General features: G+C 42.1%; 6 protein-coding genes across 20 annotated transcripts; 2 read left to right on the top strand and 4 right to left on the bottom strand.

The window, feature by feature from the left end:
- Positions 1–67,109: 67,109 nt before the first annotated feature.
- Positions 67,110–69,168, bottom strand: LOC140910564 (storkhead-box protein 1-like). The gene is made up of 3 exons (XM_073341794.1): positions 68,937–69,168; positions 68,221–68,623; positions 67,110–67,522 (listed from the first exon to the last, which is right to left on the bottom strand). Exons 2-3 carry the CDS (start codon positions 68,591–68,593, stop codon positions 67,497–67,499), a joined length of 399 nt encoding a protein of 132 aa, XP_073197895.1. The 5' UTR covers positions 68,594–68,623; positions 68,937–69,168; the 3' UTR covers positions 67,110–67,496.
- A 33,446-nt stretch (positions 69,169–102,614) lies between these two features.
- TRAPPC11 (trafficking protein particle complex subunit 11) lies at positions 102,615–147,182 on the bottom strand. Of its 4 annotated transcripts, none has more exons than XM_073341745.1 (30): positions 147,077–147,180; positions 145,430–145,653; positions 144,345–144,514; positions 143,838–143,908; positions 142,615–142,729; positions 140,761–140,860; positions 139,670–139,743; positions 138,131–138,227; positions 136,967–137,100; positions 135,939–136,086; positions 131,728–131,821; positions 130,088–130,167; positions 129,920–129,998; positions 129,773–129,827; positions 126,591–126,736; positions 125,297–125,358; positions 125,076–125,208; positions 124,200–124,330; positions 123,116–123,271; positions 122,377–122,564; positions 121,485–121,633; positions 119,942–120,063; positions 117,086–117,205; positions 115,670–115,735; positions 115,411–115,567; positions 111,006–111,117; positions 110,304–110,395; positions 109,160–109,293; positions 108,039–108,203; positions 102,615–106,347 (listed from the first exon to the last, which is right to left on the bottom strand). In XM_073341745.1, the coding sequence occupies exons 2-30, from the start codon at positions 145,631–145,633 to the stop codon at positions 106,303–106,305; spliced, it is 3,399 nt and encodes a 1,132-aa protein (XP_073197846.1). In that variant the 5' UTR covers positions 145,634–145,653; positions 147,077–147,180; the 3' UTR covers positions 102,615–106,302. The 4 variants fall into 4 exon arrangements, with proteins under 4 accessions (XP_073197846.1, XP_073197845.1, XP_073197847.1 ...); XM_073341744.1 differs by having other exon boundaries at positions 147,080–147,180; XM_073341746.1 differs by lacking the exons at positions 102,615–106,347; positions 108,039–108,203; positions 109,160–109,293; positions 110,304–110,395 and having other exon boundaries at positions 111,011–111,106; positions 147,080–147,182.
- A 217-nt stretch (positions 147,183–147,399) lies between these two features.
- Positions 147,400–178,836, top strand: RWDD4 (RWD domain containing 4). Of its 5 annotated transcripts, XR_012158643.1 has the most exons (14): positions 147,400–147,582; positions 148,831–148,911; positions 150,954–151,063; positions 151,167–151,311; positions 154,233–154,350; positions 154,794–154,843; positions 163,968–164,122; positions 165,835–166,044; positions 166,481–166,543; positions 167,535–167,641; positions 172,806–173,195; positions 173,542–173,819; positions 175,129–175,258; positions 177,695–178,836. XR_012158643.1 is itself a non-coding variant. In XM_073341758.1 (7 exons), exons 1-7 carry the CDS (start codon positions 147,559–147,561, stop codon positions 156,299–156,301), a joined length of 561 nt encoding a protein of 186 aa, XP_073197859.1. In that variant the 5' UTR covers positions 147,400–147,558; the 3' UTR covers positions 156,302–157,852. The 5 variants fall into 5 exon arrangements, 1 of the variants encoding a protein (XP_073197859.1); XR_012158642.1 differs by lacking the exon at positions 177,695–178,836 and having other exon boundaries at positions 175,129–175,559; XR_012158644.1 differs by lacking the exons at positions 165,835–166,044; positions 166,481–166,543; positions 167,535–167,641; ... (2 more) ...; positions 175,129–175,258; positions 177,695–178,836 and adding an exon at positions 156,269–156,430 and having other exon boundaries at positions 163,968–164,054.
- On the top strand, positions 175,714–240,577 carry LOC140910979 (uncharacterized). Its single transcript, XM_073343189.1, has 17 exons — positions 175,714–175,879; positions 177,735–177,880; positions 180,792–180,949; positions 182,429–182,569; positions 183,600–183,702; positions 207,445–207,777; positions 209,080–209,148; positions 211,296–211,429; positions 213,903–214,031; positions 214,567–214,807; positions 218,649–218,779; positions 220,538–220,713; positions 224,295–224,449; positions 225,966–226,067; positions 226,584–226,678; positions 234,704–234,828; positions 236,289–240,577. The coding sequence occupies exons 1-15, from the start codon at positions 175,714–175,716 to the stop codon at positions 226,593–226,595; spliced, it is 2,196 nt and encodes a 731-aa protein (XP_073199290.1). The 3' UTR covers positions 226,596–226,678; positions 234,704–234,828; positions 236,289–240,577.
- Positions 240,578–241,971: 1,394 nt separating this feature from the next.
- Positions 241,972–253,706, bottom strand: ING2 (inhibitor of growth family member 2). Of its 3 annotated transcripts, none has more exons than XM_073341755.1 (2): positions 253,508–253,706; positions 241,972–245,414 (listed from the first exon to the last, which is right to left on the bottom strand). In XM_073341755.1, the coding sequence occupies exons 1-2, from the start codon at positions 253,704–253,706 to the stop codon at positions 244,747–244,749; spliced, it is 867 nt and encodes a 288-aa protein (XP_073197856.1). In that variant the 3' UTR covers positions 241,972–244,746. The 3 variants fall into 3 exon arrangements, with proteins under 3 accessions (XP_073197856.1, XP_073197857.1, XP_073197858.1); XM_073341756.1 differs by lacking the exon at positions 253,508–253,706 and adding an exon at positions 252,714–252,987; XM_073341757.1 differs by lacking the exon at positions 253,508–253,706 and adding an exon at positions 252,287–252,309.
- Positions 245,360–285,702, bottom strand: CDKN2AIP (CDKN2A interacting protein). Of its 6 annotated transcripts, none has more exons than XM_073341753.1 (4): positions 285,127–285,683; positions 284,903–285,002; positions 279,828–279,875; positions 245,360–245,414 (listed from the first exon to the last, which is right to left on the bottom strand). In XM_073341753.1, the coding sequence occupies exons 1-3, from the start codon at positions 285,345–285,347 to the stop codon at positions 279,849–279,851; spliced, it is 348 nt and encodes a 115-aa protein (XP_073197854.1). In that variant the 5' UTR covers positions 285,348–285,683; the 3' UTR covers positions 245,360–245,414; positions 279,828–279,848. The 6 variants fall into 6 exon arrangements, with proteins under 6 accessions (XP_073197854.1, XP_073197853.1, XP_073197852.1 ...); XM_073341752.1 differs by lacking the exon at positions 245,360–245,414 and adding an exon at positions 262,259–263,452; XM_073341751.1 differs by lacking the exon at positions 245,360–245,414 and adding an exon at positions 262,259–263,452 and having other exon boundaries at positions 284,872–285,002; positions 285,127–285,682.
- Between the last annotated feature and the right edge of the window lie 2,656 nt (positions 285,703–288,358).

Here is a 288,358-nt window from a genome sequence, read left to right as displayed (position 1 = left end):
TGAGGAGGCAGAAGTAGCTGTGGCCTAAGGAGGAACAGAACTTCTCATCGAGTGTTGTTGATTGTGACAATAAGGACTGAATACATTAAAATGCAGTTATTAATAAAAGGCTGTATTTCCTTGACCTCTGTGCAACCCTCCCACTGACGTCAGAGAGAGCTCCAGTGCGCACTGAAAGGAATACGAAGTTCTGAGTGGATATCCCAGTCAAAAGATCATAACTCAACATGGAATCTACTCATCTCCACCTAATGAGTTTAATCCCCCTGTTCTAGGAGTTCCACCTCAGCCACATTTATCTAGTTTGCCTATAAGAATATCATGTTGAACGTCATCAGCCGTCTTGTGAACATCAAGACACTATGTGCACTGTATCTTCTTTTCCACTAAAGTGTGTTTCTGATCAAGGAAATAAATTCAAGTGTTTATGAAAAATGTCTGAAAATGCCATTGTTTTGTCTGAACTACTCCATATTAACCTGCCAACCCTGCAAAATTCAGCTTGAGGTCTGAAAGTCAAGTTGGGTCCTTTCTGCATTGCTACCAGTAGTAAAGATTACTCAGTGCACATTTTACCTTGTGTCACCATTGCAGTCCCACTGTTGGCAAGCTCTGCCCTCGCATTCCTCTCAAGCCCTTTCAGAGCAGATGCATCTGAACTACTTCATGTTTTGTTTTGTGTTTTAAAATTTATTTTGCACTTTTCAGAGAGTTCACTTCAACGTCACATATCCAAGTCTCAAACACCTCAAGAAGTGAATAAACTCATTTATCTTTTTGAATATGCACATGTACTTGTATTCAATGCTAACACTTTAGAGGAAATTCCTTCTCACAAATCTGAGCGGGTTTTATCAAAATAGGGGGTGCTGCTCATATTCCAGTACTAAAATCCCATCTTCCTACATACAGAATGGACAGTAGCATTTAATTGTTGCTGTGTCTTATTTGCTCGTATCATCACCGCAGAGTATTAGATAGCTTTTAAATTCATTATAGCTCAAAGTCAATCTGCAAATACGCAAAATATTCAGCAATTTACTATTGCTCTCTTACTGTACACTGGTAAAGCAGATAAATACCAGTGAAGTATTATGTTCACAAAGGACTAGAAACTAAAGATTGTTTTTAAAACAATTGCTGTAGCCACACTTGCTTTTCCTTTGGTTATACTGACCTCTAGTGGTCTAAGAAGTGCAGTGTGTTTATTTAAGCCAACACTACAACGCAATTGTAAAGATAAGCTGAATCTTTAGGAGTCCCAGTACCACTTGAGGATAGAGAGAATACCTTTGCCTCCAAACTAATATGCAGTTTTCATGTCTTTACATATCAATGCACTTCCAGTTGTACAACTCTCCTTCTATGCTCCTCTTTTGTATTTGTCCAAGTACAAGGTGAAGCCAATAAGAGCAGCGGCAATTAAAACACTGAGAGCCAAGTCAAAACACCTGGGATACCGCAGCAAAGAACAAAGACTTTCTAAAAGTGTGGGCATGTGAATAACTGAAATTACTTCTATGGCAGGAATAGGCTAATACAGTTAGAAACAAGACAATAATATCTGGGATCTCTATTAATATCTATGGCTCTTATTTTGGGAATAGAAAAAGAAATGTGAGGGCTGACGTGTGCCTAGCCATCTTCCTTACAAAGATGGCCTTGAAAATGTTAACCAATGCAAAGGATTTAAAGTATCACTGATTTCCTTTAAAAACACATACAGGGAGCTTATTCACAGTCCTTTCCTCTCATCCTACACACTTAGCTTTCCGGACCTGGCCTTTGGAGTCTGTAAAGAACATGACCACAAAACCAGTAGATTTTGGGGAGGTCTGTGGATCCATTCATGGATGCCACCCAGGTGGCCACTGCTGCATCTAGGGCCAACACACACAAGCTTACTCGTACAGGCTGCCTGCATCTGAACCATCTCTCTTCTGCTAAAGCAGACAGCACAACCTCTGGCCACAGAGAGGAGTGATTCCCTAGCAAGAGAGAGAGTACAGTCTGGTGGAATATGCACCACACTGAGACAGGGACTTCTGTGTTCAAATCCCTGCTCTGACATGGACTCCCTCTCTTGGGTCCTAGTCAAATCACAATCTTCCTTCCTTAGTTTACCCATCTGTAATATGGGGATCAAATTATCTGCCTCACATAAGCCCTCTGATGAAGTAGTTGTAAAGTGAGAAAATTCACCAGAATGCACATGCCCCCAACAGCTATGGCCCTCAAGACTTGCTATCCTGAAAAATGTTTGAACTAGTGGCAACTCTGCACAGACCCAGGTGACCAGGGTGCAGACTGTTATTCGTCTCTGTGACGAGATGCTGTTAGAGGTTACAAACAGAGCTCTTTGGAGGTCTGCACCCTGGTCACTTATATCACCTAGAGCACTGGGTGTAGTTAGAGTAGGAGGGAGTTAGGTAGTCTGATTGGGTTTGGAAGGTTACATGGGATCATTTACACCTGTATGGAGCCTGATGAGCTAATAAACTCACCAGCGGGAGAACCAGGGAAGAACAGCAAGCCATATAAAAGGCTGAGTCAGGGTGTAGGAAGGGGCTTCCATTCACCTGTTGCTATACTGTGTTGTATCTGGAGCATAAGGAAGAAACAATAATAATAATAATTAAAAAAAAACACTTGGTGAACATACCCCAGTATACTGCATGTGCTATGTAATTTGCCAGGAGGGCTTACTATCCAGGATTTCCAAGAGCTGAAGAAGACGGGACCTGTTCACAGTCTCCATTTCAATCTAAAACTGGAACACTGAAAGCAGGGATGTAACCTTAAATTGTATCACCTTCCATTTAACTCTGAGGATAAACCACCACTAATTACAAAACTTTACAGAAAACTTACTAAAGCAGGTTACTGAATGGATTACAATATTTGCTGGTATCCTATAGGAACTGCCATTAAACACTGAGACTTTGCTAACTAAAGTAAAATAAACCATTTTTCTGGAACAACATACAGCTATCTACTGCAACAAAAGAGTTAAATATGGCTTTGTATTTAGATGGGACGCAGATACTGGAGAAAAAAATGTCTCTGGATGAATGGGCACTCTTCAGTGCTGTATACAGTGTTGTTGTAGCTGTGTTGGTTCCAGGATATTAGAAAGAGAACGTTGGTGAGGTAATACCTTTTATTGGACCAGCTTCTGTTGGTGAAAGAGAGAGAGAACCTCTCAAGCTCACACAGAGCATGTCTCTCTCTCACCAACAGAAGCTGGTCCAATAAAAGGTATTACCTCACCCATGCTGTCTCTCTAGACACTCTTCAAGGCAGCAGAGAGAACCTAGTTATTGCTTTCACAAGTCAAGACTCAACACAAATGGACTTAACTCCTTTAAAACTGAATGCCTTCAGCATGGATCATTCCAAACAATGGTGGCATGCTTCTTATCAAAATAGTCCACTGATACACATATTGAGGTGTCCAAAATTAACTAAATATTAGCAAACTCTTTACAGAATGAATGATTGGCCTCATATTAGACACTCATATATATATATATATGTTGACATGTCTGAGACGGTGTTAGGTGCCTGCATAATCTATAGCAGATGAGAAAAAGCAATAGGATGATTGGATACCTGCCAATATATCAGAAGGAACCAATCACTTAAAAATTGGAGAAAACCTCTCTTCCCCCATGGTGCTGGACTGGGTGCAGCCACTGTGAACAGCAGAGGTCCTTAGCAAGTTGGTTTTCGCATCAGAGCACTAATATGCCACTTTTAGAAAGTTTGGAACTTTAGTAGTATGGATGAGGCCCTTTCAACCTCAGCACAGTGGGCGACATTCACCACCACATTCACCACAAGGCCAGAAGAGACCACAAGATCATCTAGTCTGAACAGGCCGCCAACACCCCCCGCTCACTAAACCCAACAACCGAAACTAGACTAAAGTATTACAGCCCACAGGGAACTAGATTATTATGTGCCTGTCATGGAAACACTGGTCCGGTGGTCCCTCACGGCTCTGGAACAGTTTCTGGAAGGACCCCTGCAGAATGTTAACCCCTTCGGGTCACACTTTCTCATTGGGGTAAGCCCCAATCAAACCCTGGAGCCTTCAGCACCCCTGTTGACTCCATGAGCTCCCCTCAGTGAGTCCACTTGAATTGGACACCTTGGGGAGGCTTGCATCTCTTTAGACTGGAGTGACTCTCAGGCAGTGTTGCAAAAGCAGAAGGGCTTATTAGAAGTCTGGAACACAGCGTAGAAAGTTCTTAGTAACAAGAATGGAAAGTTATAGCATACTCCACCTGGGTCCGTTCTGAGCCCAGAGCTCTCTCTATCTGTAACCGCCCCTTGAGTCTCAGTCTAGAAGAGTGTCCTGCTTCCAGCGGCTTACATGCTAATGATGACCTGGCCTCTCATCCATCCTTCATTCTGTTTCCCAGGCAAATCGGGTCACTTAGCTATCCAACTCAGTTCTTTGTCCTCCAGCTGGTCACAGCTGGCTGACTTCTTGTAGAGGGTGGGCCCCAGGGTCATCAGTTGCCAGGTTACAAAATGTCAGGGCAATTGTCCCCTCTGCAAAGAATAAATCACCTTTTCCCACCACCTAGTTAAACATATAGCACATAAGGGAAACTAAGGCACACCGTATCATACAAAATATTAAGAACATTTTCCACTTTGTCACATCACCACAGGCAGATAATTGGAAGGACCAAGGTGCACCAGTATCGAAGCCCCCCCCAGAGCCAGGACAAGGCCTACACCCCACTTAAGCGCACAAGTAACAGGGAGAGGCTACTGCTGAACACAGTCCACTATGATCAGGATGTGACAGAAGAATAGTGAAGAGATGGATGTTCTTGTTCTGCTCATTGGAATCAGCACATCCAAGTGGCACTGTACAGTATCAGTCCTGCTCTGCTAAGAGTAGCTGGTGGTAACAAAGGGTCTAATACCAGCCTCGACCAGGTCAATTGAAAGACTCATATTGATCAGGCACTATATTACTGGGTCCAAAGGAATGTGGCAAAGCCAATCTTTAATACCTTCGCTAAATACATACTTGCTTTTTCTGATCATGAAGAAACCTATTTTTAGTCCTTTTTCCCTTCTGTTTCTAGGAAGCATGACTTAGAGTTCTTTCTTTACTGAAAGACCAAATCTCAAATTAATTTGAGGGAATAAACAAACTTCTTTCTTGGCCAGGATTAACAGAAGATAATATCATACTTGATCAAGAATAGATAGGCACCAAGATCTTCAATTATGCGATTTGATTGGGTAAGAGGTACAAAGTTAGACTCACACAAAGCTTTAGATTTCAAAAAGAAATAAAAATATAATAAAAATGTCTCCAACTACAATTTAGCAGTATTTTCTCAGTGTCACCAAAATGTTACAAATGAGAGACACCAATGACAGTCAGCATGCCATAACATATTCAAACTTCTCCAATGTGCTATACTGGAATTAGTATGAAAAGAGTTGATTTTTGGCAGTGATTCCTACAACCTAAAAGTAACTGTAACTTGCTGTGCACTAATAAGGTTAACATCAAAAGCAGATTTAGTTCCGCACAAAAGAGACGATGTCAGGGATGAGGTGAAAGCTAAATGGTTAGCAACAATTTATCTGTATACAGCACTGACACAATGTAAAGCATCAGCGAGACACTGTGAGTTAATCCGAACCAAAAACTTAATGTTTTAAAGTTGTCATGAAAGTCTCACCAGATTGGCTTCTATGTGATTTCTAACATTACATATCAGCCAGCAGAATCCACTTAAATGCACAAAATGGGTGTATGCTCATTAGTGGCTACACACTCCAGAGAACTGTAGTAGATATGTCAGCACATACACAACTCTCTCTGCCTGGGAACTCTAGCGGAGAAGCCAGTTAAAAACATAAAACAGGGCTAATAAATGGCAATCAAGTTATATGAATTTAATTCTAACAGCCATTCTTTTGGATGATGTTGCTAAGATTGGTGCATAAAAGCATCAGAGGAGTGGCTTTCATATTTATACAATTCATAATGCATCAGCACTTCCACTGCTCTATATTTTTCTGGGGTTATATCAAGCCTTAGAAATTAAAAAAAAATACAGTTGCAATAAGCTGAAATTTGCCATTTCAAAAAAATAATATGAAGTCTTAAAACATATACACACTTTATAAAATGAACACCCAGCCCCAATAAAAATCTGCTTGGAAGTTCTTAAAAAGATTCCATTTTTTGAAAAGAAATGGAAGCTAACTCTTTCAAAGGCAGATTTCTGTAACCATGGATCGGGATGGGGATAAAGTTAATTTTCTGTGTTAAAAAACTTTAAGCTTCAGATACTACAGTTAGTCATCCAAAACACTTTCAAAATGCTGCAAAAAATGTTTTAAATGATTAAGTTCAATTTGACTTAAGATTGCATTCCAATTCACACGAATGTGCCCTTTCTTGTAAAAATTAATATAATTACTGATTATTAGCCAGACTGAGTTTTCCAGGCTTTGTTCCTTTCTATCACAGTCCTTACTACTTTAGTTACATAATATGTGTTCGTAGGTCATCAGACTATTTCTTCATGTCAACTACAAATATGTTCCTTTGTCTGCTATTCACTGCATTTTCAATATATCATGTGACTAGATAGACTTGACTCTTCCAGCTTTAGGACAATTCAAATATATTCTATTATTACAATGCACTACGTCCTTTAAATTACCACAATTTCAATGGATGCTGGTGCCTAAAAGATAAATAGAAGTTTCAGCTGAGAAGGACAGAGAGTCAGAGATGGAATGCAGTAAATATTTAAAATTAGTTTTTAATAGTCAACTCTATTTCCATAGCTGGATATTTAAAGAAAAGCATGTACATACACTCTGTCTCGGCTAATAAGGACAGTTTTCATCCAAACATTCTTTGGGAGGGATTGTTTTTCATTTGTTAAACAACATTCATTGTGGCTTTGGCTTGGCTATCCAAATCTATGCTACTGTGACAGCTAGCAGATCTTCATTCTCTGACCTGGCTGAGAGCTTGTTTACACTTGAAACACTACAGCGGCACTGCTGCAGCTGCACCACTGTAGCGCTTCAGTGTAGACACTACCTCTGCCAACGAGGATTTCCCCGTCAGCATAGGTAATCCACGTCCTCAAGAGGTAGTAGCTAGGTTTACAGAAGAATTCTTACATCAACCTAACACTGTCTACACAGGGATTTATGTCAGCTTAACTATGTCACCCCACTGAGTGCCATAACTGGGATGATCTAGTTTTCACTGTAGACCAAACCTTGGTCACTCCATGGGCTACAACTGAAGGTAATGATGCAAGGAGTAGATGAGGGAGGAGAGGGCCTTTACCTGTTATCCAGTGACCCCTGCCTTCAGGCTTTACTTTAAGCATGCAGCATTTTTAGATGCAACTTGCAATAAGTACTTAGGCCAATCTAGACTGAATATGAGTAGCAAGAAATGTTTCCTAAAGAAGAGATCTCCAAGGCTCAGATCCAGCAGAGCACTTCAGCACATACTTAATTTTGAAAACATGAGTAGACTTATAGTCTTCAAAGGGACTACTCATATGTTTAAGGTTAAGAATGTATGTAAGCATTTTGCAGGATCAGGACCTAAGTCTATGACATCACCTCCCAAGGGAAACTGTTAAAGCCTCACTGCTAGATATTTTTAAAACCCACTGGACAGCTACACCATAAAAATTCTGTGCACATTCAGACTACATACAAAGGTAACAGGATTTATATCATAGTAGGGTCCAAAATGCACTAGTTGCTATCAAAAACAGATAAATCATCAGCAATGCTTGTGAAGGCCTTACATTCAATTTGATGGCGTGTGTGTGTGTGTGTGTGTAACATAACTTTTGAACACCACAGCTGATCAATTCCAAAATTCCAGGGAACATTCTAGGTATCAGTGGCCAGAATCCTATTGATCTGGGGGGAGAAATGGGGGACAAATGGAACCCCTGCCATCTGACTAGCAGACAGCTTCCACCACCTCTGCAATTGTCTACCGATCAAACAACTGATTGAAGGCATCCATTAATACCTTCCCGCATCATAATAGCCCTGCTCATCCTCCCAAGAGAGTTTAACATGTTGACACCCTGAATGATTTATAAACCAGACTAAGAGAAGAATAACAGTGGGAAGGAAATGGAGGGACATGGGAACACAAACACAGCCCCTAGTGTGAGGAGAATGACAGGCCTAGGGATGGAGAGTCAACAGAGCCACTGGTAGCGGTAGGGGGGAGACAGAGTCCCTGGCGTGGAGGGCATGGGGGTGCACAGACACATGCTGCTATGGGGGCAGAGAGAATGAGGGGAGTTGCAGGAAGTCCCTACAAAAGAGGGACAAACAAGAAGCGTGGGGGGAGGGGAGGGAGATGGAGGAATGCCCTGCTGTATGTAATAAGCTTGGTCTGCACAAGCTATGAGGTGTGTAACCCCTCTCCCCCAGGAAATACTATTGCTAATGTACATACTGTGTGTGAATGCCCAGCATGTTATACAAGCACACACAAAAATGTAATACCACTTTTGTATATCTATACTTATGCACACACACAGAGGAAGGAAGGAAGAATCCTGCCCTGGCATAGGAATTATCAACATGACCTAATAGGAATTTTCCGTTCCTAACTTCCATGATCTTTGGTAGCTTCTCTTCTACCATTTTTTATTACTTAAACATTTTTCTCCCCAAATAGAATGTGAATATATTTGTTCTCTCTCACACACAGAGCAATTTCCTCATTTGACCCTAGCTTATTTTACACATTAGTCAAGGGGAAAAAAAAAAATATCAGATTGCTCCATTATGTACTACGTACTTTGGATTTAATTTCCATCCTGTTTCCACACATTCATAACAGGAACATGTAAGAAAAAGTTTCCAACATTCTTTCATTCAAAGTTAAATGTTTGCAATTATGTGTGCACACGCAAGTGTGTGTATTAAAAATGCAGTAAAGCATGACTTTTTTTTTAAACACACGAACATGTACACACACAAGTGCACACACACTGGTTTATATCCCAGGCTAAAAAACTTCTCAGACACTCAGTTTCAACTTCAAGCAAATTTTATCAGCTAAATTTGTAACTCCTCTAAACAGGCTCTCAAAAATGGAAATGCATCCATGTTGCACATAATTTGTTTTAGTGATGAATTTGCAATGTATCTTTTTCTTTTAGAAACAAACTATCGTACATTAAAAGTTTATAAAATGTTTAGGTTCCCAGAAAAACAAAAAACAGAGAGGGAGGGAGGTAGGGAGGGAAACTCCTCCCATGCTAACTTCACTCACCTCCGAGTTAAATTACTAGCATTTAATGTTTTACAACCACCACCAATGTAGGCATGCATGTCACTTTTCAAAGAGAATCCAATTTCACCTAATGCATGTGTGTAGGGGCCAGCGGAAAAAGAAAAGGGCACATTCTGGAACTCCTGCACCCTTCAGTGCTTTCATCCAGTAAACTGTGCAAATGCAGAGCGGTGGCTTGTTGTGCTTTCTGAACCAAGCAATAGAGCTAGGCTAGGTTGCGGCCATCATTCTACCCAGTTCCCTCGTACATAGGCTTGGAGAATGTGGAAAGTTGGTAGTGGAAAGAGTGGATGCAACATTGTTTCCAGAAATATAACAAAGGCAGCCAAGTGAATACCCTTCCCGTTCCAGTTGCTCAGGGTCATTATGGCCTGCTCCTATCTTCCACAGGTATTGTGTGTCCAGGTCCCTTCCTGCAAAATCCTACCATAGATCTTGTTCAAAGAGCCATAACTAAACCCAGAACTTTGCAAGGAGTAGTTTAATGATTTACTCTGTCCACAGAAATGAAATCAATACGGCAACGTTACCGGTTCAACAAATATTTGTTTCAACAACATTCAAGAGATATCCAGTGCCTACCTCTACAGTTATTTTGCCTTTAGGTTCATGTGTTAGGGCAGCTGTCTTTGAACTATAATCTCTAGCTGACATACAACATATGATGTAAAAAACAACAAGGAGTCTGGTGGCACCTTAAAAAGACTAACAGATTTATTTGGGCATAAGCTTTTGTGGGTAAAACACCAATTCTTCAGATGCATGGAGTGAAAATTACAGATGGAAGCATTATAATGACACCTGAAGGGAAGGGAGTTACCTCACAAGTGGAGAACCAGTGTTGACAGGGCCAATTCGATCAGGGTGGATGTAGTCCACTCCCAATAATAAATGAGGAGGTGTCAATTCCAGGAGAGGCAAAGCTGCTTTTGTAATGAGCCAGCCACTCCCAGTCCCTATTCAAGCCCAAATTAATGGTGCTAAATTTGCAAATTAATTTTATTTCTGCTGTTGCTCTTTGAAGTCTGTTTCTGAAGTTTTTTTGTTCAAGTATAGCTACTTTTAAATCTATTATAGAATGTCCAGGAAGATTGAAGTATTCTCCTACTGGATTTTGAATGTTATAATTCTTGATGTCTGATATGTGTCCATTTATTCTTTTACATAGGGACTGTCTGGTTTGGCCAATGTACATGGCAGAGGGGCATTGCTGGTACACGATGGCATATATAATATTAGTAGATGTGCAGATGAATGAGCCTCTAATGATGTGGCTGATGGGGTTGGGTCCTCTGATGGTGTCGCTAGAGTAGATATGGGGACAGAGTAGGTAACGAGGTTTGCTACAGGGTTCCTGGGTTAGTGCTTCTGTGGTGTGTAGTTGCTGGTGAGTATTTGCTTCAGGTTGGGGGGCTGTCTGTAAGCGAGGACTGGCCTGCCTCCCAAGGTCTGTGAGAGTGAGGGATCATTTTCCAGGATAGGTTGTAGATCATTGATAATGTGCTGGAGAAGTTTTAGCTGGGGGCTGTACGTGGTGTTCTGTTATTTTCCTTGTTGGGCCTGTAGTGTAGTAGATGATTTCTGGGTACCCGTCTCGCTCGGTTTCCTCACTTCCCCAGGTCGGTATTTTAGTTTTAAGAATGCTTGATAAAGATCTTGTAGTTGTTTGTCTCTGTCTGAGGGATTGGAGCAAATTCGGTTGTATCTTAGGGCTTGGCTGTAGACAATGGATCGTCTGATGTGTCCTGGATGAAAGCTGGAGGCATGTAGGTAAGCATAGCTGTCAGTAGGTTTCCGGTATAGGGTGGTGTTTATGTGACCATCACTTATTTGCACTGTAGTGTCCACGAAGTGGATCTCTTGTGTGGACTGGTCCAGGCTGAGGTTGATGGTGGGATGGAAATTGTTGAAATCCTGGTGGAATTCTTCAAGGGCCTCCTTCCCGTGGATCCAGATGAAGATGTTATCAATGTAGCGCAAATAGAGGAGGGGCAACAGGGGCAAGAGCTGAGGAAGTGTTGTTCTAAGTCAGCCATAAAAATGTTGGCATACTGTGGGGCCATGCGGGTACCCATAGCAGTGCCCCTGACTTGAAGGTGTAAGTCGTCCCCAAATCTGAAATGGTTGTGGCTGAGGACAAAGTCACAAAGCTCAGCCACCAGGTGTGTCGTGGCCTCATCAGGGATATTGTTCTTGACAGCTTGTAGTCCATCCTCATATGGAATATTGATGTAAAGAGTTTCTACATCCATGATGGCCAGGATGGTGTTTTCAGGAAGATCACCAAGGCATTGTAGTTTCCTCAGGAAGTCAGTGGTGTCTTGAAGACAGCTAGGAGTGCTGGTAGCATAGGGTCTGAGGAGAGAGTCCAAATAGCCAGATAATCCTGCTGTAAGAGTGCCAATGCCTGAGATGATGGGGTGCTCAGGGTTTCCAGGTTTATGGATCTTGGGTAGCAGATAGAATACCCTTGGTCGGGGCTCTGGTGGTGTGTCCTTGTAGATTTGTTCCCATGCTGTAGCAGGGAGTTTCCTGAGCAGATGGTGGTGTAGTTTCTTTCGTACTCCTCAGTGGGATCAGAGGATAGTGGCCTGTAGAATGCGTCAACACTGTAGAACCTGTCAACACTGGTTTTCCACTTGTGAGGTAACTCCATTCCTTTCATGCGTCATTATATAAATGCCTGCATCTGTAATTTTCACTCCATTCATCTGAAGGAGTGGTGTTTTACCCACAAAAGCTTATGCCCAAATAAATCTTTAAGGTGCCACCAGGCTTCTTGTTGTTTTTGTGGATACAGACTAACACGGCTACCCCGATACTTAACATATGATGTATTACTTTATCAAGTAGCACCAACCCTGAAGATAAACTGCCGTCAAGTACCGGGGCACATCTCTGGGGCCATATCATGGTCAAACTACTGAAGAATCATTTGGAAGTTAATTTTTTTAAAAATCAGCTAATTAAATTTACAAATTGATTCCATTCAACAAGAACCCCAGATATATTTTCCCAGTCCTCTACTCTCTTGCTCCCTAGTCAAACCAAGCTCAGGGCAGATACTGCTCTTCATTATACCCAGAGCAATTCCATTGGATTTACACCAATATAAATTTGGACAGAATATGGTACTAAATCACTATTCTGGAGTGCTAGGAAACGTTTTCCTTGACCTAATTTTTTTTGGTTTCCACAGAGGGGATATCATTGTCAGAAACAACAACATGCATTTCCTGTTGACTGTCAAGAATGTGGTAAAAGTTTTGTGGGTTTTTTTTTGTTTTTGTTTTTTAGAGCTTCCATTTTGAGGCACCTCAAACTGCAATAATTGAACAAAAATCAGGTTGAAAGAATGACTATATTCATTGTCTGCCTCAGGCAAAGCAGCTGAGGTTAGCTAACACATTGTCACTAACTGTAACCTTCTTCCTAGCATGGTCATAAATTAACACCTTCATCCTTGGTTTATCTGGCCACAGTCAACACTAGACTTCTCCCTACAATGTGCTGGCTAACCTTGAGCACTTCTCTCTGTCTGTCTACATGGGGGTTGGGGGGGTACAAGGGACTGATCCTGGAGCCCACTGGCTGCACCCAAGGTGCTGCACGTACACTCTCTCCACTGCACCTGGGAGCTTGGGAAGCTCTAGAACAGGGGCTCTGAAACTTTATTGCACCATGACCCCCCTTCTGATAACAAAAATTACTACATGACACCAGGAGGGGGGACTGAAGCCTGAGCCCCGCCGCCCCAAGCGGGGGGGCCAAAGCTGAAGCCCCCCGCCGTCCTGGGCGGGGACCATAGCCAAAGCCCAAGGACTTCATCCTCGGGCAGGGGAACTGTATCCTGATCCCTGCCACCCAAGGCTGTAGCCCTTGGGCTTCGGCCCCAGGCAGTGGGGCTCCAGCTTCGGCCTCGGGCCCCAGCAAGTCTAATGCCAGTCTTGGCAACCCCATTAACAGGGTCGCGACCCTCTTTGAGGTCCTGACCCACAGTTTGAGAACCACTGCTCTAGGAGGAATTGTGCTTGCTTAGGCATAATCCCTCCTAGAGTGGCACAGCTCTGTGCCACACCCAACATAGCACAGAATTTGGTCCTTTGGTAGCTGACTTCATTGCATGCCCACTTGTACTGACAGAAATAAATCTCAGCTTCCCTTAAGTTTACAGATTTTTTTCTTATCCTTTATAAAAAGCCCTTCAGAGTACTGAGAAAGTCAACACTTGAATGCCTTTTTGTGTAACTATCTACTAATGAAACCAATAGGACCAAATTCTGCTCTTAGCTTCCACAGTACAAAATTGGGAGTAACTTCATCCAAGACAGACTTATTTATTTTTACACTGATATAACAGACAGCAGAGTCTGGCCCATTGTCACTCATTAATACATCCATGCCTGTGACACTTCAGAACTGTATGTGGAATTGTATTTCAGACTTCTTCACTAAGAAACCGCTGAGATTAGATAGTCATTATTCACAATTTTTTTAAATGCTGTCAGAACTAGTTCTAAAAAAGTAGAACCTAGCCATAATTTAGTCGTTTAAACACTAATTGAGACTTAAAATGCTGTTGGAGGTTCTCAAGTAGGGTTCTGTTGGTGAACATGCTGCAACTTTCAGCAATCTAAGAATCTGATACTGTGTTTTGATTTGTCTTTAATTCCTCCCAAAGAAGAAAATGAGAATTCTAGAACTTTTAAAAAAAGTGTTCTAAACTAAATGAAGAGCCTCAGAAAGTGTTCTGACCACCTAGCCAGATTACTATGTTTCTTTTTCATTCCAAATAGAAGGTTGATCTCATCCCTGATGCTAGGTTAGACAAGGGATCTGTAGGCTCACTAAAACTGTTTAGGTACTTTTAAGGACTATCAGTTTTGCTTTGAGTATTATTACAGATTGTCAGTATACTGAAATTACACATTATTGCTAAAATTATCTATACTGAAATATTTAACTGCCCAGACAAGATTTGTGAGATTGTATATAAAAAGGTTTCAGAGTAACAGCCGTGTTAGTCTGTATGCGCAAAAAGAAAAGGAGTACTTGTGGCACCTTAGAGACTAACCAATTTATTTGAGCATAAAGCTTATGCTCAAATAAATTGGTTAGTCTCTAAGGTGCCACAAGTACTCCTTTTCTTTATATAAAAAGGGGATCAGATGATCTAATTTCCTGTCATTTCACACTAAGCAATGCACGCTGAGTGAAAACATTTTTGTATCCATTTGTTCACCTCTCTACCAAAATCCAGAACATATTTTGCATGATCTGTTTCACTTTTTCTGGACATTTTTGCCACCTGTTTCCTGGTAGGGGATTAAATTTATCACAGAAAACAGGAGTGTTCAATGTTCACGGCAACATTAGTGACAAAATGAGTTGGTGCAAAATAGCAGAGCTAGTTCTATTAGTTCTATTCCAGAGTTTTATTTACTTTGTTACAAATGTATTTGTTTCTGAGGGTGGGAGAGGAAGAAGAGTTCTTTGGTTTGAGATCTCTCATTCCTCCTTCACGCCCTTTTTCAGGGCTGTCACGGTTCCTCCCCCACTCTGAACTCTAGGGTACAGATGTGGGGACCTGCATGAAAAACCTCCTAAGCTTATCTTTACCAGCTTAGGTCAAAACTTCCCCAAGGTACAAAATATTACACCTTGGACTGGCCGCTACCACCACCAAACTAATACTGGTTACTGGGGAAGAGCTGTTTGGACGCGTCCTTCCCCCCAAAATACTTCCCAAAACCTTGCACCCCACTTCCTGGACAAGGTTTGGTAAAAAGCCTCACCAATTTGCTTAGGTGACTACAGATCCAGACCCTTGGATCTTAAGAACACTGAACAATCCTCCCAACACTTGCACCCCCCTTTTCCTGGGAAATGTTGGATAAAAAGCCTCACCAATTTGCATAGGTGACCACAGACCCAAACCCTTGGATCTGAGAACAATGAAAAAGCATTCAGTGTTTTACAAGAAGACTTTTAATAAAAAATAGAAGTAAATAGAAATAAAGAAATCCCCCCTGTAAAATCAGGATGGTGGATATCTTACAGGGTAATTAGATTCAAAAACATAGAGAACCCCTCTAGGCAAAACCTTAAGTTACAAAAAAGATACATAGACAGAAATAGTTATTCTATTCAGCACAATTCTTTTCTCAGCCATTTAAAGAAATCATAATCTAACACATACCTAGCTAGATTACTTACTAAAAGTTCTAAGACTCCATTCCTGTTCTGTCCCTGGCCAAGACGACTAGACAGACAGACACAGACCCTTTGTTTCTCTCCCTCCTCCCAGCTTTTGAAAGTATCTTGTCTCCTCATTGGTCATTTTGGTCAGGTGCCAGCGAGGTTACCTTTAGCTTCTTAACCCTTTACAGGTGAGAGGAGCTTTCCCCTGGCCAGGAGGGATTGCAAAGGGGTTTACCCTTCCCTTTATATTTATGACAAGGGCCTGAGACCATGGCCCCACTCTCTCTCGGCTAAGAAAGGCTGGACGCAATTGCCTCTGAAACAAGCGGTTTTGGGCACTGTTAAGCAAGCTAAGTTTACAGAAGGTTCCCAACAAAAATGCACACTCCTGAGAAACAAAAAATAAACTAAAACAGGGGCTGGCTTCAATGGCCCCTAGAAGAATACTCCCCGCACAGCGGCAGGTTAAGGATGATGTACATGGCCCTACGCTTCCCCTCTTGCCTAGCACAGGGGCCTCTCAGGTATAGGATGGGGAGTTGTGCTCTGACAATTCTAGGCTGCAGAACAGTTCATAGGCAGCCTGGGTAAGGCTACCATAAAGAGAGTAAACCCTCAGCAGCCCAGAATATAGGAAACCCAAAAGATAGTTTTATACTATCTTTACCCTCTATCCCCTTTTTGAGGCGCCATCTTCTCTGCTGCCCTCTCCGAAGCAGCACAGCATAGATGCAGGCCCAGAAGTCCAACTAAGAACTGTGAAAAGAACTCTTCAAAAAGACACTTTATTTTCTTTCTTCAAATTAAAGCACATCTTGCATGTGGTTACTGTCACAGTAGTTTGGTCAAAGGTGAAAAGGTATTATGTCCATCTGACTTCAGGGAAGCAGTATTTCGTTTCTGCACATAATATATGAAGGCATATTTGCAACAGTACTGAAAACACGTGATATGCAAACATCTGCATTCCCAGAACCTGATAAATATATTGCACAAAAGTGGCAGATTTACTCATTAAGGAGTTTTTATTTTCTGATGACAGTGCACTCATAATTAAGGTCAGCAAAAGCAAGGTACATGTTCTCATGGTGGACAATACAAATGATATCATGACACACTAAAGTCAAACTTGAAAGCATGTGAGGGAGATCCGGCAACTAGAACATAACAGCCCACGACAGAGCAAGGTGGCAGCCAATATGTCATGCGGCAATTAACCACTTTGAAGCAAGGTGCATTAACGACCTTTATGTGAAAAACCTGAACAGTGCAAAGCAGGGACACAGCAGCCTGCAAGGGTCATGGACATTCTTGTCTGTCACACTTGTAACAGTGTTTGTAGTTTTTGCATTGGTCTAACCTCACATGTACCTATAGTGCTTGCTGAATCCTTGTACATCCACATGAGAATCCACCAAATTTTTCTATGTGACTATGAATTTAAGACATGTTTGAACAACTCTGAAATGTGAACAGATACTAAAAAGGCAAACTTATTTCCACCTACTTCACTCCCTTTTCCATACAACAAAGGAGACCCTAACTCAATAAGGTTTATTCAGAATATTGCCAGTCTGTCACAATATACATAGAAATATTCAAGATGGCAGTGTAGTATTAAAATGATGGGCCACAGTCAAAGAGAACATAAGGGGGAGGGGGCAGGTCAAGTAGTTCCAGTAGAACCTCAGAGTTATGAACACCAGCATTCCCAACTGAGCAGTCAACCACACGCCACATTTGGAACTGGAAGCGTGCAGTCAGGCAGCAACAGAGACAAAAAAACAACAAAAATAGCAAACTACAGTTGACCACTGTCAGAAGACAGGATCCTGGGCTAGATGGACCTGTATGGCCGTTCTTCTGTACAGTACTGTGTTAAACTTAAACTAATAAAGGGTGGGGGGGGGAGATTTGACAAGGTAAGGAAACTGTTTTTGTGCCTGCGTCATTTAAATTAAGATTCTTAAAAGCATTTTTCTTCTGCATAGTAAAGTTTCAAAACTGTATTAAGCCAACGTTCAGCTGTAAACTTTTGAAACAGCCGTAACATTTTGTTCAGAGTTATGAATATTTCCATTCCTGAGGTGTTCATAACTCTGAGGTTCTACTCTATATGCCTAGAAGGTGTACAGTTGCAGCAAGAAAAGCCAGCAAAAGGGTGCAAGTTGATGCAAGGCAAAAGAAGTTAGATGTTGGGGGGGGAGGGGGGATTTTTTTTATGGGGGGGCTAGGAGAGCGGACTGCCTTTGTGTGCTTCCCCCCCCAACCCAATCCCCTCACTATGTACCAAGTAAGGCCCTGATCCTGCAAAGATGTAACCTGAGGCACTCTGAACGGCCTCACTGATTTCAGGAAGCTGGAACTATTCACCAGGTAGGATCAGGGCTTAAATCCAACAACTAAGCAAACTGGCAAAAAGCTGCCTAACTGGGCACAAATATTAATTGAAAGCAATTGCCTGTTTTCAGTTTTTAAGGCAAAAGAAAACAAAATTTAATGTTCCTTTAAGAAGAGTCTCCAATATATTTTAAGATCCCAATCCTGCAAACTCTTATATACATCAATAACTTTATACACATGGGCATAAAGTTACTTGCATCCATGTTTGAAGGATCCAGGGCTAAGTCAGTTAGCCACTTAATGTAACAGGGCAATTATTAGTTATCTTAACAATCAAATACTGTATGTAGCTACAGAATTTTTAGTTTTTCCTCCTGATTTCTCATATCTAACTTTTATTACAGGCATTGGAGCTCAAAGTTATTTTATTCAAAATGTTGTTTCAGACACTGAGTTTAGAAAAACGCTGTAGATGTTGGAGCTTTGCCAGAAGTCTGAGGTAACTCTAGTCATCACCTCACTCCAAAGATCTACCGACATTTAACACAGCAGAAGCTCAAGCAACATTCACTTCTAATTTCTTCACTATGAGGGCAGATTTGAACCTCCTCCCACACCCCTGCCCCTGCCCAAGTTCTACTTATGTGAAGATCTGTCATATGGTTCACCACGAAAATGAAAAAGGCTTTAGGAGCCATTTTATGGATGCAGTGCAGCCAAAAAAAAAAAAAAAAAAGAAATCATGCTCAAAACAAAAAAGCACTGTAAAGCCAGTGTGGATGAACATGAAATTGTGTAAAGGAAGGCATAAGAATGCTGAGGGGAGAAAACAGAGGAGACAGAGACTGACAGACAAAATAGAGAGGGAAGTTGTAGAGAATGAGAGGGAGGAAAAAATGGAAAGAGGTAGAGGGAAAAGCTGAGTATTCAAGATTTCCAAGATTAGAAAAAACAAAAAACAAAAACACCAATACAAAAAAAAAAAAAAAAGGACAGACAGACACTGTGACGTTGCACTCTATGATTTTATAAAAATAGGCTAATGAGCGTGAATATAATGTAACTGGAATATGCTTCACGCAAAAGGTCTCTTGTAAGGTATCGTTACAAAGGTTATAATCTACTGAGTGTGGTCATCCTATTTGTATAAATGTATCACTCTTGTATCTGAAACTAGAAATATGAAATATAACTCTGAGGTCCTATTGTAGTTATGCAAAGTGTGGGCCATTAATGGTGGTTTGGAATCTTGATGGCTCCCATTAACCAAGACAACTGACTGTAGATGGCTCTGTTTCACTTGTGAGACTTCATTACCCACTTGCCAGCCCACAGGTATACAGGAAGTCTTACAGTGACATGTGATCATGTCACCTGAACTGGAATCCATCTTTAACCTGTTGCTTTTCCATTGAGAAGAGGGGTGGGAACCCAGAGGGACAAAGGATTCCCACCTTATGCAAAAGATATATAAGTGGGTAGAACAGGAAAAAGGAGGCGGACATCATGAGAAATCCCCTAGCTACTACCTGAGCTGGAACAAAGGCTGTACCAGGGAAAAGGATTGTTCCCAGACTATGAAGGCATCAGGTCTGTGAAAGAAACTTACTGAAACATCTCTGAGGGTGAGATTTTATCTGTTTTCAATTTTATTACTGTACTAGACTTAGACTTGTGTGTTCTATTTTATTTTGCTTGGTAATTCACTTTGTTCTGTCTGCTATTACTTGGAACCACTTAAATCCTACTTTCTGTATTTAATAAAATCACTTTTTTTACTTATTAATTAACCCAGAGTACGTATTAATACCTGGGGGGGGGGGGGGAAACAGCTGTGCATACCTCTCTATCAGTGTTATAGAGGGCAAACAATTTATGAGTTTACCCTCTATAAGCTTTATACAGGGTAAAACGGATTTATTTGGGGTTTGGGCATCTGAGTGTCAAAGACAGGAACACCACTTAGGTTGCTTTCAGTTAGTCTGCAGCTTTGGGGTACATGGTTCAGACCCTGGGTCTGTGTTGCAGCAGATGGGTGTGTCTGGCTCAACAAGCCAGGGTGCTGGAGTCCCAAGCTGGCAGGGAAAAGAAGAGCAGAAGTAGTCTTGGCACATCAGTTGGCAGCCCCAAGAGGGTTTCTGTGATCCTACCCGCCACACACACAAAAGATCAAACAGTCAGCGCTTTATATATCAGTTATATTCACAATATTTTTTATTGTGATGTTGAACTATTATTCAAAATGCCTACAGTCTCATGAAGAAAAACATAATGGTCTAAATAAACACAAGAAGGGAAGTAATTTAAAAACAGAAGAGAAAGAACAGCAATAAGAAAAACCCAAGGAAAAGATAGATGCACAATACCCACATTCTACCCAACATTTAAACTACAGTCATGTGTTGTGTTTACAAATGATTCCTAGGAAGTCGCCTCAAATTTTATTAAGTTCCCATTAATGTGGTGCGTTAACTTATGGAAACAAGCTATTTCATCCACTCGCTCAGGTCTTGATGCTGCACTATTAAATACACCAGGAGTATTGCCACTGATTGCAATGAGCACAGGATCAAACCCTGAAACCAGTATTTGGAAGTAGATTTCACCATCTAGACACCAATAATAGTTTTACACAGAAAATAGCTAATTCTACCAGTTTCTGCAATTTTGAAATATTAATACAGCTGTCAATTATCTAGCAAACTAAATACTTTTTACATTACACCCCTACAATCATAAAGAGACTGCATTTTATGGAGGTTTCACTTGAGGTTTCTTGACTCAATAGGCCTCTGAAGTTTTCACCAACCTCTTATTCTTAGTTTTAGATCCATTTTGAAGTGACTAGTTATTAATGTAAATTTTAACAGTGTTTTAATCGTGGGCGAGCCCAGTGACTTGGCAGCATTTCTATGGCCTATAACATAAGCAGCACAGATTTTGCAACCTCCAGGGGTGTTCCCATCTCACAGACAGGCAGATTTTAAATAAGTAAAAAGGCCCAGTTGAGGAAGTGATAAAGCCCAACAATTAAACAACAACACTTAGCTCTTACATGGTGCTTTTCATCTGTAGATTTCAAAGTGCTTTATAGGAGAGGAAAAGTATCATTATCTCCTTTTTAAGATGGAGAAACTGAGGCACAGAGATTAAATGACTTCCCAAAGTTCACATAGCAGGTCGGGGCAAAGCTAAGAAAGGAACCTGCTAGCACAAGTATGTACTTAAACAGTAAAGCAAATGAAGTTATTATCTGCATTCCATCAACTGCTGTACCATATGGTTACACATGCGCACAAGTCCAAACCAAGCATCAAAACCAATTCTCTGACTGCTAATAAAACAAAAACAAAACAAAATTCACAGCTTCACATTAACTAGTATTATCCTTTAAGCCTTTCCCCTATGGGTGCTGAAGTTACACTACCAAAAACTAGATTTAAACATATGGACAAGCTCTATCAGGTGAAACCTTTAATCCCGCATCCCCCTTCCCTAGTATATAGTGGAATTTTGTAAAATTATTTATTACATGGTTCAGCCGTGTCCTGTCTGTCTAGAGAAACCACAGACCTTTCTAACAAGAACTATATTTAAACATGGCTTTTGCTAATACAGATTCATCTCTGATTACACATGTACTGAAATCAAGCAAATAGGTAGAATCATTAAAATAAAATTAACTTTCAACAATAACAACAGAAAATCATAGAGCTGAAAAGAGAGCTGTTTAGATGCCAAGATGTTTAATTGTTCCTTGGAATCCAAACTGAAAGAAATACCAAGCTTCAACTAAAATCCTGCAGGCACCAGCAATTTGATTTGTTAAGAAGTGAAAGTTGAATAAAAGATATTGATGTTTACGTAACACAGACACTGATTTCCTAAAGCCTTTCACAGGAAAAATATTTATTGTGTGTTTGAATATCACATATCTTAACAAAAAATGCAAATATCCCTCTTTTCTTCATGCATACCCTGCTTTGCTGTCTCATTCTTTGAAGCCCTATGCACTTTTCATCTATGTTTTGGACATGTCCATAGCTTCATCTCTTCCATTCATGCCATTGGTCCTCTGAATGACTGCAGTGCTTGCTGAAAAGAAATAGCATGCTCATATCGCAGCCATCCTCCTATGCACCTGGTCTACTGTCCTGGAGATCCAATATTTGCTATTTCCTCCATGATGGTTACAAAATTGCATCATCTTTCAATTTAATTTTTTTTTAATGACTCAGACATTTGACAGAAGAGACTGTTTGCAGTCAAAACTTGAAGCCTTCATCTGGATGCTCTACGCTGACAACACCATGATGCAGAAACGTCTTATACAGGCTAAAATCTTCCTTCTTGAGCTCCCACCTCAAATCCAGAACTGATATGATCTGGATAGCAAGCTCTCTCCCTACCAACATGCTTTAAAAGAAAAACATCACTACCACTGGTCCAATTACACTGAGATCAAATACACTTCTAGCTTGAACACGCTTGTGTGTAAGAATGTTACTTTATGCCTCACATCCACTGAGGCTTTTCCCCTCTTGGCTAGTATAGGTTCGATCTTACTGACTTGGGAAGCACAAGTGGACAAACCAGTTCAGAGAGAACCAGCCCAAACCTTCACCATGCCCGAACAGAACCCAAGTCAAATTTAACATTGTGGAAGCTTCCAAAGCACAGGGATTTCCTTCAACACTCAAAGGAAAGTGAGCCCAGTCACTCTGTGTTTTTCCCCTATGCATTCCCTTTCCTGAAGGCTTTGCCAAACTAGGTCTGAAATACATTGCATCAGATAAAAATGAAAAACAATGGCCATGATTCTAATTTAAACCAGGACCTCTTTCCACCATTCTGTAACTGTAAAGGGGCTAAGTTTAAATAAGACTCCAGCCCTATATTTCCAAATTCTGTTTTGCAGTGACCACTGAAACTATTTTTTGGCCTGCACCATTCTCACCTCAAGTGTTCCATAAACCCTGAAATCCTCACTCCCTTTGGCTGCTCCCCTTCTCTGTAGTACAGGCATACTTCAGAAGGTGGCTTGCTCTACCTCTCCCATCCTTTCTGGTGGAAGGTGGTTTTCTTCATTCAAATACTCCAGGGAATGACAGCAGCAACTGGGTGGTGGGAGTCTTCTCCTGGTATCTCCAATTCCAACAAAGTTAAATCTATTGATATTTTTGGTTTGGCACCTGATTTTTAGATTCCCTTGGGAAGTACACATATTGCAGGACAAAGGTTTCAAGAGACTCAAAATCACTGCAGAGACCATAATTTCAGGTATTCACAGAGCAGAACAATGCAGTAGATAAAATATGCATGTGACTTTGTCACCCTCCTGTGGCTGGCCCATGGATGGTAGCATACAGGGTGTTACCCTGGTAACTATTCATGCAACACTGAAGACCAGCATTGGGTAGCAGCCCAAATCCTATTACGGGGCTTGAATTAAATATTATTATTTATAGGATGGTCTGAAGTCAACTGAGCCACAGTGACACTGTCAATATTTGATGTAAGTTTATGCATGGTAAGTGGATATAAGGATTATGTTTTTCTAGCAATGTCTAGTTTGCTGCTATGACCTTGATACATAAACACAGGTGTTCCTGTGATTTTGTTTCCAAATTGCAATTTTTTTTTCCTATGTATGGTGCTGTAAGAATTTAAAATGCACTGGCAGGGAATGTAACTGAGTCATAGGAGGTAATAATAAATATTTTACAAGGTCCAGCAGGGTGCTAGGCACCTTACAACACAACACTGCCCTTAATCTCAACAGCTTTCTTTCCAAGTTTAGACAATGACAGAACTAAGAGAGCAATGAAACAGGGTTGGCATGTGGAAGGACAGACAGAGGTTCCTACTATAAAGATTACATTGGTATTCAGAGAAAGCATGTAGATGAAAGTATTTGAATGTGTAGATGGTAATGACCTTGTGTGCCAGGTCAAGAAGACTGTTCCATGCATGGAGGGGGGGACGGGGGGGGACCGAGAAGATTGTGGGAGAGGTAGACAGAAGGAGCAATGAGACTAGTATCTTTACCTGAGCAGAGGGGGTGACAACACTGAGACAAAGCTGGATAAGCTGTTGGGAGTGGAGATATGCAGGACCCTGAACGGGAGGACAGGCAGTTTATATTTGAGGAGGTGGAGAGGGAGAGCCAAGAGCGACAGGCCATGTCTACACTCGCACTTATGTCGGCAAAACTTTTGTTGCTCAGGGGTGTGAAAAACAGAGGTGATGGCCAGGGGAGCCAAAAGCCTGAGGGTGGGTGCCCTTGAAGGACTATAGAGTGGGGATATACAAATGCAGTTGCCCTGAACTGTGACAGACAGATCCCCAGACAAGGAAGATGATCATACAAACCACAGCTACTAAGAACTAGTAGAGGACTCTGTATGCCTCAGATAAACCAGTGGGGAGGAAGAAGTTGCAGTAGTGTATAAAGGGGTGATTAGAGCCTGTACAAAAGTTTGAGCTGTAAAGATGGAGCAGGTTGGATACTTAGAAGCTTTGTGGAGGATGCAGCAGCAGGTTTCAATGGATATATGGAGTGAAGGAGAGATAGAAAGTGAAGAGGAACCCCAGACACGCCTGAGTGACAGAAAGGATAGTTTTGTCAACAATGAGAGTGACATGGGCAAGAGAAGAATGAGGGGGAATTTGATAGCTGCTTTCAACCACCTGAAAGGGGGTTCCAAAGAGGATGGCTCTGGACTGTTCTCAGTGGTAGCAGATGACAGAACAAGGAGTAATGGTCTCAAGTTGCAGTGGGGGAGATTTAGATTGGATATTAGGAAAAACTTTTTCACTAGGAGGGTGGTGAAACACTGGAATGCGTTACCTAGGGAGGTGGTGGAATCTCCTTCCTTAGAAGTTTTTAAGGTCAGGCTTGACAAAGCCCTGGCTGGGATGATTTAGTTGGGGATCGGTCCTCCTTTGAGCAGGGGGTTGGACTAGATGACCTCCTGAGGTCCCTTCCAACCCTGATATTCTATGATTCAAGTCAAGAGGGTTTTAAAGGGAAACAGAGGATTTCACTTTTGGTTATGTGCGGTTTAAGTTGTCAGTGAGCCATCTAAGAAGAAGTGTCACAAGACAGGCTGCAATGCAGGACAACATGGAGGGAAACAAGTCAGGAGTGAAGAGGTAGACTTGTGAGCAGTCAGTATCGAAACAGCTGATGTTAGCAGCAATATGGTGTAGCATGTTAGCAGCAATGTGGTGTAGAGAAAGAAGAGGGACCGGTGATGAAAGCGCCAAATGGAACCTTCATGGATGGCAAGAAAGGAGAATAGCAAGAACTTGCCAAAGCAGCTGCTGAAGGAACAACTAGAGAGGCAGAAGGAGAACCAGGAGGAGGGGGGAGGGAGAAGTGTTTAGTGTTAAAAGGAGGGGAGGACAAGGAGAAGGATAAAGAAGTACAGGTCCTGAGATATGCCCATAAAAAGATCATTAAAAAAAATAAACTGGTGAGAGTGGGTTGAGTGAAGTGGAAAGGTCAGCAGCTAGACTGGAGATCAAGAAGAAGAGTTTTGCTCACATTTAGAGGGATGAGTGTAAAAAGAAAGTAGTGTTGTTGAAAACAGAACCCTGAAGTCAGGTAGCAGGTAGGTGAAGGAAGAAGCAAGTTTTAGTATAGCTACTTTGCTTTAAGATACAAATATATTTGCCTTCATGTTGGATTAACATCATGAAAGCCGAAAACATTTCAACAAAACAAAACCTCACACTTCTGCAGTTCATCATTAAAACTTCATTCACCTTCTCTTCCCTCTCAAGAGAAAAGGCTTCTGGCCACATCCCTTTTATATGCCATATTATGATTTTCTCCCTCAATGTCACATAATACTGAGGCATGAAACAATCTAGTGACCAGTTTCAAAAAGTTTCTGTGTTTACTTCCACATACTTTGTAGTAGGTGGTTGAACATAAACAATAATGTTCATTATTTCCTGGAATTATTACCAGATTTCACACCCTTTCCTCTCAGTTATGAGAAACTGAGCCCTTTCCCTTCCTCAACAACAAACTTTTCTGCACTCATAGCTGGTTTCCTTCCCTGCTGGAGATCTGTACAGAGCAGATACTCTTTGGGTTTCTGGTTTTGTCTTGAAAATTCCAATTCCTCCTTACAGTGCTCAAGGTAAGATTTTTACCGTTATTTGTGATATAACTTAGTCCAAATCCTTTAATTTGTTTAAGGAAAATAATTCACAGGAAGATTATGGAGTTTTTATACAGACACTATAAATGCACCTCTATAGCATGCCACTGTGTTCAATAGCTGGATCACCACTGAACAATAGCAAGACCCAGAAAAGCTAGCCAGCGAAATTTTGCAAACAACTGATTAAAGCAACTACCAAAATATCAGAGACAGAGGCCCAATACACTTCCTGCCTCACATGACTATTTCCCTTTACTCATTACGCTAGACACAATACCCTCTCCAGAGCTTGCTTGGCAGCTAATAGACACTTGGTATTTGTTAAAATTAGTAAAACTCTCCTCTTCTAAAATGTGATCCTAATTTACATCTTTACAGACATGTGACCTCATTCAGAGTCAAAGGTTTGTTCTTTTCATTAAGTCTTTACTAAATTTTGGCAGAATGCCACAATTTCCCCATCACAAGTAATAGCGTTGTACCTTTGTGGATACTGAAGGCCAAACTCTCACACTCTCTCAGTAAAGGAGGTTTTATTTTAATCACTGACTTCTTGATAACTTCAGGATGCTAAAATATTTATCATCCTTTTGAGGATACAACAAGTAATTTTTGGAGGATGAGAATTTTATCTATGGGAATATGGTTTCCATTATTTTACATCCACTAACCAGAACAGACAGGCTTTTCCACCCTTTTCTTAATACTACTTTACATTTCTATGATGTCCTCAATCCATAGATCTTCCAGTAATTTAAAAACAAGGAACCACAGAGTGCCGTTGATTTTTAATTAGAGCTCGCTATTAAATCCCATGTGGAGCTCTGTTTTTTAAGAACACCAAAGGTAGGATACAGGCCAAGGAATTAAGTATTATCTCCATTTTACAGATGGGGGCAGACTGTGGAACAGAGAGTAAGTGTGTGACCATGAGCACATCAAAAGGTCAGTGGCAGAGCCAGAAGGAATATCCCAGTCTCCTGAATTCCAGTCCTTGGTTACAACAAGACCATTTTTCCTCCTTAATAAATCCACCAAGACACTAAAGGTACATCTACATGACCAAAGAAAAAAGAAAAAAAATCACAGCAGAGAGTCTCAGAGCCCAGGTCAATAGGGTTGCCAGGTATCCGGTTTTTGACCCAAACGTACAGTTAAAAAGGGACCTTGGCGGCTCCAGCCAGCACTGCTGACCAGGCTGCTAAAAGTCTGGTCAGCACCGCAGTGAGACTAAGGCAGGCTCCCTGCCTGCCCTGGCTCCCCGCAGCTTCTGGAAGCAGCTGGCATGTCCTTTTGGCTTGGGGGCAGCCATGGGGGCTCTGCATGCTGCCCCACCCAGAGCACCATCTCTGGCTCTGCAGCTCCCATTGGCCAGGAACTGTGTCCAATTGGAGCTGCAGCGGCGGCGCCTACAGATAGGGGTGGCAGGTTGGTATGATTTTTGGTGGTGCCCAGCATGAGTCCAAGTCCCATGGATCCACCTCACCCCACCCCCATCCAAGGCTCTGGGAGGGAGTTTGGTGTGCAGGCTCTGGGAGGGAGTTTGGGTGCTGGGTGCGGGCTCTGGGGTGGGATGGGGGGTTGGTGTGCAGGAAGGGGTTTCGGGCTCTGGGAGGGAGTTTGGGTGCAGGCTCTGGGGTGCAGGAGATGATGAGGGGTGCAGCACTTACTTCAGGCGGCTCCCAAAAGTGACTCACACATCCCTCTGGCAGCGGCTCCTAGGCGGGGGGGCCGAGGAGTCTCCGCACACCACTGCATACAGGCACCGCCCCCATAGCTCCCATTGGCCACAGTTCCCAGCCAATGGGAGCTGCAGAGTCAGTGCTCGGGGCAGGGGCAGTGCACAGAGACCCAGAGCCGCAGAGACATGCCGCCCACCTCGGGGAGTGGAGTGGAGCGGAGCAAGGACAGGCAGGAAGCTGCCTTAGCCCCATTGTGCTGCCAGTGGTGGCAGTGGCAGCCAGGGCCCCTAAGCCCTTTTAAATCACCCGGGGGTGGCAGGTGGTGCTGGGAGATGCTCTGCGGGAAGCACGCAGAGGTGACAGGCAAGGCTGGGGGAGAGACTGAACCCCAAACGTTGGTGGAGCCGGGCTTCCAGGCCCTGAATATTCCTGGAGCATGGGCACCATGGGCCCATATAACTTGCCGCCCCTGCCTGCAGGCACAGGCAGCATGCAGAGCCTCCCGGCCCCTTCGCCTAGGAGCCGGACATGCTGGCAGCTTCCGGGAGTAGCCTGAGGTAAGCACCACCCAGCCAGAGCCCAGAGCCCACACCCCAACTCCCTACCCCAGCCCAGAGCCCCCTCCTACACCCCATACCTCTCATTTCTTGTCCTACTCTAGACCCTGCATCCCCAGCCAAAGCCCTCATCCCCTCTGCACCTCAACCCCCTGCCCCAGCCTGGTGAAAGTGAGGGAGGGTGGGGGAGAGAAAGCAATGGAGGGAAAGGGGTGGAGGAGAAGAAGCGTGCAGGGGCAGGGCATGGGTGTTTGGTTTTGTGCAATCAGAAAGTCGGCTGACTCTGGCTCACACAGTTCATGCTACGCAGCTAAAAATAGCAGTGTAGACATTCCCATTCAGGCTGGAGCCTAGGCTCTGAAACCCAGAGAGGGTGGTGGTCTCAGAGCCCAGGCTCAAGCCCAAGTGGGAACATCTACACTACTACTTTTAGCCTCTTGGCATGAACCCAAGTCAGCTGAGCCAGGCTCTGAGACTCACTGCTGTGGGATGTTTATTGCAGCTTAGACATACCTTCAGACAACTAAGAACCTAAAATTTAGTACCAGAATTGGAACCAACATTTATGATAATCCCAAGGGAGGACAAGGGTTTGAGAATATTTTATAACTCCCACTGATGAGAACTGCCTTTGGTGGTCTCTTTAGGGGATGGCATCTTAGTATATTTCAGAGAACAAAGGGGTTGTCCTTCTGTAACATTTTGGATTTGCATCAGCTTTTCTTAAACTTAGAAATTTATTATACGGGGGTATTGTCTCTCTGTTATTGATTTATATGGCTGGGCCAGTTGGATCATGCAGAGGAATAAGAGCTGACATTAGGATTTTTTCTGTAATTTCTAATTTTCTTAAGGATGAAAGCCTAAAATAGAAACAATCCCCTGGCATGCAGTTATTGTGTACATCCTTTTTTATTTTACTTTAATAGAATATAACCTTGCTCTTGTAGGCATCTGTAAAATAAATGCAGATATTTTTAAAATACAGGCATATCCAAAGTCTCTCTATTGCATACTTTCCTGCCTACACTAACAATGAGCATGTTAAAAATCTTGAAGCAGGGACCTGCATTTAGAAGTATTCAGAGTAGTCTGAATAAGCCACAGAGATGGATATCAAGAATGAGAACAAGGAGAGTGGCTGCAAGAACGAAACTAAGTGATGTCACCAAAACTGCAGCTAGCAAAGGGTATGGCCCAAGAGATTCAGAGGGTTGGTTAAGAAGCCATCCATTAGATACTCATCCAAAACCTTTCCTCTACTCCTCAAACCTGCACACACCTACCCAGGGGCAGAGGCCTCTAACCTCATTCACCCACCACACTTTTAACACTATCTCTCTGGCACACCCACACACCCAGCAGATCTAAAATTTCCACTGGACCACTGGACCTCAGATCAGCTTCTCCTTTCCTAATCCAAGATTTCTTTGTCAGAGGACGTTGTGAAGGCCAAGACTATAACAGAGTTCAGAAAAGAATTAAGATAAGTTCATGGAGGGTAGGTCCATCAATGGCTATTAGCCAGGACGGGTAGGGATGGTGTCCCTAGTCTCTGTTTGCCAGAAGCTGGGACTGGGCGGCAGGGGATGGATCACCTGATGATTACCTGTTCTGTTCATTCTCTCTGGGGCACCTGGCATTGGCCACTGTCAGAAGACAGGATCTTGGGCTAAATGGACCTTTGGTCTGACCCAGTGTGACGATGTGACTCAGCAGGGAGGGGGGAGTGTTGACCTGGGAATGTGCCCTGGGGATGGGAGGCCTGAGAGCCTGTCCCCTGAGCCAGGAGGGGGAGGGGGAGGTAACACCTCTGCCCAGGAATGTGAACAGAGGCTGCAGCAGGGAACCGGCTGGGTGGGTTTAGTTTCAGTTTGGGGCTGGGTGGAGGAACACAGGGAACCCCAGGGCTGGGGTCTAAGCTCCCTGCTCCCCCAGAGGGACGTGATTGAGGGGTCCTGGTTGTACCCACAAGCTCTGTTTTGGACTGTGTTCCTGTTGTCCAATAAACCTTCTGTTTTACTGGCTGGCTGAGAGTCTCAGTGGATCCCAGGAAGAGGGGTGCAGGGCCTGGACTCCCCCACACTCCGTGACACCCAGTATGGCTGTTCTTGTGTTCAGAGATGTTCCAGTCAGGAAGTCCTCAGGGTGTGGTGAAAGGAGATGAGATAGTCCAAGGGACAACAGGGGGATAAGATGAACTGATATTTTACTCAAAGGTAAGCGCAGGCCACAAACCTTATGAGAGAGAGTTAGAGGGTCTGTCTGTTGCACAGCCCAGAACTAGGGTATGAGGAAGTGTGGAAAGCTTATGGTAATGCTGTAAGTTTCAGGTTCAGATCAGAGGTTCCGCCAAGATTTGTTTTTTTCAGAAGCAAGCAGCTCAGTCATCTGTAGAGAGTACCTTGGATAAATTTCAGTTTCTGGTTAATTTTAGAGTATTAATCAATCAATTTAAATAAAAACCATTCTGACTTAGAGAAATAACTCGATAAAAAGTTCCCCATATTACAATAAACTAGTTAAGTCAAAAGCTCAAGCTTCCTAATACGAAATTATTTGCAAAGAAAATCTTGCCAGAAACAAGCATCATCAAACCACTGCATTATATACTGGAATAAAAAGCCCTCTCACCAAATATTCCCCTTTGTGATGTTCTCTGAATTAGCTAGGCAAGATTGGGATGTTATTAATTACTACACTGAGCCAAATACACTGTTCTAAGATTGGCAAATAATTGCAAGATTGTTTGACCTGAGTGACCATTTTGATTGGTTGATTTTAATATTTACTTTAAATAACTGATGTTACTGCAGATCACCCAACTCCAGCAAAAAACTGTCACTACTTGATGCCAAGTTATTTTCCAGCACAATTTCCTATTCCACACTGAATTTTGAAATCGCAACAGAAACACAAGATGAAAGACGTTAATAAGAATCAACTACACTCTTGACTAGACTTTGCATTCTACAACAATTCAGTGGGCAGCTTCTCTCTTGCAAACCGGACTAATTGCAGGGTTTATTGGTAGTCTTTAATTTTGTTCCTTTGTTCCATTTGTATTACACAAACTGATGAAAAGAAGTTTCATCTCAATTTTTAATAGTAAAGTACAGTGATAGAGACTCAAATGCTGCTCTGGGTGCTTACACTTTAAGCCCTTGATTCAGCTAACATTTACATAAGCATGTAACTTTACTCATGAATAGTCATATTAAAGTCAATGGAACTACTTATTTGAACAAAGTTGTAGCTGCATAGGTGTTTGCAAAGTCTGGGGCCCATGGGTTCAAGCCTGTTAGATGTTGAACCAAGGGTGCTCTAAGTAAGGAGCTTGCAATCTAAAGCCAGTTTTTAAAATGATCATCATTGGCGGTCCTTTGATTCGAGGATAATCTCTATCACAGACTTGCATATGGGTCCTGAGATGAATCAGGAGTCCAATCCTGGAACCACAGATCCGCCCACTGTAGGTACAGACATTTCCTGATGGGCCAGCGGCCCGCTGGGAAAAAGTTCTCTCTCTTTTCAGCTTTGAGGGCAAGGCGCTTTTCCTCGAAGCAGGCCACTGCCTGATAGAGGATGTGGTGCCATCAGTAGTGCAAGCAGGCCAGTACACTCCAGTACACCGTACCGGTAAGCTATTTATAGCCGGTATGGCGTACCAGAAAGACACAGCAGCAGCCCCGCTGGAGGAAGGCTAGGGGGAGGGGCTGGGGGTTCTGCCCCCTGTCCTTCCACGGAGACCGTCCTGCCCCCTGTCCTTCCACGGAGACCGTCCATGTACTGCAGCAGCAGCCCCAGCAGAGGAGAGGGCTGGGGGGTGGGGCTGGGAGTTCTGCTCCTTTCCCTGCTAGGAGGGGCAGCAACGGGGAAAGGAGCAGAACACTGGCAGTTCCTCCAGCGGCTGTACCGCCCCCAGCCTTGCCCCTCCAGTTCTGTCCTCTGGCGGGGCTGCTGCTCTGGTACACAGATGGGAGGATGGAGACACAGCTCTATGGAAGGGCTGGGGGCAGAGCTGGGGATTCTGCTCCTTTCCCCGCTGCAGTTCCCAGGAGAGCCCTGACCCGAAGTCTCCTGCACAGCAGGAGGAAGACAGAGCTTCCTCCCCCCACCCCCACCATGGGATAGATGCAGGGAGGGGATGGGGAGAGCATGGAGGCCCCAGGCTGGGGCGGTGAGGACTCACATGGAGGGTCACATGGATGGGAGGGTCATGTGCCCTCCTTAGCTGGTGGCCTCCGCCCTGCCCCCAGTATCAGTAAGAAATGGATTTTACTTGCACCACTGGGGTGGGTTGGTGGCTTGCTACTCCAAGCTTGTGATGTCCACATCAGTTTTCTTGAGATACATTTTCAGTGGGTCTTTGCAGCATTTCCTCTGACCACCATGGGCTCTCTGACCATGAGTGAGCTGAGAGTAGAAGGCTGTTTTGAGAGGCAATTGTAATAAATAACTCATTTTGTAATGTGCCTCCAGTTACCACAAATCATTGGCTTCCTAGAAGATCTTGCAATTTTATAGCTATGGAGAGGTCTCATTGTTTTTCTTTCAGTGATGGATACAACTTCACAGACTCATTTTTCTGGTCCTCATGAAATAAATGGTGAGTCTGTAAAAGGAGAGCAAAGGCAGTACAATAGCTGGCATACCAGTGCTGTGACCCCACGAAACTTGACAATGGTGAATTCAAACTGCAGCCCCTCAGAGGCAAGGAGGGGGGAAAGCCAATACATCAAGCCAGCTGGATTTCAGTTAGAGAGACTGGCTGTACTACCAACTATTTCTGCCCTCTCTACTTAAGGAAGTCAAACTGCTGATTGGCACACTTTAATCACTTGTGACCTGGAAAAACTCGTGACATGACCCACCACAGGGAAGACATAATTGCATCAAATCTAAGGTTTCCGTGAGTCTCTTAGCTATGTGGTGCAAGTAAGAATATATCTCAGAGTCTTCCTGTAAATTCTTGAGGAATTCTCTAGATGTAAAAACTGTTTTCAAATTAGTCATCAGAAGGAGAGCAGTGTAACATGTGGTGAATACAGAAGGAAATTATTTGTACGACAGATCTACACACAAACCCCTCCCATGCGCACACACACCCCCATTATTAGATATCTTGGAAATTAACAACAGAAAAACAATTTTAAATATTACAGGTGAAGCACAAGCTGGAAAACACTAGAAAGCTGAAAATTAAGGAGGAGGCAACTGCTTAGATGTTAATTTGTGCCAGTTTCTGTTCTAGCCCCTCCTCTTCCACATGCTCATGTTTTAGAACATTTACTACCTTTTAGGCTGAAATTTGTGGGTACTTGGCCTAAGCCTAGAGAAATAGGAGCAAAAATCCATTTAGCCACTCGGTAGTGATGAGAGTAAAAATACATTAACTCCCCATAGACAGACAACTGTTGATCCTACATTTAAGAAGTTTTAGACTTAACTGTCTGGGCTTGCAAATGCTAATGTTATGTATCTATATGGATATTTTAGGAGGCATCTGTTGCATAAATTATACCATCAAGAAAAATGCAAAGATTTTGTAAATCTTTGTAAACATTCTGTACGCCAGTTCCTCGCTTGCCATACATTAAGCTTTACCATGTAGAACACATTGAATTTTTGCATGATGTTCTTATAAAACTTTTCTACCTGATTATACTTAAGATTCTAAGGCCTCAGTAGAAGGTTGTTTTGTTTTTATTCTACCACTTCTTTTAAAACACAGCTGACACAAAGAGCAGGAGTCAAGGCTAGCAGTAGCCCAAAAGGCGAGACAGGGCAGTCATGCAGCAAAAAAACTGATGATGTACATGGAGAAGAACAGAGTCTGGAAAAGGTGGACTTGGGAATATGCTCTGCTTTGCCAGCATGCTGCAGTTCTACAAAGGAACAGGAGAAACTCCACAAGATGGAAGAGCCACCCTGTGACAGAGTGCAGGGTGCAAACAGGTGAGCTTGCACTGTGACCACTCAGATATTAATTAGTTCTCCTGGAGAAAGCTGATGGGGGTAATCGGTCAATCAGACTGCCTGGCTGAGCCAATTACCCCATCAGCCCAGGGCTGATAGAGGCACAGGAAGGACAAGAAAGGGAAAGAGGGAGGAACAGGGCTACCTGAGCCTAGCCACACAAAGGCTCAGAGTAGGGAGACCTCTGCTCCCCTCAGGCCCTTGTGAGAGGGCCAAAAGCTAGGTTAACATTGTAAATGGACTGTTGCACAGGGCTTTTTGTGAAAAGGGTGGAGGAGACAAAATAAAAGGACACGGTGAAGGGACAACCATGGAAGTTGCAGTTTCTGCAGGGAGAAAGCAGGAGTAGAGCAATGCCCTGTGAGACACCTCAAGTCTGATGGTGGTCAAGGTTCTGTGGGGGAGGGGGAGGGGGAACAAATGTTATCCTAAAGACTCCATGCACCTGACATGCCAAAATGTTATGTCATTCCTAGAAAATGTGCAATTTTCATAATTATGACCCTTCCTCTTTCAGACAGTTTTTCAGTAGCAACATAAGTAGCAATGTTGACATTTAAGTTGTCATCAATGGGCTTCAGAGTTAACACTCCCTGAAATAGGGTGTGCTAAGTAGGTCACACTTATTTTCTTCCACTATTATTGTCTACAAACTCAAGCCCACATCTTTGTACCAGTTTTCACACAGACCAGATTTTAAAAATTTTCACAACCATAATGCCCAGGTATTTAATTTTTCTGGATGTCAAGAGGAATGTCACCTAGGAAAAATATCTAATGGTTTGGCTGTCACAAGCTGGCCCTCTCCACACACACTGGTGGGATGGGGGTGTAATCTCACACTTTTTTGTAAGCCTGTCCTGCACTCTAATGCTCTTATGTTCAAATAAATTGGTTAGTCTCTACAGTGCCACAAGTACTCCTTTTCTTTTTGCGAATACAGACTAACACGGCTGCTACTCTGAAACCTGTCAGAAGAAAGATGTCACAGAAGACAACACCAGAGTAAAAGGAAATCAAAGACCCTGACAGGGCCTGTCTACATTACAAGTACAACAAAACAAGGCTGAGCCAGGACCACATGCTTGCTTTGTAGAAAAACTACATGTCAACAAGCTTGAGAGTCCACACCTAGTGCAATGCCTAGCCATTTTTGTATCTGTGCATTTTGGAAAACCATCCCACGTTGCCTCAGAATGGGACAGTGTCCAGAAAACATGCACTTAGAACACTGTGTCGGGTGGTGCACACTGTTGTCCTACTGCACAGAGAAATACAAGGAAAGAGGACCAGTCAGTCTGTACATGGGCAGTCAGGCACAGTTAAGAAGTCCTGTTTACACAGCAAAACAAGAATTGAATGAGGAAGACAATTGCAAGTATGAAGCTGTTGACTGCCCCAGCTACTAAACAAGTATTATCATAGTTAGAGCTTGCTGTACAATTAACAGGTTACAAATTGGGTAAAAGCTGTAATGCAGGAAGGGCATGGGAGAAAAGAACAAAGATCAATTCTGAAAGAGATAGAAAAGAGGAGAAACTGAATAAAATACAAAAGAGGGCATGAAAAAATAACCTTCTTTCCTGCCACCTGCTTATCTGGCAAAGAGAAGCAACAGACTGCTTTCCACTAATATCTTACTAGGATATAAAAATACCATTTGAAAATGGACAGTCTCCTCTCTTGCACTCGAAGAAGTGACACAAAGAAGTGGGGGAGAGAAAATGGAAGTCAGGGACAACTAGCAAAAACTGTGGGCAGACATTTTAGTAATATTCCTTGAGAACAATGAAAGGTGGGAACCATATAGGTAGGAAGACTAATGACAACAACAGACAGGCAGCAGGGCTGCAGGTTGAAAGAAGATACCCACAGTCTATGTAGGACGAGCACCTTCTCTCACATTTCATCAGACTGCAGTTTGGCCCTGCCACAGAGCCACCACTGGAGTGAAGATGAGCTGTTATATGTATGCACAGGCTTTTAAAGATAAAATTGAAGAAAGGTTAATTATGGATCAAGGCAAAACCTATACTTATTAAATTCACAGCAAAAAGGTATTTAAGAGGCAGGAGGTTAAAAGCCCCATGAAGAGTCCCTGCAGTATCAGGGCTTGGAAAGACAACTTATTTTCTGAAAGTACCACATCTCAGGTGATCCAAGAAAAAGTTAACAGCCTATTGATGACAGAAATCTGAATCACCTGGAAGATAGCACCTTAGGTTTCAGAAAAAACAAACTCTCCCTTTTGCTCTCAGTTTTCCAGGACAGGAGTAGATCTAATTCCTGCATGCGTTAGTAAGGCTTAGCGGTGCATATAGAACAGAAATAGATCATTAGGAATGCATAGGATACCATAAGTGAAAGGTCAATTTGAGGTCCGGTTCTCATTCTCTTCCTTCAGCTGCCCAATTAGGAAAAGACTGAAATGCATGAGAAATTACGTACACAGTACTAGACTCAGGCCTTGTCTACACTGGCACGTTTCTGCACAGTAAAGCAGCTTTCTGTGTTGTAACTCCCAAGGTATACACACTCCCAAGCCACTTAGCGCACAGAAACTGCACAGTTGCAGCACCTTCAAAAAACCACCCAACGAGAGGCGTAAAGTTTCTGCCTCTGGGGGTACAGCGCCACAGTGCCAATGTAGACACCCAGGTCGTTTACAGTGCTGCCATTGGCCTCTGGGAGGCATCCCACAATGTCTGTTCTCGCATATCTGGTTATCAGTTTGAACTCTACTGCCCTGCCCTGAGATGACCAACCATCATCCCCCACCCCTTAAATTCCTTGGGAATTGTGAAAGTCCTCTTCCTGTTTGCTCAGTGACACGTGCAGTAGTCTCAGTGCATCTTTTCAGGTAACAATGCCAGCTCTACGCACCAGGCGATCCCCCACTTGGAGTAATGCCAAGCTGCTGGACCTCATCAGCATTTGGGGAGAGCAGGCTGTCCAGTCCCAGCTGTGCTCCAGCCATAGGAATTATGATACCTACGGACAGATTTCACGATGTATAACAGAAAGGGGCCATGATCAGGACACACTGCAGTGCAGGGTCAAAGTGAAGGAGCTGCAGAACATCTACCACAGGCGTGGGAGGCAAACTGCTGCTCTGGTGCTGCGCCCATGAGGTGCCGGTTCTACAAAGAGCTGGACGTGATACTCGGTGGCGACCCCACCTCCACACTGTGAAGGCCACTGTGGATACTTCGGTGGCTCATGTGCCCATCGAGAGTGGACCGAGCCAGGAGGAGAAAAATCTTGGACGAGGATGTGGAGGGGGAGGGGAAGGGGGACCCAAAGGCAAAGGACAACTGAGATCAGAGATGCGTGCAACCAGGAGCTCTTCTCTACCCCAGAGGCTAGCCAGTGACAGCTGTCAGATCTTGGCAAAGCGCACAGGAGACAATGCCCCTGATAAGTGGCTCTGATTTTGGGAATCACTGAAGCGAGTTGTTGTGGGTAGGAGGGTTGCAGAAAGCATGCTTGTGTCTGTATGATGCATGTAACACCACATGCCTAGTCTGATCGGTGGAACAGGGTGCTGACTGACTCCCTCACTTCCTGGGAATCTGCCTCAGATCTCCAGGAAACTCTCAGGGAGATACTGGGCAATCCGCTGCTGCAGGTTCTCTGGCAGAGCTGCTTCGTTTCTTGCCACGGTTATCTTTAAGGGTAACTTTCCCATGACACTCTGCTGTTAATGGGGGGGGGGCGGGGACAGGACCATAGCTGCACATAGGCAAGCTGCATAAGGGCCAGGGCGGAAGCCACAGTCTTGGAGAAGACCCTCCCTTGATTCCGTGCTCACCTTCAGCAGCAAGATATCTTCCATAATGAACACAGCCTGTGGAAAATGTGGGGACAGGAATGATTATAAGCCCACTCCCCAGTGCTGGCTCTCCCCAAGAGCCATGAGCCCAGTGTACAGTACAGTCCTGGAAAACTGATTTCCCTTGCAGTTACTCACCATTTTGGGGGGGGTCTTGTGGCTCATGTGTGCTTGCCTGGGGTCAGCCAGTTAGTGACAGGTACAGTAACTCCTCACTTAAAGTCATCCTGGTTAACATCGTAGGGAACATGCTGGTTTAAAGTTGTGCAATGCTCCCTTATAACTCGTTTGGCAGCCACCAGCTTTGTCCATCACTTGCAGGAAGAGCAGCCCGTTGGAGCTAGCTGGTGGGGGCTTGGAACCAGGGTGGACCGGCAGCCCCCCTATCAGCTCCCCACTCCCCTAAATTCCCTGTGCAGCAGCTGCCCAGCAGGCTACCAACTGCCAGCGGTTCAGCTGTCCCTCCCCCCACTGCCCTCTGCCTTGGAGCTGCTCCTGGGAGCCTCCTGCTTGCTGTGCAGGGGGAGAGTGGGGGAAGAAGGGGGGCTAATGTCCGGGTGTCCCCCTCCCCCCTGCTCCTGCACCCCACTTACCCACCTTCCATAGAGCAGGGGGGACACTCGACAGGGCTCAGGACGGAGCTTCCTGACAGCAGCAGCTTGCTAATTAAATTAAAAAGGCAGTGTACTTAAGGGTGGGGTCAGCGTACTTAAAGAAGCAATGCGCATCTCTCTCTCTCACACACAGGATGTGTCTCTGTCTGCCATGCTGTCTCCCCTCCCTCCATTTGAGCTGCCTTGTAGAGTGTGAGGCGACATTAACAACGAGTTAACCCTTGAGGGCTCAGCCAAATGCTAGTTCATCATTTAGCAGTAAGGCATTCCCTGGGAAATATCCCACCCTCTGACTTCACCACCTCAACCAAGCTTCACAATCATCATCGCTGGTGCCAGTATTAAATTCTTTGTTTAAAACTTATACTCTCTCTCTCTCTCTCTGTGTAATCTTTTGTCTGATGAAAAAAATTTCCCTAGAATCTAACCCCCCCCATTTCCATTAATTCTTATGGGGAAACTGGATTCGTTTAACATTATTTCGCTTACAGTTATATTTTTCAGGAGCATAACTACAATGTTAAGCGAGGAGTTACTGTATGTGAATAGTGCAGAGGTGGGCAAATTTTTGGCCAGAGGGCCACATCTGGGTGGGGAAATTGCATGCAGGGCCATGAATGTAGGGCTGGGGCAGGCGTGCGGGAGGGAGAGCGGGGTCTGGGAGGAGGTGCGATGTGCAGGAAGGGGCTCAGGGCACCGGGCTGGGGTGCAGGTAGGGTTTGGGGTGTGGGCTCTGGCCCGGTGCCACTTACCTTGAGCGGCTCCAGGGTGTGCAACGGGGCTAAGGCAGGCTCCCTGCCTGTCCTGGCCCCATGCTACTCCCAGAAGTGGCCAGCACCACATCCCTGCGACCCCTGGGGGAGAGGGGGCAGAGAGCACTCTGCACGCCGCCCTCGCCTGCAGGTACGTCCGCCGAACCTCCCATTGGCCGCGGTTCACCGTTCCCGGCCAATGGGAGCTGCAGGGGGTGGTGCCTGCAGGCGAGGGCAGCACACGAAGCCCTCTGTCCTCTGCACCCCGCCAGGGGCCTCAGGGACGTGGTGCTGGCTGCTTACAGGAGCAGCACGGGGCCCACAGCACCACGGGGTGGCAATCCCACAGGCTGGATCCAAAGCCCTGATGGGCCAGATCCAGCCCACAGTCCGTAGTTTGCCCACCCCTGGAATAGTGGTGGCGTTTTGAATCAATCAGCGGTCTCTGTTTCAAACAATAGTGCTTCTGTAAAATGTTGCATTTTGGCTTCACAGATAGGACCTTGGGAGCCCAACCTCCGCCTTTGTTATCGCCGGCTGAACGGCTGCGCAGAATGAGAAAGCATCCACGAAGAACTAAAGAGGATTTTCTGCGTGAGGTCAGGATATACTCTGCAGCCGAAAAACAAGAACTGAAGGAGTGGCGAGACAGCAAGAAGAGGGACCGAAAGAAGAACGCGGCGTGCCAGAACGAAGCCATGGAGAAGCTTTTAAACATTATGGAGCGCCAAGCAGATATGATCCAGGTGCTACTAGCACTGCAAACTGAGCAGCTCTGCACCCGCCCTCCCCTGCAGCCACTGTCGCAAAACTCTTTCCCATGCGTCCCCCAGACACCGCCAACACACTCTTATCAACCTCCTGGCTCCAGTCTGTACCCGCTGCATGCCAAGCCTGCCCCGTCTAGCCCTGCGGACTCCCAGTACCCTCAACACCCATTCCTCTGCAGTTTAGCCCTGCTGAAGTACAGTACCCGCTGCACTGTACTCCAAAGGAGAAGGTTGGATATGATAACTGGACCTACACAAGTCTTTAACCATCCTGGGACCCCACCTCCTCCTAGCAGCCTCCCTTCCCTCAACCCCCTCAGTGCTGATGGGTTTTTTTTTTTCCATTTCTCCCCTCCTCTGGTGGTTGTTTTTTAATAAAAGAATTGTGTTGGTTTGAAAGCAATCTTTATTCCATTAATTGAAAGCAAACGGAGCCCTGCAAAGCAACAGGCAATTTTCTTACTCCGTCACAGTGCATCATCTGCACCAACCACAGTCACCTCCTAACATTACAAGCACTGCACTCCCGAGAATAGCAACAAATATTCGTGGCTTTCAACTTCAAATTGCAGCCTCAAGGCATCCCTGATTCGTACGGCCCCACACTATGCTCCTCTAATGGTCTCTGGCTGTTCAAATTCAGCCTCCAGGTACTGAGCCTGAACAGTCCAGCCCCAAGTGAGGCTTTCACCCTTCCCTTCACAAATATTATGGAGCATATAGCACATGGCGATAAGCATATGAATATTGTCATTGGCCAGTTCCAGCCTCCCATATAGGCAGTGCCAGCGGGCCTTTAAATGGCCAAAAGCACACTCAACAGTCACTCTGCACTTGCTCAGCCTGTTGTTGAACTGCTCCTTGCTGATGTCAAGGTGTCCCGTGTGTGGCTTCATAAGCCACATCATTAAGGGGTAGGCAGGGTCTCCCAGGATCACAATGGGCATTTCGACTTCCCCTATGGTGATCTTCTGGTCCAAGAAGAAAGTCCCTGCTTGCAGCTTCCTGAACAGGCCAGTGTTCCAAAAGATGTGTGCGTCATGCACCTTTCTGGACCAGCCTGCGTAAATGTCCGTGGAACGCCCACAGTGATCCACAAGAGCCTGGAGAAACATTGAGAAATACCCCTCCCGATTAATGTACTCGGTGGCTAGGTGGTCTGGTGCCTGAATTGGAATATGCATGCCATCTATCGCCCCTCTGCAGTTAGGGAAGCCCATTTGTGCAAAGCCATCCACACTGTCACGCACATTGCCCAGAGCCACTGTCTTTTGGAGCAGGATGCGATTAATGGCCCTGCACACTTCTGTCAACATGAGTCCAACGATCGACTTTCCCACTCTGAACTGGTTAGCAACCAATCGGTAGCAGTCTGAAGTAGCCAGTTTCCACAGTTCCATCGCCACGCACTTCTCCAACAAGGCAGCTCTCATTCTCGTGTCCTTGCGCCACAGGGCTGGGGCGAGCTCATCACACAGTCCCATGAATGGTTTCAGAGTAGCAGCCATGTTAGTCTGTATTCGCAAAAAGAAAAGGAGGACTTGTGGCACCTTAGCAACTAACCAATTTATTTGAGCACAAGTGTTTGGGAGCTACAGCTCACTTTCTTCATCCAAAAGTTCTGCAGCCACTGCTCGTCATCCCTGATGTGCATGGTGACGTGATCCCACCACTCACTGCTTGTTTCCTGAGCCCAAAAGAGGCGTTCTACTGTGGTCAACACCTCCGTGAATGCCACTAGCAATCTCATGTCGTAGCTACTAGACATGGCAAGATCCATGTCGCACTCCTCTTGCCTTTGTAGTTTAAAGGAATAACTCCACTGCCACTCGTGACGTGTTAGTCCAAGCGAGCAGCATATTGGTCAACAGTGGAGGATGCATTCCTGCGGACAGAAAAGGCAGAGCACGCAGTACACAAACCATTGAAAGATAGCACCAAATGCGGATGAAACACAAAGATTGCTGGGATGTGAAGCAATGCATCACAGGGCATTGGGACAGGACCCAGGATGACCCGCAACCCCTTCTGCCTGCCAACAACTCTTAGCGACAGAAGTGGAAGAGATGCTCTGTGGGATAGCTGCCCATAGTGCACCACTCCGAATGCTGCCAAGTGCCGCAACTGTGAACACGCTATTGTGCGGGCAGCTGACAGTGTGAACACACAACAGCGGTTTTCCTTCAGCCCTCTCTGAGCGGTGCTGTAAACTGCCAGTGCTGTAACTCTGCCAGTGAGACATACAATTAGTACATGATATGACTGAGGGTATCGTGCAGTTTAGCAAGAGGAACACATAATACATTACCAGTCTGCAAAGCACTACTGCAATTATTGCCAGTGTTTATGTGACATAGGGCCAGCTAAATAATTCAAATTGAAGCAGTACAACCCAACTCTCAAGCCTCCTGACATAAATCGATCCTGTGGCACTTTTTAAAGATATACTACCCATTTTACTAATGCATAACCACAGCAAAGAGAAAAATAAAGACAGCAACTTGCAAGGTATTGGGTGAATAGTCAAACTGATGCATACTGGAAAATGCACATTTGCAAGCTAAAAGTATTTCTAGAGTCAAATAGAATTATGCATTTAATGCATATTCAACAGGAAAGCTAATCCCTGAGTGCAACACTAAATGACTACCTTAGCCTGAGTTGTGAGAAAACAGAAAACTCAAACCTACTGGGGATCTGGGCAAAGGTTTAATAAAATAGTCTTGTGGGGGGGTATGTTTTTTGTTTGTTTTCATTTTTTGAACAGCTGTCCTTCTGAAGTAATTTTTTAAAAACTTTTATATAAACTTCATTAAAATTATTTGTATTGGGGTAGCACAATATGACCTCAACTGTGGATCAAGACCTCATTGTGCTAGGAGCTGTACAAACACATAACAAGAGATGGTAATCTCAAAGAGCTTTCAATACAAATAACAGACCAGAGACAACAGGTGTATATTAGAGAGACAAGGTGGGTGAGGTAATATGTTTATTGGACCAATAGAAAAATCTCTGTAAGCTTAAAACCTTGTCTCTTTCACCAACAGAAGTTGGTCCAATAAAACATATTACCTCACCAAACTTGTCTCTCTAATATCTGGAATCAACACTGTTGTAACAACACTGCGAAGAACAAGCGGATATGACAGAGTGGGTGAGCATGACTAACTAACAATGGGGCAGGCAATACAGGTCAGCCTGATAGACAGTGGTCACAGCAAACCAGCTGCTTAACATATAATCCTAGAAACATTAGTGTAACTTCATTTAGTGAAAAACTAACTATTCTAAAAAGCTTTACAAATTCTTATTATGGCTATTAGAAAACAATAAGGTTAAAGAATTGCCTAGAAACCAAGAGAGGAAGGGAGATGTTATCACTGGTAATCAGAGAGAGGAATGTGGCTAGTGGGTGAAATCAACTATCATAAAAAGTTGACTAGACTGGTGTGAATTGTTAGGAGACTTGTTTTGCTACAATCTAGAAACTTCTGGAAGGTAAGAACAGCCTGCAATACCAGTTCTACACAGAATTGGCTAGCTCACCTTATACTTCAGTCTTTGAGGTATTGAATTCATTGTGTGGTTGTTTCTCATGCTAACGGGAGCAAATGTGAAATATGCTGATCAATACTGGAAACGGGTGTATACGCTGGTTGTCAGAACCACCAGATAAAGAAGGTGAACACCACTCAGCATCAGGATTTCAATTCCTTTCATTGGATCTCTCTCTTATTGATTCATAAACGAAGGCAAGCCCCTCAGAACAGTGGGTCTCAATCGCCAGAGATCTGTCCATGGGAAAGGACACTTCCCCCTCAGTAGCCACTGCCAGAGCCATTTCCCCTTCACTTTATCTGTCCACCTAATTACTCAGGGATCTGAGTTAACCCCACAGGCACTGGAGCTTGCAAAGCTCCCTTCTACCTTGTCACAAGGTGATTAATACATAGTGATTAGCCAGCATTAGTGTATGAGTTTCTCCCTCTGACCTGACATGCCTCACGTTAAAGGAAGAGGTAGGAAACAAGGTACTGAATGGACTAAAATAATTAAAAACAGTGAATAAGTATTCTAACGTAAAGATAAACATTACCAAAAGCAGCAAGATGGAAAGGGTTCATGCTCCTCTCAGAGAGTGCAAGTAGAAACTGATTTGCAGTTCTTTAAGGTCAAATATTCCCTTGAATGAAACTATCTATTAGGTGTGACGTTCCCCTCTGGTGTTATCTGGACCTGTGATCTGCTAGGCCACTCCAATCCTTGGCTCTCCCCTTTGATCAGTGTTTCAGTCGAGTGGTGATGGTGGTGGTGGTAGGGTCTGTAGATGTAAGTGGGACAGAGAGAGCATGGCAAAATGTCTCTCCCTTTTATCATGTCCTTTCTTTCCTCTTGGCTTTGCCCCTCCCCCGAGTCAGGTGAGCATTACCTCATCGCAGTTCCAAAGTGACCAAAGGAAGGGGGGGGTGACTCCCTCAAGAGTCTAGCAGATTCTTTTGTTGCTGCGTAAGCCAGTGTCCATTGCTCCTGTGAGGCTGGGCAGGGTTTGTCCCATCCATGCCCTGACGAGAGGTGAACTGCCTGCCTCTCTGTTCTTGGAGAGTTTTTGCATGGGCTTGCTTTAAGCCATGAGGATACATTTTCAGCCTCAAAACTATAAACATGAAATTATAAACCTATAACATTACTGTAACAATTATTATAACATCACTATAACAACAACTGTGCTCAGTGCATCATGAGCCTTCCGAAGACACCCAACATGACAAACTTTGCATTGGATACCACACAATCATTTTATAAAGATGAACATGGGAGTATAGGGTGTACCCCCAAGGTCCAGAGCATCACAGCAGGACACTGATGAAACCGCTGATTCTGAAAGCAAAGTATTTTCTTCTTCCATGCTATCCTTGAAATGTAATCACAGAGCACATCTTTGCAGGCTTTCTAGCAGTTTTTCAACCTTAGCTTCATTCAGGAGCAGTATCTGTTCATCGTTCACACCCAAAAAATTACAAAGATCAATTGGTAATTATACCATAGAAACGGAAAGTCCAAGACTGGACTTGACAAGAAAGTTCCACCTTTTTTGGCTAAAAACCTTCACCCTTTCAATATAGTACAAAATGAGTGATCAAAAGAAATAACGGAGGCACCTTGCTATGGATATGTACCTCCCTATAGTTTTCAAATTTGCAGATCCACTCCCAGTGAAGGAACATATGAAAAGTTAAAAGAGCAGCTAAAAAACCTACAATGTTACTACTGTAAGATGGCTGGCTGAAGATGAAAAATGACCCAGTCAAGGCGTCAAATATCCACACAGGGAAAGGGTCTGGGATAACTGCAACTGAAGTGGTTAACTTTTTTTCCATTGTACTTTTCCACATATTCTTAATGTCCTCTTCAGCACCCTGGACACAATATTCTGCTGTTTATTTTTCAGAAGTGAAATGAACACTGGCCCTGATCTAGCAGTGGTCCTACCAGGACACAGTTACAGGGCTAACTGCACCTCTTAACCTTCTCCAGTCTCTCCAAGTGTACACTCTCAGGTGCCAGGCCTTGGGCCTTCACCTCTTGGAGCAGAACTCTATGATTCTCCCACACTCCAGGCCATGGGCTACAGTAACCTATGAACCTATGCTGCTTGCCTAGCAGGTCCAATTGAGTGTGGTATCTGCAGTTCTTCCTTTCGGGAGCTTGTGCCCAATGGTGAATACAGTGGTCAGACAGCCTTCTGAAATCAAAATACTGTTTAATTTTAACAGTAGGAACAAATAATAATGTAAGAGATAAAGGTTTTTTTAAAACCAGTCTATATACAGAGTATCTTACCTGGAGACTTGCCATCCCTTGGCAGATGCCTTAGGTAGGCCTCCCTTTACTGTCTCTCCCAAACAGCTGCTCTCTCCCTAGAAAGGGAATCACTTATCCTCCCCACCCCTCCCAGGATCCTTTGTCTCAGGTTCCCAGGCTCGTTTGGTTCTTCTGTGTTTACAAACCAGGACACCAATACCACTTGAAAAGCATGTCCAATGAGTTTGGTGGGGGGATGGAGGTAAGACATCAAGTGAATGGCTCCTGCATTGTCTCTTAAGTGTTGGCAGGTGGATGGCTATATGAAGCCATTGTACCCTTTCCTGTCTAAGTGCAGGCATCCTCTTCTTGAATTAATCCCCTCCTTTCATACAGTAAACAGACAAACAGAACATATGGTATTCATAAATTTAAGCAGGGGAATACTCCCACAGTCAAGGCACGTTGAAGTTATGCATGGGCTTAAAACTATGTGATGATTCAGGGATGTTGTGCCCAAGATGCTGAAAATGCCACCCAAGTTCAGGGAATGCATTAGGAGGTCTCCACGATTTGCTCAAATAATGAAAATTAAGTGAAAGAGACAAGAACTCCAATTGCAAGTCACCTTAATCTTCTGACTTACAGATATTTAGCACACTAAACTCCATCAAGAAAACTAACACCCCATAGTCCTACACCATGTTTTCTTTCTTTCTAACCACCTTCGACCACATACCTGGTTGACTGAAAGAGGAAAATTGATGTCCCAGCTTCCCAGTGACATTCTGAGGAATTCTCAGAAAGATGAATGCAAATGTAGCAACACAACTACCATCAATACTGTAATCAACCAGAAACAAGATGGGCAATTTTGTGTTTTAAATAGGTTTGGCAGCTTTCAGACTTGCTGCTGCATTACATCAAAACACATGCGAAGCACTTGTTCACCTCACAACTAACCTGGCCAGTCTCCTATTCTTTCTCCCGCCCCAACATTCTCCTCAAAATATTCAAACTCATAGTGAAGAAATTTTAGACATTAAAGATGAGATTCCATGATTTTAAAATTGTCACTGTCACTTTTTAAAAGTAATTTCTGTCTGAAAGTGTTTTGCCCAATATTGTTACAAGAACTGAAATATTTTTTTCCCTATTTTTTCCAATTTGTTTACTTTGTTTTTTTGACAGCACTTTTTGCCGGGTCATTTCCACTGTGTCTCCTGCAGTAGAGAGTCAGTTTCCCTTGCCATTTGTGAGAGTCTTTTCACACGGACACTGGGAAGATTATATAATAAAAAGGAAATTTGTCAAACCATGAAGTTGGCAGGGTGCTCAGGAGCAGTGAAGCTAATTTTAAACTCAATTTTGGAAACTAAATCATTTAAGACTCTTTTCTGAGATTTTATCAGCATACTAGCAGCCTTAAAAAAGCAATTAACAACTAAAGTGTCAGTGATACTCAATATATTTTGGACGCTGCCTTCCATTTGCTACATTTATTTAATATAGACCTTAAAATTCTCATCTGCAGCTGGCTAACTCAGCCTTGTAACCATGTAGCTAATTATGCATTGCCACAGAGTTCAGACAAGTAGGACACCTAATCACAATCTTAACACAGCCATAAGATCAATGTGCCAAACAAACGAGGAGTCACAAATAGGCCATTTTATAGTAAGGACATGCCTTCCCTCCTATACCATCTTTCTGCTTTTCATTTTGGCTTAATGTCTTCCAAGCATTGTAAAAACCTAACAGGCGATATCATAAAAGGGTGACCAAACACAAACTGGTCTTTTTAAAGGAAACACAGATTTTGAAGACTATTTATATGGAAATTTTGTGTATATTAGGATAAAATGAGTATAAAAAAAATGTATCATTCTAACTGTAGACGTTAAAGAGTGGACAGGAAGGCAGACAATAAGAGCCAAAATAAATTTTTCATATTGAAAGTGTTCCAAGGAGTTGTACTTTGAATAGGAATTCAGAAAACACTCTTTTAAAGATGAAATGCCCATTTTATAGTCCCAATAAGGTACTTCAAACTGTGCTGTTTAAACACACACCTTGAATGTATTGGAAGCACTAAGCATCTAATGCTTCACTACATATTTAAAGTTTGCAATAGTGTTAAATCACAGTCATAAGAATCTTATTGCTTACTCATTTCATTCCCTAATTTATGTTTTATTATATTGTTTGGTTTAACATTACAGTACATATAAAACTTTAAGTAAACAGTATACTACACTCGCACCTTGCAATCTACCCTAAGTGAAGGGATACTGCACAGTTGCATTGCCCCAGAAGCAGAATAGGGACCAAATTGTTACTCAGCCACAATTTGCTCCCTGGTTCCCTCTTGCTCCAGGAAGGAGAAGTAATCTGCACCAGCACTTATCTTGGAGCAGTTTATTCCCTGCTCTTCACCAGCCTAGTTGGGCTGGCATGCACAATTGGGGGGTGAGGGGGTGGAAAAGGAAAGGGAATGGCAAGGAGTTGAGCTAAAATCTTCTGGCTACCTGCTCTCCTCTCTTTTGTTGCGACAATGATATGGTAGCCTGCATAGGGTCCTTACTCCCCTGAACAAGTGCATAGGCCAGTTCGTGATTGAGCCCCACGGTGTTAAGTGCTGTAAGAAATGCATTTAAAAAGTCTGCATTAATGAAATCACAGAAACTAAGGTTATATACAGAAATAAGAATAAAGTATGGATATTTCAGTGTCTTGAAGTATATCTCAATTATATAAACTTTTTAAGGAAAAGCAGAAGTGATTTGGATACAGTAAGCGTTCTCTTTGTTAATCAGTTGCTAGCAGAACACAAGGTTAAGCTAAAAGGATACAGTGTTTGACTTGTGTGTTTGGAATTCTGCTGTGTTTTGTGATAAGAAGCAAATGAAAGTAATTTCTCTGTAGGTTGTGCTTTGGTAACAAATAATTGCATTGTACTGCTTAAAGGGGGTACAGTATCTTTGTAACAGCTTTTATACTAAAACCTTGACATACCACTTATCCTTCTTGAAATACATCCAAAGACAACTCTAAAGTTCAATTAACAAAGATTTAGTGTACTGTGTACACTCGTGCATAGTATGTTCATAATCCAAATTCATACATGGGCTCATGAGAAGCCTGGAGGCAGAACTAGAATCCTGATTCTTAAAAAAGGGGGAGAAGGAGAGAGGCAGATTGTCCAGAATCTTTCCATTTTTTTTATCCTTTTAAGAATGCAGCATTTGGGTCAGAATCATTTATTGTTGTAGTACACATAAATATAATGAACGATCTGGCCAAGCATCATCAGGACATTATTTATTTTCTTTTCCTTTCTATATGTATAAGATGTGCCAACCAACCACTTGCAGGTGCATTAACAAAACAAATATATATGCCACCAGCCTAGATCTCACATTAAACTCCATGTCATAGGCTAATGGATAGAGTGCACCGCGTAGAGGACAATGTGCTTACATAAGGGGTGAAGAAAAAAAAGTGTAACATATTCAAATAGGTTTCAGAGTAACAGCCGTGTTAGTCTGTATTCGCAAAAAGAAAAGGAGTACTTGTGGCACCTTAGAGACTAACCAATTTATTTGAGCATGAGCTTTCGTGAGCTACAGCTCACTTCATCGGATGCATGCCGTGGAAACTGCAGCAGACTTTATTTATACACAGAGAATATGAAAAAATACCTCCTCCCACCCCACTGTCCTGCTGGTAATAGCTTATCTAAAGTGATCATCAGGTGGGCCATTTCCAGCACAAATCCAGGTTTTCTCACCCTCCACCCCCCCACACAAATTCACTCTCCTGCTGGTGATAGCCCATCCAAAGTGACAACTCTTTACACAACGTGCATGATAATAAAGTTGGGCCATTTCCTGCACAAATCCAGGTTCTCTCACCCCCTCACCCCCCTCCCAAAAACCACACACACAGACTCACTATCCTGCTGGTAATAGCTCATCCAAAGTGACCATTCTCCCTACAATGTGCATAATTAAGGTGGGCCATTTCCAGCACAAATCCAGGTTCTCTCACATCCCCCCCACCCCCATACACACACAAACTCACTCTCCTGCTGGTAATAGCTCATCCAAACTGACCACTCTCCAAGTTTAAATCCAAGTTAAACCAGAACATCTGGGGGGGGGGGGGGGGTAGGAAAAAACATAAAACTGGCCCATCCAGGGAGCAGGTTCCACATGGAAACTGGATAATGTGGCAATACTGTAGCAACCAATATCCATGCTGGGGAAAAGGGGAAATGGTTTTAAAAAAATAAATAAAGATTAGATAGAGCTTTGCATTTTATTTTATCTTACTACTTGCAAAGCAGCATTTAGGCATAATTGTTGTTTAAGTTGTCACTCAGTCCACATGTGTTTAGAGCCATAGTTCCCCATACATTCACCACCACCTATTGCTAGCATTTTCCTTTCAGTAAGCAGTGGTTTTTAGCTGACTCCAAATAAGAGCCCCATCCTTCATCACTCAAAGCTCTAATTGAGGTCAGTGGAAAATGTGGGTGTGTAAGGAATTCAGGGCTGAGCTCAAAGTGTCTTCACTGGGAAGAAAGCTGCAATTTCTGAGTTGCATCTTCTGTGTTTCTGTTTCTAAATTGCTATCTTCAGTGCACAAAAGAATGTGGTTAAAGCTTCGGAGTTCCCTTCATCTAAAGCAGACTAATTCTTCTGGCCAGTATAAAAGATAGGAGAGGTTTATAGTCTGTGTGAATAACTTGAGATGATAACATTGTAGCTCCTCGGAAAGGATCACTATTAAAATAAACAAAGGTGCTTATACTTCTTCTATATGATTTGCGTTACCAAGAAAAAGTCTTACTCAAGAGCCCCCAGCGCAATTCCTAGTGGAACAGTGCTTTCATGAACTCCTGTTCCTACAGAGAGCCCCTCTAGTAGAATACAAATCAACAAAAGAAAATGAATGGAAGTTCAATAGATCTATAAAGAAACAGTATAAGCTTTTCTTCTTTCCATAACTTAATTGCGTTGAATGGATTGAGTACTGACAGTAAATAATTACAAGCTTTAGCTATAGACCAAAAGCAGGAAATATAGCATACCTTAGAAGAATATATATACACACACACACAAGATAATAAACACCCCAGTATTTCTGTTCTGCACAGAGAGATACCATACTTACATATGATTACACTGAGTGAAAACTCACTCTGCTGCCTAGAAATATGTTTATGTTTAGGCTTGGCAGAATTTGATTTTTATTTTTAATTTCAACAATATCAATTTTTTATTTTTAATAATTGTCTTCATTTTTTAACTATTTTTTAGTTTTACAGTTGCTGGAAATTAAAGTGTGGGGGGGGGAGTGGGGTTATAGTTAGGGTAGCTGACAGTAGGGCTACAGGGGCTCCTAGGACTGACTGCAGGGCTGTGTGGTGCTCCTAGCATGGCCAAGAGATCTGAGTCACGAGGGGCAAGGTTCAGGGGAGGCTGCAGTCCTGGCCTGGGGAACCAGAGATTCCCAGCCAGTACTGCAAGGAGGAGGATGAGCCCCCAGCCACAGGGTGCTGCTGAACAGCTCCTGCCCTGCGACGGTTCCCATGCTCCCGACTGGTGAGTGAGCGAGCAGGACTGTGACAGAGGAGCTGCTTGGGGCTCCCTGCAAGGTCCTGCAGCCAGTGACACTCGCTCCAGGCCCAAAGCATGGGGAAGGTTGTGGTCCTGGTGGGACAGATCAGAGATCCCTGGCCAAAGCCACGAAGACAACTGCAGGGGGAAGCCATCCCACTGCTGAATGGCTCCTTCCCCCACAGCCAATGGCTCATCATTCTCCTCACATTCCTGGCTGGAGTTCTATGCTCTGTCCCACGAGGACCACAGCCTCTCCTCACACCTTGTGCAGGGATTGGGCGCCACCAGCCCTGCAGCAGCCCATAGAATCATAGAATATCAGGGATGGAAGGGACCTCAGGAGGTCATCTAGTCCAACCTCCTGCATGAAGCAGGACCAAGCCACAATTTTTGCCCCAGATCCCTAAATGGCCCCCTCAAGGATTGAACTCACAACCCTGGGTTTAGCAGGCCAATGCTCAAACCACTGAGCTATCCCTCCCCCCAGTGAGCCCTCCGCAGCCCTGCATTCACAGGAGTGGGGGAGCAGGTCTATGACAACAGGGCTGCAGAGGGCTTCTCTCCCGCTGACTGTTACTGATCTATTTTTCCCCATCAATTTCAGTATGTCAGTTGAAGTCAACATTTACACATCTCTCAAGTTAAACAACCCTCCCAAGCCTGTTTGTAACTCTGCATAGAACATAAACAACTGTAGTTTCATAAAAGCAACATACTTAATTATAGAGGGAAGTACTATCTTGAAAACAAGTTTTAAGAAAACCAAACTGTTCAGTGCAATCACTCTGCAATGCCTACAGTAGTCCAAGCCCTGGTCTACACTAGGACTTTAGGTCAAATTTAGCAGCATTAAATCAATGTAAACCTGCACCCATCCACACGATGAAGCCCTTTATTTCAACTTAAAGGGCTCTTAAAATCGATTTCTTTACTCCACCCCTGACAAGAGGATTAGCGCTTAAATCGGCCTTGCCGGCTCGAATTTGGGGTACTGTGGACACAGTTCAACGGTATTGGCCTCCGGGAAGCTATCCCAGAGTGCTCCATTGTGACCGCTCTGGACAGCACTCTCAACTCAGATGCACTGGCCAGGTAGACAGGAAAAGAACCGCGAACTTTTGAATCTCATTTCCTGTTTGGCCAGCGTGGCAAGCTGCAGGTGACCATGTAGAGCTCATCAGCAGAGGTGACCATGATGGAGTCCCAGAATCGCAAAAGAGCTCCAGCATGGACCAAACGGGAGGTACGGGATCTGATCGCTGTATGGGGAGAGGAATCCGTGCTATCAGAACTCCGTTCCAGTTTTCAAAATGCCAAAACCTTTGTCAAAATCTCCCAGGGTATGAAGGACAGAGGCCATAACAGGGACCCGAAGCAGTGCCGCGTGAAACTGAAGGAGCTGAGGCAAGCCTACCAGAAAACCAGAGAGGCGAACGGCCGCTCCGGGTCAAAGCCCCAAACATGCCGCTTCTATGATGAGCTGCATGCCATTTTAGGGGGTTCAGCCACCACTACCCCAGCCGTGTTGTTTGACTCCTTCAATGGAGATGGAGGCAATATGGAAGCAGGTTTTGGGAACGAAGAAGATGAGGAGGAGGTTGTAGATAGCTCACAGCAAGCAAGTGGAGAAACCGGTTTTCCCGACAGCCAAGAACTGTTTCTCACCCTGGACCTGGAGCCAGTACCCACCGAACCCACCCAAGGCTGCCTCCTGGACCTAGCAAGCGGAGAAGGGACCTCCGGTGAGTGTACCTTTTAAAATACTATACACGGTTTAAAAGCAAGCATGTGAAAGGATTACTTTGCCCTGGCATTCGCGGCTCTCCTGGATGTACTCCCAAAGCCTTTGCAAAAGGTTTCTGGGGAGGGCAGCCTTATTGCGTCCTTCATGGTAGGACACTTTACCACTCCAGGCCAATAACACGTATTCGGGAATCATTGTACGACAAAGCATTGCAGTGTATGTTTGCTGGCGTTCAAACAACATCCGTTCTTTATCTCTCTGTTTTGTCCTCAGGAGAGAGAGATATAATTCATGGTCACCTGGTTGAAATAGAGTGCTTTTCTTCAGGGGACACTCAGAGGAGCCCATTCCTGCTGGGCTGTTTGCCTGTGGCTAAACAGAAATGTTCCCCGCTGTTAGCCACAGGGAGGGGGGAGGGGGAGGGGGTAGCCACGCGGTGGGGGGAGGCAAAATGCAACCTTGTAATGAAAGCACATGTGCTTTGTACGTAATGTTAACAGCAAGGTTTACCCTTAAAGAGCGTAGCCACTGTTTTATAAAATGTGTCTTTTTAAATACCGCTGTCCCTTTTTTTTCTCCACCAGCTGCATGTGTTTCAATGATCACAGGATCTTCTCCTTCCCAGAGGCTAGTGAAGCTTAGAAAGAAAAAAAAATGCACTCGAGATGAAATGTTCTCCGAGCTCATGCTGTCCTCCCGCACTGACAGAGCACAGACGAATGCGTGGAGGCAAATAATGTCAGAGTGCAGGAACGCACAACATGACCGGGAGGAGAGGTGGCGGGCTAAAGAGGTAAGTGGCGGGCTGAAGACAGGGCTGAAGCTCAAATGTGGCGGCAGCGTGATGAGAGGAGGCAGGATTCAATGCTGAGGCTGCTGGAGGACCAAACCAGTATGCTCCAGGGTATGGCTGAGCTGCAGCAAAGGCAGCTGGAGCACAGACTGCCACTACAGCCCCTGTGTAACCAACCGCCCTCCTCCCCAAGTTCTATAGCCTCCACACCCAGATGCCCAAGAACGTAGTGGGGGGCCACCGGCCAACCAGCCACTCCGCCACAGAGGATTGCCCAGAAAAAAGAAGGCTGGCATTCAATAAATTTTAAAGTTGTAAACTTTTAAAGTGCTGTGTGGCATTTTCCTTCCCTCCTCCACCACCCCTCCTGGGCTACCTTGGTAGTCATCCCCCTATTTGTGTGATGAATGAATAAAGAATGCATGAATGTGAAGCAACAATGACTTTATTGCCTCTGCAAGCGGTGATCGGAGGGGAGGGTCGTTAGCTTACAGGGAAGTAGAGTGAACCAAGGGGCGGGGAGTTTCATCAAGGAGAAACAAACAGAACTTTCACACCGTAGCCTGGCCAGTCATGAAACTGGTTTTCAAAGCTTCTCTGATGCGCACCGTGCCCTCCTGTGCTCTTCTAACTGCCCTGGTGTCTGGCTGCACGTAACCAGCAGCCAGGCGATTTACCTCAACCTCTCACGCCGCCATAAACGTCTCCCCCTTACTCTCACAGATATTGTGGAGCACACAGCAAGCAGTAATAACAGTGGGAATATTGGTTTCGCTGAGGTCTAAGCGAGTCAGTAAACTGCGCCAGCGCGCCTTTAAACGTCCAAATGCACATTCTACCACCATTCTGCACTTGCTCAGCCTGTAGTTGAACAGCTCCTGACTACTGTCCAGACTGCCTGTGTACGGCTTCATGAGCCATGGCATTAAGGGGTAGGCTGGGTCCCCCAAGGATACATATAGGCATTTCAACATCCCCAACGGTTATTTTCTGGTCTGGGAATAAAGTCCCTTCCTGCAGCTTTTGAAACAGACCAGAGTTCCTGAAGATGCGAGCGTCATGTACCTTTCCCGGCCATCCCACGTTGATGTTGGTGAAACGTCCCTTGTGATCCACCAGAGCTTGCAGCACTATCGAAAAGTACCCCTTGCGGTTTATGTACTCGGCGGCTTGGTGCTCCGGTGCCAAGATAGGGATATGGGTTCCGTCTATGGCCCCACCACAGTTAGGGAATCCCATTGCAGCTAAGCCATCCACTATGACCTGCACATTTCCCAGGGTCACTACCATTGATATCAGCAGATCTTTGATTGCGTGGGCTACTTGCATCACAGCAGCCCCAACAGTAGATTTGCCCACTCCAAATTGATTCCCAACTGACCGGTAGCTGTCTGGCGTTGCAAGCTTCCACAGGGCTATCGCCACTCGCTTCTCAACTGTGAGGGCTGCTCTCATCTTGGTATTCATGCGCCTCAGGGCAGGGGACAGCAAGTCACAAAGTTCCATGAAAGTGCCCTTACGCATGCGAAAGTTTCGCAGCCACTGGGAATCGTCCCAGACCTGCAACACTATGCGGTCCCACCAGTCTGTTCTTGTTTCCCGAGCCCAGAATCGGCGTTCCACAGCATGAACCTGCCCCATTAGCACAATGATGCATGCATTGGCAGGGCCCACGCTTTCAGAGAAATCTGTGTCCATGTCCTGATCACTCACGTGACCGCGCTGACGTCGCCTCCTCGCCCGGTATCACTTTGCCAGGTTCTGGTGCTGCATATATTGCTGGATAATGCGTGCGGTGTTTAATGTGCTCCTAATTGCCAAAGTGAGCTGAGCAGCCTCCATGCTTGCCTTGGTATGGCGTCCGCACAGAAAAAAGGCGCGGAACGACTGTCTGCCGTTGCTCTGACGGAGGGAGGGGCGACTGATGACACGGCTTACAGGGTTGGCTTCAGGGAGCTAAAAATCAACAAAGGGGGTGGCTTTACATCAAGGAGTATTTCAGGCAGGACTTCACGGAGGGTTCCAATAAGAAATGGTGCACCTAAGTTATTGTTCTTATTGGAACAAGGAGGTTAGCCTGGCCTCTTATTGATTCATGGCTAGATTTACCTCGCTGCACCTTCTCTGTGAGTGACTGCAGTGTGACCTAGAGGAATGAGTCCCCTAGACAGGGGAGGAGGCAAATGAGTACAAAACAAATCTGGTCTATTTCTTGTTTTGATCCACTCCATCTATCTTTTTCATCTTTGGCTGGCAGCAGACGGTGCAGAAGGACTGCATGCCATCCACATCTCATGGCTGCTCGGCAGAAGATGGTACAGTATGACTGCTAGCAATCCGTATCGCCTGCCTGCTCACCATAAGACGGTTCAATCGGACTGACTGCAGGACTAAAGAGAATGACCTGGTCAAGTCACTCCAAATTTAGTCCCTGTGCCCATGTCTGCCCAGGCGCTCCTGGCCGACGTGGCCAGGAACACCTCAGACATGACGATGACGGCTACCAATCATATTGCACCGTCTGCTGCCAGAAGGCAATGGGTTGCTGCTACTGTGTAGCAATGCAGTACCGCGTCTGCCAGCACCCAGGAGGCATAGGGTGACAGTTACCTGAGCGGGCTCCATGCTTGCCGTGGTATGCCGACTGCACAGGTAACTTAGGAAAAAAGGCGCGAAATGATTGTCTGCCCTTGCTTTCACGGAGGGAGGGAGGGAAAGGGGGCCTGACGATATGTACCCAGAACCACCCGCGACAATGTTTTAGCCCCATCAGGCATTGGGATCTCAACCAAGAATTCCAATGGGCAGCGGAGACTGCGGGAACTGTGGGATAGCTACCCACAGTGCAACACTCCGGAAGTCGACTCTAGCCTCTGTGGAAGCACTCTGCCGAGTTAATGCACTTAATGCACTTAGAGCATTTTCTGTGGGGGGGGACACACTCGAATATATAAAACTGATTTCTAAAAAACCGACTTCTATAAATTCGACCTTATTCCGTAGTGTAGACATACCCCAAGAGAACAAGAGTTAATTTATATGTTAATTATTTTGAAGTAACAATGAGTTAGAGTTCTTAGTACTTCCCTCACTCCAAAAGTGCCCATCTACTGTGTGCACAGATACACAGAAAAGACCACAGGTCCCATCCCCATCTTCGTCCCCCCAGTTCTTTTGACCTCTTATGTCAACAGGAAGTGTCAGGAGCTGGTAGGCATCCAGAAAAGAGCAGCGATCACAGGAGACACACACATACCCTTCCACAATGGTCATATAAGAATCCCTTAGAGAGAGAGAGAGAGAGAGAGAGAGAGAGAGAGAGAGATACAGTGCTAGCTGCCCATTAACCTTATAAATCCTTTATTCATGTTGCACAACGAATACAATGCACCAGTGTATTTGGCTTTGCTTCTGGATCAGGAGGTGCTTTGAGTGAGAGAAGAAAAATGATGTATTTTTTATCTTCCCAGTGAAGTATTGAAAACTATTTTTAACTAAACACACCGTATACAGTTGCTTAATGTAAGGAAAATGCACAAACCCAATTTGTGTTACTCAGCTCAAAGAGGATTCCGCTGCCAGGTGATCAAAATATTAGCTTATGAAACTATTTCTGACAAGCAATACATGGCAAATGTCTATCAATCTCCCTCCCCCACTCTTACCTAGGAATCTTTCTTCCTCCCCCAGTCTCAGAAACTACAAGATATATTAAATACATGATCCTGCACTTCTTAGTAGAAGTACTGCCTGAGTGAGGAGAATCTTACTTCCCACAAACTCGTAAGCATCTCCATCATACTGTCAGTTTAAAAGTTCATAGAATCATAGAATATCAGGGTTGGAAGGGACCCCTAGTCCAACCCCCTGCTCAAAGCAGGACCAATTCCCAGTTAAATCATCCCAGCCAGGCCTTTGTCAAGCCTGACCTTAAAAACCTCTAAGGAAGGAGATTCTACCACCTCCCTAGGTAACGCATTCCAGTGTTTCACCACCCTCTTAGTGAAAAAGTTTTTCCTAATATCCAATCTAAACCTCCCCCACTGCAACTTGAGTTCACCCTATCTTAATAAATGCTTCATGGAAATCACTACTCAGCTCAGGGGGAGGGGGGGAAATATTGCCAAAGTCTCCTTAGTTCCCATAGCAATACCAACATGAGGCATACAAAAGGTGCATAGGAGTGTGTGGTAACCACCTCCTCAGAGGTTTTATTACTATGAAACCCAACACACCCGCACTGAAAAGAAGTTTTCACGGTTTAAAGGAGATAATTAAGAAAAAGAAAAATACATGTTTTATGACTGGCTATAAATCAATAACATTTAATGTCCAGTAGCCTACACATCCTACAGTCAACCACTAATGACTAGAAAATCACTGTGAAAGAATTTCTAAAGCTAAATTAGTGGGGTGTTAATTTTTCGTTGGGAAGGAGGAAAGCAGAGAATGGAAGCACTTAGCTTCAACTCAAAAAGCTGTAATAACCTCTCCATTGTTATGCATGGTAGCATACAAACAATGGACAATGCTCCACAGAGCCGACTGTGCTAACTGGTGCTATTTAGTTTAATTATTGCACAGCCATTCTTGAAAATTCAGTTTCAAATATCAGCTTTTAAGTAGGGAGACTACTTTTGGGAAGGACCAAAAGAGTGAGTGTAAAGGTTGGTAACGTCTTTTTAACCCACTGTTAATATAGTGCTTATAAAAAGGCGTGGCCTTTCCATAAAATGTATGAAAGCCTTTCAAACATGTCGAACATCTAGGACCCAAAGATCAAGCATGAGCAATAAAGGAGGAAGTTACAAATGGGCAACGCAAGAGGAGATGAAGACATGAAAAGATGTCTGCTGACGTGGAAACACCCACAAACCGCGTTGGTGAGGTAGCAACAGGCTGATTTGTGTTGGCACAGGGGACACAAAAGGAGGAGAGGTCACCGTTAAGGATGACAAAGATTAAATAGTGGAGGCAAAGGAAAGGGTGTCAAATAGGGAGTGTTTTTCTATCATTAATTGTATAACGCTCATTAAAGACGTAAAGTTACAGAACATTGCAAAGTTACAAGAAAGCTTACCATCAGAAAGCTTACAACCACACACGATTAATTCCATGCCTGGCAGCTATTAGTTCACATAAGGTAACCATTTTCCCCATCAGTACCCTTAGTATGCCAGGCTCAGCTTGCTCCAAGTCTTCAAATGTTTTCCAAAGCTCTCTCTCCATCCAAGGCAGAAATTTAGACACACCCTATAATTTCCTAACTCCTGAATATCAGCTTCAAAATGGAAGCATTACAAGCTGTTACAATACAACCAGTTAGTATATGAAAGCTACAACAGAAGCACTGAACACTCCTAAGAGAGACAACATTGCAAGTACAGTATTAAGTATATTGTCACCCTATTTGTACTACACTAGAATAGGGCAAGAGCCTACATTACTGCACAGACTAGAATACTTGGACATTACAATCTCACATGTACCTTAAACCCATTTACTTTCTGGTTCACATGTACCAGCACAGCACTGACAGTATCACTGTCACCCCCAGCTCTTGAACTGGAAACTGTGTTCTCAGAAATACGTGAAAACTACTTGTTTTTAAATCTGGGTGAGTTAAAGGAATTATTTGGACATTATGCAGATATCTCCTCTTGTTCTGTGCAATTTCTGTTAATTTCTCACACACAACTGAAGTTTCTCACTCCCTTTTCATATGATCATAGACTTTAAGGTCAGAAGGGACCATTATGATCGTCTAGTAGTCCGATCTCCTGCACAATGCAGGCCACAGAATCTCACCCACCCACTCCTTTAACAAACCCCTAACCTATGTCTGAGCTATTGAAGTCCTTAAATTGTGGTTTAATGTCCAAACAACAGTTTGATGAACCACTGTCTCCAATCTCACCCCCAATATCTTATTCCACAATCCAGTCCTGGACCTCAGACCACCACCACAGATCTAAGCAACTTCACCTAAACCCTAAAAACGAGGGTGCATCTATAATCACTCCGCAATGTTAGCACTTACATTATACAAGAGAAGGGAAGACGGATGACCTGTCTGGACCTCTCCAGCCTCACACACACCTGTGCAGGCCATTCACGTGAGCTTAGAGGAGAAAGAAAGGAGACACCTCCTGCACATGGCAGTGGAGGAAATGAAGGAGGGAACAGGGAGACACCGATTGTTCCAGGACAGAAAGCATATACCTCCAAAACTTCCCCGCCCCCAGCCCTCTCTCACACATGCACACCAATCTTGGTGCAGGGCAGAAACTTATAATCCTCCTCAAGGTGTCCAGACAAGCAAAAATAAGTAAAAAAATACCACGACCATTAGCAGGAATTGAATCCACTGTGTTTCACAGGATTACATGGCTATCCTGCCATGGCAGAGACAGAAGTAACTGACAGCACCAAGGTCAACCACAGCAACAGTGTTCAATGCTATTACTGCATTGTCGTAGCCACACCAGTAGCTGAGCAGCCTACTGTTCTTTGGTCTCTGTACAATCATCACTTCCAAAATAATAAAATAGCTCCAGCATCAGACCCAAAAGCCACTGAAGTTCTAGCTAGAGTTTTCCATTCAGCTCCCAAATATCCACTCACCAATTATAGACTATATGATAAAATAAATTTTAAAATTATAAAATACAGCTCTCATCCGATGAAGTGAGCTGTAGCTCACGAAAGCTCATGCTCTAATAAATGTGTTCGCGTCTAAGGTGCCACAAGTCCTCCTTTTCTTTTTGAGGATACAGACGAACACGGCTGCTACTCTGACACCTATGATTGGTTATGCTTATTCTGTCATTGTTTTAGAGTATGTAAAAATACACACATACAAAAAATTAAATATTTTCAGTTTCAAATCTACCCCTCAGCACTTTGACTTGTAGAAAGGGAGAACAACGCATCAGAGTTCTTTTAAATAAATTGCAATCATTCACACTTTAGGCACCTAATTATGCTGAAAATGCAATTACACATTTAAAAGATGATCATGCCCCAGAACTAGTCCAGTTGATTTGCTTCTTCTTTAGCAGTATAACGTCTTTGCTCTCAAACTTCTACCTGCATTTCAGTACATGCAAGTGTGGCTATGTACAAATGGTCTGAAATTGGCACACACGTGCACTTGGTGGCAGTTTAGTCTTTTCCATCTTATTAACTGCAACTAAAGATATATTTTATATACAGGCACTCTCATACATTCCAATTGTAGCTTCATAGTTTATATCAAATGCTGAGTTATGTTCTGTCGGAGGGAGGGGGCTTAAATCATATGCAAACTCTAGGTTCTGGTATTTTGTAAATGCAAAAGAACATCAGCTAAAACCACAAAATGAATGTTATTTACACTTCAGCAAGGCTACTTATTAAACTTTTGAACTAGAGTTATAACTCCATATTATGGGAAGGATACAATTACCCGTTTACATTCCATTTCTCATCCTATGTAACCATAGCACCAGATTAGTAATGTTAGAGTCATAGGACACCATCCAACACCCCTTGGTGCTATAGAAGCTGAAGTTCCACAGTCGCCCCAAAATAAAACAGAAGCTGCCACCATTACCCCTCCCCTACACAAGCCCCATTAATCCCTAGACTTGATCTGCCCAAACCTCCCACCAAAGTACCCCACTTCTCTGACCCTACTGGAACCACAAAACTACCTTAGCAGCTGGTCTAACCCCAGCAGACAACTCCAAAGGGTGGGTGAAGACAAGGAACAGGTTTCAGGCCCATTTTATTTTTAAATTAAAAACAGCCATTTTGAGTTGGGGGTGGGAGATTTCATATACACACCCATTTGCCGGCTACTGGCATTTAGGGCAACTCTTGTCCCAATTCCCCGCCCATCATTTCCCTTCTCCCCTACCCCCCTTTGAAGAGGGTGAAGGAGGGCTCCATTTCCACCAGCAAGAGAGGACTTCCTATACTACCCCTCACATCCCTATTGGTTATGTCTAAACAGCAGCTGGGAGGAGGCTTCCCAGCATGGGTGGACAGACATGCTAGCTCTGCCCAAACTAGCACCTAAAAATAGCAGCATGGCTGCAATGGCACAGGAAGCAACTCAGGCTAGCCACCTAAGGACAGTCCCACTGGGGTACTATTTCCCAGTGCTAGCTTGAGCAGAACTCACAGGTATGTACCCACGCTGTTAAGCGCCCTCCCAGCTATTGGGTAGACATACCCTTTGTTGGCTTGGGTCAGAGGGAATTTCTGCCAAATATGGAGAAAAAGGCCTGTCAAATGACTTAAGATATAAGGCTTGCCATGGGTTTAGTCCTTCTAGGTCCTCCCTTCCAGGCTACGGCTGTATCTTGACCAATGCTGCTTGCATAACATCTTTAAGAGATTACCTTTCCTATCTATCCCCACAGCTAAAATTCTCATCCAGGCTCTCATCTTGATCAGTGAATTTTCAGGCCTTAACAAATGCAGTCTTGCCCTACTCATATCCACTCAGAATGCTGCTGCCAAGATCATTTCCTAGCCCATTGCTTTGACTATGTCACCTCTCTCATTCATACCTCTAATGGCTCCCTCTTCTCTATCACACCAAATATAAGACGTTTGTCTTCACTTTAAAGGCCCTTCACAGTCAAACCCCATCTTGCCTATCATCTCTCATTTGCTACTGAGTTGTCAACAGTTGCCTACAATCAGTCCATGATGCCAGCCTCCACTGCCCACTTGTTAAGTTTTCAAACAAGCATCTTCATGCTATCTCCCATGCTGTCCTTCATGATTGGGAGGAGCACCCCATAAAATCTGCAAAACTAACACACCCTCCTGCGTGATGATGCCTACAAAAAGCTTGACAACGAACAGCTAGTTGGTGCACTGAGACAACTGCCTATCATGTGACCAGTATTGTTTCCTTACCAGTATTCCTCCCCATCTGACCAAATTAATCTGTTCCCTCTAGTCTTATACCTAGGCCTGGTCTACACTACGGGGTTAGGTCGAATTTAGCCGCGTTAGGTCGATTTAAAAATGACTGCATCCACACAGCCAACCCCGTTCCATTGACCTAAAGGGCTCTTAAAATCGACTTCTGTACTCCTCCCCAATGAGGGGCATAGCACTAAAAATCGACCTTGCTGGGTCGAATTTGGGTTAGTGCGGACGCAAATCGATGGTATTAGCCTCCAGGAGCTATCCCAGAGTGCTCCATTGTGACCGCTCTGGACAGCGCTTTGAACTCCAATGCACTAGCCAGGTACACAGGAAAAGCCCTGGGAACTTTTGAATTTCATTTCCTGTTTGGTCAGCGTGGCAAACTCAGCAGCACAGGCGACCATGCAGTCCTCCCAGAATCGTAGAGCATAGAATCTACGCTCCCCCATCATCTCCATCCCTGAGGTTATTGCAGATTAGAAGGCCAAAAAAAAAAAAAAAAAAAACCCGCACTCGCGATGACATGTTTTCTGAGCTCATGCAGTCCTCCCACACTGATAGGGCACAGCTGAACGCATGGAGGCGTTCAGTGGCAGAGTCCAGGAAAGCATTAAGTGAGCACGAAGAGCTGAGGCAGGACGCGATGCTGAGGCTAATGGGGGAGCAAACGGACATGATGAAGAGTCTGCTGGAACGGCAGGAAAGCCAACAAGAGCACAGACCCCTGCTGCATCCACTGTATAACCGCCTACTCTCCTCCCCATGTTCCATAGCCTTCTCACCCAGACGCCCAAGAACTTGGAGGGGCAGGCTCCGGGCACCCAGCCACTCCACTCCAGAGGATGGCCCAAGCAACAGAAGGCTGTCATTCAAACAGTTTGATTCTCAGTGTGGCTACAATAAAGCAAATGACCTTGTCCTTCCCTCCTCCCCCACCACACCCAGGCTACCTTGTCCGTTCTCTCTCTTTTTTTTATTTTAAATTAATAAAGAAAGAATGCATGGTTTCAAAACAATAGTTACTTTATTTCGAAGGGGGGAGGGTGGGTGGCTTACAGGGAACTAAAATCAAGGAAGAGGGTGGGTTTGCATCAAGGAGAAACACACACATCTGTCACACCGAAGCCTGACCAGTCATGAAACTGGTTTTCAAAACTTCTCTGATGTGCAGTGCACCTTGCTGTGCTCTTCTAATCTCCCTGGTGTCTGGCTGCTCAAAATCAGACGCCAGGCAATTTGCCTCAACCTCCCACCCCGCCATAAACATCTCCCCCTTACTCTCACAGATATTATGGAGCACACAGCAAGCAGCAATAACAACGGGAATGTTGGTTGCGCGGAGGCCTAACCTAGTCAGCAAACAGTGCCAGTGAGCTTTTAAACGTCCAACGGCACATTCTACCACCATTCTGCACTTGCTCAGACTATAGATGAACTGCTCCTTACTACTGTCCAGGCTTCATAAGCCATGGGAGCAAGGGGTAGGCTGGGGTAGGTGCGACCGTGCGGTGCTGCCGGCTGGGAGAGCAGCCTGAGGCAGAAGCCTCCAGCTGACATGATATTCCAGACAGGACTGAATCTCCATGAGACGAAACTTAAAGAAGAGAATGACCTGGAGTCTCTGGCTCCCATTTGATGCTCTAAGAGGAGGAGAATAGCCATGTCTGTCCAGGCGCCCCGATCGACCTCACCGAGGTCTGCCAGGAGCATCCAGGAGACGTACGACAGCTATCAGTCCTACTGCACCATCTGCCACGAAGGCAAGGAGCTGCTGCTGTGTAGCAATGCAGTACCCCATCTGCCAGCAGCGCCAGGAGATGTACGGTGATGGTGAGCTGAGCTGGCTCCATGCTTGCCGTGGTATGGCGTCTGCATGGGTAACCCAGGAAAAAAGGTGCAAAACAATTGTCTGCGATTGCTTTCACGGAGGGAGGGATGCGGGGAAGGAGGGGGGCCTGACGACATGTACCCAAAACCACCCGCACTGGGAGTTTAACCCAGAATTCCAATGGGCAGCGGAGATTGCATGAACTGTGGGATAGCTACCCACAATGCACCGCTCTGTAAATCGACGCTAGCCTCGGTAGGAGGACGCACTCCGCCGACTTAATGCGCTTAGTGTGGACATACGCAATCGACTATATAAAATCGACTTCTATAAAATTGACCTAATTTCATAGTGTAGACATACCCTGAGATTGTAGGCTCTTTGGGACAGGACCCATCTTTCATTCTCTGTTGTAGAGTGACTAGCACAAAGGGGTCCAAGTCTATGACTAGGGCTACTGAGTGTTACAGTAATACAAAATAATACACAATTATTACACATCAATTATACACTCTAAAAAAGGGGGGCTGGGGACAAGACACATTAAATACCAAAACATTATATTAAATCAGAATTGAGGTTGAGATTTTAAGCAACAAAAAATAAGACATTTAAACTTTGTTCCCCCTAGTAACTTTACTCAAGCAATTCGCGCCAGAAAGGAAATGTCTTATTTAAAAAGATACACAATTTTTAACCTGAGAGCATCCTCATAACCCTGTAAGCTGTTTGGGGAGACCATTTATATAAAGTACAAGAGGTAAAGAATTGATAAAGAAAAAGTAGTTTGTTTCACAGTCAACCATATTAACATGGAAAGTCATAACATTTGCACCTGTAAATAGAACCCTGAAACTAGGTCTTCCCTTTGTAAGTGAAATTGTGAGAGCTACAGTTTGTAAATTACCCTAGGTGGTAGTTACCCATCAGAATTTCAGATCCTGAGTCGTCCTTCACTGCCCCAACACACAGTGGAGAGCTACAGCTTAACTCCTTGTACTTTAGCAAGCTAGAACAAATACTGAAAACAAAATGCTCTCTTTTTAAACTCAGAAGGATACACTAATTCCTAGACTACAGGCAGAAATACTGCATGAATACGTATCTCTCTCTTGGGGAAAGGCACCATTATTTAGAACTTCACTCATCAAAATATGATACACATCAATTATAGTTTCAAAGGCCATTTATTGAATTGCAAAAGAAATTCACTCCTAGTCCAATCCTTTGTTTCTTTACCATAAAAACGCTTATCGTGGCACATACAAACTCAAGCCACCCAGAACACCCAAATTACAATGTGTTGGGGTGTTTTTTTTTGCGCTACAGATAATTGAACAACAGAAATATTCCATAGTTTTATAAACTGACTACTACTCTAACAGGTTAGTTAAAGGTCAAACCTTAATTCAAGTGCCATTACTCACATTTAAAAATGTTTTATAGGAGCATCTGGAAATTTGTCAGTTTTCAGAAGTTCCCCATCAACATGTTCATCTTTTTGTTGTGAAGCTACAATATAAGTCAGAGCCTGGAAGTCAATTATTTTGTGTCAAGGTCCAAATTTCTTGGTCAAAATATAGTCAAGGTCCAAACTCCAGAGAAAATAAAAATGATTTCAGGTTCCATTCAAAAGCATCTGGCAGTCCAGATTTGGCCTGTGGTTTATCTATTGACTATCCGTGATATAAGTGAATCGGAAGGATGAGTGGAAAAAACAGAATCAGACTAAGTGTAACTGATGTTTCAAATAGCAATAGGCATTTTTTAAAATATGTCTAATTTACAGTTTTAATTTCACTCTCTAAAGAGAAAGATATTCAAGAAATGTGATCCTACTACAGTTACTGGATTAACTAGTAGCCCGTCTGGCCTACTTTTGAATGCAAATTATTTAAAATAAGTGGTATGCATCTTTATAAAGTAACAATTTTTTTTAAAAATCATTCGTAAGTCCAGAATTGCACAGCTTACATGTTTGTTTATTTTTCTGTAGAGGCAAATGTTTCGAGAATTTGAACAGACTACTGAACACACGGTTTCCAAATAGTTAGTCCTTTAAAAATTTAACAAGTACTGAGATTATATAGATAAAATAGAATATCACAATGAAATGTCCATAGTTTCTACTGCTTACCAAACTCAAACTTACTAAAATCCAAATCAAACACAAATCTGGCACTTAACCACAATGTTTTTGTTCATAGTAAATATTGCTGGATATATATGTTGAAAGCAAAAGTATAAAAATTGTCTTTTTCGGTGCACAGCACCACTGAATAAAGAATAGGCACAGAAATTTTAAGTTGTTCACTAGTGTGACTTTGTACTGATGCACTTATCTGGTAGAAAGGCAATACCTTGAAATAGATCTCAGCATGCAAGATAAATTCAGTCGGGTACTGCAAATTTTACAATCTATTTATCATTGCTCAGGACAGGTTTGGCATTGTACAGAGATTTGTCCAATTTAAGGAATGGCAAAAGCATTAAAGTTTATCCATTATATCAGAAGAGCCTAGCACAGGGAATCCTTCATTGAACCTGGATGGAGATAAGAGAACAATGATGTTGAGAGGGGCGGCTGAGGCTAAATTATATCAAGGAACTTGTGTACTACTTGAACTTTTGACCCCAAGTGCTAAAATAAAGATCATGAACTGCTGATTAAAACAAGGGAATATAACTGATTTGCATAGTTATTAAAAACACAGTTGAAAAATGTATAAACTTGAGGGGAAACTAAGTAGAAAAAGAACGGGTCAACAACAAAGAGAACCGTGGGCTAGCTTAATATCAACCTCACTCACAATTCAGGATCAGCCCCATTCCAGCTGCCTTTCCTCGCACGTACTGAGTCTCACATTTCCCACACACAAATTTTGGCCTTATCTACACTGGGATTGTTGACCCAGAATTTCCTACCCTTGCTACCCGTAGTGAGCGTCACTGGCAGGAGAAACAACGAGTGTACCTGGAGGAAAGAAAGAGCCACCAAAGACTGCCAGCTTTTCAAGAACCACGTCATGCAGACCTGCTCCGTGTAGGGCTTGACGACGCCGTGTTCAAAACACCAGTGGTGCCTGCTTGGAGACTCGGCTATTTTAGTGCCCCGAGCGTATGGAGAGGGGAGCTTGCAGAGTCTGGCAAGCGGGAGCCAAGGCACCAGGCACCTGCCCCGAGCGCGGGTGGGGGGCCGGTTAGGGGGCTGCCCCGACGCCGGCGAGCCCCGCAGCACTTACCCAGGCACTTGATGCGGAAGCCGGCGGGCGGCTTGAGGGAGCGGCGCGTCCAGCCCTCCCGCAGCACCTCCAGGTGCTCCTCCTTGCCCTGGATCAGCAGCACCTGCTCGTCCAGCCAGCCCAGGAAGAAGGTCTCGGCCACGGCCGCCGTCACGCGCGGGTTCCAGAAGTGCTGCATGTTCTCCTGCTTGAAGTCCGCGAAGATCTCGTAGCCGATGCGGTGGCGCCCGAGCTGGGGCGGCTCCTCGCCCGGCGGCGGCGGCCGCTCTCCGTCCTGCCGCCCCTCCTCCGCCTCCAGCGCGGCCCCGGGGCTCAGGACGATGGCCAGGGAGTGCGGGGCGATCTGCAGAAACTTCTCCGCCTTCCGAGGCATCGCTGCGGCGGCTACGGGGCGCCGCAGCCTCTGCACGAAAGAGACACCCCCGAGCCCCCATCAAGGCAGGGCGGAGCTGGGCGCAGCTTCCCCCCACACGCACACCCACCGGGCGGGCGGGCTGCCCCTCTCCCCAGCACAGGCCTAGGCTGCCTCCTGTCCCCCCCCCCCCAGCTGCACGCGTGCGCCCAGCCCGCCTGCCGCCCCGGGAGGTGCAAAGCGGTGCTGGGCGCCGGCTCCTCCTGCACAACCTGCCGCCCCCTCCCCACCTAGCCTCGTGCTCTGCAGCCAGCCAGCTCCCGGGGGGCGGGTTGGGCTGCGGAGCTCTGCAGACGCACGTTACCTCCTGTTCCCGGCTCCTCTCCCGGCTCGGGGCATGCTCTACCCTGTCTCCAGACAGGGCATCTCGGGGCGCCGAGCTCCCTGCTCCGGTATCCCGGTGAGGGGCAGGTAGCGGGGTCCCGGCTGGGGGAGGAGCTGCAAAGCGGCTGGAGCTAACCCGGGGAAATTAACCCTCCCTAGGAGGAGACACCAAGGGGCGGGGGATCGTGCCTGAACTAAACGGCGACCGCTTGGGCAGGGCTGCCCTGAGGTTTGCTAAGGGAGGAGGGATAAAAGTGCAGCCACCAGAGCCTGCCTCCCTGGGCGTCTCTGTTCCTGATCTCTGCTCCTCCTCCCTCCCCTTAGCTCTGCTTCTCCTCCTGTGCCCAAGGGCCCATGAAACTCTGCTCTCTCTTTCTTGGTATGACAAGCTGTACAAGTGTTCCCAAAGCTACAAAGGCGGTGTTAAAAACTAAACTCCTTACCTCAGGGGTGGGCAAACTTGGGGGGAGGGGCGCACATCCCGCCCTTGAGCTCCCGCCGGGGAGCAGGGTCCCCGGCTTGCCCCACTCCACGCGACTCCCGGAAGCAGCGGCATGTCCCTCTCTGGCTCCTACACTTCGGGGCAGCCAGGGAGCTCCGCACACTGCCCGCGCCGCCCCCGCAGCTCCCATTAGCTGGGAACCTCATTTCTGGCCTCACCCCCTCCCGCACCAATTTCATGAGCATTAATGGCCAGCCAAACAATTTCCATACCCAGATATGGTCCTTGGGCCAAAAAGTTTGCCCACCCCTGCCTTACCTCCCTTGGAAGTGGCACCTCAGATTATTACAAAGGAAAAACTTGTGTTTGTTTTCATACCCAGCCAGCCGCAACCCCATGGCACTTTATGGACAGGTGAAAGACATTGCTCCTGGTCCAAAAAGTTTGCATAAAACTCTCATTGACTTTTTACCATTTATTCTATTTTTGTACTTTTGCATTTCTTTCAGCTTGGACAATAAAAACCCAATGAGTTAGTTTCACTTAGGTTCTCATGCACTATTATATTTCGCATTTCTCTATCACCTTCCATTTGGGGATCTCAAATCACTTTACAAACATTAATGAATCAATCCTCACCATCCTCACAAGTGTTGTATTCCCCTTTTCAACGATGGAGAAACTGAGGCACAGAAAAATTAAAGGCCTGATATTCAGAGTGCTCAGCACCCTCAATCCCTACTAAATTCAATGCACAGCACCTCTGAAGATCAGGCCCTAACTGATTTGCCACAGGTTGCCCATTGGAGAGCTCAAATTTCCTAACTTTGGGTATGTCTGCAGTGGCATAGGTATGGCACTGCAGCTGTGCCACTGTAGTGTCATAGTGTAGACATTTGCTACAGTGACAGAAAAGGGTTTCTTGTCAATGTAGTTCATCCACCTCTCCGAGAGGTGGTAGTGTTGGTTGGTGGAAAAATTCTTCTATTGACAGAGCCACCTCTACACCAGGGGTTTGGTCAACCTAGCTGTGGCGCTCAGTGCATGAAGTTTTTCACAGCCCTGAGTGATGTAGCTAGGTGGATTTAATTTTTGAGCGTAGACCAGGCCTTCTAATTGAGAGCTTTTATCACAAAGCCATCTTTCCTACAAGTTCTTCATTACCCTAACACTGTAGTTGAAAACGCTACAAGGGGAAGTTTGTTTTGTTAAAAAAATTCCATTTAAAAAAAGAATTATGAAAACATTAGTTTCCTATCGCTCTTCAGATCTGTAACAGCATATTGTCACCTTCCCAGATGAAAGAGGGAGAAGGTTGTGCCCAAATCCAAGGCCCACCAAATTCATCCTAATGCGTCTAAAATTAATTGTAAGCATCCTTTTTCAAATAGTTATATCAGGTCTACACTGGCCAAGTGTATTTAAACTACATTAGTATGAACTGGGTTGAAGCCTGTCCAGCTATCATGTCTTCTGAATCCTGAATTAATTTGTGTCCATGGGTTTTGGAGATGGCTCCATAAGAATTTGTTGTCATCTATTTAATTTCCATCAATTAAAGTGCAAACTTCTTTTCTATTTGCAGTAGCTCTTTCCCAATGGCTTAATATTTTATCTGATATCAGTGTTTCCAAGTTGAAGGGGCTCCCTCAGGGGTGCCAAACTATTTCAGGGGGGATAGGCAACAGAAGAGACCATCAATATGCTTACATAAACGGAAGGACCCAGATCTATCCCTGCATATGCTGCTAGGCAGATGCGCTAGATAGCTCCTTAAAAGTCACCCACTTCCCTTGTTCACCTAATAAGACTGCAAGCAAAATTTTCAAATGTGCAAAGTGACTTAGTAGCCTTTGTGAAAATACCTTTGAGGTTCTGGGCCTTAGGAGCTTAAATCCTATTGACTTTCAATGAGACAAATAGTCTCCAAAGTGCCTAACTCACTTTTGAAAACAGCACTTTAACTCCTAGGTCAGTTAGGTGCTTTTGAAATTTTTATCCTACATCTTGCCCCCATTGTGGCCCCAGTGTTGATGTCTGAGAGAGCAACTAACATAATACAAGGTGGGGGCCAGGTATCAATTTACCAGCCCACCCAAGATTCACATCTCTGCTCCCATGGCACTCAGGTTATCCTTGGGTGCAACAAATGGATGGCCCCTACCCCAGCAGCCCATAGCCTTTTGGAGAACAGGGGAATGAAGTGTGTGGGTGGGGGGGGACACTGGAGCTATTATCAAGTGATCTATCCCTTGTCACCCATTCTGAGCTTCTGGCAAACAGAGGCTAGGGACCCTTCAAAGCATGGTTTTGCATTCCTGCCCATCCTTGCTAATAACCATTGAGGGACCTATCCTCCATGAACTTATCTAGATCTTTTTTGAACCCGCTTATAGTCTTGGTATTCACAACATCCTCTGGCAAAGAGATCCACAGGTTGACTGTGCAGTGTGTGAAGAAATACTTCCTTTTGTTTGTTTTAAACCTGTTGCCTATTAATTTCATTTGGGGACCTCTAGTTCTTGTTTTATAAGGAGTAAATAACACTACCTCATTTACTTTCTCCACACCAGTCATGATTTTATACCTCTGACATATAGTCACTTAGTCATCTCTTTTCCAAGCTGAAAAGTCCCAGTCTTATTAATCTTTCCTCATATGGAAGCTGTTCCATACCCCTAATCATTTAACTTTTTCCAATTCCAGTACATCTTTTTTGAGATGGGGCAACCAAATCTGCATGCAGCATTCAAGGTGTGGGCCTACCATGGATTTATATAGAGGCAATATAATATTTTCTGTCTTGTCTCTCTTTTCTAATGATTCCCAACATTTTGTTAGCTTTGACTGCTGCTGCACATTGGGTGAATGTTTTCAGAGAAACATCCACAATGACTCCAAGGTCTTTCTTGAGTGGTAACAGCTAATTTACACCCCATCATTTTATATGTATAGTTGGGATTATGTTTTCCAATGTGCATTAATCAACATTGAATTTCATCTGCCATTTTGTTGCCCTGTCACCCAGTTTTGTGAGATCCCTTTGTAACAGTTTGCTGTCTGCTTTGGACTGAACTATCTTGAGTAGTTTTGTATCATCTGCAAATTTTGCCACCTCACTGTTTACCCCTTCTTCCAGATCATTTATGAATATGTTTAACAGTACTGATCCCAGTACAGAATGCTGGGGGATACCTCTATTTACCTCTCTCCATTCTGAAAACTGACCATTTATTCCTAACCTTTGTTTCCTATCTTTTAACCAGTTACTAATCCACGAGAGGCCCTTTCCTGTTATCCCATGAAAGCTTACTGTCCTTCTAACTCTTCTCAGGAAGGGTTGGTGTCCTGCTTGAACAGAAGGTCCTGTTCATTTGCTAGATCAAAAAGGCAGCCCTGAATCAGTTTAAACTCAGGCTATTGTCAATTGGTCTCTGGAGAATCCAATCTGAACTAGTTTATGCAAGTCCCTCCAGGTGGTGGCACTTCTCTGGAGGTGTTACAACCTGAGGAAGTTGGCTTTTATCACCACTCACTTTTCTCAATTAGCTGTGGTCACCCTCCCTGTGAAATTACAAACAGTCCCTGGACCACAATGATACAAATTTAATACAGTAAGATTTCCCACTGATATTGCAGAAAATTGCCAGACCTGTCACAGCAGGCAATAACACTGGGATGTTACACTCCATATTCTTTATGAAAATATGCTTATGATATGGATATGACATAACTGAGATATGTTTTATGCAAGATGGGTCATATGAAATATCATTGAAAAGGTTATGATTTACTGAATGTGATTATCCAATTTGTATGCATGTATCATTTCTGTATCTAAAGTTAAGAATATGGACTATGTAACAATTACAACTGGGTGTATATTTGGAAGACACCCACCAGACAACAGGCCATCAGATTTGCTGGGCCATTAGGAAGAAACAACAAGACTGTGAAGATACTAATTTGTCTACTTCCTGGGAGGCATCCTGAGAGGGAACTGTGACACTGCTAGATCAGGTGGTCTTGTCACCTGATACTAAACATTATCTTGGACTTCTTGTAACTTTCCACTAAAAGGAGGGGGCGGGGTCAAGTTTGGGAAACAAAAGATTCCCACCTTATGTAAATCTTATTTAAGAGTGGGGAGGAAGGCAAACAGGACACTCCTTCATTGCCTACCCAAGAAAAGGACTGCTGAAAGAACCTGAAGGGACAAAGGAACTCACCTGAAGGGAAAGGCAGGGGTGAGTCAAGACTGAGACAAGGGTCCAGTCTGTAAGAAGAAATAACTGGAACTCTGAGCTACGTAAACTCTGCATCCTGCCTAATTCAGTATTTAGGGTGAGATATTACATTTTGTAACCTGTTTCTTTAGTGAATCAAGCTTAGTTTGCATGTTTTGTTTTATTTGCTTAGTAATCTGCTTTGTTCTGTTTGCTATCTTTTTAACCCACTTAAAATCTGCCTTTTATAGTTAATACAATTTTTTTGTTTTCTATTAAACCCAGTTTATGTAATTTCTAACAGGGGGGAGAGTAAGAAGTCGTGCATCTCTCTCTTCACATTGAGGAAGAGGGCGAAATTTTATGAGTTTGCACTGTGCAGATTTTTCTATACAGTGCAAAACAATATGCCTTTGGGTCTGCACTCCCAGGCAGGTGGGCACCTGAGTGCTGGGGCAAGTCCCTTAAGCTGAGTCTTCCCAGAGCTGATCTCAATATCTGTGTCTTTCTGCAGCTGGGTGTGGCCCTGCCTCTGTGTGTGCTAGAGGAGACTTAAGAACCTGGCTCAGCAAGACAGGGTAAAAGGAAGCCCAGGCTGGCAGAACAGGCAGGCTCAGCAGTATCCCCGTATATCAGGTGGCATCTTAAAGGGGCAACCTGTCACAAACACCTGTTATTCCGTGTTGTACAGCACGATGAGTACTATGTTTATGGTAATAAATAGTATTCAGAATGGTGACACAAAAGTTAGATACTTTGCACAATCAGACCTTGTTTTTTATCCATACAACATATTTGAAAAAAAAACAAACCCCACTTTCTGTATTTACAGTCCCCTCTGTATCTGTTTATTGCTCACTAATGGGATAGAAAAGATATGATAGGTACTGATGATTACTAAGACCTGTTTAAACTGGTTTAATGCATTTATACACATACGTAAGAGAAAAATGTAACAAGGCAAATGAAAAGATAATTGTTTGTAATTGGTGTAAAGGGATAATCTGGTTGAGTGTAGTAACTCTGGCATGGGTTGAAGTATATCATCCTTTCAGGATCAGATCCAATTCACATTAAAGTCATCTCAAAGACTCACATTTACCTCACTGTGAATTGAATTAGACTCTTTGGTCCTGATTCAGAGCATATTAAAGTCACTTGAAAAATTCCAGTTGACTTCAAGAACTTTTGATCAGGACCTTGGAATTTTAAATTAAATACATTGTTTATCATTTGGTCCCTTCTTTTTTTCCTCCTCTTATCACGGATTGATTCCCCCCTCCCTTGCTCATTTTGTTTTATTTTCACTTTATTGTTCTCTTCTGCTAGTAAAAACAGTATCTCCTTTCCTCACCTTCACCATTTAACTCACTTCAGTGGACTGCTATCAAATGCACAAGATCTGTAGAAATTTAAGTGAAATTTCTAAATATCTCTGAAGTATTTAGGAGGAGTGAAGGTTTTCCTTGCTACTGGGGTGAAACCGCTCAAGATTTAGACACGTCTCTTTGAAATGAGCCTGCAGCATATTGTATTTATTTCTTGTAGCTAAGAGCAGAAACCCAAACAAACCCAATAGAGCTTTATTCATATGCTGTTCCTGTTTGATCCAGAGCTTAGGTGTGTCAGGTCTGTCTGGGGACAAACAACTTAATTAGTTTTAAGAGTGAATTCATCTGATGGGGTTGCTTGTGATGGTAAGGGGCAGGATTCAGCAGCCCTGGGGTTCACTTCCAGTTTATATTTTATGTTCTTAAAAGCTCATGCTTCAGGGTTTCAGCCAGCCACCTGCAGGGGAGGGAGGAGGTAGGGGACTGGTCTCCTTATTCTGAAGCTTCAGAGATGCCCAGATGGGACACGGGACAGGGCTCTGAGGTCACACTGAGCATCCTCTCACTGAGATGCATGGCTGGCTGGTTCTTGCTCATATATTCAGGGTCTAACTGATCACCATATATGGTGTCAGGAAGGAATTTTCCAACAGGCCAGATTTGGTAGTTACCTTGTAGGTTTTTGCCTTCCTCTGCAGCATGGAGTGCAGTCACTTGCCAGGGTTATCTCATTTAATCAACTCCTGCCAACTGCATGGGCTCTGGGCACTGGTGTACCTTGGTTCCTCCCATCTTTCACTGTTGCACACAATAGTCTAGTCTCCTGTGGGCTGTAATACTTTGGTCTCATTTTTATTGTTGGGTTAAGTGTGCAAGTACTGGGTGGTGTTGCTGGGCTCTGATATCCAGGAGGTCAGACTAGATGATCCAGTGGGCTTTTTTTCCTGGGCTTTAATTCTGTGATATAAATGTATTTTTCCTTTTAATGGACTGGCTGGAACGGATTATCCCACTAAAATCAAGCACTGCCTCATGATGGCAAATAAGGACTGAAGAGAATTTTTTTTTAAAAAACACATGCATCCTTTATTGGGCAAATATTCAAGTATATTTGTACATGGTGAGGCAGGTCAGCTGCATTAGCAACCAAAAAAGCCAGTCAATAAGTAACTTAAGAGTTTATTCCTGAAGCTTTTTAAAAGTCTATTTCTTAGAAGATTTTTAAAAAAACTTAAAACAGTTGTATGCAAGCAGAAACAAAGCCAGAGTCCCCCATCCAGACAGGGTTACCATTACACTTGTGTACCAATCAACAAAGGAGTTTGGCTTCCTCTTGTCTAGCAGGTAGCTGGTTTTATAGAGTTAAATGGAGTCTCTGGGTTTCTGAGGGCAGTGACAGCGATAAGGTAGCCAGAGATGGAACTGGTCAAGAGAAGGATTCTGGAGACATCTTTTTCTAGCTATTTTCAACATTAATCCAGTTTCAGTTGAGAGACAGCTTTGAACAGGAGACATTCTGATGGGGTTCACTCACCACAGCAGTGCCTCCTGCTCGCTGTCATAGGGATTAGCTCCATCCATCAGCGCACCCTCTCCAGGTGATGCCTCTCCCATCACTGTTTCCATCTACAGACCAGCCTCAGTCCAAAACTGCAGTATTCTCTTTGCGACTCAGCCCTCCAGAAACTGCTCTGTCCAAAGTGCTACCCTTCCTACAGCCCACTAGGAACACAATGCACACTCCTGGGGCTCCCTGCCCTAACTGAATGGCTCTGGCCCTACAGCTCCTTTTATGTGAACCCACCAGGTCCTGATTGGCTGCTCTGTGTAGCCTCTCTCTGATTGGCTCCCCCTGCACAGCCTCTGGAGGCTGCTTTTAACCCCTTCCTTGCTGGTGTGAGGTGAACACCCCATCACAGAAGTGTATAGCTGAGGGTTCTCCGTAATTTGTGCTACTCAAACAGCCATTTCAGAGTTAAACCCAGCAGCCAATACAACAACAACAACCAGAATTGCTGAAGCTTGGAGAACTTTGGGACCTTAATCAGGTCCCACCACCCTTAGACAGATACCCTTGGCAAATCATTCTCATTTCAATTTAATAGAAGAAATAAAAATAAATATTGGGCAAAGTTTTCCCGTCCAACACCCCAACGACATATAGGGGTCCATTACAGGCTGGGACAGAATTCCCCTGATGCAGGAATACTGTAGGGTCACTGTAAATGGATTTATGCTGTATCTTACCTTGCAGACCCCAATGCAGTGGACATGTTGAGAGAAGGTCCAGGAGGGGCATACTGGTAGCACTCAGTGCTACAGAGATTCTGAGCTGTATGGTAGCACATAAGCAGCTGACACAAGGCTGCCATCAGTTAGAGGTTCCACTGGGACTGCTCTAATTTATGATGGAGGCCATTCCAGCCCCGGCAGCTGACCAAAATCCAAGTGGTGCAAAGATTGTGTAAGACTACCCTTCCCCGCACCTCTAACTCAGGGGTGATGCCTTCTAAGCTGCATTTCTCAGGAGAGATGACAGAGAATCTAACCCATTGTCTTCTTCATTTGATCTCAACGGGCAGGGGCAGACTTCTGGCCTGGGCAGGGGCCTTTCACATCCAGTGAGAACATTTTAATGCACAGACATACAAATTTAATGTTGGAAACATCAAGTGGCAGCACTGGCATGAACATGCTATAAGAAGTAGATCCATATTATGTAGTATACAGCCAATTAGTTGCTGTGCATTGCCTCACTCTTGGAGGCTTCTATTTGGGTGCTGAATTTCTGTGTAGAATGTGTGTAAACACTTAAGATGTGGTTCTCTTCTCACTTACAATGGTATAAATCAGAAACAACATCACCAAAGTCCATGGAGTTCCATTGATGTAAAAATAGTGTAAATGACCAACAGAAACAGACCCATATACTCTTTATCTAAGAGAACTAAGGTCAGGAAGGAGAAATTCCAGTGCCTATTCTCTAAATCCATTTCTCAGATTTGTAGTGGGTTGCATGGCTAGATGTCACTGCATGTTTCCATAGTTTGGCTTTTCTCTTTTTTGCATATAGTGCAAACAGAGCATTGGTTTAAAGGATACATCAACATTTACCAAATGCATAAAACAGTTCTTCAGATGCAGCTAGTTTTCTTTCCTCTCTTTGTTTTGGGGACATGTTTGCCATTTGACAACCAGTAGATTATATTAGGAGTCAGGTATTGCTGGATTCAGTCCTAGACTCATAGAATATCCGGGTTGGAGGGGACCTCGGGAGGTCATCTAGTCCAACCCCCTGCTCAAAGCAGGACCGATCCCCAATTAAATCATCCCAGCCAGGGCTTTGTCAAGCCTGACCTTAAAAACTTCTAAGGAAGGAGCTTCCACCACCTCCCTAGGTAACGCATTCCAGTGTTTCACCACCCTCCTTGTGAAAGTTTTTCCTAATATCCAACCTAAATCTCCCTCACTGCAACTTGAGACCATTACTCCTTGTCCTGTCATCTGCTACCACGGAGAACAGTCTAGAGCCATCCTCTTTGGAACCCCCTTTCAGGTAGTTGAAAGCAGCTATCAAATCCCCCCTCATTCTTCTCTTCCGTAGACTAAACATCCCCAGTTCCCTCAGCCTCTCCTCATAAGTCATGTGTTCCAGCCCCCTAATCATTTCTGTTGCCCTCCGCTGGACTCTTTCCAATTTTTCCACATCCTTCTTGAAGTGTGGGGCCCCAAACTGGACACAGTACTCCAGATGAGGCCCCACCCAATGTCGAATAGAGGGGAACGACCACGTCCCTTGATCTGCTGGCAATGCCCCTACTTATACAGTGCAAAATGCCATTGGCGTTCTTGGCAACAAGGGCACACTGTTGACTCATATCTAGCTTCTCGTCCACTGTAACCCCAGGTCCTTTTCTGCAGAACTGCTGCTGAGCCATTTGGTCCCTAGTCTGTAGCGGTGCATGGGATTCTTCCGTCCTAAGTGCAGGACTCTGCATTTGTCCTTGTTGAACCTCATCAGATTTCTTTCGGCCCAGTCCTCCAATTTATCTAGGTCCCTCTGTATCCTATCCCTACCCTCCAGCGTATCTATCTCTCCTCCCAGTTTAGTGTCATCTGCAAACTTGCTGAGGGTGCAATCCACACCATCCTCCAGATCATTGATGAAGATATTGAACAAAACCGGCCCCAGGACCGACCCTTGGGGCACTCCACTTGATGCCGCTGCCAACTAGACATGGAGCCATTGATCACTACCCTTTCAGCCCAACAATCTAGCCAGCCTTCTATCCACCTTACAGTCCATTCATCCAGCCCATACTTCTTTAACTTGCTGGCAAGAATACTGTGGGAGACAATGTCAAAAGCTTTGCTAAAGTCAAGGAACAACACATCCACTTCTTTCCCTTCATTCACAGAACCAGTACCTGCCTGGGCTTCTTCAATCAAAGAGACCTGATCAGAACTCTTAACTCAGGTACAGCCCCCAATTAAATCAGTGGGAGTTTTCCCTGAGTAAGAAGCAATGAAGTGGTTCCAAATTAAATAACAAAGTAATAAAGAGCCCAAGCACAGGGAATAGCTGACTCTGCACTTTCACCTGACTCATACTTCCTGGCATCAGGAAGAATCCTGGCGGCAAGGAATAAAGCAGGACACACCAAAGAGGAGGGAGGTTACTTGTTACAGTGGGTGTGCCTGTGTTCCTTTGGAGACAAAACATTGGCACCACAATACTGAGTTTTTGCAATGAGATTAATTCTGTTTAGATGGCTTGGAGTTTGGAGTCATACAGCTGTCTTAATGCCTGAGGCACTTTAGAATTAGTTGGAAACTGGTACACCACTGACTAAGGAAATGTGACATCCACAATAAACTCAGCAACAGCCCACGTGCAAGATTGGCCATAAGAACCTGTTTCATTGGGCGAGGGCGTGTTGTCTCGAACATCAGAGTTATCCGTTACTGACAGTCCTGGAGAGTGATGTTTTCTGTTCGCTGAACAGGTATATGAGACGTGAGACCATTATATTCAAACTTGGGTGCCTGCATTTACACACATAAATCAATGGCACTCACATCCCTGACTTGGAGGGCCCTTTATTTACGTATGAAATTCCAAGAAGGACATGGAAGAAAGGGTAGAGACATGAAAAGGTCTTGAAGCTGTAGGGTGATGTAAACTGAGCATAATATTTTTAAATTATAATGCAAACAGCTGAGGCTACAAATGGATTCACTGGCTGGGTAGTTACTGACTGTTTAGAGTCAGCAAAAAAGATGGTTTAGAATTTCCCTATCTTTCCACCATAGAAATAATTTGTGAGGACAAAAAAATGTCCATGTCCATTCAAACCATGTCCTATCTTCTAAAGATGCTGTCATAAATATAAAGGGAAGGGTAAACCCCTTTGAAATCCCTCCTGGCCAGGGGAAAGCTCCTCTCACCTGTAAAGGGTTAAGAAGCTAAAGGTAACCTCGCTGGCACCTGACCAAAATGACCAATGAGGAGACAAGATACTTTCAAAAGCTGGGAGGAGGGAGAGAAACAAAGGGTTTGTGTGTCTGTCTGTAGTCGTCTTGGCCAGGGACAGAACAGGAATGGAGTCTTAGAACTTTTAGTAAGTAATCTAGCTAGGTATGTGTTAGATTATGATTTCTTTAAATGGCTGAGAAAAGAATTGTGCTGAATAGAATAACTATTTCTGTCTGTGTATCTTTTTTGTAACTTAAGGTTTTGCCTAGAGGGGTTCTCTATGTTTTTGAATCTAATTACCCTGTAAGATATCTACCATCCTGATTTTACAGGGGGGATTTCTTTATTTCTATTTACTTCTATTTTTTTATTAAAAGTCTTCTTGTAAAACACTGAATGCTTTTTCATTGTTCTCAGATCCAAGGGTTTGGGTTTGTGGTCACCTATGTAAATTGGTGAGGCTTTTTATCCAACATTTCCCAGGAAAGGGGGGGTGCAAGTGTTGGGAGGATTGTTCATTGTTCTTAAGATCCAAGGGTCTGGGTCTGTGGTCACCTATGCAAATTGGTGAGGCTTTTTACCAAACCTTGTCCAGGAAGTGGGGTGCAAGGTTTTGTGAAGTATTTTGGGGGGAAGGACGCGTCCAAACAGCTCTTCCCCAGTAACCAGTATTAGTTTGGTGGTGGTAGCGGCCATTCCAAGGATAACGGGGGTAATATTTGTTACCTTGGGGAAGTTTTGACCTAAGCTGGTAAAGATAAGCTTAGGAGGTTTTTCATGCAGGTCCCCACATCTGTACCCTAGAGTTCAGAGTGGGGGAGGAACCTTGACATGGTGTCAGCGGTGGGATTAACCTGAAATCATTTTGAGATCCAGTTGAGATTTTTTGAACTAGAAATACAGATTTTAAAAAGGAATTTTTAGGAAGTCCAGAAGGCAGCTTTGAAACTGAAAGCAGCTTGGTTTCTCTCTGCTTTGTGGCCAAGCAGAGACAAAAGGGGATTATCTTGTGAATTGCAGGTTTTCTTTGCCTGGAGGCAGGGTACTTAACTCCTGCAGGGAAATTCACAGTCTTCCAACCCAGAGGTTTTTTTTTTTTTCTTTTCTTCCTAAAAGTAAATAGGGGGTGTGTGCTCTACCCATTTGCCTGGAGACAAAAGTGGCAGGGTTTTTTTTTAGGATTTTGATTTTTTTTTTTGTTTTACAAGGAGCACAGGTTTGAAAAGAAATTTTTTTTCTTCTTTGGGCTGGGTAAGCAGGTTTCCAAGTAGTTGGAGGTTTTTTGCTTTAATTTGGGCCCAGAGCAGAGACAAGGGAATTGTCTTTTTCTGTAGGCTGACAATCACTATCAGAGAATAGGTATTCTATTCCAGCACAGCAAAATTTTACAGCCAAGTTTTGTTTGTTTATTTCTAAACCTCGGGTGTAAAGTTAGTTAAAAACAGAGAGGTTAGAATGGCCAAATCCTCAGCTCGACTACAGCTGGAATTAGCCAAATTTCAGGCTGAGGAAAAACAAAGGGAACATGAAAGACAGATAGAACTCATGCGGCTGAAGAAGGAGGAGAAGGAAAAAGAGAGGAAGCATGTGGAGGAGATGGAGAGGATAAAGGCCCAGCAGAATATACCAACAAACCCTAGCAATCCTTCTCCAGGTACCACTTCCCATCCCAGAAAGTTCCCCACCTACAAGGCAGGTGATGATACTGAGGCCTTCTTAGAAAACTTCGAAAGGGCCTGCCTTGGGTACAACATCTCTACTGACCAATACATGGTAGAGCTGAGGCCACAGCTCAGTGGACCCTTAGCTGAGGTGGCAGCTGAAATGCCTAAAGAACACATGAACAAGTATGAACTGTTTAAATCCAAGGCGAGAGTCAGAATGGGGATAACACCCGAGCAGTCTCGTCGGAGGTTCAGAGCCCTAAGGTGGAAACCAGACATGTCATTTACCCGACATGCCTACCACATTGTAAAACATTGGGATGCCTGGATATCAGGAGCAAGTGTTGAATCTCCAGTAAATTTGCCCTTCCTAATGCAAATGACACAATTCTTAGAGGGTGTTCCTGAGGAAATAGAAAGATACATCCTAGATGGGAAACCCAAAACTGTAATTGAGGCAGGAGAGATTGGAGCCAGATGGGTGGAGGTGGCAGAGAAGAAGAAAACTGGTCGCAGTTGGAGCGGAGACCAGAAGGGACCACCCCAGACCACACCCTATTACCGGGGGCCGCCCAAAGCCCCACCTACCTCCCAAAGAACCCTCCAGACCCCTTATCGTCCCACCACCCCGTTCTCCAGCAACCCCCCTCGCCCCAGTGACCCGTCAGCTGGACGATGTTTTAAGTGTAACGAGCTGGGGCATGTAAAGGCCAACTGCCCCAAGAACCCCAACAGATTACAGTTCATTGCACCGGAATCACACCAGAGGTCCACAGGCCCAGATACCTCCCAGATACCCTTGGAGCGGAGGGAAACTGTGAGTGTGGGTGGGAAGAAGGTCACCGCGTGGAGGGACACCGGAGCACAAGTGTCAGCTATCCATGCTTCCTTAGTGGACCCCAATTTAATCAACCCAGAGATCCAAGTGACGATTCAACCCTTCAAGTCCAACTCTTTCAATTTGCCTACAGCCAAGTTGCCTGTCCAGTACAAGGGCTGGTCAGGAATGTGGACTTTTGCAGTCTATGATGATTATCCCATCCCCACGCTGTTGGGGGAAGACTTGGCCAATCATGTGAAGCAGGCCAAGAGGGTGGGAATGGTCACCCGCAACCAGGCTAAACAAGCCGTGAGGCCTAGCTCTGTTCCGGAAACTTCTATCAGGACCCAGTCAGAGGTGATGGACCTGGACCCCAGGCCAATGTCTGCAACAGCAGTAGTGGATCCAGTCCCAGAGACCCAGACGGAACCAGTCCCAGAACCGGAACCAGCCAAACAACCAACACCAGACCCCGTGTCAGCACTGAATCCAGTACTTGCAACCTCAACACCAGAGGGCCCCACCGAACCTGAACTGGCAGCAGCCGATAACCCTACACAAGAGGCTCAGCCGGAGCCTGAATCCCAACATAGTGCACCAGCGGAGAGCGGTTCACAGTCAACAGAAACAGCTCCATCCCCTATATCGCTTCCAGAGGGACCAAGCCTAGGTCCACAATCCCATGAGGAACTGATGTCTCCAGCATCGAGGGAACAGTTCCAGACCGAACAGGAAGCAGATGAAAGCCTCCAGAGAGCTTGGACGGCGGCACGGAGCAACCCACCGCCTCTCAGCTCTTCTAATCGATCCAGGTTTGTTGTAGAAAGAGGACTTTTATACAAGGAAACTCTTTCTGGGGGACACCAGGAAGACTGGCATCCTCAGAGACAGTTGGTAGTTCCAACTAAATACCGGGCCAAGCTCTTGAGCTTAGCCCATGATCACCCTAGTGGCCATGCTGGGGTGAACAGGACCAAAGACCGTTTGGGGGGGTCATTCCACTGGGAGGGAATGGGCAAGGATGTTTCTACCTATGTCCAGTCTTGTGAGGTGTGCCAAAGAGTGGGAAAACCCCAAGACCAGGTCAATGCTCCTCTCCAGCCACTCCCCATCATTGAAGTTCCATTTCAGCGAGTAGCTGTGGATATTCTGGGTCCTTTTCCGAAAAAGACACCCAGAGGAAAGCAGTACATACTGACTTTCATGGATTTTGCCACCCGATGGCCGGAAGCAGTAGCTCTAAGCAACACCAGGGCTAAAAGTGTGTGCCAGGCACTAGCAGACATTTTTGCCAGGGTAGGTTGGCCCTCCGACATCCTCACAGATGCAGGGACTAATTTCCTGGCAGGAACTATGAAAAACCTTTGGGAAGCTCATGGGGTAAATCACTTGGTTGCCACTCCTTACCATCATCAAACAAATGGCATGGTGGAGAAGTTTAATGGAACTTTGGGGGCCATGATACGTAAATTCGTAAATGAGCACTCCAATGATTGGGACCTAGTATTGCAGCAGTTGCTCTTTGCCTACAGAGCTGTACCACATCCCAGTTTAGGGTTTTCCCCATTTGAACTTGTATATGGCCGTGAGGTTAAGGGGCCATTGCAGTTGGTGAAGCAGCAATGGGAGGGATTTACACCTTCTCCAGGAACTAACATTCTGGACTTTGTAACCAACCTACAAAACACCCTCCGAACCTCTTTAGCCCTTGCTAGAGAAAACTTACAGGATGCTCAAAAAGAGCAAAAAGCCTGGTATGATAAACATGCCAGAGAGCGTTCCTTCAAAGTAGGAGACCAGGTCATGGTCTTAAAGGCGCTCCAGGCCCATAAAATGGAAGCATCGTGGGAAGGGCCATTCGTGGTCCAGGAGCGCCTGGGAGCTGTTAATTATCTCATAGCATTCCCCACCTCCAACCGAAAGCCTAAGGTGTATCATATTAATTCTCTAAAGCCCTTTTATTCCAGAGAATTAAAGGTTTGTCAGTTTACAGCCCAGGGAGGAGACGACGCTGAGTGGCCTGAAGGTGTCTACTATGAAGGGAAATGTGGTGGTGGTGTGGAAGAGGTGAACCTCTCCATGACCCTTGGGCGTATGCAGCGACAGCAGATCCAGGAGCTGTGCACTAGCTACGCGCCAACGTTCTCAGCCACCCCAGGACTGACTGAACGGGCATACCACTCCATTGACACAGGTAATGCTCACCCAATTAGGGTCCAACCTTACCAGGTGTCTCCTCAAGCTAAAACTGCTATAGAACGGGAGATCCAGGATATGTTACAGATGGGTGTAATCCGCCCCTCTGAAAGTGCATGGGCATCTCCAGTGGTTCTAGTTCCCAAACCAGATGGGGAAATACGTTTTTGCGTGGACTACCGTAAGCTAAATGCTGTAACTCGCCCAGACAACTATCCCATGCCACGCACAGATGAACTATTAGAGAAACTGGGACGGGCCCAGTTCATCTCTACCTTGGACTTAACCAAGGGGTACTGGCAGGTACCGCTAGATGAATCTGCCAAGGAAAGGTCAGCCTTCATCACACATCTCGGGCTGTATGAATTTAATGTACTCCCTTTCGGGCTGCGAAATGCACCCGCCACTTTCCAAAGACTTGTAGATGGTCTCCTAGCGGGATTAGGAGAATATGCAGTTGCCTACCTTGACGATGTGGCCATATTTTCGGATTCCTGGGCAGACCACCTGGAACATCTACAAAAAGTCCTTGAGCGCATAAGGGAGGCAGGACTAACTGTTAAGGCTAAGAAGTGTCAAATAGGCCTAAACAGAGTGACTTACCTTGGACACCAGGTGGGTCAAGGAACTATCAGCCCCCTACAGGCCAAAGTGGATGCTATCCAAAAGTGGCCTGTCCCAAAGTCAAAGAAACAGGTTCAATCCTTCTTAGGCTTGGCCGGTTATTACAGACGATTTGTACCGCACTACAGCCAAATCGCTGCCCCACTGACAGACCTAACCAAAAAGAAACAGCCAAATGCTGTTCAGTGGACCGGAAAGTGTCAGAAGGCCTTTAACAAGCTTAAAGCGACACTCATGTCTGACCCTGTACTAAGGGCCCCAGACTTTGACAAACCGTTCCTAGTAACCACAGATGCATCCGAGCGTGGTGTGGGAGCAGTTTTAATGCAGAAAGGACCTGATCAAGAATTCCACCCTGTAGTGTTTCTCAGCAAAAAACTGTCTGAGAGGGAAAGCAACTGGTCAGTCACTGAAAAAGAATGTTATGCCATTGTCTACGCTCTGGAAAAGCTACGCCCATATGTTTGGGGACGGCGTTTCCACCTGCAAACCGACCATGCTGCACTAAAGTGGCTTCACACCGTCAAAGAAACTAACAGAAAACTTCTTCGGTGGAGTTTAGCTCTCCAAGATTTTGATTTCGACATCCAACACATCTCAGGAGCTTCTAACAAAGTGGCTGATGCACTCTCCCGTGAAAGTTTCCCAGAATCAACTAGTTAAAATCGTCCTTGAGATGTGGAAAATATTGTTAGTCTTTATGTACTTGGTAGTATATTTAGAGATGCATGTGTCTTATTAACTCTGTTTTCCTAGAGCTCCAGGAAGAAATCCCAGCCAGTGTTTCACCCTAGCTGAGATTTGGGGGGCGTGTCATAAATATAAAGGGAAGGGTAAACCCCTTTGAAATCCCTCCTGGCCAGGGGAAAGCTCCTCTCACCTGTAAAGGGTTAAGAAGCTAAAGGTAACCTCGCTGGCACCTGACCAAAATGACCAATGAGGAGACAAGATACTTTCAAAAGCTGGGAGGAGGGAGAGAAACAAAGGGTTTGTGTGTCTGTCTGTAGTCGTCTTGGCCAGGGACAGAACAGGAATGGAGTCTTAGAACTTTTAGTAAGTAATCTAGCTAGGTATGTGTTAGATTATGATTTCTTTAAATGGCTGAGAAAAGAATTGTGCTGAATAGAATAACTATTTCTGTCTGTGTATCTTTTTTGTAACTTAAGGTTTTGCCTAGAGGGGTTCTCTATGTTTTTGAATCTAATTACCCTGTAAGATATCTACCATCCTGATTTTACAGGGGGGATTTCTTTATTTCTATTTACTTCTATTTTTTTATTAAAAGTCTTCTTGTAAAACACTGAATGCTTTTTCATTGTTCTCAGATCCAAGGGTTTGGGTTTGTGGTCACCTATGTAAATTGGTGAGGCTTTTTATCCAACATTTCCCAGGAAAGGGGGGGTGCAAGTGTTGGGAGGATTGTTCATTGTTCTTAAGATCCAAGGGTCTGGGTCTGTGGTCACCTATGCAAATTGGTGAGGCTTTTTACCAAACCTTGTCCAGGAAGTGGGGTGCAAGGTTTTGTGAAGTATTTTGGGGGGAAGGACGCGTCCAAACAGCTCTTCCCCAGTAACCAGTATTAGTTTGGTGGTGGTAGCGGCCATTCCAAGGATAACGGGGGTAATATTTGTTACCTTGGGGAAGTTTTGACCTAAGCTGGTAAAGATAAGCTTAGGAGGTTTTTCATGCAGGTCCCCACATCTGTACCCTAGAGTTCAGAGTGGGGGAGGAACCTTGACAGATGCCAACTAGCATGCCACTGTGTGCCTAGTGTAATGGTTGTTTTTGAACTGTCCGCTAGGAACTGGGCTGAGACCAGCAATTCCTTTCACATAGGCTATGTCTACACCTGGAGCTGGGGTGTGATTCCCAGCTCAAGCAGACATACTTGTGCTAGCTCTCATTGAGTTAGTGCACCAAAAATAGTAGTGTAGACATGGTAACACAGGCAGTGGCATCACCGGGTAGCTGTCCTGAGTACAAACCTGCCCAGATCTCCATGGCCCCAGTTCCAAGTGTAGATGTAGCCATAGATAGGATTTTGTTTTAAACTATGCAGCTCTATTCCATTAAAAAGGACTCTATACTTGAGTACTGTATTATTTTAAAATAAACATACTGAATTATGTAAGTGACACACCAATTCGCCTAAAGTATGTGCTTGTTACAATTCGCTTGCAAGAGCCTTTGAACACACCTTGAAGCAGATCATGTGCTGATCATGTGCCGAAATCAACTGTATTTTTTATGAAAGCACCACTAGCAATGACAAGACATTGTAAACGAAATGGGGGTATTCTGGCCATTAATTTTTACGATCACAAGCAAAGAAAGAGCAATAAAATCTTCTCTTCTTTATCTCCTTATATCCTTTTGTGGCTTGTGGGCCAGAGGCATTAGCATGTGGGCTTCTCTCATCTATCGGCTCAGCCAAGCAAGGGCATGTGCCCTATACCTGAGGGCACTCACATGGTTGAGCTGAAGACTCAGAAGTACACGTAGGTGAGATCAGAGGTTCTTTCAGGAACTTTGTCATTTAAGCTGGATTTTTTTTTCTTTTCCTTTAGATTCTCTTTCCGTCTGCTGCCCCACCTCAACCATTGCAGCAGCTGCTGCACCACAGCCGAGGGGCTCTGCCTCCTACTGAACTGCAGAGACATTCTGTCTCTGCTAGGGCTTTGAAGGGGAAGTCCTGAAAATAAATGCTGTGTGCAATGGTAGCATTATCGTCAACTCATTGCCCCAACCAGGAAAATTAAATCACAGTAAAATCCAAGTATCTTCTTTAGATTCACTTTCCCACTGCTGCCCATTCACATGATTATTTATGATCTGGATTACAGCAGTACCTCACGCGCTGCCATATTCCAAACCATAAATACTAATATTAGTGGTACACAGAATGGCCAGCAATGGAGTTACGCCAGTGTAAACTGGGAACAACATAGTGATGAATCAGGCCTACAATGTGGTAAGTGCTTTCTAAATATAAGAGAGTCCCAGGCCCAACCAGTTCACAATTTAAGAAATCAAGCACAACTATCAATTTCCCCCACTAGCGCTAAATCTAACCAATAATTGTTGGGAATTTCTTGTAGACATCAAAGTAGAAATGAGTCTTGAGGAGGGATTTGAAGGAGGAGAGGGTCATGGCCTTACAGATTAGTTCAGGGAGGATGTTCCATACATAAGGGAAGACATGGAAGAAAGGGCAGAGCTGTACCTGAGCAGCAATTCTATCTTTCAGCTGAAGGATCCAAGCAGTGGCTGCCATTGCACTACCTTGGACTTAAGAACATATTCCTGCAAAGTAACTGCAGAAGGATTCAAGAACGGACATCCACCTTTTACAGAATGATGTAGTAGCTTCAGCAGAGATCGGCTCTATATTTGAAAACAATGCTGTTAATTCATGAGTGCAGGAGCACTGCACAACTAAGAAAAGCTATGGTGCTTCTCTGAAAAGGTTAACCAAGAGCTACAATGACTTTGTGTAGAGCTGGACAAATGCTGCAAAAGTACCTGTTTGTTTGACTCAAAACCATAAATTCACTGCTGTGGTATTTGTGACCTACTCCACTCCCTTTCCACTAACATTTACATGAGCCCGTTTGTTTGCAAGAATGTTCGCAGTAAATGAATGTGTCACACAAGTGTTTGTGCAGCTGTTTTGCAAGTTACTTGTGCAATTGGGCATCATCCAATCACAGGATGTAAAAAAAAATACCATGTGACTTAGCTGATTTTTCATGAATAGCAAATACTCAGAAGTGGGTTTAGTGCACGGATGCTGGGTGGTGTTTGTAGCCTGTGATATATAGGAGGTCACAGTAGACGCTCTACTGGCTTCTTCTGGCCTTAATCTCTATGACTGTAGCAGCAACAGAGTATATTTTGCAAGAAATCCATAGGTTAGCGTATAAAGAAAAGGAGTACTTGTGGCACCTTAGAGACTAACCAATTTATTTGAGCACAAGCTTTCATGAGCTACAGCTCACTTCATCGGATGCATACTGTGGAAAGTATAGAAGATCTTTTTATACACACAAAGCATGAAAAAAATGGGTGTTTACCACTACAAAAGGTTTTCTCTCCCCCCACCCCACTCTCCTGCTGGTAATAGCTTATCTAAAGTGACCACTCTCCTTACAATGTGTATGATAATCAAGGTGGGCCATTTCCAGCACAAATCCAGGTTTTCTCCCCCCCAACCCCCGCCACCACTATTACCAGCAGGAGAGTGGGGTGGGGGGAGAGAAAACCTTTTGTAGTGGTAAACACCCATTTTTTCGTGCTTTGTGTGTATAGAAAGATCTTCTATACTTTCCACAGTATGCATCCGATGAAGTGAGCTGTAGCTCATGAAAGCTTGTGCTCAAATAAATGGGTTAGTTTTTAAGGTGCCACAAGTACTCCTTTTCTTTTTGCAAATACAGACTAACACGGCTGTTACTCTGAAACCTGCCATAGGTTAGAGTATGTTTGCATTTGCCATTCATTTGAACAACATATTTATGAGTTTCTAAGCATGTTTGTCAGTAAAGTACAGACAGGATGGGGGCTAAATTCAATGAGGGTGAAATGCACCCTTGTGCAGCAGGCCAGCACTAGGCCTAGCCACCACTTAAGGCCCACTCATCTTCTATCCTGAGGACTTAAATTGTTTGCTGTGGATAATTCACTGCACTCTAGCTATTGTATATGCATCTGCCTTTGGAACCTGAAGGCCCAGTTTCCAAAGGAAGATGCACATATGGACCAACAGCTTCCTGAGGAAGGCGGGCAGGGGGACCTGCTAAGTCTTCTCCACACCAGCTGAGGCTAAACAGGACTCAGTTGGAGTTGAGGGTGCTCACCATCTCCCAGGCGGTACTGACACTTGGAAGATCAGACCCTAAAAGTGTCAAAGATCTCACTTTCTGTCGAGAAACCAAGGTAATACGTGCCTTAGAAATACCTACGAGAGAGCCAGATGTTGAAAATCCCTTAAAAGATAATTACACTGTTTTTAAAAAATCCCAATACTGGTTGCAACATGATACTACCCATCTCCCATTGTCACACTTTTAAAATGGTGATTGACGCTGGAATATCTAAGTGAATACTCATTTGCTCAATTTCAGAAATAATTTGCTGGCTTCACAAAGCAATGTTGATTGAAGTTATTCCAGTATTGTTTTTTTACATGTTGGGTGACTTCCAAGTATTCACTAACATTAGGATTACCTTGTTTGCCAGAAATTCTTTAATTTTCACACTCCTATGTTATCTGGTCACTCAAAACAAAGCAACAAGTGTAAAAAAAAAAAAAGGGGGGGGGTGTCTGATTCTTCTTTACAAGTTCCCTTTGCACCATTGTGGTAGTATAGAAGGGTGTTAAAATGGGTATACATATAATTTAGTCCCACTTTAATACCCTTTTTGTACTGCCAGAGCCAATAAAGGGAGCTTAGTGTAAATGAGAATCGGGTCCCTTGTCTTCTCTACACTGTCTTGCTGCACTAGGATTTATAATATTAATCATTTTAGATTTAATTACACTTTTATTTTATGGAGTGAGGCTATAATTAGATGGCATGAATGGTTCTCATGAATGGCAGCAAAGGATTTAATTCACTTTATTTAAAAGGCTACTTTTAAAGACTGAATATGATGTGGGACTCATTGCAAGGATCCACACATTATTTAGCTGGCTTCTTTTTTAGCAGTAACTGAGCTCCATCTTGGTTATCTTCACCAGTGATCCTGCTTCTTTCTTATCTTCTTCCTTTGCCTCAGCTTGCCAGGATTATATAGTTATGCTGATGACCCTGGTTGTCATCACTCCCAATATTGAATCAGCTGAGATAATACAGACAATTCCACACTATGTGGTGACAGCCCATTTAAGAAGTGTTTATGAAACCTGGAGACTGACAAGCCTATTCTCCACCTAATATTCCCTGGCAGGTATGGACACACCCAATGATAACTTTCTTGTCATCATGACAAGAAGGTCAGGCGTCTACATTTGACAGAGAACTGTCTTTAGCACTTTGACATTAAAATGAAAATGGAGTATCGAAAATTAAAATCTCTGCAAACCAGCTCTGCCAGATCTATGTTTTCCCAGATTTAATTATCATTGCACTTAAAGAAGAATCAGGAAGGCAAATGTTGCTTTTGGAAGACTCAAAAACATCTGGCAACTCAAAAACATCTCTCTCAAGACAAAACTGAACATGTACAAAGCAATTGTTTTCTCCATCACAACATATAGCAGTGAGACATGGCAACTTACTAAGAAAGATATGCAAAAGCTGGATGCATTTCATCACAAATGTCTGAGAAGAATATTGGGAATAACATATAAAGATAGGAAGATGAATGAAGAAGTCAGAAAAATAACTAGACAAGGCACCCTCTCACAAATAATCAACAAAAGAAGACATCAGTGGCTGGGTCATGCACTTTGAATGGAAAAAGAACACTTACCAAATACCACCCTTGAATGGAAGCCAGAAAACGCAAAAAGAAAGAGGAAGATGCGAATAACATGGAAACGAACAGTTCTGAACGACATCAAGCACCTCAACATGAAATGGGAAGATTTGGAGAGAAGAGCAGTTGACAGGCAAGGATGGCAAATGTGGGTAGCCCAATGTGCAGCAAAGCACGGGATGGACTAAGGTCTAAGGTTTGTAGCTTCTCTAAAGATTAGCCATAGACCAAACACTGTGCTACACCAGAAAGTTCAGCTTTTGTTCTTTGAACAAACATTAACATATTGTTGTTTTACAAATTTCAGATATGGGAAGTCGTTGCTATTAATGATGTGTCAAATGCCATAACGAAGATAGTGCTTTACAGAGTTTCCCCTTCAGAGAGCTTACTGCTTGAGGGGTAATGAGGACAGTCATCCTTTGGTGGTATTTCCCTAGAGGATGAGCCCTTGCTCAAAGCAGTTTATGTATCTTCTTGAAACACTGTATGTTTAGTACAACCTCTCAAACATGCTTCCAGTGTTTCCTATTGGTCACCATGACAAATCTATAGGATCACATGAATATAGTATATACATCACAAAGAAATGATAACATTAAATACATGCCCTGCTTTTACATGAAGACCATTAATATTATTGACTGGGGTATTTTCCAAATGTTTTTCATGGTTGGTCTTCTAGCATTTATCTCTTACGTGCACTCAGTTGTATACCTAAGCTAAAGAAGAATAACATTTTGACTCGAGTGTCCTAATAGAGACATTGTGCTACTTATACATATAAACATTTATTCATCTAAAACAAAAAGTGTAACCAATTTGTTGAATAAGATCTGGCGAATAAAAATCTTTACAGGACTAGTTCTGTAACAAGGCAAATTATTGTAACAGAATGTAGCATTTCTCAGTTTATTCCTTTAAGGGTTATTTGCTTTGGCATAGTTTATTCCATTTTGGCATAGTTTCATCATAATGAAACATAGTCTTCCGGTTTCCTACAGAGGTAATTTAATCTTTCAACAGATTTAGTTCTTTATCAAGTATCAAAGAATATTCTGTTTTTGCTTTACAGTAATCAAATTCTTTCCTCCAGATGAAAAGAGGTATGACTATTTTATCTGATCTCCAGTTCAAAGCTACTCTATAAATTACTCAGATTTAAGACCAAGATCCTCTGATATCCTTATCACAGAGCACAACAATTTCCTCACATAATTCCCATGAAAATATGCCTATTTGGCATAAATCAGTTCTATTTCTTTATCACAGGAACTTTTCACCTCTTTTAAAGCCCTAGACTTTCTTGCTGTCATAACTGGGCTCAACAAACAATTACCAAGCATAGAGCTTTATAACTGGTGTAGTTAATATTTCTTACCCAACCATGACCCTGCATTATAAAATAGTATTTCCTAAAGAATCATTCCTTGGAGAAGGATCATGGAATTGAACAGAAAAACAAGACACTAATTAATTTGTCTGGAATACTGGTTTAAATGGCAGAAGCAACTAGCCAAGTTTGACTGGAATGGACAGTTTAACAAAAGCTGTTTTAGGAGATAAAACAAATGGATGTAAAATGAGATGTCAATGATTGTGAAACTGAGCTGTAAAATGCCCTTCAAGAATCCCATCTGATTGGTTAGAGTCTTCATTTTGCAGCCCACACAGAAATAATCCCCTTGGCAGTCTACTGACTTCAATGGGACACCTCACACGAGTAAGAGAGCTGCAGGCCTGGGCCTAGCATTTCACCTTTCAGCCCTTGATGAAATCCTGGCATAACCCTATAGCTAGAAAACTATTGTACAGTAGTTGTTATGGCAGTGAGCAAATGCCTAGTAGTTTATCAAATTACTGGCCTGGGCACAGTCTCATTTAGTTCACATGCTAAATTTCCTAATTTTTTTTTACTCAGATTGAGGCTTGAAAGCCACAAGTGGCTCTTTAATGTCTCCCCTGTGGCTCTTTGCAGCACATAGTATTAAAACGAGGACTGTCGATTCATCGCAGTTAGCTCACGCAATTAACTCAAAAAAAATTAATCACAATTAATTGCACTGTTAAACAATAACAATTGAAATTTATTAAATTGTGGATGTTTTTCTACATTTTCAAATATATCGATTTTAATTATAACACAGAATACAAAATGTACAGTGCTCACTTTATACTATTTTTGATTACAAATAAACAAGATATTTGCACAAATAAACAAAAGAAATAGTATTTTTCAATTCACCTCATACAAGTAAGTGCAATCTCTTTATCATGAAAGTGCAACTTACATATGTTGTTTTTTTTTTACAAAACTGCACTCCAAAACAGAACAACGTAAAACTTTAGAGCTTACAAGTCCACTCAGTCCTACTTCTTGTTCAGCCAATCATGTTTGTTTATATTTATGGGAGATAATGCTGCCCACTTCTTAATTACAATGTCACCTGAAAGTAAGTGTGTTCGCATGGCACTGTTGTACCTGGCGGCACAAGATATTTATGTGCCAGATGCGCTAAAGATTCATATGCATCTTCATGCTTTGGCCATTATTCCAGAGGACGTGCTTCCATGCTGATGACACTTGTTAAAAAATATAATGCATTAATTAAATTTGAGACTGAACTCCTTGGGGGAGAATTGTATATCTCCTGTTCTGTTTTACTCACATTTTGCCATATATTTCATGTTATAGCAGTCTCGGATGATGACTCAGCACATGCTGTTCATTTTAAGAACACTTTCACTGCAAATCTGACAACATGCAAAGAAAATACCAATGTGAAATTTCTAAAGACAGCTACAGCGCTCGACACAAGATTTAAGAATCTGAAGTGCCTTCCAAAATCTGACAGGGATGAGGTGTGGAACATGCTTTCAGAAATCTTAAAAGAGCAACACTGATGTGGAAACTACAGAACACGAACCACCAAAAAAACCAAACAAAAACACAACCTTCTGCTGGTGGTATCTGACTCAGATGATGAAAATGAACATGTGTCGGTACACACTGCTTTGGATCGATATCGAGCAAAACCTGTCATCAGCATGGATGCATGTCCTTTGGAATGGTGGTTCAAGCATCAAGGGATATATGGAGTCTTTAGCGCATCTGGCATGTAAATATCTTGCAACGCCGGCTACAATAGTGTCATGAAAATGCCTGTTCTCACTTTCAGGTGACATTGTAAACAAGAAGCAGGCAGCATTATCTTCTGCAAATGTAAGCAAACTTGTTTGTCTGAGCAATTGGCTGAACAAGAAGTAGGACTGAGTGGACTTGTAGGCACTAAAGTTTTACATTGTTTTGTTTTTGAATGCAGGTTTTTTGGTACACAATTCTGCATTTGTAAGTTCAACTTTCATGATAAAGAAATTGCACTACAGTATTTGTATTAGGTGAATTGAAAAATACTATTTCTTTTGTTTTTTACAGTGCAAATATTCGTAATAAAAAATATAGCGAGCACTGTACACTTTGTATTCTGTGTTGTAATTGAAATCAATATATTTGAAAATATAGAACACATCCCCAAATATTTAAATAAATGGTATTCTATAGTTGTTTAAAAGCGTGATTAATTGTGCTAATTTTTTTAGATCACTTGACAGCCCTAATTAAAACACTGATTTAATTATTAACCAGTCAGGATGCTTTTGCTATGTTATTAACCAATTGTAGCTGATAAAATGATAATACTTGATCAGTCATTTTGCTGTGAGAATATATATATATTAAAAGAAACAATGAAGTCACACTACTGTGGCTCTTTTGGGTAATGTTGATCACTAATTTGTCTCCTGAACCACTGATGTCCTGAATATCACTGCTCTAGAACATAAGAATAGCCATGCTTGGTCAGATCAATGGTCCATCTAGCCCAGGATCCTGTTGACAGTGGCCTGTGCCAGATGCTTCAAAGGAAATGAACTGAACAAGGCAATAATTGAGTGATCCAGCCTGTCGTCCAATCCCAGCTGCTGGCAGTCAGAGGTTTACGGACACTTGGAGCATGGACCTATCTGCTGATATATTATTTAATTCTTTTTTTGAACCCAGTAATACTTTTGACCTTCACAACATCCCCTGACAGTAAGTTCCACAACTTGACTGTGCATTGTGTGACACACTTCTTATGTTAGTTTATAATGTGCTGCTATTATTTTCATTGGGTGACACCTGGTTCTTGTCCTGGGGGGGAGGGGGAGGGTAAATAACACTTACCAATTTACTTTCTCCATAATATGCATGATTTTAAAGTCCTCTATCATATCTCTGTTTAGTCATCTCTTTTCTAAACCAAACGGTCCTAGTAATTTACATCTGTCCTCAAAGAACAGGCTGTTCATTTTTGTTGCTCTTCTCTGTACCTTTTCCAATTCTAATATATCTTATTTGAGATGGGATGACCAGAAATACTTTATTCAAGGTGTAACATGGATTTATATTTATATAGTGGCATTATTATATTTTGTCTTATCTATCCCTTTACTAATGGTTCCTGACATTGTTCGCTTTTTTGACTGTCACTGCACATTGAACAGATATTTTCAGAGTACTATCCACAATGACTCCAAGATCTCTTTTGAGTGGTAACAGCTAATTCAGACCCCATCATTTTGTATGTATAGCTGGGATTATGTTTTCCAATGTGCATTTTTTTGGATATACCAATATTGAATTTTATCTGCCATTTTGTTGCCAAGTTACCCGGTTTTGTGAGATCCCTATGTTACTCTTCACAGTCAGCTTTGGACTTCACTATTTTGAGTAATTTTGTATTGTCTGCAAACTTTGCTCCTTATCATTCACCCTTTTTTCTAGATCATTTGTGAATACATTGAACAGCACTAGTCCCAGTACTGATCCTTGCAGGATCCTACTACTTCTATTATGAAAACCAACCATTTATTCCTACCCTTTGTTTCCTACCTTTTAACCAGTTACTGATCCGTAAGAGGACCTTCCCTCTTATCCCATAACTGCTTAGTTTGCTTAAGAACCTTTGGTGAGGGAGCTTGTCAAAGGCTTTCCGAAAGTCCAAGTAAAGTATATCAACTGGATCACACTTGTCCACATGCTTGTTGACCCCCTCAAAACACTCTAATAGACTAGTGAGGCATGATTTCCCTTTACAAAAGCTGCGGTGACTTTTCCCCAACAAATTGCGTTAATCTAGGTGTCTGATAAATTCTAGTCTTTACTGTAATTTCAATCAATTTGCCTGGTATTGAAGATAGGCTTACCAACCTATAATTGCCAGGATTGCCTCTGGAATTTTTTTTTTAAAATCAGTGTTACAATAGGTATCCAACAGGCAGCTGGTACAGAGGCTGATTTAAGCAACAGGTAACATACCACAGTTAGTAGTTCTGCAATTCCATATCTGAGTTCCTTCAGAATTCTTGGGTGAACACTGTCTGGTGCTGATGGCTTATTACTATTTATCAATTTGTTCCAAAACCTCCTTTATTGACACCTCAGTCTAGGACAGTTGCTCACCTTTGTCACCTAAAAAGAATGGCTTGGGTATTGGTATCTCCCTCACATTCTCTGTAGAGAAGACCAATTAGCTTCTCTACAATGGCCCTGTCTTCCTTGAACATCAGATATCACTGAGATGGTTCTCTGGATACCTAGGACTGTTTGTACCCTACTACCCTCCTGCCTCCAGAGTGAGGGAGACTTGCTTGTGCTTAATGGAGAGTCAGCTCCCTGACACCACCAGCCTGTTAGTCACTCAAGCACTCTCTTCTGGGGTATGGCAGCCTTTACCTTGCCTCACAGATGAATAGGTCAACCCCAGTCCCCAAGACTCTTTGAAACACTCCCCCTGTAGTGTCCAGCCCCTTCACCACTAAAAACTCACAGAAATACCAGGTCTGCTGTCCCTAAGGGAACAATATACGCACCAGCTTGCATCATTCACCTCAGGATCACCTCCTATCTTAACACATCATTGAGATATTTATATATTTAACGGGCTCAAGAGAAGCCAGTTGAAACAGTAGGGATTTTGTAGGACTAGACTGGTAATTGTTGGTGGTTCTGTCTGAGAAAGCTTGCACAGATCCTATCTACACTACACTGTTATTCCCTCACTTTCACGAGCACTACATTTTACTCACTATTTATTTTTAAAGTTTAAAAACCTGAGGCATAGATGGTTATGCAGACTTTGCAAGTAAAGTGTTAGGACTGGCACTATCTGAGTTGGTGAGATATAAAGATGTATTCAGAACAAGATCTCTGGATAAAATTATTTTTTTTAAATTTAAAATTTGGGATCTGTGAAGAGAACCCAGAGCCAGAATGGTTATTGCCTCAGATACCCTTAGAAGATAGAAAGAAGGAAACAAGTCCCAAGATGAAAAACAAACTAAATGCCTCCCACTTCACTCTAAAGTATACTAGAACAGTGTTTCTCAAACTGGGAATTGTTTAAAATCAATTTTTATCTATTTAAATTTTAAGTTGCAGGGAATTATGGTGGGGAGGTCAGATAATTATTTAATGGCAGTAGATACTGAGATTCAAAAATCTCAAGCTCTATAACTGTTAAAATATCAACTGTCAACATATGTCAAAATATATAAATTAAGTATCCGTAAATCTAACCCTTAAGTTCTCAAGCAGCATTTTCTTACTTTGCTTAAATGAAATTTTGATTGATGGAAATATTTTTGGTTGGTGTGTGTGAGTACAGTGAAATGGATATTCACTGATAAAAATCTAATCCTTCCAAGCTTCCAGTCTGAATCCACCTAAGCATGTGAGTAGCCTCATAGGGGGGCTTCAATGGATTAGTGATTGCCAGAACATGAGGAGCTTCTGCCACTACTTTTTCTACTGCTGCCAATTGCCAGCATGTTTTTTTATGTTGCCAGGGTCAGGTGCAGGTAGGATAGAACCAGATACATTGACTATACACCACAAGAAAATCCTAGAACTGGAAGGGACCTCGAGAGGTCTTCTGATCCAGTCCCCTGCACTCAAGGCAGGACAAAGTATTATCGAGATCATCCCTGACAGGTGTTTGCCTAATCTGCTCTTAAATGTCTCCAATGGTGGAGATTCCACAACCTCCCCAGGCAGTTTTTCAGTGCTTTACCACCCTCACAGTTAGGAAGTTGTGATGGATTCCCAAGGGTGGAGCCTGGGACTGAACTCTCTCCAGCCTGGGCTGTCTCTCACAATGCCTTGCTAGAGACCAGCAGCAAACCCTTCCAGGTGCTGTTATCACACAGCAAAATGGCATGTGGAGCCCCACACCCAGCTATATTGCATGAATGCTTCTAGAGGCACTTTTGAAACGCACAGGGAAAGGCACCAGCCCAATCCCTCCAGCTTCCAGCCTTGCATCTCAAGAATATACTATCTTGCACTGCTCAAGGTGAGCAATGCTGATTTATTAATTGGTTCACCACTTCATCAATGGAAAGTGGATATACACCAGCATTTGCAAAACCTAAGCAGATTTGCCACACACTTCATACAAACTCATTGGTAAGGATAAATAGTAACACAAATTTATTGACTACAAAAGATAGATTAAGTGACTATAAGTGTTATGCAAAAAGTCAGAGTGGTTACCAAAAGAAATAAAATGTAAGCACGCAGTCTAGACTCTCAACCCTATTAGATTGGGCAACAACTAGACTAAGCAGTTTTTCTCGCCCCATTGGATATTGCAGTTCATAGTACACAGATTTCACCCTTGAAATTGGGGCCAGTCCCCTCAGTTGGAGTCTTCAGAGTGTCCTTGTTGGTTTCAGTGTAGGTGGGTGAAGGAGAAAGGCCAAGCATGGGCCCCCTGTGTTTGGTTTTATACCCTCAGTCCATGTGCTTGGAAAACACAAGTCCAAGCGTGTCTGGTTGGGCATTGCCGAGTCTCCTGGCAAGGTCGAGCAATTCCCCTGATCTGGCCTCATGTAGGTGAGTCATTGCATTGTAGCTCCCTTGCTTGACAATGGTTGTTAATGGGTTGTTTGACACCCTGTTTGGGTGTTGATTACTTTCCTTGCTGTTGCTTCTGGGGAAATATCATCTGGCCGATTCCCCAACTTACAGCATACAACTCAATTCTGATAACTTCTTATACATTAAATGATATACATATATTGATAGAGAAATGACTTTCAGCAGATCATAACCTTTCTGCGATACACATAAAGCATGCCTTGTAAGGTAAGATCACAATTGTATAAAAATGAGAAATATGGGGTTTCCAGGATGCTCCCTCAAAGTATAGAACGTCACAGAAGTTTTTCCTAATGTCCAACCTAAACCACCCTTGCTGCATTTAAGCCCATAGGTTCTTGTCCTATCTCCAGAGATCAAAGAGAACAATTTTGCTCCCTCCTCCTTGTAACAACCTGTTATGTACTTGAAAAAAAACTTATGTCCCCTCTCAGTCTTCTCTTCTCTGGGCTAAACAAACCCAATTTTTTCAATCTTCCCTCACAGGTCATGTTTTCTAGACCTTTCATCATTTTTGTTGCTCCAAGTTGTCCACATTTATCCTGAAATGTGGAGCCCAGAACTGGACACAGTACTCTAGTTGAGGCCTAATCAGCACAGAGTAGAGTGGAAGAATTACTTCTTGTATCTTGCTTGCAACATTCCTGCTAATAGATCCTAGAATTCTTACAACTACAATACCCACCTGCTGAAGTGAAGAAACAGATTGACAGAGCCAGAAGAGTACTCAGAAGTTACCTACTACAGGACAGGCGCAACAAAGAAAATAATAGAACGCCACTAGCCATCACCTTCAGCCCCCAACACATCATCAAGGATCTACAACCTATCCTGAAGGATGACCCATCACTCTCACAGATCTTGGGAGATAGGCCAGTCCTTGGTTACAGTCAGCCCCCAACCTGAAGCAAATACTCACCAGCAACCACACACCACACAACAAAAACACTTACCCAGGAACCTATTCTTGCAACAAAGTCCATTGCCAACTGTGTCCACATATCTATTCAGGGGACATCATCATAGGGCCTAATCACATCAGCCACACCATTAGGGGCTCTTTCCCCTGCACATCTACTAATGTGACATATGCCATCATGTGCCAGCAATGCCCCTCTGCCATGTACATTGGCCAAACTGGACAATCTCTACGTAAAAGAATAAATGGACACAAATCAGACATCAAGAATTACAACATTCAAAAACCAGTCGGAGAACACTTCAAATCTCTTTGGTCACTCGCTTACAGACCTAAAAGTGGCAATTTTTCAACAAAAAAACTTCAAAAACAGACTCCAACGAGAGACTGCTGAATTGGAATTAATTTGCAAACTGGATACAATTAACTTAGGCTTGAATAAAGACTGGGAGTGGATGGGTCATTACACAAAGTAAAACGATTTCCCCTTGTTTATTTCCCCTCCTACTGTTCTTGTAAAGTGCTGGAAATGGCCCACCTTGATCATCACTACAGAAGGTTCCTCCTCCCCCCCCCCGCTCTCCTGCTGGTAATAGCTCACCTTTCCTGATCACTCTTGTTACAGTCTGTATGGTAACACCCATTGTTTGGTGTTCTCTATGTATATAAAAACTCCTCACTATATTTTCCACTGTATGCATCTGATGAAGTGAGCTGTAGTTCACGAAAGCTTATGCTCTAATAAATTTATTAGTCTCTAAGGTGCCACAAGTACTCCTTTTCTTTTTACGGACACAGACTAACACGGCTGCTACTCTGAAACCTAGAATTATATCTGACTCCCACTGAGAATCTGGCCATTATGTAATGAAAAAAAAAAGTGTGTCAACTGAAATTAAAGCATGACTTTCTGTGGAACCTGCGTATCTGGAATATAACAAATACAATTCCTTTCTTACTACCTAAAAAACTCATTCACTGAATTCAATCAATCATTCTTATCAGCATTCCTTTAGCTCCTGTGCAATAAACATTTGAACTAAAAAAACTTCCCAAGTCGAATTCCACCATCAAGATAATACATTAAGGTAAGTAACCGTGATCCTGTCCTCATGACTTTCATGTTTAACATTGTGTCAGCTTTAACAGTGGGAGACTTTTTGTTTGTTTTTTTAAAAAGGCAACATTCTGTTGACTTGGTTCAATGGATCCTCTGAACCAGATGTTATTGAATCAGGTACCAAAAATGCAGAGTTCAAAGCAGGTTTTTGTGGCTGATATGGATAATGAAGATAAATTATACAGTCTTGTTATAAAGACAGAGGTAGGTCAAAAATTGTATTAAAATACATGCCTTTACCCATTTTGCTCTTAGAAACTTAGGCCCACAGTCTGCAAATGTGCATAGGTTTTTCCTGACTTACATTAGTAACATATTTGAAATCAGAGTCTTTCTTTTGTAGCATAATATACTAGGGTTCAATAAATCAACTTTACAAGAGATTTTCATTGATTTATTTGAGGGAAAGACATTTGCATACATAGCATTTTCATTCATTCCAGGGAAGAACAGTTAATTCACTTTTATTAAAAAAAAAGAAACACCTGAAACAGAGCAGACAGTATGTTGTAAGATCTTGAGTCATTAAATGGCATTTCAGAATATAATATCGTACCAAAACAAAATGAGCATATGCAATTACCACTTTAAGTGTTCTTTACTAAGTGGGTTATTAAGGTTAGATACGGCAAGCATCCTGCACTTTCTGTACAGTAGGGCTGTAAAGCACATTTCTGCAAATTTTATGCAACGTTTGGTTAGGCTATAAAGCATGAATGAGCAATAACTTTTAAAACCCATTTAAGAGCATATAGTTGCCATGTTTAATTTCAGAATGGAAGGCTGTTAAAAAACGCTGATTCATTCAAGGCACTAATTCCCCCCCGAAGAAAAAGAAAAAGGGGGTGGGGGAAAGAAAAAAGTAAAAATTGACCAACAGACCTGAGCTTTCAGTTTCTGGCCTTTAGCTCCTGCTCTACCTGGAATCCACTCTACCGTTCCTGCTCTACCTGAATCCACCTCTTTTGGCCAATGCAATATCATCTTGTGACAAAGCAAGGACAGCTAAGTGACTGGGAAGCAACTCCTCTTGAAAGCCGTAACAACCACTAAAACATGTAATTCATCTCCTAAATGGGTATCAACTTTGATCTGCATAAAGGAGTTTTAACACGTAGCCAAACTAGACCTTGTGCAAACGTACACAATGTTATGCTTACGACTGCATGTGGAAAGTTACATTGATAAAAGTGCCTTTTAAAAAGTACCTTATTTCCCTTTGTTACATGCAACTTATAGCAGGTTCCAATTTAAAAAATATATTCAGGTGAGTCTAAAGTTTGAGGCCTCATTCCAGAAGAAATCATAAAAGCTGATTTTGGTAAACTGGGCAAACAATATGGGGTTTAATATGGGTAATGCTCTTATTTTTGTAGCACAACAGGCATGCCTAGTGCCATACGGGCAAATAAAACAAGATCCTTGCTCTGCGGTGTTTAGTCTGAGTAGAAACAAACAAACCAAAGTGATAACTTTGGAGCGGGAGGGGAAGAAGGGGAAGAGGAAAAAGGGGGAAGGGAAAAAAGAGAAAAATATGAACAATGGGTAGGGAAATACAATCCTTGGGTAGCTTTTCCTACACAGTGTATATTACAAGTTCACATTTCTGGTTAGTTTATTACTGTTAACTATATAATGTTCATTATAAATTTAACTTCTGATCTTCAATATACCCTTCCTATAATTTTGCCTAATTTATTTGATTTTATAAGAGATGGTAATCTGCACTGTTCCTAGACATATTTCAAGTTGTTGGAATTGAGAGAAGGTGTTTAAATACCCATGCACATACCCTGTACCCTTTCGAAAGGATACAGGGTGTCATCATAATTTACTATTAGAATGTTACATAAGAAAGGTATCTCAGTTCTCTATTCTATAGCTGTCTAAACACTTTCAGAATAGGTAGCATAGCATAGAAGCCTCAGCGAAGTTTCTTTCAGCCTGAACAGCAGTTTGAACAAAAAATTTTGTTGGAAACCAAGGACAATCCAAGAGGGCAAAATATGTTTCACTTCTATTTAAAAAAAAAAAAAAAAAAAGGGTTGAAAGGTGCACTTCTGGACGCAAATGCTGGACACCAGCCACCTGAAAATGCATTTTAACTCTTTATTTGACTACAGGATAAAACGCAACTGAAAGCATCAGGGAGAGAAGAGTGAAAAAGACCAATAGGATTTGCAGCCCTCTTCTCCTTCATGCCAATAACCAACAACCTCCCTCCAGCCTCATATGTACACCACAGAAATGCTATATTCAGCTCTGAGAAGTGGATGGTATACAACTGCCTTCAATCTCCTACTGCCATTCTAAAAATCAGCCATCTAGGGCTTGACCCTGAAGTTCTTACAAGCAAAAACTTTTACTGGCTTCACTATAGTTTGTGTCTGAATGTTAAGGGTTGGTCCCCAAAAGCAGGGGTTCCCAAACTGTGCTACTCATACCCCTGGGGGTACACGAGACATCTTGGGGGGGAAGGGTGGTACACAGGAGAAATTGTGTAACGGTGGCTTTTATTTATGCATTACTTTCTGTATCGCATTTTCATAATAGTCTACTCAGATGAGCTTTACCACTGTGTGGGAACTCGTTATCTAAAATATGGTAGTTAATTTACTTCAAGACATAGCAAGGAGAACACTGAAACAGAGCACTGACGTACAGAGCCCTCACCTCCAATCATTGTACAGTGCGGGTTCAGTTGCTCAGCAACAGTCAAGCCTAATCGAACTCAGAACTCTTTTAGGGGGTGGTTTTTTTTCGGTTGTATAGGTCACACAATAACTATATCTGTACATAACGGTGAAATATGGACAGATGGCTAAAGACAGGTAGTGTTAAGAAGAACACACAATATCAGTGATGAAAAGGGTAGGGATATGTGGGCAGCTGGTAGATCTGGAAGGAGGTATGCAATAAGAAAAGTTTGGGAATCTCTGTCCTAAAGGATACTGAAGGCAGACATAAAAGAAAATCAAGTCCAGAATCTTATCCACTAAGCCACTGGACCACACTAGACAGTTATCCATTACATACAAATCAATATAACTGGGAAATGAACACATTCAGCTCAGTTTCACAAATATTCAGTTACAATAAGTCGTTTAATATAACTTCACTTGGACAATAAATACGATAATTTCCAGGAGATCAAAATTCACTTCTTTAATTTAACTATTTAGAAAGTTAAACAATGGAAGATTTCACAACATAATTTTTATTTACATGATTTACTGTGAATATTTTAAATACCAGCTTGTGAAGCTACACAAGGATGTACCTCTAAACTGACACAGCAGAATACTGTCAAAACGTTTCTTTAACCTGGAAGCAATGCATTTTTAACAATTCAAACCATTTCAAGTTAATGTTGGATAGTACAACTGTACTTAATGAAGCTGCTCACAAAGACTCCATATTTTACTGACTAGTCACTGCTGAGTGAAACATTTTGAAGTACAGTTCTCCTGGTAAAAAGAGAGCCTTTTAAATTAATGACTCTGCTTGAGCATTAGGAAGCCACTCAATGCCAACAGTTCCATCTGTAGTAGTAAGTCATTTATAGATCTGAGAGTCCAGGCTGCTGCACACTGTTCTAGCCTCTGAATATAAATGGCAAAAAAATAAGTTTATCAGATACGATGACTTTCAATGCTGTAAATCCTGATAACAAAAAGCACAGACATTGCACCTCAAGCCATCATTAAAGAAGAAAGTGGCACTTCTCTTTTTTGGGCAAGTGAACTTGGTTTTCTTCATTTTCATTCTCAAGACATTCCATATAATATTACTACTTAAAAGCATTTAACATTCATGAAATTAACTTCAAGAGAAAGAATGTTCACGTTAAACAGAGCACCAACTTATTCCATATATTTATTCATTAGTGAAATTTTATGAAAAACTAAGTGTTTAAACATTAGTTCTGCTAATAGCGGTCATAATTGTAATTTAAAAATAAAAGTTTAATTTGTAAAGTTTGATCAAAGCTATGGTTCAAAGAGCAAAATTTTATACATTCTGTGCAACATCCCATTTCCTTCTAGTGCATAAGTCCATGTCTGCAGTTATGCAGCTGCGATAGAAGTATCATCAGCTTGGCGACCTTGTGGCTTTAAAGAAAAAGAAGAGTCAGTATAAAGATTATATATGGTTATGAAATTCATCTAGCAACATCATCATAAATGAACAGGATGCTACAATGTATAATCAGTGCTGTATCTTTCTTAACTTCGAAGTATTTCTAATGGCAGCAAAAAATATTGTGATGTTATCTACATTCAAGTCTTCTAACTCTCCCAGCTGCCTCTATAAGCTTTTCAGGGCATCCGATGAAGTGAGCTGTAGCTCACGAAAGCTTATGCTCAAATAAATTGGTTAGTCTCTAAGGTGCCACTAGTACTCTGTATCTTTATATATGTCTTATAGCACCTAGCATAGGGCCTGACCCTGACTGGACTCTCTGGATACTGCTGCAATACAAAAGTTATGTTGATAATGATGCTGATGGTAAATACATGCATGAAACAGGAACAGCCCCAGAAGGTTCTAGGATAAGTTTGAAGCAGGGTCCCTGGTGAAAAGGAGTATTTTAAGAGGAAAAGCATAGCTGTGCACAGGAGCACACAAGAACGTTGGGATTCGGATGACCCAGAAGAAGAGAAGAAAGGAATTAAAAACCTAGGGAGGTTCTCTTGTAAATGCTCAGAACTCCTTTCCCTGGAGGGAGCAGACCTTTGTGTTGACCTAACAGCAAGTCTTGATGACTGATCTAGGAGACACATTGACTGACAGTGTGTATAAATAATAAATTCCACCCAGTCCTCTTAGCTGCAGTAAAATTGGAGGAATGCAAAGCCTGTTTTCAGGGAACAGAGAGAGGATTATAGATGTTCGAACAAGCCTTTCTCAAAGACACAAAGGAACACTTCAGGCCTCTCACCCCCTGCTTATGCTCCAATAGGAAAGGTTAACACAAGATCCTGTAAAGGAAAGACACAAGGCTAGCTAGCTAGCATTGTTTTGGGTAAAAAGTTTTAAAATAAGTGGGAAAGGGCCAGAAAGATTGCATAAAACCCGTTTGGCATGATATGATTGAAAATTGCGTTTCATCCCAAGGTATTCATAATATCTGAGTAGCTGCAACATTGTAGAAAAAATCTATCACCATAAATTTCATGTGCGCTTAGATCTTCTATCTCTAATAGTAAATTAGGTTCAGAAATATTCTGGAACCCCACAAAACCCTAAAACCCATCACATGATGAACACCCACACTTCACTCTTTGCAATCAATTCTCACTTGAGTAATATAAATATAAGATGGGTGGCAGATAATAAATGAAAACTTGGAAATATTCTAACCAAATGCAGCTCCACCAATACTCAAATGCAGACAGAATTTTAATTGCATGACTATTATCCTTCTAGTCACAAGATATTATCCAAATGTTCTGCGAAATGGATAACATCCTGTGACCAGGAAGATAACAGTAATTCTGGATGGTTTTAAGAGCAAAGTGCCTGTTGCTCATATAGAGCCCAGTCCAGCACTGTGTCGTGCCTGAGCAGATTGCTGCACCCACACACAGCTCCAGGGAAGTCCACGGTCTCCATGTACACACAGCATTGTGTCTGTGCATCTTAAAGCAAGACAAGCCTGCTCTCTAGTTAACTGTCCATTCAGTTAATCGGCTAAGCGTAGAGCTGGGGTTGCAGTTCTCAAACGCAAAATAAATCCCAAGTAAGTTCTGAAAGAATTCATTCATTATAAAGGAGCCAAAAGCCTCCATTAGAACCGTACCTTTACAAAAATGTGCGTTGGTATGAATCGTCTGAGCAACTGATTAGTGAAGTTTGGGATCCGCAGCAAGATATTAAGAGATGGTAACTGCTGATATCCAGCCATGAGAGGGTAGAAGTTATATAACATTTCCTGCTGTGTGCCAGGAAGGATTCGCAATCGTATCTAAAATCATAAATAATTCCAGGAAAGAAAACTGTTTACATATATTAAACATTTGCACACTCCAAAGTTAAAAATAATTCTTTCAAATATTCACTTTAATCGGTTTGACTAAAAAACACATTATTCAAAATATTACAACAACTTTCTTTTCTACCCAACTGCACACACTGTATCATATGATCAATATGAATGTTCTTAACCTATCCAGAAAGGCATAACTAGACACTCCTAAGATGACTTATTTTCAGTCCTCCTAAGATTAAAAAAAAGCTTTGGACGTGCATGTTCCTCCAGATGTATTGCTCATTCTTCAGTTCACCAGGTCTTAAGGATGAGTATTTACTAAATAACTCTAGGGCAATTTGATCTATAGCAGAGTTGATAGTAAGCTAATAGGCTATCAACAGGTAACAGTTGAAAGTCTACCATTCACTTAGGGTTGCCCATATTTGTTACATAGTGTACTGTGTTTCTTTCTAAGTCACTTGATGTAAATTTCACAAGCCTTGTTTTGGTAGACAGAAATTTAACAGAGCTGGGAGACAGATTTGTTCTGAATACAGTTACAATTAATTTGTTTTTAATATTTATTTTCCGGTTTTACAGTAAAGTTGCATTAAAAACATTTAATTTTTAAATACAATTTATATAATCTAAAGCAGTGGTTTTCAACCTGTGGTTGGCAGACTGTGGGAGCTCTGCAGACTATATCTAAGGGGTCTGCAAAAGGTTGTTGTTACCATAGAAGAGTGGTTTCCAAAACTTGGGGTCCAAAGACTATGTCTAAGATTTCCAGAGGGATACACACTTCCATTAGAAATTTTTTTTAGGGGTTCACAAATGAAAAAAAGGTTGAAAATCACTAATCTAAAGAGTATGTTGAAATCTATTAGAATAGGTTAACAGTGGTGTGAAAAGTATCATCATGCAGTAGTGACAAAGAGGACAATTTGTACCTGTTTAAGACCTGAAAACATGAAGGCATCGCTTGGCTCCACTGATATTTCCACATCCTGGACTAAACTGGTCTTGTTTTGCAAGTGATATCTGACAGGCAAGGATTCTCTGACTCGACCAAATGATGGCAGATCTTTGGAGACAAAGGGAATGAATATAAAGGTTACATAATCTGATATGTAAATAAACGTCTTGGTTTCACATACAAAAACCAAATCTGACTCAATAAAAGTAGAAAGGTCTGCAAAAAGTGGCTATTATCTATAGTACATCTGATCAAATGTTTCAGGAACAAATCATTAAAAATTTTATAAGTTTTCAAATACAACAGAATCAGCTCTAACATTAGAAAGCAATGAAAGATATCAGAAATTACTGTTACAAGACTAAAAGGAGTACTTGTGGCACCTTAGAGACTAACCAATTTATTAGAGCATAAGCTTTCGTGAGCTACAGCTCACTTCATCAGATGCATATCGTGGAAACTGCAGCAGACTTTATATATACACAGAGAATATGAACCAATACCTCCTCCCACCCCACTGTCCTGCTGGTAATAGCTTATCTAAAGTGATCATCAGGTGGGCTGGAAATGGCCCACCTGATGATCACTTTAGATAAGCTATTACCAGCAGGACAGTGGGGTGGGAGGAGGTATTGGTTCATATTCTCTGTGTATATATAAAGTCTGCTGCAGTTTCCACGATATGCATCTGATGAAGTGAGCTGTAGCTCACGAAAGCTTATGCTCTAATAAATTGGTTAGTCTCTAAGGTGCCACAAGTACTCCTTTTCTTTTTGCGAATACAGACTAACACGGCTGTTACTCTGAAACCTGTCACAAGACTAGTTCTATGCATCACAATATCACTAATTTGCACTAATTGAGGGGGCGAAGAAGGAGTACAAGTATGGATTAGAATAACTAGAGAAAGGGCAGGTACTGCATGGGCAGGGCTTTCCCTTCCAGCCCTGATCTTACAGGAGAAATATGGTCATCCCAAGTCTGTGGCAATGAAGGACAAACGTGTGCCTATGTACCAAATTCTGCTCTGAGACGTACTTATGAGGTTTCACGGCCTTGAGTGAACACTCCATGCATGCAGCCCAGGGTTAAATATTTCATGCATGTGTTAATATTACCTGCATTAACATGGAGTGGGATGCTCTCTACAATCACATGTGGTAGAGTGATCACAGTACAAACCACAGGTACACTTTCCACAGCTGAACTCCTATCAAAGAAAACAACACATGTAGACTCCACTTATATTCTTGACATTAAGTCACTAAGCCAACAGAATACTGGGATCAAGCAGCAAACAAGCAATAGTTACAGCAATCCCAACAGTTCAAAAAGGTGAAAAGTGTTAGCTGAATGTTTTTATTACAATAATCTTGTAAAAAGATGTTAAAATCTAAAGACAGATGTACCTTACAATATCTGCTCTAAAAACAAACCCACATATTGACTGAGGTGGGAAAAATTAGGGTCATTTATTTTTTCCGTTTGACCATTTAAAACATTACTTTTTATACAGCTGAAGTGTTCTTTAACTTGTCTTTCTTCCTCCCCTCCCCACATGTGAAGTACTCATTGGCTTTAGAAAACTGAAGAACTAGTTTCATACAATTGAAAACTTAATACAAATTTAAATATCACCATTTAGATGCAATTTCACTAGTACGCATTTTTAAAAATGGCTCTTACCGCTTTCACCCAAGATGATGCCACTGTGAGGATCAGTAAGGGAAGAAGAAAAAGCAAAATATATCCTCCCTACCACTCCCACCCTACGAAAAGTCATGAACTGCTTTAAAAATAACCAGACAAGGAATCCCTACCTTTTCCAGGAGATTACATAACGTCCGGTAGCCACTCCACTTTGACCATTAGTAACTGGTGGACACCGAAGGCAAAAGCATTCACTAGCACTCTCGCCTGTCTGCAAAACAACTATCAGCAATATTCTGTTTAATTTTAAAGTAAAAGACACTGAAAATTAGCACAGAAACCATCCAGATCTGAAAAACTAAAATTAGTAATACATACAGATTTTATATATAAATTTTAGGAATAAAGGTGTTGTATATATTGCATATATACAATCTGAGGGACCCCCAACTAATTCACAAACTGTACATGAAAACATTAGAGATAATAAGGTGCTCAGACAGCACAGAATTGGGGCCTGCAACATGGTATGTGGTCCCTGTGAGTAGAGCTAGGCCCAGTGCCCGTGTAGAGCAAGTGAGCCCAATCCAGCCAATTAAAAGAGGCTGGGCTACACCTGGACCTATAAAGGCAGGAAATGAGATGGGGAGGAAGAGTGACCGAGACAGGTTGTGCCTGGAGAAGGGAAGCCACAGTGGAGTGGAGGTAACTCCGGTGGTGGGTCCCTGGTGCAAGAGGCCAGTTGCTCTGGGAAGCTCCAGAAAGGGAGCAGAGCTAACTAAAGCCTGGTCTACGCTACAAAGTTAGGGTGAGGCAAGGTGCCTTGTGCATGTGTCTACACTTAAATGGGTCTCCCACTGACGTAAGTGGCCTCTTATGCTGACATAGTAACACCACTTCCCCGAGCAGCATTGTGCCAAGTTTAATATACAGAGGTCAACACGGCACACAGACACTGCAGTACAGTAACTCCTCACTTAAAGTCGTCCTGGTTAACGTTGTTTTGTTGCTGATCAATCAGGGAACATGCTCGTTTAAAGTTGTGCAATGCTCCCTTATAACGTTGTTTGGCAGCCACCTGCTTTGTCCACGGCTTGCAGGAAGAGCAGCCCGTTGCAGCTAGCTGGTGGGGGCTTGGAACCAGGGTGGACCAGCAGTCCTGTTATCAGTTCCCCGCTCCCCTAAGTTCCCTGTGCAGCAGCTGTCCAGCAGGCTACCAACTTCCAGAAGTTCAGCTGTCCCTCCCCCCACTGCCATGTGGTGCTCCTGCCCTCTGCCTTGGAGTTGCTCCCGTGAACCTCCTGCTTGCTGTGCTGGGGAAGTGGGGGACTAATGTCAGGGTGTCCCCCTCCCTCCTGCTCCTGCCCCCCCGCTTACCCCTTCGCCATATAGAAGCAGGAGACACACAAGAGGGCTCAGGGCGGAGAGAGCTGGCCGCAGCTGCTATTTCAACTTCCTGATCTTTTTAAAGGCAATGTACTTAGAGTGTAGTGTCGGCGTACTTAAAGGAGCAATGCGCATCTCTTGCTCTCTCTCTCACACATGCACACACACACACACACAGGGTGTGTCTCCATCTGCCATGCTGTCTCCCCTCCCTCCATTCGCGCTGCCTTGTAGAGTGTGAGGCTACATTAACAACGTGTTAACCCTGGAGGGCTCAGCCAAGTGCTAGTTCATCATTTAGCAGTAAGGCGTTCCCTGGGAAATATCCCACCCTCTTCCACCTTCTGACTCCACCAACTCAACCAAGCTTCACAATCATTGTTGCTGTGTACAGTATTAAATTGTTTAAAACTTGAGAGAAAATATATATTATAGTTTTTTGTCTGGTGAAAAAAATTTCCCTGGAACCTAACCCCGCCCATTTACATTAATTCTTATGGGGAAATTGGATTTGCTTAACATTGATCCTGAAAAATGTGATTTTAAGCAAAACAAACTACAACATTAAGCGGAGGAGTTCCTGTACCTATGTCGACCCTAACAGTCCTCCAGCAGCTTTCCCACCATGCCCCAGACTGACTGTTTCGTTGCCATTGTGAACTCTACTGCCCAAGAATCTCAGAGGCCTCCAACCCAGTGGAAAGGTTTCCCCCTTGGCTTCACAAATATTATGCAGGACAGAGCAGGCAGCTATTACCATTGGGATATTTTTCTCACTGAAGTCCAATCTTGTGCATAAAGAATGCCAGCATCCCGTCAATCGACCAAACCAACATTCAGCAGTCATACTGCACCTGCTGAGCTGGTAGCTGAACTGTTCCCTTGGTGCTGTCAAGGTGGCTGGTGTATGGCTTTATAAGCCCGGCAAGCAACAGGTAGACTGCAGATTACTGTTGGGAATGTTGAAATGCCAATAGTCATCCTGGCATTTCAACATTCCCAACAGTAATTGGCCAGTTGAGAAACAGTTCCTCCTTGCAGCTTTCTGAACAGTCCTGTGTTCTTAAAGATGTAAGCCTTATGCACCTTCCCTGGCCAGCCCACATGGACACTGGTCAAGCGTCCCTGGTGATCCACCAATGCTTGCATAACCATAGAAAAGTATCCCTTTATATTGATGTACTCTTTTGCAAGGTAATTTTGTGCCAAAATAGGGATACGAATGCCATCTATTGCTCCACCGTAGTTCGTGAACCCCACTGCTGCAAATCTCTCCACTATGTCCTTTACATTGCTGAGAATCACAGTCCTGTGCAGCAGGAGGCAATTACTGGCCCTGCACACTTGCATGACAGTGGCTCCCACGGTGGATTTCCCAACTCCAGACTGTTAGTGGTCAGTTTGGAATCAATCTGGTGTTTCAAGTTTCCACACTGCAATCACCACTCGCTTATCCACTGTCAGCACAGCTCTTATTTTCGGTCCCTGCACTGGAGAGCTGGGGCAAGCTCAGCCCACAGATCCAGGAATGTTGCCTTGTGCATCTGAAAAGTTCTGCAGCCAAGTTCTGCAGTCATCCCAAGCCTGAATGACAACACAATCCCACTAGTCAGTGCTGGTTTCCGAGGCCCAGAAGTGGCGTTTCATCATCCGCAGCTTCTCTGTGAATGCCACCAACAACCTTGAGTTGGTTCTTGCTATGTCCTACAGCAATCTGTCCTACAAGAAATTATTATGTTCCCCACTTATTCAGTTCTTCTTGCAGCTCTGAAAATACTGCAGGATCACATGCCCTGTGTTTCAATGCTCAGGACAATAGTGCAGAGCTGTGCAAGCTCCATGCTTCTGTTGGAGATAGAGAGCGAGGAGGGCCCCACGGATTTGTGGGATTTTGAAAAAAGGCATGAAAATTATGGGATACAGATGACGTTAGGGGGATAGATACAATATCAAACTGGAAATTTGACCTCACGCTCCCAGTCACCCCAGTGCAACTCCTTTCAGCCCCACCATGCATTGAGAATACTTCCCAAAGACCATATGCTAGATGGTCGCAGGTTGTATACTGGGATACCTATCCATGATGCACTACACTGTGCATTAATACAAGAACACCTGGTGAGTACACACACCGCTGACACAATGAGCCAACCATACATACACACAAGCAACGCACTAACTGCAGCAGCTTTATGCCGACATAACTTGTGTCAATGTAAGTTTGAAGTATGGACATGGCCTAAGATTGAGAAGCTGCCAAGAGCACCAGAGGTCTCTGGCATGAGTGACGCTGAAGTCCGAGGCAAAGGAGTGAGTTAAAAGACTCTTTTGTTTGTTTTAAAAAAAGAAACCTTCTTAAAAGGAGACTGGGCAGTATGTGCTTGGAAGCTGGGGAGAAGCCCTGCTCTGTGACAGGGCCACAGAAATATGATGATTTGATGGATGATAGAGAACCTTCTGAACCGAACCATGGAATCTCTAATATCTACACAGAGCATACAGAATCTCAAAGTCACATTCAAAAGAGTAAACTGCACAGTACAGCTGATTAAGACTCAGGAATCCCTTTCTGCTGTAAATGCAAAAAATTTGAAATGTTTTTGTTCGGTTTCAGAACCTAAAGTAGAAATTTTGACATTTGCTGCAGAAGGTAAATTGTTTTTTGTTTTTTTTTTTGAGGGGAGGCGGGGTGGGACGGGACACAAACTGGTTTGTTTTGGAAGTTTCTAACCAAAATTTTAAAAAGGGCTTTTTCATATTTTATCTTATTTTTAAACTGTTTTCTTTTTTAAATTAGTTCAGTTTTATTTTTAAAATTATTAACTGCTGCTATTTAGAGCGCTTATTGTATTTTCTTGTTCAAAGTAAGACATGCATTCAGGGTACTAAAAAACAGCAGCTACTTAAAAGTATATAAACTTAAAAATAAAATAAAAAGCCACAGGAGCCAGGGCTGCTAGGCTTCCAGGGAAGGTAGCTTCCTTAATTACCTTGGGAGCCAGACAGGGAGTCCTGGCTGAGCTGTGAACCATGGAAGCCACTGCTCTCCAGCAGCCAGCCAAGTGGGCTGTGAGGGGAGCTGGGGAAACCGGTTGTCAATAAGGTATTAAAATGTATTTCTTCCCAATTCCCACTCCATCCTTCTCAAAAAAATCTTATTTAAGAAGAAAGAATAATCTAAATTCTCACCATTCTCCACAAAAGATTCCAGTTGGTCTACTGGTACCATGGAAGCCGAAAGTTGTAGCTGGCTATTTATAATAGTGAGAGCCCAAGGTGAAGCACTCAGAATGTCTGTCATCAGTAAAAAGGGTATGTCTGCAAAGACTCTGTCTAAATGTTCAAACTACCAAGAGAAGAGAAAGAATGTGTCACTATTTTAGTGGTCAAATTTGGTTTACTCAGATTATGATTCTAAGACACGTCGATCAATTTTCTAAACACATACCTTTGAAGAAACAAATTTAACAGCAACATCAAAGGGAAATACAGTTTCTATAGTTACAGTTTCATCCTGCATGGAGGGGGAAAAGATTGTATTAAATTTCAAATCTAGATATTGACATCAGATTACAGGTAAGAAGTTATTACAGGGAACTGCATTCATCACCACCTGCCCCAGCCCTCTCCAGGACATCTGCTTTGCCTCTCCCCTAAACGATGGGCAGACAAAGCAACTATGGCTATTGGGGACTGCAGAAGTCAATGCTTTTCCTTTCTTGGATATACTTGTGAAGATGCTCATTCAATGCCTGGGCATTTTATTCCCTTATAAGCTATACAGTTATAAGAAAAAATTATGCTGATTATTAATTCATTAAATAGGTCATGTTTGAAACGGAATTAAATAAAGTGTAAAATAAAATGTTGATACCATACCTATTCTCAATAAAATTCCCTACAATAAATTTAAACACTAAGGGTCACTGTCAACTTAAACAAAAGCAAAACACCGCACTTTGGTCCAAACATTCCTCCCTCTCCCACAGTAATTATGGCAATCTGTTACAAGGAACATCTAAGAGATGAGAGAAACTAATTTATTTTATTTGTACAGTTTTACTCTGAGTACTTAAGACATCAACATGGGAGGAAAAAAACTTTTCAGAAGTAGGAAAAATTGTATTTGAAAACAAATTGGCAGGTGACTATGGAATAAGAAGCTACTTTTCGCTTTTCCCTGGATTAAAAAAAATTTCAGTTCGACAGTGTCCCTCTAAGGTTCAGTGATAGTTCCATGTACTGGTGCTATTCCAGATATACAACTCTGCTGGTACAACATTAAGTTTAAGGAATAACACATGATTTTATATTCCTCTACACTTGCCAGAAGTTGGATCACCTCAAAAATATTGCTTCTTGTGTCCATTTATTCTTCTTTATCCCTCCAATCCTGCCCCTTAAGCCTTTCCTCTTTCAATGTCAAAAAAGCAACATTTCCGCAAGATGGCCCACGTAGACTCCTGGCTTTGTATTGGGAATTATCTGTCAAGGCAACATGGTGTATCCTTCTCTTTACTCAGAAAGCAACCATATCACCCCTGGGCTAAGCATTTCTCCTAGGGCAGAAGCTAAATTATGGGTTTCTCTTTTACACAATCTCATATGACAGCCCTGTGTGCTGCATTTCCACCTTATGTTGGATATGATGTACATTTTAGGAGTATGAAAGTGAATACATTTTAAATATGTTTGGCAACATTATCTAAATTAATCCATTTAGTACTATTCTACAAAGGGTACCATTGAAATTAGGCTTGCTCTTAAAATCACACACAAGTAATCTGAATCCCTTAATCATTTCATATATTAACTAACATGAAATGAAGAGTCATTCCAAAGTGCTGAACTCAATAGATCATACCCTGTGGCACTTGCAGATTATCTCTTTTTCCTCAACTGTAGCACTGATTAAATAGGAAACATAGACCAGAAACATCCTGGTACCAACTGTTCCACAACGAATGTATACTGCTTTTTCCAGCTGTGAAATATAAAGATGAAATTAGTTAAATAGTACTCAAAATGCAACCAGCAGGTCCAGAGCTGCCCTTTCATTCATTTCGCGTACCTCAGCTAACACAGACTAGGGGAACCACAATGGACAACAATTGCTTGTCTTCAGCACTGGCTACTGGCAGCATAAAGTGCGACACCAATACAAGAGTAGCACTGCTCTGGCCATTCCACTACTCATGTTCTCCTGCTATTTACAGTAGTAGGCTGGAGCCATTACTAAGCATCATTTGCCATAACAAGCCTATGATTTACTAGCTATTAGTTCAAACTAGGGCTGTCGATTAATCACAGATAACTCACGCGATTAACAAAAAAATTAATCGCCATTAAAAAAAGTGAATTGTTACTAATCGCAGTTTTAATCTTACTCTTAAGCAATAGAATACCAATTGAAATTTATTAAATATTTGGGATGTTTTTCTACATTTTCATATATACTATATTCTGTGTTATAATTGAAATCAAAGCATACATTATTTTTGATTACAAATATTTGCACTGTAAAAATGATAAACAAAAGAAATAGTATTTTTCAATTCACCTCATACAAGTACTGTAGTGCAACCTCTTTGTCCTGAAAGTGCAACTTACAAATGTAGTGTTTTTTCTGGTTACATAATTGCCCTCAAAAACAAAGCAAAGTTCATTCAGTCCTACTTCTTGTTCAGCCAGTCGCTAAGACAAAAAAGTTTGTTTACATGGAAATAATGCTTCCCTCTTCTTATTTACAATGTCACCAGAAAGTAAGAACAGGCATTTGTATGGCACTTTTGTAGCGGCATTGCAAGGAATTTACGTGTCAGATATGCTAAACATTCGTATGCTTCTTCATGCTTTGGCCACCATTCCAGAGGACATGCTTCCATGCTGATAACACTTGTTAAAAAAATAATTCTCCTCCAGGGAGAATTGTATGTCCCCTGCTCTGTTTTACTCGCATTCTGCCATATATTTTATGTTCTAGCAGTCTCAGCTGATGACCCAGCACATGTTCGTTTTAAAAACATTTTCACTGCAGATTTGACAAAACACAAAGAAGGTACCAATGTAAGATTTCTAAAAATTGCCACAGCACTCGACCCAAGGTTTAAGAATCTGAAGTGCCTTCCAAAATCTGAGAGGGATGAGGTGTGGAGCATGCTTTAAGAAGTCTTAAAAGAGCAACACTCCAATGCAGAAACTACAGAACCCGAACCACCAAAAAAGAAAATCAACCTTCTGCTGGTGGCAGATGATGAAAATGAACATGCATCGGTCCGCACTACTTCGGATTGTTATCGAGCAGAATCCGTCATCAGTATGGAAGCATGTCCCCTGAAATGGTGGTGAAGCATGAAGGGACATATGAATCTTTAGCGCATCGGGCACGTAAATATGTTGCAACGCCGGCTACAACAGTGCCAAGAGAATGCCTGTTCTCACTTTCAGATGACACAGTAAACAAGAAGTGGGCAGCCTTATCTCCTGCAAATGTAAACAAACTTGTTTGTCTGAGCGATTGGATGAACAAAAAGTAGGACTGAGTGGACTTGCAGGCTTAAAATTTTACATTGTTTTATTTCTGAATGCAGTCGGTTTTTTGCCCATAATTCTACATTTGTAAGTTCAACTTTCATGATAAAGAGACTGCACTACAGTACTTGTATTAGGTGAATTGAAAAATACAATTTCTTTTTTCTTTTTAAAGTGCAAATACTTGCAATCAAAAATAAATAAAAAGTGAGCACTGTACACTTTGTATTCTGTAGTGTAATTGAAATCAATATATTTGAAAATGTAGAAAACATCCAAAAATACTTAAATAAATGGTATTCTATTATTGTTTAACAGTGCGATTAATCGCAATTAATTTTTTTAATCGCTTGACAGCCCTAGTTCAAACCACATGAGTTTTAATGTATTGCTGTGTGGAGAAGATGTAGGAAGACAATTACTCTCAGTAGCAGACATCAGCTGCTCTCCGTTTCATGAGCCCAATCCTTCTCTCTTCCTACTACCACCAAAAAATCAGTATGTGTCACTCAACTCTGCATCCTTATGAGATTTAGCACTCAGGCTCCTAACAAATTATCAGTACAGTCTACAGCGCTTGCAGTGTGCATTTACAGAAGATAGAGTGACTCTATATTTGCAATCAAAGTCCACCCAAAACCAGAAGAACTAGCGCATCCTGAATTCATTCTCCTCTTTCAAAGTGCAGAATGAAAATTGAACATTTCCTTTATCCTGTTCCTTCTCTTTAGCTTTATATTACAATATGAAATCCCTCTAATGTCCACTGTCTGCCAACAACCTTAACAATTCTGTGAGACTCTTCAGCATGCTCAGGTACTTAAATACGCAGCTGAGATAACATTAATAAAAAAAATTTCTGTCTGTCAAAATTAAGTTTGTGTTAAAGGATTCACAGTTGAGATCTAATTAATATAATCCAATGAGGCTGATCTGTTCACCCTCAAACCCACTCCATTGAACTAGCCCATAGAACTAAAATGTAAGGAGGAAGTCAAAGGCTCATCCCTTGAATAAAACGACTGCTGCATTAGATAGAAGCCCAGATACTAGGCATCATCACATCTGAAACTAAAAATTCTGGTCCTTCTGACATCTGTATGAAAAAGTCTTCTTACTAGCTAATGCTCATTTTCAGTTAGCTATTAAACATTTTCTTAATTGGAGTGGGGGTAGCAATTAGATTCACCTTTTCTCCTGGCTGTAAATCTCCTACAGGGATATCAGGAAGCAATGCAGGATAAGAATCATCACAGATTTCTGTTCCATTAAGGGTCACATGAGTTTTCTGAGTCAGATTGGCATCTTGCCCTAGGATACAAACATTCTGTTTTTATACCCACAAAGTTATTCTGTTAATTTATATGTTGTTTATCACTGTGGCAAACAGGCACTATTTATGAATATTAAAGTATGCATCAAAGAAAACAATCACCACTGCTACCAGACATATCTCAACCAAATGAGCAACAACCAGAGACAAAACTACAACATGAATGCATCACAGAAGAAATTTTTTTTTTTTTGTAGTACACAGACTGATGGCCTTTCAGCAACCTATGCCAGTGGGTAAACAGGGTTGGTGGGAAATGTACAATTCATAGTCATCGGGGTCAAATTATGAACAAGATATCCTTTATTTTGCAATACAATAATTTTAAAAGAACAAGTCTTCCATATTTTAAAACAGTGAACATATGTAAGACCAAATTTGTAAAAAATGCGTGGGAATTTTGTTCAGTTATGGGTTGACTGGGTTTACAAAGACTTATGAAAAAATCTTAGAAGTCACATCCTGTCACATATCATGGATGCCTTGTCACATGGAAAACAGTCTTTCCTATAACAGAAGTATTAAATTTTGATAGTTCTTTTTAAGTAATCAGCAAACCCATAATGACTTTGTGTCTCAAATTTTGACACTCGAGTGCGGAGGGGGTGGAACACTGATATGTTGTCAGACACCCCATTATGAATCTGATCGAAAAACCACAGTGAAGCTGATCCGTGGGAAGGCTCGCACTTCTATGGTCTTTGGATTAGACTCTGCATGAGCTTGTATTAAAATATATAGGCAAATGCATTTTAGCAGTTATCCGTACAAAGCAAAGTGTATTTCTCAACCACTACTGTCATCAATAGGTATAACATCAAGAATTCAAAATCCAAACTAACAGCGTGTAACTATGTGAAGCTACCTGGAATATAACTGTTACCCCATGAGGAACACCAGCCACAATCCTGCGGCCACAATCCTGCTCCCATAATTTCAAATGGGACAAGATTGGTCCCATGTTGTCCAGCAGAAAAATACATTAGATTTAAATGTAATTCTGTCATTAGAACTTGCTGCAGCTCAGCTGGAAAAATCTACAATCTGTTTGTTGTCAAAAGTAACTTGACAGTATTGTTAGATCACTAGAAAATTCTTTTAAATCCCTCCTTAAAACCTGGACTTTTTTGTTGAAGCCTACAAAACATTACTGTCTAATATTGGTTAAGCTGGCAACCACCTGCAAATGAGACCTTTGTTACTGCATATTTCTTCATACACATCCACTATAGTCCTGTCCACCTCTTAACCCCCATCCTATTTAGCTGTTAACTGACCTATTATGATTTGTGTAAATCCTAGATTTAGATTGTGTGCTCTCTGTAGCTCTGTGTTAACTCTTTGTACAATAACTAGGACAATAAGACCCTTAAGATGCTACCATGACAGAAATAAATACCTGGTTTTAAACCTGCTGTGAGCTTCACATCTTTGGCAACTGTCTTCTCATGTGACTGGACTGTCACAATCAAACAATACATTTCATTAGTCAGGGCAGGAGGTTCATGCTGGAGTTGAACAGAAATATTTGGCACTCTAGAAATGATCCTTTAATCAAAGAAAAAAAAGAAAAAAATAGAAAAGGTTAGTTACTCCACATTTCTTGGATGGCTCAATTTTTAGTCCATTTTAATTAGGGTTAAAGTTGCCTGTTGCTCAAGTGAGAACTCCAGAGAAGGTAGACTAGTGAAACAGGATATCTGAAATGCCTGAAAATCAGTGGCACAGAACCCTGGCACAGATCCTATTAAAAATGACTGGGGACCCACTAAGAGTTGGGAGCTCACATTTGTGTAACCAGAGATGCAGAATCCCACATTAAACAGCAAATGTTGTGAAAGTGAAAATTTAATTCTTCCGAAAATGTCCAGTTAGTATTAAAGTTAGTAAATAAACTAAAAATTATATCCTTGTATAGCATTTTCAGGACTCTTTGTGTATTTATATACGGCTGTAAATAACTCGTTTGTTTTACCTGGAAAAAAAATGGGACAGGATGAATAGAAGGGTACTAAAGCCTGTTTGGTCTATCTTTGGGCCATGACAAATGAGATACTGAGATCAACCTCTTTTGTAAGCTCTAGCTCTGTTCTTTAAAAATAAAATAAATAATAACAATGAAGATTGCTGACTGGGGGGCGGGCAGTAGGTATGTCAGAAAATAAATCCTTAAGAGCTACTTATTTTTGTTCAAAAATTTACATTTTAGTTTTTATTTATTTTACAAAGATCCAGTACATATGGGAAATATTTTTGATATGCACCATTATGCATTTTAAACTATTACTTACATAGTGTTTGCCTGAATAGTCAGGCTGTCCCAGTGAACCTCATTATCTGGAAGTTTAGGTTGCCGTTTGAAGGAGCGAGCTGCCTGCAATGCTTCTTGAGATGAAGCAGCATCTCCTCCTCCTCCACGCCAATTCAGAATCACACATCTGCCAGTATCGGTGCCCAGGATTAAATCCACAGAGGTGATCTGAAACATGTTTATTCAGATAAAGTTTTTTCCCCCCACCATCCTCCAGTCATTTTGCAGAACACACGCACGCAAGTGCACACACACACACACACACACACCATATCCCTAAAACTGCTTGCAGCACAGGAGATTAAAATCTCAACATACTGGCTCTGCAGTCCAGGCAGTTTCACCTAAGCAACTGTGGCAGTATGGGGATGCATATGTGCAGATATATATTTCTGTACGCACACACACTCTCCTTCAGTATGAAGCTCTTGGCATTTTTCACTCCCTCCTGTCTCTATCTAATCAGTTTTTTGAAGTGGGTGCCAAGAAATCTAAGTTTTTGTGATTTGCTTTGTAGAAACAGTTTTATAAAAAAATACTTCAATTGTTAAATACCAAAAGCAAGCAATGCAATCTTACTCTCAACCTTGTAATGCTATTTACAAAACAGATTACATTTAAATATACACAATACTGTGACATTACGACTGGTAAAGAATTGCAGTCACCCGTGCAATTTTGAGCTTTAAGAGCCAAACCTGTGACTCTAGATAACTAACCTCAATCTTCTTTCCCACATCTTCACTTTTTGCAACAAATCTGAAAGTGAATTTTCTTGTTTTACCAGGGACTAGGCACACCGGTCCCTGGGATGAATATTCCAGAATATCACTTTTCTGATATGCTTCTTCTACTACACAGTACTGATTGTATTCCTATAGCAAGTGAGAAAAATTAAGTTATCTATATAATAAATGTTGACAATCTGTGTTACTGGACTAAAGTTTCAGAGTAGCAGCTGTGTTAGTCTGTATCCGCAAAAAGAAAGGAGTACTTGTGGCACCTTAGAGACTAAAAAAATTTATTTCAGCATAAGCATCCGATGAAATGAGCTGTAACTAAATGTGATAGTCTCTAAGGTGCCATAAGTACACCTTTTCTTTTTGCGGATACAGACTAACACGGCTGCTACTCTGAAACCTGTCATTATGCAAGGCACTGAATTTAGCCGTACGGAGTGGAAATCTATCAAACTTCATGAAGGAATGTATCCGATGAAGTGAGCTGTAGATCACGAAAGCTTATGCTCAAATAAATTGGTTAGTCTCTAAGGTGCCACAAGTCCTCCTTTTCTTTTTGTGGACTAAAGTTGAAATCCTGTTAGAGCTCTCTGCTTGTCATACTAGTGTCATAAACCTAATGCATTTAGGCAACTGATAGATAAAAGTTTATTTAGGATAAAAAATTTCCTCTAACAAGTAGTCTCAATAGTAGTGCATAATTTTACTTTGCAGTAATTAAAGTGCAATTCTCCTAGTTAATGTAACATAGAGAAAGTCTTATTTGTAATTCTAGACGATTTTAAATGTGTTTAATTTCAAAAGTGTTGTTTTACAAGTACCAAGGAGAGAAAAAGATGTATTGTCGTCTCTACTAAATCACGGATGTTTTTATTAAATCAGTACAGTCCTCAGTAGAAGAGTGACAGAGAAGAGGACACTTTAACAGAAAAATAAAAGGTAAAAGTGGTCCTTTTTCAGTAAACTGGAAAAAGTATAATGAAGCTGCAAGGTTATACTAAGACTCATTACGAGACATTAACTTTCCCCTAACAGATGATCACCACATATGAAACATAGTTACCTGGTTATTGAAGCCGACACATAGTTTAGAAAACCTGATTGGATGAGGACAATCAGCTTTCAAGTAAATATCGAACTCAACAGGAACATCAACATGAAAACTTGGAGCAAGAAACTTTGCTTTGCATTGCACTAGAATTTAAAACAAAAAGATATTTGTTAAGTTGATAAGACTGTGAAGCTGGAAAACTGAACTCCACCATAAACTCCTACTTCCTGGGTACACCCTGTACATGACACATCTACACAGAACAATCTTTTAGTCCCATCTATTCATAAATATACCAAGGTTAAAATACTGCCCTCCTACATGAAGCTACGTAATACTGGGGACCTACACAGGGCTTTGTGAGACACAAGGGGACAGAAGTTCAGCAGAACACAGCACACTTTCACTGCAATTATGCAGCTGCTAATGCCTCCTGCACATTCCTCTGTATTTGTGGGGTTTGAGCTAGTACATATCCTTGTTCCTATCCCTGGGGAGTTCTGTTTCAGAGGTACAGCATCCCCTCTCAGCAGAACTCTCTCTCTTCCACTGTTTGTTAGGCCTTCAATGGGCCAGTTGCAGCTCAGAGGATTCTTCCTCAGACAGGGCTCCCAAACTGTTTTTGTCCCAATTACATTTATCCACATCACATCTGGGAGAAGGAGAAAGGGAAAAAATATAATTTGGATTTTCTCACCATCCTCCCACCCCAGTGATGTAGATAAAGAATCAATGGATTTGTTGCCACAAGCTCTAAATGCTGGCAGTTAGAACATGTTTTGCATATTTATTCCTCCTCAGTGGTGTCTACAGCAAATGAGTGCAATTTACAATACCAAAGTATAATTTATTGGGACATAACCATGTTTTAGAAGCTTTGTTACTTACCAAATGGTACAAAATCTTGAACTTCTATTGTAAAAATATTGCTGCCTGCTAGGGAAACGCGGTCAGTCCACAGCTTCTGTGACGTTTTCACAGCAGAAGCATCACAATCAGGTTCAGGATCTGGGCTCTCATTCTATACCCAGACAAAAGATTATAAAATTAATCAGATAATGAAAAATCTTTTGAGCACATTTCAAGCAAGCTAAATTCTACTTGCTTACCATAAGAACTTTAATCAGGTTCTTTTCTATCCGAGACTTCTGGTCCTCTTTTAAAGTGGATGCTAATGAACAAAATTAAGGAAAGCAAACTAAACTACAAAACCAGTAGAATCCCAATCTTTCTTTTTCTATTAAAAGAAAGTTAGTCCCTGAACTAAGACACCTAAAGCATTAATCTTCAGAAATCTACAACTTTCATGCAACACTTTCCATGAGAACTTTGGTATTTCCAAATACAAATTCCATTACTTAATACTTTCTATCCATTTTAACTCTTCACTCTTATTCTCACCTCAGCCAATAGGAAGACACTCAATTGTGACAAAATAAATGGTCTCCAAATTCTGGCTACGTGAAGTATTTTAGAGCTTACAAGAAGGAAAAATTCCAAAGAGAATAACGTAATATTCTATGAAGGGAGCAATTTGTTCTCCAAGCATTGCCAATGGTCTCATGTAGTTTCTGCTTATAAGTACAAACAGAATGGTTTGGAGTAGTGGAAGCAACAGGCTCTGATAAGACTGAAAATGGCAGCTGAAAGAGATAGAAAACAAGTGTATTGACAGCAGAAGGACATTGTCCCTTGAAGTAGAGAAAAAGATAGGGAACAGTTAATGAGATCAAGTTAATATGAAGCAGAAAAACTGGAGACAAAACAAAAACAAAAATGATCCAAGAGACTAAAACTACACAACAGAGTTCGGATTATTCCAGTGTAGCCACCATGTAGTAGTTGGCTAGGAGTTAAAAAGTGACATTTATATACTTTGTTATGGATACTCTTTATTTAAATATTAAAGTTCTCACTTACCCCTTCTGGAAGAGGTTGTGCTGTCTTGTTTTTGTGCGGTCAGAGTAAGCCAGGTAAGTGATCTTAGCTAGGCTATCACAAAGAGAATAAGCCTCTCTCTATGGTTATGTTTTACTACGTTTTTTTTCCAACTGTTTAACATCGGATATTGTATTCTATACACTATTTTAGTTATGGAGTTTTTGGCCTCATCTTAAAAATGTTATATGCATTACATCTTCTCCAACCCCCAGTCACTCCCAAACTTTACAGCGCATTAAACTGAAGAGCAAGATGTGCAAGTTTCTATGTTAGAGATAAGGAACCAAATTCAGCTCTGGCATAAGATGTTTCAACTCCAAAGTCGATGGAATTGCACCCCTTACACTGGCATGCATTTGACCTAATGTAAGGTATATGACTGGCACAATGATTTGTGACAAGGTTGAAGACTCAAATACTATAATAACTAGTAGGCATGAGATACATTTCTTTAAAGGATACCTCTACCCAACAGCTCTAGAGAATAAGTAATGTAATCTTTTAATTGTGCCATAAGGTAAGAACATTTGAGAGCTGTGGTCAATATGGAAGTAAGGAGAGTCCACCATCCTTCACTACGGTATTCACACATGACGTAATCCAACAGCCTGGAAGAGGAAAAAAGTGGGACAAGTGTACAATTCAGTAAAATTATGGGTTATGTACTTGATATCCTCTTATATTGTGAAGAATACTGAAGCCAACTCAAACCTATCTTCCCCTCCCGCCTGAAACTCCCCCCAAAAAGCGTAATCAATTACAGATTTACTAATAGAGAGACTCAGACAAAGCTTTATTCCCCCCCCCCCTTTCTTTTTATTATAGCTGATCAAGAACCTTCTGTAAAATAGATGCAACATATCCATTGGACAGCGAGCACCATTTTAAAAAAAGGATGTTTATTTCACTGAATTTACCTTTGCATAGACACAAAATAGTAAACGTTATGGTAAATGTAATACTTGCAGGTAACATTGTTTCGGTTTTTTAATTGGCACTTACTGCACAAACATAAATCAATAGAGAAATATGTACGTCTTGCTAAAATGAACAAAACACTTTGAACAAGAGATTCTCCAATCTCAGTTATCAGGAAGGAAACCAAATCAACAGTAAAAGTTCTCAAATTGCCTCCCTTAACATTAAGTACAGAATTAAAAACAACAGCTGGAAAGAAATTAATTACATCAGTATGACTTGTAAAAACTTTCTTGTGTAGACAAGATCTTCCAGAAAATTGTTTCCAGCCAAGCAGCAGCAGTAAAGACAGGACAAGCTCACTCCTACCCAACCCATACTCCCTTGAAAGATCGCATTCTGTTGTATTGACAACTTTAACTGGGAGTATTAAAATACTTAACGTTAAGTAGCACAAGCATTAACCCCTCCCATTTAGAAACACAAAATTAAGAAGCTGAATGCACAACACTGATTTCACGCAAGATTAAAGTTATATATTTAACTTTAGCACACCTGGAACTCCTAAACTTCCAACAGCTTTCGTTTTTCCTGGATTTTAAATGGTTACCTGCGTAACCTTAAACTTTGCCTTAACAGGGTTTGTTATTTTTAATACATAAAAAACAGCATTTTTTACCTTTTAATATTAAATAGTAGGGCTGTCGATTAAATCGCAGTTAACTCACATGATTAACTCAAAAAATTAATCGCGAATTAATCGCACTGTTAAACAACAGAATACCAATTGAAATGTATTAAATATTTTGGATGTTTTTCTACATTTTCAAATATATTGATTTCTATTGCAATACAGAATACAAAGTGTACAGTACTCACTTTATATTATTTTTTTACAAATATTTGCACTGTAAAACATAAGAAACAGTATTTTTCAATTCACCTCATACAAGGTCTGTAGTGCAATCTCTTTATCGTGAAAGGTTTCAGAGTAACAGCCGTGTTAGTCTGTATTCGCAAAAAGAAAAGGAGTACTTGTGGCACCTTAGAGACTAACCAATTTATTTGAGCATGAGCTTTCGTGAGCTACAGCTCACTTCATCTGTAGCTCACGAAAGCTCATGCTCAAATAAATTAGTTAGTCTCTAACGTGCCACAAGTACTCCTTTTCTTTTATTGTGAAAGTGTAACTTGCATAACTGCACTCAAAAAACAAAACAATGTAAAACTTTAGAGCCTACAAATCCACTCAGTCCTACTTCTTGTTCAGCCTATCGCTAAGCCAAACAAGTTTGTTTACATTTACGGGAGATACTGCTGCCTGCTTCTTATTTACAACGTCACCTGAAAGTAAGAACATGGTTTTCACATAGCACTTTCAAGTGCACTTTCATGTTATAGAAGTCTCGGATGATGACCCAGCACATGTTCTTTTTAAGAATGCTTTCACAGCAGATCTGATAAAATGTACAGAAAGTACCAGTGTGAGATTTCTAAGGATAAATACAGCACTCGACCCGAGATTTAAGAATCTGAAGTGCCTTCCAAATTCTGAGAAGGACGAGGTGCGGAGCATACTTTCAGAAGCCTTAAAAGGGCAACACTGACGCAGAAACTATGGAACCCAAACCACCAAAAAAGAAAACCAACCTTCTGCTGGTGGGATTTGACTCAGATGATGAAAATGATCATGCATCGGTCGGCTCTGCTTTAGATCGTTATCAAGCAGAACCTGCCATCAGCATGGATGTATGTCCTCTGGAATGGTGGTTGTAGCATGAAGGGACATATGAATCTTTAGCGCATCCGGCCCTTAAATATTTTGCGACGCCGGCTACAACAGTGCCATGCGAACACCTGTTCTCACTTTCAGGTGACATTGTAAACAAAAAGAGGGCAGCATTATCTCCTGCAAATAGTAATCTAACTAGTTTGTTTGTCTGAGCGATTGGCTGAAATAGGACTGAGTGGACTCTAAAGTTTTAGATTATTTTATTTTTGAATGTAGTTTTTTTTGTACATAATTCTACATTTGTAAGTTGATAAAGAGATTGCACTACAAATACTTGTATTAAGTGAATTGAAGAATACTGTTTATTTTGTTTTTTTACAGTGCAAATATTTGTAATAAAAAATATAAAGTGAGCACTGCACACTTTTTATTCTGTGTTGTAACTGAAATCAATTTGAAAAATATAGAAAACATCCAAAAATATTTAAATAAAATAGAATTCTATTATTGTTTAAATAGGGTGATTAATCACGATTAATTTTTTTAATAGCTTGACAGCCCTATTAAATAGAAATAACTACCTTCCCTAATTATTTAAGTAAGTATAGACAAAACATTCTGAAATTTTCTTTTAAGCTTTAGATTTAAACTATATTTTTCTTGTGTCTTGAATGCTAAACATCTGAGAGGAGTACAAGTAATTAAATTCTCTGTGCAACTATCAGACAGTATATTCCAATTTGTAGGTGTCTCTTAGTTGTCCCACTGGGTAATTGTTTACTTGTGGACGATTGGCTGAGATTCTCTCTCTTTCTTTGTAACTTCTGAAGTGGACCATGCAGTGGGTCAGTAAGCAGGAATCAGCAATCTCAAATTCACTCACATCAAGGTAACAGAAGTCTGAAATTAATTTCCAAACCATCTCACAATTGATAAGATCTATGTTCCAGATGAGAAAAATAATGCACTAAGGAATCATTCAAATAATACTTACTTCAGAGCTTTGGTGTAATCTTTAGCATAATAATATTCTTCACCCATCTGAACCACTGAAAAGAACAAAGTCATATGTCTACAATCCAATACTTAAAATATTGTTGCAAAGATTTTCAAAAAGATTTGTTAGGTAATTGATACTTACTTAAGTGACTCTTCATCCTTGGACATTTGTATTTCTTGAACTGTGCTACAGCATTACTCAGCAAAGTGATTATTAGCTCCTAACAGATAAATTAGCAGTAGTGATATAGCAATATTTATACTTCAAAATAGTGTTAGAAAAATATAGAAATTTCTAAGATAAACTTACAGAGTGAGGAACAATTTTCTCTTTTAGTTGCAGGGCTAGAATTCCCACCTTTTCTTTTTCTGGATCAGAAAGATCAAAGCCTGCAAATGATAATGAAAAGTCCATTGAATTGGAATTTTGTCCAGTCCCAAAGGGAATTACTGTTTTTTCACAACAACAAGATAAGTGTACGTAAAGCAAGTTCAAACTCAGGCATATTTAGATTCTTCACATTGTCATCTCTTAGGAGAAAGAATGTTTAAGTTTGGAGAACTCTGCTGTATTCTCTGTTCTATAAAGATAATTTTGGAACAAACATTCTTTCAAACCAGCACATTATTAATAATTTAAAAGGGAACTTAGATGTTTTTAAAACAGAGTTTTCAAAGATGCCCAGATCATTGGATAGAATAGAATATATTTGTAAGAGTTTAGTATGAGACAAACTATTTGCTAGCTTCTAAGTAATGACTTCACAGTTGTGTTTCTCTACCAAGAGTTGGCAACATCAAACACTTAAAGGAATGCTGCTCCGTTTTTTTTAAAATGCATTTATAAGACTGTCAATTGTTGCAGGAAGACAGAACCCTTAGTAGGAAACAAAGTTTTATTCACTTTTAAACTCCACTGATATTTATAATTTTGATTCAAGACTCAACGTTTTAAATCACACAGTTAACCAACCAATTATATTCTCAAAATGGCACCACTTTATCATGACTGGTAACACCAGAAGGAGAACGTTTTAAGGACATCAAAAGTTGCTATGCCTAAAGGTGCATTCAGGTGATCAATGAGAGAAAAACGTTGGATTCGACAGTATGAGCATTTCAAAGGCAAAGTGCATAAACTCAATGCGCAGCTGCTGGTGAAAATAGAACATATAGCCTTTCCAACTTCATATCTAGTGATTCAGCTTTTCCCTCTAAATCTATTTTGATAACTCAAAAGGTGTTGCTGGCAGTTCTTGTCTGCCACAGTCAGGTACTATTTACAATGGGATGAGTTTGCAAGCCTGATTCTCATTTATATTAAGGCCTCTATGATACTGTGGCCCCTCTGTCTTTCTTGTGTCTCTCTCTCTGCCCCCAGTTTTTGGTTCTTACTCTCTTGTCTAACTTCTTCTTGATTCTTACTTTTAGTCCAAGAGAATTTTTGGGGACATTATGGGGACTTCACACTCTCACTTCTAGCTAGGCCCATCATACTTGCCACAGTTTTAGAAAAGACAATATTAACAAAACAAAAAACCATCAACACATATGCATAATCACAACCCAGAGGAATAAAATGTAAAACTGGTATCACTATTTTGTGTACTATTTATTTTGTATTACACCAGTAACTAGTTTAAACACCTCTCTAGTTAGGTACAAGGTATATAGTCATCTACAAAGGAGAAAACTTACAGAAATAAGATTCTAGATGTACACCTTTCTGAATTACACTTCAGATTTACACTGCCAAGTTAAAAGGACAAATGAAGGACCTCGTCCTGTAATTGGTTCTGCAGGGCAGATCACTGCACTACTCAGTCTCACTGAAATCAGTTGACTGTACACAGGTGCAGAGAGTCTGCCAATCCAGAGCTAATTACAGGATCAGGACCTCAATCCCTTTGCCTGACCTCTGTAGGAATTAAAAACAGAAAATGTATTTACTTAGTATTCCCTGACGCCATGATCTCTGTCCATAGAAGTCAAGCACTCCAGTTTGAGTTTCCAGTGGATCCGGATTGGGATAGCTGATAGAAGACTGTAAATTCAGCAAATATAGCCTTTAGAAAGGGTTCATATTTCAAAAGTATGAAAGATAACACTGTTGAAGTACATAAGCAAAAACGTACACATTTAAAGAGCAAAAAGAGTATAAAGTTCTTAATGTATTTAACTTTTTCAACCATTTGTGTAAAATATTTACTTACCAGGAAACCACATAAGCAACTGAGAAGTGTAATACTGGAATATGGAATTGAAAAGGTCATAGAGGAGTTTTTAAAGTAAAGGATACGGGAAAGCTGACAGGTATGGAGTAGCACATGGTTTGAACAGAGACATCCTTTGGGGAGGATTTAATAAAGGGGTTTCTCTAGATCCTAGCAAACAGAAGAGGATAGAAGTTGATAAAGTACAGGTAGAAACTAAGGAGAAACAGTCAAATGAAAAGGAGTCCCATTCAATTACATCACATGAAGGCATACAACTAAATATTGACACATTTAGTAAGTGGTTGTATTCAAATGCTAGAAGGCTAAATACTATGATGCGTGAACTTGAGTGTCTGGTATTAAATGAGGATACTGATATAATAGGCACCATAGAAACTTGTTAGAACAATGATAATCAATAGGCCATGGTAATACCAGGGTGCAAAATTTATAGGAATGACAGAGTAGATCATACTGGTGGGGGAGTGGCACTATATATGAAAGTAAGTATAGAGTCAAATATAGTAAAAATCTTAAATGACTCAAACTGTATCATAGAATCTCTATGGATAGAAATTCCATGCTTGAATAATGAGTGTAGCAGTAGGAATAGACTACCAACCACATGACCAGGATGGCAATTGTGACAGTGAAATGCTCAGAAAGATAGAAAGGCTACAAAAAAGAGAAAACCCAATAATAATGGGGGATTTCAACTACCCCCTCCCCCCCCATATACTGACTGGGTACATGTCACCTCAGAATGGGATGCAGAGATAAAATTTCTGGACACGAATAATGACTGCTTCTTGGAGCAGCTAGTCCTGGAACCCACAAGGGCAGAGGCAATTCTTGATTTAGTCCTAAGTGGCACACAGGATCTGGACGAAGAGGTGAATATAGCTGAACCACTAAGTGATAGCAACCATAATGTAATTAAATTTAATATCCTTGTAGAGAGGAAAATACCAAAGAAACCCCTTTTTAAATGCTACTGTGGTGGGAATGACACAAAAATGAGGAAGGTAGTTAAACAGAAATTAAAAGGAACAGTCACAAGAGTGAAATGAAATGCCTGCAAGCAGCAAAACATCATAATAGAGGCTCAAACTAAATGTATATTCCAAATTAAAAAAAAACACAAACAGTAATGACCAACAACAAGAAAATGCCACTATGGCTAAACAGAGTAAAAGAGATGGTTAGAGCCAAAAAGGCATCTTTATAAATTGGAAGTCAAATCCCACTGAGGAAAACAGAAGCATAAACTCTGGCAAGTCAACCGTAAAAGTATAATTAGGTAGGCCACAACAAGAATTTGAAGAGCAACAAGACAAAAACTAACAACAATTTTTTTTTCAGTACATCAAAAGCAGGCAGGCTGTCAAACAATCAGTGGGGCCACTGGACAACCCAACTTGAGTGCTAAAGGAGCACTCAAGGAAGACAAGGCCATAGCAGAGAAGCTAAATGAATTATCTGCGTCAATCTTCACTGCAGACGATGTGAAAGATTCCTGCACCTGTGCCATTATTTTTAGGTGATAAATCTAAGGAACTGTCTCACATTGAGGTATAAATAGAGAAGGTTTTGGAAAAAATTAATAATTTGAACAGTAGTAAGTCACCAGGAGCAGATGGTAGTCACCTATGAGTTCTGAAGGAACTATTGCAGAACTATTAACTGTGGTATGAAACCTATTGCTTAAATCAGCCTCTGCACCAGAAGATTGGAGAATAACTAATGTAATACAAATTTTAAAAAAAAAAAAGGCTCCAGAGGCAAATCTTGCCAATTACAGGTCAGTAAGCCTAACTTCAGTAACGTGCAAACTGGTTGAAACTGTAGTAAAGAACAGAATTACCAAACACACAGATGAACACAATATGTTGGGGAAGAGTCAACACTGCTTTTGTAAAGGGAATTGTGTCTCACCAATCTATTAGAATTCTCTGAGGGTGTCATAAAGCAGGTGGACAAAGGTGATCCAGTTGATATAGCGTACTGGACTCTCGGAAAGTCTTTGACAAGGTTACTCAAAGGATCTTAAGCAAACTAAGCAGTCATGGGATAAGAGAGAAGGTCCTATCATGGATCAGTACCTGGTTAAAAGGTATGAAAGGGTAGGAATAAATGGTCAGTTTTCACAATGGAAAGACTTAAATAATAAGGTCCTGCAAGGATCTGCACTGGAACCAGAGCTGTTCGACATATTCATAAATGATCTGGAAAAAGGGGTGAATGGTGAGGGACAAAGATGGCAGACAATACGATACAAAATTACTCAAGATAGTTAAGTCCAAAACAGACTGAAGAGTTACAAAGGATTTCACAAAACTGGGTGACTGGGCAACAAAAGTCAGATAAAATTCAATACTGGTATAAGTAAAAAAATGCACATTGAAAAACATAATCCCAGCTATACATATAAATTGATGGGATCTAAATTAGCCGTTACCACTCAAGAAAGAGATCTTGGAGTCATTGTGGATAGAACTCTGAAAACATCTGCTCAATGTGCAGTGGCAGTAAAAATAGCTAACAGAATGTTAGGAACCATTAGAAAAGGGATAGATAATAATAATGTCGCTATATAAATCCATGGCACACCCACAACTTCAATGCTGCATGCAGTTCTCATCACCCCATCTCAAAAAAGATATATTAGAATTGGAAAAGGTACAGAGAACAACAAAAACGACTGGTATGGAACAGCTTTTATATGAGGAGAGATTAAAATGACTGGAACTGTTTAGTTTAGAAAAGAGATGATTAAGGGAGAGAGATGACACCATAAAATCATGAATGGTATGGAGAAAGTGAATAAGGAAGTGTTATTTACCCCTTCCCATAATACAAGAAGGAGGGGTCACTCAATGACATTAATAGGCGGCAGGTTTAAAACAAATATAAAGAAGTACTTCTTCATACAATACACAGTCAACCTGTGGAACTCATTGCCAGGGGTTGTTGTGAAGGTGAAAAGTATAAATGGGTTCAAAAAAGAATTAGATAGGAGAATAGGAAAATAGGTCCATCAAGGCTAGCAGCCAATATGGTCAGGGATGCAACCACGTGCTCTGGGTGTACCTAAGCCTCTGACTGCCAGATGCTGGGACTGGATGATGGGATGGCATTGCCCTGTTGTGTTCATTCCCCCTGAAGCATCTGGCACTAGTCACGGTCAGAAGTCAGGATACCGGGCTAGATGCACCATTGGCTGTAGTGGGTCAGACCATTCTTACGTTCTCAATTCAGTCTAACACCACAGCCTATTTGCTTTCATTTGTTTTTAGCATAACTTGCAATTGGTGTAAACTAATTACTTTTACTTGGGGGTTGGACTAGATGACCTTCTGGGGTCCCTTCCAACCCTGATATTCTATGATTCTGATATTCTATGATTCCTTTTAAAGTCTGCACAGTCATAGGCAGTTTTGTATATCCTTTTTAACTGGTGCTTACCTAGATTACCCAGCATGTGACAGGTAAGTAGCATCAGTAGGAATTTAGCATCATATTTTAAATGATTGACACAGGTCAGTGTGAAAGTATACTTAGGTATAATTACACATAAGTGTTCATAGCGAAGTACAAATTGGGCTCCTCTTTCAGACTTTTTCTGCCAGATAAGTGCTGAAAAATTTATAAAACATTTAGAAAATATTTTACTTAAAATCTGCTACATAACTAAAAATTGTTTTTTTTTGTTTTTTTTTTGTTTTTTTTTGTTTTTTTTTACAGTTGAGGTCATTTGGGATAAAGTGATGATTATTTATTCACTCATGGTCAATCCTTCCAAATACCGTACTGGGTATTTCTGTTCCTAGATTTGCTAATAAAGGCATATTGTTGGATTTGGCTTCATCTATACTACAGTGAAACTTTAATAAATAAAGTTTTAGAACAAAAAGTTAGCTGATTGGCAAACAGTTTGCAACTTACGTCATGGTTACAGAGTATGTTTGCTAGTTGCTTCCGCTCCTGTGCGTAGTATGCCGCTTGCTGGTAATAGAAACCTGGATTCTGAGTCTGAATTGCTGTCAAGCCTAGTTTAATAGCCTCATCAAACAAGTCTCCAAAGGCCTGAAATCTTTAAAAACAACAACATTTTTTACCTTAATATTTACTATAAAATGTAAGATTAAGCTTTAACTGTATGATATATGTGGCTATGGTTAAGTACAATACACAACAGATTTGAACTAAAGTGTCACTGTAAATTAAATTAAAGCTCCAGTTCATCCAAGGCTTTCATAGGTTTTTGAATCTCAGTGACCCATTCCTACAACTGCATTCATGTGGGTGCAGAACTGCTAGGGTCAGGGCATAGCTATTTTGAAATATTTGTTATATGTTTTGTAAAATGTGTTGGGTTTTAATTTCCACATGCATTCAGTGCTCATGAGCGATGCTGCCCTGGATACTGAAGTCCTCCCTTTACATGCAGAACAAATAAAGACTGGGCAATGACAATGAATGCCTCCTAACTCCTCCTCACTAACTTGGGGCAATCCCAACATGCAGAACCCTCCCCCACGCCACTCCCTTCCCCCCCAGAGGAGAGCAATATTTATAGCTATGGCCTGCATTATACCCAGTATAATGTTATGATAATATGATGTCTTTGTGAGCTTGGCATACATTATGAAGTTTTAGATTAAATTCCTGCTGAAATCAGTTAGACAAAGCTTCTAATAACAACTGTAGGATCAGACTCAATCTCACAGTAGGTACCACATGTTGATTCCCACCAGTTATGAATTACTATCCGTTATTAATGCAGAGCACACTGACACAGAACAATTAAACTAATAAATGCATAACTATGATATATCATATCTTTTAATATCTATTACATCTCTTTCATGAAGGAAAATTCAGAATTTCATGCTTCTCTAGACATAAAAAATTAACTTTGTGAAATACTTATACATGAGCTACAATGGAAGTATTACTTAGTAAAAACATACTGTTTAGACATCCAGGCAGCATGCTCAAAAGCCAACTCTGCACTGCCTATTTTTTTCTTGCACAAGTCAATGTGCTTCCTGAACTGAGCAATTGCATCCAATGGGGTGTTATGCTGAAAACAGAGGCGACAAATCTACAAGAATCAAAATAAAAGAAAGACTTGAAAATCTTTATCAACAGTCTAATCAAAGTTCAAATTTCTAAAAGTAAATCTAACATTAGAAACGTAGTAGGTAAATGATAAGATCCCAAACAATTTAGAAGTAAAAACAATATAAAAATGAAGGTTAGATATAACACCTTATAGCATTTTATATGAAGCAAGCAGGGTTCTGTGCCACATATTATCCCCATGGCCCTCCATATAAATTATGGCAAGAACTGAATGATGAGTTCTCTCCAGAAAAAAAAAAAAGAAGATCAAAGGCACAGACCAAACCTCACCTCAGAAGAGAGTGACCACCACACACACTCCCAAATCCAGCATAGAATTGCTGAGCTACTTGGGAGAGGAGGGATGGACAGCGCCAGAAACGCTTTGGAGATCTTCCCCACAGAGGCTATGAAGTCTGCAGTAATCCAAACCTGCTGGATGTCCTTTTCAAGGGCCTGGTTGAGGACCAGCTCCAATAACATTTTTTTTTTTTTTTTTTTAAATTGGTAGGTAGGAAGACACTTTGCTGACCCAAGGACCTCTAAAATCTGTTCTTCCAAAGGAAGAGCCATTCTTTCCTCAGGATTACTTTTCCTTCTCCACCTTTAAAAACGGGGGGGGATCAATAATCTATAGGCTACATGAACTTGTTTCTGTAAAGTGCTGTTTATTCCCACTGACTCCAATTGGGAATTGAGGGGGTGCTAAGCTCTTCATGGGATTGAGCCCCATGTAAGGTCTAGCCCCTTAAAAAAATAAAATCACAGTTTTAAACACCTGAACTCAACTTCTACTGAGAAGGTATTTTCTCCTTGGAATTTGAAGTAACCTCCACAAGCTGGAATTTAGGGGGCCTACAGTCGGGTAGTAATTTAGAGCTAGATAATGCTCTAAAAGCAGTAATATAGGAGATGTATTTTTAAAATTAAATCTTTACAGATTGAGTCCTTCAGCTACCTTCATTTTTTAAAATTTACAGGTTTGCTAAAGGTTACAACACATTTGTTACCTTGTAGTTTATAAATCCTGCCATGGTCTTGATTTCCAACATGTTCGTTTCATGCGCCCTCAATTCATGTACAAGATTATATGCAGTTCTGTAATTTCTAAATATGAATGTTTAGAAGTTAGGTGTGTTGGCAGTACCAAAACAATTATTCATGAATGACTATTGAAAAAGAAAATCTGCATTCAATGAAAATATTTTTTTTGGTGAAAAGCTCATTGATAACAGTAACACATACAACTGACTCTGCATTCACAACATCCTCAAGCAAACTTTCTATTTATTGGTCATGACAAAACTTTCCTGCCTTTTTCCAATCAGCAGTTTAAGGGTGATTTAAAAAGAAAAAACCCCCTCAAACTCTGTGCTTTTTTGCTTCATTGATCTCTACAAACAGGCAGACTGAACACAAACTGCAATAGTCAAAAGAACACTGGGGTTACATGTTCCCAAAAGAATGTTAAAGACATTTCTGAAATACTAGTACATCTTCAGATTTCATAAATAGTAGCACATATTCAAGGATGTAGCACAGAAGTCAGAAGCTGACTTTTTTTTTGTTAAGCAACAAAAAAGTAAATGAGGATATTGTGAAGTTTGGATTGAGTTACAGCTTTTGGTTTCAGAGATACATATAAAAATATCCAAAAGTGAAATTCAGAAATCTTGGCAGAAAGTATCCATGAAATGCTTTTCCTTGGCAAGATATGCTAAGTAATACCACCTCAGGGTCAGCTCTAAGCATGCAACTGACTATGAAGTCTATCCAACAAAAGCAATTAAGCACACGCTCAACTTTAAACATGAGTAAGAAACCGGTCAACTGGTGGACTCTTTTTTTTATTAAGAAGATACTGACAAATAATAATAGTAAAGATTAGGAGCTTACCTTTCCTATATTCCATTCATCTTAATAGAAATGTGACCTTTAGAGCCCAATTGAGACCATTTAAATGCTGACATTAAGAATAGGCAAATACATGCCTCTCCAAATTTTCATTAAAGAAAGTAAATAAACATGGAATTAGATGCAAAAGTCATTTTAAAGCAACATTAAGATTGCACAGCTGCACATCATTAAGGAAATGCAACAGTTAAGGCTCCAAGAGCAATTGTGGGGGGGGAAGAAAGGGGCGTGTGAGTGCGTATGTGTCTAGAGTATTTTCTATGCCCTTTGTCTTAAAGGTAGAGTTTAATTCATTGCTATTTAGGTCTTAATGTACAACACATCCGCTAGAGTTGAAGTTGGAACCTTAACCTTTGTACTTCTAAAAGTTATTTTATATCAGTGTAATTTCAGAAACATATTTGAAGTATGAAGAAGTTGAACACAAACTCAAGAAGATTCTTTGTATCAACATTTACTCTGAACAAAACAGACTAACAAAAACACAAGTTGTTACACTGTAGAATAAGCTCAAAAATATTGACTGCTTGATTTGTTACAATTGCCCAAATATAAATTTAAGTTTTACATTTCACTAACCTTGAAGCTATCATAATAGTAAGAGAAGTCACTGTGAAAAAAGAAAGTTTACTTACTTTAGAGCATTCTGTGTATCCTGTTTCAGCTCACTGAAGAATGCTATTTTGAACTGATGTCTCACAAATAAAAGCTGAGAAACACAATCAATATTTTAATGGTCCCAATAATCTAAACGGAGTACATTTACAAAATTGGAATATAATTAATACTCAGAGAAATCACAGATAACTTAGTTGGAAGTATGCAGAATTATAAGAAAGTGTATTGATATCACAGAAAACAATTATGAGTAGTTGTTTAATAGCATGACACACAGAGCTCTTTTGTTGAATCTAATTTATTGCTCCCACCCCAAAAGAAAGAGGGACAGCCTTGTACCATCCATCAATGATCTTGAATAGACACCTTAAGGACACATCTTGTGGCTCTACAGGCAATCTTGTCCTGTTGGAGGATAGTTGGGTGGTTGCAACACAAGTTCGTGTGCCAAAACCAGTATTTGGTGAATTGAAAAGAAACAAATGAGAACCAAGTTAAGCCGGGAAGTCTGTAGTAAGTGCCCTCTACAGCCTGAGTTAGAGCACTGCACAGAAAAACACTAAAGCTTCCTTATAATTTCTCCCCACTTGCAAAGTTTTAAAAATCTGCTTAACACTTCCCGTTTCAGAGAGGATATCCCAAAATACATCAATCCATGACATCGCAAACAGCAGAGATTGCAGCAAGACACCTGGAATTTGGTGTGTTATTTTCTGGAATACCTTAAGTCAGCCTGAAGTATCAAAAGGATTTCAGCACAGAAATTCTATTTTCAAAAAGTGAGTTGAAAACTCGTTTCTATTCTGAAAAACACTACTAACACAAGTCTGAGAAGTGGGAGTTCTCAGTATGTAACTCTGGATTTTATTCCACTGTCATTTTTTATTTAAAGTTTCACCTTTTAAAGGTGATTTCATTTTAGTTGATGTAAGGTAAGAAAAGGACCATATCTAGGATAAAAGTGAAAAAGAAAAAAAAGTGTGAAAATAATTGTGTTTTGTTTTAACATTCTGATATTTAAAAAAATATATATATATCCTGTGTATCATATATAGGATACGTCAACTATATTTTTAGAATTATCTTATTTAAAAAGGAGTAGCATTACCTGATGTGTTGTTTTATTCAAGAATTCTTTATGAGATTTTACCCTTCTTATTTCTGTATAGTAGTAGGTCTGTGCATGCTCATAAAAAGCATTCTCTAATCTGTAAGAGAGAATTGCTCATCACTTTGTAAGCAAATAAAGAAGTTCTTTTAGTATATAGAGAATCTAAAGCACTTTAAATTAGTCTATTTAACACTATTCCGTCTACAATCACTGTAAGCCAACAAAAAAAAAAAAAAAAAAAAAAAGAAAGACACACACAACCCCAAAACATACAAACTTAAGTTTTTGGTACCAACAGGAAATCACTAAATTAGACGTTCTTGTGATATTTGTTTTAACCTACCTTATCTGCCTAGAATATTTTTGAGACAAGGTGGGTGAGGTCATATCTTTTATTGGATCAACTTCTGTTGATGAGAGATACACTTTTGAGCTACAAAGAGCGCTTCAGGTTGGAAAAGCTACTCAGGCTTGGTTTACACCAGGGGTTGGCAACCTTTCAGAAGGTGTGCGCCAAGTCTTCATTTATTTACTCTAATTTAAGGTTTGGCTTGCCCGTAATACATTTTAACGTTTTTAGAAGGTTTCTTTCTATAAATCTATAATATATAACTAACCTACTGTTGTATGTTACAAAGTAAATAAGGTTTTTAAAATGTTTAAGAAGCTTCCTTTAAAATTGAATTAAAACCCAGGTAGTGTTAGTGCCACTGAAAATCTGCTCTTGTGCCGCCTTTGGCACACGTGCCATAGGTTGCCTACCCCGGTTTACACCAACAAGTTAGATCGACATAAGGCAGTTTGTGTCAGCCTAATTATGTCAGTGTCTACACTAGAATGCTGCTGCTGACAAAGTAAGTGGCCTGTTACACCGACATAACAACTCCACCTCCACGAGAGATTTATATTGGTGTAGTTAGGGCGACAGTGTCTGTTTAGACACGGTTACTGACATCAACAGTTGGCTATCATTCTTGTCAGAGCAGCAGCATGGGGCTCACAGCTGAAGCCATGAAACAGACAAGAACATCAATTTCACTGCTGGTACTCTGTCTGGTATGAAACTGAGCCCAGGCTGGCCTCACAACTCAGGCTGTCATCCCGGGTGGGTGGGGGGCTCCCACCGTGAGCCCCGCACAGCTCTCAGTGCCCCACTTCAGACAGTGCAAGTGCTCCTGGGGAGGACACACCACAGGCAGAAGGAGTGTAGCCTGGCCACCAAGAACCAATTGACTTACTTCAGTGGCTGTAGGTCGACCTACATTAGTTAACCAACATTTTTCACTTACCAGCACCCCCGATTCCCCCAACATGCCGGATAAAACAGCTTGTATTGTACTTGGTGTATACAGAAAAAGTAAGACCCCTAATGAAGGCAGACAAGGAAAAAGCAAACACATGCCAAGGTCTAGACAAGATCTCTATCTTAACATTATGGTAAAATAGGTCAGAAAAAACCTAGCAGTAGCTTCAATCTCCCTTAACCAATAGGCCTAGACATACTATACAAGTGTCTAAAAAGACCCAGAGTGAATCAAAGGCAGTCTTTGGGTTTCCTGCCAATATCTCCCAGAAGTCCATGTAGTAGCAAGTTTTATGGCCTACTCAGAGGGAAGGTGCCAATCATAACATGACCTTATGGAAAAAGGACAAAGGTTAAAAAAACCCCATTGGATTCATCAGGACTCAGCATGATGTGGAGTGTTTCAACGACGGACTAAAATATGAGTAATGTAAGTTTGCAATTGCTCTACAGCTGATGTAGGGGAGAATTGATATCTGCATATCATATGTTCCTTAATAGACTGGAAAAAATGCATTGTAGGAAAAGTCTTTTACCAATTCACTTACCTTATAATATAACCAACCAGATGATCAGTGTGTGGCAGCACAAACAAGGATTTTCCAGAGAGGTCACAAGCATTACATAAAGCTGCTGCTCTTTCTGAAGCAATAACATCTTCCCCTAATTAAATCAAAAGAGCATGCAAACAAGCAGAGCAGTGTCAAATACACTCTTTTCAAAGCTGGACTATCACAAGCTATGGAAAAGGTGATACACCGAAAAATATAGGACTTTCTCTCAGGTCATCTGAAACACCAAGGCTCTGATTAGCAGAATACCGTTGTGGCTGAATAATCCCCAGAAGACCTGAGGAACAGGCTGGGTACTCACAAAACACTTTACAGATGAATTTATGGTACTAGTCATGTGATTTAAAAAAATCCAAAAAACAGCCACTGACAGAAAAAAAACCTCACACTTCTGTAGCTCTGCACCAGTGACTTTTAAAGGTGTAAAAAGTAAAAACAAACAAGCTCCATGATTTCATGTAATTACAGCTTGGGATAGATTGATTTAGGATGCAACCCCTTCAAATTTCTTTCCTCAATGACTGACATTCAGTCAGACAGTGACGAATTTATCCCTTGCCAAAGTTTGGCAAGAGAGTAAAAATGTACAGTGTACACTTCATAACAAACACCTCTCACCCCCATTCAAAATATGGCTCCCATAACAGTTTGAGTGAGCAGAAATAAGTATGGAGAATGGTGAAATGCAAGGGCTTAATGAAGAACCTGAAGCATCGTACCTGCTCCAATCTGACATTTTAATAAGGGAAATATTCATCATGACAACTGAATATTCTTACACTTAAAAGCTGCACTGAAGCTGCAGCATTTTAATCAGCTGCAATTAGAGTTTATTTTTAACTGATCCCAGATAAGCATTAAGTAACAACTGCTTTGTAGGATAGGATACAGTCATATTTGCACTAGGCTTGATACACAGTATCAGAAGCTGGACATAAAAAAAAAAGAGTCATAGTTCTGAGGAACTTAAATTGGTTAAAAAAGGTAATGAAAAAGCACCTGGACTTTTAGGGCCAATTTTTCAGAGCAAAGCATCCATTGTGTATGTGCATGTAATGGGGAGTGAATTTTTGTGCACACAAATCATTGTGCATGAGAACTGCATGCAAAGTGCACAAATGACGACCAGGATAAAAAGTCCCTTTGAAAATGTGGTCCTCATATTTGCATACACTGCAGTTTGATTAGCCTTTTAGTACCTGGAGGTAAGGGTGTTTTCTTTTGAATCAAAACCACAGCAACTTTTGTGTTTCTTCCCTGCAAACTTTGCCTGAAATAGAAGAGTTGCAATGACAAGCTCATATTTCATGTTTATACAATGACTTTCAGTCTACTTTTAAAGTCATTAAAAATTGTGTATAAAAGGCACATCACCACCCATGAGATACATATTCTCTCTCCTTTTCTCGGATAGATCGGAACAACTGCATTTAATCTCACCGATTTTAGAAAACAGGAAGTAAGGGCAGATCCAAAGCAACTTTGCCAATTTACATTCTAAAATAAGACATCTTTAGATCCTCTTACATATATATTAAATATTCAAAAATAAATTTCAAAAATAAAATCAATCAAGAGCCCCATCAGCCCAGCACAAAATTATGTTTTTAAAACAAAAAAGATGAAATTGCTTTACGGTACGTACAAGTATTTTGAAACCTACACTTAATACAAGTTAATACTTATAACCTAACAAACAACTGTACCTGACAATTTCAACTCTAGTAGCACATTCTGACTGTTTTTCTTTCCACTGTGGCTCATCCCAGTCCAGTTCATAGAACACCACAACAAGAGCTGGCACCAGATTCAGATGTTTGTTCATCCAGCCAGTCTTTAATATCCCTTTTGGAATGTACCACTCATAGGATGTTCTCTGAAAATATTAATTTAAACTTATTAAAACGAGCTACCAACCATATTTATTTTTGCTGTATCACGTGCATGGGGAATTCCATGTGTCCATGATCAGTCCTGAGGACTTGATCTTTCCTCTATCAATCTTGCTCTCAAGTGTCTGCTTCCTAATGGAGAAGGTGTGGTGGGATTTTTTTTTTTTAAACCATCATGCCCCATCATTGGCTCAAGAACCAGATGTATGCCACTGAAACATTATCAAAAATAGATTTCCATAGGTGAGAGGGGAGGGGGTGTTGGAAGGAGGAGAGATTCTGACAGTAAAGAAAAGTCAACTTCAGGAAAAATAAAATACTTTGAACTTCCATAGTACCTGTCATCCAATGATCACAACATGCTTTATAAAGTTAAGTAAGTATTACCCACATTTTACAGAGCGGGAAACTGACAAAAGATGCAAGTTACTTGTCCTAAATCACAGACAATTAAACGCAAAATTAGGGAATAGAATCCAGGTTTCTGTATTTCCAACTCTCCACTGTAATAAGTAACCACTGGACTATGCTGCTTATCAAGTGTCACACTAGTTTACATCGGCTCAGTTTCACTGTAGAGATTCAAGTAGACTGCATATACTGTATTTTGCTCTGTCTCACCCGAACAGCTGTTTTAAAAAAATTCCGGAACATCTAAAAAATGGATATTTGAAATGAAAATGAAACTGTTCAAATTTTTGATTTAAGACTGATAGCGCTCCCTTATCATGCAATGTTTCCAGATTTCAATTAACTTTCTAATAGTTAATTTATTCTGACTGAATATTTACACAGAATAATCACAAACAGCAAACACTTTACAGTAAGTCATTTTATAGTTTGCATAATATGTTAAATGTATTTTAAGTCTTCACAAGAAAACCCCACAGACTATATACCTTTGTTCTGCATTTTGGATATTCATGGTCACCAGGAAGAACTTTGAAAGAAATTGGTACTCGGTCAGCTCTCCTGTTTGCACAAAAGGCATCCCAAACTGCACGATGAACAGCATTATATACTACATCCAAGCCAGTGAGGGTTACAAAGGCCATAGGTCGACAACATAGTTCCACAGGGAAGTCCCACTGTGTTGGGCTCATCTTGAAGTTTTACAGAATGCCTGAAAAACAAGAATACTCCCTATTTCAAATCCCCTTTCAAACATGAAATTTCTGATTAGACACAAAAGATATCTTTTTGAGAAAAATGCACTAAACTAGTCTTTTCACTTAAGATTCAAGTTAAATCCAGCCTGCTCACTCACCTTAAAACTTATTTGGGCAAAGGTATACAGGCAATTTTAAGATACAGGGATTTAAAAAAAACCCAAAAAACAAAAAAACACACTCCAATAAGAATCAGCCAATAGTGTTTTTTTGGAGGGTAGGGAAGAACCAGAAAGGGGAAAAAAACCCACCCAGTGCATCTCAAGCAAGATCAAACTTTTCTGTTTTTATTCATACTGCTCAGACACTGGCACTATTAGCGAAGTTGTGAGCCAAAGGGCCACTAACTATAGGCATACAGATAAGCTCATCAAGTACCCTCCTACCCCAGATGCGGATGGGGCTGCAACTGGAAGTTGAGGAGGTAAGTTGGGGCTGGTTTGAGAACTCTGATGGTCCCAGTCCTGCAGTTGTATCTGCATAAACAAACCCATTAGCTTGCAGAGCCCAGGTTCTACTCAGGCAGAGTCAATTACAGGCTAGGGCTTATATCTGTTATTACTAGAAAAAGCAGCCTGCTTAAATAAGGTTTGCATCAGCCACGTACTGCATACAGCAAGAAGCATGTTCTTCCTCACTGTGGCATTGTCATTTTTAGCACCCTCATGTTTGATGCAAAAACAACAAGGAGTCCTTGTGGCACCTTAGAGACTAACAAATTTTTTTGGGCATAAGCTTTCGTGGGCTAAAACTCACTTCACCAGATGAATGGAGTGGAAAATATAATAGGATTACATATATACACACAAAGATGGTCCCTGCTCTGAAAAGCATGATGTCTATAGACATGGTGCATTGGGAGAAATAGGAATAGAACAACAGTACGGATTGTTGTTTAATTTATATAAATTATATTAAGGAATCATGTTTTCACTGAAGGAAAAGTGGGGTTTTTGGGCAGTGGAGCTTGACCCCAGGCATAGCCCAACCTGCCAGTAACGGACATACGCGGGGGCGGGGAGGGACAAAGCGTTTCTTGAAACCTAGCATTATGTGCCAAAAGCTCAGAGAGCGAGTGATGAGCAGGACAGCCAGGAGCAGCTCCCGGCGGGAGAGGCACCACGACCTATCTCCCCCCCGCCCCCCCGCCTAAAGACCAGGCTCAGCCCCTACCGCTAGACCCCCGCCCCCACCCAGCCCCAGCCCCAGCCCCAACCCAGTTCCCATGGGCAGCCCCTCCACCGCCTCTGACCCACCGCCAGCGCCACGGCGACCCGCCTCAACCCTCTTCCCCTGCCCGCCCCGGACCCTGCCCCGCCGGCCGGGCAGCCACACAGTGAACAGCCGCCGGCGCGGCCAGCAGCGGCTCCGTCCTACCACCTCCAGGGAGCGAGCTCTCCGCAGGCCCCGACCCAACGGCGCCGCCCGCAGCAGAGGCCGGCAACCAACTACTGAGCGGCAACAGAGATTGAGATTCGCCTCCGGAAGCAAGAGCTTGAGGATAGGAGTGACAGTCCATTCCACCAATCAGCGTTGCCTGCTCAACGACAACGTCAAATATTGGGTCTCGAGAACTGTCGTAGGAGCCAATGAGAGAAAGAGAAAAGAGGCTCGGCCACAAGATTTAGCCAATTGATGAGCGGGAGTGATGACGCTATGGAAGAGAGCCCAATCATAGCGCAAGATAGGTAGTCAACACAGCAGCCCCGGCGTGGCTAGGGCAGTCAGTGAGGGTCGTGGTGACGGTCCCCTGCGCGTGCGCGCTGTGTTCGCGTGCGGTTTCTGGGTCGGGTCGCGGTTGCTGCACTCTGTGAGAATCCCTGGGCTGAGGCCGAGGCGGGGGCTGCCGGCCCGGGGCCATGGCGGCGAACGAGGACCAGGAGGTGAGACACCGACCCGGCTTCTCCGCGGCGGCAGCTGCCGCTCAGCCTCACCGCGCTCTGGCTGGGGGTTGGGGGGGTGTCTCTGGGGCTGTTGCCCGCCCTGCCTGGCCCGGGAACGCGGGGGCGGTTGCGGGACGGAGGCTGCCCCCTCGCTCCGCGATCCAGGGCTCCGAGGGCTCCGGCCCGCCCTGCTCGGCCCATCGCGGCGCTGACCGCTCCTCCCGGGATCCCGGGCTAGTTTTTAAAACCTAACTTGGAAAGATGGTGCAAAAATAAATCAGTAACGTTAGCAGAAACCACACCTGTCTCCTGCCAGAGTTTTAGCTAACACGCTCCAAGAAGAGTCAGCCGACGGCGTCCTCTACTCGTAACCTAAAGCGTTCTGGCGCGCACTTTTTCCTTACTCTTTTTTATACGAAGAGTCTGTCTGGGAGACTTCAGGTCAGCTTCAGAGCATTTGCACTTTTAACTGAATGCTACATCAATCCAATTGTTTCTTGGGTGGCATAGTCCTAGATAGTTATCTTTGTACTTGGTAAATTCTTAAAAATATTTTAATACATTGATCATATGCAATGTACATATCATATGTGATCGTATTAATTCGGCCAACAGCATGTTATATTTTGTTAATGGCAAATACCCCGTAGAAAGTCATTCTGTGATAAGAAAAGGGAGTACTGTAGCTCACGAAAGCTTATGCTCAAATAAATTGGTTAGTCTCTAAGGTGCCACTAGTACTCCTTTTCTTTTTGCAAATACAGACTAACACTGAAACCTGTCATTCTGTGATAGTTACTTGGGGGTTAATAGATATTCTGGGCCCTTCTCACTTATAAAATCCCTTTCTTGTAGTTTTGTAGAAAGTAATATGGGGAGGATGGAAACATTCTTGAAACAGATGTTTGGTATTTTCTTGGGGAAGTTAATAAAGTTTTGTTTTTTTAAAAAGCAGGCTTCTAGAGTTCAGTAAAATGTGCCAAGATGGGGAATGGGTTTGTAGAAAGTAAATTGAATTCAGACTAGCATGCCAGGTTTGCTGAACTCACATTCCACTAACCTAAAATAGGATTATTGAACTATCAGACAAGATATCTAGACCAATTATTGCCTAAATTTTAATTTGTTTATTTTTTTAATGAAAAACAAAATGTGGATTTCTGTATATTTTGCTGACACTCATCTGTTTATACAAAGTTCAGTATCGGATTGAAATTGCTAACCTTTTTCTCCATCTGTTCTTTTCAGATGGAGCTAGAAGCATTACGTTCTATTTATGAAGGAGATGAGTGTTTCAAAGAACTTAGTCCTGTTTCCTTTCAGTATAGGGTAAGACCACATGAAGCTTTAATTAGGTGTAATACATCATTCATTTAAAGTTATTCTGCACATTGTCCATTACAAAGCATTTTCTTGAGACAGATGGTATTTCTTGAAACTACTTAGCAATAAAGGCAGTAAGTACCTTTTTACATAATTTCAAAATAACTTGCCCTGAGAAACTTAAATGTAATGATAGTTACCTTTTTGAACAGAAGCAAACATCACAATAGTAATCATCAGTAGTAATAGAGGAATAAGTAAAGTATAATTTGTCATGAAAAAACCTGAACAACTGTAATTGAACTTGTAGGGAACTAATACAGATGGAGTAAGTAAATAACTTGTGCTCCAGTCCTGCAAACACAGATTTCTTTCATTTTACTCACATGAATAGTCCTGCTGACTTTTCTCACAAGAGTATAGTTAAGTAAGTATTTGCAGGTTTGGGTCTTTCACTAATTATTATGACACACAAGGTATATTGAAAATAGATCATGACATTTAAAAAAAAAAATCTTGTGTAACTTTCAAAACTGCAAGTATCAAGTGAATGCAATAATGTTGCTGAATCTTTACTGAAAGGCAAAGAAAACCAATCCATTATAATAGAAAGAATAATCTGACAGCATCAGATCTGGCTATACTTTTCATTAGGTAGAAAGTCAGTGGAATAGAGTTGAAAGGATTAGTCTGCTGTTCTCTTGAACATAGTTAGTGTACTGCCCAGCACATAGATTAGTTAAATTATAAAATAAGACCAAAAGAAGACATGACAAAGATTTCTCAAATAGTGGCAACATGCAACACATCACTCCCGAAAAGCTTACTATGAAGAAATTTGAAACTGAGTCAATGTAAATATAAACTATATTTAATATTGAGTATATTAGGTTCCTATTGCTCACAATCCTCTTTACATAATCTTTTCTGTCCCTTCTCTTGCTCCTTCCACGTAGATCCAACAAAGCCAGAGTTAGCCTTGCAGCATGCCTGAGTTAGCCTTGCAGCATGCCCTGAAAAGAATAGGCCTTGTCCACAAGAAAAAAAAAAATTCACACTTTTACTTGGTGCTTTTAAAATCACTATAGTTAGGCCAGCGAAAACCCCGGTGGGAGCATGTATAGGAATACACTACAGAAACTGAAATAAGTGGCCACAGAAGGATTTATGCAGGTTTAATTAAATCTGTTTTAAATGACACCTTTAGTTAAAGTAATGCACGCTTTAAATGTGGACAAGGCTTTCCCTTAGGAGTTGCCTGAGTATGATGGGCTTAGATGAACAATTTTTATTAGCTGTCTTGTTAGTTTGTCTTTATTGCCTCCCATCCCTAGAGACAATTATTGCAATTTAATAAGTCTTAAAAATCTTACCCATTACTTATGACATCAAAGGTCACTAAAACATATGTCTTTTCCCCATCATTATGCTGCTTGGTTTTTATTTAGATTAGACAGTGAAGAGAAAGCAGGTTTCATTTTCTGGTTCTCATGTAGAATGCTAAAATATTTGGATTGCAAACACTGACAGAAAATGTTTAAATTTGCACAAGACTTTTTATAGAAATTTTAAACATCTATTGAGTTCTGTCAAAAGTTTGAGGAGTACAGGTTATACTATTGTATATCTAAATTTAAAATGACTATCAGTAATGTTTTTTCAAGCATAGTTTGATGGTTGGTTACTGTGAATAGCCATAGCCTTAAAAATAACCTGGGTAAACAAAGTCAAATGAAAGATTCACATACTAAACGACACTAAGGTTTGATGCAGTGTTTTTGTATCTGTGTTGGTCCCAGGATATTAGAGAGACAAGGTAGGTGAGGTAATATCTTTTATTGCACCAACTTCTGTTGATGAGAGAGACAAGCTTTTGACCTACACAGAAGCTCTTTTTAAGTTCTGAGAGGAAGAGCTGTGTCAGTTGGAAAGCTTGTCTCTCTCAACAGAAGTTGGTGCAATAAAAAGACATTACCTCACCCACCTTGTCTCTAAGGTTTGATAACAGACTGAGGCTTCCCATTTTAAAGTGTTTTACCTCCTTTCAGATAGGTGAAAATGGCGATCCCAAAGCCTTCCTAATAGAAATTTCATGGCCAGAAACATACCCACAGACAGCTCCAAACATATCCATGAATGCTTTCTTCAACAACACTATGTAAGTATTTTAGTTACTTCCTCTTTCGTTTTACATGTGGTCTTTCTCTTACAAAATTCTTGAATTCTTTGGGCCTGTAATTTGATTTTATGATCTCTTTTAGATCTTTATCTATAAAACAAAGTATATTGGATAAATTAATGGAAGAAGTTGAAGTTAATCTTGGAACTGCCATGACATACACACTTTTTGAATATGCCAAAGATAATAAAGAATTGTTCATGGAAAATCAACCTGTTCATATTGTGGTAAGTCTATAACTTGTGTTTTGATCTATTTTAGTTTTATAAATAGTTTCTATAAATATGAACTTTTTTTTAATACAACAAAGAGAATAGAATGTTTAATTACTATATATTTAAACACCTCACATCGCTACTGGAAAACTTCCGGAGCATGTCTGTGAGGTGCAAGCCAGTATGCTATGTCACCAAGATAGTGGCTAGAAAAAAGTAGATGAAAGGAAGTGTAGCACAGCTCTGTGGCTGTAACCTGGAAGTTTATTTGGTGTTCAGCCACCTTACCAAAAAGTTTCTGGAAGAGAAATGAGAGAGAAGCAGTGATTAGAAACAACTTCCTAATCTAACACAGCCAGTTTGTATCCAATGGTGACTACAGAACTAGTTCAAGACACAGTTAATGAGAGCCAATGTGGGTTTTGACTTGCAGCATGAAGAAAGTCTCTAGAATGGATAAGCTATGCTTGTGCTCTGAACAATTAAATATTTGAGTGAGGGAAGGAATAGCAGACACAACCAATCAATGAAATTATTTAGTGATGGAAATAAAAATATTAAATTTTGTTAAATGACACTTCTTGATTCTACTTTAAATGGCTCAGTAGTTTAGAACATGAAGCACATGCCAAGCACATTAACTCTGCTCAAAGTGATTCCATCAAGCTGGCTTGAGTGGGGACCTTCACTTTTAACCCGATCTGTTAAAGCAGCATTTCACCTGGAGTGAGAAACTTGATGAAAGTGTTTCGAGAAAGCACTTATGCACCATTTTTTATCTGCTTCATCTATAATTTTTGTTCAGAACTACATTAGAATTATCCTGTCGTAGATGTTCTGACTCCTGAGAGCTTCCACTTGAACCAGAAAAATATCCTTCATATTATTCAGCCTCCTATTCAAATTTTCCATGCTCGCTGTTATTCTCTTTTGTATTAGAGAAGCCTCTAGTTTTGGGCCCCCATTGATGTAGTTTTTTCTCTGTAGAGGGCCTGGGAAAGCAAGAAGCTAAATGTAGGTAGGAAAGGTTTGAGACTGGGACAAGTGGCTAATGGTATTCGTTATAAGATATTGAACCTTAACTGCTAGATGACTAGATTTAAATCCACATACTTTAGTAGTGGCCAGAATATAGTGAATTGGTGGTCTCGTGATGGTTCCTTTTGGACAAGTGTCAATATTGGAAATACAACTACCACCTTCTGGAAGTAATTCAGATCTTTTATCCACCTTACTGAAGAGGCCAAGGATCAAATGGGCATGAGAACTAAATGGTACTTTTGTCCTGTACTGTACCTGAGGGTTTTTTTGTGTGTGTTAATAAGAGTTTTCACACTCCATGACTGTCAATCTGTTCTCGTTTTGATGAGCAGTAAATGTACTCTTTTTTGAAAACAAACAAAGGGCCTTTTGTTTTTAGGCATCCCAAGAGCCTTGAATTTAACAGAGTTCAAACTCTAAGGTCTACACTACAGACTAAGGGCTGGTCTATACTACGGGGATGGGGATCGATCTAAGTTAAGCAACTTCAGCTATGTGAATAATGTAGTGGAAGGAGACATACTTAGATCTACTTACCACGGTGTCTTCACTGTGGTGTGTCTCCTGTCGATTCCCCTTGCCCTTCTCGTTGAGGTGTAGTACTGCAGTCTATGCTAGAGCGAGCGGCAATTGATTTATCACGTCTATACTAGACATGATAAATCAACCCCCTGCTGGATCAGTTGCTGTCCATCGATCTGGCCAGTAGGGTAGACAAGCCCTTATGCTATGTTTACACTGCTCAACTTACAACGGCGCGGCTCTGCCACTGTAAGGTGCATTGTGTAGTCACCGACAAAATAAAACCACCTCTAACAAGGGGTGGTAGCTTCATTGCCTAGAGTGCGGCTCCCACCAATGAAGTGCTGTCCACACCGGAGCTTTCAGTCATTAAAACTTTTGCCATTCAGTGGGGTGCCAGTGTAGACGGAGCCTTACATTGGTATAACTAAGTCACTCAAGGGTATGAAAAATCCACACTTCAAGTGACACAGTTATACCGACTTAACTTCCGGGATAGACAGTGCTGTGTCAGAGAAAGAGCTTCTCCCATCAACATTGCTATCACGTCTCGGGAAGGTGGATTACTATGCAAATGGAAGAGCTCTCTCCCATCAGGATAGAGCATCTTCATTAAAGTGTTGCATCAGTGTAGCTGTGCCGATGCAGTGTTAAGTGTAGACCTGCCCTCGGTTTGAAAATAAACTGACCAAGTTAGTTGAAAAAGTTAGTTTTTGCAGAGTTAGTTCATGTTTGACTTTGAAACTGGAATTTTAGCTCTACTTAAAGTGACAGTGTTTTGCTCAAACACATTACTGAAACCTTCCTTGGAAATGATTGTACAATCATACTGTCTTTCAATGCTAGAATCACACAGGTTCCTTCTGTAGACTCTCTCTCTGCCTTTCCATATTGGCTCTACTATACACGTAGCATTATAAATAGCCCTTGTGGCATTGTATATTTGTGCTGTGAATAAAGAATTGTATGAGCATGCAGGGAGTCCGATCCACACTTCTAACTCATTTCACTGAGCTTTTAAACTGGTGAGTGGTACTGGCAACACCAACAGGGAACCACTTCTATCCCCACTAAGCAGTAGTCAGGACATATGCAGTTGCAGGGGTTATGGAAGTAATCAGTCTAGCTACCACAGTAAGCACATAAGAAATATTAGTACTACTTTTAAATTATTGCTGAGAACTATGATCATGGTTGTTGTGTGATAAAGCACAGGTATCTTTCAGTACTAATGTAATTTAAAACATTTGGGAGGTCTCAATAAGAAATCAAACATTTGGAATTTACCCATCAGGGTGATACCTAGATATCAACTGCCAGCTCAGTCACTGTTGGAGAGGCATTTAAATTATACTTTTTATATTTCTCAGACATCTGTAGGCAATAACATCTCAATTAGAACTCATGAAGTAGCTCCATCAAGTAAGAAAAGTCACAAAAAGGAGCAGTTGTCCAAAACCCAGAAACGAAAGCTAGCAGACAAAACAGGTTTGTGCAATATAGTCTTGAAAATGGTACAGTGTGTTCGGGATAGTTTTGTACCTTCAAAGACAGGTTCAAATACAACTTGGGTCACGAGTGAGAATGAATTGGGTCTCACCCCAGTTTTCACTTGCTCAACTCATAAAGCTACCAAACAATTTTTCACCAGTGACAGCAGCCTGAAGCAGAAACTGTCTGGCATAGCAGTGATATGGCAGTTAGCTCTGCTTATTCACCTCAATTCCTGACTGGGGAAGTTTGCACAGAGTTGCACGCTACACCTGCCTCAAGTTAGGACTGCGAGTTCCTTGCTTTCCATGCATTCTCTTGTTGGATATTGTGTTGGCCAGACCAGTAATATGAGAGTTCAGCTTTTAAAGATATGACATCTTGCTAGAGTCTAGCTGTTGTAGTCTCAGAGCTGAAAATAAACACTGCTTCTTCTATAGATCACAAAGGGGAGCTTCCTCGAGGATGGAACTGGGTGGATGTAATTAAGGTAACATGACTGTTACAACTGTGAAATTATTGCATCAGAACATTGGTTTTTCTGCAGATGTAATGATAAATTATATTTAATCTGTCTTTTTGCTTTTCTTCCTAACAACATTTGGATTTGACTGTGGTCTCTGATTTTCTGTATACATCCAGCATGTAAGTATTTTCAAGTTTTAGAAATCGTTTTTAAAAAAAATCTGCAAGAATTAGTGATTATGGTTACCCATTTCTCTATAGAGCCTAAGGATAATCCCTTAAGGACTTTAAAAATACATATTTCTTCTGAAACTTAAGATGTATCCCATGTGAAAGCATTAACTGTCTTACATTCCTCCTTTAAACTCAGGGTTTATCTTTTGACCATTTCAAATGAAGTTTTTGAGGTGAGAACTTTCAGTATGTAATTTAGCTGTGAATTCCAGAATGCGCTGAATGTGCTGACTTCACATGGGCAACTAATAGGGATGCAGCCAGGATTTTCAGGGACCTGGATAAATAGAAGCAAGGAGCCACTTCAGCAATTGCGTTTCTCCTAAGCAGTAGCCCCACATTGTCTCCTGCATGCCTGCACCTTCTGCCTTCCTCTCCCCACAAAGAACTTTTCCCCGGCCTAATCAATATCAATTATTGATTTGTACTACTGGAGCACCTAGGATCAGGATCCCACTGTGCTAGGGGATGTACTAACAGAACAAAAAAAAGATCGATTATAAGCTCTTTGGGGCAGGGACTAACTGGAAGACAAGAGACAGATGGATATAGGCAGAATGGGGAGTACAAGGAAACAGACAGTATTGGTCTGTTAGTTCCTCCATTGGCCATTTCCACCATTCTTCTGCTGGAATATAAATTAACATTGCTATTTTTAACAAGTTCTACTTTATAACAAAACATATTTGATTGAACACTGGTATGACCTATTGTCAGCGTACCTCAGAGCATAGTGTTGAAACTACAGCAAAGGGGCCCTATCAAGGTTTTTAAACTCTAAATAATCCACTCATGACAATTTGTTGCAGAAATGTGTGGAACTGAATCTGTTTGACTTTCGAAAATGTGTTTGTGGACTGGTATCAGCCTTTTCTTATTAACTGGAAACGTTCATAACTTCAGCTAATGTCTTTAATGAAGCTTAAACTCGCTCTAAGATTAACTACACTGATTCTAAGATTAACTGTAGAATATACTGTTTTGGATGTAAAATAGTTCATAAAAATGGGAAAGCAGAGTCTTAAATTCAGATGACAATGAGTCAAATGTATAAAAGCTATAAACGATTAGTTTTGAGTCATTTGAACTTTTTGATGCATTAGGTTGATGAGTTTGTGCTAACTGAATAGGCCTGTATGTAGTGTAAAAAAGAAATATAGTTCCTAATTCCTAATAAATGCAATGTGTCTGAACATTTTTTCTTTGTCTTTTATAGTTAAGCAAAACGGGTTCTAAAGATGATGAATAATGGACTTTGATACAAGGAAACTTCACCTTTTAATACAGTGCAATTTGGGTCAACATCTTTCTCTTAATAGCTTTTTCCTCTTGTCAGAGTGGAACATTTTATGAAAGGACAATTTTCTAACTATTAAACGTGAGCACAGATGTTTATCCAGAGATTATTCTGGTATTACATTTTTCTTCACAAACAAAAACTTGCCTTAAAGGGAAGATAAGTGCGCCTTTTCTATATTGAACTTTTAGAAAGCCTATTTGGTTTCTAACTGTCGAATGCTGAAAAGAATAGTGAAATATGCAGTGTTAATTTATATTGTTTTACTCTGCAGTAAGAATATAGTAAAATTCTGTTAGTGAATCCTCTGATATTGTGACCATTTCCTGAAGTTCATTCCAATGGAATAAAAATATTAAAAGTGGTTAATCACTTGACAGCATAGTTCATTTAAAATAAACTCCCTTTAAATAAAGCCTTCTTGATGTGTTCCTCTACAAATGCAGAAAGGGAACATAACACAGTTATATCAAAGGATTTGTCTAGACCTAGGCCATGTCTACATTGCACACCTCACAACAGTAGGGTTGTGCTGCTGCAGCCGCGCTGTTGTAAGGTAAGCAGTGTAGCTGCTCTTTGTCGCCAGGAGAGAGCTATGTCTACACTACTGACCTTATAGCTGCACAGCTGTACCACTGCTGCTGCACTGCTGTAAGAGCATAGCCACTCTATGAGGATGGGAGAGAGCTCTCCCGCTGGCATAATTAACTCACCCCCAACAAGCGGCGGTAGCTATGTTGGCAGGAGAGTGTCCCACAGACATAGCTCTGTCCACACCGGTGCTTTTGTTGGTAAAACTTATGTTGGTCAGAGGTTTGGGTTTTATTCCACGTCCCTGACCAACAAAAGTTTTACCAGCAGAAGTGCTAGTGGAGACAAAGCCTGAAGCTTTTGGTCCTGCTTTAACTCGAGTTAAACAGCCTGCACGTGGTGGTGATGCAGCTGAGTTTCTATAGGCTTGCTAGTAACACTATTACCTAAAATCAGAGTAAGTTTCTGGCTCTGTGATTTTGACTAACTAGCTCCAAGTTAAGGGTAGAGAAGGTAGCAACACGTGACGCTTGTAAATGCTAGTGCAAAAAGGACCACACACCTAGTCTAGACAAATTCAAATTGAAAGAACAAGTGGTTACAATACCAGTATGTGTTCTCAGTTCAGCCCAGTGTGCATCTGTTGTAGTCCTCCTCGTGTATATCTTTACAGGAGATCAGGGTGGAGCTGTCCTACTGATAGTGACTTTCTGAATGTTATGACTTGTTGGGTTTTTTCCATTGGATAATCAGTAGTTTACCATGTGGATTTTATTGTATGAATTACGGGACATTGGGGGAAAAAAACAAGCCACTCTCCCATGTTGGAAAACATTTTTTGTACAGGTTTGTTGTCTTGTATCAAAGAAAAAAATCCTCTTTACTGTACTATAAATGGTAACTGAATACTAAATGCCTTAATGTCATTTAATATTTGAGACTTTGATCTTAATAAATGCTATTTATCTGCCATGGTGTGAGGCTTTTCTTGCATAATGCCTGTTATGCATATAGTTGTATATTTAGGTTTGCATCAAATTCCTCTCATTATGAAGAAAGATTCTTAAAGTTGTCAAGAGAATTCCTTTTTCTTCAGTAGGTGCACTGTATACTTTTCAGGATAATTGTTGCAGCTCCCTTCTTTAGGACTCGGTCTGTCACGCTTTTGGGTGTGCAGCAATTAGATACACATTTGCTGAGGTGCACGTCATGCTCAAAGTATGCATGCAGCAACCAAAGTTCATTTAAAAAGTGTACCCTGTTGCATGTAATAATCACAGCATTTAGTGTTAAGGATGCAGACTGGGTGCCTCTAGAAGACTTGGACTGAGTCATGCGTCTGAGCAGCCAAGTACTAGAGAGGTCCCCTGTAAAGACAGTAGCATAAATTAACTTTACATTTTCAGCCAATGGGCTTGTTTGATTATTGGAAGGTATAGGTTATTGATATGCCACTAGAGGGCTTATAAACTGCAAACATGATTGCAGTTGCAAATTCCAACAAACTACTTACACTCACGCATGCTCTCCAGGAGGGTGGAATAAATTCACTTAAAATTACAGCTGTAGTTTCTTCTGAAAAAGCAGTGGTATGAAACACCATTAAGTCTGCAGAAGAAAAGTCTGCTGGAAGTCATTGCTCTCTGCTTACAAGCTCTTCTGAAGAGAGGGAGGTCCAGGAGACCTATAAAAGAGTGGGATCTGACAAGTCCCTGTTCAAATAATGATTTAAGGTGTTGTACTTTGTATTGGAATGATATATAGGTCAGTGCAAACCAAAAGTGAACAGGATTTGAATGTGCAGGGTCTTTTAATAAAGGAACCACCAACCATTAGTTCTGATGGAATTTTAATCATCAGAAAATGTGGTTTTTCAGTTTTGAACCACAGTTATCAAAAATTTAAATAGACTAGATAAGATTATATCATCTGAAGAAAACTAAGTGTTTGCAGCCATAAGTATTTAGTTTGTCAAATATATTGGTTGGCTTCTTAAACTAATAATACTTTTGTATAAGAAATGAAGCTAAGAACACCAGGAAGGCAATAACACCTTAGGAGAAGGTCCCTTAGGTGGGCTGGTATATTTCAGAGGAGGAAAAAAAACACTGCAACTTAAGTCTCTCCCAGGCTCAGATGGGATTTGGCTTTTTTATTCAAAAGCTCCCTGAGCATGCTGTTCGTTTCCTTGGTGTATGAATTTAGTAACCATGACAATTTATCTGAATAGATCAGTTGTGGGGAGGCAGGGGGACAAACGGGAACCACCTCCTGCCTCTTCCTTTCCTATTGCTGCACAGAAAGGCAAGCAAGTGTAGTAGAGCATGTGGCTCTGAACTGCTTGATCATCAGCTGCCTGGGCTGGCTTCTAGGGTGTGGGCTGTTCTGAAGTTATCCCAGCACTTCATACCCCAAGGAGATCTGCGACTGCAAAACAACTTATCTTCCAGCTCTATTCTTTCTACTAATTTAATAGATGTAGCAAGCCTGTCTCCAAGACAATAGTCTGGATAAGCAAAAATTCAGCCCTGTACACTTGCTGGTTTCTTGGGGGAGCTGGAAAGGTAATGTTGTTTGTGCTAATAGAAAATGGTTTATCATGGGGCTTGGAGGGAGGGGGAAGGAAAATGAATTATACAAGAGCTAAACTTTTATAACAGAAAAAGAAGCTCTGGTACCTCCTGCTGGAAAGATAGTCACTGAAAATAAGGGATCTCTGCTACTGGCAGCTGAACTAAAACCTTGTTGAAGGAAGAGTACCTTTTAAGACACTTGGTAAACCAGTAGCATTACTGGCAGTAGGAATAGGGCGGTCATGCAACCCAAGAATTTGCTGGGGTAATGGTTTCTTGAGTGTAGGGCCATAATATCTGGTAAAGTTGGAGTGGTTTTTTTGCACTGGAGTGAAAGAGGAGGATAAGTGAGGAATGCCAGAGAAAAGAAGTTGCAATATCCAATGTGCAGAATGATCAAAAGCTCTAGTTCGGGTTTTATCAGATAGAATGAAGAGGAAAGAGTGGATTTATGTAGTTTTGTGACATACAGAGCACAGTTGAAAGCAATATTAATATTTTACTAAGTTGTAAAGACTTTTTAACTATAAACAGCAGTTACTTGGATTCTCATACATATTTTTTTATTAGTACTCTTTCCTTAATAGAAACTATGCATGATAGTAGTTTTTACTCTTTTAGGCAAGATACGTATTGCCACAACCACACCTTAAACCAAATTCTGATTCCTCCTCTTAATTTTATAATGCTTTGAAGAGCAGAAATTTGATAGATTCATTCTCTTGGGTGGAAGGGTTGGGGTTGGTTTTTGTTTTTGTCTTTTTTTTTTTTAGTACCATATTTGTGTGTTAGAGAAAAAATACTTCACATGAAAATTGTTTTCTGAACACTAAAATGCATCCCTATTCTAGTAGCTTGCTTGGTGAGCCACCCTTTGTCCATGATAAATGGAATTATTCTGAAAGTTTATCCCCTAGTACTAGGTGAAGTTATTTTAGCTGATGCACACTAAAATTGGAACAGAGTTTTATACATTAAAAACTTACTGCATTTTCTATCTAGAAAAATAAGCAAAACATCTCAGCATCAGGTCACATTTTTTTCCCTTCTCTGCTATGTCCCTTTCCCTTCATCCCTTGCCATGTTGCTAGGTGCACTTCCCAGCCCCTCCATGGCAGCAGGCAGCTACACAGCTCATGTATATCCTTTGCTTTGGGATGACTGTGTCTCGACAAACCCAGAACATCCACTTTGTCAGGATCTGTCTGGATGTTCCTGTCAGTTATACATGTTTTGTCCTGGATTTTTGTGAACTGTACAGCCAGATTACCTGCACGAGCTGCCAAGAAGCAGAATTACTGTAGGTTAGTCCAATTCAGAGCCTTACTCTGATTTCAGGAAGTAATAGTGTTGCTGGGAAGCCTGTAGGAACTCAACTGCATCAGCACCACATTCAGGCAGTGATTGTGCCCTGCTGCTCACATTAGCATTTGGAGAGACACAGGAGGATGGGAAACAATAGAAAGCCTGGTCACTAGGTCAACAGAACCATTCTTTTCTCAACCGAGCTGTGTCTACAGCGGGAGTTAGTTTGGCATAGCTACAGCACTAAGGCATGGGAGATTTGTACACCTCTGAGCCATGTAACTACGTCAATCTAAATTTCAAGCGTAAACCAGCCCTAAAACCGAACGAGAGGGTGAATAGGGGCAGCGGAGAGAGTGAGGAGGAAATGTTTGTACAGCATGTAAAGCGTATAAAGGTTAAGTAACTAAATATTAGAAATGTGAGAATTAGGGATGGAAGAAGGGAGCATTAGAGGAGATTAGAGTAGAAAATGAGCAAAAGACAAATGCACAGAATATAGCACAAAAAACTCAGAAGGAATGAGGACAATAAATCTGCATTGCTCCAGAATCTTAAAATAAAAGCTGGGCCTCCCGCTACGGAGCTGAAACTTCAGTGATGATGTTGGGATGGGACAAAAGATTGAAGCGTAGATATTGTTTCCTATCGTTCTAACATACTCCTTTTCTATAGTTCTTGGCTCCAGATTTATTTTGAAAGGGGGGGGGGGGGGATTTGTGGTGAAGGGAGATCTGGGTGTTACATGGCTGCAGGGGGACGAGTGGGCACCCTTTACACTGTTCTTCCCACTGTTATAAATGCTCCTGTGCTGGCCTCCCTGGCTGCACCAAAATAGATATCCTAGCTGTCAGTTTTTCAGTTTGAAAATCTAGAGTCTCACATTCATCAACATGCTCCTTAAGCCTCATAAGAACAGCTAGAGGGAGTATTTATTTTGGCTGAGGCACTGGTAAGCATGTTGAGATTTAATGAAGATGACAGAAACAACAAACTGCATCCACTGTGTACCAGTGCCCAAAACAGGTCACATGACAGTCTAAATCTAAACACTGATTGGCTCAGAAGGTCTTTGTAAAACTCAAAGGGCTTCCTACAACTCCCATATACCTTAGAACAGGGGTCTCAAACATGCAGCCTGCATAGTTATTTCCTGTGGCCCGCCACAGGCGCTGACTCTACTGGCAGCCAAACTCCCTTCACCCCCAGCGCTCCGTGTCCCCACTCCTCTGCCTACATCCCAGCGCTTCCCACTGCCAAACAGCTGTTTGGCGGTGCTTAGGACTTTCCAGGAAGGAGGGGGGATGAGCAGGGACATGGTGCGCTCGGGAGGAGGCAGAGAAGGGGCGGGAATTTGGGGAAGGGGTTGGAATAGGGGCAGGGAGGGGGCAGAGTTGGGGTGGGGACTTTGGGGGAAGGGGTTGGAATTTGGGCAGAGAAGGGGTGGGAAGAGGCGGGGCGGGGTCTCATGGAAGGGGTCAGGCAGGGCGGGACAGAGGTGTGGGGAGCTTTTATATTGTATGAAAAGGTTTCAGTGATGTGGCCTTCAGGCCAATGTACTAGTCCTCATGTGGCCCTCATGATGATTTGAGTTTGAGATCCCTGCCTTAGAGGTTATACGCTGGTGCTGCACATCACCATAGTATAAGAGCACCCATGTTGGCAGCATGTGTGATGTCAAGTGCTTGATACACGAATTTGTCCAAGTCCCCAAATTTCTGACAGATTTGGATTTCTCTCTCATCTGAGTGTGGATCCTATGCTGCCTGGGTTGTGAGAGCTGATAAGGTCACAGCATTAGAAGGTATGGCAGAGACAGCAGGCCAAATTATAACTGCATCACCTTACTGGAGACTAAGAGGGTTGTGCAGGTGTCTGAGGGCATAATTTTGTCTGCAGCCTCTATTACTGGTAATAATCAGTGACAGAGTTCAACATGACTTTCACGGTGAGTTTGCAGAGTATCATTCAGAATAGATCATCTTTTTCTCATAAGCCAAGAATCTGTTAGGGCGTCATTGAGACAAACCCTATGATACATCTTGTGTAGACTCACTTTTAAGAGTAGACTTTTAGTTTAAATGGAATAAGTATCTGTGTCAATAATACATTTTATGATTTCCTGCAAGGAAAATAAGAATGTGAAAAATATTTTTATCTAGTGAGATACAATCTCCAGCATAGGTTTCAGAGTAGCAGCCGTGTTAGTCTGTATTCACAAAAAGAAAAGGAGGACTTGTGGCACCTTAGAGACTAACCCATTTATTTGAAAAAAGAAAAGGAGGACTTGTGGCTCCTTTTCTTTTTGCGAATACAGACTAACACGGCTGCTACTCTGAAACCAATTTATTTGAGCATCAGCTTCTCAAATAAATGGGTTAGTCTCTAAGGTGCCACAAGTCCTCCTTTTCTTTTTGCGAATCTCCAGTATAGGGAGCTGTTTAGTCTCTACTAATTGGAAGATTGTTGGTCCCTTGACCTCGAAGAGGTGTTATAACGGCAAAGGGGAACATACCAGATTTTCATCAGTGGGCTAAGTACACGGACTCCGTAGCTGCCTCACAAGATGTTGTAGTATTAGTTTTATTTTTTTCTCCAATGAATATTGGCACAAGAGTACTACAAGTTTTCAGCTAAACTACTGATCTACACCATGGTTTTGTTTGCATCTTTCCCCCACGTCCTATATCTTTTCCTTATAACATCCCATATAATCTCACATACAAAAAAAATCTAGTGCTAAGGTTGCAAAGTCAATCACTCAAAAGTGAGGAAATGCCAGAATGAAGGTTGCCCTCTTTTGCACGAACACTGTGATAGTATGTGATCATGTAATTAGAGACTATTTCCCCTACCCCATGAGGATTCCTGCCTCATGCAGTGCTTGGGATGGATGGTGCTAGGCAAATGAACTAAGGTCATGTAGAGAATGAGGTTGTTTTCCGGATTGGGTTAAATATAGTTCCTCAGGGCAAATACTACATTGAGTAAGCAAGTTAACACATTTTACAAATACAAAATTCACTTTTTTAAAAATATTTTTCCAAAAGAGTTCAGATTTTTTAAGAACAAACACACACTGCAAGTTGTCACATATATCTCAGAACACATGACTAACTGTTTGTAATTAATGTGCATGTTTTGTAAATATTGGCACAGATTCTAATAGATTAATGAACTCATGTGACCTCTTTACTTCTCATTGAAAGATACTGGCTGAAGGACAATTCAGCATATGGAGCCTATTCCGAGAATCTATACAGCAGACTTCTCTGGAAGGAGAGAAATCAAAACACATGTTTTTCAAAAGTGCTGGAATGGCCTGATTAGCAGAAATTACAAATGGTCTGGAAGAGTTAAAAAGGTATTGTTTTAAAATCAGAAACATTGTGTTTGTGTTTCTTATACTTCTGTACATTTTTGATTGTTGGCAGTTCCAGGATCATATTTTCTTTATTTTAATGTTTAAAAATATTCAGTGTTAAGGTGAGCTGCTTGTGATATGAGGAGACATATCTAATTACCTTATTTATGTATATGCTTGTGTAAATGCTCAATTAGGCCAGTTTAAGAGCTTAATTTGGGAGACGTCTTCTCAGTTGATAAGGTATACAACATCTTGGGATGGGTTTTTGGAACAAGTAGAAAAGGTACTGTTCCCAGTTAGTCTGTGTCCTAATATAGGACTATCTTTTACCCTGAGCTCAGTTCATGCTGGAACGGAAGTCTGCCCAGTGCTATGAGGATACTCAAGCAATACAGTCACAAGTGATGCTTGTAGTTATGTACTTCAATATAGAGTCTCAGCGTGCTGGTTTAACAAGCTCCCAGTAACGAGGGACATTGCTTTTCACTTTAGATTTAGAGAAGTGGCAGGCAGGCTGGGGGCCTTGGTGGAAGGGGCGAGGGGGTCCTTAATGGACGGGGCGGAGAGGCATGAGCAGTGAGTGGGTGGGGGTACTCGGGGGAGAGGGCAGAGGGGCACGAGTGGCGGGCCTTGGGGGAGGAGGCCAAACGGGGCCTGGGGCGGAGTGGGGGTAGACCATGGGCAGAGTCTTAGGATAGAGGGTGGGGCCATGATCTGGGCGCCGATTCCTCTTCCCACCCACCCCCCTTCTAGGGAGCTTCCAGCACTCATGTCCAGCCTCCCCAAATGCAGAAGTCATGTGCTGCTCATGGTCATAAGGCTAAATTCTGGCTCACATCACTGTTCCTCTCAGAGCAGACTAATGTCCGCAGATACAGAGCTCATTTAGGGCCATGGAACCTTTGCTGACTAGTGGCCTGAGGCGACTTTGTACTGTACTCTAAAAGTTGGAGTAAGAACAAAAGCTCTGCCTCTTTTTACATTTTAATTATGCTTCTGTGAAACAATTGCACAAAACATTTGTAGCTGTTTTGATGCTGAGATACTGAGGTGATCGGCCCCTTATATGTACCTAGTAGAGACAGATTGTCCTAAAAAAAAGTAGACGTTTTATCAGAAAAACAAAAACCAAAAAAATCTGTCTCACAGAGGGAAAGGGGACTTGTGGAATTGAGTAGTACAATAAAATATTAGTCTTCTAATGCCTCTCCCCCTCTGGAGAAGTAAATCAGAAGTTTTTTTCTTGTTGAGCTGTTGAATGGTTTGTTATGAATCCTGGCAGCAGTAATGTTTGCATATGAGCTGAGAGTGTATTGAAAGCGTGGATATAATTAGAAGAGAAACTCCTTGTGTGTGGAAGGCACAAACCACCCAAACAGGTAGAACAAGAGGACGTTGCTATGGACTAGAGCTACTTAGGAGCTAGTAAACTCAACCTCCTAAAGGGTCAGAAGGACTTGAGGGGAAATGGATGAATATTTTCTCTTTGCTGCATGAGGAGAATCTATGAGAGGGCAACACCATCTCCCCATTTCATGGGCACTTTGGAAATAAGTGCTGCTGCTCTTGTTTTCTGGGCAAAATTCAGGAAGGTGGAACACTGAAAGGCTGCAATACTCTGACATTCATTCATTTAAATGAGAGGACCTTGAATGTGTTTTGTCAGCTTCCTTTACTATTACCCTGTAACTAATTTTATTTTCTTGAAGGGTGTTTAAGAAGCTGCTCAGAAGAGAGTTTTGCCTAAAACTGCAAAGTTTCCTAGTTGAAAATAGCTAGTGAAACTGGCAATACACAAAGAAGTGGAACATCATCCCCTTTTTCATAATTTCGTCAGGTTAATGTATTTAAAAATCTGCAAAAACAGCATGTCGTCAGCTTATGCAAAGGAGATTTTTCCTCAGAAACCTCAGCACAGAGTAAGTAATATTTGAGCAGCTTTCATATGAATACTTGATCACTTATATTTTAATTATGTTTTCAGCTTATGCTTCTTAAATCTAACATGCGGAAACCTTCATATTTATATCAGTCATTGAGTGGAGGGGCCTTAGCTAAGGACTTTCTTTTCACTGCCACAATGTAATGGTTTTATTTTATATATGTGTTGATATTTATGCTAAAAGTCTAAAGTAGGTGAGCCCATTATTGCACAAAAGTTAAGAAAAGAACAAAGTCTATCAGTGTGGTTAAATCAGGCTTGTTAAAAGGACATGAATGTTTTCCAAACCAGGCACAAAATCTGCTTGCCCAGCTGTACCACAGTGATGAGAAAAAAAGAGTTTACTTGCCTCAGGTGAATATGACGTTGCAAGGTTGGGATATAACATTTTAGATTGTACTGTTTTCCTTCAGGGATATAAAGAAACAACTGCTTTCCCTTCAATTTCCAAGAAGTCCCTGGAAAACACAAAAAGTGTAAGCATTTGAATAATGTATTTGTCAGGCTCCCTTCAAAAGCAGTTTGTGATGCTCCTACAAGGGCTATAAACCAGAACATAATCTTATGCATAGGTACTAAAGCCTACTAAAATTAACACAAAGAAAAAGTTGTCTGACTCTTTGGACCAAGCTTTGCTTTGGTACATTCTCGGATGGCTTCAGCTGATTTGAAAGGGAGCTGTGTGTTAGGATATAGATATTCAGGCCTGTCTGCAAAGGCCTGTACTTTAAGAATTTAGGTGTATTCTTATCACTTGGCTAGTTAGAGGTATAAAAGAAAGAATCAAAATCGCTGTCTGCCAGTGTACGGTCCTTCTCTTACTGTGACAGTCTGAGGCCCTGTTCTTAGGCTAAGGCCTTTGGCTAAGCAGCAAAGGCAGCCATAAGCTGGGAAGTGACCGGTCACATTCCAAACTAGTCACATTGAAAGAAGGTGCTATTGGGCTGTTAGGAATACAGTCCTCTCCTGATAGTGCCTATCACCTCCAGAGAAAGGGAAGTGCCTAGAAGATGTAAAAGGAAATTTAGGTTGATAGTTTTCTGTCTGGTAAGAACTCACTTATCAATAGACACAGCTGGGAAACCCTTATGTCTTTATAGATGTAGTTGTGAAATCCTCACTTCTGTATTGTTTTGTCATTATAGTTCCCACTTTGCTATTGGTTATTGGCATGGTCTCTGGCTCTGTGATTGTTTCTGTCTGCTGTATAATTAATTTTTCTGGGTGTAAACTAATTAAGGTGGTGGGATATAATTGGTTAGCTAATCATGTTACAATATGTTAGGATTGGTTAGTTAAATTTCAGTAGAATGATTGGTTAAGGTATAGCTAAGAATATTACTATATAAATTAGGGGCAAACAGGAAGTAAGTTGGGATTTGAAAATAAGGAAAAAGGAACTTGGATTTAAGCTTGCTGGAAGTTCACCCCAATAAACATCGAATTGTTTGCACTTTCGGACTTCAGGTATTGTCGCTCTCTGTTCATGCGAGAAGGACCAGGGAAGTGGGAGAGTGAAGGAATAAGCTCTCTAACATCTTGGTGCCGTGACTTGGATACATCGCACTGGATAGGTGAGTGGCAGCCTGTAAGTCCCCCTCCCTAACAGTCCACGCAGCAGCTTGGAGGGGGTATGGCGAACTCTCGTGATGGTAGTTGCGGGTTCTGGCAAGCTGGGGTAACGGATTTTTTGAACAAATGGATAAGGAAGAATCAGGGCCCATACCAGGTGCAGGGGTTCACCTGGGATGAGATTGAGAAGGAGATGGGAGAGGTTTTGGGAGACCCCAAGGGAAAGGAGTGTAGGAAAAAGGGAATGGTATTACAAGGTTTGTGTGCTGGCATGGCATACTGGGTAAAAAGGGAAGCTGATCTCCTCCAACACATTAAGGATTTGGAGGAGATTGTGAATCAGCAACAGATTTTAACAGAAAAATCTGTGTTAGCAGTAGAGGTAGCGGATTTGAAGGTACGGGATGCTGCACGGACAGAGGAGTCTTGTGAGGCAATCCGGAGAGAGAGGGACGAACTGCTGGGGAGAGTAGGAGACTTAGAGGAGGAATTGTATCATTGTAAACATGGGGGCAATGGACTTGGGGACCCCAAACCATCCGCCCCACTAATGGAACTGAAGGAGACACCTCCACCACCCTACCCTGAAAAAACACTGTACCCACCACTGCCGGTGGATGTTGTAAGCTGGCGATCCACAGTTACAGCCCCTGCGAGAGAGGCTACCCGGGAAGAACTGCAGGAGGCAGGAATAGTGGCCCGGTTGCGGGATGGGGGGGACCATGCCCCACCAATAGTAGAATAGGCAGAAATCCGCCCCTTGTCCCTGAAGGACTGGGAGGCAGTACTGGGCCGTTTGGGAAAGGTACCCCGGAATGATTGGGATCAGTTTGTGCTGTGGCTAGTGGAGGTGGGCAGAGAGATGGAGGGTCTAACTCGTGAGGACCAGGTGATCTTATGGCGTAGTCTTTTGGGACGAGGTACCTTGGGAATCGATGTGGCAGGAGTGGCACACCCATTTCTAATTCCCGGACAGGTGGCAAAACAGTTGTTTGGGGTGTACTCTCGTACTGCGGGGATGAATAAGGTAAAGCGAATCCCTGGGGAAACAGGGCGGGATACACTTAATCGCATACAGGCATTGGCACGGTGCTGGGTGGATCCCCTGGACGGTCCATGGGTGATGCCCCAGGCAGGGGCACTGGGACCTGGTGGTGATGTGGAGCTGGGTAGGGGTGTAGAATTGCTGGAGAAATGGTTGGAGCTGAGCGATCCGCAGTTCGTGGGGCATTTAAGGTTGCAGCACCCTGAACTTGCTCCCAATCAGCTACCCCAGGTTCTGGAACAGGCAGATGTGTGGAGGCAGATGCATCAGGGGGAAGAGCCAGTCCATGCTATTCCTGCGGGGGATCAATACAAGGTGGAAAGGGGTGGGTCAGCCTGGAGAGGAGGAGGTAGAGGGAGAGTTCGTGGCTTTGGTGGGGGTAGCCAGGGACGAGCCGGCAGCTATAGAGCAACAGATCTAGAGACTGCAGGCTAAACTGACTACCCAGGATCTTACCAGATCAGGGGAAAGTGGCCCCGGAGGCCAAGGGACTGGGACTGCCTGAAATGCCAGACACACAATTTTGCGTGGAGACAGGAATGTGTTCGGTGGACCCCCGGTCCCCCTGTGAACCAGTGGGGGAGACAGAGGTGGGTGCTGCAACTTAGGGGTGCCCTGGGAGGCGTCCTGTCCATGTTCAGGGTTTAGGACGGGATGCATCTGTTCACCCCACACTCCAGGGGGCAATCGAAGGGAGTCCCATGAGGGATTTTTTGATAGACACTGGAGCAGCCATCAGTTTAACCACATGGGGGCAGGGGAGACCCTCAGACGGGACTGTCACAATTGTAGGGGCAATGGGAGGGGAGACACAATTAACCCTGAGGCGGAGACAAACCAAAGGAATCTGGGGGGAAGGTGAGATTATGTGGGGTTGTAATGATATGCTTAATCTGTTGGGGGCAGGAGATTTACACAAACTGGGACTTGTACTGGATTTAGCCAATTGGGTGTGTTTACTGGGGCAAACACAGGACGGTCAGGGCTATACCATTCCCATGGGAATAGCCACTATGACCATTAAAGCGGCACATGCCCTCCCACCACCCCCACCCCCGGCTGGGTGGGAACACATCCATGTGTGGGCGAAGGATAACCTGGATTGTGGTAGGGGCAGCATGGAGGTACTGATGGAGGGAGGGGACCCTCCCCCACAGAAACAGTACCCTATCCAGATGTTAGAGAGCTTATTCCTTCACTCTCCCACTTCCCTGGTCCTTCTCGCATGAACAGAGAGTGCAAACAATTCGATGTTTATTGGGGTGAACTTCCAGCAAGCTTAAATCCAAGTTCCTTTTTCCTTATTTTCGAATCCCAACTTACTTCCTGTTTGCCCCTAATTTATATAGTAATATTCTTAGCTATACCTTAACCAATCATTCTACTGAAATTTAACTAACCAATCCTAACATACTGTAACATGATTAGCTAACCAATTATATCCCACCACCTTCATTAGTTTACACTCAGAAAAATTAATTATACAGCAGACAGAAACAATCACAGAGCCAGACAGAGACCATGCCAATAAACAATAGCAAAGTGGGAACTATAATGACAAAACAATACAGAAGTGAGGATTTCACAGCTACATCTATAAAGACATAAGGGTTTCCCAGCTGTGTCTATTGATAAGTGAGTTCTTACCAGACAGAAAACTATCAACCTAAATTTCCTTTTACATCTTCTAGGCACTTCCCTTTCTCTGGAGGTGATAGGCACTATCAGGAGAGGACTGTATTCCTAACAGCCCAATAGCACCTTCTTTCAATGTGACTAGTTTGGAATGTGACCGGTCACTTCCCAGCTTATGGCTGCCTTTGCTGCTTAGCCAAAGGCCTTAGCCTAAGAACAGGGCCTCAGACTGTCACAGTAAGAGAAGGACCGTACACTGGCAGACAGCGATTTTGATTCTTTCTTTTATATCTCTAACTAGCCAAGTGATAAGAATACACCTAAATTCTTAAAGTACAGGCCTTTGCAGACAGGCCTGAATATCTATATCCTAACACTGTGTATTTGCCTTGAGTAAGGAATTTGGCTCATTCAGTTAAAATCGGTCATTGGTACTTATGTCCCCTGTTACCATAGTCTCTGAGTGCTTCACAGACAGTCTTTAATGCATTTATCATCATGATATCCCTGTGAGGTAAGGAAGTACTGTTAGCCTCATTTTTCAAATGGAGAACTGAGGCACTGACAGGTTAAGTGACTAGCCCATACAAGCAATCTGTGGGGGAGCAAGAATTGAACCCAAGGTCACACAAATTCCAGAGTAGCAGCCTAAACACTGGCCCAGATCACTGAAAGATCAGCTCTTTTGAGTATAAAATGTGACTCACCAGCTGATATGCCCTCTTGTGGCTGGGCAGGCATAATAAGCTCACCTCCATTGGTGCCCGCTGTGGTGGTCTGGTTTTTCTTGTGCCTCACTGGCCAGGTCACTTTGGGTATGTATACACTGCCACTGGGAGTGAGCGTCCCAGCACAGGTAGACAAACTCGTACTAGTGTAGATGTGGCTCAAGCTTATGTGCTAAAAATAGCACTGTGGCCATTGCAGCTTGGGCAGTCAAGCCCACCAACCCCCTAGGCTAGAGGGGCCAATCCAGAATGTCCACGCTGCTATTTTTGGTGCATTAATTTGCCCCACACATGCTACCATGGGCCTGCTGACCTGGGCTGGGAAGCTCAGGCCCAGCTGTAATGTAAACATACCCATATGATCCCACCCCTTCCTCACCTTTGGGTTCTGGTCCAGGGACCGTTGATTAGGCAGTCAAGGTTTGTCTGTACAGACCCATTGCTGCCTCCCTGGACCACTATATTTCCTAGGCTCATGGCAGAGCTCCTTGGCACATTGAGCCATTCATTTCCCTCACAGGGCAGTCCCTGAACCTGCAGAATTCTTCCTGCTCCCTGAAGGCCTCTCTGCCAGCATAGAGAACCCTGGGCAGACGCTCCCCAGCTTTGTTTCACAACTGTGTGGTGCTCCCCATTGCAGGTTTACCTTTCCTTCAGGGAGATTCTGTCTGCTAGCCATCCAGCTCAGCTCCCTGACTCCAGCCAGGTGTCTCTCACAGAGAGAGAGCACCAGCCATCTGCTCTCCTTCCTGACTAGCCCCCAGCTGAGCCCTATTCAGCCCTTTTAATTCCTCCCTCCAAGCTTGACACCCCCCCTCCCCTCCCCGCAGGTATAGCTGATTGATCACACAGACTGTCATTAATCCCCTTCTGGGCCTTGTGGGAGTTTGTACACCACATCATATATGTCAGGGGTGGCCAAACTGCAGTTTGCGAACCACTAGTGGCTCTTCTACAGTTAAAGTGCAGCTCTCGGAGCCCCCTCTCATTTTCTACCCACCAGTCTGGGGGTGGGGACCTCAGGGCTTCTGCCCTCTGGCAGGGTGATGGGGTTAGGGGCTTCTGCCTTGCGAGGAGGGGGGTCTTGGGCCTTCAGCCCTGCGGGAGGCACCTGCTGGAGCTCGGGGCTTCAGCAGGAGCAGGGCTGAAACCCCAATCCCCAGCAAGTGTGCCCTGCAGGGCTGAAGCCCTGAGCCCCAGCAGGTGGACCCAGCTCTTGAACTTCTGAAGATTATCGTACGCAGCTCGGAGGGTCAGTAAGTTTGGCCATCCCTGATATATGTAATCAGACATTACAAAGCTGCTTTCCTCTACAAATAAATGAGAGAGATGATATACCAATCACTCAATTTAAACAATCACTTTTCAACTTGTTTCATTGTGGTGTCACACTGTAGTATCTCTGGTAGGTAGAGTTTGGTTGTAGACAGAGCTTTGAAGAGAACCTCTACTTTTTCTCCATCAGTTTAACCCCTGCCTGCTGTTCGTAAATGCATGTTGCTTTGGTATATACCTCGCATTTGGTACTCTACAAACTGTAAAGACAAATTGTGTTATACTCTGAAATTATTACTTTAGTAGAAGGTCCATAATAACAGTTTATTCAAACTCAGTGAACCAAATCGTGTCCCTAAAATTTAAGTCTGGAGAAAAATTTTAAATTTTTAATAAAAAGTTTCTCTGTATTTTCAGCAGCACAGTAATTTAAACAGCCAGACATCATCCAAAACCCTTCAGGAATTGTTCTTCTCTCCACAGATTTCATGTTCCCAGCAATCTCTGTACAAAGCTGTCAGCTCTAAGTGAGCTGGGGTGAGTTAACTTCTTGAGTTATGGAAACAAATCTAAAGTATTTCCAAAAAATATTGAATAAAGACAATGAAAACATTTTAACTGCAGGAATGTGTTTTCTTCCTTGCTCAATTTAAAATCGTAGAATTTCAAGAAATGTACCAACTAATAACACAATTAAGCAATAGAAAGTAGAGTAAAGCAAGCAAGACTGGGCCCTAACTAATGTAAATATTTCCATTACTGTAGATCAAGAGCTCTCAGTCTGGGGATTGTGAGCCCCAGAGGAAGTGTGAACCATACTGTAGTTCACTTATTCATGCTAGTCTTTATATTGATGGCAGTGGAACTATTCATGTAAGTAAGGCAATCAGGATTTGGCCCTTAATATGTGTTAGGTATCTAGCAGTCCTGTATATTCTTATCTGAGAAATGGGTTTCTCAGGAATGGCTCAATTATCATCATTTTAAGATCATTTGTCAAAGCTGATACCTTATTACAAATCTTCAGAAATTACCTTTACATTGTGACTATTCAGAAGGAGGCTTGAACTAGCGTTTGAATTTAACTCATTGACTTTTTTTGGTTTTAGCTATGGATATACCCTCTCAAGTTTTTTCTTAAAAAACAACAACAGAACTTTCTGGATTAAGTGTAAATGTACAGTTAAGGAACCTCTTAATTTTTGTTTGTGATATCTAGAGACAATATTGGCATTGGCATGTACCCAGTACAAAAATAAGTGGAGAAACGGACATACAAGTGAAGTCCCATTTAAAGGTATGTATTAACTTCCCTTGTTTTCAGATTGCTTGGAATAGCTGAAAATTAAAGTTTGCTATTTCATCTCTTATGCATGTTTCTAGCATCATTTGGAGCATCGCCTTGCTTGAAGGCTAAAGCAGTCTGTTGGACATCAGGCAGCACTTGAGGATGAAAGTCGAGCTGCCTTGGGAAATACAGAGGCTTTTACTCTGAGGGTAAGAATCAGTGAAAAACATCAAACCAATTGTCCAGCCATAGACTTACAAGTAGAGCTGTACTTTAAATGTGTGTCAGTAAGGTTTCAAATGAAGACATGCTGCATCTGATTCTGTTGGGGAATGATGGAAGCCCAAAAAGTGTATGTAGGGAATGAGGTCATCAGCTGCGGCTCTTTTGATCTCCCCCATCCCATGTAGTGAAGGGAGTTTTCCAACAGGTCCTTGGGCAGGGCATTTTCTCAGTATCTTTTTCTTCCCTCCCATGCTTTGTGGGCAAATTATTGATATCATTGCATTCTTCCATACAAGGAGGGATTAACAGGATTAATACCAGTGAGTATGGAAAAGAGATGTGGAAGAGGAGAAAGCACAAAATAATCAAAAATAATATGTAAAGTGAGCACTCTACACTTCGTATTCTGTGTTGTAATTGAAATCAATATATTTGAAAATGTAGAAAAGCATCCAAAAATATTTATAATAAATTTAAATTGGTATTCTATTCTTGTTTAATAGTGCGATTAAAACTGTGATTAATCATGATTAATTAATTTAATTGTTTGACAGCCCTAATCCTGACATTTGAGAGTTCTATCACAAGATCATGAGTCAGACTTAATTTTACTTAGAAATCGTGTCTTTCACGATCAATTTGCGAGAGTTGGCATGTCTGCCAGGCTCTAGCTGTGGCACGTAATGGTTCAGTCTCCTGTGGACTGTAACACTTTGGTCTAATGTCAGTTGCTGGGTTTAACATGCAGGTGCTGGGAGATATTGGTGGCCTCTGATATAAAGGAGGTTACAAAGGAGGCCTTCTAGTCTTAAACTCTATGACTCTAAGAGGAGAGAAAGGCAAGCTGATTGGGGAAAAGTGTAGGAAATGACATGGGAAGCAGAAGGAAAGGAAAACAACTATTCTGGTGCGGGGAAGATTATGTAGAACCCTGCAGATGAGGAACAGGAGCTTACATTTGATGTAGTAAGAGACAATAAGTAAAATGGGAGAGTCTAGAGGGTTTTCCATTTAGCAACACAAGGCCCTCCCTTTGGCACATAGGTTTGATGTGCTGTCTGCGCCACTCCCACAAGAGACGAACACTCAAATTTAGGTCTTTCACATGACAATGCTGAACTCTACCACTGGGCCACTAGTTCACCCCCTGCAGTCCATACAGATATGTAACTCCCACTGAAGTTGGTGACAATTGTGTGTGAATTTGTGTTGCAGTATTTGGCCCTAATCTGTACATATTTTGACATGGTGCTGCAGTAAGGTTTCTTATGTGAAAATTTTATTTCTCTTCAGTCCAAAGAAAAAACTGCAGATGCATGCAAATTCCAGTGCACTTTCAGATGGATTTCCACAGACAGATAAAACCTGTTTATCAGAAGAGGAGTTATTCTTCAAAAGGCACATGACAGCAATAAAGAGAAGGGTAAATGTAAATATTTGGGTCCTACCAACACTGAGAACAGATGAAATACCTTGCTTGAAGAGCCCTAAGATTAGTGATGACAAGGGAGACAACAGAGCGATGACAGACTCATTGAAGAGTGCTTTGTTAGAAACTGTTGCTTTAGCTGAAAATGAGCATTCCAGTCAGGATAATGGAGGAGACAGACTTGTCGACAGTGAATCCTCATCACAAAGTACAGTTCAGTTGAGCCCCCGTCTGCGAGCAGGGCTGAAAAAACAAAGTCTTCTACTCCTTTAAAAAAAGAAAAGGAGTACTAGTGGCACCTTAGAGACTAACCAATTTATTTGAGCATAAGCTTTTGTGATGCCATCCGATGAAGTGAGCTGTAGCTCACGAAAGCTTATGCTCAAATAAATTGGTTAGTCTCTAAGGTGCCACAAGTACTCCTTTTCTTTTTGAGAATACAGAGTAACATGGCTGCTACTCTGAAACCTTCTACTCCTTTGTTACTGGGAGAAGATAAACAACGGGACCCTCCTGATAGTGACACAGACAGGACTATGTTTAGGGGACACATCAATATACCATATTCAGCTGGAAAGAAAGTCTTTATGGTCTACATTTCTAGAGGTTATCAAGGTAGAGCGATTAGAAACCAGCCCCATTCCCACCACAGACACTCCCACACCCTGAGATTCCTGGACCATCATGTATCACATCTGGGCTAATTATTATTATTCACTATTTATATAGTGCCCACAATTTTGCTAGGAAATCTAGTTTGGGGGAAAGAGCATAAGACTGGGAGTCAGGAGGTTGTTCTAAATCTGACTGCCTTTGACTCACTGTTTGGCCTACAGCAAGTTGCTGCATTTATTGTCTCCGTTTCCCCATCTGTAAAGTAAGAATAATAATATGTACCTACCTGTCTACCTCCTGGGTTAATGTGTTATTGTTTGTACAGTGCTCTGAACGTATGAAGTGCTATGCACATGTAAAATGGGATGGCACGTGGGAAGACAGACAGGTACCTGCCCTGAAAGACTTGCCATCCAAATAGACATCATTTAGGCAAAAAAACAAAAACAAAAACAAAAACAAACAAACAAAAACGGTGTTTGTTAGTGGAAATGTCAGTCATCACTAGACTTCTTTTACATTTAAATACGAGTTCCAGGGCCCTAGCATGTGAAACGTCAAATGAGTATGAACAAGTCAGTCTATTAAAAAAGAAACACACATTAAAATTTTCACATGATGTCAGCACGAAAATACTCCCAATCTGCCGTGCCCAACCCAACCCTTCAGAAGAAGTCTGGTTACATTTCTTTTTTCCTAACAGTGGTGTGGAGGTTCCAGTAACTGTGCATTTGGGCTGTCTATATAAAGGGTGTGAATTCTCCCATGTCCCTTTAAAAATACAGCTGTCAAGCATTCTGCATTTTGGTATTTATACCTATATGTTTAAAAGATGACAAAAGAGTTTTTAGAAGATGCTAATAATAAAATGCATGTAAAGATGGGAGGGGAAACCACCCTACAAAGGTTGCACACAGGAACAAATCTGCAGTGAGGTTTGTGTACTTCAGGCAAGTGCAGTTCCCAGCATGTAAAGAGATGGTGATCAAAATTTGCCTTCAACTTTTCATCCTAACATTCAGGGGTGCTAAAGTCTTGGGGTTTGGCAGTCCGATTTTAGAGAAAGGAGCTACTTACAAAATTTGTGAACATCCAGAGGGTTGGGAGTGTTTAAATCTTTAGTTACAGTGTACAACACCCTATGAGCAAAACAGCTAGAATGTGATTGGGAAGATGTGTGCCGATGGTGACTGTATTATATGTAGTACCATCTGGTCATGAATGAAAAAGCATATCAAACCATGAAATAATCTCTAAACATCTCTTTTATTTGGGAAATATTTATCCCATTAACGCATTTAAATCTTTGTGGTAGCATGAAATGCTGCAAAGCTGTATTTTATACCAATATAACCATTTAGCCTCAGTATGCTTGTTTTTTGAGCCAGATTCAAAGGCAGAAAGAAATGCATGAATGGAAAAGTCATACCCTCGTCTGTACAATTACTGTAAAGAAAGAGGTTACAACTTTCGGATTCTGGACCTAAGATGGGGGCTAAAAGATGGTGTCAGCAATGATCACCACATGGTTTTACCTCACTTGAAAATGCTGAAGTGCCAGGAGTTGGGACACCAAACGTTTTTTATAAGTTTGGGTTTAATTGGGTATGATTAATTTCTAGTATATTTTCTAGGGATTGTTTGTTTATTTTACTTTCTGAATAATGCACATCTTACAGATCTAGTGTATTGAGGTAACTGGTAAATACTACACTGCGTTACACCCTGTGGAATCTTAATGCCTTGATTTTTGCACAAAGTGTATACCAGGGCTGTATTGTGTCCCCTTTATATGGCTGTTTGTTCTGTTTTCAGGTTTTCATTGGATAAAAGCATGACAATCCTGTCATCCCAGAAATCATATCAAAGGAAAACTTAGACGCAATTAAAGACACAATTGAAAGTATAAAACTGGTTGAAATAAAGCCAAAGCAGAATATGCTGAGTGGTGTACTACATGGTGGATCAAAAGAGGCAGCTCTGACTGAGAGAATAGAACAGGTAGAGGATCATCAGGCTGGTGTTACACAAAATTTTCTGGGAACTGACAAGTCATCAAAAGAAAAGACAGTTGAGACCCACCTCAATAAAGAACCAGAATCAAATATTTCAGATGAGCAGGATTTGGCTCATGCATCTCTACTCATACAACATAAACCTGCAGTTGAAATATGAGAAAGAACTGCAGCTTCTTAACCAATGGTACAAACTGTATGAAAATTATGACCCAAGAGTTTAGAGGCTTCTACCCATCAGGTTCATATTTTGTCAATTCTCTTTGGAAGTCCTTTGGTTAAAGAATATAAATGTTTTTCATTCCAAACCAGCAGACTAAATTCAGTGATGAATCCTGGTCACATGCCACCTGAGGCTCGTTGTGCATACGCTAAGAAGAAGATTCCAAACCATTTAAGAGATTCATTTGTTCTCCATTCATTTTAAATGGAATCAATGGGGAAAAAAAAATCAATGGAAAGATCCATTTCTAAACAGCTATATGGAAGAAACATTTCAGCCTGTAGAGTTGCAGAGGGGGTGAGACTCAGTGTTGAATGGAACTGCCTGGATCACTATCATCTATGAACTAAAGTTATCACTGTTTAAATGAACAGCGCTTCTCCCTTTATAGGAAGAATGCACCAGCAGAAGGTATTGCTTAATAATGATGCTAATAATTCTGACATCTGCAGATCTTGAAGGCAGATAGGTATTTTGTTATCCCCTGTTCCAGACGTGGGGTAACTGAGGCTTAATGAGACCCAGTCAGGAAGTCAATGGCAGAGTCAGGATTAGAATTAATGTCTGACTCCTAGCAGCATGCTCAATTCACTAGGCTCCTGCTGTCCTCTCCTGAAGTTAACTTGCTTGTTTCTCTAATCACATTTGGAGCTTAGAGCAGCTTCTTAGTTTTCACACATCTTCTCTTCTCTTTCACGCGTCTGTGGGGTCTCTCATTCTTCCACACAGCACCTTTTACCAGGATATTTTCAGTAAGGATCCTGTACACAAACAACAAGCTAAGAGCAAATGGCTGAGCTCTTTCCAGAAACTGTGTGAGATATTTCAGGAACATGCTCCAGTTGCTCTCGGCCAAGAGACTGCCACTGCACTACTTAAAACAGGTGAGACTGGAATCCAGAAGTAGAAAATGTGTCAGTTAGAGTGATCAATACACTGTTTTTAGGAGAAACAAATTAAACAGATTGTTCTAGTCAGTAGGGATGGACAAATCGTTTGTGGGAGCTGCAGACATCTACATGCCTAGTATGGTTCAGAAGCCTGTAAGTGCCTGGATATTTATGATTATTAGAGCACCATAAATACTTAAGAGATTAAATTACTTTCCCTCAATAACCCTAAGTGCCTGTCTCAGTTCAATGTATGGTTGGATTGGTGCATATGGTTGGATTAGCATATGTAATGCCGTCTGCAGGCTTATTATTTGGGCTTTACTAGAAGAGCAAGCAGCCTGGGTTTTGGACAGGCAAAATAAAATATGCACTGTGAAATACTGTTAATAACACTCAGTGCAAAGTACAGAGTGATGATCTGACTTTTGCTGCAGGATTAGTGTAAAAATAATTTAGCACTAATACAGCACTTTTCATTGGTAAGTCAAAAAGTTGTTTTCAAGGGAGGAAAATGATGGGTATCCCTATTTTTCAGATGGAGAAACAAGGAGGTTAAATGACTTCCCCCATGCTCAGAATATACCCCAACACTTTAATTCTCAGTCTGGCAGCCTCTCCACAAAATAGCATGTTCATGAACAGTTGACTCACTTAGAATATAATGTAGTTAGAACACAATCCAGCGAAGAGAGTGAGGCCCTGACACTTAAGAAAATAGAGATCTCATCCTATGACTGGTATTTTTTCTTCTGACTAGGGAAGTTAGTGTCTCATGAGTCTTTCTTGAAGATTTTCTGTCTTCATACAACACTGGACTTATAAAATAAAAGGGTAACAGTTAAAATCTCTGGTGTGTAGGTGCTTCCTTGATTTAAATAAACCCTAAAGTTAAGAGGCTATAATAGAAGTTATCCACAGGCATAAGTGTGTTTTGGGAGGAATTATACCTTACTTACCATCACCAAAGCCCTGGCAAGAGCATTGTTACTTGCCATCACAGGTCAGGAAGTTTTCCCTTATATTCAGCCTAAATGTTCACCATCTTGATACTTGCTCTTAATTATTCCCCATTTACCACACTGAAATCCTCTAAACCTTTGGCATTAATATCCTTTGATATATTTGTAGACTGTTATCATTTCTCCTGTAGGTTATTGTTTAGACAAGTTGTATGCACCAAGTTCTTCCGCATTCCTCCTAGGTCAATCCTTCCAGTCCCCCATTCTGTTTTGATACTCTCCTCTGAACTCCCTCCTGTTTGTCAATACCTTTCTGTTAAGGTTCTAGAATTGGTTGCGGTATTCCAGGTGTGACCACACCTGGAACCAAATGGAGCCAGGCTATTACTGCCTTGCTCCATAAGAAGAACCCTTTGAGCTTGCAACCCAAAATTGCACAGGCCTTTTATTACATCCATATCACTTTGCAAATTCTGGGATGACTTGCTGTCCACTATCATTTCTAGGTCTTTTTCATAGTGTTATTGTCTTCTAGATTTCTCCCTGCCATTTGCTATGTTAACCATGCAATTTATAGAAAATTCATAAAATCAAACAAACAATTATGTGTAATTCAGCACAGTTTACTAGATCTCATTAGAATCTACAGGGTTTGTGATGCTGATAAAACACAATGCTCATATCTTTATTGCTGTCCTAGTAGCTATCATATTCTCTAAGCCATTCTTCCAGCTTGCCATTTATTTTTGTAAGCGTTCTAAGATTAAGTTTAAAAAAATGCATTAAGAATCAGAACATATTTCCCCTTTGTAAGTTTTGCAGCAAGAGGTTAATCAAGGATTCCAGGTCCAGGGCTCTCCAGAAGATCACTGTCATTGCTTCAAGAGAAACATCAGTGACATACAATACTACCTGTCAAGCAAACAGGCTTCAAAATATACTGATATCCACCAACTGAGACCGGTGGTCAATGCAAGACTGTATGAAGCACACCAGAACTTCATAGACAGCATCCATGCCAGAGTATGCTAATAGTCCTTTTCCATTATTTTGGTTCTTATCACCACCATGTCAAAGGATCTCTTTACATCATGCATTAGTCCAGTGGCCAGGGAAAGACGATGAAAACCATAGAGCTTTTTCATCTTCACTTTCCCTCACCATTTGTGCTTTTTTATACTGCTCCTTACATCTGCAACAACATCCCTGTTCCTGAAAGCCAAGTGTCCTCCTCTTCCTTCAAATCCCTTCTCCAAAGCCACTTCTTTCATCTTGCTTATCCCCTACTGACCTTCATTCCTGTGTTATTTACTTCTTTCTTACCCCAGCTCAGTCTTCTAAGATTCACTCACGATCTAATATTACTCCCATTTATTTTAACCTTTATCCCTCTTTTCCCTAACCCCTTGTTTTGTCTGTTCTCTTTATGTTCAGTATTCCTGGCAGGCTCTCTGGGAGAGGCCATATCTTTTTATAGTCCTTAAAGTGCAAAATTATGATGCTATATAAATCTCAAATTATACCACTCTTAATTCACCTTGATTTCACCTATTCCATAAGTAGTCCTATTGAAATCAATGGGCCTAATCATGGAGTAATATGCTGCTCATTGTGAGCTGCGAATTTGAACCTGAATGTTTAATACTAGTAGTAACAGTAAATATTTAATTAACAATATATGGTCATTTACTGTTATCCATTTCTTGTACCAGAAGCACTTAAAGCATGCCATGAGGGCCAAAAAAGCAGCCCATGAAGTATTAAAATCTGGCCTATGGTTACCCATCTTTCTATAACTGTAGCATAAGAACTTAGTTGACTAATTCTAATTTATTTTTGTTTGGGGGCCAGTTAACTCTCAGACCAAGCAATTTGTATTCATCTGTCAAAAAATAAAATGCAAACACAAACATTACATGCACATAATTATTTTTGGCTTCTCTTTACCTTTTGTTTTCTTCTTAAGCCCTTTTTCCAGCTTTCTCCTGCTCTGCATCCATCTCTGCACAGGATTGTGCAAGTTTTAAAAACAAAATTAACATCAAACAAGAACATGCTGTCTATGTTCTTCCCTTCTCCACTACCAGCTCTCTGCCCCCACTCCTTCATTTCAGTCTGACTTTATCTGTCTAATCTTTCAACTCTTCCCCTTGATGATTTCTCTTCTTCCACCTTCTGGCATCTTCTTTCCCATTTCCCTGATCTTTAGGCTCTCTTTCATTTGTCTCATTTCTCTCTACAAGCCTAAAACTGTAACATAAAAACATTAAAGTACAAATTATCTTACAGGGTTGTTATAACTTAAACCTTGCAATATCTTGTGGCAAAAAGTCACACCCAATGACAATGTTATTGCACATTTTATAACCCAGAAATGATTTTATTATGAGAACAGTCATCCTGGGATCCTTTCCAAGATTTGTTAAGTAAGCTGCTATAGCTCTGTTCTTTCTTTACAGCTTCGTCACACTAATATCTATGAAACGAGTGTTAGCTAAGGAAAAGGATAGAATCAACCCCATCAGCAACAGATCCCATGCCTGCTACCTTGAACGCCTGTGCAATGACTTTCAGAAAATTGTCATCACCCACTTCAACAGGTCAGTTACATAGTGATGTCTATGAAGATGACCCCATAAGAGGGGAAGAAATAAGTAGCATAGAGAGTAAGAGTTACTGCCATTATGCTGGGCTCCAGCTGTATTGAAAAGTTATAGTGAAGAATCCTCTTGTGTTGGGGTTAGTCGCAAACCAGGCTTTTCCTTAACAAAAGCTGGAGCAAATTGGGATAAAGGAGATGATGAGTTTTTGGTCAGTTGACAGATTACTTTTGTTCAAAGTTTGCTCATTACATAGCATGTCAGAGCTGCAAATACATCCAGTTCTTTGATGCATTAGTACATTTTCTGATCTAAAAGAATTCCAAAAGAATGTGGAAATAATGCAGTTCAACAGAATACAAGATTTTGAGGATACAAGGACTTCAGGTTAAATTCTGCCTTCAGTGATAATTCTGCAATCCCACTGTCTTCATGTGACGGGTGTAAAAATCTTATCCTGCACTGTTAAATATACATACCAAATGGAGTCCAGGTTAAATGTAGTGTTAGGGACTTAAGCATATAAAAGTGCACACACAAAAGCATAGAGTTTTTTTTTAGAAGTGCCACTGAGTTGGGTAATTCAAACTGAAGATCATTCTAAGTTTTGCACACCCTCATGAAGGCCTGCCTCGTCTATTTCTCAAAATATGCAGATCACTCAGCTATGTCTAGGAGTACAATTTTCACTTAAAAAAATAGACAAATAGAATAGTTCACCTGATTTAAATGTTGCCGAGGTTTTTCCTTTCAAGTGTGGGTATTGCCTTATAGTCTCCCCAGCCACATAAAGGGTTTCTACAGTAACACCAAGCTAGGCTGCTTCTTTTTTAAAGATAGTTTACAAGTAAAATTTTAGATCAAATTCTCATTCCCTTCCCTATCCCCACCTGTCTCCATTTTCCAGATGAGGCAGAGCATACCAGGGCACTGTTTAGATGAACTGAAAGGCCTGTTAGAGGCGCTCCCAGGCTACAAATTCTGGGACTTACTGTGGCTAAGGTTTACCTTTGCCTTTCTCCTTCTCAAGGTCTAGTATAGGGGAGCATCATCTTCTGGGAGCTGGGGTGAGTCACCGGAGATCAGCCATTTGTGGGGGATGTGATGGAGGAGGAGAAAAAGCTCTGCAGCTGGTAAGTCAGGGCCAGGTCTTTTCTGAAGTATGATAATGTGCATTATGATCCAGTGTAAATTCATGATCATGCATTAACTTAGATACACATTAGTATCAAGGGTCTCAGGAGAAACTCTAGTCTGTGGTATCATTTAATTATTCCAGAAATAACACATGATCAAGTAACGAAAGAGTGGGTTATAATAAATGCTCACAAGCAGCTAGAGTTATGGTTGCAATAGTATGTGAATAAACTGAGAAAGAGGTTCATATTTCAACCAGTAGGACTGCAGTATAAAAATTAATTGAGAAGAGGAACAAGATAGGAAGAGTGTTGACTTATCTCCGCCACAGGGTCTCTATAACCGGCAATGCACTATTCATTAGGTAGCAGAACCTTAGTATGAGAAGGGATGTGGGCACAACTGTATCTCTGATAGCACAGTCCTAGCAAACTCAGAATCTTTCATGGGTTCCATCAAAGTGGATGCCAGAATGTTTGTCAAAAATGAGTTTCTGTGGAAATTAAATGAAACCACAGCACATTTCCGTGTCCTCTACATATTCACCCTCCATGCAACCACCTGAATGTGCTCCCTCACACTCAATAAATGGAAAGCGTATTAGAGCTTGCAACAGTTCTTCATTGGATTTGTCCAGATAGGCAACCTAGAGGCTTGTAGGTGAAGTCTCACTTCCTCTATCCTCTGTTTCCTCAATGGAATATCAATCAGTGAGCAAGTAGGTTAGTTTGATCTGGTAGCGTCAGTTCAGAAATAATGTGGCATTGAGATATTTCATAAGCTAATTGTATAACAGATAGTTACATGATGACACAGCAGCCTAGAAAAGTTTCCCTTGTACTTAGCATAAGGGCAGACACCTTCATGCAAAAAGATGAATTCATGGAAAAAACAGTACATATAAAAATGAAGTTACAACCAAGAAAGGGTGTAAAAGGGGATTTTAGGGAGGGATTACTTTAGAATGGGAAAGTTGTGTCTTTGATTTACCATAGAAAACATGGTGAGAGTTTTGTCTGATTATACATCTGGGTGTGGTGAGAAACTGAACTCTTGTTTATGACAGAGAACTAGTGTCAGGATGGTAGATTATCTTGACTTTCTTCTCCAAACTTTTATCAGTGCCCCTGTTCCTCTCCCTGTTGTCTCCCCCGATATAGGGTTACCTGTGTTGTAGGAAGAGAAACTTGTGTGACCTGAAGAATCAGATTCTGTCTTTCAGCAGAAGACTGCTTATAGTACATGGTGAGGCTGGATGTGGAAAAAGCGTCAGCATCTTTAGCTTCTAACTGGATACCAGGGTGAGGATCGCTCAGATTCATTAAGGAGAGAGAATTTATACAGCTACAGGGGACAGGCGTTCTCTCTGTCCCTGAGTCACCACCAGCAATAGCTAGTGCCATCTAATGGACACTACTAACATCACTAAAGCCTCTTTCTCAGGTTTGCTGCTTTGTCCACTTTAAATGTTTAAGGTTCCAGTTGAATTAATTTTGCTGTTGAAGCCTTATTTTTGGTATTTTCTGACTTTTTAATTTGGCTATGTAATCTTAATGTTTAATTAGCTTAGGGATTTCTGCATTCAAATAAATGATATACTATTATATACTGTATAATGTTAATTAATATGAGAGAAATATGTGGAAGTGTGGAACAAGCACAGAGGTTGAAACGAGAAGTGGGGGGGAGAAGGAACAAAATAATTTTAGAGGAACTTTGTGGGATATTTTTGGAATTCCAAGGAAGAAAAACTGGAAGTCAGTGAAAAATTCTGCATATGGAGGGCTTGCAGATGTTCATTAAGATTGGATAAAGATTTCACTACTAGGAGAAACATTAATTTAAGAGAAGTGCCTTTTGTAAATTAGACAGATTCTTTCAAAAGAAAAATAGAGGTGCAAGACATATATTGTTGCAATTTAACCTTCTTGAAGGGGTTTGTCTTTGCAGTTATATTGCTGATATCATAAGCCATTTGACAAATGAAAAAATTACAAACCTGGTTCAATGGGCACTATGTGAGAAAAATGTGGAATGCATCAACTTAAGAACTTCAGTTTACAGACATTAATGGAATGCCATTAATGAAATACTATCTAGAAATTATCACTATTTTGGAAAGAGACGGTTGTCATTCTGCCAACAAACCAATTACCAGCTCCTACTTGAGATCAAGTAAGCTTCTGAGCAAAAAAAGTATTTCAATTATTTCTTTTATCACAGGGACCTCAGAGCTATTATTCAATTTGTTGGCATCACTGGTGAAAGCAGAAATATCCGATTGGCTCTCTTAAGCCTTTGCTACCAGATTGCTTATATTTACAATGTCTCCATCAATTTATCTGAGGTAACAAAAATACATCTCATTTCTCCTTTTTCAGTTCAGGGATCAATTATCTTGATATAATATTAGATTATAACTATCTATATGGTGACCTCACACTATCACCACCAAATCACATAGGCACTGCACTAATAAAGTGTGACACATGACTGTGTACAATATCATTCCTGTGGGAGCAATGGATTTTTATGATAAAGCAGCTGAATATAAAGCACTCTTTAATTTTCACAGTCTTCTTTTTATGGACAATCCTGTATAGATGTGCATCTTTGTAGTCCATTGGGGGGGGAGTGGCCAATTCTCCCCACTATGTCTCTGGGGGTCACTGACATGGGGAATCAGTGGGGTGATGGGAGATATGAGCTCGGGCCTGTGATTAGGGCTGAACAAACACAGTTACGGAGCCCAAGCCCCTGGTCGGGACGGGGCAGCAAAGAGTCTCTGGCTTAGGCCTATTCTCAGGCTGGGCAGCAAACAGACTTCCTAGCTCTGGTGGAGGGCTGACAAGTGCAGGCTTCTTGCCTAAGAGAGGGGGAGACTGCCAGCCATAGATTGGGGTGGCGGGGGAGATGCAGTGCCCACCCACTCCACTGTGTCACGGCCCAGGGCACTAGCAGCGGCAGAGTGGTCTGCCACTGGGTCAGCGGGGATCCTGACCTAAACATGCTGACTCACTCACTGTCAGCATTGCAGCCAAACAGGGGTTGGCTATCCCTGGGCAACATCCCAACTCCCCCTCGGGGCATACTTGGCTCTGTAGAGGGTTGTGTTGGTCATCAGGGAAGAAGGCCTCTGTCAGCACTTGCAGCTCCTCCGTGCTCAGGTCTGCACATGGCTCTGGCTAGTCCTCAGCTCCCTCAGTATTCTTGTCAGCAAGTTAAGGAAGTATGGGCTGGATGAATGCACTATAAGGTGGATAGAAAGCTGGCTAGATTGTCGGGCTCAACGGGTAGTGATCAATGGCTCCATGTCTAGTTGGCAGCCGGTATCAAGTGGAGTGCCCCAAGGGTCGGTCCTGGGGCCGGTTTTGTTCAATATCTTCATAAATGATCTGGAGGATGGTGTGGATTGCACTCTCAGCAAATTTGCGGATGATACTAAACTGGGAGGAGTGGTAGATACGCTGGAGGGGAGGGATAGGATACAGAAGGACCTAGACAAATTGGAGGATTGGGCCAAAAGAAATCTGATGAGGTTCAATAAGGATAAGTGCAGGGTCCTGCACTTAGGATCGAAGACTCCAATGCACCGCTACAGACTAGGGACCGAATGGCTAGGCAGCAGTTCTGCGGAAAAGGACCTAGGGGTGACAGTGGACGAGAAGCTGGATATGAGTCAGCAGTGTGCCCTTGTTGCCAAAAAGGCCAATGGCATTTTGGGATGTATAAGTAGGGGCATAGCGAGCAGATCGAGGGACGTGATCGTTCCCCTCTATTCGACATTGGTAAGGCCTCATCTGGAGTACTGTGTCCAGTTTTGGGCCCCACACTACAAGAAGGATGTGGATAAATTGGAGAGAGTCCAGCGAAGGGCAACAAAAATGATTAGGGGACTGGAACACATGACTTATGAGGAGAGGCTGAGGGAGCTGGGATTGTTTAGCCTGCAGAAGAGAAGAATGAGGAGGGATTTGATAGCTGCTTTCAACTACCTGAAAGGGGGTTCCAAAGAGGATGGCTCTAGACTGTTCTCAATGGTAGCAGATGACAGAACGAGGAGTAATGGTCTCAAGTTGCAGTGGGGGAGGTTTAGATTGGATATTAGGAAAAACTTTTTCACTAAGAGGGTGGTGAAACACTGGAATGTGTTACCTAGGGAGGTGGTAGAATCTCCTTCCTTAGAGGTTTTTAAGGTCAGGCTTGACAAAGCCCTGGCTGGGATGATTTAACTGGGAATTGGTCCTGCTTCGAGCAGGGGGTTGGACTAGATGACCTTCAGGGGTCCCTTCCAACCCTGATATTCTATGATTCTATGATTCCCTTGGGGTCTGCAGTAGCTTCCCAGCTCAGGAACTCATAGGAGACATCTCGCTCCTCCAGCAGCCAATGCCAAGTGCTGTAAATAGGGATGAGCTTGAACCAAAAGCCCAGCTCTGAATACCCACTCCTGAATTTTGGGGGAGTTCAGACCTGCACCCAAACGGTGCAGCTTAGGCCCATCCTTACTTTTTAAAGGGTCTCTGTCAAAAAGTTTGAGAAAAATTTGATCAAAATTAGAATTCCTACATTCTGAGAATAGTTTCTGAATTTTAGGTATGTACTTCTTAAAAAAAAAAACCGGCTCAATATTTTTTTAAAGACACCTGATTAGTACCTGTTGTTTTCTGTGGTGTCCTGCTGTGTAACCAGCAGAGGAAGCTGAAATCAAGTACTAAACAAACGGGCTAACCCTGCAAGTCCACCACATGCAGAACTCCTATTGACTTCAATGGGAACTGTGCACATGAGTACTCCTGGGGGAATTCTGCGCCACTGCACATGCGCAGAATTTATGTCCCCTGCAGATTTTGTTACTTCCCCACAGAAAAACAACTTTCTGACAGGAAAGCAAAGGGAAGCCACAAGAGCAGTCACACAACCCTCCCCAGCAGTATGTTTTGTGTGCTCAGAGCAGCTGGCAGAGTGGTAAATCACTGTGAGGCATGGGGCGGGACTGGAGAAGTCCTGGCTGGTGGCCCCTACCCTGCGCCAGGCTCAGCTGCTAGTCCCAGCTGGGCTGGGGAGGACGGGACTTCCTCTTCCCCTTCACGGCATATGGGGCTGGGTCAGACCCACCCCCAGATTTTCCCCCTGCTGCAGGAAGCTCTGCAAACTTCCCCCTGCCCTCGCTTCCCATGCCCATCATTTCCCAGCTGCAGGGGGAGGTATCTCTGTAATGGGGAGGTGCTCCCCCATCCACCCAACCCCTGTGCATCCAGATCCCCTCATACCCAGACCCTCCCGCTGAGCCTCACCCCCACCGCACTCAGAACCCCCCCCATGAGTCCCACTCCCCGTGCGCCTGGACCACCCTGTAGAGCCACCCACACCCCAGTCCCCACCCCACCAAGCCCCAATCAACTGCACCTGGATTCCCACCCCACTGAGCCCCACTTTTCCAGCATCTGGACCACCCACTAAGCCCCCCACAGCCAGACCCCCTGCTGAGCTCTATCCCCTCCCACACTCAGACCCCCTCCCCCAAGCGCAACCACCTTCACCTGGACCCCCCCCGCAGAGTCCCATCACCATTACACCGACCCCCCCAACAAGCCGCAGTGCACCCAGATCCCCCACACACACACACCTGGATCCCCTACTAGCCACCCACACCCAGATTGCTCCACACAGATCCCTCTCAACCCACACCTGGATCCCCCCCACACTAAGCCTCTCCACTCTTGGATCCTGCCTTGCTGAGCTCACACCTGGTGCACCTGGCATGGAGGGGCAGGGCCCTGGCGTGTTTCTGGGGCAGGCCCGGTCCTTGAGCAGTGTCAGCATTGGGTGCAGCCTCACTGCTGAGTCCATGTCCTGGGTGGGAGCTGCACAGTGATCTCCCACTTCTGTGCAGCCAGTGGCCTGTGCTCCCCAGTGCCATCCTGAAGCTTCCACATTTATTTGACAAATAAAATTTGCAGAATTTTGCAGAATCTTAAAATATTGTGCCACAATTTAATTTTTTGGTGCAGAATGCCCTCAGGAGTAACATGACGGACTTTCTGGGTGTCTCTTTTGTACTTAATAGTCAATCCCTGCATGTTCTGCTGCAGAACTCCTATTGGCTTATGTGTTTGGATAGCTTGCAGGACAGAACCCAAAGAGTCTTTTCGGGTGGTGATGGTAGCACATAAATAAGGATTCATAAAGTCTAAGACCAGAAGGGATCACTGTGATCATGTACATAAACCTAAATTGATGTCAATTTCATGCTCAGTTAGAAACGGGGAAAGAGAAATCAATATTTCTCCAATAGCAAACGCCAAAACTGGGAAGGAAAAAAAACCATTACTTTTTAAAAAACAGGAGTATTTGTGGCACCTTAGAGACTAACAAATTTATTTGAGCATAAGCTTTCGTGGGAGGCTGCATGCCTCTGATGAAGTGAGCTGTAGCCCACGAAAGCTTATGCTCAAATAAATTTGTTAGTCTCTAAGGTGCCACAAGTACTGTTCTTTTTGTGGATACATACTAACATGGCTTCTACTCTGAAACCTGTCATTACTTTTTAAATCACTCTCCAAATGATGGAAATGTAAAAGAAAAACTGCCTTTAAACAAGTTCTGGACAGGTTTCAGAGTAGCAACCGTGTTAGTCTGTATTCGCAAAAAGAAAAGGAGGACTTGTGGCACCTTAGAGACTAACCAATTTATTTGAGCATGAGCTTTCGTGAGCTACAGCTCACTTCATCGGATGCATACTGTGGAAACTGCAGAAGACATTATATACACAGACAATCTACATACCACACAGACTATGCTGACAGCTTGTGCCACACGCTCTCAAAGAAACTGCAGAATCACCTGATCAACATCCTCTGCAGCAAACAGGGAAAGATTAAGAATGAGCTCTCAAAAATGGATACTCTCATAAAAAACCAACCTTCCACACAAACTTCCTCTTGGCTGGATTTTACTAAAACTAGACAAGCCATTTACAACGCACACTTTGCTTCTCTACAAAAGAAAAAGGACACTAAACTTTCTAAACTACTACATGCTACAAGGGGCCACAGCAATGGTTCCCTCAACCCACCCAGCAATATTGTTAACCTATCCAACTATACTCTCAGCCCAGCAGAAGCAGCTGTCTTATCTTGGGGCCTCTCCTTCTGCCCCTCCACCCCCACGAACATGATACAGTTCTGTGGTGACCTAGAATCCTATTTTCGACGTCTCTGACTCAAGGAATATTTCCAAAATACCTCTGAACAACATACTAATCTATAGAGGCCTCCCTACCAACATTACAAAAAGAAGGATTCTAGGTGGACTCCTCCTGAAGGTCGAAACAGCAGACTGGACTTCTACATAGAGTGCTTCCACCGACGTGCACGGGCTGAAATTGTGGAAAAGGAGCATCACTTGCCCCATAACCTCAGCCGTGCAGAACACAATGCCATCCACAGCCTCAGAAACAACTCTGACATCATAATCAAAAAGGCTGACAAAGGAGGTGCTGTTGTCATCATGAATAGGTCGGAATATGAACAAGAGGCTGCTCGGCAGCTCTCCAACACGAGTTTCTACAAGCCATTATCCTCTGATCCCACTGAGAGTTACCAAAAGCAACTACAGCATTTGCTCAAGAAACTTCCTGAAAAAGCACAAGATCAAATCTGCACAGACACACCCCTGGAACCCCGACCTGGGATATTCTATCTACTACCCAAGATCCATAAACCTGGAAATCCTGGGTGCCCCATCATCCTGGGTGCCCCATCATCTCAGGCATTGGCACCCTAACAGCAGGATTGTCTGGCTATGTAGACTCCCTCCTCAGGCCCTACGCTACCAGCACTCCCAGCTACCTTCGAGACACCACTGACTTCCTGAGGAAACTACAATCCATCGGTGATCTTCCTGATAACACCATCCTGGCCACTATGGATGTAGAAGCCCTCTACACCAACATTCCACACAAAGATGGACTACAAGCCGTCAAGAACACTATCCCCGATAATGTCACGGCTAACCTGGTGGCTGAACTTTGTGACTTTGTCCTTACCCATAACTATTTTACATTTGGGGACAATGTATACCTTCAGATCAGCGGCACTGCTATGGGTACCCGCATGGCCCCACAGTATGCCAACATTTTTATGGCTGACTTAGAACAACGCTTCCTCAGCTCTCGTCCCCTAACGCCCCTACTCGCGCTATATTGATGACATCTTCATCATCTGGACCTATGGAAAAGAAGCCCTTGAGGAATTCCACCATGATTTCAACAATTTCCATCCCACCATCAACCTCAGCCTGGTCCAGTCCACACAAGAGATCCACTTCCTGGACACTACAGTGCTAATAAACAATGGTCACATAAACACCACCCTATACCGGAAACCTACTGACCGCTATTCCTACCTACATGCCTCCAGCTTTCACCCTGACCACACCACACGATCCATCGTCTACAGCCAAGCTCTGTGATACAACCGCATTTGCTCCAACCCCTCAGACAGAGATAAACACCTACAAGATCTCTATCAAGCATTCTTACAATACCCACCTGTGGAAGTGAAGAAACAGATTGATAGAGCCAGAAGAGTTCCCAGAAGTCACCTACTACAGGACAGGCCTAACAAAGAAAATAACAGAACGCCACTAGCTGTCACCTTCAGCCCCCAACTAAAACCCCTCCAACGCATTATTAAGGATCTACAACCTATCCTGAAGGATGACCCAACACTCTCACAAATCTTGGGAGACAGGCCAGTCCTTGCCTACAGACAGCCCCCCAACCTGAAGCAAATACTCACCAACAACCACATACCACACAACAGAACCAATAACCCAGGAACCTATCCTTGCAACAAAGCCCGTTGCCAACTGTGCCCACATATCTATTCAGGGGACACCATCAAAGGGGCTAATAACATCAGCCACGCTATCAGAGGCTCGTTCACCTGCACATCCACCAATGTGATATATGCCATCATGTGCCAGCAATGCCCCTCTGCCATGTACATTGGTCAAACTGGACAATCTCTACGTAAAAGAATAAATGGACACAAATCAGATGTCAAGAATTATAATATTCAAAAACCAGTCGGAGAACACTTCAATCTCTCTGGTCACGCAATCACAGACATGAAGGTCACTATCTTAAAACAAAAAAAACTTCAAATCCAGACTCCAGCGAGAAACTGCTGAATTGGAATTCATTTGCAAATTGGATACTATTAATTTAGACTTAAATAGAGACTGGGAGTGGCTAAGTCATTATGCAAGGTAGCCTATTTCCCCTTGTTTTTTTCTACTCCCTCCCCCTTCACCTTTCTCCTCCCTGAGTAACTGAGTTCTGAACATAATCCAACCACTTCTTTCAGTACTTGTTTAAGTTTGCAGTATAACTGAGTGCAGGTCTTGTGTCAGAACAAGCTCTGGGACTGCCAATATATTTTGAAAGCAGAACCAAACCCTACCAGGAGTATAACACTGAAGTTTTAACTAGTGTCTGAATGTACCAGGCTGCCTTGCACTAACCAGTACAGTATTTGTCTAGCAGACACCTGTGTAGGATTTGCATTCTTCTTCGTGCTTTGGATCTCTCCCCATCAGGTCCCAAAACCTCCCATGGGAACCAGAGTCTTTCAGTTGTGGTTACTTATTCTGGTGTTCTCCGTAAGAACCTTACCTGGCTTTCCCTGTTTCCGCTGAATCACTTTCCCTAAACAAACTCTTATTCTTTACCTTTATATTATATTAATAAATAATGCATTATAAATAACTACAAAATACAACAAATAGATTATGTCAAACTATTTTCATGTGGCTAAAATTACTCTTTTTTTAAAATAAGGATTTTGACGCACTGGTTAAGGAGTATGCCTCATTGCTGGAATTCGCTACAGAGGATAAAGCACTGTTGATAAGTCTGGATAGTGTAGATGAGTTGTCAGAGGAATATGGATCCGACTTTTCCTGGATACATGCTGAGCTACCTGAAAATGTCTGTTTTATTGTTTCTACATGTACAGAATCAAATAGCTCATCCTTAAAAACACTGAAAGTAATGTACCTAATAATGAGTGTAATGATAATATTTAGCATGTAATATGACTTGTTTTTACCTCTTTGTTTAAGTATCTTTTTATTTATTAAGGGAATAATGGGATGTGGTTAGAAAAGTTTCAAACAAAACAAAAAAAAATCAAAAAAAAAAAAAAAAGGAAAAAGATACTATACTAACTTTCTAGAACACAAGCAAGAACCATTTCTATTCTGATCCCCACACCACTAAAGAAATAATTCCAATTATTTGAACAACATTGTGCTTGAAAATTAGGGCTGGATCCTGTAGCCCTTCCTCATGTGAGTAATCTTTACTCACAAGCCTAGTTCCATTGGCTTCAATGGAATTAGGCTTGTAAACATGGGCTTCCCCTGGGGAAGGCTAGCACCCTGTCCCATTTCTTCTACCCACAGCCCTGCCCACACTCCACCCCCACCCCCGCTCCCACTCAGCCTCCTCCCTGCTCAGACCCCCGCCACCGCTCGCTGCATTCCTCCTCTCCTCTCCCCCTCCCCTGTGAGGCCCCCACTGCCCGCAGGGACGTGCTGAGCTGCAAGCAGCAGGCGGGAATGGCCTCACAGGGGAGGAGGGTGGAGGAGAGGAGGAACGCGGAGAGTGGTGGGGAACTCCAGGCAGTAGGGGTGCAGTGGAGGAGAGGAGGGACTCACCTGGAAGCAGTGGGAGCCTTGGGGAATGGGCAGAGCAGGGAGGGGAAGAGGTGGAACACAGGCAGGGCCACCACAGCCCAGGTGTCCAGCAGGGGGTGGCGGTGGCTACCGCCTGTGCTTGTAAACGAGGTTTTGCTGGATCATGTCCTTAATCTGTAAAGATCCAATCCTGCAATGACCTGAGAGTCCTCAACTCCTATTGATTTAGGCCCCAGTACTGGAGTCAGATCCATGGGATCAGACCCCCCTGCATTGTTCAGAGCTCCACTGAAGTTAGTGGAGATGTATGGGACCCACAGGCCTGCCAGAAAAGACCTGTTGCAGGATTGAAACAACAGGCATTAGCGTTGTCACAACTGTAGCAGGAGAAACCCAGAATTGTGGGGGCCTCAATTCTCAACTGGTAGGTGAAAGAGAATGATTTTGAACAGATTTTTAAAAAAATATATCTGATTTGTAATTTTTAACCACACACACAATTCTGTTAAAAAAAATGAGGACGACTTGTGGCACCTTAGAGACTAACACATTTATTTGGACATAAGCTTTCGTGGGCTAAATCCCACTTCCTACTGTATTTTCCACTGCATGCGTCCGATGAAGAGATATATACACAGAGAACATGAAAAAATGGGTGTTGCCACACCAACTAAGGTGCCACAAATACTCGGGTTTTTTTGCTGATACAGACTAACACGGCTACCACTCTGAAATATTCTGTTAGTTATCTAGATTGTTAAACAGGTAATACCAATTTATGACCATTACAAACCAATTTTAACAGGCATTTTTGTGGAATTTTAGGTTTTGGACATATTAGAAATAGATGTAATATTAAAATGCAATGCAGATTTTTATGATTATGTTCTATAAACATGTTCAATGTGTATCAGTGAACAAATCACAACAATAACTAGAATAAATTTAGTGTATGTCTATTGTATGCCATGACAGAGCTGCAATGCAGATGTTGCAAATCAAGTTCATCTTTGGTATCTTGGTTATCCCAGTTTACAGAACATATCCAGAATGTCACATCACAAATACCAGTAGTCTTACTAATTATACAGAAGTTTTAGTAATTAATTGAAACCACAATATGTGGTTTCAATTAATTACTAAAACTTCTGTAATATTGTCAGTGAAGCTAAAAATACCAAAAGGATTAATGCAGGGTTAGTTGAAATTTGTTTTGGTGCTGAATTCTCTTTCAATTTGGTGGGGACATTCAGTACATAAATTTGGGCAAGATTATCGTGCTAGCCACAGCACTGTGTAAGGGATGGCAATTAAGAAAGAGTGAAACCACCTAATTAGGGTCAGTTTTTGGAGAGGACATCACCACTGAAATCTCTCACACAACCTGTTTTGTTTTAATTAATTAAGAATTATTTCATTTCTGCAGAAAATTACAGTGGAACAAAATGTTCTACAAATACCTCATCTCACACCTACAGAGATAAATTAAATGATCACTTACTGGTTGGAAAGGGACCATCGAAGACTCTCAAGTTACCAACAGCAACTTTTAGTGAAGGCTTGTGCAGCCTGCCCATTGCCACTCTGTGTGTTTTGTGCCTATAAAGAGTCATATTTGTAGGCATCCTTCACCCCAGAGACAGAGGTGTATCTCCCGCCAAACCTTTCTAAAATGTACTCACGGTTACTGGACAGAATGGAAAAAAAAACATGGGGAGCAAGTCCTCAAAAGAATGGCAGCTTACATCACCCTGTCAAGAAACGGTATAGCACTGGAAGAACTTTGTCTCTGGATGATGCAGTAATTCAGGAAATAACAAAATACCAAAAGGTGTCCATTTCAGTGTTCCCGCTAGTGTTATGGATGAAACTTCAGGATGATCTTGGAGAACATCTGACAGAAGAAAGGACTGATAACACTTATGTTTTCAACTGGGCTCATTCATCTTTGAAGCATATCTGTATGGAGAGATATCTGAAAGCGTATGATTCACAGCTGTCTTTTTATGCTGCCTTTGCAGATTACTACCTAGGGTGCAGGGTTCCTCATGGTCTTGGGAAGCATGGTGAAGTGATCAAAACCCAGGCCAGAGGCTGGGAAGTGAAGAAAGAATTCAAAGTCAATTATGTTTTCAATCTTCGTAAACTTTTTGGAACTTCATATCACCTGATCAGATCTAACAATAGCTCCTTGCTAATAACAGAATGTCTGTTTAATTATGAATTTCTCTTGCATAAAGCATGGGCTTCATCAGTTATCAGTATAGAAGAGGATTTAAAAGCAGCTACCAGTGCTGGGAGGTGAATTCACAGTAATACCTAATAAAAGCAATAATAATGGATCTGGAAAACTAGTGAATCCTGAGCCTCCTTTCTCCTCCATCCCCATCCATGATTCCAGCATCACATATAGTAGATCTGTACAACAATATGACACGTTAGCATGGACCAGTCTATTTCACTTTAACAAATTCATTTTTTATCACTATAACTAGACTTTCACAATCGGAAATTCTGGTAACACACTAAGTATTCCAGTAGTTCTGGATTTGTTGTACAACCTACTTTTCCAGTTAGCCGTTTTTTAAAATATGTATAGGTAATAATTAATAGTTATTTAGCACCTGTCATCTCAAAACGTTTCAGAAACTGTGTCTAGGGGAGACAACCAGCAGCTGCAGAGCAACACTGTACATCACAGGGGAAGAGATATTTTGGCCAATGACACTTATCTCTTACTTAACACAATGGATCTCCACTGTCTTCACACAGCAGGCAGTTTGTAAGAGATCTCATGATTCAGATAGTTTCATATCTGTACTCTGGTTATTTATAAAAAGAGGGGTTATTTGAGTATGTAATGCTACAAGTGGGATGAATAAAAATTGTGCCATACTGTATGCCGGCCCTGACATTTTTCATGAAAAATTGCTTATCTCTGGCTCAAAAATCTACTTGACCACTTTTGCCATGGTGATTGATGGTAATGAAAAATAATGATATCTTACTCACCCATAAAAAAATTATTTGTCATGGGTGAGTAGACTTAGCAAGGCTGCTGCCTGCATAATGTACTTTCGAAATCTATTGTACAGAAAAGCTAAAGCCAAGAAAGAAAGCTATCATGGTACTAGGAGACTAGACTGATAGGGATCCTCCCCCTCCCCCCATCACACTGGAATTCAGAACTAGAAAGCTAAAAGGAACAAAAAAAAAATTCAGATAAAGCCATTTCTTCTGACATCTAGTTTCAAAATACCCAAAAATGAAATGTCTCTCTGAATCTACCTGGTTTGAAGGAATTGTGCAAATGCACAGCCTAAAATAAAGGAGGTAGGCTGGAAATGTTATTGTGTTAAACACATTGTTCCAGTGAAAAGTGAAAGCGATTTGCTGGATTATGTTTTTATTAGGCTTTTTAACCCCTTTAACTTCCAGACCAGCAGGTAAATGCTAGAGAACATTGTGTTACACTCTTTAGTTACTGAGTTACAGCAAAAGGATAAGGTGCACTCATCTGGGTTAACCTTAGGTACCAGTATTACCTACAACCACATACACCTCACTCTTCATTTCTGTGAAAGTGGGGCTTATAATGGCTATAATTTTCATGATCTTCAAGATAGTTTGAGGTCCCTAGTTCAGTTTATTATGGGGACCCATACAATTTCAAATAAGTAGGAATGATTGAAAATTTTCCGTCAAGATTGCTTTTCTATGCAAAATTGTCATTTTGACAATTTTTTTTAAAAGTGTCTGCTTTTTGCTGAAAGTTTCAACTTTTCATTCAAAACAACAACCACCAAACCCTAAAACCAAAATGTCTGTTCAAACACCAAAACGTTTTGATTTAGAAATGGCACCACAGGGCTTTGCTGTAGTTTGTGTGCCTTGTGCCCTGCTTTCATCTATAGGTTGAGTTCTCCAGCTGTATCACATCTCCCATGATGCACTGCAGTGACTCAGCAAAAGAGAGAGTGTGGTGAATCATGGAAGATATAATCCCAAGGAGCCTGGCCCATCGGGGAGAATAGGGACATGAAGTACCAAAACAACTCCTTTGAGCAAATACAGTGGCATTTCTGAACTGAAATTTTCAGTTTTCAGTCAACAGTTGCCACTTTTATTTTTAAGTTGGCTTTATTTAATAATAAAATAATTCTGACCAGCTCTACAAGTAAGCCATCACTCACATAGTTGTAGTTAATACATAATAAAGGCCAGATTCTGATACCTTATGCTGAGTAGTACCTTACCTCTTGGGTAAACCCACTGAAATCAATATCTAGCTCTAAGGGCTAGACTGTCATATCCTCACTCATATTAAGAGGCACCTTACTCCCTGAGTGGTCCCATTGATTCCAGTGGGGCTGTTTGTGAAGTAAGGCAGATGGCAGTACTCAGTGTGAGCAAGGCTATCACAGTCTGGCTTTGTGTGCATTAGTTACTGTGCCTTATGATTTTAGCATAAACTTTATTTGAAAGCATCTTCAATATAAATGTTCTCTGATTTGGTTGTAGGTTTTTTTAAAGTTGTGTGTATTCATTATTTAATAAATAATCATGATCCCTGTTGGGTACTTGGTTAGATAGCAAAAATAATTATTCATCCCATTTGCAGTTAAAGTAGTGTTGGCCTCTTTTCTTACGATTTTGTCAAAAGAACTGCAAAGCTGAGTGCAGCTTTGACACCCTAAGAATGGGTCTTTCAGCCTCAGTCCAACTTTATTCCCAGCAAACAGCAAGAATGGAAAACAATGAAAACTGACCTCTTTAAATGAAACACTAGAAGTGCCCAGGCCCTGTACTGACTTTATATATAAAAGCAATATGGTATTTGATAGGTTTTTCATCCACAGGACAATATTTGATTTGAATCTATTAGGTGAAGCTCTCAAGTTATCCAAGAAAGTTTTACTGAAGGATCCTTGTCAGCTGGCTTCACAGCTTATAGGCCGTCTACATCAAATTGTAGCTGCAGATAAACCAGTGGCACCAGGTACCATATATATTATTATTTTTCAGTTTAACTTTCATGACTATTGAATCTGAATCTGGTATTCTCTGCTGAGGAAGTGGATTTTAAACTGCTTATACTTTAAAAACAGGTTTAAAAATAATGAATTTAAAAAAAACAAACATCAAAGTAACTGAGTCAATAAAGACATTTTTGTTCAAACTGAGATTCAGTGTATAACAATATACAATGTTGCTAAATATTATCTTGCATAACCACTTATCTGAAGTTTTAGAGGTGGTGAAAAAAAGTTGTTATAACAGAACCAGTGAGCTACTGGTTATTGTCTCACTGAAAGTATACTATTGAAAGATGTTAGGAAACCCAGTATACTAGAAGACTTGACTCATTCTCAGCAATATCGCTTCTAATAGACATTGCAGCATGATAAATGCAGACATTGATATTTCCATTGTTTTTAATGGTATGCAATATAAAACTGTGCTCTATAGAAACAATCTTTTATGTTAATTAAGGTGATCCTAAAAATACCTTCACCTGCCAGTCCTGCTATCCCAGTGCCAAGAGTCTTCCATCCCTGTTCTTTTGCCTTCAACATCTTGTCTTCTAGCCCCTGGTGGCCTTCTCTGTGACCTTCTGTCAGGTAGGAGGGAACTACGTTTGTAAACAACTTTGTAAAGACTTTAGGGCTAAAATCCATAGTCCTTACTCAATGGCCTGACTTCAGTAAGAGTAAAAGCTGTAGGATTGGGACCTTTGTCAGCAATCTGAGGTTCTGAAAATGGCTACAGGCTGTGCATTCCCACACATAACATCACTAAAAATGTTATAGTTTAAAATAATCTAACCTGAAATCTTTCCCCACCAGCCCCCCTTTCTCAATTTAGCAAAAGAATCCTGTTGCTCAAAGTGAGGACTATGAACAAAGACGTGGCACTTTTAGACTGACTTTTTACAAAAAAAGTTTCATTTTTGTTTGCTGTTTGATAAAAGATATCAAATCCAACAGGACAAGTTTTTACTTTGGATATTCATGAATTACCTCTATGCTATCAACATCAACAATTTCCTTTTTCACGTTATGTGTTGAGATCAAAAGAAATACATTTGCCAATAGTTCCGTTTTACTGGGTAGTAATAAAATAAAATGACCATCTCTGCCTGTTGAGCCTTCACAGGCAAACAGCTTACAGATGGTGAGGCAAGCAGGGTCAAAAAAGCTTAGGGAAGATGAAAAAGAGAAGCTAGAAAACAGCCACTGGATAGTGGGTATCATCTCTCTCAACCTGTCCAAGGCCCAAAGGTTGGGACAAAAATCTAAAATGAGACTAACAAAAAATATTTACACAGGAAACTTAACACACTCTTGGAATCATTCCAAATAACTCTTTCTATAATCTCAGTTTCACAATTCTGTGTTTCTGTTGTAAATAATTTTTAACTTTTAAATTTTAACTGTAAAAGTGAGGGGACACTAGAATTGTGTAGAAGGTAGGTGAATTTGGGACTAAGACGTGTGATGTTCCTAGAAAAAAAACCCACCAAGGGACAGAAAATAGGAAGAGAGGGTAGTCTATCCTGCTTTCCTCATATTAGAGGATACACACTAAAGGTTATTTCTGTTACACCTTTAGAACAGATTTTTTTTATTGAGCACTACAAGCTAATCAGGAAATTTTTTTTATGGAAAATACAGTTCCTGCAAAATAGAAATTTTGATCCAGTTCACTACATCAAAACGAAATGTTTGGATTTGGGAATGTTCAAACAAAATGGTTTTGACATATCTAAATCTAAGGCAAAATGATATTTTGATTTTTTGGTGCCAATTTGGGATGAAAACAAATGTTGAAATACCAGAATTTCTTGCAGGATGTAAATTCCAATTTTCACTCAGCTCTGCTTATTACAATTATGTTAGGGTTTTTATGTTTTCAGGTAGGATCATGAGCCCTTTTTGAACTAATCAACAAAAGGCTGTTAAAGCTCAAGCTATTTTTTGAATTATTTGGAACAAAATACAGAAAGCTTTAAAACTGTAATTTTCCATGCTAGATTGAGTTGGCTAAGAGCCTGAGAAGTCCCATTAATAAACAGTTCTGTTTAATTACTGAAGTATAAAGGGGTCTAATTCTCCAATGGATGCATGGAGGATTTATGCATTAGCTCCCATTAGCACTATTACTCTCGTACATTTTTTTCCACATGAATGAGAAAATAGGTCCCAAAAGGTATAAAGCTTGCAAGCATACTTTAATGGCCCTACTAAGCAATCAATCAATGTTGAACTGAATGATGTGAGCGATGAATAAGTAAAATGAAACTTTAACAGAGGAACCTCTAGAGCAGATGAAAGGGAGTTCATATATTGAGCAGAGCTAATGGGTTTTCTTTGCTGTTTCCATAAGCCCTGACGTCAGACCAATAATTAATTGTATTTTGTAAGCTAAAGTGATGGACCCTTTTTTGCTCCAAAGTATACTGGGGTAAATCTGCCTATTAACTATGGATTTTCTCCAGTATAAGTGTCTTGACCATGATTAAAATATCTAAGTTGTATAAAAACTTATATTCTGATCTTTTTTCAGTTGCTCATAACTTTAAGTTTCTTTTGGGTTGAAATTTGCTGTGCTTGGTTGCAGACCAGAGATGATTTCTTTTCAAAAGTTTGAGCAAAATCATTGATCCAATTCAGTGTTGTGAACATTAGGTTGCGGGGAAGAAGGTGAGGGAAGGGTACACTTTGCGTTACAGTCAGATTCCATACTGCTGAAGCGAGAAAGTTCGTATCACATCATTATTTTGTGCCTCTTCTTGAATGCTAAGTAATGAGCCTGGTTTGAGGAAAGTTGTTTGAGTAGTTTTGAAGTTAGGATTGTTTCAATTTTAAAATTTGAGGAGTAATAGTAGAATTTTGCTCTCTGATTTTTGATTAAGCAGGAATTTGAGGCAGTCCATAGTTTGAAGTTAACTAGTTTTTTTCAATCTGTAACTTACTATATGCATGGCTGGATCAGTCTTTCCAGTTTGTATTACTCATTTTATGTATTTATGGTATTAGTTGACAAATACATAATCCTCCTTCTAGATGATGTCATGGTAGCCTCTTGCACTGAGGATACGCCTCCAGGGGAGTGGATCCCTGTGATGTTGCACTCTATATGATTTTATGAAAATATGCTAATGAGTGTGAATATAATGTAACTGAAATATGCTTCATGCAAAAGGTCTCTTGTAAGGTATCATTACAAAATTTGTAATCTACTGAGTGTGATCATCCTATTTGTACAAATGTATCACTCTTGTATCTGAAAGAAGAAATATGAAATATAACTCTGAGGTCCTACTGTAATTATGCAAAGTGTGGGCCATTGATGGTGGTTTGGAATCTTGATGGCTCCCATCAACTAGAAAAGGAGTACTTGTGGCACCTTAGAGACTAACCAATTTATTTGAGCATGAGCTTTCGCTCAAATAAATTGGTTAGTCTCTAAGGTGCCACAAGTACTCCTTTTCTTTTTGCGAATACAGACTAACACGGCTGTTACTCTGAAACCCATCAACTAGGACAATTGACTGTAGATGGCTCTGTTTACTTGTAAGTCTTCCTGTATGCCTGTGTGCTGGCAAGTGGGTAATGAAATCTTACAGTGATATGTGATCATGTCACCTGAACTGGAATCCATCTTTAACCTGGTGCTTTTCCATTTAGAAGGAGAGGTGGGAATCCACAGGGGGACAAAGGATTCCCACCTTGTGCAAAAGATATATAAGGGGGTGGAACAGAACAAGGGGGGTGGCAGTCATGAGAAATCCCCTAGCTACCACCTGAGCTGGAACAGGGGAAAGGATTGTGCCCGGACTAGGAAGGTGTCCGGTCTGTGATAGAAGCTTATTGAAACATCTGAGGGTGAGACTTTATCTGTATTCAGTTTTCTTACTGTATTAGGGTTAGACTTGCATGCTTTATTTTATTTTGCTTGGCAATTTACTTTGTTCTGTCTATTACCAGGAACCACTTAAATCCTACTTTTTGTATTTAATAAAATCACTTTTTACTTATTAAATTAACCCAGAGGACGTATTAATACCTGGGGGGGCAAACAGCTGTGCATCTCTCTCTATCAGTGTTAGAGAGGGTGAACAATTTATTCATTTACCCTGTATAAGCTTTATACAGGGTAAAATGGATTTATTTGGGGTTTGGACCCCATTGGGAGTTGGGTATCTGAGTGCTGGAGACAGGAGCACTTCTTAAGATGTTTTCAGTTAAGCCTGCAGCTTTCTGGGGGAGGTTGTTTAAACCTGGGGTCTGTGTTTTTACCAGGCTAGTGTGTCTGGCACAACCAGGCAGGTCACTGAAGTCCCAAGCTGGCAGGGAAAACAGGCTCAGAGGTAGTCTCAGCACATCAGGTGGCAGTCCCAATGGGGGTTTCTGTGATCCAACCCATCACAACGCCATTTATTAGAAAGAGACAGGTAATAGTAATGGGGGATTAGATTACCAGAGATCTAGGTAGTTTGGTTTGTTGAGTTGGTGAGTTGCCTATCGGGTGCGAAGGTTGCAGATATCTCAAGATATCTAGATAGATTTATGTGCAGTCCTAGGGAGGTGCCAGTGATTGTGGTTCCAGTGACATAGGGAAAGATAGGAGAGAGATCCTGGAGGATAAATTTAGGCTGCTAAGTAAGAGATTAAACTCCAGGACCTCCATGGTAGCATTCTCTGAAATGCTTCCAGTTCCACACGCATTGCCAGTTAAACAGGAAGAACTGCAGGGTCTCAATTCATGGCTGAGATGATGGTGTTTGGCGGAGGGATTTAGTTATATTAGAAACTGGGGAAATGTTTGGGAAAGGAGGAGCCTGTACAGAAAGGATAGGCTCCACCTAAACCAAAATGGAGCCAGACTGCTGGCATGTAAGATTAAACAGGTCATAGAGGATTTTTTAAACAAAACGACTGGGGAAAGCCAACATGCATCTTTGTATTTAGACTTTTAGCATTTGAATACAACCACTTATAAAATGTGTCACTATTTAGATGCATGAAGTTGAATGCCTGGTATTAAATGAGGATATTGATAGAATAGGCATCACAGAAACTTGGTAGAATGATTATAATCAATGGGACGTGGTAATACCACATGAAAGTATATAGAGGTGACCGAGTAGGTTGTGCTACTGGAGTTGTGGCATATGTGAAAGAAAGCATAGAGTTAACTATAGTAAAAATCTTAAATGAATCACACTGTACCATAGAATTTCTAAGGATAGAAATTCCATGCTTGAATAATAAGAGTGTAGCAGTAGGAATATACTACCGACCACCTGACTAGGATGCTGACAGTAATTGTGAAATGCTGAGGGAAATTAGAGAGAGAGAGAGACTACAAAAAACAGGAAATTCAATAATAATGGGGGATTTCAACTACCCCCATATTGCCTGAATATGTCACCTCAGGATGGGATGCACAGATAAAATTTCTCAGCACCATTAATGACTGTTTCTTTTAGAAGTTAATCGTGGACCCCACAAGGGGAGAGGCAATTCTTGATTTAGTCCTAAGTAGCACACAGGATCTGGTCCAAGAGGTGAATATAGCTGAACTTCTCAGTAATAGCAACCAGAATGTAATTAAATTTAACATTCTTGGGGGGGGGGGAGAAGAATACCAAAGAAACACACCACAATAGCATTTAACTTCCAAAAGGGGAACTACAGAAAAATGAAGAATCTAGTTAAATGGAATTAAATAGGAACAGTCACAAGAATGAAATGCCTGCAAGCTGCATGGAAAAACTTTATAAAAACACCATAATAAAGTGTGTACCCCAAATAATAAAAAAAAAAAAGCAGTGAGAGGACCAAAAAATGCCACCATAGCTAAACAACAGAGGAATGGTAGTTAGAGACAAAAAGGCATCCTTTAAAAATTGGAAGTCAAATCCTACTGAGGAAAACAGAATGGAGCATAAACTCTGGCAAGTCAAGTATAATTAGGCAGGCCAAAAAAGAATTAAGAGCAACAGCAACAAAATTTTTCAGCACCTAAGAAGCAGAAAGTCTTCCAAACAATCAGTGGGGCCACTGGAAAATTGAGATGCTAAAGGAGCACTCAAAGAAAACAAGGCCATTGTGGAGAAGCTAAATTAATTCTTTGCATTGGTCTTCACTATTGAGGATTTGAGGAAGTTCCCACACCATTTTTTTTAGGTGACAGATCTGAGGGACTTTCCCAGATTGAGATGTCAAAAGAGGAGGTTTTAGAATAAATTTAACAGTAATAAGTCACCAGGACCAGATGGTATTCACACAAGAGTTCTGCAATTTCATACCTGAGTTCCTTCAGAAGTACTGACTGTGGTATGTAACTTATTGCTTAAATCAGCCTCTGCACCAGATGAGTGGAGGCTCGCCAATAAAACATTAATTTTTAAAAAGGGACAAGAAGGAATCCTGGCAATTAAAGGCTAGTAAGCCGAGCTTCATTTGCAGGCAAAATTTGATATTAAAGTAAAAAACAGAATTATCAGATTCATAGATGAACAAAATATGTTGGGGGAAGTCAACATGGCTTTCCTAAAGGAAAAATCGTTCCTTACCAACCTATAAGAATTCTTTGAGGGTGTCAAGCATGTGAACAAGGGTGATCCAGTTGATATAGTGAATTTGGACTTTCAGAAAGCCTTTAATAAGGTCCCTTACCAAAGGCTCTTAAGAAAAGTACGCTGTCATGGGATAAGAGGAAAGGTCCTCTCATGGATCAGTAACTGGTTTAAAGATAGGAAACAAAGGTTAGGAATAAATGGTTAGTTTTCACAGCGGGGAGAGGTAAATAGTGAGGTCCCCCAAGGATCTATACTGGGACTGGTGCTGTTTAACATATTCATAAATGATCCGGAGAAAGGGGAAACAGTGAGGTGGCAAAGTGTGCAGACAATACAAAATTATTCAAGATAGTTAATGCAGTGTTGTAGGCATGTTGATGTCAGGATATTGAGACAAGGTGGGTGAGGTAACATTTATTGGATCAACTTCTGTTGGTGAGAGAGACTTATATAGTTTGGACAGTTAAGTCCAAAGTAGACACTGAAGGGTTACAAAGGAATCTCACAAAACTGCGTGACTTGGCAACAAAATGGCAGATGAAATTCAGCGTAGATAAATGCAAGGTAAAGCAGCACACTGGAAAACGTAATCCCAACTATACATACAAAATGATGGCAATTAAATTAGCTGTTACTACTCAAGAAAGATCTTGGAGTCATTGTGGTGAATAATTCTCTGAAAACATCTGCTCAATGTGCAGCGGCAGTCAAAAAAGCTAGCAAAATGTTAGGAACCATTAGAAAAGGGATAAATAATAAGACAGAAAATAACTTAATGCCACAATATAAATCCATGGAATGCCCACATCTTGACTACTGCATGCAGTTCTGGTCACCCCATTTAAAAAAAAAAAAAAAAAGATATTAGAACTGGAAAACGTAAAGGGAAGGGGAAGAAAATGTATTAGGGGGCATGGAACCACTTCCAGATAAGGAGAGATTATAAAGACAGGGACAGTTCAGCTTTGAAAAAAAGACAGCTAAGGGGCATATGATCGAGGTCTATAAAAGCATGATTGGTGTGGAGAAAGTGAATAAGGAAGTGTAATTTACCCCCAACCATAACACAAGAACCAGGGTTCACTGGCACTAGCCACTGTCAGAAGACAGGATACTGGGCTAGATGGATCATTGGTCTGACTCAGTATGGCTGTTCTTATTGAACTTTTCAGACTTAACTCTGAATTTCCTGAATTCTGAGCAGTTGATTTCTCAATCCCAATGTTGAATTGATGGTAGTTTTTTGCTGAGAATATTCATATAATTGAGTAGAAATCCATGAGGGAACACAAACATAGTTAATAATAGGAACCTCATCATGACCTAATGTGCTGCAAATACAAAATGAGCTATAGTTATTAATAAATTAATAGTTTTGACATATTGGAATGTATACTACTAATTAAATCATTTTGAACCTCTCACTGCTATGAGCTTCTAGGTCACATGGACAAAAATCACTGCAGTTGCAGAAACACAGAAGGATCTCACAATTGTGACAACGTCTCAGGATGGTACTTTGAAATTCTGGGATTTTGGTGCTGGCAAAGCCACCTTTACTCTGCATGGTGTTGGGAAAAATATTGACTCAATTGTTGTATGCCTGGAGAATAGGCTGGTGGCAGTGACTGAAAACGAGTCCTTTACAGTCTGGGACCTTTCCTTGGAAAAAGTGATCCATACAGCTGGTGGTTTTCTGGACACACCAATACTGACATCTACAATGAATGGACAATTCCTTTTAATTTTTTTTTATGGCAGCCAGTTAGTCAAGGTGAGATTTTTTTTTTAAATGTTCTTTGAATGAAAGATAAGGACAGCTTGTATTTCAGGAACACTTAACAAGCATTCCCTAGGCATTTTACAGAAAGTATTTGTTCAGGCAGTAACAAAGAACATTAACATTTTTAAATAACATGCCAATGGTTTTCCAGCTGTTGTCTGTGGACCACAAGTCATCTAGATGATCCTTTCCTGGTAGTCCAGAGAATAAAACATTTTGAGAGTGATGAAAGATTGGCATGTCTGCAAGTGGTATGAGCATGGGACCATCTTTTTCTTATTAAGTGGCCCACAGAATGAAAAATCTGAATGCCTGTAATGGATGAACTATAGTTTTTTAAAAAAAGAAAAGCTAAAAATATGTATACCAAACTTTCAGCTTGATATTGCTCTTTGTATTCAAGAAAGTGAGAGCTCCTTGAAATGATTTAGAAGGCATTTTGGAGATCCTCTTGAAAACTTGTAGGCATTCAGAGAAGCTACAATATTTATTCAGAACTGACAAGTCAATGGAAAGTGTGAATGAGTTGATGACAGAGTGTACATATTTTTAGAATTTAGACTCTCCTGTAAGTGTTGGGATGCTTATCAACAATAGTTAAAAGTAAATTTGAATAAAATAGACATATAGCACATGGACTGGAAGATGGATGGACAGTTAGATAATCTTAATGGAAAGAAACTGTAAGCCACTGTAATTCAGACAAAATGTAAATTTGAGAGGTGCAGGAGTCTGTGCTGACAGGTTCTCTGAGGTAGCCCTTGACAGGCATAGGTAAATGTTGGCATGACAGTATAATACCTCATCACTATTATGGCACTGTTCATCTTCAATACACCTTAAATTATTAGCTAAATTAATCTTCTTAATATTCCTATCAAGTGGAGGAAAGTTGAGGTGGAGAAGTTAATGACTTGCCCAGACAGAACCTACATATACTTGCTACAGTAACCCTGATCATAGGAAAAGAACTATCTGAACAAACCTGCAACATTTATAATAGAATTCAAAATCCCTACATGAGAACATAAAAATGGCCATACTGGGTCAGCCCAATGGTCCAACTAGCCCAGTATCCGGTCTTCAAACAGTGGCCAGTCCCAGATGCATCAGAGGGAATGACAGAACAGGGTAATTTGTCAAGTGATCCATCCCCTGTCATCCAGTCCCAGCTTCTGGCAATCAGAGGCTTAGGGATACCCAAAGCATGGTGTTGTATCTCTGACCATCTTGGCTAATAGCCATTGATGGACCTATTTTCCATGAACTTATCTACTTCTCTTTTTTACCCAGTTATACTTCTGGCCTTCACAACATCCCCTGACAACAAGTTCTACGGTTGACTGTGTGTTGCATGAAGTGGTATTTCCTTTTGTGTGTTTTAAACCTGCTGCCTATTAATTTCCTTGTGTGACCCCAGGTTGTTGGATTTTTTTTGTGGGAAGGGATGAACAACAGTCCCTTATTCACTTTCTTTACACCATTCATGATTTTTTGATCATATCCCACTTTGGCTGTCTCTTTACTAAGATCAACAGTCTGTCTTTTTAATTTCCCCTCATATAGAGGCTGTTCCATACCCATAATCATTTTTGTTCTCTTTGTCTGTACTTTTTCCAATTCTAATATATCTTTTTTTTTAGATGGGGAAACCAGAACTGCATGCAGTATTCAGGGTGTGGGCGTACTAAGGATTTATATAATGGCCTTATGATATTTTCTGTCTTACTATCTATCCCTTTCCTACTGGTTCCTAACATTCTGTTAGCTTTTTTGACTGCTGCTGCACATTGAGCAGCTGTTTTTAGAGAACTATCCGTGATGACTCAAAGATCTCTTTCTTGAGTGGTTACAGCTAATTGAGACCCTGTCATTTTGTATGTATAATTGGGATTAGGCTTTCCAGCGTGCATTACCTTGCATTTATCAACATTGAATTTCATCTGCCATTTTGTTGGCCAGTCACTCAGTTTTGCAAGATCCCTTTGTAACTCTTCGTAGTCAGCTTTAGGCTTAACTATCTTGAGTAATTTTGTATTGTCTGCAACCATTGCCACCTCACTGTTTACCCCGATTTCCAGATCATTTATGAAATATGTTGAACAGCACTGGTCCCATTGCAGGTCCTTGGGGACACCACTATTTACCTCTGTCCACTGTGAAAACTGACTATTTAGTCCTGTCCTTTGTTTCCTATTTTTTAACCAGTTACTGATCCATGAGAGGACCTTCCCTCTTGACTGCTTATTTTGCTTAAGAGTCTTTGGTGAGGGAGCTTGTCAAAGGCTTTCTGAAAGCCCGAGTACACTAGGTCAGCTGGAACACACCTGTCCACATGTTTGTTGACTCCCTGCACATGAGAACACAGTCATTGCCATAGTTTATGAACAGGAGTATATGATGGGGTTGCCTGGACTCAGTGATCCAGGAGGACCTTTTCAATCCTATGTTCCAGACCAGAGACCAATCTAATCCAGTATCATCTCTCTGACAGCAGCTGGTGCCAGATGCTTCAGAGGAAGGGGCAGAAATCCCCATAATGGAATAACTTGCTCATAGGTGAAGTTCCTTCCTAACCCCATCAGTTAGTAGATGTCTTTTGTTCTGAAGCATAAGGTTTTAATATACCTTATAAAAATGTTTTATCCCATCTAATGGAATCCTATGGATGTTCTCAGTATCAATATTTCAAAATTTTAGGGAGGAAGATTTATTTCTAAATTTAATTTATCAATCAAGTTAACAGCCCCAGTTAAGTAAAGGGGCAGTGAATAGTCAGTAGAACTTGTCAATGTTTTTTTCCTTGTGGACCTTTTTCAGCAAAAAAGTGTTTAAATGGAAAGTGGTCTACCAGCTGTAGTGGTAAGAAAGAGAAACGTACAAAATGCAGAAAGATTGGTGGGGGAGGAAGCCTTATTTAGAATTGTTTTTAAAAATACCCACAATCAAAAAGCTTACAATAGCACTTAGCAACCAGTTGGTGTTAAATAAATAATAATAGCTATGTTGCCATGTTCTGAACAATTTCTGTAATGTACGGTAGTATTGTTTAATAAAGAGAAATGAAACAAGGAGAAAAAGTGGATCACAGTTTTTTGAAATGGGAATTAGATTATATTTGAATTTCTCTTACCTACCAGTTAACTAACAAAACTATGAGACCATCTCTCTCACTATGAAATACTTTTTTCTCCCTTCCTAATTATTTCAGCCAGTTTCTCATTTCTGTTCTGGCTGTTGATTTCTTCTCCATTTTCATTTCAATCTCTTTCTGCCCCCTTTTTTTCCCTGCAGTTTCTTTCTATTTATTGTTTGAAGTTCCTTCTCCCCTCTCACTTTTTGGGGTCCTTCTGCAGGGTTTCTATTTTTCTCCTTTTACATCCTCCCAACTCCCTCAGAACTTCAGTTGTTTTATGTTCTGAGGATGGGAAGAGGAAAGGAGTATAGCAGGATGCTAGGGAGATGTGTTCATTTGTGTGTTTGACTATACATGTGTCATATTATTTCAGGTTTTTGATCTGACTGACTCATGCCAGCGGCTCCATCAAGTGCACATTTCTTCAGAGGATATTCCTATCCACAAGGATCACTCCATTTTGGTATCAAATAATTCAGTGAAAGATTATGTTCTTTTTGCTTATAGGTGAGTAGAAAGTATCTTAGCACATGAACATGACTGACTGAAATTCCTCCTCAGAATTCAGTGCTCTTGCCTGCCTTCTGTCACTACATTTCTGTTTCAGTCCTCTCTGCTCTGGCTCTCTTTATACTTGTTTTTATTGTCAGTAAATAGTTTGAATTATATTGGGAATTAAACAAACAGGAGCCTTTTGTAGGTATGGCCTCCCATCTGCACACGATCCTCCCCAATGATTTGAAGTGTATATTCCTCCACTAAGCAGATGTTGTAAGGATCCCCTCAAAAAAAAAAAAAAACCCCAACAAAACAAAACAAAAAAAACCCACTACCTTGAAGTGCTTCAGTATGTGAGGATGCTCTTCCTTTGGTTTCAGTATCCCAGTATAGCATGCAGCTTCTTACAGATGCCTGGGTCAGCTAGACTGCCAAGCTGAAAACCTGGAGTAGAGCTCATACATATGAGAGCAGGATTTGTGCTAAAGCTGGATGAAAACTTTCTTGCCAATTAGAAGATGCATAACAAATGTTCCATGTAAATAGTGTACTCATTTATTTGATGTATTCGCTGAAAAATGATAGGTTTCCCCAAGCATGCTTCAGTGCCCTTCTCAAAACATATACCCATATTAAAACTCAAATGAGACAGCACAGACTCATGCAGGGAAAGCCATACTTGTCAAAGAATGCCCTCAGATTAGCTAATAGTGTAGTCATGAAGTATAGGAGAAAGCCAGTGAATGCCACCTACTTAGATTTTTAAACAGCATTGAAAAATATTCTACATCAAAAGACTTAAGGCTAAAAGGTACAGTCATACAACGTGGGGTAAAATAAGGTGTTGAGCAGAAGACTGGTTTAAGACTAGGGGATACAGTAAATCCTCGCTGGACATTGTAGTTACATTCTTGAAAAATGTGATTTTAAGCAAAACGATGTTAAGCTAATCCAATTTTGCCATAAGAATTAATGTATATGGGTGGGGGTGGGGGGGTGGGCTGAGGTTCCAGGAAAATGTTTTTTGCCAAACACACACACACAGTATAAGTTTTAAACAAGTTCTAATCAGAGAATTGTCTCAGGACCTGCTCATGAGCTCCCTGAGCTTCTCCTAAAGCAACTATGTTGATATCAGGTGGGATATTTCCCAGGGAACGCCTTGCTGCTAAATGATGAACTAGCGCTCGGCTGAGCCCTCCAGGGTTAACACGTTGTTGTTAATGTCGCCTCACACTCTACAAGGCAGCATGGATGGAGGCAGGAGGGAGGAGACACAATAGACGCATGGCAGTGGCTGCAAACACTTCCCTGCGGAAACTGAACGTGATGATGAACCCACGCTATCCTGCTGCAGTGCGCCACTCCCTCCGCCAGTCGGCACATGCACAGTGGCACAGGCGCCAACTTTCCAAAGTGCCAGGGGGTGCTCAACCCCCAGCCTGCCCCCACTCCACCCCTTCCCCCAAGGCCCGACCCCACCTCTTTCTGCCCCCCGCTCCACCCCCAAGCGTTCTGCCCCCAAGAATATCCTAGAGGGCAATTTGAGTTTGAGGACCTGAATTAGCCAAATAACTGATAAAAAATTATGACTGAGGGTGTTAAGCAAGATGTGCAGATGGTAATGATATTGGAAGCACAACAAACAGCAAAGTGCAATGCAACCAGATTCAAAGAATTCAGCTGCATTAGGAGATAGTGGCAATAGTATTTCAATGCAAGCAAAAGTAAAGCACAGTAAAACCTTAATAGCCTGCATGTCAGTCATTTTCAAGCCCAAAAATGTGGGCTGGATGTTTGATCTGCACATTTCTGATAGCTCTGTCAGTTATATACCCCAGGATTGCCATCAGCTGATCCTCCTCAGGGTGGTGAAAAGGCGTTTTTCAGCAGCAATATTGCCTTCCTCGCCCCTTTCTCCCAATACATGCTTCCTAGCATAATTAGTACCTTTCTGTACCTTTTCATCTAGTTCAGTGATACTCAGACTGAGGCTTGCAAGCCACAAGTGGCTCTTTAATGTGTCTCTTGTGGCTCTTTGCAGCACATGATATTAAAACACTCTGTGATTTAATTAACAACCAATCGGGATGCTTTCACTATGTTCCTAACCAATTGTAGTTGATAAAATACTTGATCAGTCATTTTGCTGTGAGGATAATATAAACTAAATATTAACATATAATACTATAGTAAATGAAACAATGAATTCACACTTCTGTGTCTCTTTTGGGTAATGTTGATCACTAATTTGGTTCCTGAACCTCTGAGGTCTGAGTATCACTGATCTAGTTGGTTCTCAAAGTATGGGCCCAATTCTTCTCTCATATATCCATGTGCACCTCCCACTGAGTTGCATATGTACATCTGTGGACAGAATTTGCTCCTATGTGAGCACTGCCTTTGTGAGCTTTGCTTTATGGTATCACAGCGAGGCTGCTGACATAACTTCTCTAGTTTCATTTCTTCTTTTCTTTTACAGGAATGGAAAAGAAGCCCTGGTGTTCAGTGCCAGAAAGGGAGAGGTTGTTGCTAAACTGACAAGTCAAGAGCCAGTAGCTGCGATTCAAGGAGTAGCTGTAACTAAGGAATATTTCCTTGTGATCTTCAGGTAGAGAATATTTAGAAAAATCAAACTATATTCCAGAGAAGGAACTCAGGGCCAGCTTTTTAAAGATATTTAGGTGTCTAAATAGGTAGATAGGTGCTTTCAAAAATCCCACTAGGAGCCTACTTACACTTTTAGGCACCTAAATAGCTTTACAAATCTGAGCTTCTGTCCCTATCCCTTCACCCAGATGGTTCCCTCCTTCTGACCCATTTCATTTCAGTGGAGGAAAGACTGAAAATTCTTGCTTAGCCTTTCAAACTCAGATTGTACATACTCCTATGTCTAATGACAGTTTGAGGGCCTAATTCAGCCCTACATTAACCCAACCCCATTCGAGTTGCACCTGTTTTACACTAGGATGAATTTGGACCCCAACTTTTTTCGGAGAGTCACACTATTTTTTTCATTTACATATTGTGATTTTATTTAATTTTTTTGTTTTAAAAAACAACTTTTCTGAGCGTAGGACTCAGGGCATATTTTTCAGTATTTGTTATACATCACATTGTCTGCGCAACTCCTCCATTTACTGTAGGTGTCCCTTCATGAGACAGCGGGATATTCTGCATATAAAGCTCTTCAGTGTTTGTACCTTCACCTACACACACACTCTGAAGGTTTGCTGCAATGACTTTATTTCCACCTTCTTCATTCATCATCTGGCCTCTCATCTTGTGGCATTCAGCCCCATTCCCAGCACCAACACCACTGAGATAATACTGTGGAATCTGGGGACCATAAACACCTGGCCAAACTATCTTCAGTCCCTGTTGGAGGTGAGTGGCTCCATATCTACTGAGGTTTCTTTTAAAGGTTTCTTTTTATTATATTCTTCTAAATATAATAAAATAATATTATTTTATTGTTAGACTGTGTTACACAGAAATTGTGTACAGCAGAAGCCTCAGATTGTCACTGTCATCCTTGCTCCTTATTACCACACTAAGCTATTGTAGCTGCTAGATGAGTACAGTCTGCTTTTTGTTAGAAACCCCCATGATGTGTCATGTGGCTGGATATTACTTAGAACAGATGTAACAAAGACTACCCTACAAAACTTTACAGCCTATAGTAGAAGGATGACGGAGGGCTGTGAAATAAAAATATTCCCTTTTGTTGCATGATTTAAATGCTGTGCAAATGCTTCCCCTCCCTGTCAAAAATATAGAGGGGCATGAACCAAAAGCTCCGGTGGAACACTCCCAAACTTGGTGGAAATTTAGAATGAGATGCAAATTGAATGACTGGCCGTTGGTCTCGAAAATGTTCTAACACAATCCCAAATCCAAACTCAGAATTTCAAATTGTGTGCATTTATTTTGTACTAAATTCAGGCTTGCTATAGCTTCCACTTTGCCAGTAAAATTATTGTTAATGAAGATCTAGTTTTGAGTTTTCTTAACTAGAGTGTTTACAATCTGACATTAAAACAGCTGTCTGTCTCCTGCTCACATTAGCTTCCCTGAAAGACAAGAGACAGCAGCCAATATAATATGTCAGGGCCCTCAGTTAGTAGAGTGAACAAAAAGGATAAATGTCAATTTTTGTTGTATATGAGGCCAGCATGGGGTTCCAACATACATTTGATGGGATCAGAGTCAAGGGCCAGGGCCTTTTACCAAGAATGTCTAGTCCCCAAATCCCATCAACCTTACCATAGAGACAGAAAGTCAAAGTATTCCTTCTGAGCTCAGTTGTCATGATAAGCAGGCAGAGAGAGAGAGAGAGAGAGCGCTAGTTTCCTAAGTATCCATGGCACAAAACATTTAGGACTTTATAAATGGTAATCAGCACCTTGCATTTCACCTAGAAGATGAACTGACAGCCAGTGCAGAGCAGAACAAGGTGTAATATGTTGTATTTGACCAGTTTTCACTAAAATGTGGGCAACTAAATTCAGCTAGACCATCTAAGTGGCCTTCAAGATTAGCCCCATGTATACCGCAGCTGACACCCTATATAACCTACATCATAATTTATTCCCAAGCTACAAACATTTTTTTTCAATTTAATCTTAAATGTGTAGGCGTTTGCTCTGACCTTCGCTATTGCTTAGCATTTTGCAATGGAGAGAACTACCTTCGATCATGGAACTTGGCTTCCAAGATCAATGACCAATCTTTGACTGCTACTGCAAACAAAGGAAAGAAAACAAAACAAATGGAATTCAGGAGATTGTGACTATGCAAAACTATCCCAGGCAAGTGCAAATAAGACAGTTCTTTGATTTAAAGCACTCTTTGCTGTTTTAGATCAGGCAGCATTTAAAGTAGGGTGCTAGATTTGGCAAGCCACTGGTAAAGCATTTTAAAAAGAGATTCCACCCCTCTCTATGCCCTCAACATCTTTGTGCTACTTTGAGGTTGAACCTATGTATCATTTGTGTCCGAGTTGCATTGTCTGATTTAGATCATACACTGCTTGGGGCAGTATAATTTATATTTGTACCTTGCTGAGCATCCTCAGGTTTTTAATGAAAAAAAGCATGTCAGTCAATACACAACTGTTTTCTCACTGAAGACTTCCACAAATGTGCCTTGAGCTCACAATAACTTTAGGTAGCATAACTTTTTGTTCTCATAATAGGCTTGTCAGTCCAAATCGGTTACTGTATATTCTCATCTGACAACTGGTTTGTGCCCTAAGTGAAATAAATTGCTGGTCCCAATCTAGTTCCCACTGTTAGTGACACTTAGATAAATTGTGGGCATGAAAACTATCTTCTTCCCTCTAGAGGTGATGCCTCCAGTTCAGGTCTGGAACATACTGGCAGAGCAGTGTGGAGCTTTCACTCCTGCCATCCATGCGATCGCTGTTCTGTGAGTAAACAGAGAACTTGATTCTCTGAGGCTGAATCCAGTTTCTTTCATAAGCAGTACAGTAAACTCTCTTTATTTAAGAAGGTTGTAACCCGAAGTCTCTTTAACAAATCTTCCAGCCTTTAATATCTTCTCTCCAGAAAGAATGCAGGATCAACCCCAGAACCGGCAGTCTGGACGGGCGGGGAGGGTCCCCTTTATGTACAAAGGAGAGCTCTTTTAGGATTCCTGTTTAATATTGTCTCTACCAAAAGTGGAACTACTAACTGATCTCATTTTTTTATGTTCTCCTAACTAGTCCACCAAAAGAGACTGAATATTGCAATTACTTACATTTTCATTGACTGCCCAGATCTCCACCTGAATTCTCATTTGGTCCCTATACAGGCTTTGTGTGCAAAGACTGCCAACCATTCTAAATTACTGTTATTTATGTCACAGCTCATCATGCAAGATCACATGAAGCAACATAATGAGCCACAACTCTGTGCAAACCAAGTTGCACTGAGTAATGCACCAAAAACAGGGGAAGAAGAAAAGATGAAATATTTCAAAACCTGTAATCAAAGCATCTTCTAGGGTGAGATCCTGGGTCCCACTGAAGACAATGCCAAAAGTCCCACTTGAGTTCAGTGGGGCCAGGAATGCCCTGCTGAATATCTGCTAGGTTGAATGGTTGAAGGCTCTGTAGGTTGAGGTTTATGAACCACACATTTATTTTTAATGTTTTAATGTTGTTTTAAAGGTATGTTGTATGCAGAAGTCTAAGTTCTTGAGTCATTACAGTGTGGAACATAGTGAAATCAAAGTGCAAAGGCAACACTGTAACAGTGGAGAGAGGACTGGTGGAGAACACAGACATTGTGCTGGTTAGAGACATGAAACTCTTTGTCCTTACCAACAGAGGGATGGCCTCCTTTACAGAGGCTTCAAGACCAATTTTTCCAGGTACTAAATGCAGATTTATTCAGAAAGAACAACATGTGAACAGGGTTCACTCACCACTCCAACGCCTCCTCCAGCAAATACGGGAATATAACTCTAGCAGCCAGTGCATCCTGCTCTGGTCGTGCTCCACCCATCACCTCTTCTGCTCCTGGACCCACCTCTCTCCAAGGACCACGGTGTCCTCTTCAGTGACACAGCCCTCCAATTATGCCACACTCTGTGTTCCCCCTTTCTGGGGGGCATCTCTGCAATCCCTGTCCAGTCACTTCTCTCAGTGGCAACTGCAGTCAACTATCTAGCCACTTCCCCAGTGGCAAGGGGTTGGGGGAAAATCCAGGCCTGCCCACTACTCCAGGTCCCAGCTCAGGGACCCTGTAGAAGGCCACTGCTTGAGGCACCCCCTCCAACTCCTCAGTAGATTTCCCCGGGCCACTTCTCTTCAGCACCAGCATCCTCTTTGCCCTTGCCTCAGCCTACAGATTCCTGCTGCCTGTAGCACTGCTCTGTCACAGTACTTACTGCCTTCAGCCTGCAAAGCAGCCAGTCCTCCTCAAGCTGCGGGGAGTGACTGAAGCTGTTCTGCCCTAAAGCTCTTCTTATAGGGGCCTGATTGGCTGCTCCCCTCAGCTCTTCTCTGGTTGGCTGCCTCCTGCACAGCCTCCCTAGGACTCAATTAACCCCTTAGAGCCCAGTGCGGGGCAGGAAGCCCATCACAATGTGTTTGTGTAAGTACACATGCACATCTTTCAGTTATTTGTATTAAACCTGATGCTAACATGCACAAGAACATATTTACATATATTCTTCATCATACAACGTAGACAACGTAGTTTCTTTTTTGATTTTCCAGACTCTGCTAACTTATGACCTTCTGAAAAAGAAGTATATAAAGAAAAAGACAGGCCTCTACATTATTTCTTGCCAAAATAATGAGTACAAGATTCTTGAGGGAGGTCTGTTATTCGGCCTCTCCGAGAATAGGTAAGAGTTTATTTCTATTACTGAACAGATAATACACAAAGCTCTAAACTGCTACATATAAAATAACAAAACCATAGTTCATGTTCTGTTCAGTTAACTACACATTAATACCAGGATTGTGGGTTTCATAGTTCAGTCAACTCTCTCGCTTTTTTTGTAAGATGCTATTATTAAAAATTCTCATTAGCATAGGGCAGTGTTTCTCAAACTGGGTTCCGCGGACGGGGGTCCAGGGCCCCACTGATCAACTCCTCCCTCTTCCTCCCAGCACCTCCTGCACCCTGCAGAACAGCTGTTCCCCTGTATGCAGGAGGCGCTGAGATGGAGAGGGAGGAGCAGGGACAAGGCACACTTAGGCGATAGGGCAAAATCATGTCCAGGGCCACCAGCCCCACTGATCAACTCCTCCCTCCCAGTGTCTCCTGCATGCCGTGGAACAGCTGTTCCCCAGAGTGCAGGAGGCGCTGGGAGGGAGGGGGAGCAGGGGGGACTGGGGCGCTTGGGGGAAGGGGCGGAAAGAGGCGAGGAAGAGGAGGGGTAGGGGTGGAGCGAGGGCAGGAAGAGTTATTGCTGGGGTGGGGGCTTTGTGGGAAGTAGTGGAGTGGGGACAGGGCCTGGGTCTGAGCAGAGCTCTTGGGAGTCTGCGGCAGAATTTTAAATCAAAATGGGGGTCCTCGGGTTACTAAAGTTTGAAAACCGCTGGCATAAGGCATTAATACACATCTCCTTAAAAATCACTAGAAGCTTGGACTCATTGATATCCTAGACATACTTGTTGCTGTCCTCAATGAAACCTGTACTGTCTCATTAACATCAGTGAGACTGCAGGGTTTAACAGATGGCAGAATTTGGCCCTGTTGATTTCGCTGTCTTTTTCCAGTTGTTTAAAAAAAACCCCAAAGCTGGAAAACTTCCTGCCTTGCTGATCTTACAAATTCAAAATGTATTCTGTATAAAGACCCATCCCCTATGGTAGCTGGAAAGAATCCAGGGAGCTTGGAGGTTTCTGTCCTCTCAGTCTGCAACTGCTTTATTTTACTACTTAGAACGCATCAAAACTGGCTAAAGTTGCTTCCCCAGAAAATTATAGGGCCAACATTGATTGGGGGAGAGGGGGGGAGTGAAAGTCTAGTGGAATGTGCCTCAAAGTAAAGCTGAAAACTGACCAGGAGCAATTCTTTGCATATACACTGCATCTGAGGTGAAAATTTGGTTCCATAAAACTCAGTGACAAAATTCCCATTGACCTCAGCTTGAACAGGATTGTCCCCCATCTTTGTGATGCCAGCTAACATCATTTGAAAAGATTCCTTAAGGAGAATTGTATATCTTGGCCAATGTAAACACTGACAGAGGGACCCTGAGGCAGGTAATCTGCAGGGGAGTAGATTGAAGGGACAGAAAGTGATCATAACCTCTTTTGTGTTGGGGGAGCAGAGGGGATGACTGCAGGCCAAAGAATGGAGTTGGGGGGTGTTAGGGCACCTGGAGGTTGAATCCACACATTTCCTCACCAGCCTCACCAGCAGGGCTGCTATGGAGCCCCAAATGAAAGGCAACACCCCTCTTGAGGTAAATTCCTATTGTAGTACCAGGGTCCTCGGGGTTTGGGGGGGACAGAGAAGTACAACTTACACTTCCCTGTGCCTGTTTGGCTGATTCAGGCCCTTCTAGTTTTGTGAGGCCTGCGAGAACTGTTCTGCTAAGCTCAGTTCCTGCTGGATCATGTGAGGTAAAAGCATATTCTGATCTTTTCAGAGACCATTTTGTCATTTGGAACATGGAAACTGGATTTGTAAAGGATCGGATAAAGGCAGAGTACAAAGACCAGGCTCCCCCGCAACCCATTCTGCTTGGCCATCTCCTGTCTAAGGACACCAGGACCCTGTACAAGGATATTCTATCCAAAAGGAAAAGAGGGAAGGGAACAACAGGTTACAAATGCCTTATTTTAACTTAAGGCTGTGGAGTTACAATTGAAATGACCATTGTCTAGAGGGTTAGAGTCACACATTTGTCACTGAAATTTGGATTATTCAGATAAAGTCATAACCTTCCAATGCAAATTTCTTGGTTTGGCTAATACCCGTAGGGCCAGGCTGTGACTATCCCCTGCCTAAGGTATGTCTATGGTGCAATTAAAAACCTGTGGCTGGCCCATGCCAGCTGTTCTGGGCTCACAGGGCTTGGGCTGAGGGGCTGTTTAATTGCAACGTAGATGTTCATGCTTGGGCTGGAGCCTGGGCTCTAGGACCCTGCCAGGTGGCTCAGCCGCAGGTGTCTAATTGCGGTATAGCCACACCCTAAAAGCACATGGTGGAGAAGGAGCAAAGAGCTTCTGCACACAGGCAAGGACTGGCTGCACTTGCAGTCCTTGTGTTCCCCTGATCACAAGAACCAGTACCATTAGCTGTCAAAGGCAAGATGAGGAGAAGCAGCAGTAGCTACCCCCCATTTCTGCACCAGACTGTAGCTCACGAAAGCTTATGCTCTAATAAATTGGTTAGTCTCTAAGGTGCCACAAGTACTCCTTTTCTTTCCACAGAAGGGAGTGCACACTGTCTTTTCTTCCAGATTGGTGCAGTGGTGACTGTCCCCAGGAGCTCTAGACACAATGCTGATCAACGTTCCCTGGTGGACAGAGTGGCTTAGCACAGCCCACAATGTATAACTATCCCTTAATGCTATCGTGTAGCTCTTAATGTTATTTGAATGTAATATTTGTGATGTGATTTACTATTATTATATTGGAGCAAACTCCAGACTTTAAATGGCAATGTAAAATTTATTTCTATACATAAAGATATTTTCCTCAGGGATTTTTCACCAATAGTGTTATAATTAGGGCTGTCAAGCGATTAAAAAAATTGATCGTGATTAATTGTGCGATTAATCGCACTGTTAAATAATAATAATAGAATACTATTAATTTAAATATTTTTTGATGTTTTCTACATTTTCAAACATATTGATTTCAATTACAACACACACACTGTACAGTGCTCACTGTATTTTTTATTACAAATATTTACACTGTAAAAAACAAAAGAAAGTGTTTTTCAATTCACCTAATACAAGTACTGTAGCATAATCTCTTTATTATGGAAGTTTAACTTACAAATGTAGAATCATGTACAAAAAATAACTGCACTCAAAAACAAAACAATGTAAAACTTTACAGCCAACAAGTCTACTGAGTCCTACTTCTTATCCAGCCAATCACTCAGACAAATGAGTTTGTTTATATTTGCTGGAGATAATGCTGCCCACTTCTTCTTATTTGCAATGTCACCTGAAAAGTGAGAACTGGTGTTCTCATGGCACTGTTGTAGCTGGCATCACAAGATATTTACGTGCCAGATGTGCTAAAGATTCATATGTCCCTTCATGCTTCAACCACCATTCCAGAGGACATGCGTGCATGCTGATGACAAGCTCTGCTTGATAATGATCCAAAGCAGTGTGACCTGATGCATGTTCACATTCATCGTCTGAGTCAGATGCCACCAGCAGAAGGTTGATTTTCTTTTTTGGTGGATTGGATTCTATAGTTTCTGCATCAGAGTATTGCTCTTTTAAGACTTCTGAAAGCATGTTCCACACCTCATCCCTCTCAGATTTTGGAAGGTACTTCAGATTCTTAAACCTTGGGTCGAGTGCTGTAGCTATCTTTAGAAATCTCACATTAGTACCTTCTTTGCATTTTGTCAAATCTGCAGTGAAAGTGTTTTTAAAATGAACAACATGTGCTGGATCATCATCTGAGACTGCAAAACCATTAAATATATGGTAGAATGCAGGTAAAACAGAAGAGACATACAATTCGCACCCAAGGAGTTCACTCTCAAATTATTATATATATATATATATATATATATATATATATATATATATATAATGGGTATCATCAGCATGGAAGCATGTCCTCTGGAATGGTGGCTGAAACGTGAAGGGGCATACGAATGTATAACATATCTGGTGTGTAAATACCTTGCAATCCTGGCTACAAAAGTGCCATGTGAACACCTGTTCTCACTTTCAGGTGACATTGTAAAAAAAGAAGCAGGCAGCATATCTCCCGTAAATGTAAACAAACTTGTTTTTCTTAGCGATTGGCTGAGCAAGAAGTAGGACTCAGTGGACTTGTTAGCTCTAAAGTTTTACATTGTTTTGTTTTTGAGTACAGTTATGTAACAAAAAAAATCTACATTTGTAAGTTGCATTTTCACGATAAACAGATTGCACTACAATACTTGTATGAGGTGAATTGAAAAATACTGTACATTTTGTATTCTGTGTTGTAACTGAGATCAATCTACTTGAAAATGTAGAAAAACGTCCAAAAATATTTAATAAATTTATTTGGTATTCTACTGTTTAACAGTGCAATTAAAACTGTGATTAACCGCGATTAATTGTTTTGAGTTAATCACATGAGTTAACTGCAATTAAATCGACAGCCCTAGTTATAATGCATGGATCTATAATGCTCCTAAATGGAGATCTTCCTAGGCAGCATCAGTAAATAAGAACTGGAGCCTATTATTCACTCCAACTTGAGATAAATTAATTTGAAATTTGAAGGCTCTGTTCAGGCAAAATTAACCTGCTGGATTACTGATGTGTGGGTAAATTTGGAGAGTGCCTCTGAGAAGCCTAAGTTAGAGAGCTCAGATAGAGTGTGTGATGGAATCCAACATTGTCTGGGTGGATGTTGATCTATCCCAACACAATGAGATTTGTGAACGTGGTTACTAAGTCAGACAGCATCTCCAACAGCTTCACTAGGAAGCCCTAAAGTCGATATTGATGAAAACTACTCAAGGTGGCCCATCGCAGTCATCACATGGTTCATAGTTGGGTTCCTGGAAATGACACCAAGGATGTCTAAGTGATCTGTTGCTAGAGTAGCATGGTGTTTCCTTGGCTACCTAGATGTCATTCAGCTAGAAAAAATAATTTTAAAATGCCTGCACATCTCAAAGAAAAGATGGGTGAGGTAATATCTTTTATGGGACCAACTTCTGGTGGTGAGAGAGACACACTTTTGAGCTTACATAGAACTCTTCTTCAGCTTATGTCTCTCTCACCACCAGAAGTTGGTCCCATAAAAGATATTACATCACAGCTACCTGCACCTCTCAAAGCAGTTTCTCCCTGACCAAAAGATTTTTCAGGCGGAGAGATGAGTAATCAAAAAATCCAAATGTTTCTGTTTTGACTTGTAAGTGAATGTAGAAGTGTAATCTTGAATCCACTGTGACTAGTTCATGGCAATTACTTAAGACCCAAATTGCTAAAACCTACTTAAATTACCATAGTGATGAGCATAGACTAAATTAGATAGAAGCCTTAAGGCTATAGTGACTCCATATTTCTGAGTTGTGCTGCTTTCCCTGTGTGGGATTTTGCTTCAGTAATACAGCAAACAGACAGCAGACTTACCTTTTGTTTTAATAAGATGTCTCCCATAGAAGCCCTAGCCCTGTTCCTCCCATCAATCCTGTTATTTTAGTAATTCAGATGCCCTGGGAAAGACGTAATGAAAGTAAAACTGCAAAGAAAAGGAGGCTGGAGAATGAGGTAAAACAGGAGCTGGAGAAGCTACAGCAACTTGCTAATGAGAAGTACAATGCTATTGATCAGTACCTGCTCAGTGGAGATGAAAAGGTGAGGAATAACATCATAAGTACATTATATTTTCTATTGTAATGTTAATACTTTGCACTTATATAATGCCTTTCATCTGAGGTTCTCAAAGCACTTTACAAGTGTGCATTAATTAAGCCTCACAATTACCCTTCCAGGAGAGCTGAGAGTCTACACTGTAGACCGCAATCTGCTAAACATATGCATAGGTAAGTGTATGCACATGAATTGTTCCGTTGAGGCTAGGTAAGTATTTGTAGAATTGGGACCTAGAACTTTAAACTCTTTGGGCTGGGATTGTGTTTTCAAAAGGCTGCATGGTGTCTTATACACCGTAGGGACTAGTATACAAATAATCAATTTTGTCCTCATGCAAATTAATAAAAAATGGCATCCCAGGGTGCAGCACAAATGATTTCATCATTTGATATGCTGAAGAGTTATGACAATACAATACTATATTTACAACATAATTTTTCTTCACCACCAAAATTTGGTTCTGGCTACTGACATGCATTCTGTAATACTCATGAGCGGGTTATATGTCACCACAAACATTTCAACAAATGCCTTTGTATTGCTTTGCATTTTCATTTTTCTTGTATGCACCTTCTATGTTATGTTCACTCCATTGGTTCCATCATGATCTGCTTCTCAAGAAGAGCTTGAAATAGGTGTTTTCAGGGGAGAATATAATAATGTTCATGACTAAGCAAAAACTCGATTTTGCATGGGCAGTGGGGTGTCACTAGTTGCTAAGGGTTAAAATGTAAGGATAATTAATTTATTTAAATGGAAGCCATTTTTTTTCTCCTTTTGTGGGTCCAAAAACAAATTTTTAACTTGTAGCAAAACGATTGCAGTTCTGGAGTACTGCAGTCTGAATTTCTTTCTTTAAAGTCTGTATAAATAGCCAGGTTGTTATCAGCCTTTTTAGACTCTGTGTACATAACACATTTCCTGTGTACGGTTAATGGTTTTAGTTTTTAAGAATTTCCCAGTCTGGCTTATGATACCCATCCTCCCCAAGTATGTTAATAGTATTCTGTCATTATAGCACTGAGCCAACAGAGAGGTTGACTGGCATCTTTTCTTCAGAGAAGGTGATCATTGAGATAAGTCCATAGGTGCAGCCATATGCAAAGGTTTATGTTTAAGCTACAGAACTCAACTGCAAGTCATTAGAGTCACTCAGCTTCCAGAGTCCATTCTTTTTTGACCAACACCAATACTACTAATTGCTTTTGGGTTCAAAATGCACTAAGAATTATTTCTAAAGAAACAGAAAGATGATTTTTTCTGGAAGTTTGTGTGTTTCATAAAATTTTGTTTGGTTAAATCTGAACAAGTTAAAAAGAGAGAGAAAAGAAATGAAATAAATCTGAATGCAGATGAGTACTTAAACTTGTGACTGGCAGAGGTCTTCTCCTAGGTAATAGTGTGTTCATACTATGCACACCACCTTTCTGTGTTCAGTTTGTAAACCCTGTCCCATCTCCACACTCTTGAAAGTACAACATCCATGCTTTTCTTACAGAATGCTGCCTTGACCTATACTGGAAGCCACCTGGTGCTTTCCAGCTACAGTGATGATGAGAAAATCACTTACATAACATTGTGGAACTTAGAAACTAGGAAGGTAACCTTGTTTTTTGCAACTTTAAATGCAGTTTCATGCGAGAAAGTGGCTGCTAAAAAAGTGCTTTTACAATCAAAACAGTGCAGATTCTAAATAGTCACATCTAACTGCTCATGAATGATCTGCAGAGCACAAATTATTTGCTCAAGATATTCCCAAAATATTTCTAAAAACATACAATCAGTTTTGCCAACCTCTTCATGAACAGTATGCAAACAAAAGAAAACGTGAAACTTGCTGAAAAAGATAATATGAACTAGTCTATGAGATCTTGTTTTAACAGTTAAGGTCTGTAGAACAGCATTTAGGTTTACTCTAAAAAGCTGCTTAATATCTTAATGCACATCAGATCTTTCTATGAGCAGAAATATTATTAAACCATGTAAAATGGAATGTTTGGTATTTTTTCATACCCGATTCTCTCAAATACACATTAGAAACATAAGACTTAAGACAAATGAAATGAGTGGCAATATGTGGCAGATACTAAAAGTGTATGTTTTTCTAAATTTGTAGGTTAAGAAGTGATTAAAAAATGAGCCAAGTGTGTGTTGTGTGGCCATTACAGATGATGCCAGTCAAATTATTTTTGGGGTCATGATGGAAAACAGGTAAAGGAAACTCCTGAACATAGTAATGCCTCTTTATACCTATAGTGCATTGTCGAGATATTAGCCCACATTCTCCCCTGTGCCAAGATCTGCTCAGTGCAGGAGAATGGCACGGGGAAATCGGATACAACTCCCTGATTATTTGGGCTGATGCTGATCAAGCCACCTACTGGAGAGCAAAGGATAAGTGAATAGATTTTGTGCATGGACTGGTAAACTGACACAATGACTGCATGGCTAGAATAAGTACTTTGAAGTCTCCTTTCAAACAAAATGTCTCTTGCATACCACTTTCTCCTACACACAAAAGTCAAAACAGTGTTGTGTGTTTGATGCCTGGGTTTCTTGTATAATAAGAGATGCCTGTGAGAAAATGTGACCAAATAACAGATTACTGTTACTTCAGAATGAAAAATTACAGGGAAGTCCTGCTCAAATGTTCAGCAAATCCTCTACTCACACTATACAGATCTGCTAAGTAGGAGAGTCATGAGATGTTTCCCATTCATTGTGAGTTGGGTGTCCTCTTAAGAATTATGGTATGCTCTGTGGTGTTCCATCATCATGGGTCACACATTGTGAACCGAAAACTATGTTAGCATTGTCTATCTTTTTCACACTGTTTCATCAGATCCGTGCTTCCTTTCTATCTGGCTGAAATGAATAATATCTACCAGTCCCAAAAGATTCAGATAGGACTTAGTTGCAAGTATCCCCAGCTGGGAGAGATGATCATTCCTCTCTAATTAAAAAATAGAAAGTCTTTAGTGACACAACCAACACACAGACTCAGATGGCTTTGCTGAGTCAGATTCAGCCTCTATACAGAGAATGGAGGTACACTGTGCACCTAACACTAGCCAGGGCCACTCACCTAGGGGAAGTTCTCTATTAGAGGAGGGCAGATAGTGCCTCACCCACTCTTTAAGGTTCCACTGATCAAATCTGTCAGGTTGGTGGGATCCCAATGAGCCAGATGGTTCAACAGAGATGTGCTGAATCAGACTGTTGGCCTAGCTGCTTGCAATGATCCCCTGACACCCAATACTGCCTACTTTGCATGGCTGTGATGGCCCCTGCCACTCTCCTGTACCAGAGGAAACTAAAGATATTTTTCACTACCACAGCTCCCTGCTGGGCAGACTCTGCTACTGGAGGCCCTCTCCCTACAAGGATCTGCTGCAATAGAAGCTGGTGTGCAGACCCCAAAGCAAACCCATTTCTTCATTCTCATTATCCTGGAGTAGGACACCACAAACTGAAAAAACACAAAAAGTGATTTTTGCTATTTGCAATAGGGCATCTCAATAGTCTTGTTGAACTGACTGTAGAAATAGAAAGGGTTTTTAAATGTCATTTCGCTCCTATAGCCTCTAATACCTAGTGACTACAAATCAACATTTCTAATGATTAAAAACTTAACGCCTGAAACAAGTCCCATTTGCATTGTTTGTAAATAGCTCCCTTCAAAAAAGTGTTCTTGTATAGTTATGCCGATTACATCTCTAGGCCCGCATCCAAAAATGTGTCTTCAAAGAACAAAAAGATATAGAGCAATAGTAACCGATCATTAACAAAATGTAAAGAATGACATTAAAATGGCTCCCCATCCCACAATCCTCTGCTTCTTCAACATCCTCACTTCCCTCCCGAAAAAGCTTATTATATAAGCCTCACAGTGAGCCTGCAGCATCAAATTCTGGTGCTGTTGGACCAAGCAATTTCCAGTACTTAGCAGTCTTCACTGAGAACACCCTGCTGAATTCTAGGCATAGTCAAGTGTCCCCGCTGAGCTTAACTGTTGGGGCTACACCACAGAGAAAGTCTGTCTCAAAGACATACAGCACCCCAAATTATTAAAAAAAAATCAGGCAGCCAATGCTTTGAATTGCAGCTGGAAACTAATAAGAAACTACTCTGTTCTCTGCAATAAAGATGTAGTATTCTACGTCTGTGAAACACAGCTACATAGCCAGCTGCATTTTATACTACCTAAAACTTTCAGTGGTCTTCCATTGTAACCCCACTGCAGTAATCCAATGTGAAGGTTACAAAGGCATGGATAATGCTGGTGAGGCTGGCATCGTGCACTGGAAATCACAACCCCCTCGCCAAGGAAAGATGCTGACAACGGTACTATTGCCACGCCAAGGCATTTCAAAAAAATGAAAATAAAAAAAAATCAGAAGTCAGGCTCCACAAAGTCATGATTTTTTAAAAATAAATGGCTCTCTTTTTATTTGCCTTCTGGTTTTTGAACTCTTGGGCCACACTCAGCTCATGCTTTTAAATTTTTCTCTGCAATCACAGGAGCTCGATTTTTATTTTATTTTTTAAACGAAAACTGAGATTCTTTCCTATTCACTCAGTTCCAATAGCTGGGGTTGTAAGAAAACCACCAAATATTTCAAGTCCCGTGATAAAATTGCAAGAGTTGGCAATACTATAATATTCTAATTAATTATCATGAACATTTTTAAGACATTTCAGATTTAATTTAATCTAATCACAAACAACCAGCACGCAGGATGCTGATTTAGTTCTGGAGTGAAGTCCATTCTCACATGCATCAATTATTATGTCTGTTTAATGTGGTTCCATGGTAGATACTGGTCTCACAATCTGCCATTATAAATTTCCTTGCTAATCTTGAAATATTAGTACACTTAAATTTGACTTGCGAATCAATGTTTTCACCTTACTAGTCTTAGAATACTATAAAAATGACAGGAATGATGTTAAACCGCAATATTTTAAAACCACTTTACTTTAGCCATTAGTGTAAGATTTCAATGGGCTAATCTGCTAATTACTTCAAAGTAAATGGAATGACTTCTCCAAGGAGACTATCTGGTCTTTTAAAAAAATAATAAATTATAGCTCTCTAACATTTCCAGAGCCTGAATATTATGTTGGCATTCTTGATAGAGATCATCACTGTGTAATAAGCAAGTGAGAAGAGTTAATATGTCGTGTGATTTGTTTGTTTGTTTCTTTGGTCGTACAAACAGCATTCTTCCAATTTCAGAATTCCTACATTTGTTTCGTTAGCAATGCTCAAGGCTTAGCGGTACCTTGTGATAAGACTAATGTCAGAAACCTTTCAGTGGTTAAAGTAGTGGCTTGATGCAGATAGTTATTTTTATAATAGAATTGGGCACATAAATAGTAACACATTCTATGATGTTCACAAGTTTCCATAAACAAAGTGTGCATTGTGATGATTCAATATTCAAGCTGGTTGGATTAGACAGCAGTAAAAGGGCATGTTTCTGCTTGATTGAATAAGCATAACTGATCAAATCAAGCTTCCTGTGCAAATATTCATGACCACAATCACAAAAAAAACCCACTGAGAACAAAACTCCATTTATATTATTCTCTGGCGAATGCCAAAATTTTAAGGAGGAGTAAGCTACATTGGATAGATTTTTAGATAGAGCAAAGTGCGCCATTTGATTGTTTAGAGTAAGTGAAATGCATTGTTGAGGAAAGCATCAGTGCCCCCATCTCACTTCTTGTTTATCACAGTGCCCAGTTAAGGGAATTCTGCTTTACTATATGCAAACAACTTTGCTCCCCCACCCCCCCGGGGCACCAAATAGTTCTAGCTCTAGTTTTTTAAAAATTTAAAATTAAAACCAGTGCTTGTATTTTTGTCTCAACATAACACACAAACCAAAAGCTTATTTGGCAGGCAGTATTTCAGTGGCGAGCTCTGCTATCCAAAAGGCTCTGGATTTGTTTATAGTAGTGGTACACTCAGCTAAAATGCACGGTCTGGTGAAAATCTTTGTTGGGAAAGAGCAGTAGTGAGCACTTCAATTGCTTCCTGTTCATCACTGCTTGAAACAGTAACAAGAAAATAGGAATAAAATAAGGAGACCTCTAGTTCACTGGCAATGGGTTCCAGCTGTTCAGAATCCAGCAGCCTGATCCTACAGGCCATTGTGAAATCCTGTGGGCATCTAAACTCACTTGGCATAGCAAAAAGTTCCCTAGGTGCCAATGTTTCTGCCTTTGGGCATGTGCACTGTTGCCCCATTCTAGGTATCTGGGGGCCTATCTCCCACGTAAGCCCCAGAGCGATTCACAAACCAGATTGAAGGTGCAGGGAAGAGGAGAAGAATATGCATTCAGCCACCTATGTCGCATGTAGGGCTGGATCCCGTTGGCATGCTCAGAGGCCACCTACCAGATTAGGTCCCATTGAGAATCTGGCTGAAGCAGGAGGTGATGCTATCCCCTTTATAGCTTTTAGCCCAATTGTTAGGGCACTCACTTGGAATGTGGTAGAACCAGGTTCAATTCCCCTCTCAGGCAGCAGGGGAGCAAGGGTCTCCCACCTCTCAGGAGAGTGCTCTGACCACTGAGTTATGGGACATTCTAATGTGGGGCTCCCTCACTCTCTCCTGTGGAAGCTGTTCCACTGTGGATAAAAATTGAAAGAGTGATTGGCGCAGGGAGACCAGACCCTGGGGTCTTCCACCTAGGGTTGCCAGTTTTGGTTGGACATATTCCTGGAGGTTTCATCACTTGACACACTCTTTAATTAAAGATTAATCTTTAAGTCCTGGAGGGTTGGCAACCCTGTGTGCACCTCCCAGGTGGGTGTCCTAACCATTGCACTACAGCATCATTGTTATGTTCTCTGGGGGAGCCCCCACCTCAGATTAGCCCATCTCTCAGTGGTTAGGGCACTAGGAGACCCCTGTTCAAACCTTCTCTCCCCTTCTGCCTGAGGAGGAAGGAATTGAACCTGGGTCTCCCATATCTACAGGGCTAAAAGTTACCTTCCTCCTCTGGCCATTTTGCATGGAGCAAGGCAGACACACCTAACTCATTTCTGCAACAAATGCTGTAGGCACCTGTCATAAATATAAAAGGGAAGGGTAAACACCTTTAAAATCCCTCTGACCAGAGGAAAAACCCTTTTCACCTGTAAAGGGTTAAGAAGCTAAGATAACCTCGCTGGCACCTGACCCAAAATGACCAATGAGGAGACAAGATACTTTCAAAAGCTGGAGGAGGGGAGAAACAAAGGCGCTCTCTGTCTGTGTGATGCTTTTGCCGGGAACAGAAAAGGAATGGAGTCTTAGAACTTAGTAAGTAATCTAGCTAGATATGCGTTAGATTCTGTTTGTTTAAATGGCTGAGAAAATAAGCTGTGCTGAATGGAATGGATATTCCTGTTTTTGTGTCTTTTTGTAACTTAAGGTTTTACCTAGAGGGATTCTCTGTTTTGAATCTAATTACCTGTAAGGTATTTACCATCCTGATTTTACAGAGGTGATTCTTTTACTTTTTCTTCTATTAAAATTCTTCTTTTAAGAACCTGATTGCTTTTTTATTGTTCTTAAGATCCAAGGGTTTGGGTCTGTGTTCACCTATGCAAATTGTGAGGATTTTTATCAAGCCTTCCCCAGGAAAGGGGGTGTTGGGTTTGGGGAGGATTTTTTTGGGGGAAGACGTGTCTAAGCGGGCTCTTTCTCAGGTCTATATTTGTTAGACGCTTGGTGGTGGCAGTGAAAGTCCAAGGGAAAAAGGAAAATAGTTTGTACCTTAGGGAAGTTTTAACCTAAGCTGGTAAAAATAAGTTTAGGAGGTTTTCATGCAGGTCCCCACATCTGTACCCTAGAGTTCAGAGTGGGGAAGGAACCTTGACAGCACTTAAGGAGACAGGTTCCCATTTGTGGATCACTAAGCAGAGATAGGTTCCTGTCTCCAAGAGGGGCCAGGATTAGCACACACCTCTGTCATTAGCATACCCCATTGGTTAGGGAGTTGCCTAAAGTAGGGTGCTGGCTTTTGCTGATTGCATTTTGAGGTGACTCTCTCTTCCCACTCATTGTATAGGTAGCCTCGGTGCCTAACTCCAGCCTTGTTGATCACAGTGTTGTTCCAGGTGCCTAAAAGGTTAGGCACAGCAATGCCAAAGTCCCTTTGGGGATCCAGGCCAAGATTATTTGTGGAGGATTTTTAAAATTAATGTTTAAATATAAAGCTAGCTGTTAAATAAAAGTAGATATTAATCTATAGTATAGCTATTGGACAAAATATACTATAGATATTAATATCTAATAATAGCTAATTGTGACAAAATATAATTAATTTACACTCAGTTACAGTTCAGTCTTAACCTTCTATGTTGAACAACAAATAGAGCACTCAGTGATGTAACTAATGAAGGCACTAGAGCAAGGAAAAAGAAGGAAACAAAGTCTGTGCAGTAATATGGGGAAAGAGTTGAAGTTATCAGAAGAAGCTAGTTGTGTTTATATCAGAAAAGAAAGTAGGAAACATAACAGTGCCATCAGTCTCTAGGAAGAATAGTTTGAGGAAATCTAGTAAAGAAGAAATTGACAGACACAAAGATTCCATTTCAGAATCTGTGATTCGTTCAGTTAGAGGTGGCCTGGTCACGGGAGACCTGGGTCTGGGGCTCTGTCGCTACTGAGACACTGGCCACTACTGGTCTGTTTAGGTTGTAAGATATTAGGGACAGAGACTGTCTCTTACCATATGTTTATATATTGCCAGAACAATGGGAACCTGATCTTAGTTGGGGCCTCTAGGTCCTATTGTTATACAAACAGTAGTTTCACCCTTCAATCAATACTTTACTGTAGAAGTTACTACATAGAGGACGTATCTGAAAACGTCAGTCTTGTTATCCTGCATTACCCAGAACTTTGCCAGGAAGGGGCATCCTAGAGATCCCATCCTCAGTAAACTATCTACGTTCAGTAGGTTCCCTTGTTTTTGTTGAATGGACAGACTTAGATTAGGAAAAGTTTTCAGTTTAATGAACACTACAAATTTCAGTAACCTTTTAAAGTGAGCATTAATAAAGCAGTAGTTCAAATACTCTCTTGCTCTTTGAGGAGCAGAACTTTTGAAATCTACAAGTATTCTCACTACTGTCCCTGTAGCTCATGCCAACAAGCACAAATGACAGATCATTAACAACAGGGCCGATAGTTTTTAGAATCATTTAATAAAGAGACTTTTGTCTGACCTGAATCCCCTGAGCTGGTATTGTTTCCATGACAACAGCCACAGGTATGCAATAGAACACTTCTGAATTCATCTCCAGAGAAATGGAAACACTTGAAGTGTTGCTTTTGAAGCATCAGATTTCATCTTCTAAGCAAGCTTCAAAAGTCTGTAGCACATTTATAGTAAGGCAGAAGGTTTGAAAAGGTATTTTTAAATTCCTTATTTCTGTAATAAGCTAGTGGTGTGCCTGGGTACCCCTTCCCTTTGCTGGACAGAAACACTTATGAGCCATATGATTTGGAGCCATGACTGCTAATATAGATTCTTTTAGCTGAAGCATTCAGAGCAGAGGGATCTCAGTTCTGTCCCAGAATTCAACAATATGACAATCACTAAATCCAGTTTTACCATAGATTTGTTATAAGGTTCTTTACCAATGATCTCCCAGAAGTCATTACATTTGCAATGCAAGAGTTGAGTGATTTAGTTACTACAGGGGAAAGCCTGAAAATACTTGACATTTAATCAGCCATTTTTATACAGTCAACCCTAACTAAATGTAGTTGCTCTTTCATGTGGGTAACAATTGGAAGGAATAAATTAAACCAAATGTGTCCAAATTTAATCTGTTTACAGTAGGTCCTGAATGGACTGTGAATTTCTCAGATTTTCTATTTCTCATTACAATCTTAAAGGTAAAACAATCATGAACAGTTCTCTGTAGATACAGAGAAATCCCAGTTATCTAAATTTTGGGATCTCTGAAGTTCAGACCCCCCCCCCCAAATCAAAATTTCAGTTTTCCAATTTTCAGAGATGCCCCACAACCCATTTTGATAAGAGTAAAGCAGCACAGTTCAGTTATCAAATACAGGTTACTCCTCTTGTTGATTTCAAACTGACTTCAACAGGAGCTGCAAGTGTTCCCCACCTCATAACAGGTCACTGGAAAACTGTCACTTGTATTTCATGAGTGGCTTTTCTTACAAAATTGACCAAGTATATTTTTTGGTTGACTGTTCCTAGGATTAAAGTTTGGGATACATTTCACCATAAACACAAGATTATTCCAGGTTATGAAAGTCTTCAACTCACTATAAACAGCAAACTGCATATGTTAGAAGGAGGGGCAAAAGCAGTACTACTTGCAGGTTTGTGAAACTTACTATTCCGCAGTTAAACCTTCTACAATTCTATTCTCCATCTTGTTCTAAAAAGTACTATCAAGACTGAATGATAAATATGAAAAGAGACTTTACTGTATCTCTTAATTGTATTTGTTTTAGTGGTATTAAAGCCAAAAACTTCTTGTAACGCGAGTGAGATTACTAGAGATCTGACTGGTAAGACGGGAGCAGGGTCCTTGTAAGCCCCTGAACCCAGCATGTGGCTCTAGTAACCCATTTTACATCTCCCCCACGGGGAGATGAAGCAGAAACTTTTCCCAGCTCCCAGGTGGAAGTGGGGTGGTCTGTGCACATGGTGCCAATCCCCTCTTCTTGAGGCAACAAGACAGGAACTTCCCACTCTTGGGCAGCTGAGAGCCACACTGGGCTCCCTCTCAACTAACCCCAACCCAGCAATCCATCCCCTACTCTGGAAAAAGCACAGCCTTCTGCTACCAGCTAATGTAAATAGTAACAGTCTGGGCTATAGGATCACAGGAGGAGGTTGTTGTAACTATATTTCTCCTCCCCCTCCCTCAACCTCTGATGCAGAAGATAGGGAGTAAAGAGAGAAACCTGATCTGAACCTGCTGTTCAAAGGCTCTGCCTCATTTGGGAGTAATGGTTCAGCTATCACTATTGTTATGAATAGGACAGCACACCCCAGGTATTTGCAGCTCAATTTGAAAATATTTACTGGGGGCTCACAGGCAAACTTGTATCTCTGACTAGGACCTTATGGAATTGCCCTTCCTAGGAAGGAAGAGGTGGAATTTAAGATGAAGCACAAAATTTGACCTAATTTTTTTTTAAATAGAAGTAATTTTGTCAAAACCAAAAGGTTTTGAGAAGACATCAGTTTCAGCCAATCCAGGTGACAAGTCCAGGGTTGGAAAGTTCAGAAACATGACCATTTTAATTTAAAATCTGATGTTTTGACCACTGAGTTTTGTGAAAAATTTCCCAAGGTTTTGGTTTTGTTACGTAGAAGTTTTGCAAATCAGAATGGTCAGTTTCTGTCTAGTTCTAATTGTTAGGTGAGAAATTAAATATGAAGCAGTTATGCCAACCAGACCAAAGTCAGGCCAATAAAGGTTGCTGGGAAAGTTCCTGAACGAGATAGATAGAATAAAAGAATACTTGTTTAAGTTGCAGGGAGTAAGAAAAAATGGGAGGCCTGCATTCTTGCACCAAATGTTCTAGGAACAGTTTGTTGAGATAGGAGGCACTGTTTTCCACTCCCTGTTCTTGTGTTATGTCTGTTCTTAACTCCTCGTCTCCTGGTTGTCATCCATACCGATAAGAAAGTTAGTGAAGCATTGCAATTTGCTAAAAGTTATCTACAATAAGGGGGTAGAAGTGCATGCATAATAGAGAGAGAGGATTTTAACTAACATAGGGGAGGGGTGGGCTGCTTTATGAATAAATCTATAAAAACCTATTAGTTTTACTTAGAAGCTGCTGGTTCTGTTTGGAGACGGGCTGCTCTCTATTGTTGTGTGCACTCTTCAATAAAGAGCTTTGTGTTCGGACCTTGCTGGTGTTGCCCGTCTCTCTCCGGTCAGACAACGAACCGTGCCATCTGGGGGTTCGAGTCCTCGCCATAATGGAATTCTATATTCAGGTAAGAGTCTTAAGGAAGTCAGCCGTCTAGCAAGAGTCACGATGCAAATATCAAAACTGCTTGTTTTGAAGCCACCAATATCTGCCAAGCCAGAAACAAAGCATTTGTTTTAATTAGGACAAATTACGTACAGTGGTGTGACATCTTTATTTCTTTTAGGTGAAGTAAGTCTGTGGGACTTGGACGACTGTTCAGTTATGTCTGTCTTTACACCTGACAGCAAGATCTCCTGCCTAACAGTAGCTCTGGATAGGAAGACAATTCTTGTGGGTATGAGTGACAGCCCTGCTCTTATCATCTTGAAAAAAATAGAGTGCCAAAGTCACTGAATTTTACTGATCGAGACTTATTTGGAGAAGAATCTACTAGCAGTGAGGAAGAATCTGAAGAAAACTAGAGAACAACAATTAAGGAATCTAAAGATATTGATACTTAAACATTTAGTATATCTGAATTATCTACACCCATACACTGAGTAGAGCCAGGATTTCAACCAATTTTTCTTTGCCTTTGAGACTAATAATGCAACACTTAAGTCACATTCATCTAATGACCACAAGTTGTTGTGGCTCCAGTTACGTACAATGCATTTTAAAACTAGTAAATTGAAGTAGGTAGTTACACCAGGGATGCATCTGGCTTCCACAATTCAGCAAATGTATTCTTGCATAACAATAGTAGTCACACATAGACATGTGACAAGATCTGAAAAAAAAAGAGAATTACTCCTGTGAGTAAGTGTGACAGAGAGGCCTACTGATGGTTCACTACTGTGTCAGCGCTTGTCAGATCTGACACTCACTGTCCCGCACAAACTGCTGTCATTATGTTTATCCAGAAAGTAGCATGTATTAGATCATTAAAAAACTAATAGCTCACTAACATTCTTGCATGATTAACGTATGGTTAACGGACAAAGAATTATACAGATGTGTTGGAAATGTGACTAAAATGTGTCTAAACCAGGCATGTCAGGGGAAGTTGATTAACAGGTTCTTACAGACAAAGGAAAGGGGCAACTACCTCAAGCCTGGTGTGACCCAAAGACAGTGGGCTAGGCAGTTGTATCTGAGATTACAGGAAGATCATTTGTATTGTAAAAAACACAAACTAGCATGGCATCAGCACCCAGGAGGGAAAAGGAACTTGATCTGGGGATACATTTCAGACCACCACATTTCAAAGGGTGCCTGGGCTACAAAGAGAGGGTGAGTGAACCCCTAAATTATCCTCAGCTAAGGAGTCAAAGAAACCAAGCACTTGGAGCTCTGTGTGTTGGAGCCTGGCTGAAGGACTGGTGAGAGAACCTTCTTTAAAACTCAACTATTCAAAGTCTTAAGCATACTTTTATTTTTGTATCATGTATCCTTATTCTTTTATATGTGGTATCACTTAAACCTATGTCCTTTTGTAATAAGCATATTTAATTTTACCAACTCAGTGCTTTGATTGAAGCAGACGGTTTATCAACCCTAGCTAAACTGCTGTGTACTCTCTGTAAAGGAGCAGAAAACTTGATAAGGTTTTGTTGGTGCTATAGGAAGAGGGGCTGAACACTGCAGACAGAGCTAAAAGGATCCTCGCGGTCCCCCTGCAAAAGAGTAACTGGGGAGGGAGGCCAACATGTGACATGCATGCTTGTATACTGGCTGTTGGTGTCAGAGCTGTGAACCACAGCAGCAAAACATTTAAGGCACCCAGAGATGACAGACAGGCATGACTTAATCCCTTGCTGAACACCAAAGCATCGCAAAGGCCACAAAATTAAAACCAAATGGAACACGATCATCCAAACGCAAGTTAAAATAGCTTCAATCAAGAAACGTATAAGGACTCAGACAATGTAATTGTAAACTGCTAGTATTGGAAACAACTCTCTTTCTTTCATATTCCTGTTTCCAAAAGTGGCATCATTCACCACTCAATTCCCAGCATTGACACTTCAAATATGAGTATTTAGTGGCTGGTTTGTCAGATACCTAAACAGTTTTACAAGCAGTGCATGGTATAGCTTGTAAAGTGACTTGGATAATTGCTGCAGCTTGAGTATGTGAAACATTTGAGCCCCATCTCAACTGCCTAGGAATTATACCTATTAATATGATCTCACCTCTTCTTCAGTTGGATATTACCCGATCGCAAACATTGTGTGTTTCCTCTTTCCTCTATTAGAATTGCAGACAGTGTAAGGGATGGAAGGTAGAAACAGAGCTACTGATTAGATCTTTGTTTTAAATGTAGGGACTTGTCAAAGCTTGCAGTTTTCCTCCTTTAACTTGTTCTCCGCTACCCTCCAAGTGATACAGAGAGTAATATATAAAGGTGCTCAGGTGAAGGTATTGTGTGCCAAGCTGTAGGGTCTAAATTCCTCAGCTTCCCTCATCTGGTAACCTCTGCTGTTATTTCCCTGGTCCTTGGACCCAGCCTGGCCTACTTTCCCTCACTTCTCTTAAGCTTACTCAGTGGTAGGGAGGAAAGGGTACAAGACCCACACACGAAATCCCCAGACCTCAGCTTATTTAAAGCGGTTCTGAAATTTGAGGGCATGTGACAGGAGAGAGTAGAACATGTGTGTTGGGAGGAAGAGTATTTATTGTTGGTTTTAATGCAAATTACGTAGCTTGTGAATGAAGTGAGACAAGCATGGAGGCTTGACATGTTAGGAAGCAGTAGATATCCCTTTAAAGGAGATAAAAATCAAGGCTCACAAGGGCCTAAACTGAGGCAGAGCATGTCTTCTTAAGGGAAATAACCACACAAGGGCAAGGAAACTGTACATTCCCCAACATGTGGTGTTTTCTGCAAAGCTACACTTACTAATTTCCATCAACCACAGCAGGTATGGAGCGGTGCTCTCCAACCCTGTGGCTTCCTAAAATCCATAAGGAATCCTTGGATATTCTTCGAGAACTAGGGTATTAGTCAAAATCCCTTACTCCACATCCTCTCTACGCCATAGCTTTATGGCGCTTCTAACTGGTTCACTACCCACACATGCAGTGTAATCCCCTATAGCATGATGGAAGTAGAGTTCACAGCACAAGGAACTAATTTAAGATAATTTTGATACAAACAATTTGTACAAGCAAACAACACTTATGCACTTATCAATTTTGTGCATGTATATTGGTATAGTGTCAAACAAAAAAATGGCAGCCATGTTGCAAAAATTGGGACATTAATGCAAAATCCAGTAAGCACAGGCAGCACAAGGGAATAAAACCTTCCCAGAAGAAAACCAGTAATCCTGCATCACTAGGAAGATTTTACCTAACCAGATGCAAAACAAAGATCCACCCCTGCCTTAGAAAAACATATGCAAGATTTAACTGTCAGGGTTCCATCAAGTCCAGAACAAAAACATGAGAATTACTGCATACAGCTAAGAGACACACGAACAGTGCAGGCAGCTGAATGAGATGCTTAGCAAATCTGATGTTCAATGACACAGAGTATGGTACTGAAATATCAAAAGAATTTATTTGTAGATTCTAAATAATTCTTAATATTTGTTCTGTTAGAAGGTAGAGTTTGATTGGTTTGGATTATATTTTAATTGTCAGGCTGCCTGCAGTTTAGGATAGATACACTTCTGCTGTACAAAAGCAAAGCAAGTTTTAAAATTTATTTAAGGTCTCCTCAGGCTTCTTAGACTCATCTCCAAGGAAGCAGCTGTCACCAAGCATCTTTAGAGGCTTATTTAAAAAAAGATTGTTAGAACTGCCTATCAACCACTCACTTATCTGACACCCACTCCTTTATTACAGATGAGAAAACAGTTCCTAGTACAAGTTACTGTTAACAAGTTTTCAATCATTTTGTAGTTTTAATAGCCAGAATTTAACTGTGATGCAAAGTCGCCCCTCCCTCCCCACCCCCCAGCTCATTATAAAGGAGGAGACTGGAGAGGTGGGGTCAAAGGAGAAGAGTCTAGTGGGTTTCTATGCGCATGGTGGAGAATTTAAGTCACTTTGCCATGGACCAGGTACGGTGTTCTGAAAATAAAATGCAGTTATTTATTTTGTGTGTCTTCGTTAAAGAAAATGTCAGTGTCTAGAGTTTGCACTGGGTGCTGTTTTTCTTTGGCAATAGAATTAAAATAATGAAAAGAATAAGCATTAGAAAGAGCCATAGGTCTTAAGTTAAAATGCTCCTCTTGATGGAGTGCCTGTGTAAGATCCTCCACATTAGGGAAGCAATGCCCTGCTCTGCTGAAAGAGTTAGGACAGAGTGCCGGTATTCTAGTGCAATAATCTGGATGGGCATGCACTGCAGTCAAAGACTCTGCTCACGAGGATTTTTCCCAGCCCAGCACCACATTTTGCACTTAATTCCCTGCTTATTTTATGTAACCTGCCTTAAATTTCTTCCTCCATCTTACATTTACAGGATCACATTTTATGATAAGAACTATTGTATATACTTGTTCATTAGCCCATTCGTTTATAAGCCGACCCCTCAAGATGGATAGGTAAAAAACAGCAAAAATGGTATGACCCTTTCATAAGCCAACCTTATACTTCAGGGTCAGCAAACTTTGCCTTCCAGCCCATCAGGCTAAGCCGCTAGTGGGCCTGTACATTTTGTTTACCTGGAGAGTTGGCAGGCACGGAGCCCCTCAGCTCCCAATGGCTGCGGTTCGCCGTTCCCAGCCAATGGGAGCTGCAACGACAAACTGCGGCCACTGGGAGCTGAGGGGCTCCGTGTCTGCGAATGCTCCAGGTAAACAAAACGACACTGTATTAGATATTCAATTCACTAGAGCTTAAAATCATCAAATTTTGCTATAGATCCGTTGATAAGCCAACCCCCGCTCTTTGATGCTTCACTTTTTTACCAAAAAAATTTGGCGTATGTACAAGTATATGCAGTAGTTTAAATATGACTGAGAGGGTATTCAAGTTCAAACACAAGATTCACACTGATACTTCTCAAAAGTGTACAGCACATTTATATGCACTGTGAAGAACTGGAAGTATGAGTTCCCATACACAACATTCCCAGTTGGTTACAAGAATAGCTTAAGTACAGCCTTAATCATTTTACCTCATTACTCTTAGTTCATTTGTGGAGAAGAGCTGTTTTCCAAGCCCAAATGAACTCAGATACTGAGCTGGGGAACACAGTACCCTGCAGTAACAGTGGAGTTGAAGACACAAAGTTTCCAGTGACAACCAGAGAATAAAACAGAAAGGTTAATTTTAGAATCACAGAGTATACTTAAACTTATAGATTATAGGTTTCAGAGTGGTAGCCGTGTTAGTCTATCAGCAAAAACAACAAGGAGTACTTGTGGCACCTTATAGATCAGATGGAATGGGTTTTAACCAAAAAAAGCTTATGCCCAAATAAATATGTTAGTCTACAAGGTGCCACAAGTACTCCTCCTTGTTTTTAGTATGGGTTATGGCACACTGCCACACATCATGTTAAATCCCTGTATTTCTGAAGACTGAAGAGATCTAAGTACAGGGAGACCCAAAATATCTTTTTTCCTGCAGCAGTTAGCTGAAAGGACTTCCATCTTCAGTATCCTTAAGTTTACTGACCTATTCCATATCCACTAGATAAAATTAGCTTGAAAGGTATGAAGTAAAAACCCCAATCCTGCAGCAGTCATGATGATTGAACCCTTTGAAACTAACCAAATGGATATATCCTTTGGTTTTTCCAGAGAAACACTAGGAAACAGGGAGGGTATTAGACAACCAACACTTTAAGCTACCACATGACCCATGTGGTGTCCCTGCCACTAAGAAAGAACAAGGCTTCCTATATTGGCTATTCCATAGGTGAGGTAAAATACATGACTGCACAAGGTGGGGCTCACTTCCCCAGTTCTTTGGCCACAAGAATTTCTGTCAGTTGAATAGCGTGCTAAATATACTCCGATTTCACAAACCATACTCCCTTTGAAGCATCATCAGCCAAAGCACGAAAAAAAGATGCACAATTGCTTAAACTGGGTTAATGTAGCATTTTGGGGTTAACTGTTCATTTCAGACCAGTACACATTACCCTTAGTAATCTGGGGACAATTGGAGGGGATATTGACATAGCTAAATGCTTTCCTAATACTATATGCTTAACATTAAACTTTTCAAAATAAAAAAGTTTAACTGAAATATCCAAATAGTAGGACTTTCCCCTTTCAGAATCCAAAATAAGTATGTTTTCACTAAGCTACCCACAATATCATAGCACATTTTATATAGCTAGCAATAGTATTTGAAAATTTCCTGAATACATACAGACCCACAGATTAAGACAAGCCTGTGGAGAAGTACCTGGACCATCACCCCCATTTAATTTATAATTATTTAGCTTGTGAGAGATGTGGCAATCTGCAATCATCATACGGTGCATTGGGCTTGTGGGTAAGAAAGGGGCATCTTCTCACCAATAAAAAGAGAAACATAACAGGTACTTACCAGCTAGGAAAGACAGAAGTGGCCATCTTACAAGTGGCAGCGTAAGGCTGCAACTGCTGGCTTTGCCTAATTTAGAAGGAAATTTGGAATGCAGAAGAGCATTAGGGACCAAGAAGTCACCAAGGAAGCAGGCTACTGGAGAAGTGGCTTCATGGATACTGTGAATATCAAACCCATATCATGCACCCAGTAGCTTCTGGGTCCCTCTCTTCGGAAGGCTCCTCAGACTGCCACATTCCTGGACAAATACAAGACCCACCATGAGCTTTTCTCCATGGGCTGCACTCCTTCCCACCTGAAAGAGACCAGCTCTTTGCACCTCCCTACTTCCCAGCCTCCCTTAGGAGTAAAGCCAGTTAGTCTGCTTTTAAACCATAATGTCTTTGTCTATACTAGATGCTAAGAGGTGTTTAAAAACCATGCTGGCTGAAGTGTTTTAAAGCAACAATCTCCTAGACTATCTAGAAAAGCCCTTGGAGATTTCCTATAGACATCGTTGCATGTGTTACATAGAGTTGCTGGTCATATTTTCAAGCTTTTCATATATCTGGGGGATGGAAACCTTTCAATCTCACGCTCATATGACTCTGGGAGCTGCAGCCACAGGCACACACCTATGCCTTAATCCAGGTCTGTCCATGGATATATCTTAACTCCACTAAAGTGGAGGTCAAGTTTGAGGAGCCCAGCAAAGCATGTGCAATCATATTTTGCACGTCTACATAAACTTGAGGAGTTGAGTTTATCAATATTCCTCTGCCAGCACCAACTCAAGACTTGTAGAGGTAGCAGCAAGACATAGCATAGTGGCAATTGTGAAGCACAGAAATATCAGAGAAGTGATATTCCTGGGGGAATTCTGTGCCAAAAAAATAAAAAATTTTGTGCATAATATTTTAAAAATTGCGTATTTCGTCAAAACATCATAATTTTGACAGTGGGAGCCTGGACGGGGGGCAGAGGAAATCACAAGTTCTGCAGGAAAAATTAAAATTATATGCTGAATATTAATCCTGCACAAATTCTGCATTGCAGAGTGATACAGAATTCCAGTGGTGCAAGAAAAAGAGCTTCACGACAGACTAGCACTCCTGCACACCACTTAAAATCAGGACCAAAGGAAACCCCATTAGGATGCTTGCTAGAATCCTTCTACAAAAGACATACAAAAGAAGTATACACAAGACAGTCAAGTTCAAGACTACCATAATTGCTACCCTATCCAGAAACTGACTCCCAAGTGTAAAGTCACCAAGGCAACAGTTTAATATTGACATAAAAAGCATAAATTAGTGGCATTTTCTTCCTGGAAATAATACATTCATCATATGAAAGCCACTGAAGAAACAGGTTGCTTTCTAGCTTGGAAGACTATTTTACAGTTAACAGCTGAATTCTTGAACCCCCGCTCCAGATATTATGTGATGTTCACAACAAATGGAGATTCTAGTAACTGTCTGAGGTTGTGAAACAGTGCTAGAGAGGTTAAATACCATTACTGTAATACGACCAGTCTTTCAGTGCTTCCCCACCACCATTAATTTCAGGATTTTTTTTTTTAAATGCTAACACAACAGGGAGTTTAAATGAAACAAAACCAAAAAACCCCACAACACTACTTGTAATTCCATCTGTGCAGTTCTGAGGCCACCCTGTTTTAATTATTTGGTTATTCAGTGCAGAAAGTTAAAGATCACAGAAAGTTTAACAGATTTTAACACTCCATTAATACTATAGATTAAAAAATATTGCATAGTCTTATGCATTTTTCCTAAAACATTGTTCTCTGTAAATTAAACAATTTTTATATAAAAGACACAGAACCCTTTAAAACATTTATAGCATTCACTACCTCGATCTTCTATCCTTTTTTGATTTGTCAGTACATTTGTCCATAGTTTTCTCATTATCTCCTCTGCACTTGGGACAATACCATTTCCCCTTTGGTTTATAGGTGAGTCCAACACATGAAAAATGAAACCACTCAATGGGACACTGTTCATTATCACATCCTATCATCTCTCCATAGGACACTTGGTTACATAAGCAGTAAGTTGGTTCATTGGGATCTATTGCAAATTCAACAGGTGAAACGTCTCTTTCTTGTTTGGCCTTGGAGCGTTTCTTTTTCTTGGCCGATTTGGATCTCTTTTCTTTAGGTGGCTGGTCATCGCAGTCTTCAATCCCATTTGTTATATGGCACAGATCACGACTTTCGCTAGTCCGCTGGCGACGGGGTCTACGTGAAGATCTTTCTGGTTGGCAAGATTCCACTTTTGCCTTTTCTAGAGGCTTTTCGTTATCTGACTCTTGGAAACACTGAGAGTGAATCTCCATTTGCCGGGCCCTATTCTCTACCAGTTCAAGCATCTGAGTAACTATTTGAATTTTCTCATCTCCCAGTTCTTGGCTGTTGATTAGTGCTCGCTGAAGATGCTGTTGCAACCGTTTCTTCTGAATGGGATCACTTTCTGTCTTATATTTCTCATAGACATCATCGATTTCTTTTAATGCTTCTATAAAAGAAGAATCAGCACAAATTTTTAGTAAGGGGGGGAGAGAGGAAGAATTATGCATCACAAAGTGGATCAAGAAAATGTAGATACATTTATTCCAAGCGGTAGTTCAGTCTAACATGCATACCATATACTTCAGTTAGCAGAAAACTTGACCTATAGCCTACATTCATGGAATAAATTCAATATTTAGTGCTACTATAAGACAGGCCCTCAGATAAGGAACTCTGATTTAATGATCAACAGAACAGTCTGCTGCAATAGAGTTTTTGCAAATTGTAAGGAACAAAAAAAAAAAAAGCTATTCAAGACACTGGAAAGACTAGTACACAACTGGCAGGAATCCTTGGTATATGCTAGATTGCAATAGTTAAAGAGTCCAACTGACAAGCCAGGAATTTAGAGTTAGCAATTCCTTTGCCCATCCAGTGGTAAAGACAATAGAAGGGGGAAATTTCTGTAATGATTAAAGCAAGATTTACTGCTCTGCCAAAGACTAGTTAAATAGCCTCTGTGTCTCAGTTTATCTTTATATAAGATTAACCTAACCTCAAATGGCACTGAAGCAGTGTTTGTAATGCACAGCAATCCACCAATGAATTATAGTCGTGCATAGCTCACTTTTGCCAAAGAACAGTAATAGGATAGATTAAAATATGCAATATTAAGAGTGTTGCTTTATTATATGGGGTGTGGGTTTTTTTTTGCTATTCCATAATAGAAAAGCGTCCATCTACAATGGCTAGGGATAATCGGCCAAATTATCTTGATTATCACTACAAAAGTTTTTTTTCCTCCTGCCGATAATAGCTCATCTTAACTAATTAGCCTCTCAGTTTGTATGGCAACTTCCAATTTATCTGTATCTTCTTACTATACGTTCCATTCTATGCATCCAATGAAGTGGACTGTAGCCCATGAAAGCTTATGCTCTAATAAATTTGTTAGTCTCTAAGGTGCCACAAGCACTCCTATTCTTTTTGCGGATACAGACTAACACGGCTGCTACTCTGAAACCAAATTAAGAAGAGTCAGTTTTACCAATAAGTTTAGCTTTTTTCTACCATATTTTGTTCAAGACAGACTTTTTATGCCTAATTTAGGGCTAAGTTTTCAGTCAGTTATGAGAAGTCACTTTGAAAAGTGAATGAACAAAGCTACTTTGATGTAGGCCAACTATAAGTCAATTTAGGCATGTCCACACAAGCTTTTCCACTGGTTTAACAGAACCAATTTAAAACAGATTTTGGTTAAACTTGTGTTTAGACAAGGCCTTAGATTGTGAACTTTTCAGGGCAGGGGCCACATCTTCTATGTTTGGTGCATCCTAAGAGATTTTCAACAACAGTTCAAAGATAATTTTACTAATTAAGTGTTCACTAAACTTCTAGAGGCATTTGCATGTCTTAGTATAGGTTTATTCCCCCCCTCCTTTTTTTGGGTTTGGCAAATCATGCACTCTCATGCCTCCCTCTTCCAAAACAGCAACAAAGAATCTTCAGTGCAAGTTATGAGTGCACTGAACTTCAGTTTTCTTTTGTTCTGTTAGAAGTATTCTTCCCCAAACTCATGGTGACCTAGAACCTTTATTACACTTAAAACAATGATAAAGGCTTTGCTAAACGTGGAATAGCCAACTGCTAATATGGCATCTTTAAAGTCTTATGCACAGTGTGTCACTGTGGTAATATTAGATACAGAGTTGTGACTTACTGAAGTGTCAGTGGAAAAAAGTACAGGTACAACGGTCCTGTAAGTAAATATTTTGTTTGCCTGTAGTGTTTGCAGTGTAAACATACCCTGAGTTGCAAATGATGCAGGTAAATAGCTTATGTAACAGCTGTTCCCATTGTAATAAAAAGACCACACATGTTCTGAAACATCTAAACTTAAACTGACAACATCCCTTTGAAGTCTATACATGAGACATTGTGTCATCTACACTATTCCACCCAGAGGACTTGAAATCCTAGAGCAGTGTCATCCAAAAAAAGTCAGTTGAGTCCAATCTCTTCAGCCTAAAGGCTGAACATATTACTTCATAAAGGTCATGGGGCTGCAGTCAATGCTCTGAAGTAGATTCTCTGTCCCGTGCGTCTCCCTTTGCCATTCAGGTGAAATGGGAAGCAGATATCACTTGCAAGTCCCCAGTGGGGATTTCTTCTATGGGCAGATCCTGTGGAGTGGGTGTTTCCACTGAAGTGCTACAGTGGCACCTTGTAGGCACTGCCTACACAGATGGGAGGGGGTTCTTCCATCACCCAGATAATCTACCTTCCAAAGAGGCAGTACCTAGGTCGATGGAAGAATTCTTCCGTCAACCGAGTACTGTCTCTATCAGGTGGGGAAAGCAGGGTATAAGTTAGTACACCTACTCCTCTAGGGGTGTGTGAATTTTTCACCCACGAGAGACATAACTATACCAATGCAAGTTCCTAGTGTAGACCAGCCCCCAGACATTGAAACATAGTGCATGTGAAGGTCGAGTGAAAATAGCTAGCCTTCCGTTTCTCCATTTTTTATTCTTTGGATCACTTTGTAAGATTTCTCCCCAAGAAGGGTGCCACAGTTTAAGAACTATGGGACTAGTATTTCAGTTGCTCACGTGACAAATGCAAGAAGCAAGCCAAACAAGCACCAGTTTTTAAATATTCCAGTTTTAACAATCTAAGGCATTAGGTAACATTAAGAAGTTTTGTATAAGTTTGATTTGACGGTGTTCCTTTAGTGCAACTTTTAACCGAAATGGGGTGAGGGATGGAGACAGTATACACTCCTGAATATATGCAACTACTTTAGGTAAGTACACATTGTGTTCTGACCCAGAGTACAGAAATAATAAGCCAAATCTACACAAAAATCATATGGCTTTAACAATACTAGTATAGTTAAAGCAGTACAACTCTCCTAGTCTGGACACAATTATACCAAGTATAAATATGCTTATATAGCTTATTCTCATATGGGAAGAAAATAAGATATACCACCAGCATAAGGCACAGTATACCAGTATAACTGCATCTATATTCGTAAGACAAAAGATCTCACTTATAACCAACATAGTAATGTCATTATAAAAACCATGCAGACCAGGCCTAAAACAGGACCTTGTCCGGATATTAAAATATAAATGGGTAAGGGTAGAGGAAGGGACCACCACAAAATTAGGATGTCCCCTTTTTTCCTTGGGTGCATACCTTAATTACTCCACCATGTTTATCTACAGATAGTTTCTTCAAGCTTAACCAAATTTAACAGGACTTCAAATCATTGAAATCTCACTTACCTGAGCTCCCCATCTATTCAAAACAGTGTGATTTCTCCAGACTTTCTAAACTTAAATTAGCCTGGACAAAGTTGTGCTTTTTCCCCCCCCCCAACAAGAGGCTGCTGTAGCACTTGGTGGTTCAGCCCTCTCAAAACTAACAAAATGTTATTTTTGTGGGGAGGGAAGACACTAAATTGGACCTGGGGGAAAATAGCTAACCTAGTTTCCTGGAGGACTGGGAGAGGGGTGCAATACATTCAGTCCACCCTTACTAAAGTCAGTTCTATACAGTTAGTTACGGGAAACCAAATCTGAAAGCCAGTTTACTTGCTGGTACCGTTCTACTGTCTTTGACAGACCACTTGTCTAGGCTTCCTTGGGTTAGATACTTTGATGGTATTTGATTACCTGATGCTGTACCTCAGTTTACACTACAGGTTAAGCTATTTTTCATAATGTAGCATTTCTGTAAAAGGCCAGAGTTTTTTCTTGAGAGCCTTTTCAACCTGTATATTGCTGATTTGGGAACAAAAGCCAGATATAAGGTAGCTTTTAAATTTATTCTTGCAATGCAATTTACAAAAAGCATACATTCTCTATTTCTTAGAGTTTGAGACAAGGGACAACACACACCAGGTTCCTTCCCTCTTTTCCCAGGCTCCTAGACTCCAGCTCCACCACCACCAGTCACTGATGCTGCTTCTTTATAGCAAAAGCAAGAGCAAAAAACATTCAGAGGAAAAACAAATTCAAGATACTGAAATATTATAGTTAAAAGCAAAAAAGCATAAAAATCAGGGTTTTCAGAGCGATGGCTCTTGGCAACTGCAATTCAGCCATCATGTAGAGCAAGAATTAATGCTTGCCTCCTGTCATAAGTTTAACACCCCCCCCCCCAAGAGATCACTTTAGACTGATCATGCAAGACCGATACTGTCTGACTAAAGGTCAGACACCCTCCCTCTCCTCCCCCCCATGAAGCAACACCAACAACTTTAAAATGATCTAAATTATACTAGCCATGATATCAAAATGTCTTCAAACTCATCCGGGAATATTTGGAGAAAATCCTCTGAGGTTCAATGTCCTCAAAAAGCAATAAAAATATATAAAAAGTCATAACTAGCTATAAGATCAACAGAGAAACAATTTCACATTAACGTATGCAACAAGAATACATACCATTTCTTAGAGATTGAAACTACCAAGGATTCAGAAAGTGGTTGCACAGGAACAGCCACATAAGCTTGTGTGGTTAAGAGAAACTGTTTGACCTTTACAACAGGATTCAGTGTACCTCAGCAAATAAGATAGTTGTAAGCTTTCTGGATTCCAGAAAGTTTACAAAAGCCTAGTCTCATGCATCTTTCCTGATTAATTAGAATGATAAATTCAAAGAACACCTTTTCAATTGCCATACAGGCCACCTTAAGGGAATTGACACAACTGAAATATCTCCTTTCACCCAAATATGAATAATATTTTGTTACAAAGCTGGGTAATATGTATCCAGTTGTGCTCTCTCTAGCCTTTTAGTTGATACATCATAAGGATTGGAACTCCGCCGTCCTAGCAATAAGTTTTTGATTCAATCTGGTATCTCTTCAATCTTTCAGCTGATAACTCCACTGAGTTACAGATCCCAGCAATAATTAGAATGAAGGGCTTTAGGATAGCCCAAACAAGAATCTGAATAGTTTGTCTGGAATGGAATGTTTTAAATATATGTTTAATTTACACTTCAGTTGCAGATAACATTTTAATGACTGCTCAGATTGTTTTGCTGTACTACAAATCTCTTCCAATGTTTAATGAAGGATTTGAATAAGACAATCTTACTAGTTTGATTATTCCTTGTTACCAATTCTTTAGCGTGATCAGGGTCAAGCACGTGACCTCACATCCCAGAGAAGTGAATGTTAATTGTGTTTATATTCAATGTAGTTTTATAAACAGACTTTTGACTCTTTACCTTGTCAATGAGTATTATCATATGATAAACAAGGGGTCGGCAACCTATGGCACGCGAACCAATTTTTAATGGCACACTGCTGTCTGCCAGCAGCGTGCTATTAAAAATCCTGCCCGGCCCAGCCCACTCTTCTCCACCCACCACTCTCTCCTTGCAGGGCAGGCAAGCTTCCCCCTCCCCCTGCCTCTTCCCCCAGTGTGCAGGGTTCCTGCTCCTCCTTCTCTCCCTCCCTGCCGGGGCCTTGCTACGGAGCACAAGAGGGAAAAGCAGAGCCACAGCGCGCTCTCTGCTCCAGGGACATTGGGGAAGGGGGTGGAATCGGCATATCCCCTCCAGCCCCGTGCTGTGAGCCGCTCAGGGAGCATCCCCACGACCCCAGCCCTGACTTCTGCACCCACCCCCCACATACCCAGTCCCCCCCCCCACCCCATGCCCTGACCCTTGCATCCCCACATCCTCATCCCCACCCCTTGCACCAACAGGAGCTCCTGCACACACACACACTCACATTCCCACCTGCACCCCTTGCACCAAATGGGAGCTTCTCAGGTAAGCGCTCCAGACCCAAATCTCCTTCCCCAACCCTGAGCCCCCTCCCTCATTCTAGCTCCTGGCCAGACCCTGCACCCCAACCCCCAGCCTGCTTCTTCACCCCCAGCCCTGTTCTCAGAGCACTCCCACCCTCCTCTCAGTGCAGAGAGGGTAAGAGAATGGGCCAGAACCAGGGAGAAAGGAGGTACCTACTCTACGTGGACAGGGCTGGGATCCTGGCCGACAGTGGGCTGAGCGGGGCCGGCAGCCAGGATCCTGGCTGACAGGAGCCGGCGGACGGAATCCCAGACTAGCAGCGGGCTGAGCCGCTCAGCCCACTGCCAGTCTGGGGTTCTGGCTGCCAGCCCGGGTCCCGGCTGCAGGTCCCACTCAGCCTGCTGCTGGCCTAGGTGAACAGAACCTCAGGCTGGCAGCGGGCTGAGCGGGCCAGTGGTGCAAGATCGGCATTTTAATTTAATTTTAAATGAAGCTTCTTAAACATTTTGAAAACCTTGTTTACATACAACAATAGTTTAGTTATATAATATATAGACTTACAGAGAGAGACCTTCTAAAAAACGTTAAAATGTAGTATTGGCATGCGAAACCTTAAATTAAAGTGAATAAATGAAGACTCAGCACACCACTTCTAAAAGGTTGCCGACCCCTGTGATAAACTAATGCCTCAACATACATACAGAGTAACTAACTTACAGCTGTCGTGGGAACTATGAATGACTTGCACTTTTAAGAGTCCCAACACTACATTATTGCTCAATTTAAGAAACATTTGTCTGTAAGGTGAACTCCTATATACTATGATAATACAAATAAGTTCTTTATAAAAGAAAAATTCTGGTGCAGTCCACATTCAGAGAGGTTCATTTGAACCAAACTATTCAGTTGTGCATTCAGTCATGCTGCACTGTACAGCCTAGTAGATAGAACTGGAAGTCTTCCATTGCCTTACTAAAAAGGAGTACTTGTGGCACCTTAGAGACTAACCAATACCCATGTCAATTCCTTAACCCTGTGCCACTTCCACAACCTCCCCACCCCCATTTGTAAAACTAGAGGTAAAACACTTAGAAGTTACATTACCTTTCATCCAAGAATTTCATATATCTCCATCCCACAGCACACTTTACCCTACAGATCATGCTAAATGTGAGGGTCCAAGTGTGGTGAGGTTAAGGGACAAGCAAACTCTGCAAGGAGCAATTTCACAGCCTAGTGTGCCTCACACTACAGCGTACAAAACCCCAGACAGCATATACACTGGGAACTGAACTGCAATCTAATAAAATCATAGCAGGATGGGATTCTCGAAAGAACAGCTTGTCAGAATGAAGAGATGGAGAAAGGTTAAAATGAACAAATAAGGCTTTAAATTAATCTTAGCCGTTTAGAAGGTATTACCAAACATATCTAAATTAACCATAAGCTACCTATACATCAGTTTCTTCAATACCGTTACCCTCCCCCAGATTCTTTTCTAGAAAGATAAATATACTGTAATTAGTCGAACCTGCTTGCAGCATTACTTCTAAACTCAATTCCTTGATCCTCAGAGGGGATGTCTTAAGTCCACCGTGCCTCTGCAGTTGCAGATAAAGACCTAGGCTCTCGAGCACCCACTCAAAACAGCCAAGCGGAATTTTACCAAACTTTCTAAGGAGGCGGGTTCTCTGCTCTAGGCCAAGAGTAAGTGCTATTTTGCCCTTCCACAGCACTCCCCCTCAAGCCCCCCTCGGCAGATGATCGTCCCACCGGAACACAGACATAACATCGAGCAGCTCAGAGACTTGCCCACGCACGAGTCGCCGGCCAGCACATGTCACCCTGCCCAGGCTGGGGCAGAGCGGAGACCCCTTTCAGCCACTCTCAGGGGCTCGGCCTCTCCGAGCCAGCTCCGCCGCACACAGAAGGGCTCCTCCACCCCCAGCTACGGGGGTTCCCGTAGCTACCGGACGCGGGAGTGGAAAAGAGATACAGGAGCCGCCGCCCCTCGACTCCCCGGGGTGCTGAAGCCCCGCGCTGCCCGCTCCCTCCCCAGCCGCAGCAGGGACGGGGGGCTTCCCGCGGCCCCAGAGCCTCTCCAAGCGAGCGCGGGGGGTGACAGGGCTGAGGCAGCGGGCGGGAGGGGTCGGGTCCGCCAAGCCCGGCCCGCCCTGGGGCCAATAACCAGCCCCGGCCCCGCATCCCCCCGGCCCGCGCCTCAGAGGCTGGACTCCGCCCCCTTCGGCCCGGAGGGCGCGTCTCCCCCTCCCAGCCGGGACTCGGCCGGCCCCGGCCCCGGGCCCGGCCCCGGCCCGCGCTCACCTTGGCACTGCGTGTCCAGCTCCCGCAGCAGGGACACGTTGCGCTGGATGTCCAGCGGCAGCGACTCCACGCACTCCAGATAGTCCTGCACGTAGAGCGAGAGCAGCCGGGCCCGCTCCCCGCCGGGCCCCGCCAGCGCCGCCGGGCCCGGCACCAGCTGCGGCCCCCCCAGCATCATCCCCCCGCGCCAGCAGCACATGCACCCCCGGCCCCAGGGCCCCGCCGCCCCCTCCCTCCCTCCCTCCCGGCGCTCACACCCTGCCGGGGGCGCCCCCCTGGGCCGGATCCCCGGGCCCTCCCGCCGCGGCTCCCTGCAGGCGGCGTACGGGGCTGGCCGGCTCGGGCTCTGCTCCCGCCGCTGCCCCCACGGGACGGGCAGGTCCCGGGGTCCCTGGGCTTCCCCCCGCCCTAGCTCCCCGGCCGCTGCCGAGGCAAACCACTTTGAGCCCCCGCCCCCGGCCGCACAGTGGACTTTGCGCATGCGCGAGGCCCTGCCCTAATAAGGCGCGGCTGGCGGCGCTGTGAGGGGTTCGCATTCTCCCGCCTTCCCCTCCGGGCCGTTCCTATTGGTTCGGGGACTGGACGTCAGTGGGGAGGCGTGGCTCTCTTAAAGGGAAAGAGACACCCCTTCCAGCCCCTTCCGCCTTAGCACTGCGTTCTCTCGCCTGCTCTCAGAGGGGCTCTGCCCCACGGTGCGGCTGGCAGACAGGGGGCGCTCCCAGCGCGTGGGCGGTGGGACCCTGTGTCACACCGTCACCCGTCCCATGTCGGCTGCGGCTTGCCCCGTACTGGGGCAGTGTCGGGCTGCAGGGAGCTGGGGGGAAGAAGGAGGCGTGTCACACTTGTTAAATGTAAGTGGGGATACACCACTGCCCTTCTCTATTAAAGGCAGGAGGTGCACAGGTGTAAATCAGAACAGATTTTGTCTCAAGGCAGTGGAATGCCATAGCTGCGCCTGGTGATGATAAGGTGCTGTTATAAGATGTATTTTGAAAACTGATGCTTCTTCCACTGCACTTTCCTTTCTGTAAGTATCATCTTTGGAACCATTTCAGCATCTGAAAGAATAATTCACCATGCTGAAACCTAATTTCTGGTTTCCAATAGCACTACATTGGGGGTACAGCGAAGGGGAGGGAAGTTCTATTGCAGTGCAATGTATATGCAGGTAAAAAGTGTTTGTGGGTAGCTGGTACCTTTATTACCGAAACATCTCCAGCAGCTATGGCTAATTTATTTCTAAGCAGAAACGCATTCTTTAGAATGGGGAGAGATTTGTACCAGTAGTATATTAATAGGCTATAAGCAGGCAAACGATACATTTCCACTACACTAGAATATGCTCCAAAAGCACACTTTTCTCACAATGGCAATTTATATGATGTGATCTCTAATTAATTATAGTCTTTGAGTTGCAAGTAGCTCTATCTTAGGCCATTCTAGCCCACAATAAGAGTTCTTATTCCTTCATCAAGAAAATCAACAATTCATTAAAAACTATTATTTAGAAAAGCTCAATGACAATTTATCCCCAGGAGTAATTTCAGAGAATTATAAATAAAGCCTCAAAGAAATTTAGTCTTTTAAAATCCACTTGCCTGCCATCAAAGTCTCAAATTTTAATAGAGCTTCCTGTCTCCCCAAAGTCTGATGCAGAATTTGTCTCAGACATTAGCAACAAGAAACATAGGCTTACATTTCTTAGCAGTGAAAGACTTGGAACAATTATGCACGTTTAGTTACAAAGAAATTTGGATTTAATCTACAAAACTCTTTTCAGACATTTTCATATGAACTCTGCTACGTTGACAATATTTGCTATCACAACATGGCCAACTGACAACTCGAGCAGCTACTCCATCTACTATGAAGAACTCAGAGAGGACTCAACTGCACAGTTTACCCAGGAATTTAAGGATTTCATCAACTTCTGCCTGAAACAATTCCAAGAGAAACTCTACAACCTCATCTCCCACAATTCCACCAGGGACCTTCTACATGCTTCCCACGATATACAAACAAGGGAACCCAGGCAGCTCCATCATAGGTGGCCATGGCACTCTTACTGAAGGAATATCAGGACTCATAGAAACAATTCTCAAACCACTCACCACACAAAGGGCCAACTTCCTCCAAGACACAACCAACTTTCACCAGAAACTCCACAACATTAACAACCTCCCTCAGAACACCATCCATGCCACCATGGATTTTTTTCAGAGATCAGTTTCTAAAGTGAAACTAGCCAGTTTCATTTTAATTTGTGGTAAGTTGTTAAACAGTTTCATTTTAGGGCTCTGATCATCACTCTATGGATGATTCAGTCCACATTGTCAATGCAATATCTACTGGTGCTATAAATAACATTTATAGTGTAAATTGAGGACTTTATGTACTTTTCTTCCAATGCAAAATTACTAGATTCATTTAACTGGTACAAAATGCTTTTAAAAGAAGTTGTATATTTTGAGCTGTTGTCATTACACTTGTAATGAGTATGGACATCTGTATCATTCTGCAATCTTATAACAGAATTCAACTGAAAAATACAAGTTTCCATTGAAGAGCCATAAATAAAGCCATAATCGTAATTTTCTCTTATGTTGATGACAGCATGTTTAAACTGCTAAATCCCAATCTATTTCTATAATCTAGGATTATGCATGCACCATTGGTAGAGTAATATTCAATAAAATTAGTTTTGAATAATTCAGAGAGAGGGCATGAAAATGGTTTTATAGATGGCTATCTTCTGTGTAATCTTACTAATACTGCTAAAAGTTTGCAAATTGTGTGACACTGCAGAGTTTCAGTAGTAACCTTACCAGTGCTATGTAAAAAGATATGACATCTTCCTATTCTGCTCAGTGTTTCCCTGTTTACATGTCTAAGGATTGACTACAGCATTGCACAGTTCATTTGTTTTTCCATCAGGACCCCTATATACTTTTCAGTCATGCTTTTCAGTATTCAGTCCCTCATTCTGTAGGCTTGGCCTACATTTTTTGTTACTAGATGTATTACTTTGTCTTGGCTATATTAAAATGCTCATTTGTGCCCAGTTTGCCAAGTGATACCGATTGCATTGCATAACTGACCTGTCCTCAGGATTGTATTTTCTACATCACTAGTCTTTGTGTCATCCATAAATTTTGTAAGCAATGATTTTGTAAGCAATGATCAAGTTGCAGTGGGGGAGGTTTAGATTGGATATTAGGAAAAACTTTTTCACTAAGAGGGTGGTGAAACACTGGAATGCGTTACCTAGGGAGGTGGTAGAATCTCCTTCCTTAGAGGTTTTTAAGGTCAGGCTTGACAAAGCCCTGGCTGGGATGATTTAACTGGGAATTGGTCCTGCTTCGAGCAGGGGGTTGGACTAGATGACCTTCTGGGGTCCCTTCCAACCCTGATATTCTATGATTCTATGATTTTATATTTTCTTCAAGATCATTGATAAAAATATTAAATATGATTGGGCCAAGAACTGATCTCTGCAGAACTCCAGTAGAAATAAATCCATTTAATGATGATTCTGTATTAACAATTATATTTTGAGAGCTAACAGTTAGTTACCCTTAATACGTCCCATATTGATTTTTGCTAACTTTTTAAATCATAATGTCATGTAGTACTAAATCAAATGTCTTTTAGAGGTCCATCTGGTGCAGAAGGAGAGAAGCAGTCCCTAAAGATGCTGAGCCCCCTAGCTTGCATTGACTTTGAGAATGCTGAGTTACCAGGAACGAAGGAAGACAGGTCCCAAACTATATATGATTCAAGATTAGAACTAAAATCCTGTAGATACTCTCAAAGCACATTAGATACTAATACATCTTACAGAGCACAGCTGTAATGCATTCACACTGATTCACTCCATTAAGCAGACGACAAGTCACCACATGCTGTACAAGTTGAACACTGAAAGTGATTTTCAGGCATGACCCCATGTAGGATGCACTGTAGTAATCAAACCTAATTAAATTTTTATCTTATGTACTGAAATAATACATAGTAGAAATCAGAGAATTTTAGATTTGGAGAAGAGGTACTAAGTCACCTAGCCCACCCGCACTGTTAGTGCAGGATTGTTCCCAACAGTATATTTGTTCAGTCATTGTCCAGTTTAGTCTTAAGAGTCTCAAGCACTGCATCCATCCTTTCTCGAGGGAGATTATCCCACTGTCTAGTAGACCTCACAATGATAAATTGTTCCAGGTCTACAGTCCTAAATTTTCCTTTTCTCGTTTGCATCTCATTACCAGTTTTACCCCACTGTAAACAATCCTTAAACAATCACTTTCTTACACCCTCCAAATACAAGTAGACAGTTATCATGTCCTATCTAATGATGGACTTCTGTTACTAAGTAGTGCAATAATTTGTTAAGGATTTTTTATTGATGAATGCAGCCATTTCTTTAACCCTCTAAAAAGTCGCAGCATGTGACAGGTTAACGAAAAGCAAGGTCATCAGTTAGAAGAAGTGCATAAGTGGCTCCAGTCACAAAAGATATGTTTAGCATTAAGTGGAGGTGTCCCAAGGATCACATAATATGCTTTTTCCAAGCAAGTGGAAAGAAATTAATAGCCACACAGATTTCTTGGCCACATCTTCCTCCTTCTGATTCTCTTCCTGTGACACATAACAGTCCAGTCTCCCGTGGGCTATAATGCTTTGGTCTCATTTCAGTTACTGGGTTTAGTGTGCAGGTGCTGGGTGGTATTAGTGGTCTACAATATACAGGACGTTACACTAGATAATTTAGTGGACCCTTCTGGCTTAAAGTCTATGACTTTTTATATGCCAGTACATCACTGGTGAAGAAATCCAGAAAGCTGCCATGCAACCAAAAAACGACCATAAAAATAAAGAATCTGCACAAACAAGCAAGTTTTGCCTATTAATTAAAAAAAAAATCCTAAATTTTGTATTCAGGAGTCCAGTATACCAAGATAGATTAGCCCCCAGGCAGATGTAATTTATATAGTTGGCACTTAGCTGATAATCCAAGATGTTTTCCTTTGCAGTGCAACAGGGCTAATATTTTACCACTGATCGCTGTTCTTGAACAACTTTTTCAATATGGAGTTAGCCAAAAACATGCTTGCCTGTAACTTCAAACATGGATATCTTCTTTTTAAACATCATAATGGGCTTGATTCATCTGGGTGGCACAAAGGGATTCATCCACAAAAGCAGGTGCTCTGCAAATATCATCACCTTCTTCTGGGGTTCCACATGTGGAGGGCAGCTTTAAAATTATATGTGGGACACCAAAAGAACCCCTTGATGAAGCTGCCCAAGAGATGTGCTAAATCAACACTTCTTCTGGGTAGCCAGCCATGTGCCCTTCTTAGTCAGTCCTACCATCCAATTCCACAGTACCGAGTAGTGGAGCAGAGGTTGAGGACACCCTTTGCTTCTGTAATACTCTTGCAAAAAGAGCTACCAATGCCTGTCTCCTACCGTTTCAAGAATTTGATCTCCAAGGTGTCTACCAATATGCTTGTCATGGGATAGAGACACGCTATCATGGGGTGTTGGGTCAAGGAAGACCAAAAATTGGGAAGCAACCGCTTCAGTATGGCAATTGTCGCTAGAGCTGCCCATCTGCAGGGCAACTGGGCCTAATTGCTAGAGTCAAAATGGCTACACTAGCTTCAGGATAGCATAACCTAGTGGTCAGAGTCCTTAAAGCTGCCCTATGGGCAGTTGTGCCCAACCCTCCCAGCAGTAGGTGCAGGTCAGGATAAGGTCCCCTGAGCCCAATCTACTCAACCAGGTCCCAACCCAAGACCCTGGGAAATCGGTCATTCTTAACTCAGGTTTGGGTTTCTGATTCAACAATCGCATTCCCTGGGCTGTTTCCTACCTTTGTTTCCTGCTCTGCCAGTTCCTCTGGGAGTGACGTCCTTCCATCTCTCTCATGGTTGGATGGGGTTCCACCATTGATGCAGCTCATTCAGTCCCCGCCATCTGGAACTCCCACAATTCTCTGGCAGTGTCTGCAGCATGCAACTGCTCTCCTCTTCAGTCAGCCCTCACTGAGATGAGCTGCTCCCTTTTATATCCTGTTTCTAATTGGAGCATGCCCAACAGAGGCAAGGGGGAACGGCTGCTGGCCTCTTCAGCCCACATTGTGTGGTTAATCTCAGCTGGGCCAGTTTGGCATAGATATATCTCATCACAATGCCTTAGGTAAAAATTCCTTCCTGAGTTCATATTCATGAGAGGAGGAATCCATGATTAATATCCAAGTAATTGTCCATTTTTCCCTCAGATACTAGTAAAGTGAATTCTGTCTGTATCCTCTGAGACAGAATTAAAAACTGATTGTGTAGAAATATGGCAGTAAATCAAATTTATGTGATGCTCCATCTCCCAATAACTGCTTATTCTATTTGAATACTGTAGTTCTTTCGACCTGAGTTCTATGTTCTGGCTTAATTGCATTTGTCAAGGTGCTCCAGTGTTTTCAGGGATTCCAAATGTAGGTTGAGCTACATTAAGGAATCTACCATTATTTTACATATAAGTGATTTTCAAAATGGGACTCTAGTCCTTCCTCACCTGCTATTTCAAAGAACACAAGATAAGAGCCTTGCTTTTGGGCTCTAAAGCTGGTAATGCCATTTGGAATAGAACTGCAGATGATATTCTGAGAAGCCACGCAACCACAATGAACTAAAAATGGAAGTTTCTGTGGCGTAGGCTCCAGGGGATTGATCAGAGGCTAAAACTGATGAATAAACACCGGCCAGCCATATTTTCAAAATGAAAGTTTGGGTAGTCCTGTGAAACAAATGGGAAACCAGGCTAAAATGTTTAACCTGAGTATTCTTGGGTGATCTTTACAAATGGATTATAGTAATTGTCAGAATTATTTGCTGGGTTGTTCCTGGCTCATACCTGAGCCTGATTTGTAAAGCTCAGAGGATACCTTTATCTGTGTAAGCTGTTTTAGTTTCATGTTTCATCCTTTAGATGACAAATGTGATTCTAAAATGTGTTCATATTTGCAGGAGGAGAGTTGTGGGAGTTTCACTTTTCTGAAAATTCCAATGTGCCTGGGTACTTTGTGATGGTAAACACAGCTGATATTGAAGGGAAAATGAAGCTAGTTTCTCATAGACTGAAGCTTGAACCAGGATGAAATCTCTTGCAAGATTCACTCTAGTTCACTTTTTACCATTGAACTGATGTTTCAAGACATTGGACCAGACTCAGCCTAGGTTTATACTGGCTTCCATGAGTAGAAGACCAAACACAAGGCCATCTGGGAGAAAATCCACCAAGGGGAAAGCTATGATGACAGCAACAACCACAACATCCTTTCTGTTGGGAGTGTACCAGAGGGCCAGTGCAACCCCAAAACTGTATAGTGCTGTCTGGAGAAGAGGCACTGCCAAAGCAGCCAATGATGAACTGATTAAATCCATCATCTCGGGAGCCCCACAAGCAGCGGACTGTATTGATACAACCCTTGGCCTTCCTTGCCTGAATACCTCCTACTATTTGCCAATTTTATTAGGCTTGTCATGTCTAAACTGTAGATTGTAATTTATCTGAGGCAGAGACACTCTTTCTGTGTCTTATGTGTCTTATAACACTCTTTTGGATGATTGATAACAGCATGGAATATATGGATACTGGTATAATGGCAGATAGGGAAAGTTTGAACATCATCTCATATAGAAATATTTCTGCCTTAACTGCTACCACATACTTGATTTAAAGGAAGAACCAATTTAAACTTAAAGCTGTTACTACATTATTACAAAAGGAGTCTCGATACTCAGTCTGGGTAGATTATGGTTTTGACTAGGTTGCATTCCTGAGACAGAAGGCTTCATATGGAAAAGGAGCAAGCCATTTTTGCCCAAGAAAAATAAGGATCTTGCTGACATGTTTCTACAGTAGCAGTCCCTTTTTGAGGGAAACAGAGAAGTATACAAAGAACCACACCTCTGCAACAAAGGGAAACTCAGCAAGTTGGTGAGAAAGAAGTATGCTGTGCAACTTCAGGAAGACTCAATGACTGATTATTCTGGACCCTTATAATGATATTTGCATGTGCTTCTGTTCATTTTCTCTCCAGGTCAGGCAATAAGTATCCTGAATTTTGAGTACTATTTTGAGTCAATGGTCAGCATTTACTAAATTCAAATATTACAGTCACTCCACTGATGAGTTAAAGATTCTTGGAAGTTCCTAGGAACTCTTGTTAAAATTTTGCCACCAATCTGAAATGAAACTTGAGGCAATTTCCTTAACTTTCATGAATTCATTGTCCGTCTGGAAAATGCTGAACCATCCCTTCCAGAGATGACTCATCCCTGATGAGGATGAAAAAGAGAGTAACTAAAAGTACTGCTGAAGAGCAATTTTTTACTTATGAAATAATCAAGTAGTCCTCACTGGCAGGTATCTTTAAATAGTTCCCAGGGAGGCATTCACTGCCACCATCACTTCAAATTACCCAAGTGGAACAGTGTGCTATACTACCGATATACACGTTTTTCAAAAAAAAATTATTAGTATTTTCAATAAAGTATAGCTTTGTCTTATTCTTTGGGTTCTAGTTATGACAAAACATTTTTGTTTAAACAAGAAAATAATTAATGGAATGACCTCTTCCTAGCAAAATCTCAGAATTTGTACTCTATCCTCATCCTCCTTGACCTGTCAGCCACCTTCAACACAATCAACCATGCTCTTTCCGAAATCTTGTCCTCCCTTGGCTTCTGTGACTGTTGTGTCCTGGTTCTCCTCCTAATACCAGTCCAATCACTTCTTCGGGTGTCTTTTGGAGGATCCTCCTTTTCCCCTCCTCCACCTGTCTGTGGGGGTTCCCCAAACAGCTTTGCCCTTGATCCTTTTCTTTTCTCCCTCTATACCTTATCTCTGGGTAATCTCATCTGTAAACACAACTTCAACCACCAACTTTATGCTGATGACTCACAAATCTCGCTCTCTTTTCCAGACCTGTTTCCTTCTGTCCAAACTAAAAATCTCTCTGATATCTCTTCCTGGATGTGTAACTGTCAGATCAAGCGCTAAATAGCTCATAAGCTTCCCCTCAAACCTTCCTGCTACCTTCTTTCTCTGTCACTGTGGACACCACCACTATTCTGTCTAGCACTCAAGCCTGTAACTTGAGCATCATCTTTAACTTGGACCTCTCTAGGTCCTCACATCCAGGCTACATCTAAATCTTGATGATTCTTTCTGCATAACATCTCTAAGATGTGGCCTTTCCTATCCATCCACACAGCTAAAACTCTTGTCCAAGCTCTCATTATCTCTAGTCTCGATTACTTTGACATCTTCCTCTCTGGCCTTGACAAATGCAATCTTGCCCTGCACATATCCGTTTCAAATACTGATGCAAAGATAATTTTCCGAGCCCATCACTTTGACCATGTCACCTTTGATCCCTCCACTGGCTCCCCCTTCTCGGTCACATTTAACATAAGAAACTTGTTTTCACTTTGAAGGCCCTTCACAGTCAACCTCCCACCCTGGCTATCATCTCTGATTCTCTATCAAGATGTCAGCCTCCACCACACACTTGTTCAACTTTCAAACAAGCACCTTTGTACTTTCTCCCATGCTTCTCTTCACTCTTGGGAGGAGCTGCTTGTAAACATCTGCAAAAACTACCTCATTATCCTCCTTCAATACTATCCTTAAAATTCTCTTTTTCCATGATGCCTACAAACAGCTCAACAATTGTTAGGCTGTTGGTGTGAGACCACTGCCTAGCATGCTGACCTTATTGTCTCATTGTTTCCTTGTACTCTCCATACTGTGTCTATATTCATCTGTTGTCTCTTTTCTTTTTTAGATTTGAAGCTCTTTGGGAGTAGGGACTCTCTTTTTGTTCTGTATTTGTACGAAATCCAGCATGATGGGGTCCTGGTCCATGACTATAGCTCCTTGGCACTAAGGTAATACAAATCATCATAATAAATAATAATAATTCCTCAGCCCTTCATCCCTCCTTTACCCAAACATATTAATCCAAGGCATGATATTCCCCACAGATCAAGGAAGGAATTTTTTTGCAGAAGATTATTAAAATATTGGAAACACCTCACTGAGTTACTCAGCATCATTACATCTCTTAAAACACAATTAATGTTAAAAACACAAGAAGAGTTAGAAAAGTGGGAGAGGGTGGTTAAATCTGTAATTCTTCTTATGTAACAAATATTTTTGTTCAAAGTGAGCTCATCTAAGATAACAGCACACTAAGTAACTTTGCAGCCTATTTGAGCACAGCCTACTAGAGCCACACTCAGTCAACTGCAAGTGGCAATTCTTTAAAAGGTTTCAGAGTAACAGCCGTGTTAGTCTGTATCCACAAAAAGAAAAGGAGGACTTGTGGCACCTTAGAGACTAACAAATTTATTTGAGCATAAGCTTTTGTGAGCTACAGCTTATGCTCAAATAAATTTGTTAGTCTCTAAGGTGCCACAAGTACTCCAATTCTTTAAAAGGCTCTAGTTTCAGATGTCAGAGCTGAAAATACATTTTCTGTAACAGGAACATTGCTGGTGGGGGACAAATATTTAACTGGACTCATTGAAAGTCAGCTATGTATTGGCCTTATTTATAGACAATTGTATGTGGTACCTGCAAATCTTCACACACCATTTTCATGTCATCTATCTGCAACAGCACTCAGTATAATATTTCCACTCCTCTCTCACTGATTTTTATAAACGTTGAAAATATTACCAGGTAGCAGTTATTTTCAAACATGGAGTTATCTTAAATGCAGGTAGAACTGAGTGTGTCTGATTAGTCATGTGCAAGCAGTACGTTATTCATAATCCTAGATCACTCAGAATATACTGACAGGTTTCAGAGTAGCAGCCGTGTTAGTCTGTATTCGCAAAAAGAAAAGGAGGACTTGTGGCACCTTAGAGACTAACCAGTTTATTTGAGCAGCCGATGAAGTGAGCTGTAGCTCACGAAAGCTTATGCTCAAATAAATTGGTTAGTCTCTAAGGTGCCACAAGTACTCCTTTTCTTTTTTCAGAATATACTCTTCATATTCCTAATGTCACCATAGGTCTTCAGTCAATTCTGTCTTTTATTCCTACAAGGAAGGGGAATAATATTTTTTTCTAGATAAATCTATACAATCTGACACCAGATTACAAAATATTACATGAAATATTAAAACAATTTTAAATGACTAGAATACTTTCAAGGAAAAACTTGGGAAAATGGGAACACCTCTTCTGTAGTAGCAGCAAATAACAAAGCCATCTAAATACTGAGTTTTCTTTACAGTTTCTCCCAAAATAACTTCACAGATCCATGCCATCCCTCAGTGCTTTCTTTATGAATGGTTCTTTGACAGAATTTTGTTATTTGATTCATTTAACATAGCTACACTAACATATGGCTGTTCAGTATGACAAATCAGAGGAGAAAAGAGGTAAAGAAAGAAACAGTATAAAATGGTGGATGAGTTTCCGGATTGTAATATAAATGTCTGCTACATATACTATTGGTTTAGAAGCTCAACAAGCTCCATCTCAGAGAGGCCCCAGACCAAGGCTCAGGAACAGCCAGCAATTATCTGAAGATATTATCTTGTCCTTCAGAATGTCAGCTTGTTTCTTAATTTTTTTAAAGAAAATCTCTATCTGTTATGGTTGAAGTGAAAAACCTCAGAATGCAAATCTCTCAGTGCAGAGATGAGTCAGCAGAGAGCCTGGAACAACAGCTTTTAGAGATCTGAACTGTCCTATTCATCTCAGTGAGAAACTAAGGCAGATGTCCCATGATAGGAACACGGAAATTGCAATACTAGATCAGACCCAAGGTCCATCTGGTCCAGTATCCTGGACAGTTGCAAATACCAGATGCTTAAGAGCAATGTGTAAAAACCTATAGTAGGCAGAAGTAGAAGTAGTCTGCCCTCCTTGGGTCTCATACTACAATAGTTAATAGACTGATTTAAGTCCTAATGCACAGGTTTAATATCCCTTCCAGAATTTGTCATAATTAACTATAACTCTGGATATTCTGGTTATATCGATATCCATATAAATATCCATTCCTTTTTTTAATCTTGGTAAGTCATGATAATCATCTAAGTGTTAACATTGTTAACTATTTTATCCCTGGTGTAAGGCAGTGTAAGCTAGAAGAGGACAGATCACATATCTGCATAATTTACGGGGTGTAAAGTATCATTTTGGGGCTAGGTGATGTTTGGGAGATTCACTAGCTTTTGTTTTTCCCCTATCAGGAAGGACCCCAGTCCAAGAAGTCTGGCAGGGCCCCTGAGCATACAGAAGCCCCACCAAAGGGGAATCAAGTAGCAACACTATCATCTTTTGCAAAAAGAAAAGGAGTACTTGTGGCACCTTAGAGACTAACCAATTTATTTGAGCATGAGCTTTCGTGAGCTACAGCTCACTTCACGAAAGCTCATGCTCAAATAAATTGGTTAGTCTCTAAGGTGCCACAAGTCCTCCTTTTCTTTTTGCGAATACAGACTAACACGGCTGCTACTCTGAAACCTATCATCTTTTGAACACCTATACAATTAATTGTGAGTGGTGTCTCCTTTTGGAGATTCACATGGGTCGAACTTATTTTGTGGATGTATCAGTATCACCACTTTTCTTCCCACATTCTGAATGCTACCCCAGAGAATTTGGACAGCATTGACGTTTGGCACAGAGAAAAGGAGCAGTTCAGTTACTTGTTAGTAGTGTAAGGTAAAGAAAGCCATTAAATAAACAAGTTTAAAGAAAAAAAACAGTTTATAATTAAAGATAAAACCTAGATCAACCTAATACCTTGAAGCTACCCCTCTGATACTAGATCAGCCTAATACCTTGTTCAAATCCCGTGTCGTTCAAATTACTAGAAAGCCTATGGAGTTTTCACCACTGTGTCATCTGGCCCCGATAAAAACACCCAAGTTCTCTTTACACTAAACTTTCGCTATTGCTATCACTAGTGGTGCTGCACTTCAGTGTGTGTCAAAAAAGTTGCGACAGATAACCTGTCTTCTTCGTGCAGAACCTACTCTTGTTGCAGTCACCTACTATAGTTAGGTTGAGTTGCTCTCTCAGCGGATTTGCACGTTTACGGTGTCGCGGGGCGCTCGCGGCTTGTGCCCGGGAGGGGCGCTGGCAAAAGGCAGGGCGCTCTGAGAATGAGCCCCGTTCTGTTGGTGCAGCAGCGGGAGCCCCCAGGAGGGGAACACGCCTGCGCACTACCTGCGTTCCTGTGGGAGTGACGGGCAGCCCATCCCGCGCCCACCCGCTCAGCCCGGGGGGCTTCTCGGCGGGGAGAACGTGAGCCTGCGAGGCGGGTCACTGCACGCTGCGGAGCGCGCGGCACTCTCTGCCCGGGGTCCGGGGACTTTCCCCTAGGCGGGCTCGGGAGCCCTAGAGGAACCGTGTCCTCCGCATGTGGCCTAGAGAGCAGGTCTTCAGAACGCCCTGTTAACGACGTGCTGCGGGCGCCCTTATATCGCCCTGCATGTCCCATTACTTTGCACTCACAGTGACCAGCGCGGCAACGGGCCACAACCCCACACAGGGAGATGGTTTATCGTACACCCCCCAGAGACCCACACAGAGAGCGGGGCTCCACATACTCCGCGCCCTGCTTAAACGAAAAGCAACTGCCCCCGCTACAGACGAACATTTACCTCAGAGCTTGTTGCGCACATCACGTATGAATATATTATGCAGATTAACGTCGCCGTGGCCCCCTCCCTTCCCAATGGGGCGGAGCTGCAGCAGAGTACAGTCTGCAATGGAGGGGCGGGGACGGGACGTTTTTTGGTGTCTCAGTACGGTGGAGTTACGTCAGCAGGGTGGGGGCTGCAGCACAGCTTCCTAATTCTGCTCAGCTGGGGGATGCTGGGCGCTATGGCGTGCAGAAGCTTTGGTAGCAATGCAGGTGTCCTGTCCTAGCTGTCCCTGGTCGTCAGACCCTCTGCCTTCTTTCTCCAATACATCACTCATAATCCTTCTTCTGCAGGGACCATAACGTTGTGCAGGAGGTCAGAGGAGGTGATCATAATGGTCCCTTCTGACCACATGTGTAGGACCCCGAGCAGGGGTATTCTGTTTGCTACCCAAGACCCATAAACCTGGAAATCCTGGACACCCCATCATCTCAGGCATTGGCACCCTGACAGCAGCATTGTCTGGCTATGTAGACTCCCTCCTTAGGCCCTACACTCCCAGCTACCTTCGAGACACCACTGACTTCCTGAGGAAACTACAATCCACTGGTGATCTTCCAGAAAACACCATTCTGGCCACTATGGATGTAGTATTTTCTACTGAATGCATCCGATAAAGTGAGCTGTAGCTCACGAAAGCTTATGCTCAAATAAATTTGTTAGTCTCTAAGGTGCCACAAGTCCTCCTTTTGTTTTTGCGGATACAGACTAACACGGCTGCTACTCTGAAACCTGTGGATGTAGAAGACCTCTGCACCAACATTCCACACAAAGAGAGACTACAGGCTATCAGGAACAGTATCCCCAATCATGTCACGGCAAACCTGGTGGCTGACCTTTGTGACTTTGTCCTCACCCACAACTATTTCACATTTGGGGACAATATATACCTTCAAGTCAGCGGCACTGCTATGGGCATGGCCCCACAGTATGCCAACATTTTTATGGCTCACTTAGAACAACACTTCCTTACCTCTCATCCCCTAACGCCCGTACTCTACTTGTGCTACATTGATAATATCTTCATTGTCTAGATCCAAGGAAAAGAAGCCTTTGAGGAATTCCACCATGATTTCAACAATTTCCATCCCACCATCAACCTCAGCCTAGACCAATCCACACAAGCAGTCCATTTCCTGGACACTACTATGCTAATAAGCTATGGTCACATAAACACCACCCTATACCGGAAACCTACTGACCGCTATACTTACCTACATGCCTCCAGCTTCCATCCAGGACACACCACACGATCTATTGTCTACAGCCAAGCTCTAAGATACAATCGCATTTGCTCCAATCCCTCAGACAGAGACAAACACCTAAAAGATCTCTATCAAGCATTCTTAAAACTACAATACCCACCTGCTGAAGTGAAAAAACAGATTGACAGAGCCAGAAGAGTACCCAGAAGTTACCTACTACAGGACAGGCCCAACAAAGAAAATAACAGAATGCCACTAGCTGTCACCTTCAGCCCCCAACTAAAACCTCTCCAGTACGTCATCAAAGTTCTACAACCTATCCTGAAAAATGATCCCTCACTCTCACAGATCTTGGGAGACAGACCAGACCTCACTTACAGATAGCCCCCCAACCTGAAGCAAATACTCTCCAGCAACCACACACCACACAACAAAAACACTAACCCAGGAACCTATCCTTGCAACAAAGCCGGATGCCAACTCTGTCCACATATTTATTCAAGTGACACCATCATAGGACCTAATCACATTAGCCACAGCATCAGGGGCTCATTCACCTGCACATCTCCAATGTGATCTATGCCATCATGTGTCAGCAATGCCCCTCTGCCATGTACATTGGCCAAACCGGACAGTCTCTATGCAAAAGAATAAATGGACACAAATCTGACATCAGGAATCATAACATTCAAAAACCGGGAGGAGAACACTAACCTCTCTGGCCACTCAGTAACAGATTTAAGGGTGGCAATTTTGCAACAGAAAAGCTTCAAAAACAGACTCCAATGAGAAACTGCTGAGCTTGAATTAATATGCAAACTAGATAATATTAACTTGGGTTTGAATAGAGACTGGCAGTGGCTGGGTCATTACACATATTGAATCTATTTCCCTATGTTAAGTATCCTCACACCTTCTTGTCAACTGTCTAAATGGGCCATCTTGATTATCACTACAAAAGTTTTTTTCTCCTGCTGATAATAGCTCATCTTAATTAATTAGCCTCTTACTCCACCTTTTCATATTCTCTGTATGTATATATATATATCTTCTTACTATATGTTCCATTCTATGCATCCGACAAAGTGGGCTGTAGCCCACAAACGCTTATGCGCAGATTAATTTGTTAGTCTCTAAGGTACCACAAGTACTTCTGTTCTTTTTGCGGATACAGACTAACATGGCTGCTACTCTGAAACCTATGATTCTATGTTTCACGCTTCCCTCCTTCAAACGTGGGTGCCCAGAGGGCCCAGCTGCATCTGCCTTGGGCCACTGACTAACAAATTTATTCGGGCATAAGCTTTTGTGGGCTAAAACCCACTTCATCAGATGCATGAGTGGAACATACAGTAGGGAGGTATAAATACACGACCTATGAAAAGATGGGAGTTGCCTTACCAAGTGGGGGGTCAGTGCTAAGGATCCAATTCAGTTAAGGTGGAAGTGTGATATTCTCAACGGTTGACAAGAAGGGGTGGAAATCACTTTTGTAGTGCGAATGAGGCCAGTGTAAACAAGGTGGCCCATTTTAAACAGTTGACAAGAAGGTGTGAGTATCAGCAGGGGGAAATTAGTTTTTGTAGTGACCCATCCACTCCCAGTCTTTATTCAGGCCTAATTTGATGGTGTCCAGTTTGCAAATTAATTCCAATTATGCAGTTTCTCGTTGGAGTCTGTTTTTGAAGTTATTTTATTGAAGAATTGCCACTTTTAAGTCTGTTATTGAGCGTCCAGGGAGATTGAAGTGTTCTCCTACTGGTTTTTGAATGTTATAATTCCTGATGTCAGATTTGTGTCCATTTATTCTTTTGTGTAGAGACTGTCCGGTTTGGCCAATGTACATGGCAGAGGGGCATTGCTGGCACATGATGGCATATATCACATTGATAGATGTGCAGGTGAACGAGCCCCTGATGGTGTGGCTGATCTGGATAGGTCCTATGATCACATCACATCAGCCACACCATCAGGGGCTCATTCACCTGCACATTTACCAATGTGATATGTGCCATCATGTGCCAGCCGTGTAAGTCAGAGAATGGGGAATCCTGGTGGGGTGGGGTGGGGAAGGGCACACAGAGCTCCTGTCATGTGAGGCAGAATGGGAGCACCTGGGATGGGGAGAAGGGGAATGAGGGCACACAGAGCCCCTGGCATAGGGGGTTGGGGGGATACACACAGAACCTCTGCTGGGGCGGAGTGGGGAGGAGAAAAGGGGACCCTCGCCTTTGTGGAAGGGGAAAAAGGAGGGTACAGGGGAGGAAGCATGGGAAGAAAGGGAAGAGGAATGGTGGTAGTAGGAAGGTTCACACAGCCTTAGCATGGATAGAAGGAAAATGGGGGATTTTGTTATGGAGGGAGTGGGGGAATAGGGGACACAGGGCCCCTGGCATGAGGTGAGGAAGTGGAGTTCTAGAGAGTACATGAAATAAAGGGAATGGATGGTGACACCCCGGGAATTTTTGAGGGGGAATGGATGAATGCAGGGAGCCCCTGGTACATGCAGTGACTTTGGCCTGAAAAGCTAAAATATGTACAATTCTCTAGCATCAGTATATTATCTGATGTGATATCTGGGCACTATGACAGATATTGATATCCCATGCAGTATCTTTGGGGACCACTAAATTTATGAATGGTTTATATATGATTGTGTTCTGCTTCATGGCGGAGATGGGTTACCACAGCTCCTCCAGGAACTAAAAATAGTGGAGGGTGATTAAGGAGTGCAAACATCTCCAGAGAGATGTCACCCACTGGGGTGTATTGGTAAATGGTATAGTCAATTGCATGATCACACTTTCGTCGATTATGAAATAAACGTAAGAGACCAAATAACCAATGTCAGTCAGGTTTATTATTATATGTCAGTAATAGTGTAGTACAGGTTCTATGTGATACCAGTTTCTGGGAAGCCATCTCGTGCAGTGTTGTTATATTCATAGGGCTCTAACAAACTCACGGTCCACATGATCATAGGATTTTTAAAATAATAATTTTAATGATTTCAGCTATTTAAATCTGAAATTTCACAGTGTTGTAATTTTAGGTGTCCTGACCCATAAAGCAGTTGGGGGGGGAAGGTTATTGTAGAGGGGGCTGCGGTACTGCTATCCTTACTTTTACACCGCTGATGGCAGTGGCACTGTCTTCAGAGCTGGCCAGCTGGAGATTAGTGGCTGCTGGCTGGGAGCCCAGCTCTGAAGGCAGTGCCGCCACCAGCAGCAGCACAGAAGTAAGGATGGTATGGTATGGTATTGCCTCCCTTACTTCTGTGTTGCTGCCTGCAGAGTTGGCCCCTCAGTCAACAGCCGCTACTCTCCGGCTGCCCAGTTCTGAAGGCAGCAGCGCAAAAGTAATGGTGGCATGGTATGGTATTGCCAACCTTACTTCTGCTCTTCTACTAGAGGGGCATGGCATTCAGAACAGGGTGACTAGCTAACAGCCGCCGCTCTCCAGCGACCCAGATCTGAAGGCAGTGCAGAAGTAAGGGTAGCAACATTGTGACTTCCCCTAAAATAACCTTGTGACCCCCCCCTGCAACTCCCTTTTGGGTCAGGACCCCCAATTTGAGAAATGCTGGTCTCCCCTGTGAAATCTGTATAACATAGGTTAAAAGCACACAAAAGACCAGATTTCACGGGGGAAGACCAGATTTCACGGTCCGTGACGCATTGTTCATGGCCATGAATTTGGTAGGGCCCTATACATTTGCTTTACTCAAAAGGTGTGCACCCAGAGCTATACCCCTAAAGTTATCTTCTTGTACCCCGTTTACAAGTGAAAGATACTATGTGCATCTTCCAAAATTAGATTTAACCAGTCATCTTTCTACTTTGGTTTTTGGGTACCATGGTGTACACCTTATCTCTTTGTTCTGAATAGATGCGTTCTAGGTACTACGGAGTGTGAAGGCACCTGCTAGGTCTGTACTACGGTAGAACAATCATATGTTTTGTCCTCTTCCTTTGGGACATTCCAGTACAGGCCTGTGAGAATAACTCCCTGCCTGTTGCTTTGGTAAAATCATCATATTTCCTGATTCTGACATTTTTCTGATCTACTTCAGCTAAAGCAAGGTGTTATGGGATACTCAGCATAAGTGAACTGGATAGTAGTAAAGATATAGGTCAATTTAACCTATATAACTGCTATAATATTTGTGTTTAATGCTGTTTGTACTTACTGCATATGAATAGATATATAAGGTGTGGGCATATTAATATGATAGATAGATAGATGCATGTTAGCCACCATATATTGGTCAACATATCCTTGCTTGTTGCCTTGATAATTGTTATAGTTAAGGCAATACCTTTGCTAAATTAATATGTAAAACAGTGGTGAGGGCCTTTATATGTAACTTGTTTTACCAAACTGCGTGACAACACATAATTAACACAACTAAAACTAATACACCTTATAACACAAGCAAAGTGTGGGAAATCAGTATTTCAAGATTCCCCATTATGGATAAGGTCATTTAAGGCTTGTTCTGCCTTGTGCATATCATTGCTAATCTGAATAATGTGTCTTTTCTGTCTAGTAATAATTTTAAATTTAAAGTGAGTGGATCAATATGCCCGTTAGAAACTGATAGGTAAGTTTCAACTTCATCCTGTTATTGGGCCTCACTTCCTATCATAGATTCATTTTGAAAACTGGAATAGGCATTATTACAGTGTGTCCCACAGTGCTATGAACATGAGGAGTAAAACAAAAATATGGAATAATGACATTACAAAGGAGGCCTCCATTTATAAATTCCTTGCAATTAGTTACTACACAGTCCTGTCCATCCATATTATAGGGGTTACCCTTCCTGCTGGTTGTCACTATGTGGTAAGCTTCAGTGGGCACGAGACAGGAGCTGCTTAGCTCTAGATTCAAGCCATCATGGCCACACACTGCAGTTGCAATACTAAAACATTCCTGGCACAACAAATTATATGCAGTGCTCTTCAAGTTTGCATTGCTGCATGTTACACCTCTAGTTGAGGTAGAGCCAGTCGTTCCTTGTAGATGCTGTTTTCCAGATAAGCTACTGTCTGCTCAGTACACACCTTCTGCACTAGAGACATAGCCTAAGACTTAAATTTGTGATGTTCAATTGAGCCACCTACCTAAACATAACATCACACATTTCATAGAATCATAGGACTGGAAGGGACCCTTGAGAGGTCATCTAGTACAGTCCCCTGCACTCATGGCAGGACTAAGTATTATCTAGACCAGTCCTGCAGAGGCAGTCATTTCCCATTTGTGATATTGTAGAAAAGCTTGAAGCCACATGCTACAAGCACATAAGAATAGATTGTGACAAATTTAACTCAAAACTACTATTTAAAAACAAAGGTCTAATGTTAGGGTTTGAAGCCATCAAGTCCAGATCCTTTTTATCAGCACTGCCTCACTAGTCAGCCAATGAACTTTACAACTTCATGTTGGAGTCTGGTTTCCTTAGTCTTAGTTAGATTGAGCTACGTAAGTGTGACGCAACCGTTGGTGCCAGCTGGCAAAGGCTTCACTACTCTGTATCAGCAATTCTTAACAGGCCTGACAAACTCACTACACCGAACACATTTCTTTCAATAGTATTAATCCATAAATAGTGTCTTGTAAGGTATCAAATGGAAGCTGGGATCACACAGGTCATTAATGTTCTGTGAAATGTATGTACTGGTGATTATGTGACTTACTAGAATTATGTTTTAAAGTCTGTAACCAGGGACAGATGAAAAGATTTCTTCCAGAAAGGAAATAAGATGTGGATCTGTGAAATGTAAATTAAGCATTGTAAGCCATTATCGCATAAATGGGATGGAAAGACACCAGAGACTAAACCACAGGGAGATGTCATCTCTGGGGTGCAAAGACAATGAACTTTGGGGTATAAAGGCAAAAGGACACATTGTTTATCCTGCACTTGAAGTGTTAATCAGGTAGTGCAGTAACATTCATGAAAACAGGTTCTCAATGATCCTGCATTGAAATGCTTCACAAAAGACTTAGGGCTTGGCTACACTTGCGAGTTAGAGCGCATTAAAGGAGCCCTGGGCGCACTAGCTCACTACCCATCCACACTGGCAAGGCACACGGAGCACTCTGACTCTGCGGCTAGACCACTCCTGATACTCCACCTTTTTGTGCACCCCTGCTTGAGCGCTGCAGTGCCGGTGTGGACACCCTGGTCTCTTAGTGCGCTCTGATTGACCTCCAGAAGTGTCCCACAATGCTTGTTCTAGCCACTCTGGTCATCACTTTGAACTCTACTGCCTTGCCCTCAGGTGACCAACCGTCAGACCCGCCCTTTAAATTCTCTGGGAATTTTGAAAATCCCCTTCCTGTTTGCTCAGCCAGCTGTGGAGTGCTCTCAGCGAATCTTTCCAGGTGACCATGCCTCTACATGCCAGGCAAGCCCCAGTATGGAGCAATGGCAAGGTGCTGGACCTCATCAGTGTTTGTGGGGAGGAAGCTGTCCAGTCCCAGTTGCGCTCCAGCTGTAGGAATTACAATACCTTCGGGCAGATAGCAAGGGACCCGTGTAGTGCAGGGTTAAAGTGAAGAGCTGCGGAATGTCTACTGCAAAGCCCGCGAGGCAAACAGCTGCCCCCGCAATCTGCCATTTCTACAAAGAGCTGGACATAATACGTGGGGGCGACCCCACCTCCACTCTGAGTACCACCATGGACACTTCAGAGCCCAGTTAAACAAAGCTGGAGGAGGAGGAAGAGGAGGAAAGCGGGAGCGAGGATGCTGAGGCGGAGGAAGACACCCGGGAATCCCTAGATGCATGCAGCCAGGAGCTGTTCTCAAGCCAGGAGGAAGGTAGCCAGCTGCAGCAGCCAGTACTTAGGGGAAGGACAAACACCAGAGGAGGTTCCCAATAAGCGGCTTTTACTTTGGGAAGGAAGTTATTCAGTGTGGGCTCTTGGGGTGAGGGTTAGGGCTGCATGCATGCCTAGATGCAGAATAGGGCATTGATGTGCTCTCTCACATCCCAGTAATTGGCCTCAGTGATCTCTTCAAAGGTCTCATCCAGAACTTGGGCAATGCGCTTGTGCAGGTTTCTCGGGAGAGCCACTGTGGTCCTTGTCCCAGTAAGGATAACTTGTCCACACCACTGTGCCATGAGGGGCGGGAGGACCATTGCTGCACACAGGCAAGCTGCATATGGGCCAGGGCGGAAGCCACATTGTAGAAGACCCTCCCTTGCTTCCCAGGTCACCCTCAGCAGCGAGGTATCTTCCAGGACGAACTCCTGTGGAAAATGTGGAGACAGTGTTCAGTATAGGGGCCCCCTGCAGCTGTTGGCTCTCCCCAAGGGACAGAAATCCAGAGGACAGTACAGCCGTGAAACGATCAGGCACGCTTGACCCTGTGCTTACTCACCATTTTGGGGCTCCTGTGGGTTATATGAGCTCGCTTTGGGACAGGAAAATTATGCTATTGTGTAGACTGTGCTTGCCCTAAAGTATGGGGGATTTATTGCTCTGTCTGGTGTGAACAATGGTGCTTCTGTTCAGTGTTGCATTTTGCCTTTACAGATGCAACCTTGAGATCTCAGCCGTCCATGTTATCACCGGCCGAAAGACTCCAAAGAATCAGAAAGAGGCCACGTAGAAGCAAGGAAGACATGTTGCGTGAAGTAATGTAGCATTCAAGTAGTGAAAATCAGAAAGTGCAGGAGTGGCGGGACAGCGAAAGGAGGATCTGCCAGCAGAATGAGGAGCACCGGCACAAAAGCACGGTTCTCCAGCAGCAAAGCACGGATCGGCTGATAAGCATAACAGAGAGCCAAGCAGACTCTATCCAGGTGCTCGTAGCCATGAAGGCAGAGCATTACCGCCGCTACCCCCGCAGCCCTTGTCCCAAAACTCTTTCTCTTGTGCCCCCATGTCACTTCCAACCCACTTTCCCCAACATCCGGGTTCTTACCGCCACCAGCTGCCTCCAACACAGGTAGCTTCACCACCCAGCCCTTAAAACTTCAACCATTACCCACTGCACTCAACCCTCATCACTATGCAGTACAGCCATCCTGAAGTGCAGCACTCAATGCACAGCACTTCAGCCAGGAAGGTTGAGTATAACAACAGGACATAAGCAAATCTGTGATTGTACCATTCCCCACCCCACCCCCTTGCCCTTTGTGTTTCCCAAGCAGTTGTGTTTCTTTTCAATAAATGAATTTTCTTTCCAATAAATGGATTTTTTAGCTTTGAAAACATTCTTTATTATTGCATAAAGTAAAAGATACCTTAGCCCAGGAAAGAAACAAGCACTACAAGTCAGCATAGCAAACAGATTCCTACTAACATTGGAACCACTGCACTTCACTCCGCGCAGGGCACCAGACATTACTGGTGGCTTTCAGCCTCAAATTGCTCCCTCAAGGCATCCCTAATCCTTGCAGCCCCATGCTGGGCCCCTCTAATAGCCCTGCTCTCTGGCTGTTCAAATTCAGCCTCCAGGTGTTGAACCTCCAAGTTCCATGCCTGAGCGAATTGTTCACCCTTCCCTTCACATATGTTATGGAGGGTATAGCACATGAATATAACCACGGGGATGCTGTCATCAGCCAGGTTCAGCTTCCCATACAGAGAGCGCCAGTGGCCCTTTAAACAGCCAAACACACACTCCACAGTCATTCTGCACCGGCTCAGCCTGTTGTTGAACCGCTCCTTGCTGCTGTCACGGCTCCCTGTGTAGGGTTTCATGAGCCACAGCATTAAACGGTAAGCGGGGTCCTCCAAGGATCACAATGGGCATTTCAATTTCCCCTACGGTGATCTTCTGGTCTGGAAAAAAAGTCCCGGCTTGCAGCTTCCTGCAGTGTTCCGAAAGATGGGTGCATCATGCACCTTTCCGGGCCAGCCTGTGTTAATGTCAATGAAATGCCCACAGTGATCCACAAGCACCTGGAGAACCATAGAGAAATACCCCTTCTGATTAACATACTTGGAGGCTAGGTGGGCTGGTGCCAGAATTGGAATGTGTGTGCCATCTATCACCCCTCCGCAGTTAGGAAAACCCATTTGTGCAAAGCCATCCATGTCATGCACGTTCCACAGAGTCACGATTCTTCCGAGCAGGATGCGATTAATGGCCCTGCAAACTTGCATCAACACAATTCCATCAGTCGACTTCCCCACTCCAAACTGGTTAGCGACCGATCGGTAGCTGTCTGGAGTTGCCAGCTTCCAGACTGCAACAGCCACCCGCTTCTCCACTGTCATGGCAGCTCTCAATCTCATGTCCTTGTGCCGCAGGGTGGGGTGAGCTCCTCACAGTCCCATGAAAGTGGCTTTTCTCATCCGAAAGTTCTGCAGTCACTGCTCGTCATCCCAGACTTTCATGTGATCCCACCACTTCAGTGCTTGTTTCCCGAGCCCAAAAGCAGCGTTCCACGGTGGTGAGCATGTCCGTGAATGCCACAAGCAAACTCGTGCCATATGCGTTACTCAAGTTGATATTGTCATATTCTCTGTGTGTATATAAAGTCTGCTGCAGTTTCCACGGTATGCATCTGATGAAGTGAGCTGTAGCTCACGAAAGCTCATGCTCAAATAAATTGGTTAGCCTCTAAGGTGCCACAAGTACTCCTTTTCTTTTTGCGAAAACAGACTAACACGGCTGTTACTCTGAGAGCCGTCACTGTCACTTTGGATCATAAGGAATAACTCGACTGCCAAACGTGACGCATACTCCATACCCGCAGACTGAAAGGGAAGACAGAGCACGCAGTACAAAAAATGTTGAAAGGTGGTGCCAAATGTGGACAGAAGCACAGGGGTTGCAGGGATGTGAACCGATGCATCACGGGGCGTTGGGACAGGACCCAGAATGGCCCGCCCCCCCGCCGCTTTCCCACAAGCCACAGCGCCAGAATGGGAAGAGGTGCTCTGTGGGATAGCTGCACATAATGCACCGCTCCCAATGCTGCTGCAAGTGCTGCAAATGTGGCCACGCCAGTGCGCTTGCAGCTGTCAGTGCGGACAGACGCCAGCGCTTTCCCTACTGCGCTCTCCGAAGGTAGGTTTAACTCAAAGCGCTCTACATCTGCAAGTATAGCCACGCCCTTAGTTAGGTGTGATGAGACTGCTTTAGACAAGGAATACAGTCTGTTGTTTTAGGCTCTAGAAAGCATTATACTTTTGTTTTATTTGTAACCCGTGGTTCTTATCACCCTTGCTCACCAAGTTAACTTTTGTTAATAAACCTGTATTTGTTTTCACTATAGATTACAGTGCTCAGTTATTGTATGGACCTGATACCCAGTTCAATCAAACAAGCTAATGTGTACACACTATTCCCTTGGGAGTAACAAATTTGGTTATTAACTGAGTGTGTCCAACGACAGGGGCTGTACACTATCGGGGAAAGCTCTTCAAGTTTTAAGTGCACACAAGGCTTTAAAGTATGAACTCCCTCGTAGACACTTAGTTTGAATTAGCGTCCTTGATTTGATTTAGTTTAACTTAAAGCAATTTAACTAACCCACTATATTCTTTCCTGCATTTCTGCACACAAGTCACAGATCTTTACTTTGTGATCCTCCACCTATTTTATACACTCCATGGTTATAGAAGGTTTTTTTTTATTATTAATCATTCATGTCCTGTATGTTTTTATTTACGAATTGCACAGGGCTTAACAATTAAGGCTCAATACCCTTATTATATGTTGCAGATCAGGAAACTGGGAGACCTGGAGTTTACAAAGGCATCAGAACAGCAGGAAATGAAATACAACTTTCTGACTCAGTGCTGTGATGTGTTCAGTAAACACCATTTCCTTCCATGACGAGTTAGGAGAAATTCTGACTGACCCCCCACAACCTTTTAAAAAGTGGAGTGAAATTGTTGCTTTGGTTAATACTTATTCAAGCACTTGTTTGTTGGGGCCACTTCTTCAGCTTCACTGCACACACAACTCTTGTTGAAATCAAAAGCTACATACCTTACCCCCAATTAGTTCATTATGCAAAACAGCTGTAGAATCATCACTTTAACGTATTGCAATCAAGTGTCTAGAGCTTAGGTACTTTTAAGATGTTACCATGGAATCTGAGTGCTTTACAGTCTTTAATGTATTTATCCTCACAACAACCCCCTGAAGTAGGGAAGTACTATTATCCCCATTTTACAAATGGGAAACTGAGACAGAGACTAAGATCCAGATCTTCAAAAGGTATTTAGAAATCTGCTTTGTCCAAGGTCACACACCAAGCCCGTGGCAGAGCAGGAAAATGAACCCAGTCTCCAGTAGACTAAGCTAGTACCCTAACCACTACACCAACCATCCAATACATTTTCTTACCTATCAAATTTTATCTAATGACAAGTTGTTTTTCCAACTGTTGGTGCGGCAAACTCACCATCAAGCTGTATTCTGCCTTCTATGATACCATCAGAGATTCAGGAATCTGAAAGTAGTTCAGTTTTGTCAATTCACAGGACTGAAGAGAACCATGCAGACTATTCATCAACTTTTATTAGTTCTACAGTGCTAACAGTTGTAGAATTTGATGTTGACAATATAGAACAGATCTGTTGAGTAAGATCGCACCATTTTTACATAGAAAAAGTGCCTAACTACCATTATTTTAAATTTGGGAAACTCCTCTCACTGCATTGAAAAAACACTATGATCAGCATGCTCTCAGCCATTACTTTTATTATCCAGTTTTTTATACCTCACATTTATATAATTCTTTCCAGACTGCTGCACCTAAAGGGCCATGGTTTCCCATGATCTTTGTATGAAACTTCCAGATATCACTGTGAGTACTGAGTGTGTAAACAGAGTAAAATAAGGCTCAAAATATGTGTAAACTCGTTTCAAAAGACACACTCAACAGAACAGAAGCACCTGCATTTTCCTCTGCCCGCACATTTAATTGAGGATAGCAGAGTGGGAACAGTATACATTCCATTATTTATTGGAAAATATTGTTATTCTAGTTTTACATTAGTATCTCTTGTGCATCTTAATAAAACAATAAGAACCACCAGTAACTACACCTTGAAACCCATCCACACTGAAGACAGTGTACATTTTTCTTTTTATATAAAAAAAAGTACTGCTCTGTTGATCATTTTCACAGATGCTCCTGACCCAGTTTAATGTCTAAGATTTTTTTTCAAAAGAGATGTTACTAACATTTATCAAAATTGTCAGTTTTCAAAGCATTTAATAGCTAAAACAAAATATTAAAAGTGAGGACATCCCAGAAGTTTATTGTTTTTAATAGTAGCAGTCATAAAATATGCTTATATAGAAATCCACATTTATCTGAAAAACGAAGTGTAAATGGTATTTCACAAAATGTAAGTTTAATTTGCTTAAAGAGTTTTGGTGGTTTAAATCACCCTGATTGTTTACTGACAATTTGCTATTGTAATAATGTTAAACAGGATCACATATTATTTTAGGATTAATTTTAAAATGTTACAACTTTTCATAAAAATAGTCAGCCAACTATTTTCTCTCTTTTCAACAGGAATAGTGAACATTATGGGCAACAAATTTCAAACAGATAAACTTTTCCTTGAAATGTAACAACTTTCAACCATTCAAGTACTATGGTCCCATATATATTCCTATGCAGCTAAAAAGACATGGTAGACAACTGAGCACACTACCACCAAATCGTAAGAATTACAAAATTATTAGACTTTAATCAAATTGTACCTTAATCCTTTAATTAAAAATAGAAGACTTAGGTAGACTATTTAGCAAATAAAACAGCACGCCAGTGTGCTCTATATTAAGGCATACCTTTAAATGCACACTTCTTGTGATCTATAAGAAGATATTTACAATTGCTACCGCGTGAAAGGAACAATAATGTAATTGTTCTGCAAAACTGAGAAATACAAAATTTCTGGAAGCCTACATTTTCAGAGTACAAAAGTAACCCTTAGTTACTATGTGTCCTACAGGATCTCTTGAGGATTTCTTAAAGCTGGGGGTAAATTTGAGGGTTTTGACTCTTCATCAAGAAGTACCAAATCTTCAATTTCACGTCCTTTGTACTTTCTTTTACATATCTTTACAATAACTTTCTTCTTGAGAAATAATTTCAAAGCTTCCCTAGAAGCTATAGCTTTGGCATTTTCCTTACTTTTTCCACAGCCAGTACCCAAATAAACAGACTTGCACCTCAGTTCACAAACTATATTTTCATGAGAGCTTTTATTTTGAGGCAAGTCTGCAAGTTCTTTCAGTGGAACAAAAGTTACATCTAAAGTAGCTTTCACAGACTGAATGGATGAGTTTAGAAGTTCTGCATGATTCACGTTGGGACTAAAACCTCCAACAGCAACCAATTTCCAGGCCACAGCTTTGTACAGTCTATTGAAAAAAGGCTGTCTTTCTTTTGCATCTTCACTTGTTAATGGCTTCCATGACACTTTAGCAGGATTTTCACTAGCCTGGGAGCTGCTTTTGGAAGCCACCGGTGGAGCGCTGGCCTGGGAGCTGCTTTTGGAAGCCACCAGTAGAACGCTGGCCGGGGAGCTGCCTTTGGCGGCCGCCGCCGCCGCCGGCGCGCTGGCCGGGGAGCTGCCTTTGGCGGCCGCCGCCGCCGCCGGCGCGCTGGCCGGGGAGCTGCCTTTGGCGGCCGCCGCCGCCGCCGGCGCGCTGGCCGGGGAGCTGCCTTTGGCGGCCGCCGCCGCCGCCGGCGCGCTGGCCGGGGAGCTGCCTTTGGCGGCCGCCGCCGCCGCCGGCGCGCTGGCCGGGGAGCTGCCTTTGGCGGCCGCCGCCGCCGGAACCTTGGCCGGGGAGCTGCCTTTGGTGGCCGGCGGCGCGCTGGCCGGGGAGCTGCCTTTGGTGGCCGGCGGCGCGCTGGCCGGGGAGCTGCCTTTGGCGGCCGCCGCCGGCGGCGCGCTGGCCGGGGAGCTGCCTTTGGCGGCCGCCGCCGGCGGCGCGCTGGCCGGGGAGCTGCCTTTGGCGGCCGCCGCCGGCGGCGCGCTGGCCGGGGAGCTGCCTTTGGCGGCCGCCGCCGGCGGCGCGCTGGCCGGGGAGCTGCCTTTGGCGGCCGCCGCCGGCGGCGCGCTGGCCGGGGAGCTGCCTTTGGCGGCCGCCGGCGCCGGAACCTTGGCCGGGGAGCTGCCTTTGGCGGCCGCCGCCGCTGGCGAGCTGGCCGGGGAGCTGCCTTTGGCGGCCGCCGGCGGCGGCGCGCTGGCCGGGGAGCTGCCTTTGGCGGCCGCCGCCGCCGGCAGAGCACTGGCCGGGGAGCTGCCTTTGGCGGCCGCCGCCGCCGGCAGAGCACTGGCCGGGGAGCTGCCTTTGGCGGCCGCCGCCGCCGGCAGAGCACTGGCCGGGGAGCTGCCTTTGGCGGCCGCCGCCGCCGGCAGAGCACTGGCCGGGGAGCTGCCTTTGGCGGCCGCCGCCGCCGGCAGAGCACTGGCCGGGGAGCTGCCTTTGGCGGCCGCCGCCGCCGGCAGAGCACTGGCCGGGGAGCTGCCTTTGGCGGCCGCCGCCGCCGGCAGAGCACTGGCCGGGGAGCTGCCTTTGGCGGCCGCCGCCGCCGGCAGAGCACTGGCCGGGGAGCTGCCTTTGGCGGCCGCCGCCGCCGGCAGAGCACTGGCCGGGGAGCTGCCTTTGGCGGCCGCCGCCGCCGGCAGAGCACTGGCCGGGGAGCTGCCTTTGGCGGCCGCCGCCGCCGGCAGAGCACTGGCCGGGGAGCTGCTTTTGGCAGGCGCCACCGCCGGCGCGCTGGCCGGGGAGCTGCTTTTGGTAGGCGCCACCGCCGGCGCGCTGGCCGGGGAGCTGCTTTTGGTAGGCGCCACCGCCGGCGCGCTGGCCGGGGAGCTGCTTTTGGTAGGCGCCACCGCCGGCGCGCTGGCCGGGGAGCTGCTTTTGGTAGGCGCCACCGCCGGCGCGCTGGCCGGGGAGCTGCTTTTGGTAGGCGCCACCGCCGGCGCGCAGGCCAGGGAGCTGCTTTTGGTAGGCGCCACCGCCGGCGGCGGAACACCAGGCAATGTACTCTTCTTTTCATGTTTGGTTTCCATACTTGAATGATCATTCATTTTTGATTCCGTTCCAGATGAAGCAGATGCTACAGCTGAATTATGCTTGGCAGTGGTTTCATAATTAGCTGCTTTTGTTTCTGGCACTGTGCTCTTTTCTTGGTTTGAGCTAGAGGATGTCAGTGAACGCTCTGAATCTTTTCCCGCATCTTTTTCCTCTTTCTTCAGCAACATGCTCTCCGTCTCCTTGGAAACTTCTGTCTTTGCCAACTTAGCATCATTTCCAACATCCTTAGAATCTCTGCTTTTGTCAACAGCTCGTTTCTTGCAAGGTTCCTCTACCCCTTCTAAAAAACACAAATAGAGTTATGTCCTTACTTCCATAACTATGAAGCATAGCTCCCTGTCTACTGGCAATTGATTTAAAGTTTCTAGAACGATTAGGCCAAAAAAAATCTCTCCTGGCCCTAAAACTGATTAATTTAAACCAGTGGTTCTCAACCAGAGGTATGCGTACCCCTAGGCAGAAATCTTATAGGGGGTATATCAACTCGTCTATATATTTGCCAAGTTTTACAACAGGCTACATAAAAAGAACTAGAAAAGACAGTACATACTAAATTTTATACAGACAAAATGAGAAAGCAAGCAATTTTTCAGTAATAGTGTGGCTGTGACACTTTTGTATTTTTAGGTCTGATTTTGTAAGCAAGTAGTTTTTAAGTGAGGTGAAACTTGGGGTATGCAAGACAAATCAGACTCCCTGAAAGGGGTACAATAGTCTGGAAAGGTTGAGAACCACTAGTTTAAACACCCACAAACTCAAGAGTTTGAAATCTGATTCCAAATGTTACCTTGAAATTCCAAGGCATTTCAATCTCAAAGAGATATGCTAAACTAGGTGCTATGATACAAACATAGACCCAGGGTTCAAATGCAAGGTTTTGATTTGGACACCTCTCTATTTTATTTACTATTACTACAAAGCTCTTCAAAGCACTGTTTTCTTTTGGCAATTTCTTTAAAACTAGACACATTTACAGCCGATATGAGTATAAAGGTGGATATGCTTCACATTTGGTCATTTCTATTAGAAAAGCTTACTGTGAGCACAATATAATGGGGTGAAAGGTCAGAGCACAAATTGCAGAGCACAAATGCCTGCAACAAACCTATTTAAAGAATACTTTTAACTCAGTAATTCAGACGCATTTGATGCAGTCAAACAGCAACACTATGGCTTAAAATAGCAAGATACTGTACTCTCATGTTTAAAGTTGAACACTGAGACAGACAAATGAGAGTTTGCACTGACATTATCCTGGGAGGTTTTAAATCCTGGTTATGTCAGCGATTACTTTACTAAAGATGGGCAAAGGCAAGTTCTCAACATTTGAAAATCGTTTTCTAGACTCCTAGGAATTGTCACAGCTATGATCTGCTAACCATTGCTACTTGATATGCCTCTTTTCTTCACCTTGGCAACCAGTTCATCTCTCGTCGTGTGGGCGGGCGCATCGGTCACTTTGATGCCTTCAGCCATTTCCAGCACCTTTTCCATCACCGACAGCGGGTACCTGGGCAGGGGAAGACAACGGGAGCGAGCTCGGCGCGTCTCCAAGGGAAACGCGCGCCCGCCAGCCCGCCAACGGGGCGCCCCGACCCTTGCCAGAGCCCCCCGCCACTGCCCACGCCACTCACCGGCAGCCGAGGAAGACGTGGTTGGCCCACACCATGGAGAGAGAGACGAGGCGCTGCAGGGCCCCGCTGTCCCCGGCCGGCGGGCCCCCCGCGTTGCGCAGCAGGAACTCGCGGCGGTGCCGCCAGTGGTGCTCGGGCTCGCAGTCCCCGCGCAGCGTCTCCACCCAGGCCGCCTCCTGCCGGCTCCGGCCCAGCGGCTCCGAGGCCGCGGCCTCCGCCATGTTCGCGGCTCGGCCCCGCGGCCCTGCCCGCCTCGCCCCGGCCTGAGGCCGCTACTGCACCGGCTTCCCGTCTGCACGCGCCTCGCGAGCCCGGCCCCCGGCGAGCCCTGACCCGCTCCCGCCTCGAGCCGCTGCACCGGGCGCGCGGAGACCGCTCTCGGAGCCAAGAACAACGGATTCAGCCAATCCGCCGCTTCCTTCCGTCTGTCGATTATGACCTCACTACCGGTGCGGCCTCCGCGAGAGAAACGGAGCCGCGGGAACCCGCTGCCTTCCCAGCGGGCTCTGCGGTTCAGAACTGGTGTCTATTGTCTCCCCCGGGGCCTCCCACCAGGAGCCGGGAGCGCTTAGGGAAGCGGCCGCTTGCACCGCCGTCATAAATAGGAACGTCCGTCCCGTCCCGTTCCACGAGTGATTATGACGTCGCTGAGGGCCTTGTCCAAGCTCCATGCCCAAGATACCCGGCTGGAGGGTCAAGGACTGGTTCAGCGCGTGGCCCCCGGGTCCCGGCACCGTGACCACACGAGACCCTTTGTGAAACCCCCCCAGGGAAAGAACCTGGGCAATGCCTTCGTGTCCTTCTGTGTCACGGTGCTCACTGTTCGGGGGCAGCTCATGGTCACCCTGAGAGCTGGGTCCCCTCCTCTGGACTGCAAATAAATGGCTTGGAGGGCTAGTATAGCAGATGGCATGGAGAAGGAAAGAGCAGATAAGCCCACAGCTTCACAATCACTGGCCTCTTAGAACCATGGTTGGTGTATGTGTAGCTGCAACAGACTACATTTGTGCACTGAAATGGACAGACATGTTTGCTGCCTTTCTAAGTTTAAAGTTACATTCTGTTAATCTGTGCTCAAAGATTGTATTGCAGGCTACATTGGTTTTCTGCCTTGGTTTTGCCACTCAATTTTCTGGTTTTGGAGACAAGAACTATCTTTATTAGTTCACAACACATGTTGCAGAATGCATAGCCATACTCCTAGCACACAGTACTTGCAAATGTAGAGCAAGCACCATACAACTCAGCTTCAGAAAAACACACAGTGCTATTTATAAAGGTATAGCAAGCACTACACATTCCTAGCAGCACCGAAGCTCCAGGCCCAGAGAACAGTCCAGCACAGAATGCTACTGTGGCTGACTGTTAAAATGTTCTTTCAAAGCCTCCCTCAATGGCATAGCTCCATGCTTAGCTCTTGTAATGGCCCTTTTGTCTGGCTTTTCAAGGTCAGCAGACAGCAGCTCCACCTCTGTCCTGGCAGCAGCTTTTTCCCCTTTGCCTCACAGATATTATGCAGGACACAATAGGTAGCCATAAACATAGGGATAATTTTCTCACTGAGATTCAATCTGATGAGTAAACACCACCAGGGTCCCTTCAATCTACCAATAGCATATTCAGTCATTCTGCACCTGCTGAACAGCTAGCTGAATTTGTCCTTCATACTGTTGAGGTGACCAGTGTTCAGTTTTATGAGCCTGGAGAGCAAGGGGTAGGTTGGGTCCCCTAGAATCACAATTGGCATTTCAATGTTGCCAATGGTAATCCACCAGTTGGGAAAGAATGTCCCTACTTGCAGCTTTCTGAACAGTCCTGTGTTCTTAAAGATGTGAGCCTCATGCACCTTCCCTGACCAGCCACACTGATACTGATGAATCGTCCCCAGTGATCCACCAATGCTTGCATAACTGTAGAAAAATAGCCCTTTCTGTTGATGAAGTCTGTGGAAAGTAGGCTGTTGCCAAAATATTCATGTGCATGCTGTTTATCGCCTCACCAGAGCTGGGAAATCCCATTGCTGCAGATCCATCCACTATGTCCTGCAGTTGCCTGTAGTCCTAGCTGTGTGTAACAGGATCTGATTAATGGCTCTACACGCTTATATGGCAATGGTCCCACTGTAGATTTTCCAAACAAAAAATGATTCCCCATTGACTGGTAGCAGTCTGGCACTGCAAGCTTCCAATCACCATTTGCTTCTCCGCTGTCAGTGCAGCTCTTATTCTGGTGTCCCTGCTCTGGAAGGCTGGGACAAGCTGGGTACACAGATTCAGGAGTGTGGTCTTTCATGTCTGAAAGTTCTGCACCCACTGCTCCACCATCTGTAGCTGCTTTGTTAATGCCACTAACAATCTTGAATTGTTTTTTGCTATGTCCCTCAGCCAACTGTCCTCCAAGAAATTCTCATGTCTCGTGTTGTTGCAGTACTTCCCATGGGTCTGCATACACAGGAGAATTGTGCTTGCAGAATCCTGTGTTTGCAATGTTCATGAGAATACTGAAGATCTGTGCAGGCTCCATTCTTCTGTCAGAGATGGTGGAAGCTGAAAACTGCCATGCAGGTTTGTGGGTTTAAAAAAAAAAGTGCAAAAATTATGAGATATGGATGCTATTATGGTATAGAGAAAGTTTCATGCTGGGAACTTGGATCTTAGGTCCCAAGATCCCTGGGTGAGTCATTTTTACCCCATCATAAATTGCAAAAAAGCTCCAAAAGGCGTAACTCCAGATGGCAGCGTGCTACACACTGGGATACCTACCTGTTGTGTACCACATTTCACATCAACACTACACTCCTGGTGAGCATGCGCAGCACGGACGCAAGCAGCCAAGTATGTACGCACAGGAGCGATATACAAACTTTGGTGGCTCTACACTAATGTAATGTGCATTGACCAAAGCATGTAGCGTAGATATGGCTTTATAATCCCTTTTTTGTTACTCTGTATTTGAGGGAATTCATCCATTCTCTGGTACTAGGCTGATGCCTAAACTGGAGGGAGACGGCTTGTATTTCCCCAAATCTGGAGCTACTGTCCATTTTGTCTGATTGCACACTGACTGGCTTGGCCCCCAAAGACATTGTAACTGCTAGGAAAGAGGACTGCCTTTTGCACCTCTGACATGCTCCAGGAATATCTACTGTGCTGAAGGCTCATACTGATTGAGTGCAGAGGCCCCCGGTGCTGGTAATTGTCACTGGGGAAGGGCTTTGCATGTAGCTGGTCTC

The sequence above is a fragment of the Lepidochelys kempii genome, chromosome 4 (genome assembly GCF_965140265.1).
Source record: "Lepidochelys kempii isolate rLepKem1 chromosome 4, rLepKem1.hap2, whole genome shotgun sequence".
Lineage (NCBI taxonomy): Eukaryota > Metazoa > Chordata > Testudines > Cheloniidae > Lepidochelys > Lepidochelys kempii.
Note: the sequence above shows the minus strand (reverse complement) of the source record. Positions and strands in the feature narration are given on the sequence as shown.

What these genes read in the sequence shown, in the direction of transcription:
- CDKN2AIP (XM_073341748.1), bottom strand. Translation starts at nt 285,347, where the DNA reads ATGGCGGAGGCCGCGGCCTCGGAGCCGCTGGGCCGGAGCCGGCAGGAG. An exon ending in CACGTCTTCCTCGGCTGCCG is followed by an intron (nt 285,003 to 285,126) that starts GTGAGTGGCGTG and finishes TCCCCTGCCCAG; the next exon opens with GTACCCGCTGTCGGTGATGG. An exon ending in AGGCATATCAAGTAGCAATG is followed by an intron (nt 283,773 to 284,871) that starts GTTAGCAGATCA and finishes TGTGTTTTTTAG; the next exon opens with AAGGGGTAGAGGAACCTTGC.
- RWDD4 (XM_073341758.1), top strand. Translation starts at nt 147,559, where the DNA reads ATGGCGGCGAACGAGGACCAGGAG. An exon ending in GCTTTCTTCAACAACACTAT is followed by an intron (nt 151,064 to 151,166) that starts GTAAGTATTTTA and finishes GATCTCTTTTAG; the next exon opens with ATCTTTATCTATAAAACAAA. An exon ending in ACTGGGTGGATGTAATTAAG is followed by an intron (nt 154,844 to 156,268) that starts GTAACATGACTG and finishes TGTCTTTTATAG; the next exon opens with TTAAGCAAAACGGGTTCTAA.
- LOC140910564 (XM_073341794.1), bottom strand. Translation starts at nt 68,593, where the DNA reads ATGCCTCGGAAGGCGGAGAAGTTTCTGCAGATCGCCCCGCACTCCCTG. An exon ending in CTTCCGCATCAAGTGCCTGG is followed by an intron (nt 67,523 to 68,220) that starts GTAAGTGCTGCG and finishes ATCTCCATCCAG; the next exon opens with GTTCAATGAAGGATTCCCTG.
- ING2 (XM_073341755.1), bottom strand. Translation starts at nt 253,706, where the DNA reads ATGTGCTGCTGGCGCGGGGGGATGATGCTGGGGGGGCCGCAGCTGGTG. An exon ending in GCTGGACACGCAGTGCCAAG is followed by an intron (nt 245,415 to 253,507) that starts GTGAGCGCGGGC and finishes CTTCTTTTATAG; the next exon opens with AAGCATTAAAAGAAATCGAT.
- TRAPPC11 (XM_073341745.1), bottom strand. Translation starts at nt 145,633, where the DNA reads ATGAGCCCAACACAGTGGGACTTCCCTGTGGAACTATGTTGTCGACCT. An exon ending in GATACACAGAATGCTCTAAA is followed by an intron (nt 138,228 to 139,669) that starts GTAAGTAAACTT and finishes ATTCATATTTAG; the next exon opens with AAATTACAGAACTGCATATA. An exon ending in ATGTGGGAAAGAAGATTGAG is followed by an intron (nt 122,565 to 123,115) that starts GTTAGTTATCTA and finishes AACATGTTTCAG; the next exon opens with ATCACCTCTGTGGATTTAAT.
- LOC140910979 (XM_073343189.1), top strand. Translation starts at nt 175,714, where the DNA reads ATGGCTGCTACTCTGAAACCTTCTACTCCTTTGTTACTGGGAGAAGAT. An exon ending in ATGGCAGCCAGTTAGTCAAG is followed by an intron (nt 207,778 to 209,079) that starts GTGAGATTTTTT and finishes TTTTTTACCCAG; the next exon opens with TTATACTTCTGGCCTTCACA. An exon ending in ACTGTGTGTTGCATGAAGTG is followed by an intron (nt 209,149 to 211,295) that starts GTATTTCCTTTT and finishes ATATTATTTCAG; the next exon opens with GTTTTTGATCTGACTGACTC.